The sequence below is a fragment of the Brachyistius frenatus genome, unplaced genomic scaffold (genome assembly GCF_029030835.1).
Source record: "Brachyistius frenatus isolate BFR_SWC_R1_liver_20210118 unplaced genomic scaffold, ASM2903083v1 Contig_23, whole genome shotgun sequence".
Lineage (NCBI taxonomy): Eukaryota > Metazoa > Chordata > Actinopteri > Embiotocidae > Brachyistius > Brachyistius frenatus.
Window position 1 is genome coordinate 2176479 of NW_027210622.1, and position 268905 is coordinate 2445383.

General features: G+C 40.2%; 13 protein-coding genes and 1 long non-coding RNA gene across 22 annotated transcripts; 4 read left to right on the forward strand and 10 right to left on the reverse strand.

The window, feature by feature from the left end:
- Nucleotides 1-8569: 8569 nt before the first annotated feature.
- Nucleotides 8570-10249, reverse strand: LOC138620158 (forkhead box protein D1-like). The gene has a single exon (XM_069697132.1). It carries the CDS (start codon nucleotides 10186-10188, stop codon nucleotides 9277-9279), a length of 912 nt encoding a protein of 303 aa, XP_069553233.1. The 5' UTR covers nucleotides 10189-10249; the 3' UTR covers nucleotides 8570-9276.
- A 7637-nt stretch (nucleotides 10250-17886) lies between these two features.
- Nucleotides 17887-22078, reverse strand: fdx2 (ferredoxin 2). Its single transcript, XM_069697272.1, has 5 exons — nucleotides 21889-22078; nucleotides 21464-21515; nucleotides 20250-20356; nucleotides 20084-20171; nucleotides 17887-19193 (listed from the first exon to the last, which is right to left on the reverse strand). The coding sequence occupies exons 1-5, from the start codon at nucleotides 22073-22075 to the stop codon at nucleotides 19037-19039; spliced, it is 591 nt and encodes a 196-aa protein (XP_069553373.1). The 5' UTR covers nucleotides 22076-22078; the 3' UTR covers nucleotides 17887-19036.
- A 28703-nt stretch (nucleotides 22079-50781) lies between these two features.
- s1pr5b (sphingosine-1-phosphate receptor 5b) lies at nucleotides 50782-55289 on the forward strand. The gene is made up of 2 exons (XM_069697273.1): nucleotides 50782-50855; nucleotides 52334-55289. Exon 2 carries the CDS (start codon nucleotides 52592-52594, stop codon nucleotides 53819-53821), a length of 1230 nt encoding a protein of 409 aa, XP_069553374.1. The 5' UTR covers nucleotides 50782-50855; nucleotides 52334-52591; the 3' UTR covers nucleotides 53822-55289.
- Nucleotides 55290-59280: 3991 nt separating this feature from the next.
- On the forward strand, nucleotides 59281-74730 carry keap1b (kelch-like ECH-associated protein 1b). The gene is made up of 7 exons (XM_069697300.1): nucleotides 59281-59345; nucleotides 62422-63769; nucleotides 64771-65016; nucleotides 66764-67440; nucleotides 68700-68905; nucleotides 70584-70760; nucleotides 71930-74730. Exons 2-7 carry the CDS (start codon nucleotides 63464-63466, stop codon nucleotides 72187-72189), a joined length of 1872 nt encoding a protein of 623 aa, XP_069553401.1. The 5' UTR covers nucleotides 59281-59345; nucleotides 62422-63463; the 3' UTR covers nucleotides 72190-74730.
- Nucleotides 74731-77075: 2345 nt separating this feature from the next.
- LOC138620253 (volume-regulated anion channel subunit LRRC8E) lies at nucleotides 77076-81164 on the forward strand. Its single transcript, XM_069697274.1, has 2 exons — nucleotides 77076-77216; nucleotides 78661-81164. The coding sequence occupies exons 1-2, from the start codon at nucleotides 77076-77078 to the stop codon at nucleotides 80947-80949; spliced, it is 2430 nt and encodes an 809-aa protein (XP_069553375.1). The 3' UTR covers nucleotides 80950-81164.
- A 4456-nt stretch (nucleotides 81165-85620) lies between these two features.
- Nucleotides 85621-90923, reverse strand: cdkn2d (cyclin-dependent kinase inhibitor 2D (p19, inhibits CDK4)). Its single transcript, XM_069697275.1, has 3 exons — nucleotides 90737-90923; nucleotides 90207-90358; nucleotides 85621-88613 (listed from the first exon to the last, which is right to left on the reverse strand). Exons 1-3 carry the CDS (start codon nucleotides 90906-90908, stop codon nucleotides 88260-88262), a joined length of 678 nt encoding a protein of 225 aa, XP_069553376.1. The 5' UTR covers nucleotides 90909-90923; the 3' UTR covers nucleotides 85621-88259.
- Nucleotides 90924-91158: 235 nt separating this feature from the next.
- Nucleotides 91159-97180, reverse strand: ap1m2 (adaptor related protein complex 1 subunit mu 2). The gene is made up of 12 exons (XM_069697277.1): nucleotides 96991-97180; nucleotides 95218-95374; nucleotides 94968-95035; nucleotides 94643-94773; nucleotides 94392-94539; nucleotides 93643-93769; nucleotides 93374-93516; nucleotides 93021-93092; nucleotides 92355-92513; nucleotides 92112-92237; nucleotides 91672-91747; nucleotides 91159-91553 (listed from the first exon to the last, which is right to left on the reverse strand). The coding sequence occupies exons 1-12, from the start codon at nucleotides 97030-97032 to the stop codon at nucleotides 91528-91530; spliced, it is 1275 nt and encodes a 424-aa protein (XP_069553378.1). The 5' UTR covers nucleotides 97033-97180; the 3' UTR covers nucleotides 91159-91527.
- A 6059-nt stretch (nucleotides 97181-103239) lies between these two features.
- ldlrb (low density lipoprotein receptor b) lies at nucleotides 103240-120071 on the reverse strand. 2 transcript variants are annotated; one of them, XM_069697294.1, is made up of 19 exons: nucleotides 116781-120071; nucleotides 116504-116679; nucleotides 111002-111127; nucleotides 110337-110459; nucleotides 109561-109938; nucleotides 109104-109226; nucleotides 108821-108943; nucleotides 108427-108549; nucleotides 108162-108290; nucleotides 107867-108038; nucleotides 107378-107605; nucleotides 107152-107270; nucleotides 106906-107045; nucleotides 106281-106422; nucleotides 106035-106187; nucleotides 105788-105946; nucleotides 104719-104793; nucleotides 104437-104597; nucleotides 103240-104322 (listed from the first exon to the last, which is right to left on the reverse strand). In XM_069697294.1, the coding sequence occupies exons 2-19, from the start codon at nucleotides 116583-116585 to the stop codon at nucleotides 104284-104286; spliced, it is 2595 nt and encodes an 864-aa protein (XP_069553395.1). In that variant the 5' UTR covers nucleotides 116586-116679; nucleotides 116781-120071; the 3' UTR covers nucleotides 103240-104283. The 2 variants fall into 2 exon arrangements, with proteins under 2 accessions (XP_069553395.1, XP_069553394.1); XM_069697293.1 differs by having other exon boundaries at nucleotides 116504-120071.
- A 1817-nt stretch (nucleotides 120072-121888) lies between these two features.
- Nucleotides 121889-143454, reverse strand: LOC138620261 (transcription activator BRG1). 3 transcript variants are annotated; one of them, XM_069697290.1, is made up of 34 exons: nucleotides 143373-143454; nucleotides 142520-142773; nucleotides 141144-141276; nucleotides 139293-139856; nucleotides 139001-139099; nucleotides 138224-138482; nucleotides 137861-137987; nucleotides 137589-137762; nucleotides 137302-137475; nucleotides 136946-137119; nucleotides 136728-136775; nucleotides 135968-136098; nucleotides 135123-135180; nucleotides 134914-135023; nucleotides 134662-134809; nucleotides 134133-134296; nucleotides 133918-133984; nucleotides 133660-133770; nucleotides 132851-133093; nucleotides 132634-132747; nucleotides 132048-132155; nucleotides 131775-131861; nucleotides 131574-131620; nucleotides 131323-131489; nucleotides 130989-131152; nucleotides 130334-130594; nucleotides 130173-130250; nucleotides 129864-130082; nucleotides 129450-129712; nucleotides 127897-128005; nucleotides 127643-127744; nucleotides 125247-125379; nucleotides 124616-124755; nucleotides 121889-124090 (listed from the first exon to the last, which is right to left on the reverse strand). In XM_069697290.1, exons 1-34 carry the CDS (start codon nucleotides 143443-143445, stop codon nucleotides 124055-124057), a joined length of 5139 nt encoding a protein of 1712 aa, XP_069553391.1. In that variant the 5' UTR covers nucleotides 143446-143454; the 3' UTR covers nucleotides 121889-124054. The 3 variants fall into 3 exon arrangements, with proteins under 3 accessions (XP_069553391.1, XP_069553390.1, XP_069553392.1); XM_069697289.1 differs by having other exon boundaries at nucleotides 135111-135180; XM_069697291.1 differs by lacking the exons at nucleotides 136946-137119; nucleotides 137302-137475; nucleotides 137589-137762; ... (5 more) ...; nucleotides 142520-142773; nucleotides 143373-143454 and having other exon boundaries at nucleotides 135111-135180; nucleotides 136675-136755.
- A 1098-nt stretch (nucleotides 143455-144552) lies between these two features.
- Nucleotides 144553-152658, reverse strand: atg4da (autophagy related 4D, cysteine peptidase a). Of its 2 annotated transcripts, none has more exons than XM_069697279.1 (11): nucleotides 152293-152658; nucleotides 150108-150357; nucleotides 149909-149992; nucleotides 149295-149468; nucleotides 148447-148792; nucleotides 148251-148315; nucleotides 147961-148112; nucleotides 147755-147833; nucleotides 147043-147119; nucleotides 146732-146851; nucleotides 144553-145832 (listed from the first exon to the last, which is right to left on the reverse strand). In XM_069697279.1, exons 2-11 carry the CDS (start codon nucleotides 150322-150324, stop codon nucleotides 145653-145655), a joined length of 1494 nt encoding a protein of 497 aa, XP_069553380.1. In that variant the 5' UTR covers nucleotides 150325-150357; nucleotides 152293-152658; the 3' UTR covers nucleotides 144553-145652. The 2 variants fall into 2 exon arrangements, with proteins under 2 accessions (XP_069553380.1, XP_069553379.1); XM_069697278.1 differs by having other exon boundaries at nucleotides 150108-150375; nucleotides 152293-152657.
- Nucleotides 152659-153717: 1059 nt separating this feature from the next.
- Nucleotides 153718-232005, reverse strand: LOC138620260 (microtubule-associated serine/threonine-protein kinase 1-like). Of its 3 annotated transcripts, none has more exons than XM_069697287.1 (27): nucleotides 230832-232005; nucleotides 220444-220472; nucleotides 196375-196463; nucleotides 195193-195268; nucleotides 194584-194656; nucleotides 190239-190399; nucleotides 186224-186299; nucleotides 182623-182832; nucleotides 182422-182523; nucleotides 178809-178941; nucleotides 175376-175443; nucleotides 175022-175098; nucleotides 173654-173862; nucleotides 172588-172726; nucleotides 171326-171458; nucleotides 169878-170043; nucleotides 169469-169570; nucleotides 168227-168349; nucleotides 167960-168069; nucleotides 163100-163263; nucleotides 161407-161651; nucleotides 160913-161170; nucleotides 160581-160813; nucleotides 159667-159789; nucleotides 159388-159524; nucleotides 158683-158870; nucleotides 153718-158419 (listed from the first exon to the last, which is right to left on the reverse strand). In XM_069697287.1, the coding sequence occupies exons 1-27, from the start codon at nucleotides 230868-230870 to the stop codon at nucleotides 156720-156722; spliced, it is 5163 nt and encodes a 1720-aa protein (XP_069553388.1). In that variant the 5' UTR covers nucleotides 230871-232005; the 3' UTR covers nucleotides 153718-156719. The 3 variants fall into 3 exon arrangements, with proteins under 3 accessions (XP_069553388.1, XP_069553387.1, XP_069553389.1); XM_069697286.1 differs by having other exon boundaries at nucleotides 220444-220475; XM_069697288.1 differs by lacking the exons at nucleotides 220444-220472; nucleotides 230832-232005 and adding an exon at nucleotides 215910-216307.
- On the forward strand, nucleotides 158406-160710 carry LOC138620274 (uncharacterized). The gene is made up of 4 exons (XR_011310867.1): nucleotides 158406-158490; nucleotides 158675-158909; nucleotides 159642-159823; nucleotides 160627-160710. It is a non-coding gene; the product is annotated as an uncharacterized lncRNA (long non-coding RNA).
- An 8066-nt stretch (nucleotides 232006-240071) lies between the features above and the next one.
- rnaseh2a (ribonuclease H2, subunit A) lies at nucleotides 240072-246985 on the reverse strand. Of its 2 annotated transcripts, XM_069697280.1 has the most exons (9): nucleotides 246905-246985; nucleotides 246562-246697; nucleotides 245792-245863; nucleotides 245472-245598; nucleotides 245295-245382; nucleotides 244148-244285; nucleotides 243612-243699; nucleotides 243353-243476; nucleotides 240072-242059 (listed from the first exon to the last, which is right to left on the reverse strand). In XM_069697280.1, the coding sequence occupies exons 2-9, from the start codon at nucleotides 246686-246688 to the stop codon at nucleotides 241894-241896; spliced, it is 930 nt and encodes a 309-aa protein (XP_069553381.1). In that variant the 5' UTR covers nucleotides 246689-246697; nucleotides 246905-246985; the 3' UTR covers nucleotides 240072-241893. The 2 variants fall into 2 exon arrangements, with proteins under 2 accessions (XP_069553381.1, XP_069553382.1); XM_069697281.1 differs by lacking the exon at nucleotides 246905-246985 and having other exon boundaries at nucleotides 246378-246651.
- Nucleotides 246986-247823: 838 nt separating this feature from the next.
- On the reverse strand, nucleotides 247824-253404 carry LOC138620258 (transcription factor Sox-10-like). 2 transcript variants are annotated; one of them, XM_069697283.1, is made up of 4 exons: nucleotides 253289-253404; nucleotides 252293-252979; nucleotides 251818-251930; nucleotides 247824-251428 (listed from the first exon to the last, which is right to left on the reverse strand). In XM_069697283.1, the coding sequence occupies exons 2-4, from the start codon at nucleotides 252733-252735 to the stop codon at nucleotides 250641-250643; spliced, it is 1344 nt and encodes a 447-aa protein (XP_069553384.1). In that variant the 5' UTR covers nucleotides 252736-252979; nucleotides 253289-253404; the 3' UTR covers nucleotides 247824-250640. The 2 variants fall into 2 exon arrangements, with proteins under 2 accessions (XP_069553384.1, XP_069553383.1); XM_069697282.1 differs by having other exon boundaries at nucleotides 247825-251428; nucleotides 251659-251930.
- Between the last annotated feature and the right edge of the window lie 15501 nt (nucleotides 253405-268905).

Here is a 268905-nt window from a genome sequence, read left to right on the forward strand (position 1 = left end):
CTCTCATCCCAACAGATTAAACAAGATGTCCGCCCACCTGTGAGCCTAGTTCTGAGCCAGGAGGGGTTTTTTTTTTCTGTTAAAAGGGAGTTTTTCTTTATAGCTGTCACTCCTGTGGGGATTGTTGAATTGTGGGGTTTCGCGCCATAATGTGCACAGTGTTTTGTGCCCTCTGAGTTGTAGTCAGCAGCTCAAATTGACAAAGAGTCAGGCCCTGCAAGTTCAGCAGTAACCCTGAACTGTTGATCCATTAAAAAGACTTAAAAGTCATTAAAATACAGCATTATTCTCTGATATTGAGTGGGAAAACTTTTAGAATATCAAAAATTATAATCAGAGTTTTGTGGGTTTGTCAAAGCGACAGCACTTCTGGATTCATATTCGGCTGTGTTTCTGTTCAGTGAATGGGACTACTCAGTCAGAGCTTCGGTCAAGCACTGAATGGTTCAGTAAACAAATCTTTTTAATGCACTGGTTCTAGTGATTCTGGACATGTCAAAGAAATTCTTTGTTCTTCACTAATGCAGAGTTATGCTGAATCTTACAGCTGCTCATGTAGCATTTGATGAGACCACCTACACCCAATCATCCACCTGTGGGCTCTGAATCTGTATTCCCGGTAGGGGAGGGTATTAAGTCAATCGTCATTCCCAGATGGTGCTTTCTTTTTGATGATACAGTGATGAAGATTTGATTTGCTGCAGGAACCTTTGATCTGTCATTAACAACTTTAAACGATAATGCACACCAGCAATAATGCAAGCCAGCAATGATAACAAAAAGCAAAGTTTAGAAGCTTTCATGCAGTGGAGAGAGCGAGTGAGGGTGAAGGCGAGTGCAATTTTTAGAGGGCTGAGAGTCGACCAGGGTGGTCCCTCACAGCACACTTAGATTGGGAGGCTTGTCAGCACAACAGCAGCAAATGCCAAGTCATCCCACCCTAAACTCTCCCCACTGCTGCAGTCCCTTCAAGAGCAAGCCAACCCACAGTCTTTAAAACTTGTACAACAGTTTATTGGAATAAACGTTCCTCCTTTTTTCACTTAAAATTGTATCATTTCATTTTAATTCAACTTAAAATTTCTAGCTTTTATTATCAGTCCACTTTTTCCTCTGATTTGAGGGTCTTCTAATTTAAAATTATAATTTGAATCAATGTACTGATAAAAGTGCCCTCAACTCAAACAAAACTATTTTATAGCAGTTTTCCCAGAATGCACAGATTGAGATTTAAGAGAGTTTAGAAAAAAACAAAACAGACATGATAGGAACTTAATTTCCATTTAAAATGAAGTTAAATGAAGTCATAATTAATTCCATGATTTTCCATGATAATAAAAACAACGATAACCATCATGAGGTTTTATATTGTATTGAGTTCCTAACACTGTTGTTTATCAAAGTCACTGGGATCAGCCTAACAAATCGTCTTTGCACTGACTCTGGTAGAGAAGCAGCTTCAGCTTCAACTTTTTTATGTTAAATGAACAAAAGAACAACTGAAAAAGTTTAAAATTTTAATGAAATAAACAAAACAAAGGACTTCAATATATTAACCAAACTAAAACAGGAGTTGACAAGTTTTAATCCAGACAGCATTTAGGGTTGTCAGATAAACAAATTATGTTTTGACTTCACAAAATGTTAAGTCTGACCTTTTACTCATATTTTAAAGTTGAAGCAAGATGTTATATTTTAAAGTGTATGAGTGTTAGGGGGTGAAACATGGGTAGAAGAAGAGGAGGTAAGTTTGAGTCTTTTACTAAAATAACAAAGCTAATTTTGACATGGCCTTGCCTCAGTCTTTCTCTTACTTTTCCTTCCCCTGTTTTTTCTCCTTTACTTCTCTTTCCCGCGACCCACAGTTTGGCCTGAGGGCAGTGTCATGGGCGCAGCAATGCACTGCTTTCAATCAAAATCGCTTCCTTGTCTCAGATGTTTCTTTTCTCCAATTCAAGTCTGCTACTTTTGTTTGTTAAAAGACAGTTCAAAGTACTCATTCCATTCAGTGGCAGCTGTTGATATGAATATATCTGTGAAGAGTCTGAAGTAGACATTTGTTTGATCCAAATATTTTCAATAATAATCAGGCCAGAACTCGTTAATGATCTCTCCCCCCTCTGGTATTCCTGGCTTGGGTCTCAAGCACCTGTCAGCTCTGCTTTTTTTATGAACACTGGAGGCAGGACTGGATACAGAGCAGCAGGGTAGAGCGGTTTTAAGGGAGGAGAAGGAGGGAAATGGGAGGAGGAGAGAAAAGAGGGATATTTGTGATATTTATGGGCTGCAGGGTGGCACAGAGCACAGCATAGAGCACAGTTTTGTGTGGTTCTGCTGAAGTATTCAGGGAGCAGCTTTTCCACGTTTTGCTTTCAAGATGGACAGGATTTAGACAACTGCCATCTTAGCTGTTTTCTCAAGTTATCACTCAGTTAGGATTCAGTTAATGACAATTATTGTTAACAAAGAGTTCAGTACAGCTTGGACTCTCCACACTTTCCTCTAGAACAGCATGTAACAACTTAGACTTTATGATGCAGCAAAAAATTAGACCATAAAAATCCAGCATACAAAGACTGGGGCTTTTCTGCTGCTTGCTTCATCTTGTAGTTATCTCCTGCTGTAAGACGAATAGCATGTTGGTCAATTAGTAAGTGCCAGTCGTTGACTTTTATATTATGGAGATGATGCCATCATGTATTGTTCAGCATACTCAGCTGCAGGTAGATTTAGATGGGATTCAATATAGGCCCGGCGCCATGATGAGGTGACTGAGGGGGCTGCAATGCCTATGCCTGAATATTTTCATCCTTCAGGTGGAAATAAAGTGGCGTATTAACGAGATGCGACAATTCCCTTCCTTACCTTTTCCATGTGTTTTACGTCATTGCCGTAGTATGGAATAGGAATATTTGGGTCACATAGGTCACCACCTAGAATTTATTTGGTGGTAAGTTTCATAAAATTCGGTGATATAGCCATACAACAGCCTCTGAAAGGCAACAACACAAAACTATTTATTCAAAATCAACTAATACATTTATTTCACAGCAGCGGTGAAGCCAGTATGAAACCTGAGTGTCCTCGAACAACTTTGGAAATTGGACGAACTATACACTACACAGAACGTAGAATTTATAAATGATCCTAACCACTCAGAGATGGCTTATATAATTACCAAAATAAAAACCAACAATGTCAGGGTCAGTAACTAAATACAATTACTGCATAGCGGTTTTATGTCTCTGCTAACCACTCAAGATGTCGTTTACATGCATATCAGTCCAAACCCATTCAGATGATGCTGCAAAGAAGCTATAAACTCTGAAATGGTGCACGCATAACTTCAATCCTGACAGCACAGAAGACTGAAACAATCATCACAATTTTTAGATTTAAACCCTGCGGTAATGTCACCAATTCATTTATAAATGTGAAATATGGTGTGGTGGAATTTTCTGTTAACAAAGCAGCAGTCACAACTAAGATGCCTTTCTGTGAGTTTCTTGTGCAATCACACAAACTCAACACCATACAGAGATCTGAAGTCTCCACAAGTGAGAACAAGATTACATGTTCGGTAAGGAGATTTATACACTGTAACAACTGTGGCATGCTTGGTTCAAGTTCTTATCTGAGCGGCCTTGCAATGTCTTCAGTTCACTTTGTTACACTTATTGTACACTTAACACACACTTAAGTGTTGTAAAGTGGTAGACAAACAAGATATGTTCAAATTATTTCCTTTACAAGGGTCACAATTTGAAGACGTTCCCTCATGTTGTTCTCCAGATATTGTGTATATAAGCATAGGATGGTGTGTGGTGACAGTGACCTTGACCTCCCCCCCCCCCAAAATTGAATCATTTCATTGTTGAGGCATACCAGACATATCTTAAGAACACCTTGAGGCCTCAAGACGTTCCTGACATGTCGCACTCACAGTGGGAAATGGATGTGAACTCACAGTGATGTTAACCTTTGACCTCTGACCCCCAAAATCCTATCAGTTCATCCTTGAGTCCAAGTGTACATGTAAAACTGCATATATGTTATGTAGATGTTGATATGATTGGGAAAAATGGCCAGAGCAGTGATGAGATTGAATTGGGTTCTGTTTGGGTGTTGGCAACGTGGGTGGTTATATTTTTATGAAGATGTGGTGTATAAGTACAAAGAATAAGTATGATATTTCTCTCGGTGATAATTAGATCCACATGGAGCAATTTATAGTTTTTATTGTCCAAGCAGATTGTTGAGATGTGTCCAAACAAAGTGTGGGAGATGGTGGGATGGACCTTGCATTGCAGCCAATTCCTGCACAATTCATTGTATTCATACTCTCACAGAATAGCTTGGAGGATTATTGATATTTCAAAAGTGCATCTGAGGAGAGAGGAGGAGCATATGTGACCAAAAAAAAGCTGCTTATGGTAAAACCCAGCCAATAATAGCACTTAAGCTACTTTATAGCCTATAACATTCTAAACACAAACAGCGACAGTAATGACACCGAGCCTACATACATGTATTCAATGAGCATTTCTCTGTCATGATGCACACTCAGTGAAGTGAGCTTTATTACCTTGTACATATTTGTAAAAATAACTTTTAAGTAATTAAAGAACATGAAGAAAATTTAATTCTAATGTCTTAGACACGTGGTGTGATGAATAAAATGACACGGAAAAGGGAAATAATCGCTGGCAAATATTTAATAATGATAATAATATACATTGATTATGGTTGGTTTGCATGTCTAATGAAGTGTGGGAAGTATTGTGAAACTGAACAAATAGCCTTGAAGGATTTTAGCTACAATAATGTCAAGCAGGGCATCAAAGATTAAACATTCACTGTTTTGACTTGGCATGACTTCTTCTTTAGTGGCTATACCACAGATGATATTTTGTCTTCCACATATGAGACTTCAGAGTAACCTGTTAAGTAAAACATGGAAACCTAACCATTATTTCAATGATCTAAAAGGGCATTGAGATTTGAAGTGTGCTTAAGGGAAAAATATTTTAAACGTAGTTAAAGAACAATTATTAATCTGGTATTGTGAACAATGAACTTTGGTGACTGATTTAAATCACAAATGCTTTTTCAGATTTATGTGATTATTAGTCTGAATGTTTAATTAAGTAATTGAAGGTTATTGTATCATCTTCAAGTTAAATCCTAAAATTCAAGGTCCCTGTGACCTCAAATCCCTCACCTGCCCATCCTGTTTTCATGAATGCAATATATGAAGAATGCTTTCAGGGAATTTCTTCAAATTTAGCAAAAACATTCTCTACATACCAACAATGAACGGATAAGATTTTGGTGGACCAAGGTCAAAGTCAATGCCACCTCACATGGACCTCGTAATCATTATATTTCAGCAATGGCTGGACGGGATTTCTTCAAATTTGATGTTCATGCCTCAAATTTCAAATTTACCATGAATGTATATTTGGACTCATAAATGAACTGAATAGCATTTGGGAATCGCAGGTCAAAGTTCAAGGTCACTGTGTCTTATCCGCCTTTCCATTCTCATAAATGCAGAAATGCCTTGAATACATTTTCTTCAAGTTTGGCACGAATATTTACTTTGACGCAAGTATTAATTGCTCAGATTTTGGTAGTCAAAGGTAAAGCTCAGTGGGTTCACATCCAGTTCTCACTGTGAAGGGGATATCTTAGGATGTGGTAATCTCTTCAAATCTGGCATGAACATTTATTTGGACTCAAGGTTGAACTAATACGATTTTGGTGGTCACAGGTCAAGGTGATTGCAAGTTAACATCTGTTTCCCACTGTAAACGCAATATCTCAGAAACACCCTCAAGAAATCTCCTCAAGTGTAGCACTAACATTCACTTGGAGTCAAGGATAAACTAATTCGATTTTGGGGGGTAAAAGATCAAGGTAACTGTCACCTTACATTGAGCAATGCTCATGAACCAATATCTGTGGAATCCTTGAAGGAAATGTCTTCAAATTTAGAATTTCTTTTCACTTGGCCTTAATGATCAAGCGATTACATTTTGGTGGTCAAAGGTTGGAGCTCAGGGTCACTGTGACCCCACATTTTTTCCATTGTGGTGAACGCAATATCTCAGGAATGCCTTGAGGGACCTTTTTAAATTTGGCACCATCATTCACTTGGACTTGAAGATCAAGTGAATAGGCTTTGGTGATCAAGGGTCAGAGGTCAAAGTCAATATTTGTCCCATTCTTGTGACTATGACATCTCAAGAATGCCTTGGGAAATTTCTTAAAATTTGGCACTGCCATTTTACATGGACTCGAGAATAAATTTAATTAGAATTATGTGGTGAAAGATAACTGTGACCTCACGAAACAAGTTTGTGGCCATAATTCAATAATTGATAAGTTAACTATGACAAAATTTCACACAAATATCTTATAACAAAATATAATTTTTCTTTTCTGTCAATCATTCAACACCATAAGTGCTAATTGTTTTAAAATGTATGACTTCTTTGCAGCAACCTCTCCATGAGTTTTGATAAAATACGCATGTATTAAGTGGTTAACCGCAAGTTAAGTGGTTAGCAGACGCACGCAAACAATCGTTAGGCAGTAATTTTACTTTGAGAGAACACGTATGAAAATAAGATGGGAAACAAACTGCTGAACAAAACACAGAAACACACACAAAAACAAATTCTCTAATGTGCTGAATGAGTTAACAGTGACTGAGAGTGAGCTGACCATGTCCTGGCTGTGGCTCTCTATTTTGGCCCATTTAGTGTCTTCTTGTTTCGAGGTTGAATACAGCTGGAAAAACATGGGACTATTTTAGCAATCTATTCATTATCTGCTGTAGAGCATTACTAATCGTGGCTGTCTGGATGAAAGTTTCCAAATGTTCAGTGGAAGCCAATAAAATAGATGAAAAGTCATTCATATTTAAGAAAATACTTAAAATTATAAGCTAAAGAGTGAAAACTTTTACAACACTGATTTACTGCGATACAGCAGTGAGTCAACATTGACTTTCTGTAGTATAATTAACAGGGCCCTCTATTTCTTCTTTTACTGGTTGAAATGGGCTTCCATTTATTTGCTATGCTATTCCACTCTTTGAATAAAATGTTTATCTCACTGTACAAACGCGGTTGAATTATAAACTCATGGCTCTGATGCTATTTCTCTGTCATCTGTCTAATCCAGGCTTCAGGTATGCGAAAGGGGTCCAACATTGTTCAAATATACACTCTCATATGTCCTGTCACAGGGCTCATGGTAACAGTACGTCTCAGGGGCTCTGGCTCTCACTTCACTAACTGATTTTAATGGGCCACACTCCACGCAGATATATGGACATTTGTTTTTTTAAATGGGGGAACAGGACTGAGAGTGTGCATGTGCACGATAATTGAATAAAACTCAATATGACTTAGCGTGCCAGGAAAAGCAAACTGCTCCCAGAGGGGTCATTTAGGTGGAAGGCAGCTGCTCAAAGATGGCAGAAGTCCGGCCATGAGCGACATCACACTTTCACCTAAATCCTGGGAGAGATTACCTCCATATATGTTCCCATAAGCAACCTAGTCCAGCATTTAGTTGACTGTATATTTCTGAACTATAAAAACATGTAAAACTGTATGAAACTGTAAAACAAATTTTGGAAAAATAAATGTCCCTGTACATCCACATTTTTTTTTTAGAACTTGTAACTGTTTCCAATAAAAAGGTTAATAGGCTGAAATATAGAAGAAAGTTCACCATTATTGCAGATATGGCATAGAGTCACCACTTCTTTAAAATGTCATGTTGCATTAATAAACTTGGTAGAATGATACTCTGTAAAGCACCTAAAGCAGATTTATTCTAATCTCTCATTTACCCATGATGTCACTTCTTTATGCACTTTGTCACCTATACACAAACATATGAAAAATGTTCCTGTTAATAAATTGTGAAAACATTTTTTACTCCATTCCATGAGGTAAAAGATTAACTTCATTTGAAGCAACAGCTTTAAAAGGTTTGTATACTTTTAGGTATCGCTCTTAAAAAGAGCCATTTTGCATGAGGACCACTTGACCTTTAACGCAAATAAAACTGTAGACCTACAGCTTTGCACAAAACACAAAAACAAACAATACCAAGAACAGCCAGTTAAAGCCAGCAGTACAGTTTTAACTTGTAAAAATGCCAGGTCACAACGTGTATTTGATTTTCATACTGACAGTACAGAAGAAACACTGTTACAGTCATTTAGACTGCAGAGGCTGACAAGACCAGTGTGTTGTAATATGAAGACCTGTTTGCACTAAAGCAGGCCCCCTTTCAAATATCACACACACACACACACACACACACACACACACACACACACACACACACACACACACACACACACACACACACACACACACACACACACACACACACTAATGTGCAAACAATAAGGCAGGGAGAGAGAGAGAGAAGGTCCTCATGCTCAGACACCTATAAATGCATAATAAAGATAATCTACAGACAAATAAAATAAACGCAGCAAAGAGGTCATATTTTATCAATTTTAATTTCCGTTTCAAGCCAGTCACATGCAGAATTGTTTGGGCAATGGTGAGTCTATAAGAGAAATTGAACATCTAACTAAGAGCTGTATGCTTATTTGTTAGTGCATGCCTGAAAAATATTGTTTAGTAATTTCAGGTAGCATAAAACTTTTCTTTTATACTTTTTAGACCCTTTTCTTTAGTCTCCTATTAAAAAAAAAATAGAACAGCCTCTATTTACCATACAATACTGTTATTATTTTTAGTAGGCTAGCATTGTCTTTATTAGTTTTGCCAAATTAGTTTAATACTATTGAATACATTAAATCAATAAATGTATATTTTTGTGATTTTGTTTTTCATCTTTTCACCCTGCTGAATTTGCCCGAATCCTTTCATTAATTCCTGTATGAAATTTTATTAAAAATGTCAAAACAATATTTAAAGCAAGACAGTCTTGTCGATAAAAGAGGAATCTAAAAATAATTATTTGAAAATGTAGGCCTTTGTGACGTTTAATTCAAACTGCACAGACACGAAATTTAAATCGATCACTTTTTATTCCAAACAGGACTCAAAAATAAGTAAAATATCATTTGTTAGAAAACATTTACTCATTTGCTTCTCGGCCACTGTAAAGGACATCTTCACACACCGTACCGTGATTTTTTTTTTTTTTTTTTTTGTCTGAGGCAGAGACGAAAAAGAGCTCTCAGCTCTCAGGGAGTTCAAGACGGTCGAGCAGAGATTAAATTAAATTAGACGAAACTTTCATGATCCCGGTGGAGATAATGGGCATCTGAGAAATAGGGAAGGTTTGTATCATTCCGTGGAGTGAGACAGGACGCATAAACGGGGGGTTTGGAGCCAAAGGCGGGACAGCGGCGCGGCGCCCCGGGTCAAAATGTTCAAATGTTTGACAGGAAGGGAAATTCTTGGAGAGGAGAGAGGACAGCGCAGGTATGATGCTGCTGACAGGTGGGATGCTGGGGCTAACATGGGACCCCAGACAACTTCCTATGCCGAGATCGCGATACAAATCTGGACTTTGGAGAGAAGAAGCCGTCCTGTGCGCTCCGAGGAGAGGAAACACGGGCATCATGCGCTCCTGCGCCCTGGATTCCTTTAAGTTTCCCAAAAAGAAATGTTGCCTCTTGAAACGTTTCCTCCGACGAAGAAAGCTCCCGTTTTCAAACATGTCCGCCGACATCGGATCCAGGGTCCAGTAATTGCCCTTGCCCGGATTTCCAGGCTCCCGGGGCATTTTGACAAAGCAGTCATTTAAAGACAAGTTGTGACGGATAGAGTTTTGCCACGCAGGGAACTTCTCCCGATAATACGTGAAGCGCTGGCTGATAAAGTCACATATCTCACTGAGGGTGAGTCGCTTTTTCGGGCTCTGGAGGATGGCCATGGTGATGAGAGCGATGTAGGAGTACGGAGGCTTAACTGAGGCGGTTCTCCTGCCCGGACCGTCGGGCAGCCGGACTACAAAGTCCCCGTCGTCCCGCACTTCGGGAGCGAAGGATGAAGCGCTTTGCTCCAAGTCTGCATCGGCCTTAAACACTGAAAGATCCGTGTTCTTCACGTCCTCGCCACAGTCCGTCTGACCCTCCACGTCAATATCCGTCTCATCCATGGGCTTGCTGTCCAAGGTCATGATCCGGAGTGTCCGCTGGGACGGCGGCCCCAACAGGCGAGATCAAAGCCTGACTGGACAGAAAAGCAGGACCCCCTTATTTCTTTTCATTCACAAAAAAAAAAAAAAAAAAGTTTCGCATCTGACTGCTTCTTTGACTTTTTAGCCTCCCACTCCAAACTTCCTCCTCCTCCTCCTCCTCCTCCAAACAGTCTGCCTTCATCAACAGAGCAGCAGATACAAACCTGAAGCGATGAGCGCTGAAAAAACTTCACATTACCTAAGATACTAAATTAACTGGGTAATAAAGATATAGGGATAACTATCCTGTTTATAGGCTGCGAGTAGGCCTATATTTTCATTCTCTTCTTTCCTAAGGACATAGGCCTACTTGTCTTTAGTATCTCGTGCCTTTCAAATGCCACTTTTATAATTATGTTGTATTTCACTTACCAATTAAATGTTGGCATAGTTTACCAGCCCAAGTATTCGAGAATTGATTATATTTGGTGGAAGAAGTATTCAGACTGTCTATAACTGAAGTAGAGATGCAAAATAAAAGCACATTACGCCGTCGGCATCTTAACAAATAAAATTGTCTCCAGACTTACTCCTGCTTGAACTCACAAGCAGCCTTTAAAGAGGAATATTTGTCAAAGTGGGGTCATTTTTAATCATTTCATCAACTTGTGGATGGTTTATTCTAGAGCAATTAATTGACACGTGTTTCACATGAAAGAAAACAAAGCAATAAAGCTGTAGTTGTTAAACACGTAGTTGAGTAAAATGTCCATTGTTTGCCTTTGAACTGTATTGTAGTAGAAGTATAAAGTAGGCTAGCATGACGATACTCGAAGTAAAGGAAGTACCAATCAAAGCACAGTACTCGTGTAAAGTCGGTGTTCAGTTACTTTCCATGACTGTTCATGTTTACACTTGATGTTTAAATGACCGCAGCAGGTGAGACTGTTTTGGAACGTAAAGCACATGTATTTTATCAGGCTTGTTTCTATCTTTTATGTGCTTGGCTTCCACGGCGCTCATTTCCTTCGGTATTCCTTATTGCTGGATGGTTTGGCACACGGTGAGAGAGGCCACTCTCAAGAAGACGTAATCCATATTGAAATAATAGCTGCACTGTATCAATCCGTGTGAGGCCACCCACTTGGCAAACAGGCCTGAAGCGCATGGTGGGCTGAGGAAACTGTGGGAAGCCTCATTACTGAAAATATCTTCCCTCACTGTAGTTTAATGTGACGCGTACCCTTTTGAAACTGTTATATCAATTTCTAATCATGACATTTCTAGTGGGGGGGCCAGTTGTAGGCCTTACTTAGATACACGTGAAAGAACCAGGAAACATCAGACGTTTCTTGCGGAATTTAATACAGAACAAAACCCCGTGCAAACTCACTCAAAAGTCTTTGTTTTGTTTTTTTTTCCCTCACAGAAAGCAGCAGTGCAAAGAAAAATCTGTGCGCCAGCTTAACCGGGAAAATAATAATACTGCCCAAAAATAACAAGCCAAATAAACAGCAAGAAAGGAAAGAAATCCCTAAAATACAAACAACATATAGAGACAAAGACAACATAATAAATAACTTCATTTAACTTGAGCAACTAAATGTATATCTATTGAACTTAAGAGTCTTTTCTGCCAGGGTCAGGAGCCGTACATTTTTTTTTGTATTTTTTTTTTTTGCAGTTAATAACTTTGAACACGGTATGGAGCTCAGTACCTGCACAGAAACAACGTTTTACTTCAGCCGTCAACCGAACAACGCTGCAGCTATGCAGCTATTCAGATGAAACGTCAACGATCGATGAAAGCAGACTCAACTTCCCGCTGAGCACGTCTACTCCTGACAGTACCCCCCTTCGGTATCCCATTTATTCGCCCCAAGTGATGCTCAGCTCCGCCACAAACAGTCTGTGCTTCGTCTGTATTCCCCAGTCTCTGTGCAGATGGAGGAGAAACAAACTGTATAAGCTGCGTCACACATGCAACATACTGAGTAGGGAGCACTAACGGGGCCAGTGCAGAAAAGACTGAAGCAGAGGTCATTTTCAGACGCTGTCCTCCAGTTTTAAGCCTTAAGTTTCAGAATTTCAGAGGGTTTTGTAAAAAAAAAAAAAAAAAAAAAAAAAAATCTTTTTTTTACTCGTTATTCCTTGATGTATACAGCTCCTGGAAAGCAGCCATTGAGATGAAGGGAATGGGTGCTGTTGTCGGAGGTACAACACTGGAGCAGTGAAACCAGTTTAAATACCTTGAGTCAAGTGAGCTGTGAATGTCGTTCTCCATTTTCACAATCACATCTGCAGTGAAGTATAAAACTCTAAGAACTACAGGAGAAGGGAGTATTGTCTTGAACTGTTGTGTGCATGTGTGCAGAGCTCTGTCACATGTGGAAATAAAAACCTCTGCGTATGTTCCCTAGGAGGTGCGTTTCCGCTGAGCTGAGGTCAGCCTCACAAAGTTTCCACACTTGAGGCAGCATGAGATGGAGTTGCCCTCTTTCCTTGGGATATGCCAGCAGTTGACACAGCGTACTCGGTACTTCTTATACCTTTAAAAGTCAAACAAAAAAATAAAGCGGTGGTTGAATTCCTTTCTATCTAATGTTCAGGTGTCCTGATGAAAGCAGTTTTTTTTTTTCTTTTCAAATTCCCTAAATAGTATTTAGTTACAACATTTAGATTTGAAATGTTGCAGTTTAGAATTGCCAATGTAGAATAACTGCAACACTGATTTGATTATTTCTCTTTTCAGAGGACATTATGAAAGTGAAAAGGTAAGCCAATTAGCACTAACAGAGTTATTCATACTATCATGCTCAAAGATTCAGACGCATCACACGAAGTCAAAGGCTAATTTATGTGAGCAATTAATTAAAAATGTCCAACTGGGAAAATTGTGGGTAAGTACAAGGTTTGTGAATTTCACTTTTCCACAAAGCAAACCCCCCCCCCCCCCTTTTTTTTTATGTGCCAGCAGCAGCATTATTATGTTTGTGGTATTCCTAAAAAAACCGATGTCAAAACAATAGTAAGGTGCCTACACTAAGAAGGAAACACGTTTTACTAGCTGTAATCATTCCTCTTATTTATTTTGTCCATTAAAAGATCCCTAACTAATATGAGTTTAATTTGGGTGATGGGGGACTAAACCTAAAATCATCCTTCTGTATAAAACTATATACATTTTTATTTTAAAATCATGAGTCTTCAGCAGTTTGAGTTATACAAATTATACAATGTCTAGATCAAATATATGCAGTGTCATTTTTCATGTTAGAGATTTGACATTTTGGTGGAAGTTTTGATAATAATGTACACTTTCTACAAAACAATCATTATTAGTCTCAGAGGAAAAGGGAATATGGAATATCAGACTGTGTCGAAAGGGTTATTACCTGATCCCACAGGCATTACAGAGTGGAGTCCCATCCTCTGCATCTCGCCACATAGGGGTCTTCTTGGTGCAGCATGATGCACACACTTTATCCTCTTGAGAAAAGGACATGAAACATTAAATGTGTGTTATAGTAATTTCTAATTAAGTGTGCTAAATAAAAAAATAAAAATTTTGTCACACACCAGTTTCTAATTAAATAAAGGAAGTACTTGTGATTTTGTCATATGTTTTCCGGAAATTAATATTACAATTCAGCAATGAGGTCACTGCGACTATCACTATGATTGAAAGAGTTTTGACGTCATTCTACGATTCAAAATCTAAATAAATAATTTACAATACCAACAATTGAGTAAAAGGAAAGGTATTTAAAGTTAAAGTGGCAAAATATTTACAAATACAGATTTTTATGGAGACTACTGATTTTTTCAAGTTGACAGTCGCAGTAAAACTTTGGTTGTATTTTCCTGTTAATAACCAACAGAAGAGAACAAGGTTGTATATATAGGTAGTGTCACAAATGACAAGTCTTAGCTCTCTGGTCTCTGAATGATGAACATGCAAACAGATTTGTGTTTTGTTTTGACATGAAAATGTCAAATTATGAAAGGTTGGTCATGTAAATGTGTGCGGGAAAAAAACCCCAATAATAACTCAAAGGATTGGCTGTACATCTGTATTACTTTTCTTTTCACCCCCCTTTTGTCTGTACTACTTTAATAACAAAAGTTACCAAAAATAATAAATTCAATAAATGCAAATCAACTGAAGCTAGGTTTATACCCTCTATGGTATTAGGATATTTACACAGCAGTCTCCCTAAATACTCATCAAACACAACCACCTGTCCTGACTAAAAACTGTTGGGTGAGGTGTTTTGATGTAGTAGCGACCTCTAGCGGAGGAAATGGGCATTTGAAACACAAATCATTTCAGCTGCATTGGTAAGGCTGCAGATGCTTTCATATTAAAGTGTTAAAGACATGGTATCATTTATAGGTAATCTGTGCATTAAACTTTTTAGATTATTAAATTTGAGAGCTATAATAAATTAATTAAAAAAAAACTTGACGTGGCCTGATATTAAATTAGGTACAGTTAAAGTTGCAGCCTCTGCAATTCTGTTTAGAGATCGTGTAAAAATGTGAACGTAAACTGATCAGCTTTATTGAACAATGCAGGTACTAAAGTGTTACTCACTTAAAGCATTAGCTGTCAGGTCATTCTCCTCCTCGGAGCTGCTAGTTTTATGTGATTTCTGCGATGTCCGTGTCCTCAGCCTCGGTTTTCTAACACTCTTGCAGAGCTCATTGCTGTGATAGGTTCATATGCAACAGACAACAATAACTGAAGTTTACATCTATATTTTATAAATTCCAATGCAAAAAAGTCATGAAGCCATCTATACCTGTACTTTGAAGTTATGAGGAGCCGACACTGTTTCCGACTGTCGTCCAGCTCTGTGTCCATCCTGAACGTCACTCCCTGGAAGTCTGGGTCTTGGATGTCGGCACTACGACAGGGGTGAGGTTGCTTTCTTGGAGTCTTGGTTTTCCACTGGTGGCTAGAAGGGAGACCAATTTCGGCTTTTTGCACTGTCCAAAATTCTGATTTTGGTGTTGTAGAAGACACATTACAACCTGAGGGTTTCAGCTGGGAAACTGGAGGAGAGTTTTCTTCTGTGGGGGCATGTGCACATTCTGGTTTAGAGGCTGTGATTTTGTCATCTTGTTTTGAGAGTGAGTGACCGTTCTCCGAAGTGCTAAATATGAGCGATGCCGATTGTGAGGAAGGCAGGGCTGAGCTCACAGCGGGCAATGGTGTGTCACATAGGGTCTCTGTAGGCAAAGTAAGGTTTGCATTGTGGTCTAGTGTTAGTGCTGGCTTTGACAGAGCTGAATAAGCCTTGTTATTTGAATTAAAAGTCAGCTGGGTATTAGGACATGCTTTGGGGGTGTGTGTTTGCGACAAAGCATTTCCAGAGAAGCATACATCCAAAATATCCTGTTGAGTAGAGGAACAAGCCTTCTTAAGCTCTTGGCCCCACTCCAATTGTCTGTTGACACTTAACTTGACATCCATTTTGTACCTGTGCTGAGGTTGCAACGATGCTTTTGCATTGTCCTCCAGCAACTCTGGCCCGATGATGTCAGTTTTCACAGCAGTCTGAAATTGAACTCTACAGCCCACCTCAGAGTCTTTCACACAGCACCGCAGTTTAAAACCATCTCTTGTGCCGTTCCCCATCACATCATCCGTAGGACCGACAGAGGCCGTGATTTCCTTTCTCCCACAGAAAAGAAGAGGTGGCCTTAAAGTGAGATCTGGCTCAGCAGTCGACCACTTGGCTGTTGAATTGCCTGTTTTTGTGGTGGATGATGCTGAACTTGGGTCCATCTCCTCTTTATCTCTTCGATGAAGCAGCCTTTCACAGTGCAGGTTGATTAGACTCAGCACTTTCCAGGGGCTGTTGCATTCATAAGGTGGCTCAACCAAAGTTGTGACCTCGCTGCCGTGACTTTCCTCCTTCACCTTTCTCACCTGATCATACGGCAACATACAAGACAAACTGTGCTGGTAGGAAGTAGTAGCGGTTTGAAATGAATGGGAATCCTTTTTACCTTCTACGGCATTATTCCTAGATGTGTCATTGAGCCGTTTGGAGGGTGGATGTGTGTCCGGGAAACCGTTTTGATAAGGGGATGCTAACTTGGAAACCTCTTGGAAAAGGTAGCAGAGTGCAGAATGGGAGGCATCATGTTCCACTTTGCTCTGGTTTCCCCGGAAGAAGGCAGCTTGTGTTCGTGGTCCTGTGCTCATGCCGTGGCAGTGTCTGCATCATGAACAAGCAAAAATAACTTTTAGATCAGCGGTTCCTAACCCGGGATCAACACTGATACAAGAGGAATTGCTGGTTAATAAGGCAAAAAAAAAGAAGAAAATTGCTTCACAAAATTATGCTTTTTGTTTTTAAATTTTTTTTTTAAATCAGACTTTCCTCTAGTCTTTCACAATTTCAGACCTTTAGGCCACAACATGTAGAACTACTCTCAACTTAACATACTACCTGAATAAAGACATGCAGCCTGTGAGAAAAGTGGAAAACCTAAATGTGAAGAGGCCACAAGCAAAACAAAATTGAAACTACTATTCTAAAGGCTAAATGTGATTTCAAACATTGGCATAAGTTAATATAGTATTGAACCATTCAAACGCTATGCAATAAAGTTATATAATTATATCTTACAATTTAGCTCAATAAGATGACGCAAATGAAGCGGTGACGGCAAATAAAGCTAGTGCTAAGTTTGTTATTGTTTCCAAACTGTGGACAGCAGTTGTGACTGAAAACACTCGTTTCTGGTCAAATAAAGACAACAGAAAGTTTCAAAAAAAAAAGAAAAAAAGAAAACGCACGTTGTTCTCTTCGCTCACCGGGAGGAACGTCGACAGTTTAAATGTGTTCTATGACCAGACTGGAGAACATAAATGTAGCGCTCTCCGCGTTCTACAATCTCCTCGATTTTCGCGGTTGTCTCGTGACCGTCGCGAGCGCGGACGCGTGTCGTATCGATGTTGTATTAAATGCAATTAATGTTTTCATTTCAGTGAGTTCGGAACTGAAGTTCACTGAAAATGCGCTTCGTTTCTGACACGTTAAATAGCTCTCGCGTTTTGCGTCGGCAGGCCGTGACCGATCCTGAGGCCTGGATGTTTTTAAATTGGCAATGGTGAATTTGACAGCACACGCAACCTGGCATACATGTTCGCACTTTATTTGATTAAATATATGAATTCAGTATGGAAGGCAATCCGCATCATTATCAGCAGATGATCCACAGCTCAGTAAGCTTTGATCAGTTACATGTGATCGTAAAACACTCACCCTGAGGGTTGGCCTTGTATTCATGTCTCTGCATCATGGGTCTCTTTGTTTTTTGACCCGTCATGGCCTCTTTGTCTTCGTGATCAAAGTCTGGATAAAGGTGTGCAGACCATCCAATCTGCGTACTGGGTGTTAAAGATGATGCCCGCCTTGGATCTACAAGTGGGTCATCAAACATGAAGTGTGTCGCCTCAAACCGACGGAGCTGTTTGCTGTGACTGGATGAGGTTTTGGACCAGGGGGGGAGTCGCGCAGGTGTTTTTGGTTTTCTAGATTACACACTTGCTGGGACATAAAAGTGCTGCCCACCCTAACCTCAAGTTTCACTCGGTAGCCGCCGCAGCACAGAACTTTTGGCGACAGCACATATGTGTGTGCATGCAAACCGTCAATGTTTTTTTTGTTTTTTAAAAAAAAAATAGCTGCCTGCTAATGATGCAGTAAACTAGCACTGGTTTTAATTTGTGTAACGACAACTTGAAATCGTGTCCCCTTTCAGTCCTTATTGTAAGTGTTAAAGATTGCTGGCAAATAGATGTTGAAAAATACCTTCTTTTTTTTTTTTTAAAGTGGATTTTATTGCACAAGTTTAAATATTTGTAATTATTCAGACTTAAGATACACAATTCCATTACATTTGTGCGTTAAGTAGGACAAGTACAGCAGACTTGAGTAAAGCTGTAGGTGTGGTCAACTTGTTCTATGGTAACATCCTGCTCTGAATCCAAGCACGGCTGAACCAGATCACCTAATCAAGCCCTAATCCCTCTCCACTGAAGGGCAGCGCTTTAAAATGCATTCTTCATCTGAAACACTACGCACCTGAATACTTTGAAATGTTTTGAGTGAAAATACCCTAAACTGTCTAAATTCTGATTTGTTTGGTTAATCCATTAAACTTCAGGCAGATACACGTATATGGCTCTTCTGTCAGGTTTCTGGCTAAATATAATCAGTGGGTACATATTCACAGACCAGGACATCTACAAATGAACATGGTACATAAAAAAGTAAACACTATTCATAAAATATCTGACAAGTGAATCAAGGTGAGAATGAAAGACTGGCAAAAATGATTAACAACCTCTTGTGATACTTGTGCGTATACGAGCTGTAACAAGGAATGTTCCATTCAACAGAACGAAGACTGACTTTGTTATAAATCTGTTCTGCAGTGAATCTTAAAATGTTTGTGAGATTGAATGTTGTCTTGAAGCTGGCCTGAGAATGCGCCACATAAAAAAAATACATGCCCGGTTACACCAGCACAAGCTTTTTTTTTTTTTTTTTTTTGCAGGTAACCATTAAGATCCCCTCCAGTGAGACCCCTGTAGTGTCTCACTGCCTGATGTCATCAGCAGGCCTGTCCTTTCATTGGTGAACTGTATGTAACTGTAATTTGTCAGTTGGCAAGACGTCGTGGGAGTTGCTATGGACTTTACTACTGTATCCCTGCATCTCTTCATGGTCGTCCCCTCACTCAACCAGCACACATGGTGTCTAGCGCACAGCGACACACTCTTTTTTTTTTCTCCAATCCCCCTCTTCGTCATCTGTTCCTTTTCTCAGTGAGGTTTGGGAACATGGCCGTCCACGTAGAAGTTCCTGGTGACTTTGGGCAATGTGAGTTCGATGCCTTCAAGCTCTGGGGAGAGAATAATCTGACATCCCAGCCGAGAGTTCTCCTGAAGCATGGGCGCCATGTCAAGCATGTCATCCTCCCTAAGAACCAAGATATCAGTCAACATTGAACATGATCTCCTTTTCACGCTATCACACGCATTTGTTTGGATCAAAATATTGTGATTAACCCTCTGAACTCCACAACCCGCGTGTGATAGGCATGTTCTTTTTTTCCAAAGTTACACAATTGATCATAGCCAGAAATGATAAAAATAGAAATGATTGGTGCATGTTCAAATTTCTGACAGATCCTTGAACTAATCATGTGTCTGGAAAAATAAACAAATCTGAGCTTCAGATAAAGATAATAAATCAAATTAATGTTTCGAAATGTTTCATTCTAAATTTAGCCAAAAAGAAACCGTTTGCACGATCCAGATTTTTTTAAATAACCAAAATTCTGCACTCCTCAGTGCAACTAGTAAACCTGGTATAATTCAGCTAGAGCCCAACGACGACGGTCACGTGGTAAATATTGCTGAATTTCTGACTGTACTGCAGGCTGGAGGACTGAGCGGTGGAGGGCAGAGAGGTTTGTAGAGTTGGTAAAAATGGATATAGTTCAATTTGTACAGTATAATGGAGCCGCAACCCTTTTTTAAAAGAAAATATTGGTAACACTTGTGGCCACTTGGAAAAATGTTCTATTTATATATTCCATCTTTTTTCAGTTTTTGTAAAATAAATTATTAAAGAAATTCAAATTACGCTTTTTCTTCTTTTATGATTTATAACATTATAACTCTATTAACCCTGCACAAAATAAAGTTTTGAGTTCTCCCAACTTCTAGCCACGCATGTGCTGTTTCCCGAGAAGTGCAGATCCTGCTGGTGCGTCGAAAAATGAGTCCACAATGTGAAGTTAAAAACACGCAGAAACTGCTCGGGGTTCAGAGGGTTGAAGAACAACTCGTCAGTAGCAGACATACCTCTCGTCAGGTTGGGGCAGTTTGTCAAAATGAGCGGCGCTCACGTAGACTTGACATGTTGAGCAGGCCAGCGACGCCTCACACGCTCCTGAATGAAGCACACATACAAATGTCAAGCAACAATTACTTTAACAGCCTGCTTCAATTCAGCTGTGTCAACTCTTACCTTCCAGGTCAATTCCATGCTTGTGAGCTAGATACATCACATTATCTCCCACTTTGGCCTTAACCGGGATCCTCTGGCCAGACCGATCTATGTACACCACATTCACCCTAAACAGCAAACATCAAACCTTTAGAGAAACTCACTCAAAAAAGGTTTTACAATATCTAGTGTCTATGACGTTCAAAACATTACAGTGAAGATTAGATGAGGGAAGCTTTATTAATAAACACACATTGGAGTTCATTTCTTTCAAATGTCACCATTCTCTCCTTTGAATGCTTAAAAAAAATTTTGGGCAGTTGACATGTTTTGTGTTCATGAAAGTGATTGAATTGGGCCAGTACTCACCAGTACTGTGTACTGATGACATCAGTTTTGATAAAAAATTAAAAAAAAAAGTAAAGTAAAGATATCTATATATATATTCAAAATTATACATTTTACATAATTACGTATCACCAAAAGGTGACAGAGTGATAATTATACAGGTTAAAAAAGGTTAATTGGCAATTTCCTAAATTGTATTGTGATTGTTTTGTTGATGATTGTAAAGTGTATTGGGACCATGTACCATGGTGATTTTACACTCTAAATAAAACTGAATTTGATTGAATTGAAATCCAATGTGGGTGTGAATGTGAATGCAGGTGACAGGTGACCTTTCCAGGGTGTATAATGCCTTCACCCCAAAGTCAACTGGAAAATGGTCCACCCCCCAGTGTCCTTGTGCACGTTTAAGAGGGTTCAGATAATGGATCAATTTTCTATATAGGAGTATCTGCAGCTCAGTATGGACAGCAGGCGTCTGAGCAGCCGTGTCGTTAATGTGACGCTACCATCTGAGCCCTAACAGCCACAGATGTTTTATTAAAAAAAAACAAAAAAAACATCAGTTTGTACGACAAAACTCTGTACTCTCAAAGGCATACTGTGCTTGTTTAGAGTGCTACCACCTTTAAGATGTAAATTCATCTGCTGATTACACGTGCTCAGTGTGGAAAAAAAAAAAAAAAAAAAAAGCAAGTTTATCATGACTAGGCAACAATTTCATTATTTTTGGTTTTAATGTTTCAACTAAATGTAGCCTCCAACGGCTTATTCCGTTTCGGCATTTGACAACAGTAGTTGTGGTAGTAACCGTTATTATAAGTATAATAAATCAATAAAGCTGTTAGCTCAGTATAACGTCACAATAAAAGCCTGAGTAAACTTACACATCCCCTGGTTCCTCTGCATTTGAGCTCCCCTCCTCACTGTGGTAAAGACCTTGGGGGGGAAAAAAAGAAAAGAAACACGCACATAAACACGATGAGTGCTTGAAGAGGTGATATCAGCGCCTCCGAACTGAACCGGATGCGGGAATATTTGACTTGTTGCACAGAAGTTACAGAAGTTTCACCATCCTGACTGGGAATGCTGAAGCGGAGTTACACAAGTGTTATTGTGCCGACTTTTGAAATAGTTGTGGATATCATTGGACCACCTGCGAACCACACTTTGCTGACAAAGTCAGTGACTTAAACTTGCAGTAAGACGATAACTTTCTGCCACTTATTCAGACTCATCGTAAACAAACAGTCGTGAGAGAGAAACCAGCCTCTGATGAGGGCTAAAAGTGTTAGCAAGCCGCACCGCTCACCTATACTCGTCTGTAAATGTCGATTTATCGTCCGGTGACAATCAAAGGAGCCCCCTCTTTGTAAATTAGCCACGTTGTTCACACAGCTGTTAGACTTGTACAGCGGACATGTGCTACAGTCCGGTATAGCTCGAGAAAGTCTCCAAGTCAGCCCCACGCTGGAACGGACTGCAGCGGAGGCCGCCATCGCTCTGTTATGGTCACGTGGATGAAAGCAGCCAATAGGAAAAGAGCAGACGCGGGGCGACGTGTCTGCTGTGACGTAGAGTACTGACAGCAGAGAGCGCTGCAGCTTCACCTTTTGCACAAGAAACAAATACTGTAAACTTACAGCACAACGGCTGCAGTAGTGCAAGTATTTAAATCGTGTATTCAGTAAAAGTACAAGTGAAAGTTGTTCAAAAATAAGCTTCAGGAAAAATCTGAGCTACAAAACGTAGCCTACTTAATATGTATTAATATTAGTATTAATTATGCAGAATCAAGCCTATCGGTGTTGTAATCATTAATATGGATGCATGAACATGTAAGAGGCACTTTAATGTTGCAGCTGGTTGAGGTGGAGCTAATTTAACTGCTTTACACTGTATGCAGTGGATAACAATGGATTACAATGGATAAACTGATCACATGTTTTGGATGTACTATCAGAATAAGAAAATCTGCCAGATAAATGTCGAGGCATATAAAGTACTATATTTCTGTCCATCATGCAGTTTTGTCGAAGTATATAATGTAGAATAACATGGAAATACCAGCTGTATCTGTGCCTTACATGAAAAGTAATAAATGTTTTTAATTATTTGCCACCCACAGTAGACTGCCTATATAAATTGAAATCTATACAGGTAAAAAAAGGAATACATGAAACTCCCAGCACCATTTACACAGGAAGATTAATGTCCTTCCATCAGGGCGGAGATTTGACATTTCTATAAGTAGAATTTGTAAGTTATTATGGGTACTATAGGTGTTTTATTTCACCATGCATTTAAACAAAATGTCACAGGTAGAAAGTACTCATTCCCACATCCTGCACTTAAGTGTAAATTTGAGGCACTCCACTATAATCAACTACATGATCAGAAACTCCTGCTTACATGATAATGCGTCAAATACTAACATTAATCTAATAATATACAATGTATCACCAATACATTTCATACAGTTTGACAGGGGCCATTCTGCATAATATGCTATGTTTGTTAAACAACTGTATTTAATTGCGGTCGCAGCTTTGACTAGTCTAAGTTTGTTCAAGTTATGCCTCTGATTAAGGAAGCAGGTCTGTTCCCATAATTCAGTAGAATAAAAATTTAATATTTCCACAATGTCCCATTGAATGAAAGCTCCACACTGGCCGGTAATATTCAACAGTTCAGTAAACTCATGTGTTGCCCTGTTTTTATATGCTGTAGTGTCAATAAGAAGTCTGATGCGGGCTGGCAGCGGATGCTGTACGACTGAGACCACTGGTGTGTGAAGACACAGAAGTGATGTTATGAGCAGAGGCAGGTGAAGGGCTCAGGCGCTCTGTTTCTCTCTGTCCTTGACTTTCACCTGGAGGGAGAGGAAGTTATCTTAAAAAAAACAGAGCTGCTATTAAACATAGCCCTTAGCAGAGGAGCGTTGTGTTGATACTTGTGATTTGATTTATAGGTTTAAGTGACCCTATAACAACCAATGAGCTCATCCTATGGGATATCACTATAATTATTGTTCCACTTCTTATCTTTTCTTCATAATGAACTGGGCTTTGGGGAACAGCACACACTTAAAGTCGGTTTTAAGACGTATACTAAACCCCCCATCTGGATAGCCATTAAAAAATAAATGGGGTACTCTGTCTACTTTTCTATTTTATAGCAAGTGCTGGGATATAGATTATTACTTTTTATATACTCTAAAGCCACATAATGAAACACTATTATACTGTGTGTGTGTGCACTTTCTTTCACAGACACACCTGCACAGGATTATCGTCCAGGGACAGTTTACCTGTGTGTCTTTGAAGTCTGTAAATTTAGAGCAGTCAGTATATTGTCGGGCCCTCTTGTCCTCAGGTCCTGCAGGTGTGTGTGTGTGTGTGTGTGTGTGTGTGTGTGTGTGTGTGTGTGTGTGTGTGTGTGTGTGTGTGTGTGTGTGTGTGTGTGTGTGCGTGCGTGTGCGTGCGTGTGTGTGTGTGCGTGCGTGTGCGTGTGCGAGTGTGTGAAGACATGTGCTGGGTGGAGGTTGTTACATGCTTGACTTGGATATTAAGAAGCCTCCTTAACACTATGCTCCCTTTGCTCCCTGATGACTATGCAGTGCAGAAACTCATACACCCCCGCCCCCCCCCCCCCACACACACACACACACATACTTATACTCCCTTAAGCTACTCAGACTAAAATACTTTAACAATACACTTCTTAAGACAGTCAAAGCACACACACAGTTAACAAATGCTCTTCCAGCCCATGTTTCTCACCCAGCGACAGCATGTATAGACATTTCCATAATAATATAGTGATCTGCTGAATCTCTGGAGAGTGCACTGCTTATGTGCACAGCTTATGTTTCCAAGGACAGATAAAGTATGGAAAAACTCAACATTTCCCAGCAGTCCTTTGTGTGCTTTCAGTCCCTCCACAGTCCCTACAGTATCAGCGCTCCCACTGTTGTTTTTACGTGTTAAACTTTAATACTCACAACAAAGCTTTTAGGATTTACCTACTGTAATTATTAGGACCTTGAAAAAAAAGCTACAACTACTTTGATATAATAAAGCTGAAGACATTATATATGTCTTATTGTTAACCAGCCCCACAGAAATACTAAATATAACATTAAATTTACCAGAAAGTATCTGCTGTGTAAATAATGTACCAAAACATTGGGTGTCATATTACAATGAGTAGGTTTTTTTTTTTTAGGTTTTCAGCAATAGGTGGCTTTGAGCGCCAGACTCAGTAAGTCAGAAAGTATTGAAAAAGTGATGTTGCATTGATCTTTTCATTGGATTCATTGGTGTTTGATTTCAGGTGTTTTGCTGCCCTCCTTTAGGAAATGTCTGCTCAGAGTTAGATGGCTGTCAGATGGATATTTAAGGGAGTTTTGGGGTTTTATGGATCAAAGAGACAATTCTATTTAAACTGTATGTTAAACTAGTTCGAGTAAAACTGCCGGGAAGTTAACAGCTGCCGTGCTACTGAACATGACAACCTATTGACAAGAGATCAAGTCTGAACTACATTAACTGAGTTCCATTTAATCTTATCATGATCTTCATTTTAATGTTTGAAATCGCTGTGTGTGTGTGTATATTTGCATGTTCATACCTGCATATGAGCTACATTGTCATGACTAACCCCTCTTTGATGATTCACACAAACCTGTGAGAGTAATTCATTAGAAACAAGTATACATAAAAATGCCCCTATGCCCTTTCATGATTCATCTGAGGGAGTTCTTGTTTCTCACCCAGATAAAAGGGAAACTTAACCTACGTGTGAGTAAACACAGTGGCAGCCTGGGAGTTGGCATTGCTGCAGGGAAAATAGCTTCTTACTCAAACTCGAGGAGATGTTAATGCTTCCCCGACACTTTCGATGTACTGTTGGTCACACATGTAAACATGAGAATGTTTTAGGTGTCTCCCCGGAGTTTGAGGTTGTGTTGAGTTGTTTGTAATTAATGACCTTTTTAACACACAACACTAAAAACCTGTGCAGCGGCACAGCAGCGGGATGTTTGCTTTAGCTTGAGGTCTGGATGTAGTTTGGCAGTTTCAAACTGCAGTCTGTGTGACGGCCGTCTGGCCCGTGATAGACAGCACTGACCACTGGCTGTTGACCTTTGACACCAGATAAAGAAAAGCTGCAGAGAGAGGTCAAATGCTTGGGAGGTCATAGAGGTGTGACAAATCATGTCAACAAATCCAAATATACAGAGAACGTTAAAGGTTCACTCTTGTTATAGTTTTTTGGTTGGTAAAAGGTTTGTAGACAGATTTATAACTGTTGACATTTGGAGGGGGAACAGTATGAGAAGAGTTTGATCAGACATTCATGTGCTTTATTTTGAAATAAAATTTAAAAAAATTATATTCAAAGCTTTAGTCTATCTCTCGATACTTTCTGACTTCCCTAACCTGTCTGTGGCACCCAGCTCCAGGCTCATTCGTTCCCAACAAATACATAAATCTTTGAAATAAAAATATGTTGTTGCAGTTTTTTTTTTTTTTAAAGGCTGCATAATGCTCTGCTGCTGTTGTTCACTGTAGCTTTTAGCAAACATTTAAGAGTAAATAGTGCATCTGCTGGTTTTTTTTTATTATTATTGTGGCCAATGAACACACATTACATTTGGTGCTTCAGTGAGTTTTAAAGTGAAGGGAAATCCTTTGAAGTTCTTGCTTCCAGTACATCTTTCCATAGTGTTACATGGCAGCCCATTGGAGCTCCTGGTGAAATCACACAAAAAAATTAACAGCTGTGTAAATAATAATTAGCTCTTTGATTAAAAAAAAAAAAAAAAAAAAGATAGAAGGCTGTGTACGGAAAAGCTTTTGATGCATAAGTTAAGTTTGATTTTCATGGTCCATTTAGACAAAAAAGCTCCAGTCTTGGAGCTTAAATTTGATTTAACTTAAACTAAATATTGTCTTTTTACTGCAGCAGGACAGTGTGTGTGGAACTGACAAAAAAATAAACTGCTGTGCATATGTTCATAATCATCATAATGAAGTGCGGTGAGTGCGGTCCACTGATGTGTGCAGCCATGGAATTTTTTATTAGTAGGATTAATTAATATTTAGCTTGGGATGTTTCGTAGCATTTTCTAATTATATAGAAACTTAAATATCACCAGGGTTATCCTTCAAAAGAAGTCCCATAGTTCAAAGCACTGTGTATTGTCTTTTGTACTGTTTAAAAACTTTTTAAAGCAACAAACTAACCTGTCAATCATTCAGTGGTTACTACAGAAACATTGGCATTTTGGAACTTAACATTATACTGTTTTTCTGTTGTCATAGGAACAAAATGATTGATACAGGCAGCTAAAGATATGTTTTAGTGGGATGAAGAGACTTTGTTTGTGTTTTTATATGTGCATAATGAGACAGAGAGAGAGAGAGAGAGAGAGAGAGAGAGAGAGAGAGAGAGAGAGAGAGCACAATGGGTGCATTACATTACATATGAACTTGTGCATGTATGTCTGTACAAATGCATATGTATGTATATGTGTGCATGCATTTCAGCCCTAATAACAAAGAACTTGCTTGTGTGTGTGCTATATGAGTGAGTGTCCATGGAGTTTGGTGTGTTGCTGCTGAATTATGGCTATAACACTGACTGTAATCGACCTGCCATGTTCCAGACGTGGCCTCTGTGAAACATAGTCAGAACACAATGTCTCTCTGAGGACTGAGAGGTGCTAACTCTGACAAACTGGACTCTGTTTCACTCCACATGTTCCAAGTGCGACTTTTCATTGCAGCTGTAAATTTTACATAATTTCAACAATATATCCCAAAATGAATGATGAGTCTGTGGTCGCATTTGGTTGATTTTATGTTTAGATGTAATTTTCATTTCATTAAAGAGAAAATTGATACTTGCAAATGTGTACACCGCACTCTATCCTACCTACAGCATTATGTAGTGTTATTAGTATTTCCCAAACTGTCGGGTCACACTGTATTCAAGACATGGATTTTAAATTCGGACCAACTTGAACAAGCAGTTTTGCTCTTGTTGGCCGACTTGGCTAAAGCTAAACAAAGTCTCTTACTTGCATGGATCTGGCTCTGGGTTTTTTCCACCACTTGCTACAGTTAAATTTTTTGGCTCCAAAAGACAGACAAGGAAACAAAAGATTTGGTGAAGAAACTGGTGCCCACATTGTACTTTTGAAATGATGAAACTTGAAAGAAGAACAAAATATATTCCAGTCCTGCTCCTGACTTACATTTGATAGCTACATTGAATGTCTTCTTGTTGCCTTTACAGCTTCTAGGAAAATCTTCAGTCTGGTATCAGACACTTGAAGACTATTATTTCTGTTTGTCCTGGCAATCCTCACAACTGCCAAATTTTTTCATCCTCCAGTTTTTCCTTTTCCACTCCTGTCTCTCAATGAGCCCCCATCCCTCACCCGCTTCGTGACCAAAACAAAACATAAGCACGGCTTCTTTTTTTTAATTAATCAATCAGACAGACGTGTCTGCTGAATAGCCAGTCTAAACAGCGTTATCAGTGCTGCTTGCAGACTGAAACGACTCACAGCACCATGAGACAGGAAACGCATTGTGTGTGTGTGGTTCCAATGTTGTTTTGTAGTTGCATAACTGGATGGCAGACATCAGAGTACGAGCGCAAAACCGTATTTCTTAACTTTTCCAAGAAGACTATTTTGAAGGTTTCTAATTTATTTGTTTCCTTGAGAGACTGCAGAGTTTACAGGACGAAATTTAAAACTCACTGTGCTCATTAAGGACAAGACAGGCCATTGATTAAATCTATATTTGGTCACTCCTGACAAGCTTTTTTAAGTGTCACATTGAACCATTACTATTATATTAATTATCATGATGTAGATCAAATGATCTCCTCTCCAAGATGGAATTATGGTATTTACATTTTTCTGTGGAAAAGGTACCTTTACATGTGCATGTGTGTGGTTTGTGTGCGTGTGTGTCTTGCATGTTGGTGTTATCATGTCCAGCCTGGGAACTGTTATTATCTGGAGCTCAGGGCTTTATCATTGCACAGCAGAGTGGTGAAAGTCACTCGTGGATGTGTCTGTGTCCATACTAAATGCTTAACAGTTCATTTTGGCACAGTGTTCTCCCCAAATAACAAATTTATAATTTGATCGCCGACCAAATGTATCTTTGAAAAACACCCACAGAAACACATCTTGATTCACTGCAATGTTTGTCTTCAGGATATAAATCTTAAAGCTAATCATTACTTAAGAAACGGTTTTAATGAGAAGTGTTGATGGCTTTCTGTGGGTCCAGAGTAAAGAAAGATTTGTTGTTGCTAATATTTAAAAATGTAACTTCAACACCATGTGCACGGCAGATTAAACTCTGTGCATCTCTGTTGTGTTGGGATGAAGGCAGATCATTTAAAACGTGGACAAATAAATCCTATGTTGCTGCTAGAAATTAGAAAATTGGATTTTTATGTAATTTGCGTGAAATGAAACAGACCCATTAAGAGGTCATGTGAAATCTCAAGTTCAATAGCTTCTGACAGCCTAATGTGGGAAATCCCTTTGCATGATCATCTCACATGTGCCGCTCGACACCTTAAATTACAAGATGTATGCAGGTCATTGTTAGCACTGTATCAGTTTCCACTTTCTGGATGATTCTGGACGATTTAATTTTAAATGCTTAAATGAAAAGTATAAAAAACTGGACAGACTACTGAAAGATAATAGCACTTACTAATAGCACTTTGTAGTTTGGCTTTCTTGAAGAAATTGTATTTTCTTGATTCCTGTTGTTCTGGGTTTTGTACCCTCATGGTTGAAATGCACTTATTGTAAGTCGCTTTGGATAAAAGCGTCAGGTAAATGTAATGTAATGTAATAATAAAAGCTCCTCCTGCCAGCGGATCTGTTTTACAATGGTTTGCAGAATCTCAACAAATCATTTGAAGTTCTGCATACAAGCAGTTCCTCTGTGAATTAGTTTTACAGTCTTGAAAATATTTTTTTTGCAGACGGAGCTTCAACGAGATGCAGAGGAATTTTTTCTTCAGATTTAATCTAGGTCTCTCTCTGATGTTGGTGTTAGTTATGAAATCTCTGCTGTGGTTCAAGACATGTGAGAAGATTAGTCTCCAAGCTGCAGGAGAGCTGTGATGATTTAAGATTCAAGCAACGCCTAAGCAAATTTAGACAAAGCCTTCATTCTTTTTACATTTCAAGGGTTTGTGCAGCAGGCTGGAGGAGGATTATGAGGGGACAGATTTACGATTAGATGGATCGGAGAAGAGAAAAGGCCCAGTTGGATCAAATCAAACTCAGGAAAAGCCATCTTGGTCAAACTGCCACCAAATTCTCATTACATTGTAATTTCCAGATCAGACGTGTCCAGTAAAAAATATATTATATTGCAGGAGGTGCAATCCAAAGAGCAGCCAAAGTTTTTGTTTCATTTGAGATGATAATTTGTTAAGTAAATGAACATTACGTCAGCTATCGTAACAATGTGCTCGCTGTATGGAGATGATTAATGGTTGGCATGATTTTCATTATGGAAATTAAGGCCCACACTCACATCTGCCTGCAGTCTTTACTTCACTTTTTCACAATATGATAAAATCCTCGAAACCGATTCCTTCACTTTTTCTCCAACCAAGGGCCCACATTGCACCAATGCTTACCCTACGAGTTCACAGCACACACACACGCACGTACGCACGCACGCACGTACACACACACACACACACACACACACACACACACACACACACACACACACACACACACACACACACACACACACACACACACACACACACACACACACACACACACACACACTCAAGTATAGGCCTACACACCAGGACAGGGAGGTGATGATAAAGGCTTGGCAGGTGGCAGTTAAACGGTCTGATGTACTCCTTCCTAGAAAAGGGCAGCTGTGAGCAGTGTGGCCTCAGCGGGGATAGAGTATCTGCACTGGGCATCGCAGCAGCTCCTGTCACCGGGCTGTGTGAGTTATTACTTAGGGATTTCCTGTTGACACGGTCACCGAAACACTTGCTGTCAAAGGCATGACACATAAATACACTGTAAAGGCACGCAACCAGACAGTCTTTGAGTCATATGCGCTTTTTAATCACCTCTACAGCGTATAATCAAACAGACATACAGTAGAGCTGCCTTCAGCCCTCATAAAAAACCAAAACTAAAATCAGACACTTGAAGAGATGACGTGATGTGAACAGGTGTGTCTGACGCATCTGTTTGTGTCTGTCTATGTAACTTCGAGCCGCGGTACAATGCAGGTTTAGTCATCGGCATTCCAAGACATGAACACTCACACCCTCGCTGCACACATCCAAGTGAGCAGTCAGACACAGACACAGACAAGACAGAGAAATTAGCACACACACGCACACACACACACACACACACACACACACACACACACACACACACACACACACACACACACACACACACACACACACACACACACACACACACACACACACACACACACACACACACACACACACACACGCACACACGCACACACAGACACAGAGGGTCCTATAATTATGCTGATACACTTACCCCATCCTTTCTCTCAAGTCTGTAAGGCAGCACCTGGTCACATCTAAATCTGCACAAACACACACACAAATAAAGAGTCAAGTTATTTATAGAGCACATTTAAAAAAATGCTGTTACAAAGACAACACGAAGAAATTAGAAATACAGTGAACACAAACTGGTAAAATAAGTAAAATAAATAAGTGACTTTAAATAGATTATGTGTTAAAGTTACTACTTCTTCAAAGTTATGGAAACCTTTTCGACATAAACTTGTGCTTGTGGTTGGAAACAGGAAGCAGATAACGCTCTTCTGCACTGAAGTTCAACCACCCAACAAGAACAAACTCACATTTTATAGACATCATCTGAACTGTCACTTCTCCAGTACATGAGATTGTCATTATTTGTATGACCACTAGAGGTCGCTTGACTTTAAAATGTAGCTGAAAGGTCGTAATAAACTGCGTGGACAAAAGACTTAAGAGGTTGTTTCTTTGAAGAGGAGAAGAGGACAGTCTCGTCCCAGTAGTCAAGCAACTAGTTAAGTTTGTTAGCGTTAGCTTGTTGGCTAAAATGCTTGTGCTACTGTCAGAGGTTAGTCAGAGATACAAAAGCAGTATGCTTGCTGATGAAGTTGATTTTGTCTGTCGATGGAGCTTTTTGTCTATAAAATTCTGAAATTACTGAAAAATATCTTATAATTTCCAACTGCTAAAACTGGCGGCCACAAACGACTTAGTCAACACAGGTCCAAAACATTCAGTTTATGGCATGTCAAATATGACAAAGAAAAACATCAAATCCTCACATTTGAGAGGGTTGACGCACACTGACATTTTTTCTCATATTATTACAAAGTCCTTTTTGGTGCTCCACTGTGAAATCATGTTGCCCACTAAATGAAGGATGGAATGCGAGCCAAGAAAAAAAATGAGAGTATAAATTACACAGGGGGAAAATGAAGAGTATAAAGTGTAGCTAACTCAATAAGAGGAACTGTAGTAAGGTGAGGAAATGCCTTGAGGAAAGTGAGGGAGTAATTTGTAATGAATTCTCTTAACACAGGGAATTTCCACATGCTGGTGGGTTACTATTAGACTTGTCTAAATTGTATATCTTCTGTGTCAGTCAACCCCCCTCCGCTTTCATCTATACAGCCCAACTATGAGAAATAAAAACCCCGTCTATTCAGCAATGTTAATTAGAAAAAGAGATCGCTAAGTGGATTTTGGCCAAATGACTGTGTGACCATAGATTTGGCAGAGACTGTCTGTGGTTACGCTTCCAGTAAAGACAGTCATCGCACTGTCTTATTTTTTTTCATTTCTTAAAAATCATCTCCTCCTGATTCATTAATGTTTACAACATAACATAATTTTAACCCAAACCATTATCTTTACCTAACCAAGGGGTTTTTGTCCCTAGAAGGGAAATCATTTAGGAAAACTTCTGTGGGTTGTATTTAAGGGTAGGAATAAAAAAAACTATGGTTGTATGGGTGTGAGGACTTGTTGACTGGGACAGACACCTTTTTTTTTTATATATATATATTCCTCCGTGAACAGGAGTCACTTTAATACAAATTTGATCTTGTTTCACACAAACATGCTGCAGAGTTTGGAGTGTCACAATCCTGGCAGTGTGTTTGATGGAGTGTCCGTCTGTCCAACAGCACGGCGTCTTTGATTATGTTTCCTGATTGTTAGCACTTTGCCACCTTAAACTCTCCCTCCCGACCTTTCCTGTGCAAATGTCAAATGTCAGTGGCACACAGAGGTGCTGGGCTGTCAGTCAAAGCCTTCGAGCGCAGTACGAAGAGACACAAACAGATGTTTCTTTGAATGCTGCGGTTTTAATCTCACAGATGTAATTTTTTACCTCCAAAATAATATAAACAGTTTGTGCTTTATTGTTTGGGTTTTCCTCCACACGAGAGGTCAGCTTTACTATCTGCGTACAACATGAAGACGTGTTTGACCTTGTGTGTCCTTTTGCAGGTTCATTCTGTTAGATTGTGCAACAGCTACAAAAAAAGTCCATGTGTGAGAACGGTTAAAGTTTTTCTGTAAAAAGTTCTTAATGACTCATATCAAACCGCAGAATGGGATGATATGCCAGTTACACAGCCCGCACTCCCTCCTGACTGTGACTCTCTGGCCCGGGCTAATGATCATTTCTGTTCTCTTCCCAACTCCCATTTCCACAGTGTTTCATGTTGCTCTGTTGAAAGGCTTTTGGTGGAAAGCCCCATGTAAAGAGAAGGACTCACCATAAACAACTATGTTCAAAACACTGGTATCTCTTTCTCTCGTCTATTTTTCTGTCCTTGTTTCTTCTGATAAATGGAGTGTGGCACTTTACTCGTCTCCCCCAGACCCATTTGTAGGTCTGCATGAAACCGATATCATCTACAGCTCCATGAGAACATCACCCAAAGACTAATCTTAACCTCCTCTTTGGTCTTTTAGAGTGAAGCATCTACCCTCCAACACGCGCACACACACACACACACACACACACACACACACACACACACACACACACACACACACACACACACACACACACACACACACACACACACACACACACACACACACACACTGGTTGTAAAATCCATGTGTATCCCCTTCACCCTTAATCCTTATCTGTTGCTGCAGGTTTCTATTAACTATCTGCTGATCCATCTAATGCCAAAGTCAAACACATGGAAACATGCAAGGATCTTCTGCACCATTTATGATGAGTTGTTTTAATGAAATTTGGTCGGAAAATGAAAGGAAATGGAGGATTTACAATATCGATATGTGTGTATTATTGTTCTGGCAAGTTACTGAACGTGTGTTCGGTTCAGCGGGTTCTGTCTGTGTGAGGTAAATCACTCTGTTTGTGGGTAGAAAGCCCGCTGGGCCGCACCTACAAACCACAGTCTGGCTAGCCAACACTCTCACCGGCGCACAGGCCTGTTGGAGTCCATACGTCTTGGCTTCCTGTGTTTTCTCTCAAACTAACCGTCATTGTTTCTCTCTGACATGAGCTTTGGCAAGGCCTCCCCCTCAAAAAACGTGAACGCCTAGTCCCGAGAAAGGGGGTGAAGGAAGGAAGGGGAGAGGAAGAAGAAGGGGAGTACTCAGAATGAAGGAAAAATTGAGGGATGGAGAGAGAGAAAGAGTTGGACTCCATTTCTGTGATGCCTAGCGCTCGCCAACCCCAAACCCACAAAGAATGAGATCGGAGGAGAACGGGAGGAAGGGATGGAGAGGCAGGAGTAGAGGGGCTTATGAAACTGACTGCGGATGAAGGCAATCTTTAATAAGCAGAGAGCCTTGGGTTTCTGCGGTGCCTGGTAATGGCTCCAGCTGTCTAGGAGGAGGACTGAACAACACAGTTTGTTTATACAAAGTACTGGGACTTGCAACCATTGCCACTTGCATCATAAGCATAGATAGGCTCACTGGTCATTTGACTTTTGCTTTTCTGATGGCGATCTGAACTTTTGGTTCCCAAATTGCCAGCAAGAAAAGATGAGGGGCAAAACCCACAATGCTCAAAAATGGCAGTGAAGTTGTGCTAGAACCAGACAGGACAGTTGAATTTGCAGTTGTGGGTGTGGCGGTGCCAATCAAGTGGGTAGGTTTTTTCCACAAAATATTGACAAAACGATTGAGCCTTAAAGTTCAGCTGAAACTAATATGTAGGTTCATATATTTACACATGTTTACACTCATCTACAGGCAACTAGTATGAAATAAATCGGTGCTGCTACTGACTTCTGAAGTCTCATATTTGCTTCTGCTGATCAGTAACCATGAACTACAGAGTTTAATATATATGATGTGTGAGAACTGATTTAGATAGACTTGAAAATATCCAAACTTAATGTGTCATTGCATTAAAAAGAGGATAACATTAGAAGAGGATGGATAATTAGCCTGGTATTACTGGACCATAATTAATTTGTGAATATGTGGGTCTGGCAACACTCTATACATCTGACCGGCAATGCGTCATCCAGAGTTTCTTATCACCGAGCCAAACAGTCCCACAGACAGAAAAGACGGCAACAAAGTAAACAGGGTTGAACTTAAAACTTGTCTCCAAACTTTTTACTGCCATTTTACATCAAAGTTAAAAACGAGCCTAATTAGTTTTTTTCTAAAAGGGGGCAGGGAGGCAAGCTGAATTTTCCGGATGTGCCGGTTTGTTGGATTGGGGATAGTTTCCAGTCACTACATCCATCTGGGCGCTGACTTCAGATTAATTTTGAAACTATTGGAGCAGCCTTTAACCAGTCGGCTTTGACCACCATAAGCTTTGTGTCCAAACTCACTGAGCTTTAAACAACAGAGACCCTCCCCTGATGTGAGCGGAGTGCAACGCCATTTCCGTAAATGACCACTGCAGACTTCTGCTTGCATTGCTACAACAGTTTGTATCGCTTCATCTACCTCTAACACTACAGCCCATGTTGAAACTACATTTAGAGAAAAATGCTCAACTTCAGCATCATCTTACTGAGCCACCCCCACTGGTTGCTGACTGGTCCATCCTTCAGGGTGGCTGATAAAACCTTCATGCAAACAGGGTATCCAGACTATAATCACAGCTGAAAACTGAGGCTTTGAGCAACAGGGGAACAGAGCCAGGCTAATTTATGATTGCCATTCAAGTCAAATACGTGAGTCCACTTTTCCATCAACAGAGTGATTCTTTTCTTAATAAAATGAAACCTTTTCAAATTGGTCTGTTTGACAAAAACCTGAAAACATATATGTCTGTGGTCGAGGGTGGGTCCTGCTGTGATGGACTGATTAGTTTGATTTATAATTTAAGTTTTTGCGTAGAGAGCTGTTAGTTGGCCAATGATAAGACTTAGTACTGAGGAACAGAACTTCACCTTTTGTTTCAAGAAAGGAAACTGACTGCAGCAAGAATGCAGGGAATGTCTCCCTCTCTCTCTAATGTGTCTCTGAAGGGTTCATTAAGGAAGGATGTGACATCATTTAAAGTCTGTGTAGCCATTTGTCTGTCAACTAGCATGTTACATACTTGACATTAATTGCATGTTGTTGAAGTGGCACCACACATATATGGATTACTTAGAGTGCTGTTAGTGTAAACTGTGGATCCTGTGATGCTATTACAGTGTCATTTTCTTGTTTAATGTCAATCAAAGTCAAAGGTTATTGTGTCGCTCCCCACATACCCTTTGTCTTCAAAATGTGCTTACTCCTGCAGGGAGAGAAGAAACCCTTTGAGGGAGTGGAAGTCTAAATCAGTTTCTGTCTACACTGTCATGGGTAGCTTTTTATAAAGGCTACCTTTCTTTTTCTTTTTCTTTGCTGTTAACTTGACACTTGCTCCAGATATGTTTGCTCACTGTGTTTTACTGTATTTATATGCAATCTGACAAATATTTGTGGTATATTTGTCTATTTGTCTTTGTCGTGGCACTTTGAGAGATGGTGAGATGGAAAGAAGATGATCTGAGAGAGTGATGCTGTTTTTGTGTTTCACTTCTTGTTTACATGACACACACTGCACCCAGGTCTTCATCAACTTGAATGCATTTTACTCTGAGTGAGCAGATGTTTACCACATTAGCATCGTTAAGCACATAAGCCACCACAATGACTGCATCACTGAAAAAGTCTCCAGACACCAATTACTTACTGTTGAAGCTATGATGTGGCAAAACTCCTCTCTAGATTCAAGATCTGCTTAAACTTTAGGATTTATAGTTGAGTTGACTGCTTAAGTAGCAGTTAGCTGAACTGATCAGAGCCACATAAACCAATACCACAAGAGAACACATCCAGTGTTAACGAAGCACAGATGAGAAGATGGGCTTGTAAAACCTACACTGCATGACACAGGAGAAATTGCCACACCGGCACTTGGGAATCAGTGTCGGGTTGGACTTCAAATTGTAGTACTCATGTTTGTTAAAGAATAATATAATATAACACTCTGGGCGTTTCACAAAAATTAACACAGACTTTTATATGGCTCTAAAGTGATGCTATTTGGTTTTCCTTGGTGGCAGAAAGTAACTTAATACATTTACTCAGTTTCCTCCATTAAGTACAAACTAATTTAAGGGAATTCTACTTTACTAGAGTCTTTCCTTTATGTGCTGCTTTACAATTCTACATTTTTACATTTATCTGACAGCAGAAGCTACTAGTTACTCACAAAACGTGATTAACTTTATATCCTATAATGTCTTATTATAGAAAATCCCCAACACATGAAGCTGTTAAAACTAGCACCACTTTAACTTACATATAAATATATCAATGGTAATTATTTAATAATATAATAGTATAAGGCCCATAGAGGTCATTCTGGATAGTATGTACTTTCGCTTCTGATATTGTTAGTGCAGTTTGTTGCTAATACGTCTTTTACATCAGCAAAAATATGAGCATTACTTTCACTTGCAATGTATGTTTCTGTGGTATTGCTATTAGTATTGCCATTTCCCCAAAGAGATATACATATAACAGTCTTTAAAAAAAAAAAAATTATTTACTTAATTTGGCTAAACTCAGAAACCCGTGTAAACTACAAAGTGATGATCCTGCAGAGACAAGTAAAGTAAAAGTGTAACAATCCAAACATAATAAATCAAACGTGTGAATAATCATCTTCATCTTGGCTGGAGGTTTCGTGAGTCTGAGTCTACAGTGTTTGACAGATGGAAGACAGAAATCCTGAGTCATGAGAGAAAAGTTTGAAAAGCCTGATTCTACATGAACTGCCTAAGGACAGCAAGAACAATAATAACTTTCCCTTGAGAACACAGCTGTCTGCTTTGGACAGCGTTTACCGGCAGTAGACTCTGCACCAGTAGTTTATATGCTGTTAATCAGGTGCCAATTTCTCTGCACCAACAGCGGAAAGCTTTACAATTGGCACAAACAAACGCAGCTATAATTACGTCAGGATATGGTTGTGAGACAAGCCCACACAGACACAGATCCATTTAATAATAAAACCTGGGCGGGAAAAGTCTTCCTTGACCAGGTTTGTTCTTGATCTATAAAGAGCTGTTTACATCTTTCATCCACGAACATGGCTTAATCATAACCAGAGTGCACGCTTTCTCAGAACCAAAACATAATAACAGGATCACTGAGGTATTATCATTTGGACAGCTCATAGGACATGATCACTCTGCAGGACTGGACAAACAAAGAGCCTCTGATTAAATGTAGCCCAATAATCTCCTTTTAGGGTATTTAAAGTCACCGGAGATAATTCTCATCCCTCTTTTGTGACAGAAAACACATCTCCTCATCTCCACTCTTGTATCCTGTGAGATTTTTTAATGCTGCGAAGAACATCTGGAGCCAGTCACTCCACCGCTGGCTCGTGAGCACAGCCCTTAATGGAACATGTGAACGTGTTTTAAGATCCGGCTTGAACAGCTGCTATTAGCTCAATTACATATTTGGCTCAATAGCAGCAACGTGCGAACTCTTCACGCATTCTATCTTAACTTGGTAAATTGATGTTAATCCGTCCCTTAAGAGCCAAAGCAGAGGAAAACAAAAAATTAACACAGAGACCCCAGCATTGAATGAAGGGGGTGGGGAGCTGAAGGGGGAATGAGGTAAATGCAAAGAATGAAAACAAGTTCTCAGGAATCAGCATTAAGAACCTAGGGTCAAAGTTGACAGATACTGTTGCTGACCTCTGCTTCCTGATAATATTGTGTTATTTTGGAGCCCATGACGCTACCTGTCCCTGTGGCCTGGGGCAGCATTACAGCCACACACTCTCACAGAGGAACATCCCTTAACAAATGCAAATGCACATGCACGGAAGTAGGCCAAAGGTATCAGTAAGCCTCCTTCCCCTCCACAATTTCCTGTAGCAATTTGTAAGGTCATCCCATGGCAAAGTGTATGTCTTTTTAAACCACTTTGGGGCAATCGGAAAATCACATCTGCAATTAAGGAGTGCCTGAACCAGAACCAAAATAAACAAGTAGCCCAAATTGGAAAAATACACAAACATGGCCGGGAGATGTAATCTGCTTTGTCCACTTAATCACTCTTGCATGTCCTGCTGGCATGACATGCCTACCTGTAGAGTAACAGTACACTGAATGAATGTGTGTTGAGCCTATAGTTTGATACACTGATTCTTAGAGTCAGTGCATCCTTTGAACTGGGAGAGGTGCGATGTTCTTAGTGAAGAGACTAAAAGCTTTGTCCAGAAATTGGCATGAAATCATCAGCTGTCCTGGAAGAGGTGGAGTTTTGGGCAAAAGCCTGGAGGGAGATTTGGTCACCATCTATGTTCTGTTTCCATTGGACTCATTTCTAAATATGACCAACTAACACAATTTTCCTCTGAACTGGACAGAGAAGCACTGATCATGGGAAAGTCTTTCTCCTGTCTATTCAAAATGACTGTAACAGAGTGCTCATACTGTTACTGTATTACTTTTTCATCATCAGGCTTTAGCTATGGACTAAATGCATGTTTGCTCAATATGTTGTGAACCAGTTGAATTTTTTCTTTTTTTTCTGTTTGATATTATAGCATGTTCCAAAATTTTGCCAAATAATGATGGCAAAACTGTTAATCTAAATTCCTGTTTCATCTATGTCTGCAAAAAGACACGAGGAAAAGCACAAAAAGGTATTTTTAAAAGAAGTAGAATGTGTCATAGATCAGCATGTTCTCATTCCCAGGGTGCCAAATACTGCAGTTTGCCAAAGCTGTTATGCACAAGGTACCTTTGGCCCTGTGACAAGTCAGGTCAAAGACGTAATGCAAGTAAGCTACATAAATTAACAAAAAAATTTGTGATGGACACAAAATGACCTATTTATAGTCTTTGGTGCCTAAACCTGTGGCACCTTGTGCCTATGTCTAACTGTGTTCAGACCAAACACAAAGCGAAGTTTCGCAGTGTGTTACTCACGCAAGTGCATACGCTCAACTTAAATATTTTCAACTCAAGTGGATGCAAATTTGAGTCCTTTTGCGTCTTTGCATTGACTTTGTATATAATCACTCCATGAGAATAATTTCCTTTGTCTGAACACATCATAAGACACCAGCAGGCTGTGCAAAACGGCAGTATTAGGCACCCTGGAAAAGAGGTTTGATATGTCCAAGTTCAGACAAGGAGCAAAGGTTGGGATAGAATTGAACATAAGTCATAAATGGAGAGCAAATATATAGAACCTTTTTAGATTAGTGGTTTACGTACACTCCCAGGAAATTGGTAATAAAGCTGACATGCAATGTGCTCGCCTGCCATTAGAAACACCTTTGGGATCAGTGTCTTGCCCAGGACACACTGTGGACAGGAGGAGCTGGAGGTAGCACAGCCAACCCTGATTGGTGGATAACCTGCCCTACCATCCGAGCCCTTTGTGTGAAGTGTACAAAGGACCTCTAAACACATAATCTAAATGTTTATGCTGGCATAAGCATTGAGGAGCAGGCTGAGTGAAGCAGACAACAAAGAATTAGCAAAGAGAAGAAAATATGGGATTGATCTGACGGGGGAATGAGTTTGAGGAAAGAGCGGGACTCAAGAACAGAGCTAAGGGTTGGAGGAGCAGAGGAATGAGGGCGATTCGAGGAAACTGGGAGAGAAAATGGGAGCCAGGGGTGGGTGAGAACGGAAGAGAAGAACAGTGGTCTGTATAGTTAACCCCCTCCCACCCACCCCAACTTGTCCAGCTGAGTTCACACACATATACTGACCCCTACCACATACTGTGTTCCATCACAGTGTATCCATCCATTCCCAGCCTTCTTCCAAACACTGTCTTGATGTCGCTCACAAACACCACATCCATAGATTTAAAGTGCTTGTTCTGTGCACAGTCTTTCGTGCAGTAATTAAACCCACCATGCTAAAAGGAGCACCACAGCTGATGAAGAACACTAGTTTCCTTGATCAATCAACTCAGTGTGTTGCAGGGGATTTTTGTTTTCCTCACTAAACATAAGCACAAATGCAAGAGCAAACATTTCACCTCTGATATAGGGAGGAAAAACCACAGGAAAGGATGATCAGAGAGATGAAGGTTTAGGCTATCGGGAAGAAAAAGACACCAGATAACAGCATGAGGAATTATGGTGGATCATTTGCTCTCCAGTCTAAACAAGCTTGAAAGATGAGTGCCATTTCTCTTCAGGCACTGGCATATTCCTGGCTGTTCACTGAGAGGCACAATCACAGCTCTTTCCCATGTTTTCATTAAAGCTGTTTTATGTGTGAGGCAGAAGAAAAGTAATGTGCACTTGGCTCATGTTTGAATTTGTATTGTCACATTTGTTGGTGTTTTCTTTCTTATCTCTGTCCAACTTTCCCTGCCCTCCTTATTCAAAGTGACTTTCTTTGCATTTGTCCCTGACTATCCTTCCCTTGCCCTTATTCTGCTCCTCTATTCCCCTAAATAGATCCTTCTTTTAGAGAGGGGGAGAAAAAAATTCTCAGATGACAAGTCTCAGTGGGAATGTCAGAGGCATATCAGGAAACTTGTGAAATCCATCTCCGCTGGCTACATCACCGCATGTTAAAATACCTCTGCCTCTTACAAATCTTTTCAATGCAAACATTAAACATGGAGGACCGTGCAAACACAGACCCAGCACAGTGTCTGCAGTGTTAGCTAACAGTAAAATGGTTTATAGCAGCACGCAGAGACACTAGCCGCCATTTTACCGAGTCTTGAGCAGTTATAGGGTGGCCGTTAGGGGGGCCCGCAGGGACTCATTTGGGATTAGTGTGCTGCCCAGTCGCTCGTATAGTTGTGCTTCCGTAAACAAGAAGGCCTATCAGTCACTGGGAAAACTAAAATACCCTCCCTCCTGAAAAGCACCCAAACAAAACACCAAAATTAGACATGGAGCTGAAACCCACAGTGACCTGCTGATCTTTGCAATCCCTCGGTGCCAATTGGTACTGACGCACAACTATGTATGAGCAGACATAACACTGAACGGGCGATTACAACTGTATTGTTCCCATGAAATGTCTCAAAATTAACCAGTTTCAAGAGGTTTTCCACAGAGTTTGATAATATCATGTATGCTACTGTATCTGCTTGTTCCAACACATCAGTAACACTACATTACAATCATGATGACTGAAAACGGATTTCTTCTGCTTCTTTTCACTGTAATTTAGCCTGCTTGATTTCATATCTCTGGAAACTTTGACATCCTGACTGGAATTTACAAGTTCTGTGGTTTTGAGCAATGCTTATGATAGACGTGCCAAAGAGAGTGCAGGATTGATGAAGAATCTCTTAAAAACCAGGATGTTTAGTTTAGGCAAATGAAACCTAGGACCACTGCTTGATTTGAAACCCCTCCACTGATCTGACTCGACAAATTTGATTGCAACTGCATTGTGCGGACAAACGTACAACTGCAAGATTTGGATTTGTCTGAACGTAAACCGCAAAGTAATGTGATTCCTTAAGTGTTTGTGGGTCACAATCAAATGAAAAGTGTTTAATCAGAGGTCTTACTGGGACACAAACATAAGAAACTCTGATTTTCAACAGAGGAATGTTTGACTGGGAACTTGGTCACTCTGGAGATTTCTTCTGTCCCCTTTGTATTGTCAGCTGGGTCTATTTCTGATCTGCTAAACCTTGAGGGCAAAGAAGGAGTCAAACATGGCTTTGGAAGAATTTTCCCCAATCCCCAGTGGGCATGTGTGTATATATATGTGCTTACCTATACATGTAAGGGTGCGGGGCAGTGTGATTATTCTCCTGCTGCAATCGCTCAAGATGGAAACTCTGCAGTTCACATCGAGAGCACTTTTCAAATAAATTTAAATTCCCGTCGCTTTCGTTTCACTGTTCTCCATTGAGTAAATTAGCTGCAGAGGCCAGCTGGTTTGAATCTGTGTACAGTCTGCCGATGTACTCATGATACCCCATTTACTGAAACCTGTACTGAACTTGCACTGAGGCACACTGAAACAGGACCCAGCTGCTGGTGTGCTTGCGACCTGAGATCTAATTGCCTGCAATGGAACAAGCAGCTTTGAAATGTGGTTTTTGGAGGAGGGGAGGGGGTAGAGATGGTGGGGTAGGGGGGTAAAGAGCCGAATGACTGACACAGACGTGGAGGCTCAGAAACCGAGGAAGACATTAAGTTTCTGCGTCTGAATTTCTTGGAACCGCACATAATTGTTTGCAGAACTTGAATGACATCACAGCATCGACTTTCACTAATGGGCTTCCTGAAAGAACTGGGGTGTTGTTCAAAACAAACGATCAGAGATCATACATGGTGCTTTACACACTGTACAATACAGGCTTTATGAATCTAATAGTCTGTGTGATCAAGAGGTGTCCATGAAGAGTAAACAAACGATCAGAGATCATACATGGTGCTTTACACACTGTACAATACAGGCTTTATGAATCTAATAGTCTGTGTGATCAAGAGGTGTCCATGAAGAGTTCTTTGAATGAATTTTGTTTTATTTTTTTTTCTTGCCATTTATCTCATTCTGTTGTCATCTCAGGCCTCAGTTGGAAAGCCAGAAGTGTGAGATGTGACAGATATTTCAGGCACATTAAGAGGGTGAAATACGTGCTGCTCCTCTGATCAAACTCCCGAGTGTAAAACTGAACAAGACAGCTGAGAGCAGACAAAATAATGTCACGCAATAACACTTATCAGATGGCAGAATGCGAAGAGCATCAATAACGTCAGATAAAGGGCAGATGTTTAGCTTGTTCTGCTGCTTTGATTCTGGCGAATGTGTGATGCAACAACGCTTTGAATAAACTATTTGGCATGCGCAGAAAAAGATTTTCAATTTACAAGTTGTGTTAAACGGGAACAGGATTGTGCTAATACGGCTGAACAGGGAGTCAAACTAAAACACAAATCCAATCAGCAACCTGCTTTTCCTCCTATTATAAGAAGCCAAAAACATTTTTTTTATAGTTATAGTTTTTATGAGAAAAATGTGACATTTTGAGAGATAAGGAAATCACTTTCTTGCCAAGAGTTAAATGACCAGCTGCTATTGTCTCATTAATATGCAGAGTAAATAAGAGTAATGTGGGAGACTTTTAATAGGCCTATATTTTGATATGAAGCCAAGATATTTTACCTGCAATTTTCTATTTACTTCAGAAGAGAGAATACATTCACTTATAAAAATATGAAGGTTCTTTATAGCGAAAGCTGCTAGATGCGTCTTAAAAGTTGCCGGGATGTGATTAGCTTAGCATAGCATAGGCTAAACAGGGGAAACCTTTAAGCCTGGCTCTGTCCCAGATTGAAAAATACACCAACCAGCTCTTTAAATATCTTAACATTTTGCATCTTCTTTGTTTATTCCATTCACAAGTCTAAAACAGACAAGTTTTGTTTTCTCAGTTGTTCCAGAGCTGCCAGTCTTAGAACGCTAAGCTGATCACCTTTCTGTTCTAGCTGTAGCCCAACACACAGACATGAAAGTGGCATCAAGTTTCTCATCAAACTCTGAAAAGGGAATCAACATATTTCCCAAAAAGTCTAACTTTCCCTTTCAGTACATGTCATCTGTTTGAACTGGAACCAACAAACCTGGTTCAAATTGTTACCCTCACGGCCACATTGAACTGACTGAAGCACCAACAGAAAACAGTCTTTGAACCGTTAATGCTTCCAGCGTCACTTTGGTTTGGTTTGAAGGCGATGTGAGGGGCTAAATGTTCAGCTGAGTTCAGGAAATTTGTTCGTGGTCTGCTCTTTAAGAATAAACATGGGGGGGGGGGTGCCGACTCAATTTCTAATCCCTTCCAGTCACGCTAACCTTACGTCTGTTTGACTGATCTGGTACTGCGCCTGTTTCGCCTGAGCCTTTCTGTTCATAAAACACCTATTGAATGGAAACATAGAAAGAGCTGCCGGTGTGAAAGAATAAGTCAAAGTCAAAATGTTTAAATGAAAAGGGGAAACCAAAAGAAGGAAAAAAACAAAGAAAAAGCAGAAAAACACTTTCAAGTCTGTCTCGTCCTCCTTCTCCTTGCTCTCACCTTATCAACATCTCAGCTGCACGTTTTTACAAATTATTCTGGGATGCAGAGAGAAGCCAACACTCGTGGATCTGGCATTCATTTACATTCTTACTAGTTTATGCCTCCCCTGCTCTCTTTTTTTTCTTCAAGAAGAGAGAGCAAGCTGGAACTCCAACTGGCCAAAAAGAAACAGAGCAAAATCATTCAAGCAACAACATCCCACAGCGAGCGTCCCACAGGATCCGTATGGCTGCCGTGCGGTTGTGATGTCTTTGTCCGCCCATCTCCTTTGATTACCATCATGTCTCGGGAGAGGTCCATGAGGGCAGAATTTGCGTGCATTCATGTGTGTTTGAAAAGATGTGTAGGAGCATGTTTGTAAAAGTTTGTCTGGAACATAATTGTTTTGCAGTTTTGACACTGGGAGAAAGATTAGCATACTGTACATTTTTTATTTTTTATTTTAAAAGATTTTCCCCTTGGGGTAGAACAATAGGCTGTAAACCCAACATTAATGTATTATCACCTCATAAAGTTGATTTGGTGAACTGGCAAACCGTCTTTTATTTGCACTGCCCTCAAACACAGAACTTTAGAATATACAACATTTCCGATCACCTAAAGAATGTTAATCCAATATTCACTATTTTTCTGATGTCTTTGTCCCCACTAACTTCTTACTTATCTGTTTGTTTGTTTTTTATCTGCAAATGCTCCACTGTTCACCAGCTAGTTTTTAACTTTGACCCCATTTACACTTTTCATCACTCGCATGAATGCATCCAAGAAGCTTTCAAGATGGACTGAAATTTGATGGCTCAAACCACCTCCAGCCTCCAGCTCAACCACTGAATTGTCTGTATGGATGAGGAAGCAGTGCGAGTTAGCGCACACATTTATTGTAAGTAGGCCCTTCGTCTGTCTGCTGTTTGGATCAGGGCAGGTAGTCTACTGGGGTTTCCTGTTTTTTTTTTACAGACAACAGCCACTTGTTGGAAATGACGCTGATGAGAGCTGTGAGATTGAACTTGGACTGTAAAACTGCACCAAAACAACGGGCTGAAAGATGATAAAGAGCCAAGGAAAACTACAGAATAATTATTTCTGGGTTTATCACATCTCGCTTACATGTTGCATTTTTTTTTTTGTTAATATAAAAATATTGATTAAAGCAGTTTCAAGTTAAGATTATTTAATGTTTATTTCTAAGGATTTTATTTTTAAGAATCTAAGGGGTTAACTCAACAAATTGCACACTGTAACCCAACAAGTCATTTATTTTCATATCGATACTGTAAGGACAATGAATGATTATTGTAATTGTGTCTTCAGGAACGACAAATAAACAGATACAAATCTTGAACCACAATGGGTGTACAGTTGTAACCAGAATTAAAAAAGAGCAGAATACCATCCCTCACAGATCAATGTAAACCGATTTATTATGGGCAAAAAAAACCTGACGCCTTTAGCCATAAGCCATCATCAGTGTTAAGCATTAATTGATGAAGTTGATGATTTCCTTTAAGCTGCGGCAGTTACATCCAAAACAGTTATTATCCTTTCATGTAGAGAGTGATGTGTGTACACATATGTGAATGTGTGAGCCTAATATGCAAAGTCTGACTGATAAAAGCTGCATGAATGCCCTCTAGGAAAAAACTTTGATTAATGTTGAGCGTTAACTCTGACATCGCAAGAATGAACACATCATCTTGATGGTTGAGTGATATGGTTACAGCCCTGTGGAGCCAAGAGGGGTGTCAGTATCACACTGAAGCCCCAAAAAGTTTTCAAAGCTGGATGTCATTAGTCCTGTAGTCTGCCAGTGCTGGACTGAACACATGAAGACGGCAGCCACACTCACCCAACAAAGCTTCAGCGCTGACACACAGCCAAGCCAAGAGAAAAATACCGGATCACCAGTAAAGTGCTCAGTGACCTGAACCACCCTTACAGTTTAGGATGGAAATCGCTGGATGAAAACTGCAGATGGGTTCAGATGTCTGCTGTCTGAAAAAACACACAGAAAACAGATGTAAATACATGCACAGTATACTTGCACACACGGAGGGATGATCACTGGTTTCTTAAAGTGTTATCTGCTGTTATCACTGTAATTGAAGAGATAGGTGGTCATTTCCTGCAAGAGAGGAGCTTAATTGTGATGACCCGTTGCTCCTCACTGCAACCAGTCAACTGTTGTCTGAAGAAGACCAGATCGCTTGTATCCCTTTCCTACACCCCCTCTCTCCTTGAACATTTCCACTGAACTCATCCCTCCTTTGCCCTGCGAGCACTTCAAAAGAGCGCAGATCTCCATGAATAACCCTTGAGCGGCCACTAAACCGCTGCAAGTTGGCTGGAAAATCCAAACAAACAAAATGTTGATAAGTGTCTTAGGTCATGCAGTGAGACCATCGAGTGAGTGGATACTGGAAAGGAAACATCAGTGAGTCAAGAAGGAAATGTAGGTCAGAGAGGATGAAGAGTTTAAGTGAAGACAGACAAAAAAGAGAAAGCGATACAACTGCTGGCAGCGAGGAATGTTTTCTTATCATCACAGAACTGGTCTGGCTGGTCAGATTTGGGGGATTTATCAGTGGATTAGGACTGAGGACTGAGTGGTTATAGATTGCGGGAGAGTCAGCACTGCGATAGCCTCAGCAAAACCCTGGCCTGAGGTGTGGAGAACTTGGTAGGCAAAGACCATTTAGATGGTGTTTTAAAGTTCAATTTGCCCCGCTCCTATCTGCCTCTTAGGTAATCAAAACCTCAACCCATATGAACGTCAGACAGGAAAAAGCTGAAGCTGTGAAATAACGTCTGGGATATTTTAAAGTTTTATTGCACCGGGCAGAAGTATGCCCCAAGTTCATCTGTAGGCCAGAATTCACCTTCACAAAGTGAAATGAATACTATTATGCCATGAGAGATACGTTTCCAACTTACAAACTGTAGGTAGGTGGTCCCGATTTCCTAGAATTTCTGATGTACAACTAATTTTGACAACCACATCTCTCCACGCAGCCTGTGAAACATAAAGCATGTAAAAATATTAACACTACAGCTGAAACTTAGCCGGCGCTGCCAGCTAAGAGAGGCCATCATTCCTTGGATAGAATCAAATCAGCACGGTGGCTGTGGTCCACCAAAAATAAACCCTTGTGCACCACAAACAGGTCCTGTTGGTCACGTAACGAGTCCACCCACGTCAACATTACATCCACACCCAAGAGGCGCTGGCTCAGCTGAAAGCAGTCAGCATCACCACGGTGTGTGGCAAAAAACATACGTTAAGAATACCAGTGAGGGAGATCCACGCAGAGTTTGATTCCAGTGTTGATGTAGAAAAACTGAAGCCTATGAAGGAGAAACATGTGAGATCAATCAGCAAAGTGAGAGGAAAGAATGAAAAAATGGAAACAAAAACTGTGATGGAGAGACACAATAAAATAGAAAGAGAAGCAGATGAGACTAACTAAACATCAAATGATGAAAAAGAGGAGATGAAAGAGGACAGCTTTTCCTTCCTGTGCAGGGTAGTAAGTCCTGTCCGTCTGTTAGATCACTCATCCTCAGTGTCAGACCACCGGTTCTCTCTTTGAGACTTTGATGTGAGGCCTCTGCGTTCACCCTGACAGGATATTACTCTGTAATGATCTCCTGATAGGACTCCCCTCCTACACACAGCAGTGCAGACAGCAGGGAGTATGAGTGAAATGTGCAACAGCTACACACACACTCTCAAGCGCAGACACCAAGAGAGCAGCAGAGAAAGTTCATCAACCAACTTCAAGTCCTAAACTACCCACACAAACACAGATAAAAGGCATGTACACACATGCAGATATTATAAGCTTTCTAAAGCTGCATGCTCAAGCGTGTGCAAGAATAATATCAATTGTATGCAAGACAGTAAAAAGCACAGCACCCTGCAGGCTTCCCACTGTTTAATAAAGGCTATAATAACAATGTTTGCTGTGAAAAGAAGCTCATGTTTTATTTCAGCCACTAGCGCTGCCTGATCCCTTTTGAACTACTCAGCACACAGGCCGTTTTCTTTAGTGGCCTCAGGGTGACTGTTGATTGACCGTTTCGTGTCAGCATGTCAACCAACAGAGTTAACTGACACTATCAGGGGCCTGAAAGACCAGACCCTTTCAAAACACAAACACAAAGTTTGGATGAAGAAGAAACACAAACAGACACAGACATACACAAAGGAACCAGAGGATCATTTAGCTAAACCAGGTAATCACACACCAAACAGGTTTATTAGAAAGAAGCTTCTGTTTAAATAGTGCAACAGTGTAGTGTAACATATCAGAGGAGACACCAGATAAAGAGCAGGATTCCCAACTGTCAAAACACTGTGGATAAGGAAAGCTGTTTGAGTCACAGTTGATTCAAATGTGTTCAGACAGACAGTTCCTGCATGTGCAGTATTATGCATGTGCATAAATAATCCGAACAGCATGTGCATCATACCAAGCCCTGGCTCTAAAACCCCACAACACACCAATAAAAGTTTTATGTAGCTTATACAGTGCATCTCTCCCTTCTTTCCTGTTCTGTTCTGTCCTGATAAACTTTCTGCAGGCCCTGCAGGAGACATTTCACAGATGAACGACTGAAGCGTGTCAAAGCATGCTGCAATCTCACTGACAGGCCCTGGGAATTGAGTTGTCATCATGCAAATGAACCATGTGAAATAGATTCACTTCTCTTCGATGATTGTATAAATGAGGGTTGTACAATAGAAAATCATGGGAGCAGTAAATATAAATTCTGAGAAACTCGAGAAACACAAAAGCTCAGTGTCTGTGTTTCACTTGGCTTGGAGAATTTGGGAAATTGTTACTGAGCCATTTGTACTGAAACTGGTTCCTCTAGTAAAATAGCTGCAAAGTTGTACTAATCTTTGAAAAATGGGGAAGCAGTATTTATATCGAACACGTTCAAATTAACAAACCTTCCTAATGATTTTATTTAATGTTTTCTTTCTGAGGTTGACAGTTATTTTATTATCTTAAAGCTGACATCTGTTATCATTGCAGATAACAGAACTGCACACTGATGTCAACATCACATGCTACTAATTTAAAGGATTTTTATTTTTGAGAAGGGGGTGACGCAGACAGAGTCAAGTACCTTTCTTTCTCTGTTATCATGTTATTTATGTTTCAAGAGGGGAGTCCTCATGATGATATCAGGAGGATTCGGTTTTTATCACATCTTTGTTAGCCTGTTGATCAATGACGTATGTGGACTTTGAAATGTTAAGTCTCACAAGACTATTGTGTAACTGGAGCTCCTGATCACAGTGACTGACATCAATGAGATCCTGCGTAATAAACGCTGCTGCTGCTCCTCATCTGTCAGTCAAAAACAGACTATACGACGTACCAGGCATCTGTGTGTGTATATACACCCGTTTTTGTTCATGTAAGAGAGGAAGAAAGAGAGAGTGGGAGGAAGCGAATGTGAGGGGGGAAGAGAGTTTGGTTTAAGACCAACCCCCTGAGCTGTTGCATGTTTCAACTGAGGTCTCATTTCACTCCCTTGTCAGTTTGACTGGGACTTAACTTGGTGCTCTTGTTTGGATTCTCCTGACTGAACAGCAGATGAAGAGGAGGATAAGAGCAACAACACAACAATAATAAGGTAATTTCTTGTTGAACCCTCTTTTCTGATGTAGTATTTGACTTTTGTAATTATTATCAGTTTTCTTAAATATTTTTCATACAGTTGGACTTGTGTCATGTTTTATGTCACAGAATGAAGGGAGAAAATTATAACTATAAAGGTGTTAAAATTTTTGTGATTTGGGTCAAACTTTTACTATAATATTTAAACATTTATTTTAGGAAAAGTAAGGATGCTGAAACCTGTTAACTAAATGGTATAGGCATTTCACTATTACATTACATTTCATTTAGCTGACGCTTTTATCCAAAGCGACTTACAATAAGCACATTTCAACTATGAGTATAACCAATATGTCATGCAAAAGTAAAATTTCAAAGTACAGTATGAGTGACTATTTCTGTATTTCTTTCCAATGTTGAGCGTTCAGTGATACCAAATTCTCTCGATCACATAACTTTATGGATAATCTGACACTGAAATACCGTTTTCATTCATATTTTCATGCATGGTGTAGATCCAGTCTGCACTATGGAGGTACTCGACATTCAGCTGTTTGAGCCAATGTGGACAAGTTACATTTCCCAAATTCTTGGCACCAGCTTGAGTGGGTTACAGTCTCCAGACCATTTGATAAATGTTAACATGTGAGTCAAGAGGCGAAAAAACAATTTTTACGCACGTAAGAGACTGAGAGGAATGCAACTCTAATCACCACTGATTGGCTTCAACTTAACAGTGTAAAACCCTTCAGTGCATTTGTGATTATAGTTTGCAAATGCTATAAACCTTTGGACGTGCGGTTTAGGGCTTAAACATTGAAGGTTTAAAGTATAGTTGGATGTGTGTGAGTATGTGTGTGTAGGGGGGTTGTTCAAACACACCTCATTACTGTGAAAATCAGCTGCATGTGTTCAAAATTAAGTCCACATGTTGTGATGGTTCCTGTCTATCAACCTTACAGTGACTGACACACACTTTAAACACAATAAACAAACTAAATGTTTGTTTGACATTCAGTTGATCCCTCTGCCCTTTAGTATCAAATTCTGCCCCATGAACACACACAGCCGTAATCACTCCGCCTTGTCTGTTTTATTGAACATCATGAGGTCATGACTGTAGGTATATTTTACATTAAAAACAGTATGCACTCAACTTCAGATCAAGATGTTAAAGTTCAGTTTCAGTAACCACATAACCAGCCTACACATTGCCCCTCTGTAAAAGTGAATTATGAATTTTGATTTATTTTATTTAAAAAATTTCCCTTCGGGGATTAATAAAGTAACTACCTAACCTAACCTAACCTAACCTTATTGCATTTCATTCAGCTAAATATCCTAAACTCATTTAAAACGTATAAATTATTACTAACTTTACTTTAAGAGTGTGCTGTTTTAAAATGAATGTTTTAAGATGAAGTTTTAAGCTGTCTGTGGTTCTGAACCGCTTCTTTCCATCATTTTCATGCTCTTTTTCATGTCCCTCTGCAGTGACTGGGACCTCCAACCAGACAGAGCTCAAGAGCACCGTCTGCTGGCAACAAGGAAAACATCAAGGGATTCTGGAGGATTACACCGTATCAACTGCATGTAATCCTTCCTTTTGTTGAAGAAGCTCAAGCATTTTTTGTGTGTATCAGTTTTGTGCTTTGACAAATTCTCTATAGCTCAGACTGCTAAAACCATGTCAACAAAGATGACTGTATAGCCACTGACTGCAGGCAGAACAGAAGAAAAGCAACATCAAGCATGGAGGCTTTAAGTTCGGCTCGTGCAGGGACTCACCCTCCTACACCCATCTTCCCCACCTCCACTACTCCCTCATCTCCTGGCTACATGCAGTTCTTCTGGGAGTACCAGGAAAATTCTGTCATTGTGGAACACTACAACTACACAGGCAAGCTACAGAAAGACCGCTACCGTGACGGGCTCAAACCTGAGGGCATTGCATTCCTGGTGGTGTGTCTCCTCATCGTCCTGGAGAACGCTGTGGTTCTCATCGCCATTTGGAGGAACAAGAAATTCCACCTGCCCATGTATTACCTGCTGGGAAACCTGACTCTGTCGGACCTGCTGGCTGGGATTACTTACATGGCCAACATCATCATGTCGGGGCCTAATACTTTAAAACTTACGCCGTTGCTATGGTTCCTCAGGGAAGGAGGAGTCTTCATCACTCTGGCTGCCTCCATCATTAGTCTGCTGGCCATTGCAATTGAACGCCATGTCACTATGGTGACTATGAGGCCATATCATGGGGCAAAGCGGGGAAGGATGTGGGCACTAATTGGTGCTAGTTGGGCTCTGGCAGGGTTTTTGGGAGTCCTCCCAATTTTGGGATGGAACTGCATCCACAGACTGGACCAGTGTTCAACGGTGCTCCCTCTTTATGCTAAAAGCTACATCCTCGGCTGTGTGTCTGTGTTCAGTGCAGTGCTCCTGGCCATCGTTGTACTGTATGCCCGCGTTTTCCGTATTGTCCGAACAAATACACAGCGCCAGCGGCTGGGCCTGTCAGGTAGCATGAGGAAGGGCTTGGCGAGAAAGTCACAGAAGTACATTGCCCTCCTCAAGACAGTCACCATTGTGCTGGGAGTGTTCATCGCATGTTGGCTGCCACTCTTCCTCCTCCTCCTCCTGGACTTTTTCTGCCCTATTCGCAGCTGCCGCCTACTGTACAAGGCCGACTACTTTCTGGGAGTGGCCATGGTCAACTCGCTTCTCAACCCCATCATCTACACGCTGACCAGTAAAGACATGAGGAGAGCCATTCTGAGGCTGCTCTGTCGGCCGTGTCTGATGACCAGAGATGGTCAGGTGAAGAAGATTGGGATGCCATTCTTGGAGTGCAGTTTCAGTAAAACTGAGGTGGCCTCCCAGAAGTTAGAGGGTGGAGTGGAGACAACTGTTTCCTCTGGGAACGTCATCACCACTCCATCTCCAATTAAAGCTTTTTACCCCAAATTTTTTAAGCCATAAGGAAACAGACTGACTGAGTCCACAAAGTGTGTGAACAGAGGACATGAGGCAAACCCTCCATGGAGAAGGAAGGAGATGTGGTACCCTAAAATCTGGAGCAAAACCAGAAACAGAGGCTATATGAAATATGATGGAGGCACAAGAGCATCATGTTGAGACAAATGTCTCAGTTACAGAAATATAACTCCATCAAAAAACATCATTGTAACATATTTACAAAGCCAAAGGCCACACAGATGCAACCCAAATGTGAACAAGCAAACAAACTCTCTTATGAGTATGATGCTAGTGAGGAGTCTCCTTTACGTAATTGCACTGAAATATCAAAATGAATGGAAAAGCCATTTTGGATTACATTTTCCTGTGGTTCTGTAGGTTGGGTCAAAGGCTGGAAGGAGGCTTTTGTAAACTCAAAGACTGTCATGACTGAAAAAGGATGAATGCATTATTCTCCTCCAGACTTTCTGCATTAATGGTGAACAAGAGTGGTGGCCTGCTTTTCCATTTTTTGGCGGTTTCTTATTAAAGTCCCTTAAATACAGCACCAACACTCCTAATACTTGCAGTATATAATCTGTGCATCTGCAGACACCTGGGTTTTGCTGGTTCGAAGACCCACACAGTTGTAGGATAGATTTGTTCAGATAAAATCAGGTGGAGCAGCCCGATGTATATCTGTGCATTTGATTTAGGGAGAGTTAAAGAGGGGTTAACCAATGATAGGAAAGGAGGTTATTCTCACGCTTAACTTCTTAAAAACACAGCTTTCTGAGACTGTGTAGGGGGGAAGGCGCAAGATTAAAACCCCCACAGTTTTCAAAATGTCAAATGCTCCATTTCATGTGGAAGTGGAAAGTCGCTGGGGTTTGTGCCTGAATTTTTGAAATGTCAGTCTGGCATCTACAGTGAAACTGCTCGAGCAACAAGAGCAGCAAAATATCAACATACCTATTATGTGATTAACAGATAGATGCAACAAATAATGCCTCCTTTCAATTGTTACATGCAACCAAATGAGCTTCAGCCCCGTCTGTAATAAGCCTGGTAAAAGATAAGATCAAGAATTTATATTTAAACTTGTGATTTAAGATGAAGATGTTTTTAATCACCATCATCCAGCTGCATACAGGCAAGAATGTGCGCACATTAGTGAGTTAAATCATGTGGGATCAGGACAGTAAAATTGTTCCAATACTTCCACTATTCATCATGAACATTTCTGGCCATAGTTTCAGGTATTGATTTATTCTAACTATGAAATGAGGTTGACATCGTTCTTTTATACAGATGTTTTTTTAGTGCATTCTTTCAGGACCTTAATTGATGAATGAGGCAGTGTGTTGTTTTTTTTACTGAAATTCATGTAGTACAACGTCTGTATTGTAAATTATATATATTTTGTAACAAGAAAAAGCTTTTAAACTTTACCTTTCTTTTCATAAAAGAAATAAAATGTTTTCTTAAATAATTCCAAAGAGTTTTGGGTTTATTTTCTTTGTGTGTGCACTGTAAAATTCATGAGCGAATCTGTGTGTATTCAGAGGTTGTGTGAAGACATACCACAGGAAGTCAGCCTCCTTGTTTCACATCTGGTAATGCCATTGGCCTACATACATCAAGCTCTGCTCGTCTCAGACTGGCTCAGGCAGCACACAATACACCTTTTATTAAACACTGAACACTCCATTTTTCTTCTTCCTTATTCTGTCAACCTGGAACAAAGATCAACCATCACCTCGTTCTGATCTGCTGTCCACACTTGTCTTGGCTAATACAGAGAAAAATCATGTCCAGCTGGCTTTCATGTTGTTCCACAGAAGCTTTACTTACAGGCTTTTAATTCAGCTACAGTGGCAAGAAGAACGAAGTCAAGTTTTTGAAATTGTCTGCATTTAGGTCTGAATTTGTTTTTAAATCAGCTCAGACCTTTATGTAAATTACAATTATAGAAACTACAGAAAACACTATCTATTTTAACTAATAACATGCAAATTTCCTTGTTTGTGTCCAAACTGAAAACATCTTTGAATCACTCATAGTGCAAGTTGGCAAAAGTGTGTCAAACCCTGGATTAGATGAAACAAAATTAGAGGTGTGGTTTAGATCTATTTTGAATTTTTAAGAACTCATAAATGTAAAGTTTCTTGATGTTAACTTCTGTAAAGTAATCTTGTGTTGTGTTGTATATTCATCAGTCCACCATTTAAAAACTACATGCATAACCTTCATGTACGGTGTAGCAGCCTGACAAACTATATCATTGTTTCACTTTTTGATTTAGTCCTCAGTGACCTCAAGACATACACATCTGTAAAAACTGGTACCACATGGCATTGGAAAACCTTTGCTATGATTTGTATGGGTGCAGGTGTTCCTCTAGATGTGGGATGTGTCCACCAGCTCTTTGCCTGTTGACAGAGGTCATCAAGTCAGGAAATCTTTCCTGCCCTCTAGCTTCCTTCCTGCTGCTGAACAGCAAAGAGGACAGGTATAAGTCATAAGTCAACTGTCATGATGCCCAGGGACAGTCGCTTTGTAACACAGACACATGTAGCAAACAGATGCACACTGTACTGTTACTTGCTCCAGCAGAACTGTAACACCTGTAATTAACTTGACCATAGAAAAGATGGTATATCATGTAACTTTACTTGTTATAGTGAAATGGGTTAAAAGCCAATCAAATAGTTAGACACCAGTATCTTACGTCTAAGTCCTTTATGGAGGATGATAGGCAAGACACAAATACTGCCTTGTGAAAATTGATAGGATAAGCTTATTGCCAAAAAAATAAGGCAAAATCGCTTCGCTTTACACCTTTAAAATAAAGCAGACATTTGTCTCTTTCCTTCAATGTCCTCATTCAGACACAATATGCTTTACTTAGTCAGAGTTTGAAATGCAGGAAGGTTGTTGGACTGTACTACCTGATTCTTAGGATGCACAATCGCCCTGGTACATTGATCAGATGCAGTTTGTCGGACCCCAGTATTCATTCACACTGTTCTTATTAAACACATGTGAAGGCACAGCCACGCACAGGAAACTCATCCAAAGTAGAGAACTTGAACTAGATGTGTGAACTTCAGAAACAAAAACATAGAGTTCAGGGCATAGAAATTGGTCAACTGTAGGGTAAAGGCACACTTCTCCAACTGAACTATTTAAGAGCTAAATATCTTTACTTTATCATAAATGCATTAGAACACAAATAAAGTGCACACAGGATCAATTAATATTATTAATTGAGTGAAATTTGGGGTCCACACACTTGTGTCCATGAGGCTAGTGCATCATACCTGCAGCTATGATGTCAGAGTGACCCAGGTCTGCTGCTTATAATTTCTGGGCCATTTTTAACAACATAAACTCCCTCTTTGGATTAAACTTTTGTTGTGTGTGTGCATGTGGTTTTTTGTGTGTGTGTTTTTTTACTGAAGTATTTTAGTTCCGTTCTGTCAAGTCACTAAGTAAATTCCAGTGAACTACTGTGAATCAGTTCAGTTATAAGCAACTATATTTCTGTTTAAATTGACCTGTAATCCAACGAGAGAATCCAGAGTTTCCAAATTCACTGAGCAGCTCCTCTGCTCCTCCACACGCTGCCTTCCACTTGCAGAAAATCCACAAATCCACATTACAGACCACCAACCGGCATGTTGGACAGTTCGAATTTAAATTAATGTAAAAAATTTTTAGCTATACAGATAGGTTTTAGTTATCTCACAGTCCTTTAACACTCTCATTTGTATTGTAATTCAAACGGAAAATCTCTTGACTAGCAACAAAAAAACAGTGCTGGGTTTCTATTACGCTACGTATCTATCTCTACAATCGCTTCTTTATACGCATGAAAATAAACAGGAGCTTTGTTAGATTTAAGCCAGCACAGAGAAGAAAATACACTTACCAGAGAATACTTAGCCCACTTGTGAACAACAAAATACCAAAACACTGTACCTCTGTCTTCAATAACCTAAACATTACATTTTAAGCAGTAAAACAACTTTATCTTCTCACTGTAGCAAGTTTACATATTGGACCCTGCTTCTTCTTCTTCTTCTTCTTCTTCTTCTTCTTCTTCTTCTTCTTCTTCTTCTTCCTCTTCTCCTCCATTTTCCTTTTTTTCCAACTTTGAGCTTTGACCTCTGCTGACTACGAACTATTTTTGCAGGTACTCATGCCCCCTACTGGGTACCTTGAAAACTGCAATAGTAACCCTACAACTGAATTTAACCATCATCTGTTCAATTTATGAGGGTTACAAATATATGAAAGTAAACCAAAAAACGTATGACAAAGCAGTTTGCAGCTTTATAATGAGGTGTATGAAAAGCATTCATATATCCCTGTACTTGTCTAGATGTGCTGATTTGGTGCCCAGAGGCTAACCTCAGCCTCTGATTGAAACTTTACGCAGACTAAGGGCATAGTAATCGCACAGCTGGGCAAACATAAGTGAAAGCTGAATTAAGACTTGTCAAATCGCATCTATCGCTATTCATTTGGCCAGAGGGAGTAGATGTCTAATCTTAGCATTCATTATTTTTGATTAATTAAATGTCAATTCTGGCCAACAAAATGTGAGTATTTTATGTGTAATACATACTGACAGCTCATTTCCGATTGATTAAAACTCATTCGGTCATGTATTATGGAAGAGTTCAGCTAGCTGAGCCTTTACGCCTTCAGTCTCACAGTTGGCTTTCAATGCCACCTTGTGGTTGTTAGTTAGAGCATGTACTGACCTGTACTACGTATTTTGCAGGGAGGTAAAAAAAAAAAAAATAATAATCATAATAATTTCAGGTGTGTCAGTACAAGCTGCTGTTTAATATAGGAGCCATGCACAAACACTTTTAGCGGAGGCTTGGGAAGCCAGTTGAGCAGCACCAAGAAACAAGGAAGCAGTTTGGGTTGTCGGGTAATTTGAGGGTAATTCTAGCCATGTTTTTGTTTTACATTATATCATTTCATAATACAAAATTTGCAGTTGTAATAATTTCCCATTTGAGGTTTCAACATTTATTCACATTGCTTGAAAGTGGTGTTCCTGGGTTGTTGTTGTTGTTTTTTTTAGATTTAACTTTACTTTCCATGACGTGATATTCTTCTCAAGTTGTTATAAAACTATAGCAGACACATTTCACTAGTGTATAGTTTCTATTAGCTATAAAAAATAAAAAATAAAATTTAAAAAACAGATTTGATCGGCACCTCAGTTTTTTGGGCAACCTGCCAACAACTGGCCCTGCGTTTCCTTCACTCTGAGAGCTCCTTCTCAATAAGAGCGGCCTCCCTCGGGGCGCGTTTCTCCACCGTTACACGTCAACGGAGGCGGCTCCAGCGCTTTGGAGGCGGACTCTTATTGTGAAGGCGAGAGTGAGCCCGATACAATGCTTAGTCACGGTGAGTTACAGCTTTCCCCCCCCTCCCTCTCTCCCTCCCTCCCCCCTCCCTCCCCCCTCCTTCCTCTGTGGCGCACAGCTCGAGAGACGGCGATGGAGGAATTGAGCTCGACTACGTGAGTTTATTTTATTACAAATTTCTGCGATCAGTCATGATTATTCCGAAATATGTGTGTAGATTTAGGTGGCCGATAGTAGGAGCGGGTCTAGATAGCGCTCTGTTAGCATGTTTGTGCTGGGATCGGCTCACAGCCGTTACTCCACTGTCTATTATTAGGAACCTATTTTGCTGTCAGCTCTATTTCCGAAACGTTTAACTTGTTATTTGTGCTGTTTTTTTTGTTTTTTTTTTAATATCATGGGACCCCCCTCAGTCCGGTCCCGTCGCAAACCAAAACACAGGGTTCTGCTTCGTGTGTTTTTGCCTTCGCACGCCGCCTCTGTGGATTATTTGGATCAAAAACAAGCTCAGAAACGATCGCGGCGCTTTGTGTGGAAGCTCTTCGTGTCAGGTAGATGGCGCGGAAATCTAATTGCATCTGGGTTTATGTAAGGACTGGCTTCACTTCTGGGTCATGTTTTGGTACATCCAGTTCCACAGTTTGCTCGGTCAAGAGTTCACGATGAGTCACCGAGGAAAAAGCTCGGTGCCAAAATGCTCATGAAACACGCTGAACACTGATGAGTGTTTGATTCGCTCTTGGCTCGTCCTCGTTTCCCCCCCCCCCCGATGTTTCACCAAAACCTGCGTCTCTTTCAGAGTAAGCGACCTGCCCTGATCTCCTCTAACCCCAACTTCTCATACCTCAACCGAAACAACCCGGGAGGTCCCTGAATTTTATGGGTCACCAAATACGGTGTAACACCAGCTTTGTAGCCTCATAACCGCTGATGCCGCTGCAAGTATAACTCAGACTAAACTTGTTTGAGTCACTCCAGTTGTTGTGCAGTTCCTGCTGAATGGCATCCAACAATTTCAGGCCTGAAGGGTGGTTCCCAAACTGAGGTGCAGGGTCCATCAGGGGTCCTTAGTTCAGTCTCATAATTGTCACACTATGTATGGGTCAGTGGTTAGACTGCAGACACTGATGTCCACACTTTATTCATCATTAATCTACATTTTTGTCAAGTTTAAAACTGCAACTAAAGATTTGTGCAATTACCAATTAAACCTGCAAATTATTGAGTAGATTAAGCAACTATTATATACTATTGGTCTATTATGAGGTTACAAGGTTGAGAGAAAATGTATCACACTTATTTATTGGTCAAGTAGTTATACCAAATATTTTCTGCTTCAAAAGATCTTCATTTAGAGTACTGCTTTTGCCTCCTGTCAACATCACTGTTTTATATCCACATAATAAGCTCTGATTTGCCAAAGATATTCATTTAAATATGTCACTTTGGGAAGGACATTTATCTCTCAACAGTGGAAAAAAAATTGCAAATAAATTTATAATTGTTAGTTGCAGTTATTTACTTTATGGAATGTAAAAATTCAGGACTTCCCATAATCCAGGAGTGAATGATGCATTCGGGGAACTTTGTTTTGGCTAAAAACTGTCCAAATCCACAACAAAAGTCAGTTCACTGTGGTACACGGTGTAAAAAAAAAAAAAAAAAAAAGATTCAGTTGTTTAAATTTAGTTAGAAAAATGATTTAAACAATGAAACCGTACCAAAATTCATAAATCTTCTGTCAATTGATAATTCCACCATGTTTCAGCTCTCATGGATTACAAATATTTTCTCCTTTGGGTAGTTCAGACAAAATTATATTAGCCTGTGCCTTAACAAGCAGGCTAGTTTTGTCAGCTTTTGTCCGATGCAAAACTTTCCCTGTTTATTTATTGATCAAATGCCAGCAACAAGCAGCAGGTACAGACTTCGACTCAGGGAGCCTGTTTGTCGATGATCAGGTTTTGTCTGTCTTGGAGAGTGAATGAGTTGAGCAATCGTGTTCTCCTGTGAAACTATTTTACCTAGAAACTTGGTGGGGGAAAAGCAATAAATCGAAAGTGCTGTGTTTCATATTACAGCCTGCTTAACTGCCTGACTGGCTCGTGATGAGCTCTATGACGCCCACTGACGAATTTTGTTGATCAGACAAGAAACATATTTCGTCACCTGTTTCCTGATTGGCAGTTAGGAAGGCCATAAAATGTGGCTTCTTATCACCACTTCAGGTAATGATTAGTGTGTGCGCACAACTTATCCGTACTTTGTTATATAACCGAACACTCACAGCGACATTGTTGCTGAGTAACTCTTAACTGTTCTTTGTGCTGTGTGTTGCTGTTATTGTTACTGTTCATATTCTGGAAAGAAGAAGTTGTAATGACACGGGAAAGTGAGGCTTTAATTTTGCAGCATCCCCTCTCGATCAGCCTAATGGTGTGCAGCAGTGTCAGTGTTCTTCTCTATTGACCCGAGTCCACATATTCCCTGTTGAAGTATTCATTTCCAAACCGGTCTGCTGCAGAGCTGCAGTGGATTTCCCCACACACAGTAAAAAGAGTTCAATTTTGTTTAAATTGTTGCATGCTTAAAGAATCGGTGAGAGTGGTCTTGGGCTGTGTTGGCTGGAGTACAAACCGTTCCCTCTGGTCCAGCCCCCGGCTGGATTGGTCACAGGACACAGTCACGCCAGCCAGCTAAATTCAAGCCTAATTTAAGTCACAGCATTGTCCTTCAAAACGGACATGACTTCCTCTCTGTTCCTTACTCCCTCACTTATGCCCATATTTGTACTTTTTTTGCCAACATTTTTAAGCTCTTCAGTTGTACCGCAACAAGTTTGTTAAGCTTCTTTTTACACGATTGGAGCGTGAGATTGAATCTTCTTATGAGACAAAAACAGAGGATGTTTTTTTTCTTCTTTTGCTTGTTTTTAATGCGTTCCGTTGACTAAAGGAGTATCCTCATCATTTCAAGGAGGAAGCCATGACCCCAGTGAACTGCATGAGGAAAAATACACCATGGGTGTGAACGTGCACAAGGGCAGATAGGACATGCTGTATTTTTGCACTGATAAACCTTTATTGTGTAAGATTATGGACAGACTGCTGCTGAGCTGCTTCTTATACAGGATGTGTTTGTCTGCATTGATTTGTGCACACATTGTAAAATGGTGATAGAATTTATGAATATATACATACAAATGCATGTTCTATCTCTCTTTCTTTCCAGTTGTCAGCTGAACTGACTGCTTCTGAGTAAACACAGCGGTGCAAACAAATTCCTGAAGCTGCACAACCTCAAGGAAGACATCTCCGCAGAAAGCCATCAGACAACTCCCACCTCCTCCATTCCTTGGCGGCTCCAACTTACACATGATACTTTTGGCACTTGACCCTCGTTTTGCACTTTCAGAGTCAACAAGCCTTCAACTGCCTCATTAACAGCATGTGACTGCATTTCCAGCAGACGTATAGCTCTTCAAATTGTTTTATTCATTACCTCTTTTCATAATGAAGCAATAAATTAGACTTTTTTTCTCCCTCCTTTTAGATGAATCAATATGCATAACTGACGTGCTCTATTGGTGAGTCTCGCAAGTGTTTACTTTTTACTTTGGGGGTATCTGATAAATTGCTTCATTGATTTTCACAATCTAAATAAATTTAGCCTAAAAAAACTATTAAAAAAAAATAAAATAATAATAATTTTAAAAAGCGAGACATCCTATAATGTAGTGGACTGTTTTCATTATCAGGAATGATTGACAAGTTTTCATTGGCATCGCCGAAGAGTGGAAAGAAGCACAGCTGCGTTGCCAACACAAACAGTTGAGGTGAAAGAGCTCCCTTTCATGAAACATTCTTTTGTCTCTTATTATCTAATGCTGGTCTGCAAAAGTAACACTCGGACAAAGCCAGAGGAATCCGTAACTAAAACATCTTCAATATGTTGGAACGGCAACACGTATGGGTGTTCCCAGCCATGAGTGGCAGCTCGCATACAAGTCTCTAGTAATGCCGTAATAAGCAGTCTGACAGGACTCAAGTGCTGAATAGAGCAAGGACATCCTCATGTCTTCATAAATCAAGACGACACACTGTAACTTCGACAAAATTCAGGCATACTCAGGAGAGCCTGGAGCTTTTTGTGTAGGCAAGTTCCTTAGTTTCAACTTTTGTTTTACCCATGCCTGCACGTGGTGCAAGGATGCCCCATAACGCTGTCCACTGTTCTTGAGGAAGAGACTGAGGAGGAGGAGATAGTGTAGGAAATGACAGAGTGCCTGACAGAATGCAAAGCGCTGGTGACTCCATCCACGCGCAACGGACACTGCGTCTTCAGCTACACGCTGGAGAGCCACACATCGGCCGCTTTCGCCATCATGAACGAGCTGCGTCTGGAGCGTCAGCTGTGCGACGTCACGCTGCGTGTGCGCTACAAGGACCTGGAGGCGGTGGACTTCGTGGCTCACAAGGTGGTGCTGGCCTCCTCATCCCCGGTCTTCCGGGCCATGTTCACCAACGGCCTGAAGGAGTGCGGCGTGGAGTTGGTGCCCATTGAAGGGATTCATCCCAGGGTTAGTCAGATGTCTTCTTTTCTGACAAGATATTTCCTTTATATAATTTGACATACAATTCCATTCGCACATCTACTATGCCATGCTTACATGATTGTGTAACAGCCACAACTGGAAAAGATTCACTATACTTCTAACATAAACCAGCACCATCCTTACAATAAAGACGGGGATGGTTTATGGGAAATGTAATTTTGAAACCATTTGAATTATTGCTTTGGTTTGGTATGACATAGAAGTTTCTGAATGCAGTCTCAGATGATGACACAGATGTATTAAAGAAATTGGACTGGTATATTAGTAGTTTAGAATTATATTCTGCACTGTGAAAGAGTAAAGTAAGAACATTTTCAAAAGTAATAGCATAACTATTTTAGATTTATCGCTTAACTTTATACAAAGTGCAGTAAATGGAAAAAAGAAAAACAAATTAATATTGAGTGTGCAGCATTTTTAGTACGGAGGCTCTATTTGGGCAGCTCATATCAGTAAATCGTAGCGTCTAATGATAGTCTGTATGTGAGGGGTTTAGGGGACATCGGGAATGTAGCTACAGAAAATAACCCAGGTTCCACTCTCCCCCTCTAAACTGCATGAGTTTCTGCATGCAACTCTTCTTGGAGAACTTGGGCAGTTTTTTAAGGTACTTGGCAGGTAGATCGATCCAAGCATCTTGGAGAACTTCAGACAGTTCCTCTGTAGATTCAGGCTGTCCCTCAGTGCCTTGTCCTTTCATGTTAATCCCAGACTGACTCCATGATGTTGTGGGGGCCATAACATTGGTAGCAGGGCTCCTTGTTCTTCTTGTGGCTAAAGGCAGCTCTTTATTGTGTGTTGGCTGTGTGTTTGGGGTTGTTTTGCCAGGCTGAATAAATTTGTAGGACTGATCAGCTGTTTCGTCCATCTTGCAGCTTAGATGCCTGATAAATGAAAATGCCCTACTTTTGCACAGTTGCCTTCACCCCTCCCTCGTCCTTTGTCCCTCTCACCATCACATTCAGGTTATGGACAGACTGATCGAGTTTGCCTACACAGCCAGCATCTCTGTGGGTGAGAAGTGTGTAATCCACGTGATGAATGGTGCAGTCATGTACCAGATAGACAGCGTGGTCAAGGCCTGCTGCGATTTCCTCGTCCAGCAGCTTGACCCCAGCAACGCCATTGGCATCGCCAGCTTCGCCGAGCAGATAAGCTGCACAGAGCTCCACCAGAAGGCCAGAGAATACATCTACATGAACTTCAGCCAGGTAACGCGTAAACAGCATTTCTAAGGAATGCTGCTCTGTCTGTTTTTTTTGGTATTTTTTGCCTTCACTTAATATCTGACGTCGTAGAAACAGACAGGAAATGTCAGGAGAGTGAGAGGAGATATTTGACATGCAGCAAAGTGCCTTCACATTATGTATTCAATCAGACTATACTCACTAGTTGGTGAGCTGCCTGTTGGTATGAACAGAATTGCCATCAGTAGGGCTTTGCCAAGTACATATGACAGTAAGAGCTACTCCTTCCACAAATGTAGTTGGTCCTTAGTGGCAAATAAGTGAACAATACATTTTAATGGTATTAATTAGATGCTATTCACTGCTGTGGTATGGTGACGTTTGAGTGCTATCAGTCCCAGTTATTTTTAAATCAAAGATTTGGCCAGTCAGCAAGAAAACATTAGTTTCTCTTAATGTGAAGACAATTAAGTTTTAGCAGCTGAAGTAATTCTCATGAAATTTAAAAATGATATGGATTAATAATAATACTTTATAATTGTATTTGCAGTTTGTTACTAAAGTAAAAACTGAGCTTCACTGTAAAGTACGTTTTTTTTTAACCACGGTATTTGCGAGTGAAGTGTTTGGTGTTGTAAGTAAAGGCTGTTTGTTGTTTCCGCTGGCTGACTTTTCTGCTTCACACCTGTGGCTCGGTGCGATGAGAATACAAGCTACGAGCTGTGATGACAAATGTGTGGGTTTACTTGTGGTCACGGCCATCCTGACTGCAATAGACGACGGTACAATGCAGCACACAATGCAGTACGTCCACAAAAGGGAAAAAAAAAAAAAAAAGGACAGTTAATACTGATCCCTGATAAGCTGATGAGATGGACAAGCGAAGGCAGGTCAGGAGTAAAAGATGTGTCACATGGCTGTCAGTAGTTTGGTGTCATGTCTTTTTATATCTGTTTTTATCAAGAAATAAGATAAACCCAGAGAAGAAGAGCACTGTAAAATGTTTAAAGGATAATGACATACAGATGGTATAATGTCTGATACATGTGTGCCTCTCTAAAGGTTTGGTTTAAAATATATTATGACTGTCAGGGCAGGAAGCAAGGTTTCCTTGGTGTTTAGCTTCTGTATTAGTCTAAATAAAACATCTTGTTACTGCATAGTCTCCCAAATCATCTTAACATTTGGCCAATCTGCCACAGATTTTGTGTTGGATTTATTTAAACGGTATTCAGTTACTGTTTACTGGACATTGTGCTATATTTGATCAAAAGAAGCACTACACAAATGGCATTGAAATAATTAGTTAGTTAATCTATTAGTTGGTATGAATCTGTATCTATTTTGGAACAGAAAATGGTCACATTGTGTTTCTTCCAGCTTCTCAGTTAGGAGGATTTGCTGCCGCTCTTCAGCGTATGAGATAATAAACTGAATATCTGTAGATTTTGGACTTTAACTCAGACAAAAAAAGCTTTGTGAAAACTTTGGCTTTTGGGAAATTGTGTTAATGTTTTGCTAGTTTGGGATATTTTACAAGTTAAATGGTGACTCAATTGGGAAACTTAACATCTGATTGACTTCTAAAGTAATCTTTAGATGCAGCCCTACCCTGAACTGTCTCTGCAACATTGTTGTTTGGAGTCCAGTCTAACACCAGATAGACTGGTCCATGTCTAGATTTAGGTCCTTCTATGTATTTAATTAATCAGAACACAGCACTTCTTCATGATGATACAAAGTTATTTCAAATGCCTACTCCTGCTTCCAGGTAGCAACCCAGGAGGAGTTCTTCAATCTGTCCCACTGCCAGCTGGTCACCCTCATCAGCCGTGATGAGCTCAATGTGCGCTGTGAGTCCGAAGTCTTCCAGGCGTGTGTGGCCTGGGTCCGCTACGACCGGGAGAACCGCAGACCGTACGTCCAAGCCTTACTCCAGGCTGTCCGCTGCCATTCCCTCACCCCCAACTTCCTGCAGGCCCAGCTCCAGTCACTGGACTGGGACCCACAGTGTAAAGACTACCTAGCCCAGATCTTCCAGGACCTCACCCTCCACAAACCCACCAAAGTCATTTCTTGCAGAACTCCCAAGGTGCCGCAGCTCATCTATACAGCAGGTGGTTATTTCCGTCAGTCACTTAGCTACCTGGAGGCCTACAATCCCTGTACAGGTTCCTGGCTGAGGCTTGCTGACCTGCAGGTACCCCGCAGTGGCCTGGCCGCCTGTGTAATCAGTGGGCTTTTCTACGCTGTTGGTGGAAGAAACAACGCACCTGATGGCAACATGGACTCGAATGCTTTGGACTGCTACAACCCCATGAACAACTGCTGGCTGCCGTGTGCACCGATGAGCGTGCCCAGGAACCGCATCGGAGTCGGTGTCATCGATGGCATGATATATGCAGTTGGCGGATCACATGGGTGCATTCATCATAACAGTGTGGAAAGGTAATTCCTGAGAATTGAATAGAGGAAGCAAACATTATTTTAGGTTTTTTACTATTTTCAACATTTCCTCTGACAAGACCTAAGTCTACGCTATATTCATCCTGCCAATAATTATTGTCTGAATGACCTCTGTCGGGTTGATTGTACATAATAACAGCAGGTATGTCTGTTTTAATGTGCTGCAGGTGTACTTTAATTTGAAGCCTACGGACGTAGGATGATTTGTCAATCATGTTTATATTTCTGTGGTTCGCCTTAATCTATTGATTGAATAATAAAGTAAAGATACAATATGTGACTAAAGCCTAGCAGAAGACAGATAGTACAGACTTCTGCTTTGGTCTGTTTAATGAATTTAGTCAATGCGTGACTCCAGAAAAGGAATAAGATAACTTCCTGGAAATTAACTGTTTATTTTTAGTTTGTACAAAGCAGCTATGAGGATCATTAATTGATGGGGAAATATTTTAGTGTCATAAAACCTAGTGATAGCTAAAAATAAAATGGGGAAGTTTCCATTGTTTTGTTTAGTTTTTTTCACATCCCCTGTCTGAAGGAAACGCTTTTATTATTTGTTGCATCACCAATTTAAAAAGAGTTTGTCTATTATTTCTGGCGCTGCTTAAAAACAAATCTTGAGATAATTCCAACCTGAGAAACCCAGTTTACGCCTGTACAAATTATTTTATTGTTTGCTCAGCTCATGTAACTGTTGGTCTGGACAGTGAGCAAGCTGCAACATAAATTTTAATGCACAATAAAAGGCTGGAGGGTTTGAAGCACCCAGCCCATTGACATGTCCCACAACAAGTGTCTAATTTATCTGCCGTGCTGCTTAGGTCTGACTTTAACCAAGACATAGACCTGTGGCACAATTACTAACCAGTCAGGTTGTCTATAATACAGTGAATCATGTAAGTCATCTTAACTCAGGGCTGAAAATTTACCCTAACGCTGGCTTTGTCTTTCAAACAGAAAATATTAACCAGGCAAACCAAAATCTCAGCAAAAGAGGAACCTGTCAAACCTGTCTCGAGTTCTCACAAAATGGCATTTAGAAAAAACACTTTCTGTAACTACAGATACTGTGATTTGAAAACAATGAACCCTTGCTGCACAGTTAATTTAACCTGCTGGTTCATTTAACCTGCGTTCAGATAATTTTGGAACTTATTGGTTGGCAAGAAAAAAAAAAACTAAAACCTTGATATATATAAAAGGTAAAAATATACTCATTTATCTGTGTTGGTTCTCTGCAGGTATGATCCGGAAAGAGACCAGTGGCAGCTGGTAGCCCCAATGTTAACCCGGCGTATCGGTGTCGGTGTGGCGGTCATCAACCGGCTGCTTTATGCTGTGGGGGGGTTCGACGGGGCCAACCGGCTCAGCTCCTGTGAGTGCTACAACCCTGAGAGGGACGAGTGGAAGACCATGGCCCCCATGAACACTGTGCGCTCTGGAGCTGGTAAGGGAGAAACGGAAAGCTGCTTTCTAATGATAAACTTGTCTTTGTGTAGAAGAGTAAGCTTGGAAAGTTACACAATTGATTGAGTTTTCATCTGTTTTTAAAAATGTAAACAAGGTCTTTCTTCTGCTTCAGCAAGCCTTTCAAACTGTGTTAGTAAGATCAAAGGGTATTTAAACCACACAAGACATGCTGCTACCCATCTAAGCCTTGTACCTGTAATGCCACTGAAATAATTCCTGCCAGAAACCTTTGGTTCCATGTTAAACCACAAAGCAAAGATAAAACTGAAAACCTTAAAACCAGCTAAAGAGAGAAAAACTTTTGATTTTACTATGCACATCCAAAGACTGCGAATAAAGACAGACGACATGACAGCTACCCAAATAAGTCCAAATAGTTTGAAATGCGAAGCTGGTGTCGTCATTTGCAAACAGAGTCTGTGCAGTAGTGACCACATTTGAGACGTAGCTAGCTCAAAGGACAAACTTTACTCATCATTTATCTTTTAACGAGAAACTGATAGCTGTAGAGCTCCAGATACTCTAAGAAGAACGAAAACTAAAGCGAACCTAAATGGTCCAAAAGAAAAATCAAATCTCAAACAAAACTAAAAAAATGAATCTGAATCTGAATGATCAGCTGGAGTCTCCCTCTTTTAAGCTGAAGATGATGGGCAAGGATCAGGGTGTTGAATTTCACCTTATCCATACCCTGTCTCAGGGGGACAAGAGGGAGTGTCATGAGGAGGGGCGTCATGAGGAGGGGGCGTCATGAGGGCCCACGTTTAGCACGATTTGATTCAAACTATATATAAAAGAAGTCCCTTATTTCCTTTCACCAGCGTAAGATGAGATATATCATTACAACACAGATCAGATTTTAAACGATAAGGTCATTCTACCTAATTACTCAGAGAGGTGAAGGAGGGCGGAGAAGAGTGAGCGAGAGGGGTGAGAGACATAGACGAGTAGAGAGAGTTGCCGCATATTCACGTAAAGTCATAGTTTGTGATACAGAACAGAAGCAGAATCATCAGAGTACATTATAGCAGGGTACATAGTTAGGAATCACAAAGTCCATATTTAGTTCTTATAGTCCGTGAGGTACCCAAAACGGGATTAAAAGGGATGTCCTGTGGTTTTCAGCTGGCAGGATGTTGTCTCCATAGTGACCGGTTTTATACACCTAAAAGGGTGTGGATATCGGCACATGTGGCAGAAGGTATGGGTTTTTTATGAGGTAATAAAGAAGGGCCAGAGCAGTTTAACAAAAGTTCACATGTTACATCATGACGTGGGGGTTGAGAATTGGGAAAGGTACATCCAGGGTCAAATTAGATAACTGAGGAGGACATGTGGTTCTGGCACTTTGAGAAGGATACTTCAAAGCGGGTTCGCTACAACTGTATAAATACACTTTTATCAGTATTATTTTTGACTAATTTGGCAGTCATAGCTAGCCTGGCATACTCCGACCCGAATGCATCACAGTCAAAAAAAACTGAAGCTACAAGGAATAGTCTGGCAGAGCCAGGCGAAGTCCTAGCAGGAGACAGGTTCATATTTTATTCTGTATGAGTATCGTGTAGCAATTTTGCCAACTCTGCTACAGGATTGTGCCAATGTCTATATGAAGTAATCGAAAATAGAAATAAACTAACCTTTGATGGTTTTAGGTGTGTGCGCTCTGGGCAACCACATCTTTGTGATGGGCGGATACGATGGCACCAACCAGCTGAACACAGTGGAGCGCTACGATGTGGAAACTGATGCGTGGAGCTTTACTGCCTCCATGAGGCACAGACGCAGTGCTCTGGGAGTCACTGCACTACACGGACGCATCTATGTACTGGGTGAGTGGTCATGTAACTAGATAGCAAACTAAAGTACTGTATAACTTACACTGTGGTTATTGTATTGTTATCCTGTAAAATACATTTAATTCCATTTACAATCAGAGGGTGCAAATCCTTTGGAAATAAATACATTTCTGCATCTTTTTCATCTAAATCAAAAGTAGAGACGCTCACTTCTAGAGAAAGTAGACAGTAGTCTTCCAAGATATCTTTTTCCAGAGCAGATGGTTCTTGAAAATTGCTAAATCAAAAATGTTTGACTGTTTTCTATGAGTCAGAGTTGCTCTCGCATTCATTATTCCAGACTCCAGTTTGCTGTTTTCACTGGCCTTGGGGTAATTGTGAATGTGATTTGTGAGTTAGTTTAAAGTATCTGTTATCTGTTCATATATGCCACGAATGATTTGATAAAGTTTAGAAATGCTGGTAATTCCAAAGGGATGACTCACTTTTTCTTGCTAATCTGTGCTGCAGGAACATTGTAGTCTCATAAATGCAGCACTTACATTTTGGACATTAGGATGGTGAACAACTAACTGATGTTAAGTCAACTAACTTTATACATTTGTTCCTAATATTCTGGAAAATATTCTTGTAGAGGCATTTATAGTTTAATTTTGTGGAGATAAAGATGTCATTCATGAAGAAATACAAGAGTTTTCTTATTTGTTGAAGTCTGTTTTCAGTTTGTACTAAACATGGTCCATGTTCCAAGAATGGTGAACCTACAAGACTTTTTATATTAAAAAAAAGAATGAGGAATTTTCTGTTTTCATAGTTAAACTGTTAGTCAAACATGGCACAATATTAAATATAAATATTATACTGGGTCTATCATATGTTGATCCTTGTACTTTAAGCCAAATTAATGATGAGCTGATTTTAACATTGTGATGAAAACATGAATTCTAGTTCAACTCCAATTACATGTCCCTTTAGGCCAGAGGTTTTTAAACTGTGAGGCACGAGTCATTATGACTGACAATTTCTGAGGATAATTTACCCCTTGTCACTAATAAACATCCATATATGTATCCATTCATGTCCCGGGAGCTGGTACACACAACGTAGCCACTAATAATGCTATTGCTTACATTGGTCTGTGTTTGACAAGTTTTTATGAACAGCGTCGGTGCACAATCCCTGACAAAACATTGTGGTTACAGGAGGTTACGATGGCAACACTTTCCTGGACAGTGTGGAGAGTTACGACCCAGAGAAGGACACCTGGTCGGAGGTGACACACATGACCTCAGGGCGGAGCGGTGTGGGTGTGGCCGTTACCATGGAGCCCTGCCAAAAGGACCTGCCACAGTGTCAGAGGTCTGAGAGGGAGAGTGGTGCAGCTTCACCGGCCTCTCAGTCAGCCAACTCTGATTTCCATCACAGTCAGCGGCACAGCGGGTCCTTCGGCGAAGGCACATGAAGCTCATCGCTAGACCGTGTCACACACACACACACACACACACACACACACTCAACTCTGTCCTCCCAAATCAAAAATAAGGACACTCACACGTGAACAGAGACAGAGCAGAGCTAAGCTGAAACTCCACGCGCTGCCTCACTGATTCCACAGATTAAAAAACATTAGTAGCATTTGAATTTAAAAGTGCAGTGCTGATACTCAACTATACAAGTAATTTAAGCAGAGTATCGGCACCGAATAATTCCAATCACATCTGACCCCAAACTGTCGATTTCCAGCACCTGATCATTTCTTTGTGGTAGATTGTGTCCAGCCAAATCTGTCTGACATCAGTCTGTCTGTGTGGTCAGATCTGGCATTTAAAGCTCTCAGTCAGACCACCATTTACCAGGTTTAAGAAAAGGGCTGCTTCCTAAAAAGGTCAGATTATTGGCTCAAAGAGTCACTACGGACTCTGTTTTTTTTAAAGAGCTAAAGTTAAATCTGATAAGAGAGGGTAGTACTTCAAATGACCAAGACAAAAAAGTAGCATTTGTCAGTGTAGGCAGAACGGTTTAAAGTGCCATTGCAATGCCTACATCAGTATATTGTGTTGAGGTGTTTCTGTTGGAGGGGTGGAGACTGAGTCACTGTATGGTGTGAGTTTAACCCAGACAGCCATAAAATGAAGCTCATACACAACAATGACTTTTTTTTTTCTTGCATATTGTTTTTCAAAAACCTCTCTTAACTTCTTTTTTAGTGAGGTTAACTTACATCTTCCACTGGTTCAAAGTGTCACTCACAAAATCAGCATCTAAGAGTAAAACGGAAAAGAACTTCACACTTTAGAACCAAACTCAGCAGTATCTGGAGTCGTTGGAGTGTACCAGAGAAGTGGTGAAAGAGGGGATTTAGATTCCAAATAAAAACTTCTGGCTTCTGACTAAAATGGGAAAAAGGCAGTCAAGGGAACAGTGACATTCAGTTGCCAGTTTATTAAGTACACCCAGCTAGATCTAACAGACTAATACAACAGTCGTGCAATACATTTTACTTTCATGATGGTTAAAATGTATTTTCTTTGTTTACACAGTTTATTCACTATACCTCACAGGTGCTCTTGTTATTTAGCTGGTTTTGATTGATATAAATTGGAAGATTAACTATAACATAGTACATTTCAACAGCACCACCATCTGCAGCCTTCAACATGATTGTAAAGTTGATTTACCACTTTCTTTTCTAAAATAGTTCCAAAAGAAATCACACATTATAAACTTAATGAAGATTTATTGCAGGACTGTGGCCTTAGGCTGCATTAGTTTTTAAGATAGATTTGTCTGATAATAAACTGGCAACTGGGTGTTTATTCCTTTAATAGCAGGTGGTGTTACATTGTTGGGTATAAAATATATTCACCTGGACAACAACCCAAAGAAGTTGCATGAGTGTGAACATTTTCCAAGCAGCGCCATAACATGGTGATGTAAGATCTTAAGTTAAGAGTGATACAAGTTGAAATTTCTAAAGAACGAATCTATTCATACAAATGTTTTTTTTTCTCATTGATACAAGAGACGTAGTAACTGCATGATAAGAGATGTGTCCTGTCCCTAATAGTCACTGGTGAGTTCATAAAATGTGAAATTTTCGGAAAAGATGTGTGCAACATGTTGAGTGTCGCCTCTTCTCAGGCTCTTAGAGAGTCGTCTGGTGTGATTAGTGTGAGGAGCGCCAGCAGAATAAAGAAACAAGTTTTGACTGTGTTTAGAGGACACGGGATACTGTAGCATTTAAAAACTCAGATTCAAACATCTCACCGAATGTGTTTTCTATAAATAAATTTTTTAAAAAAACAACACTAATTACTGACCAGCCTCCCACCTGCAGTTGACTTTTTTGGTTTTCACATCCACGAGACCTCAGAAACAGAAGTGACCATGTTTGTGCATTAGTGTTCAAATGTCAAGAACTTGCTTAAAGAAGTGTATTTGTAACAGCAATTTAAGCTACAAAGGTTTTTAAGTGATGTTTTGTACATTGATATTCTAAGAAGTCTTGTACAGAATTTCATAGCTCACTTTTTTTATTTATTTGTTCAGATCCTTTTTTTTTTTGGTTTTTCTTGTTTCTCTAAACTGACATCAGCTTTGTATTGAATTGGACTCTGGTGTAGTGTTTTTTAATAACTAGCATGCATTGTAACTGAGTAGACATGCCTGTTAATGCTAATTTTGGATGTTTGTTAAAAAAAAAAAAAAAAAAACAAAAGAAAAGAAAAGAAAACACTTCACCTCAGAAGGGACTTTTTATTCCTGTCCAGTCAGTAGTTGGAAAGGAAATTTGAATATTTAAGGTCTGCTTTGTACATTATTTTCCAGCAAAAAAATACCCTGTACAATAATACATTGTAAAGTAAAATATGTTTATTGTACTGCTGTAGTCATGTACTAATTATTTTGTTCTGATCTGTAGATTTTTTTTTGTGTGTTAAGTAATGTAGCTCTGACAATAAATGTATGTTTATGCAGGTTTTCAGAGCAGCAATAACCACCAGAGGGAGTTATTCTCCTTTATTCTAAACAAAACCTCCATTGAACAGTTCAGTGACAAAAGATACCTTGTTGTTAAAGTTACATTTTTCTTTATGTTCTTTTTCAATGTGTTTTTAGACACCGTAAACTTGTGGCAAGTGTGTCATTAATCGACCACCCATGAAAACTGCCCACACATCTAATTTCCTGGCTAACCCTGGCAGGTGGAAGAGGTAGACCATCATTATATCATCCAAGAGGAAAACTTCCCTGATTATGTGGATTTACAAGAATAGGAAGACATAATCTCGCCTAAACACAGAGAGGCCACGACCTGAACAAAGAATATATATATATATATATTTTATATATATATATATATATATATATATATTTTATATATATATATATATATTGTTGTTTTAAAAATAAACCATTTGAATTGTAACATCTGTGCCTTATAAGAGAAAAGAGCTTTCACAGATTCATTTACACAACTGTAATTATAGAGTTTAGGCATTTATAGGCTCTTAAATATGCTGGGCAGACCCTCTGTTGCTCCTTCTTACACCATAGCCCACAGTAAAACAGCATTAAAATAGTGATTCAACATGAAAATAAATAAAGGTAGGAGTTGAGTCCATTACTTAAAGCAACCGAGATGTCTAACCCAGGACTTACCTGACTGACGCTCTTCTCTGTTTGGTGTTACTTGCTGCTGTGCGTCATTTTGTAAACAATCTGCAGGCTGCTCCTTCACGAACAGAGTGATAATCACTTTTTTTTTTTTTTTTTTATTGTTTCCACACTTCAGAAATGTGCAGTTTGAATCAACACAAAACTTACAGCACATCAAACAAACTTTAAGCGCCACAGCGGTCTAAACACTTTGCTCTTCTGGGGTCAAACACGTGACAACAGTAAGTGATCTTCCTACCTGTATACCTGAACTCTAAATATAAACGCGGCGACACCCAGTGAACAGGCCATGAATAACAATTGAATTAATTGCATCACAGTGTGAAAATACTGATGCGGACAAAATCTTATTTTGAATAACGCATTACTGTTTTCATAAAACAAGTGGCTGGTATTTTATGAGGTCAAATCTTACATTTGGAGCGATAGGTACTTTACATATTGCCTAGTATTCTGTATACTCCAGTATTCTGTATACTAAATACGTTGCGTTTGCACAGCCAAACATAGACAGCTTAACAAATTAGAAATATAAATGAGAGTGATTAAAGAAAGAGAGAGTGAGCGAGAGAGAGAGAGAGAGAGAGAGAGAGGACCAGAGAAGGGAAAAATTAATATTTTACAACTTTTCAAAGTTTTTCAGCAAAGTAACAGAATAACGCCAGAAACATTGCAGCTGTAGGAATAGGATATGAGGTTTCAAGTATTATTATTTTTTACAGAGGCCTTCATAAAAGGCCTTTGTGTATGGTTTTTCGTAAAGTTACTGATCATATAAGTGTGGATCGGACTTGCCTCAGGTGCGTTTATTTTGAAAGTATATTCCGGATGTGTCGTGCCGTTCCTCGGTGGCTTCACACCGGTGCGCACCACTTCAGTGATGAAAAAAACATTCCCACCGGACACCAGTGGATCGTCTTCGGACGCAGGTAAGTTCAGTCCACCTGACTGACGCTTGATTTTACAGTGTTGTGTGGTCTGACCCTTCTGAGACGAACTAAAACTACTTTCAAGACTTTAAAGTGAATGGACCGTCGGTTTTTATGAACATAAGACTGTTACGAATTCCAGTAGGCTATACTTTTTATAATGAGATGTTGAAACGCCACTTTTAATCAAAAAGAAACGGCACTGTTAAAAAAGAATAATGAGAATTGGGCTTAAAGTTTGCTAAAGTAGGTTCTCTGTTGATTTCCTACCTGTGTTAAGTTTGTTAACAACACAGCAACACTTTTCAACAATTTAAATAAGAAATCAATTCTGATTTTCATACAGTGGTTTTACTGGAGAGTTGAGCGTTCCTGTGTGATTGTTTTTCTTACCTATAAGACTAATCTAAGTAAAAATAAAATAAAGTTTCCCACAACTCTCTAAGCAAATAAGAGCGTGTTGCCAGACTAGTTTGTCCACTTTTAATCCAGTACGGTGGCAGACTGCTCGATCATTCATTTAAGCCATAAATACCTAAAGCTTGTAGTCACACTGTATATAATAAAGCTAAAGATTTACCCTCAGAGCAGGCTTCTCTATGTGACAACATCATGTGTGTTTTTGTGTCATATAACTTTAAAACCTTTGCCAAGCTGTTCTCCTGAGACTGCACTGTCTATTTCAGCCTCGCTGTTCAAGGCCTCTCTTTTCTTTCATCAGCGTGCAGCAGCAGCCAGGATGATCCCAGTGGGTGAATTCAGAAACCTCGGCACAGAGCAGAACTCAAAGTATCGGGTCCTGAAACCGTGGTGGGATGTTTTCTCAGAGTACCTGTGCATTGCTATGCTCATGATCGGAGTCTTTGGGTGCACCTTGCAGGTGAGGCGTCTACAGATCAGCTGCTTTTTGATCATAAGTTTTTTAAATGTGTTAGGCTATGAAATGAAGCAAATTTAGCAAAGTAATCATTCTTAATAACCTATTTGTCTCTATTGTGGTGAATCAGAACAACCTGCTGGAAAACTTTGTTCCCACTCGCACTCCTCTCTCTCTCTCAATGCTACAGCAATTCCTTCATTATCTGACCTCCAAGTCAGGCAAAAACACAGACACTATAACTGAACTAACTCTCCTGACCCACTTACTGCACATTCAGATCACTAACATGCTGCTTAAAGTGTCTCTCACCCCCTGATTATCATTTATGTGTCACGTTAAAATAGCACAGAAGAAAAGCTAAGGAATTCATATGTAATAACTTGTACTACTTGTTTCTGTCTTTTGTTTGCACTATATTTGTAAGGGCAGTTGTTGCTTTCTTTTCAAGAAAAGAAGTATGCACAGTCCAATCTATTACTCACTTCAACTTCAGTAAGACACACGTAGACTGACAACAGAGAAGCGGCACAGTGAAAACACCTGTGAAAAGACCAGTAAACTAGACCCTGAGCTACCTGTCTGAGGCATTACACCTACAGGCAGTACAAGTTCAACTGGATTAGGAAGTGTCGCTTACAGAAATCAAACGGACTGCACTGCAATAAGGTTGGAATGAGGTCATTTTAATATGAAAGACCAAGGCAGTTGGCATTTGTGAGAAAAAAAAAAAATTAGCATTAGCTCATTACAGGGTGTCAGCTGGCCAGTTCAATAGCTCTAAACATTTCTAACACAAGTTAGAAAGAATGAAAAAGTAATTCCTTTCGTATGACCATGTAAAAGGTATTAAACTGTGTTTAAATTGCAATGCAAAATGTTTTCAGTATATTGTGACTGTAAGTTTTCAGAAAAATCGATTTCATAATCAAAGGATAAGACTGGTGATATTCTACGTAACTACATAACAACTAACCATATATGTCAGATTACTCCCTGCCTTCACTCTTGTATTGTTATTAAAACACATGAAGGTGCATATAGGAATGTGGCTACGCTCTGTTAAAGATTGTTTCTAGTTTTTACATCTGAATGAGGGAAGCCCCCAGGTTCATTTGGAAACTATTGGAGCAGCCTTCAACCAGTCAGCATCGACCACCATATACCCTATTTTATTTGCCAAAACTCTGCCACTGCCACCATTGTAGTAACTACTTAAACGTCATCGCACATCTACCTCCGCTAGTTGCTGATTGGTCAAACCTTGATGTAAACAGGGTTTCCAGACAACAATCAGAGAGAGCGAAGACTGAAGCTGAGCATTAGACAGGTAGAGGCGGGTTATAACAGACTGGTTGTTGATTTTAGCAAAATGCTTCATCCCACTTTTCGATTATTTTTCCTCCTTCCCACCTCATTTATTCTCTCCTTCATCTATTTTAAACAGCTCACCCAGGACAAGATTGCGTGTCTGCCCAGCCACTTCACCAGCCCAACACCAGAGGCAATCGACTGCAGCCACATCCGGACCTACAGGGAGAACGAGACGTCGCAGCACACACCGGTCAGACCCGCGAGCCCCATCATACAGGAGGTGTTTGGCCGGAAGAACAATTTGGACATTCACCAGTACGTGTTTGTCAACCACTACTGCTATGAGAGATTTGTCCACTGGTATGCAAAGTACTTCCCATACCTCGTTGTGATCCACACTATGCTCTTCATGGTGGCAAGCAGCTTCTGGTTCAAGTTCCCAGGGACTTCTTCTAAACTAGACCTCTTTGTCACCATTCTTGGGAAGTGCTTTGACTCGCCCTGGACGACGAGGGCCCTGAGTGAGGTTTCTGAGGAGAGAGGAGAGGAGAAGCTGGTGAGTTGGAGGAGGAACACCATTTTAAAGGATTCAGCAGAAAAGCAAGCTGATGAGGAGGAGACTGTAGGACTTCTTCGATCCTCCTCTATTAAGTCTAATCCAGAGAAGAAAAACCCAGAGCCCCAGCCTGCCCCCTCTGTGTTGGATAAGAAGGAAGGAGAGCAGGCCAAAGCTCTTTTTGAAAAGGTGAAGAAGTTCCGGACTCATGTGGAGGAGGCCGACATCTTGTATGTCATGTATGTGCTACAAACGTCACTGAAAGTCTTCAAGTTCCTTCTAATCATCATCTACACTGCAGTGCTGGTACCAAACATTGAGATAGTTGTGCGCTGTTACGTTCCCCCTGAGCTGACTGGTTTTGATATCTATTGCTGTAACCACAACAAAGCCCATCTTTTCTCCAAGCTTGCCTACTGCTACATCTGCTTTGTGGGAGTTTATGGACTTCTGTGCATCTACACCCTCTACTGGCTCTTCCACCGACCACTGAAGGAGTACTCCTTTGAGCAGGTCAGACTGGAGACAGGCATTAACGATATACCGGATATGAAGAACGATTTTGCGTTCCTCCTGCACCTTGTGGACCAGTACGATGCTCTTTATTCTAAAAGGTTTGCTGTGTTCCTTTCTGAAGTCAGCGAGAGCCGCCTCCATCAGGTTAACCTCAACTATGAGTGGACGGACAAAAAGCTGCGCACTCGTCTTGCCAAGAACTCCAGTAACCGGCTGGAGCTCCACCTGTTGATGTTGCCAGGGCTTCCTGACACAGTCTTTGACATTCCTGAAGTGGAGTCACTCAAACTAGAGCAAGTTAACAACGTTACCATCCCACCTAGTGTGGCAAAGCTGGCATCTCTTCAGGAGTTATCGCTGATCTACTGCCTTGCAAAGCTCCAGCTGCCTGCCTTAAACCACCTCAAGGAACATTTAAAGGTTCTGCATCTAGCTTTTGAAAGTTTGGAGGAGATCCCTGTGTGGATGTACACCCTGCATGGCCTGGAGGCGTTACATCTCAATGGTCCTTTAACCAATGAGTTGTCCAAAAGTGCCACTCTTGATTCCTTTAGAGAGCTCAGAGCTTTGAGAGTTATCACTCTGCGTTCCAACCTCACAAAGATCCCGCCCAGCCTCGGGGATGTCGCGTTGCAGCTGCAGCGGTTGTGCATCTACAACGAAGGGATCAAACTCCAAGCTTTTAGCAGCCTGAAGAAGTTAACCAACCTAGTTTCACTTGACATAGTGGGCTGTGAGTTGGAACGCATCCCCAGTGCTGTCTTCAGCCTGAACAATCTGCAGGAGTTGGACCTGAAGGACAACAAACTCACCACTGTGGAGGAGATTCTGAGCTTACAGCACTGCCAGCGTTTAGTGACGCTGCGGCTGTGGCACAATAAAATCTCTTATATCCCCGATCATATCAGTAAGCTGCACACTCTGGAGACACTGGACGTTAGCTGGAACAGGCTGCGAAATCTTCCCTCGCGGCTCTTCTACTGCACCAAACTCAGGCACCTCGATATCTCCCACAATCAGCTCACCTCTCTGCCTTCTGAAGTGAGCATCCTGCAGGGCCTCCAGTTCTTCTCTGCAGCTTTCAACTCTTTAGAGACCCTGCCAGAGGAGCTGTTTTCCTGTAAAAGGCTAAAGACATTGGTTCTTGGGAACAACTGCCTGTCATATCTTAGCTCTAGAGTGGCCAACCTGGCCCAGCTGGTACGGCTGGATATTAAAGGAAACCGTCTGGAGTCTCTACCGCTGGAGATTGGGGACTGTCCCCTGCTGAGTCACAATGGGTTGATTGTAGAGGACAATCTGCTGGATCTGCTGCCATCAGACGTACGAAGCAAGTTGGCTCAACAATGAGTTTGTAGAGCACAACATTGTCACGGACTTGTCTTTTCTCAGCATGGTGGTCGATTATGTTCTGACAAACTGCAGAAAAGAGAACGTGAAATATTTAATATTAAACAGAACAAAAAGGAAAACTACAACTGACCACAAAAACCTTTTAGAACTTATTTACAAGTCGTTATAATGAAATGTGTTAAAAACTGTGTCAATGACAATTTTTTTACTTGTTTTATATACATTTAACAAATAAGAACTTTTTTTAAATTGATATTTTACAAAGTTTATAGTTATCCTGTAAATACATTACTACATTTATTTTTTACAAAACCTGATTTTTATCTAGTTGGTTTTACTGGTGTAGATCACTCAGTAATCTAAAACTTAACAAGAGATATTCTAACTTAGGGTCAAATCACCATGATGTGTGGATGACACAGGGGCTCAGCTCTATACACAAATCAAACAGCGAGCAAGCTTTGACCTTCAAATGTTTTGGATCAGCTTTTTCACTCTGACTCATGTTTTGTTTACTGGATATTTTTGCACTGAATCCTGTTGGACAGGTTTTGCAACATGAAGACGTGTTTCCCACAGTGTGGTGGCTCATGTTGCTCCCTTTCAAGAGGGAGAGAAAGCCTTTCAGTAGCTCATCTGTTTACATATTCAGTCAAATGGAGAAAAGAATGAACACAGGGCAATGAAACAGATATAGGGCAGGCCAACATAATAATTAAAGTGCAACAGCATACAATAATTAATCATTTACCGCAAGAAAGAAGATAAAACTGTCTTTCAAATACCTTTTGGATGAGTACTATCAAGCCCAGTAGTGACTGCTGATACACAACTCAATATTTCTTCCAATACTTCAACAAATCAGCAGCTTCATTAACATATAATGGTGTGAAAAAGTATTTGCCCCCTTCCTGATATCTTTTTTTTTTTGCATGTTTGTCACACTTAAATGTTTCAGATCATCAAACAAATTTAAATATTAGTCAAAGATAACACAAGTAAACACAAAATGCAGTTTTTAAATGAAGGTTTTAAATTATTAAGGGAGAAAAAAAAAATCCAAACCCACATGGCCCTGTGTGAAAAAGTGTTTGCCCCCTAAACCTAATAACTGGTTGGGCCACCCTTAGCAGCAACAACTGCAATCAAGCGTTTGCAATAACTTACAATTAATCTTTTACAGCGCTGTGGAGGAATTTTGGCCCACTCATCTTTACAGAGTTGTTGTAATTCAGCCACATTGGAGGGTTTTCCAGCACGAACCGCCTTTTTAAGGTCACGCCACAGCATCTCAATAGGATTCAGGTCAGGACTTTGACAAGGCCACTCCAAAGTCTTCATTTTGTTTTTCTTCAGCCATTCAGAGGTGGACTTGCTGGTGTGTTTTGGATCATTGTCCTGCTGCAGAACCCAAGTTGGCTTCAGCTTGAGGTCACGAACAGATGGCCGGACATTCTCCTTCAGGATTTTTTGGTAGACAGTAGAATTCATGGTTCCATTTATCACAGCAAGTCTTCCAGGTCCTGAAGCAGCAAAACAGCCCCAGACCATCACACTACCACCACCATATTTTACTGTTGCTATGATATTCTTTTTCTGAAATGCGGTGTTACTTTTACGCCAGATGTAATGGGACACACACCGTGGTTCACCACTGTTCCATGTTTTCTCCATTTGTGGATAATGGCTCTCACTGTGGTTCGCTGGAGTCCCAAAGCTTTAGAAATGGCTTTATAACCTTTTCCAGACTGATAGATCTCAATTACTTTCTTTCTCATTTGTTCCTGAATTTCTTTGGATCTCGGCATGATGTCTAGCTTTTGAGGATCTTTTGGTCTCACTTTGTCAGGCAGGTCCTATTTAAGTGATTTCTTGATTGAGAACAGGTCTGGCATTAATCAGGCCTGGGTGTGGCTAGAGAAATTGAACTCAGGTGTGATAAACCACAGTTAAGTTATGTTTTAAAAGGAGGGGGCAAACACTTTTTTACACAGGGCAAAGTGGGTTTGGATTTTTTTTTTCTCCCTTAATAATAAAAACCTTCATTTAAAAACTGCATTTTGTGTTTACTTGTGTTATCTTTGACTAATATTTAAATTTGTTTGATGATCTGAAACATTTAACTGTGACAGATGTGCAAAAAAATTGGAAATCAGGAAAGGGGCAAACACTTTTTCACACCACTGTATATTGTGTCTCTGTTTTATTTTCTGTTTACTCTTGAGCACAACTGAACATAAAATAATACAATTGAATATGGAAGAATCACAATTTGACACAAAATCACCTTAAAATATTTACTTATTTTATTGCAGTTGATAAGTGAAAATAAAATTAGTGAAACAAATTGAAACAAAGATATAAAATGAAAGTTGCCCTTGCTAAACGTCATTAAGGTTAGGGCAGTAAATGCTGAAAACTGGATGCATTTTACTTGCAAATTCATCGTGTCCGTCTATTTTACAAACAAATACATGCCTGTTTTCTTCATTCTTTCTTTCTTTCTCCCTGGGCTCCCTTCATCCAACAGTGTCGCTGTCTAAATACACAACACACATAAGAACAGACTTCCACTATTCATCCTCAACTGTAGTGCAGTCATGTCCGGACTTGTATGCCCCCAAAACGGGATCCTGACAGTTTTCAGACACACCTCACTGATACTCAAGCATACTGTGACCTGCCCACGCCTCAAACAAAACCTTGTGTTTTCTTTTCCTTTCATATTTGATAATCTAGATGAATTTGTGAAGAATTCAGTACTAATGTACTAATGCCCAACGTGAGAATACTTCATCATTTTGTCATTTATTTATCTCTCACACAAGGCGGCAGTGAACTGTGTAACTAGTATTAACCCAAACAGATTTGACTGCATCGTTGCAGCTGAGACTAAAATGTCATGTTGCCAACGGGGTTTCTTTATAGTCGTCAGAAGGGATAACTTCAGTTAGAGGAGTGGCACCACCAGGTTGTACAAATTCCTTATTTTCTTTTGCAAAAATCAGATCAATTGATCAAGTGTATTCCAGCAATGTGTGTTCCAGTCTCTTAAAGGTGATGTTTCACTTTCTGCAGGCTGTAACGAGTCGATGCAGCTCGATGAAGTGAGTTGAAGACAAATTCAAATATATAGCCCAACAGAGCATGTTTATTGATATCAAAGTTCATGACTCATGAGATTGTTTATGGTGTTTTTCAACTGGTTGAGATGGAGCTTTATTTTTTTTAACACAGATTAATGACAACTCTATTATGCTTAAAGGCTCAGACTCAAGTCTCTTTTAATGCAAGACTACCATGTCCTTACAGTACATACAGTATATTGAAAGTTGGTCAATGTAATCCCTTTTGTCCATACTCACTGTGAAGCGAAGCCTTATCAAGACTAAACAGTCTGGAGGGAACACAAAAGATTTCACACTAAAGACACTGAAAGAAACTCTTTCACTGTGAATACTGTGTTTCTGATCTCTGACCGTGTGGGAACAGTGACTAAGACCAGTAACTCATTCAATGTGCATATAGGCAGTATGAGTACTGCTTTAAGTCACATCCTAGAAAAATTTTAAAATGATTCTTGAATTCATTTTGAACTTGTCATATCAATATAGAAAGAGATTAGGGCTGCAAGTAATTGATAACTGATAACAAAAGATTTTTGTGCAGATATTTTTGATTGATAAACTGTTTGGTGTAGTAAACCGCAGAGCACAGTAAAAAAGAGCCCGAAGGGATGTCTTCAAATATCTTGTCCCAAAGCCAAAGAGCAAATTCACAGCCTGGAAACAATCAAACCTTTATATTTTCTGAAAAAAAAAAAACTTTTAACTACTAACAGAAATTTAAATAGTTGCCAATAGTCAATTTTGTGTTGATCAACTAATTGGTATTACTCTAAAAGAGAGCTAGGAGGCACCTTGTTGGAGGAGGGGTTTAAGAATCTGACCATGAAGATGTAACGGAAGGAGGAGGCTGACAGTTTTTTCTGGTCTACTCCCATTTTTTTTCTTGCCATTTGCAAACTTGTCTCTGTTAGCATATCTCTCCCAACCTGCAGAACAAACCAACCGCAACAGTGTTTATTCAGGAAGTATTTGCACATACAGCAACACACCCACCTTTGTGTTCAGTGAAGTCACTGAGCTCTACCTAGTGGCTGGGTGTGTAGCTGTCTGAGGGTGTATTTTCCATTGTCAGTTTCATGATGGATGCAGCTGCGAGGGTGAGAAAATATACTTAAATAATAATCATAGCTGTGTCTTTATTACACAAGATGAGGAAGTGACAGCACAAAAGCAGACTTCTGACAGGAAGGTTGCTGTTTCAAAACTCAAGGCTTTTTGGGAAATATGGGTGGAGAAAGTACAGTAAATGACTTTTTTCACTTGAGAGGCACTTATAGCAAAATAGTGTTTCAGTCCCCAAAATTCAAATATCATGGCTGGACCATGGTTACTGAGTAAAAGTAGCAATACTTTAATGTAAAAATACTCCACTCAGCAGAAGTTATACATACAAAATCATACTTGAGTAAAAGTAGATGAGTATTATCAACAAAATATGCTTTAAGTTCAAGTATAAAATGGAAATACCCTAGTCACGTACAAGTACTTCAAAACTGTTAAATGGAAGTTTGTAACGTTAATGTCAAATAAATTCAGAAAATTTGTCATAAGTTGAAATAAATATCTTTATATCAACGAGCTGATATTGTGAGAAAAATCGACATGAACAACACAGTAACAATCGTATGTGACCTCTGTGATATCACTGGACTGGCAGCAAAGCAGGTGAACTGCATCTCATTTTTCAGCCAGTGAACTTGGCCAGCACCACAAGCAGACAAAATAGCCATTGTACGAGAGCCTGGAGAACAAACCTCAGCCAACTGTGCCACCGTTACCTACCAGCCCCGACACAACAGGGCCCTCATTCATTTTGAGTTTCAGTGCTGCTATCTTTGTGACCTTTGAGAGGGTTTTCACTGCGCTGTGCATTCCAGTGCGGAGTTATTACAAACGTCCTTGATGAATCACCTCGGAGAAGTGCTGGCCACTTAAGGATGCATGAAAACATAGTTAACACAAAGCAAGTATACAAATAAAACAAGTACGCATCAAATGAGTGAACTTCTGTATCAGTAAAGGTATTCTTATTTGTTTGGTTCTCTTTACAAAAATATAATATTAAAGAACCTTCTAGGTTGTAGTTTTTAAAATGCAAAAACAATGTTTCAGTCGAGGCCACAGCCATGAATATACAGATACTGAGGACAAGAGTTCCTCCAGACTCAACATCCCAAGAAGTGAATTTCAAAACATTTTCTTTATGATCCCGGTTAGGAGATATATGACATGTCAGTAAGGAGCAAAAAGTAACACTTGATTATTTAAATTTTAATAGGATAAAGGTGTCAAAACGGTGCATGTTTTCAATCACATTGCCAACTGTAAGATTTACTTTCCTATTTCAAAACCGTAACCACATTGGCAGGAAGTTGAATTCCTGTAAACATATTTGTACATTTCATCTTATTGTGTGCATCTTTTCTTGTTTCTTTGCTGCTGTAATAACTCAATTTCCCCACGGTGGGATTAATAAAGTACAAGTCTAAGTCTAAATCTAAAAATTAAGCCAATTTATTTTTAAACATAAATTGTAAAATTTCCAGGATGAGTTAAAAAATAAATAAATGCCCATTTGCAGAAAGCAATACTGGGATAACCTTAGTGACGTCAATGAGCTATAATTCAGGAGTAGTAGCTCATAGAGTATATAATTACTTTAAAATGAAAAAGAAATCATAACTTCAAGTCCAACACTTTATTTTGTGCTTTCTTCTTCAAAAAGTAAAGTGAATCATTTCACTGTTGTTTTAAAAGTATTCATAAATAACATCTCAACAAATCACAATAAATGTTGCTATTTACAAAATCATGGGAATATTCAGTCCTATTCCAACAATAAATAAGAGAAAATTTATAGACCAAGTACATCTAATTAAGAGTAACACAACTATGCAAAGCAATCAGGGTGCACCAAAACAAGTAAAAAAACAACAACATACAATGTATCAACTGTTAAAATCTTACACATTAGAAATAATGCAATCATTAGAAAACACTGGGGAAAAACTATCTACAAATGTGCACTCCCAATTAATAGGGAAAACAGATATATAGGTAAGTGTAAGGTGCCTAAATTGCACTGTGCAAAAGAGGTGTCTACAGTATATAGCCACCAATCCACTGAAAATAAGCTGCCAAGACAATATGTCCTGTGTCATATATTAATGCTGAGCCACTATTCACAAAAATTAAACCTTTACACATCAATGAATTCAAGTCACCAGGTTTGAAGCACAAAAGTGTGAGGTCAGGGTTACCCAGTGCTCGAAACGGGCCGGTACTCACCTTTACACATTTTATGTTTGGTGTATCTTTCAATCTTTTCTCACCACTTCGTTTTTGACTGGTGCAAGACAGGACCAGTGAAATGGAAGGCTGTGATTGGTTGTTACGTTAGGGACCAGATGACTGACAATGAAACAACCAATCAGAGCAGCGTTAAGAGTTAAGAGCGTGCTTCTTTCTGGCTGATCTAATTTAGCACCTTTCTCACAGGCTTCATTTTTACTCTGCGGTTAGTGTAAATTGGTTCACATTAACCTGAAAATAACATCGGCTTGAGTCAGACAATGACACAGCAGAGCTTTTGAAAGTCAAAACCTACACACATGGTACTAAATGCAGACTGGGAGCTGCAAGCTATGGTCAGCAGCGCGGATAGCAGCAAAGAGCCAGTTGTAATGTTCGCATCACCTACAATTCAGTTTAAGTATGTGAATATCATATTTATTATCAACGACAGTGCTGTTTGTCCTCCCAAACATGTCTTGTGCCTGCTTAATTTACTGTATGCCCCATCAAATAATCAATTACATAACTGAAGCTTAATGTCTACACTGTTTCCTTCACACTTCCTGTATCATCTTCAAATGAAAAACCCTCATTTCAAATTAAAAGCCATCTTTTCTTTCATACAAGGCCAAGTCACATACTATAGTTAGAACTGGTCTTGTTATTTGTAATTGCTTTGGAAATGTATGTTCTGAACATCATCAATATCCTTATTTCTTTACATCCTTCGATCGATATTTGTTTTTCAGTGTGGGAATTGAGAATGTAATTTGAAATGATTTTCTGATACCAACGCAAAAAATGTGAATCAGGCGAGTACTGCCACTTATCTCTTTTTTTTTTCAGTTCAAGCACTGGGGTTGCCCAGAAAACACAAACTTCTGCCTAACTATGAATGTGAGCAAAAAGCGAGTCAATCATATCAGGCACACACGAGGCTCGGGCCACGTCTATCGCTGTCTGACCGCTGATGTTAGCATGCTTCAGGTCGGACCGTGGCGCCAAGAACTTCACAACGTCCCTGTGGCCTCCCCGGATGGCGATGTGGATAGGCAGGGTGCCGCTGTGGTCCGGGATGTTTACTGAGGCACCGTACTCTACCAGAACCTGCAGGGTGTCGAGGAATCCTGTTCGAGCTGCGTCATGGACAGGCGCTATCCCGTGACTGTCCTGGACATTTGGGTCCGCTCCTTTCTCTAACAACAAACTGGCGATCTTGGAGTTCCCCATCATCATCACCTGTTAGAGACATTAGAGGGGAGGTGAAGAGAGAGCTTTTGTAAATTCAGCATCTGTGTGTAAATTGCAGTTTGTGACCCTGTGAACTCACACACCCACAGAAAACATTTCATGTCAAACATCTCCACTAACTTTACAAATCCCTTAGAGGACAAGTAAAATATAATCTGTCGAAGTATTAAACAGTAAAGATCTAAAGTTAGTGAACCAATAAAACAAGTAGGAAGAGGAAAATCTACAAAGACACCTGTCAGTGTAGCAAGTACATCAAGGTAAAACTAAAGCAACCTAATAGAACAATCCTACATTAAATTACACCTTTGTGTTGCATTAATCTGACAGATGTTTCTACTTCGTGGAGCTGAAAAGATTCATGGTTAATCGATTAGTCGACCCACTTTAAATAAACAACAACTATGATAATCATTTATTTAAGTCAATTAGAGTCACAACAGTTAGGCCAATGATTAGTTAGTTGATTGAAAATGAATAGCTAATGATTTTTTATAATAAATTAATCATTTGTAATCTTTTTTCTAAATGATAAACTGCTAACATAATCTGATACCATCTTTTTTTTTTTTATTGTAAATATTCTCTGGTTGATTTTGTTCTCCAAGATAATAAACTGAGTATTATTCGCAGGTTGTTGGTCGGGAACTAAACAAGACATTTTAGACTTTAGGAAACACTAGTCAACATGCTTCACCTTCTGGCATTTAAAAAACCAAACAGCTAAAAGTGGAGGGACATTTCTCAGTAATTTAGACATTTTATAGGTAAAAAAAAAAAAAAAATGTATTGGAAAAAAAACAGGTTAATTGGTAGATAATAATTATTAATTAAATCAATATTTGGGTTTTGGGAAAAATGTATATAGCACGGTATCACAATATTTTGACTGGCAATATTGTAGCGATAAATGAAGACTAAGAATCAACATTTAATTATACAAAAGGTAATATATCACAATGTATTTGACTGCAATACTTCGCACATCGCAAACTATGGGATTGTGGAGCCTCTGGAGAGTCTCACTCCACAAACAAAACACTCCAGACGACAAAAGGACCATCAATTTAAAAAAAAAAAAAAAAAAAGAATATCATAACTATCCTGAAGGTGGGATTTATTCACCTGCTTTGTGTAATATTGTGGGGCTGTAAGAAAGAGGTAAATGAGTGTGCATATTCTTTCTTTTATCTATTTCCAGAAAGTTAAATCAAATATTTCAAATGTTACTGTACTTTGCTGGCCAATACAACATACATTTGGACACTTAATTGCAAGGCTACAACTCGAGATTATTAACATGAGCCTATATAGTAATCTGAGTCCTACAAATGTTAGAAAATGGTGAAAAAAAAAATCTTGACCAGTGATTCCCAAAGCCCACAGCCTAAAATGTCTCGTTTAGTCCTGAACGACAGTCACAAGCAAAATATAGTCCGTGTTTTTGTTTGTGTGTGTGTGTCATGAAGGACTAAAGAAACCGTCAAATATTCTCATTTAAATTTTAGCCTATTTTTTTTTTTTTTGTGCAGCTGTAAATATATAACATGCATTCATCTGAACATGGTAATTGATCGTCACCTGTAACGCAGTCCTGCCAAATTCATTCAGAGTATCAGGATGCACTCTGCATTCCTCCAGGATCCGCCGCACCTCGCTGCTGTCCCCTTTGGCTGCAGCCGCAGTCAGAGCTTTGCCGGCATCCATCTGACTCAGGACCATTATAGTCAAGTCTGCTCGGTGAGAAACGAGCCGCTGGTTACGATTAAACTCAAAAACAGCTCACGACAGCGACATGACAAAACGCAGGAAGATGATCGTCGGCCACAGCGAGCTGACGTTACTACAGCATCCGGCTAACGTAACACTGCAGTTCCCCGCTGACGCCATGTTATCCTGACTGTGAACTTACGGTTACACCAGGTCGCTTTTTCTTTTTTTTTTTTTTTTTTTTTTTTTTTTAACAAAAGGACACGGTCAACAAACACGCTCAACACGTTTCATCGTTGTGCCGACAGACCGATAAGTCACGTCGTCTGAATGTTACAAACAGTTAGCATCCAGGCTAGCAGCCGACACCAAACAGAAAACTGTCGCGCTTTTAAACGTACCTTGTTCGGGTTCGTTAGGATCCAAAGCGTCGCCGAGATTTTCCAACCTCCTGTTAAGACCGCTGATTTTCAAATAAAATCCAAACGAGAAGAGTTTATCAACATTACAAAATACATTTGCGCGGTGAGATCTATACAGCGATGTCTCCACAGTCCCAGAATTTACAAACATTGGAGAGAAAACACGCCGACCAATCACAGAGCGCACAGAGGGTGTCGCACTTCCATTTATGGTAAAAGAGGCGGTGTTACAACTCGGTTACTACGCTATCACTGTGGTAACAGCAGCGGTTGACCAATCAGCGCACGCGGCGAAGAAAGCGGGCGATCCGTATACGTTGATGTCATCAAGGCAGTTCATTCAAAAAAATTCTGACTTTTGGTTGTGTTTATCCAGAGATAAGTGTGGAAAAAAGGCGGGTTTAAGTTTTTAATTTTAGGCGGAATTTAGCGACTGTGATTGCACAATGCATTTCTACAATATGATGGCAAAATCTCCCCTTTTATGGTTGCTGACTCAAGAATAAAACAAAGAGGCACAAGAAAAACACCAAAGTTAGGGATGATAAATTGTTTTAAGGCAATAATGTGATTAAGCATTTAAATAATTTCCAGTGGTCTCACAATAAACACATAAAAATCGAGTTGTAGACAGATTCCATAAAACAAAACAATTAATATTACACAAAGCAGGTGAAATTTTAAAGACATTCTTTCAGTCGAGTAATCATTTATGCTCATCTGGAAGTCCTGGAAGTGAGCACTATACAGTAAAGTATCTCCTCTGGCTTTTACACAGTAGTCCTCAGCTGGTAATCTAAGTAAAAAAAACAATAAATGCAAGGCAAATTATGAAAATTAAATTCCGTTTTTGAATCCATGGATATGTGACCTCAATTTGAGAATCCAAATCAGACAGAAAATCACTAATGTACCTCCACTCTGTGTAATGTAGCGGACCCAGGGTAAAGCCTGGTAACCACTTTTTTCTATGATCTTCATATACCGCACCTGGTGGAAAAAAAGAGTAACAGACCAACACAACTTGTTGAGGCAAGAAACATAAATGTGCATCATCAAATCAAAATTAAATCCACATTCCCACAGCAAATACATCAGCTCTTACAGGACCTGACTTGACTATCCACAGGCTATAAACTTTGGACGGCCAAGTGAGCTTCTCAGGTAACAGAGCTCTATAATGAATAAATCATATACCGTAAACAAGATACACCACGCCCTGACAGGCTTCCAGAATAAACGTGCTTTCCTTGCACAGGGACTTGACTCATCCAACCACAGGCTGTATTCTGGGGTTATTTGACATTAAATGGAGAAAATCACAATAAACACACAAACCTGTACCCACACATACCTGTATTCCTGAGACTGTAAAGTATGGGATTTCAAATTTGACAGTAATGGGAGGTTTGCCCTCCATCTCATTATTCTCCACGCTCGGCAAACCAAAGTGAGCTCTCATGAGAAACTCTTTGCCTCCCTGCATAGATGGACGCACACAAAGACAAATGCATGAGGGAGACAGACAGAGAGATGGACAGATGCACATAAACCCCCTAATTAATTACGTGCACTTTTTATGGTGCGACTTTCTTACAGGGAAAGATTTGATGGTCCACACCACCATGTTCTTCTCAGGCACATATTTGGCATTGCCTGTGCTGGTTTTGAACTTGGGTGAGTCGGCATCGCTGGGGACAGGGACCCTCACCTCCACATTGTTTGCCACAGACTGTTTTTTAAACTGTCCTTTCGCCTGCAAATACAGAACAACATACACTGCAAAAGCATCTTCTTTGCTGAAAGCCAACTTCATTGGGTCAAGGACGACTTCAACTGTTCATGTAAAAGCAGTGCATGGGCATCATCGTCTCAACAAGGTAAACAAAAAACAAAGATATGAGACTCCGGATCAGTAGTTCCATCAACAGTGACAAAAATATTTTTTTCTAAAAGTTTTAAGCTTTTCATGCTTTAACGGTACTTGGCAGTTTCCAAAGCATACATCTCCAGTGACACAAAATATTCAAGCATTTACCGAGGATGAATGTTCTCCAGAGTCCGCAAAATTCAGTACACCCTCACAACCCCACGCCTGTTTCATGCACCTTATGTAGGCCTTTTCAGCTTGTATCTAAAGTAAGTCTTACTGCAAAACCAACTGCTCTCTGGGCACAAATAAAGTTAAAAGTTGAAACATTGATAAAATGCACGTGATTTCACTGTATATGTAACTAAAAATACCCCAAATTCCATACATTACCTTAACCATGATTTCCACTCTGCTGTGAGAGAATTTCTCAATGACTGATTCAATCCATATCAGAGGTTTCACCTGTAAGAAAGAAAGGATAATGTTTCATCATACAAATGATTTTACAATTAAATCAATGCAACAATGTGTTCTTTACTCACATGTGCATCCAATTTAGTTGACATGTTAATTTCATTCACGTGTTTACTTGCATAGCACTAGAAGCCTGACCATTTTTGCACACGTGTATTTGCATAAGTCCCAAATCATGTACTGAATATAGCCTATTGTACTATGAAATATGTCAAAAGTGACAAGTGTTTCTATAAGGTATAAACAGAAGGTAGTGAAGTGGACAGTACGTGAGTGTTGATGCGGTAGGACATGAGTTCAGACTCCCCGTCAGGAGGAACGAAGGAGATCGTACGATCGCTCTCAAAACGTGAGAGACGGACACACTGGTGGAACTTCACATCTTCCATCACCACAGTCTTCCCCTTATCACCTGATCAATAAAACAACACAGTCCGTGTACTTTCAATAGAATCAGAGCATGCAGCACCTGGTAATCCAGCTATCTATAAAACCAAAATAATAGATGGATGTGGTGAGACGGAGGTTGCATACATACGTCCAGTGAGGGCGAACAGAACTCGGTCATTGAGGCCCAGGCGCAGCTCAGGCATCCCAGACAGCATGGTCTTCAGCTTGATGCTGCCCACGATGTCGCTGCTCATCACACTGCCGTTGGCATTCACCTGAAGAGTGTGAAGGAGTGGATTACATTTTTCAAATCCAATAAATTATTGTAATTTGAATAATTTAGTCAGTTACACCAAAATAAAGTACCAAAAAAAGCCTTAAAATATAGGATGTGATGTCACAGAAAGCACTGCTTGACTTAAGCTGACGTAATGCAAAATGTGATGAAAAGGCTACTACTACTACTACTACTACTGCTACAAATACAACTACTACTACTACTACTACTACTACTACTACTACTACAAATAACAAGCAACTAATGGATATATTGTTACAATGTCATATAATAATGCTACATACTGGTATAGTTACTTATTTTACAAAATCTTTCATTACCTGGTTGATTGTGGCCCATTCAGCATGTACAATATACATTTACCTAATAACAGACTTTAAAATAAATTCTATAATGTAGTGACTGCCCAACTGAACCACATACTCTGTTTTCTATCTCAAATATACATTATGTCCTTGGGCATTTTGCCAAACAACACAAATGACAACAGATGCGATTGCTACAGATGTCTAATTCTCAACAAAAATATATCTTTAAAGATGAACCTACACTAACCATTGATTTGTTAAAGTAGAGAACTATTCCATTTTTCATCTTACCAGCACATTGATGGACTCGATGACATCAATGAAGACCTCGTTCTTTTTGTATTTGAGTCCCTCTGACCGCCAGGAGACCGCATTGGTGACGGTGGTCGGCACTTTGGTCTTTGTCACCTCGAGCTTGGCACCTTTCTGAGTAATGTACCTGCGAGAGATGAGATGAGCCGCTGTGATGCAACACCAGGCTTGTATATCTACAATACCTATATGTCTACATGTGCATCTGTGTGTAGTTTGAGGAGTCTCACTCCTGCAGGATCTTGCTGTCGGTAGTTTGAGGGAATCCAAAGTCCATCAGCTCATCCAGCAGCTCATAGACGACCACGAAATTATCCTGAATGCTCTCCTCCTCCAGCTCTTTGAAGTACTCAGTGAACACCTGCATGATACACACAGCAGACGTCATCTTTACCTGTCAAGACTCTGAGGAACTGACAGCGCTTCCTTTGATTATCACCATCTTAAACGTACACCTCCCCTCAGAAACTCGATGGACAACAAATATTAACAACAAGGATTTAAAAAAATTTTTAAAACACCACCGTGTGTAATCATATTGCATATGTCACTGACCTCGACTAGTTTGTAGAGAAATGAGTATACGAGGGAGGCATTTGAGTTCTTGTTTGTGGTGGCCACAACTGTACAGAGGTCAAGTCAAGGAGTATTCTACACATGCATTATTACATTTACAATCCCTGCTGTTCAAAATTTCTCCCATTCATTTCAATTTCAAGGCGAACTTATAAGATTCTCTTCAAACGAAAATTATCAGTCTTTCACAGCAAAGGATGTCACTGTATAGTCTGTAGAAGAAGGATACGGTAGAGGTTGCTGTGTTTGATCCACAAGAAGTGGACGTTGCCATGTGACATCACGGGACAGACGAGCCCTTCCTCCTCATGCTGCATGAGTAACGGCATGAAGTGGTCGATCTCTGCCATGTTCACATCGCCTTTGTAGTTCCGACAGATCAGCACCTGAGCAGGGAGAACAACAGCGCGTGGTTGTCAGGCAAATAAATGGTCAACTTAACATGTTGTAAAACAGCACAACTTTTAAGATTTAATTATAACCAAATGATGGTGAGCCTATGTAATATGAAAACAAGGTAACTTTTGCAGTTTCCCTCCAAAATTACAAGCAAATTTAAGACACCATCTAAAAACATAACAACATTTTGCCACAATTAATGATCAAGGCGTGCAACCTGCTGTTGGACACAACTGAGGATATTAGTGATTACAACAAGAATTGGAAAACGTTTAATTTAACTGTAACTGTCAGTAAAAATATAGACAACCTTTTTAGTATTCTTTCTTAAAAATGATATTTTACGATGTGTTCCTCTCTTGAATAGAGCCTGACCAATATATCAGCTGGCTGATATTAGGTAGGTAGGTAGGTAGGTAGGTATATACTTTATTAATCCCCGAGGGGAAATTTTTTAATTATTATTATTATTATCCATATTATTGTCAGATATTGGCACATATAAATCAGTTTTATTGTATGTTGACTTTTTTTTTTTTTTTTACAGAGGTTAATACATAAAGACATGTTTGTGTGTGTGTGTAGTTTTTTGGTCAATGTGGACAATAAACTACAAAATATCTTGCCTCCATCTTTGTCACAAGTATTTATGAACCACATTTGAGGGATTATTACCTAAAATATCAAACATTCCCTGCTTCCAGCTTCTCAGTTGAGACAACTTACTGCTTCTCTTATGTGATCATAAACAAAATATATTCTTGTTTGTTGGAAGGACAAAACGCACCTTGTCCACAACTAATTTATTAATCAACAAAATAACTGTCAGATTATTGGATAAAGAAAATGAGACCCAACTGAGATGTGACTCTTTCAAAAGGTCAGAACTTTATTTTAGGAAGATGCCCAAAATATTTCAAACTTGCAGGAAATCAAAGCCACTTTTAACCACTTGTGTGCCACAGAGATCCTCACCACTTGTAAAGGCTGGGCGAGTCTACAGACCAGCCAACTTTACGAACTGTTACCTGAAGTAGCCTACTACAGAGGACAGATAAGATGTCTCAGATAAGACAAAACAGGACAAACCTGCTAAGATACAACAATCTAATGGTTACAACCCGCTGTAAAGTCACCAAACAAGAAGTTTGCTTGGATCCAATGTAATCATGTGCTGCTGTTAAACCCTTTTATCAGACACATAGCATCTGTTCTGTATTTCATGTGTACTTCCACTCCTGTTCCTTAGTAACACTGACTTCTGGGTCAGATTACATGTTCTGTCTGGAAAGAAAGGGATGTTTGTGCCCTGTAATAAACAAATGGCATGAAGGTTACAGGTGCTGCAACTCCACTGGCCACCTTCACTTGCGTTATTGAAGACTGCAGCCTGTATTTCCACTGACAGCCATGTATCCGGAAGTAAATAAATAAAAGGCCAATGAATGAGTGTCGCAAGGTCCTTATTAATTTTTAACGACGCTTTTAATATTTAACAGTCGAAAACGTAACCCAAACAGCCAAAAGCAGGAACAAGTGTAGGGTTTTATAAGTCGAGTTATAAAGCCGAATAAACAGTTATCAATGTGTATGATGATCTTACCTTCCCTTTCAGATCCAACACAAATATAGCCGAGGCAGACATTATTGTGTTTGCAGCCACGACTTTAAAAAGCACACAAACTCAGCTCAAAGTTCAACTCGACTCGTCACCGGTGCCGGAGCAGCTTGGCCATCAAAATCGGGAAAAGTCCTTACAGCACCGGTGACCGCCGTCTCTTTTTCCTGTAGTTGCCGTGACGTCACCGCACCCAGGTGAAACATTTACCAGCTCACCTGAGTAGATGAAGGTTAGGAGGATGCGCTGCTCGGTCTGCCCGCTAGAGAGCGCCACAAACACACAAATCCGAGCAGGGACGAAGGGTAAGCTGAACTCTATGTCATGTTGACTAATGTATTTTCCAGGTTCTTCTGTTGTATTTCATTTCTTTAACCACAGCAGCAATTATAAGGACAAATTCTGCCTAATAAATCTAATCACAGTTATCCATAAATACTCTAACAGCAACTCTGGTTAATTATGCTACTATTATTTATGTAAACAGAAAAGCTGACAAAAAGTTCAGTATCTTTGTCTCCTGGTGTTTTATTTAAACTAAGGCTGCAACTAACAATTATTTGAACTATTAATCAATATGCTAATTACTTTCTAGATCAATTGATCAGTTGTTTGGTTTATAAAATGTCAGACATTGTTGAACAATTTTGTCCTTTCTCCTTAAGGCCAACGTATAAATTAAAATGTCTTATTTTGTCCTTACCAACAGCCCACAACCAAAGATTATCATGAAGGATTACAGGAAATTTGTCACATTTAAGAAGCTGAAAGCAGAGAATTGATTAATAGATGATCAAAATACTTAATTTCCTGTTGATCAACTAATTGATCAATTTAACAATCATTTTAGCTCTAGTTGAAAAGTGTCCCCTTATCTGTGTTGCCTAGCCTGTGCTTTTACTTTCTATTTATATTGCTGTACACCTTTGTGTGCTTCTTCATCAAGTTTGCCTTTAAATAATATGCACACTCTGAAGTTTGGGAGTACTGTACCTATAGTGTTGTCTGGAGGGCGGGTCTTCGTCTATACAGTATATAAATATATATTACAGGCAAATTTGACAACAACAAAGCCATTGATAATGTCATTACTAACACCTGTAGTTCCCCTACCATAAGAAGTTTTGTCTCATTCAGCACTACCTTGATCTGCCAACGTGACCTGCAACCTTTGGCTTCAGAGTTAGAGAAACATCTACTGCTCATGTGCCTGGGGAACCTCATAAGCCATAAACTCCTTTTAGCCTCTGTGTGGCATTATGCCCCAGATCTCAGCCTCTGCTTCTTACCAGCTGTGCGGAGAAAGGCAGTGACTTATAATAAACACATAGCCAGAGGTGTGTGAATGTGTGTCTCCAGTGCCAGATGGAGATCAGTCTTTTCCAGCATCCCACTCCTTTAGTCCATATAGGCTTGGTACCACTTATCTGGGCTGTGTTTATCTAATGAGACATGACTATATATCTAAGCTGTAAATGAGATCGACACACCTGAGCCATGTTTTGTTCACACAGGATATGAGCTTTAGGAAGACCATCACAGATCCTCTGCAAAACAGTTGCTGTGCTGCATGATTTCAGGTTCCTTATACAACACTAACGGTCAGGAAAATTCTCAATCATTCCAGTTTGCCTGCATTTTGTTGTTTCAGTCAAAGTTAGCATCTACAAATGTTCGCGTTTTAAATGTCAGCCTCACTGCCCGAATAAATCTGAGGCCACAGGAAGAGCATTTTTCTTTCATGAAAACTTAATTGTTTGTCCTTCAGCAACATGTCCTATATGTGGCTGACTCTCGCTCAGTGGTTCACATGAGCTGGATTATACAGGAGAGGAGAAGAAATACAGAAACAGCTGCTGCAGTTCTATAGTGGCAGAGGCCCAACACAAACATATGAAAACCTTTCAGACAAGGAGAACAAAATCTTGACTTTGTTTCTTTATGTCTGCAGTTCAAATGAAGTTGAACGTTTGGCTTGCAGGAAAGTTAAACAGAGGTTTCCACTGCAAAATCCTAACCGTGTATACAAATGATTATTTTAATATTTCATCTCTTTAGAAGCTTTATTTTAGCTCAAGATATAAGTATTGACCATATGATGGCATATCGGATAATCAAGTAACTGCTTCAGTCAAGTGGCAAACAATCTCTGGTACCTGCTTTAATTTGTCAAATCTATCCGTCTTAAATTATGGTCATATGAAACAAAAACAGGAATTTGTAGATGTAACCCTGGGTGAGTATTTTTTGTTGTTGTTGTTGTTTTTGCATTTTATGGACAAAATTTGTCAATTTTAAAAAATGATAAAAAACAACAACAACTTTCATTCCTAAAAAGCAGGTGAACCAAGAGGCCTCAACCTCAAGTCTAGCAGGGTTGACATTACTCTAAAAAAAGAAACACATTGATATTTAAACAAAAAGTATACAATGCAATAATGTAACACAGTCTGTTCTCATTTGTTAAATTAACTTCTTCATGTCAATTTAAAAGCCTTTACTTAATGTTGAGTATTCTTAAATGTATTCGATGATCTGAGACATCTTATAACTTTACTTAAAATCATGAGTAGTTGTTTAAGGAATCTTAGATGCAAGAAGGAATGGGGGGGGATTGAAAAAACATGCAAATTAAGTTGCTGACAAATTAAAGTACTTTATTATTATCGTTATGACCCCCCAAAATCTCTTTACTAAAAGTGCCCAACATAACCATTACAGTTGCACCAAAAACAGTCAGAAAAATAACTAACCTGCACAACTAACACCAGATTGAAATATCAATTAAGTATTCATACAATCTGTGGCATACCAATAAGTGAACTACTTTAATTTTACTTAAACCTTATCGCCTCACTGGCGTTGATGACATTTATTGAGGTAAGATGAGGTTATCTGGGTTTCTCAAAACATCTTAGCATCTTATCTTGTTAAATGAATTGTAAGACAAACTCTTGATGTCATGGGAAACACCATAAAACTGGATAGTGAGCATTATGTGAACATGAAATGATTTAGTCAGCATCAGGAACAGTTGAGCTCAGCGTGATGGATCAGAGTGAAAGAGATATCAGTGAAACCTTCTGTGATACATGACTTGATAAGGCTGTGAGAGCTAGTTTTGGAACTGATGCAGGATATCCAGCTGAGATGCTCATGACTGTTTTCCCACCTTTCACCACTACAAAAGAACCTCCTTAGTTTACAGTGGATTAAACTAAACAGTTGCATCCTCCGGCAGCTAGAGACCAACCCGGTTACATTACGTTACATTTCATTTAGCTGACGCTTTTATCCAAAGCGACTTACAATAAGTGCATTTCAACCACGAGGGTACAAAACCCAGAACAACAGGAATCAGTTGTCAAGCAGAGGCCAAACACGCTATTGTTGCTAGCTTCTCATCAGGACATTTGGTGCCCTATTCGGTAACCTGACAGGGGAATATCTATCCTCCATCCTCCATCCTACCCCGTTCTTCCCCTCCCACTGTCAATTTTAGAAGACACTCCCCTTTGCTTACGAGTCAGTGGTGTGAGATGCAGCTCCACCCTTTTTGTTGCCACCTGGCCAATAGGAAGAGAATACACATATGTAAATAGTGAGGTGAGGAGAGGATGCAGATGACAGCCAACATAGCAAGAGGACAGGTGTCATTTGTCACCTGGGCCTCCACGACACGCGGTATCTGTCTGTCGCCTCTTGGGTCTAGTTATTTAACATATAATGGTGTTCAAGCTAATTTGTTATAAGTACCAATGTGACAACAGTGATGCTGCTATAGTGATGGAAAAACAAGGTTTTCGACCTCTTTGACTGTATCAATGCAATCCGGTCTATTAATTGATGAAACCACCAATTTATTACATTTTGAAACACAAGCTGGGAGAAAAGTGATTGTGCAAAATCAGATGATCAGATGTGTTACTGTTGGGTGTGGAATCCTGACAGACGACATACCACAGCTCCAACTATGACGATGATGATAGTGCAGCATTGTCCCTGAACACAGGCTGTCCCTGACATCAAACCCAGTTACCACACACACACACACACACACACACACACACACACACACACACACACACACACACACACACACACACACACACACACAAATTATTGAAGAGGGCTTGCATATCTCAGCATGAGCGTATCTCTATGTCTGAGTTGTCCTTTGTTTTCACGAGTCAAGGTCTAACATTCATTCAGGCAGATGTACGTATATATATATATAAGTATAAGGGTCATTATGATGTTACTAATGGGAGCTCAGTCCACCAATTTGTTTGAAGCAGTTCTTTGAGGTGCAAACTTTGCAAAAATTTGACCCTTGGTATAAAAATCCTTGCTCTCTAGCACTCAGCATCTCCACACAACCGGATTTGTTTCATGTTCTTGAAGAGGTTTCACCTCTCACTCATTGAATACTTTTTTTTTTTTTTACTATTATCATGACCCAATGACACTTCATAGTGACACTATGTTTCTGGTTTCTAAATTTTGATATTCTTAAAAGCGCAACAAGTTTTTGTTTTCTGTGAGGAGGGCAGTATCTTAATAATAAATCACTTCTCAGTTGGAGTTGATGCTCCACCACTGCTTCCTCAGTGACCACCACAGCTGCTGTCTTCACTGTAGCGGACAGAGCACAGCTGAGGCTTTCATTTGAGAGAGAAGAACCATTATTAGACATGAATTATGTAGGAGATTTATTAGGTTAGTGAGAGGATGTTTTCTGGTTGTTTGCTTTTATGGGTGCGCCAGGTCATGTACTCAGAGAGTGCTGCTTTTTCACCCTGAGTATATGATCTGGTAGCTCTCTCCTGTATGCTGAATTCTACATTTCTCTTTAATCTCAAATGAGATTTCCCTCAGGGATTATGAAAACAGAAATATAAGGAAAACTGACAAGAATAAAAACCCACCAGCTCATACCTTAGTTTCTTCTTTGATCTACACAATTAGGACAGCCAATGAGGTTCCCAATGAACTGCTTAAAAAACACCTAAACATTACATTGTGCACATTCATTGTTGCTCTAATTAAACCAAATATTTGCCCTTTGCAATGATTGGAGGATTGTGAATGTGAACACTCCAAAACTGAGTGTCTTTCTGTTAAAACAAAACCAACAGGTGAAATCAGAATTCAAATGAGATTAACAGCATTTGTTTATGTTGGTTTAAGGATATAAAATTCCCAATCGTACGATAACAATTCTGCTCTTTGGAAAAAGGCAGAGAGGAAGGATGATAGTTTGATTGTGATCAGTTTAAGCCCTCTTCCACTCTGTGCAAGTTTTTGCTGTGATGTAGACAGAGGATAATGGCAGTGTTTCCAGGCAACTTGAGCAGCGTTTCCAGGCAACTTGAGGATAAACAGATTTTATGGACATCCATTGTATTTAGTTCTAAAACAATTAGCTTTGTCAGTGGAGAGCCCTGCAAAAACATTTAGTGCTGAGCTCCGTTTAAATCTCAGGTTTGCTGTAATCTAATTATCAGAGTTGGGCAGATGAGACTTTGTTTTGCAGTTCTATACCCATCTTTACTGTAAATGCAGATATTGGAGATGCAGCTGCTGCAGTTACTATCCAAAAATAAAAAATTAGTAATTGTTAATACTAATAGGAAATTAGACTACACTAAATTGATGAGTTCAATTTTCTTTCTGTGCGCAGATTCCCGAGTTCATTGCATTGCAATTTGGGGGAATAGTACATACAATGTCTTTAGTCTATATACTGACTGCTAAGAATTGGTATGTAACATGGAGTCTTTTTCAGATTCCCAGTTTATATCAGTCATTATACAATTATAAAAATTGAGCCTCAAAAACGAGAGAGTTAAGTATTTTTTTTCTTTTATTTAAAAAAGAACGGCACAACCAAAAATGCATTCTGCTGTGAAGGAGGACATCATGCTTTAGTGTCCTTAATCCCACAATAAAAACAAAACATCACAGGAACAGGAAAACAGAATGCAAAATAAATTATCCGAGTTATGACTGAAAAAAACAAATGTTGTGAGGAACAAAAAGAGTTTCTTCAGCATTTCTCTGGGACACCATGTACTGGACCAAGTGACACACCCTACCCTGAAGCAGAGACTCGTACGGGAAACTGAACAGGTGTCCAAAGATTTGATTGACGTAGTTAAATAACAGCTGCACAATGTGAAAGTAAGACTGACTTTGCTAGAACAGAACACCTCTCTGTGTTTGGTGCTAATATACGTTACAGTGGGCACTTTATTTACAACCAGTTGACAACCATCAAAAACCTTCTGTCATATATTGCTATAAATAAATAAAAGAATCTATCACATATTTACAATATTTCTTGATTCAAATTCAGATGTAACAAGGCAGCACAAAGCTGAATTTAAGAGTATTTTACAAAACATTTACAGAAACTATTTACAGCATTGTTAAAAGTAATCAACTCAAATCACTTCTTACTAAATTATATTCATTTAAAAAAGAACATTTTCCTCATTTTGGTTGACTTCAAAGCAGCTTTTTCTTTTACAATGTAAACCATCTGTGACTCAAACTGGACACAAAAAGAAAACGTTAATAACACAAAAGCTCTGATTTAAATGTGACTCACTCATGAGTCGGAATATAATGGATGACAGTGAGGATAAATGCCTCTGATGTGGGAGCTAATTAAATGTATTTAGGATGAGTGAAGGCCACTATAAGATGTAATGAATGCCATCACTGCCTGAGTGGAAAGTATGGGGATCAATAAGGCATTTACTGTATGCACATTCAATAAACTTCACTAAGCTACCAGAGTGTGGCTGGAAGGCACACATGAATGTTAAGACAGTATAGGTCAGGTTTTTCAAGTTTAACTTGCAGAACAAAGACTTGTGTCACCCTAAGGTGATGTGTTGGTCGCAAACTAAGTAAATATTTGCATCTTAAGCACAGATGTTTAAATATACAGTTTTCAGACAGCATCAAAAGAGTCATTGTCAGAACATCGTCTTCTGAAAGTCCTTCATTTTGAGACAGTTTTGTGGTCTGACTAAAGGGCTTCTTTCTGCTCTCATTTGCCCTCATAATGTTTCAAAGATTTATTTTCAGTTTTCTTTGCAGACTTGGACGGCACAGTGCTGAGGTCACAAACATAAGCCACAAAATGAGGTCACTGGGGGGGAGGGAAGAGGTTGTTGAGCAGCAGTAGAAAAAAAATGGCCATTACTTCATGTTTCCATCAGGAAAAAATTCCCTTCAAATAAAGCTAGTATTTACTTCATCCCGAGGTCATGCGATATCCATGTCCTCCATGCTCAGCATTTGCCTCTGCAAAAAACAAAAACAAACAATTAATAGGCAAAGTCGTAAAAATACAGGCTTGCCATCACTTTTTAGACAAAATATTTACTGATAGAAAAGTGATGCTGAGAGTGACGATACCTGAGGATAAACATAGCCGTCAGAGTTGTTCCTGCAGATGTGTACCTCATCCTCAGTGGTTTTCTGGTACACTGGATTGTCAAAGTGGATGGTGTTGGTGTTCTTCAGACGCCAGTGTCTCCATAGCAACACTGCTCCAAACACCAGCAGGGACATGATCACTGCAGAGCAAGTGAGGGTTGAAAGCCATTTGGTGAAGTCAGCAGAGAAGATAAAACAGCCATTTACAATATGATTGTGTCTAAGAGAGAGAGCCACGAGGAGCTGAAATATGGGACTTACTTATTGGCAACACAATGTAGAGAGCAATAGGGTGGGACGAAGGAGCTTCTTCAGGCATGGCTGCCAGTCTGTTACCTAAAAAAAACAGACAATACAATGTTTCTTTATATAATTCTTTAGGTAGGGTAGGTAGGTAGGTAGGTAGGTAGGTATATACTTTATTAATCCCCGAGGGGAAATTTTTTCGCCACAACAGCATACATACAGGAGCAATAATAGAAACAATAGAATAAAATAATAATAGAATAGAATAATATAATAGAAAAGCAATAAAATAAAAAATATAAATATAAAATATAAAATGCACAGTACATACAGTATATATACAGTACATTAAATATCTATATATATTATATACAACAAACCAATAAACACAGTCAACATATATATATATATATATATATATACATACGGTACAGTATATATCTATATATATAATATACATTACATAAAGTCAGATGAGAAGATCAAAACAATACCACTCTTGTTTGTATGGCAAATACTGTATGAAGCTACAGCTCAGCTGAGCAACCAGTGGATTAAGTCGCATGCGCCTGGCCAAGAAACAATCCCACCTGGTTAACTTTCTGCAAAACCACATGCTGTCATTTTTACTCCTCAGTTTGTGTAAGGATTTAACAAATGAGATAAGAACTGGCATTAAGAGGTGCTCATAGCTGGATTTTATTACTTTAACTCAAAGAGTCTTCTGTTTTTACTTTTATTCTAAACTAAGCTGATTGGCTGCTGGCTATAACTTAATATGTACTCATCTTCTTGTGGCAAAAATTTAAATAGGCCTAGGTCCCAAAATGTTGACATATTTCTTAAAATTTTAGATAAGGGGTGATGTACAGTGAAAATCTCAATTTATCGTTTCAGTAAGTTCACAAAGTCCTATGTTTCCAAAGTCCTTTGCATGGTCTTATTTCCTCGAGGTCCTAAGTTCCCAAGGTCCTTTGTCTTAATGGTCCTATGTTCCCAAGTTTTGTGTTCCTATGGTCCTTTGTCTTAATGGTCCTATGTTCCCAAGATCCTAAGACCCAAAATCAAAAACCCCTTCCTGTACCTTGAGCAGAGGCGGCAGGCTTTTCTGTGGTCTGTGCAGTCGAGATAGTTGTCATTTTTTTGGTAGTTGTAGTCGCAGGTGTTGTAGTAGAGGAGACAGGCTGCCTGGGAGGGAGCAGTGGAACTGTTTTGTTTTTGGCCGGAGTGGCACTTGGACCTCCTGGGAAATAAAAATATAAGGGTTACTGTCAGTACTGAATGTTTAAGTCTATTTTTCTTTTTTAATGATATGTGCAGGGGACATTTACCCGGAACACATTTCCTCATGTCAGGTCCCATGGTCATGTTGTCAGGACAGGCGCAGGTGTATTTCGGAGACTGCTTGTTGATTAGAGGAGCAGGGAGGCACAGAAACTCACAACCTCCATTTATACTGTTTCTCTCTCTGCACCAGTTTGTACCTAAAAACAAAGTGATTGGAGAAAGCATTAGAAAAAGTGAAACTGCTTAAAAAGGTTTTATAATAGCTCTCCAACAGGGACATGTTGCTTTACCGATTGGCTGCTTCAGATTGTGGTACAGCACAATGCCCTCTGGCTGGTCCAGGTCCATCGCCAGCTCGGTGATGTCCTTTCCTGTCAGGCGGTTGGCACTAAAAAGAGCGTTGTTGTTCATGTCTGTCCAAAATACTTTCTCCTGTTTAAAAAAAATATTAAAAAAATGCAGTACTTTAATTATTTCTGTCATTATTTTCAACAGTTTCCAAAAAATAAATCATGATTAATAGCGGAGTCTGATTACGAATTAGCACCACTGATCCAAATTAATGAGAAATTAATTGCACATTCAGCCGTCAGAGCTCTGGCTTTATGCTTTAAACAATTTCATCCAGATAACCACTAACAAACTGGATTACAGACGGACTGACTAGTTTGAAATACAGTCATAATGTATATGGTTGACGTTTTAAAATTGCACAACAGAATCAGGGAGGAGTACATTTCTTTTTAAATTGTATTCCTTTTCCGATTAAGATTCTGTTCATGTTTCTGATTGAAATCATTCATTTTAAGCGACCCTTTTATCAAATAACAACCATCGAATGATGACTTGACCCCAACTTCTTTCTCCTTCAGGGTCTTCATTTTAATCTAAGAATACAATGACTTCATGACTAACCTCAAAGACAGTCAATGAGAGGGGGTGGGAGAGTTTTTCTTCGCTAAAAATGAGATTGCGTCGGGACCCTCCGTTCACATCAATGCTGGAGAGAGTGTGCATCTTGCAGTCCACCCAGTACAAACGCTGGTTGACCATGTCTGTCACATGAAGCACACAAAGATGGATTATTATGGCTGTATGTTTATTATACAGTGAATGGAAATTACTAATTTATTTTAAATACATTTATGAAGTTCTGCTTACCGAGGGTGATACCATTGGGCCAAACAATATTGTCGGTTACCAAGGCAACGCGGTCTGCTCCATTCAGCCCACTCTTCTCAATCTTTGCCTCCTCACCCCAGTCTGTCCAGTACATAAAGCTATAGAGGACACAGAAAACGAATTAAAAAGACTGAAGACTACAAAGAAAAAGCTTCAGTGTTTCAGTAATTTTAGATTTGCGATATCTGCTTGAGCTTTTGCTTACTTATTTACTGGGTCAACTGTGATGGCTCTTGGCTTCTGCAGGCGGTCTGTGATGAGGGTCTTCCTCTTATTACCATCTGTTGTTGCCACGGAGATAGTCTTCAAAACGCTGTCAGTCCAGTAGATGTTGCCATGGATCCAGTCCACCGCAATGCCCTCTGGGGCCTCAATCCCGCTGCCAATCACAACACTGTGGTTTAAGGAGTTACCGGCCACGTCGATCTTGGAGCTGTCGGGAAGGAGTGGAGAGTTTCATTTTAGAGACTGATGCAACTTTATATGCAACCTACCCTACATCACAGTTTCTCACTCACACTGGAGAGATGTTTTTTTTGTCTTCACTGGCATGCAGTCAAAATGAAGTAAAGTACAGAGTTACAGACACAGGTTCTCTGGATTTTACTTGAACAAAAGGACTCCACTCTACTAAAACATGCTCGACCACGACAAAGACAAGCATCGGTGACATTTTTCTTTTACTATTTCTTACCTGAAGATTTTCTTCAAAGACAGGTCAGACCAGAAAATCATCTTGTTTGGCATATCCATGTCCAGAGCCACCACATTTTTCAACTGTTGGATCAGAGGGACATAGTCTCTGCGGTCCACTGTCATCTTCCTCACCTCGTGTCTGTTGGTGAAATACAGGGTGGGCACTGTACCTGGAGGGGACAGCAGAGGACAATTCAGTCTTGGTTTTTAAACAGGACTACAAATCTAAAGAGGTCATGTAGTCTGCAAATGTTCTTCGAGGATTTGGGACAGACTTTTTTTTCAAACATTACCTGATTCAGCCTTGCACGTTTTGCTCACATGGTCAATGTCATAGCCCTTCTCACAATCACACTTGTAGCTGCCAGGCAGGTTGATACAGATCTGACTGCAAGTGTCCGGCTCAGCACATTCATCAACGTCTGCAGACGGGCAGATGGAAGGTTAAGGGGAAAATTCAGAGTGAGAATTTGGAACAATTCTTAAAAAGTGTAGTTTCTAATATTAGGCTTTCCCTAAAATATACTTATTTTCAAATGTTAGACCCCTTCCTCTCACCTTCACAGGTTTTATTGTCCATCTTCAGCCTGTATCCTGCAGGGCAGGAGCAGTTGTACCCAACCTTCAGATTGTTGCAGTAATGGGAGCAGCCGCTAGATCCTGTCAAACACTCATCGTTGTCTGTGGAGACGAAGAGGCACCGAGCTTTTAAATAGTACTCATGACAACCAGTTCACTTATAGAAACCACAAACTATCTAGGCCAGCTAGCTGAAGTTGCTTGGCTTGCTATTCTAATCATATTTTCCAGGCTGTGATGCGGTTTTACTTTTTCTTTTTCTCCAAGCAGCAATCCAGCTGAACTTCCGCTGCACATCCTTTTCAAAAAGTGTCAAAGATTCCGGGATAGCCTCCATAAAGGTGTTCAAGATGTTAAATAGGACTTCACTCACCACACTCTTTTATAGGTTCATCAGACCAGTCCCTGCAGTCTCTCTGCTTGTTGCACACTTTGTCCATGCTGATGCACTCTCCGCTACGACACTTGAACTTTGTTGGGCCTTCACATACATTTTCTGTGGAAAAGAACAGGGAGATTATGAATTGGACTGTAATCAAATCAAATTATACTGTTGTGCTAAGACCTTAGGACTTTTCCATGTGCCTCAAGGGAGAAAGTATTAGCCTCTGCATTAGTGTGTGGGTGAAACTAGATTGAATCTTTGTAAGAGTCACCTATGTGGCAGCCGATCTCATCACTGAGGTCCCTGCAGTTGTGTTCTTTGTCACACTGGAGCCTGCCATGGATGCAGGTGCCGTCATTACACTGGAACTCATCTGGGCGGCAAGTAGGGCGACCTAGAAAAAGAAGATCAATGGATGAAAATGAGACAGAGAGGGAGAAGTGACAGAAATGGGAAAGCGAATAAGACGACAGAAGGAAGAGAAAATCATCGCTGACATGATCTATTGTGGATCATGCGTCAGATTTGATGATAGAGACAATGCGCAGGTGGCCCTGGATGGTAAAAGGAAATGTTGTGTGCTCAAGATTAAAGGCTGTAATGCTCTGTTTTCTATGAAAGTAATTTGCACTTTATAGTAGTCAGATATTATTTATCAGAGGAAAAAGGGTTTAAAGAGGAGAAAATGGAAACTAGAAATAGATAACACTCTAAGAAGGTCGACTCACTGCAGTTGACCTCGTCCGATCGATCGTCACAGTCTACACCTCCATCACACCGCCAGCTGCTGTGGATACACTTTCCATTTGCACACTGGAACTCATGAACGGCGCAGGGCGCCGGCTTCGCCTTTGGCTCACTTCCCACACAGTTCTCCGGCCACTCATCAGACCCGTCGAGGCAGTCCTGGTCTCCATCGCAGCGCCACAGGGCTGGCACACACACAGAGTTGTTGCACTGGAAGGACCGTGAGTTACAGGTGGGTTTGGAACAAGACACCTCATCTGAGCCATCGGAACAGTCGTTGTCGGTGTCGCAAATATAGCTGGTGGATATACACTGGCCGTTGGCGCATTGAAACTCGTTATCTTTGCACTGTTTTGCCGCTGTGGTGAGACAAGAGACAGAGAGAGGAGTTAATGGGACGATAAAGCTAGAAATGGACAGCAATACAGCAGGGAAGTTGAGATTTTGTTTTCATCATATTTGTTTTGTTTATAAATACCATATTTACATATATAAAAAAGGTGTCCAAATTATGAATACAAGTAAACATCAACATATCCACATCGTTTAGTAGTAGTAGCATATATATATATATTTTTTTTTTCTTTATTAGGTTACTTGTCCATGTGTCCATTCTTGTACGTCTGAGATCAATAAAGTTGATCAAATCTTAACTTTTCTTGTCTTGCCGGATTCTTACAGTCTTTCAGTAATTACTGTTTGTGATGTTTAAGTGTTTGTTTTGATTAATAGCGCCAATAAACTCCAAGATACTTACTGCAGTTTTTCTCGTCGGCCCCGTTGTTACATTCAGCTTTGCCGTCACAGTGCCAGGTTTTGGGTATACATTGGTTCATGGGAGCACCACAGTTGTACTCTGTCTCCAGGCAGGATTTGGCTGCTGAGGAGAGAAACCGGAAGTATGACTGATTTCATGTATTAACAGAGATGTACACAGCACAGTCGAAGCAAATCGAATCCTATCCAACTGGTGCTAAATGCAGAGCAGCGAGGCTAATTTAAGTACAGTTAAGTTATTCAGTCAGACAATACAACCTAATCGTTTCATGTTTGTCTGAGTTCATGTGCAGAAACAGATCATGTAAACTTTGTTCAGCCAAATGCAGCAACTTCTTGTGACCGGTTCAAAATAGTCATGATCTGCCTTGTTCCTCTAATACTTGAAATAGTTGTCCTCATGATTGATTAAATATATATATTCTGAACATCCATAAAATCTCCTTCACTCTTTTATTCGCTGTAGAAATTAAAAATATAATACTTTGCTTTTACTGCCTGCACATGCCAACATGTAAAAAGGGGAGTACTGGGACTCTTTTTCTTTTCTATTTGAAGCACTGGCAGCAGCTCTGCTCAAATGTATTTCATTTTCATTTTCAGGTAGGATTAAAAACCATGGTTCTTGGTGATGAAGTAACATACCGCAGGTGGCAGGCAGTTCATCAGTTTTATCACCACAATCGTCGGCTCCATCACAGATCCACCTGCGGGTGATGCACCTCCCATTTCCACACTTAAACTGATCGGAGCTACACGTGAAGGCTGCATCTGTGAATAATAGAAATTACAGACTTTGCGTGACATGAGGACAAACTAACACACTCATTTACATTCAACATCACAAGCTCTGACATTATCAGCATTTACAGCTCAGTTTACTCCTCGCTGATCGTGTAGAAAAGTGAGCTCGTGTCAACACAAACGCCCCCCAAAAATATATCTTTGTTCAGTTAATGTTTGACTGAAAACTACACAGAGGACAAAAATTACAATCAATTACAAAGCCACTGAAGTTCAGATAACTGACAGTGTGAAAACCACACCTTTCACTTGTTACTCAACTCAGAGGAGATTACCAAAATAACTTAACGACTCTGTGTGATTCTGTGACTCGTTACAGCAAGATATGATGTAATTAGACTGTTATGTAAAATATTCGGACAGAGGCTGTCTTATATTTCTGTATTCTCTCATGACACACATGCAAGTCATATTAAAAAAAAAATACATACAGTGGAGAATGTTGGGGAATCATTTTTCTTTAAAAACATTTTGATAAATAAAAATGTTTATTTTATGTGATGACGCAACCTCAGAAAACTCCTCTCATCAGCGAACTGATGAGTGGCGTTACCAGGTAATAACCTGGTTTGTGCACTTTAAAGGTTTCAACTGCCACTTCACAGGTGTACATTCAGGGGTAGCAACTAATAATGTAACTAACACCTCTGTTACTCACTTGTTGAACACGTTTCAGGCAAGGAACGGGACTTTTGTCATGGTTGAGATTTAAAACTTGGAAGTTGTACAACCACTGACTGTGGTTTATTTCGGACCCAGAGGTCTTGCCCCTAGACGATCACACCTCAGTGAGCCCACCGATCAAAGCATAAACTAACAGAAGCTGTTCACACTCCTGAATTAGTCTTGTCATCCTCCATCCCTTCTTGCACTGCTCCTGTGACCTGGAGGCTGGGGACATTGTCAGACTATCCCTTTAAGACAATAGCATGGGAGGAGTCGAACAATCACACCACTAGCCGCTGATTGGTCTCAGAGTGGCATTGCTCATAACAACATCACCACAGAGACCCACAGACAGCCGGAAACTCGAAACACAAGGAAGTCTGTCAACTTCAGAGTGACAGTGAGTGATGACACTTAAAAAAACACACAGGACAGGTCTGACTGATGACACTGGAGTGATGAGTTTCAGAAGTCTATACAAAAGGGAGGGGATGCTTTCTCAACACTGGGCAGTTTTACCTCTTTTGTAATTATTGGGACCGTTAAGTTGAGTCTGGGTTCCTCTTTCCTGTGTACCCCTCCCAATTACACTTTCACAGAAACCATGAACACACACAAACGGTAACACATATGGTGGGGAGGCCCGGCGAGCAGCCAGCTGTTCCCAAAGATATGCAGTGATACATTTACAACAAAACTGAAAAGAACTCTCGCCCACATTCCCTTTTTAGGAATCCCCCAATTATTACACTCAGACAAAAACGCTGGCACTTCCTGACCCTCAAACTCCTGACCTCGTCTCTGAGGGAACTGTAAACTACACAAGCCTGTGTTTTCATTTTCCACTGCTAAGCTTCCCTGACATTTCCACATACGGGTCATGGGACTCCCAAGCAGACTGTTTGGTAAAATTAGGTTTCCTTTAACTCTTTACAGTAAATCCTATCTGAGGAGGAAAGTGCACCTTTTGCTTTCAGGGTGACTGTTTTGTCCTGAGCCTTTTTAGTAATTAGTATTAAGAAATCCAAGATTTTTTTTATTCAAGATCTCCTTTAAATTTGCATTGAAAATAATCATAACCAAACTACTCATCATCCAAGTTTGCACTTTAAATGTGTCATTAAGCACATTTTTTATCCCCGTCGCTGCTCTGGGAGTTGAACCGGGTCACCTACAGTAAACCACAACATGTGTTTTCATATCAAAAACTGTAAGGCCAACAGGAAACTAAACTAAACAAAAAACACTGACAGTGATACCAACAGCATAAATGCTGCATTTACCCACAGAGCGAAACTGACAACCAGCAGATATCGGTGTTATAACACTACCATGTAAGGCCACGGCCTCACACACAAACCAGACTGCTACGATTCAGTTCCCAATGCTTTACAAAGGAGACTTGTTTGACAGCGGAAACTGGCATAAACGTTTGAGGGGTTAGGCGAGTCGTCACAACGCTGCCTGACAACAATCCTCCTTTGTGACCACACGCGACTTTGCTGTCCAACAATGCACTCCTGTCTTTTTATGGCACATGCATTGGGGCATGCACACACACACACACACACACACACACACACACACACACACCAAAAATACATCACAAGTGGGTGCGTTTATTTATTCAAACCCACACCCAGCAGTTAATAAATAACCAGGACGGATGATGATCATGAGCACCAACAGAACAACTGCTCACTGATGCTTTGGAAGGGGGTTTGTAATGATTAAGTAATCGAGCTGTACTTTATCGACACGAGTTCACTGGACTTACTCTTTGAGAGTCACCGCAAGGAAAAGTTTATCTCTCGTGGGAAACAAAAACTTTTTTCACTCCTCTTTACTGTACGCCTCATTTCATTAGTATGCTAAACACAAGGTGAAAGCATTTAACAAAACAGAGCCAGATGTTTAAACAAAGAGAAAGAAAGAACACACACACAAACACACACAAGCAGATCTGATCACTGGAAATGAGCACAACGAACTGGAAAATAAACTCAAATTTTAATCTGAAAAGCTCTTGGAAGAGAGTGAACCTCGTTGGATTACTAGACCAATTGGCAAAAGGCCGCACATTGTTGGCTTTAAAGGGCAGCAGGTTCACCCCTTCACTAATTATTTTCTTTGTGATAATAATGGCACATTGTCATTATCATGGATGGAGCCCTTTGCCTTTTGTCTGCTGATTATGTGGGACTAAAATTAAATAGGGTTTTAAATTGATTCATTTTACCATGATTCCTTTTTCAATAAAATAGAACAGCATTAAATTTTAATCTGCGAGACAGATACTTTATCTCTATCTGTTACCGTTTCTTAATTTGGATGATATGCTTTATAATAGGGAATTTGATGTCGCTGAAAATCCATTTACTTTCTTTAGCTTTCTCTTCTCCTTTACTTTGTATTTTCTGGGTTGTAAATAATTCTGATATTGTGTTATTTATTGCTCTCGATGTCTCTTTTATAACCTTTGTTATTTTCTTTTTCCTGCAAAGCACTTTTCAATTCAGAGATTTAAAAAAAAGATTTGATTCGGTATCTAATCTTCATTTTATTTTATACTTAACTGTAAAATGTGTAATATATCTTGTATTGACTTGAGCTAGGGTTAGAGACCTTTGGATTAAACAGGATGCTTCAAATATTCATTCACTCATCGGTTCACTCACTTCATATACGCCAAGTAAAAGCTCTGACAAGTGTTTTTCATCATGGCAGACTCGGTGTGTGGTGATTCTGTGTCCGGAGGACAGTTGACAAGGGGAGGAGACACACAGGCCTATCAAGTTTTGATAAGCTTCAAGAGAAATGCAGACCTTCCAGCCTCTGGTTTCTTCTGGCTTGCAGCAGGCCAGAAAGAAGCCTCCAGGCTCTTCCCCCCACCTTGGCTGTGTTCGGAATGTGCACTCGTTCCCTATATAGTCCACTACATAGGCGTCAGGCATTTTGTAGTGCTGTTCGAAATTTCAACTGTAAATTCCGTTCACTGCATAGGGCACTTAAAGTATCCCACAATGCATCATGAAAAGTGGTGTACATCCGATGGTCACTAACCCGAGCCCTGTATCCCATCATGCACTGCGCCGAAGGAAACACTGGAAGGCCGACAGGTGTAGAGAGCAACGTGAGCTTATGTACTTGTGTAAATCAGTCTTCTCTCGAACTTTCGTTGATATGTCGGATCTGTTTGTTTAACGGTTTCTTAGCTGTGTAATAAGTTGTGACTTTGTAATTAACATGTTATCGCTCGACTAAACCGCCGTGTGTCAACACTGCTAATGATCCTGGCGGCCTAATTAGTTGTTTTTCAGTCCACCTGTTGCTTGTTAATACACGATGTATCCTTTATCCGACTGCTTTGTGCCCCCCCCCCCACCACAGCTCTGACAAATCAATAACATATTTATAACTCGCATCGTATTGATTGGAACATTTTGCCTGCTTAAATCATCTACTGGTTGTAATAGTTTGTTGTATATGATGTGAGAACTGAGTCATGTCTAAGTTGCCCCAGGAGGCAGTGTCGTCTGAGACGTGAGTTAATTGTTCACACTGATAAATTATAAAGGCGGTATTATGCCTATTTATGGATGTTAAAAATAGATGTAGAAGCCTGGCATCATCTTATCTTCTCATTTACAATGTGACGACGTCCTGCTGCTATAACATGAGCAACATCCGTCTTCTGATTCTGCTACTCCTGATCAGAAGTATTTGAATGATTGTGAGAACAAAGATTGATATTGGCTAGTGTTTCCACCGAGCAGTCGAAGCTTTTTTTTTTTTTTAAATTTTTTTATTTAAACGTTAATATTAAAACGAATATATTTCCGATGGAGTAGAGTATAAATATGATAGCAGGCACGAGACAAATCTACAATTTGTAGGCCAAGAATGTACTGAAGCAGAACAGCGCAGTACTTAGTATTATTTAATATGGGGAAATAGTCATTATAATATGTATTTATCACAGGAACGCATGCTGTTATTGAGTTATTATCTAATGGGAGTTTCCACCAGCTGAGGTCGATCTGGTCCGTTTTAATTGTGCGACCGTAATGACGTAATTAACCCATTAAGTTATTTTTTTCAGTTGGTCACCTCGCTCACTATATAGTGCCCTACATACAAGTCCCATAAGTAGGGGGTAGGGGGTAGGGAGTAGGGAACGAGTGGACATTTCGAACACAGCCCAAGTCGTGTAAAACCGCCTGTTGACTCATTAGTCCCGCCCATCTGAAATTCGAAACCGGCCGGCAAGTCGATGAACGTATTTGGCTGTTCCCCTGCAGTTTACAGTAAAAGGAGCCAATCAGAGCACGGTGCGTAAATTCCATTCACATATGAAGACAAAGTAAACCACACGAATAAAACCACCAATATTAGGCTACTTCATTTCCTTTTAGAAGCCGTTGAACATGTTCAAGAGAATTTGAAGTGATATTGAAAGCAAGTAAAGTCATTATCATAGATAAGAGTTCAATAAATAATAGATACGAGTTAAGTAGTCACATGTAAATATCCAGAAAACACAAATTACCAGGCATAAACACTTACACACGGAAAAGGCTTTACATTTACACGCACAATTGCATATAAATATATAAATATAAATACATCAGCCTTGCATATCTCAAAAAATTAGAGACAGGAAATAAAAGGTCTTACCTGCTTGAGCCAAGCAATGAATCAGCATCAGCAGACACAAACATGTGGACAGTCCGGTGAGTCCCCTCCGCATCCCAAACATGTCCTCTCCTTGTTATCGGCAACCTTTTTGACAGCTACAGAAAAGTCAGCTGTGAGAGCAGGTATGGAAGGGAGAGCCAAGTTCACTGCAGGGTCTGTACGTATCAGACGGACGAGGCAGAGAGCGAAGTCAAACCGCGGCGGTGCGCAAAAGACGAGTGCAGCAAAGTATTATGGGGTTCGAGTCACATCTGACCATTTTTCTATGACAGGAGGGCGGTGCTAGAGCAGTGGTGTGATGTTTGAATTTGGACGTGAGCATCGCCGGGGGGAGGAGCCAGAGTTGCTGCATCACTTAGTTGCTCCATCATCCCTCCATCCACCCAAACCCAGTGTGCGTGTGCGCGTGCGCGTGCGCACGAGGTAGAATGACAGAGTGTAAGAGGAAACTCTGGAAGACAAGAGCATGTATGATAAGAGCTTTAATATTAAAATCAGGTCGTGTACTGATGTCACAAAATAAATGAAATGCCATAAAACAACAGGTACACTATACAGCCAGACAGGCTGGAGTGATTATACACTAGAAAAGGCAGAAGAAAGACAGCCGGTGTGTGTATACAACCACATGTGGAGTCCAGCAAGCGTTTGTGTTTAAAAAGGTTATACTTACAGCTTTGTTTCTCACAGAGATGGTACTCACGTGCACACTGTTTTGTTTTGTTTAAACCTCTTTGGGTTTCCAGAACCCATGCGCTCAAATTTACACAGAAAAAAAACACAATGTATAAATTCTAAATGGCTCGCTTAAGACACAAATCATTTTATTTTATACTATTTTACCCTTCTGGCACCACCAGCCTCCTTTATTGAACTTTATTTTATCTATCTACAGTTCATATTAAATCTATAGTCCAAAATGTAAAGCAACAGCAAAATGACTACACTAGTAAATACAAAATAAATACATTTTACATTTAAAAAAAAGTACATAGATTATAAATTTGCAGCCAACAGTGTAGCCAGGGTGCAGGATTAAGATTCCCCTGCTTTTAGGTAATCAGAAAAATTGCTGTCAAAAAAGAAAAAAAAGAAGAAGCCAAACACAGCACAAAACTGTACATTATTTTGATAAAGCTCACTTCATTCTTACAGGTAAAATGTCAGAAGTTATTTTCAATGCAACAAGAGAAAGATTATTCTTCATGAATTCTGTGGATACTTAACAGTCAGACATTCTCCGCCTCTGCTTGCTCCATGAGTTTTAAAATAGACACCTATCCAAATGTAAATGATTAGGGTCACTGCTCCACTTCCAAATGCAAAAAGACCATTTGCAAGATAAAATATCACCATTATAGTGAATCAAAATGGGTGTTGGATCACAAAACAGAAAAAAACTCTGCAATCCACAGGAACTATTATGCACCAGATGGTTTGTGGTTTGAGTTCCCTGGAAGTAATGTTTACAGAAAGAAATTGCTCTTTCCATCACTGTCTTCTCGTCTTTCCCTTTATATAGATTTACAGTATGTGAGAGTGGATGGACAGTCCAGCGACACAAAAAACAGAAAGTTTTCTCCGACATTGCCCTTTTTCATACAGCATGAAAACGATCCAACTGAATCACATGGAAAGTTCAGTTTGGATTGCAATAAATATAGAGTGATGACATCACAGACTGGAAGCCGCAGTGCCGAAAGGATCAATGGTTTTAATCAGTTTGTCATCAGCATGTGTGAAATGGAGAGAGTTTCAGTTCAGGATACATGCCCACCTAATGCATGTATGTGAATCAGGCAGAGAAACTATCAGTGTTTATAAAGGGGTGTGTGTGTGTGTTGAGATGGGGGGAGGACCTTGGCTGTTGGCTCCTGGTAGAGGCAGGGAATGAGTTGTGGGAGGTATTCCTGGAATGTCAAAATAGCAGCTGGATTACATATTCTGCTACACCCACTGTCACTACGCACTGTTAACACACCCACACAGAGGATCACGGAAAGTGTCTTTTGAATGTGAACGCATGAATGGTACATTTCTAACTACATCTGTCACCACATGTTCAGGAGTTAGTAACACATCAACTTTACAGACTCATGAAAAGGACGGTGAGTCACACGTGAAACATTCAATTCTTCTTCTCTGTAGTGGCTTCCAGACCAAACTTGTGCCCTCTTTTATTTACACTGTAAACAATTTATTGAGTACACTGGCAAATCAGACATGATCAGATACATTGAAGAGGAACATCAGAGGAAAAATATCTGTTCCCTATCTCACAGGTGTTACCCGGAACATTAACAATGGCTCTGCTCAATTTCGAGTATCACAGGTAGTAATGACAGTGAGCCATAAGTTCTCAGTGAGAACTGTAACTCTCAGTGAGAACTTATCCAGATGTATTGGTCTAGTACTGATTGGCAGTCTGTTGATCAGACTTTCAACATTTCAATATAGCTTCAATATAATTCCACATTACTGCTACTTCGGTTGTTGAAGAATTCAGAGATGATGGCAGCGATTAAGAGGTCTGACCCCCGACTGAATGATTAGTTCCTCCTATATATAATATTTAAAATATTCCTAATGGGAGCAGCTCAACAGAGTGAACTACAGAACAGAGGAAACATGAATTGTTTATATCTAAAAAGTAACGTATATAAATCTATGTCTGTCTCTATGTAGAAGTATGAAGGCCGGCCAGAATGATCTCACACAGCTTGACTTTTTATCAGCACTCGTCTCTTCACTAAACAGAGAACGAGACTTTGCAAAACACACACAGAAGCCAGTGTGTGCACTCACTCGTGAATATCATGTAAAGTGTCTCAGGGCTAACAAATTTGATTGGTGCCCACAAGCATACGCATTTGCGGACATACAATCCCCGATCCCCGAAGGACCGCTGTGATAATACAGTACACTCCAACAAATCAGAAGTCCACACACACAAAGGTACACAAACACAAGCTTTTTATGAGCGCATGACTCTGTGTTTATGTCTGTGTTGTGTGGGGTTTTCAGGCCTGTGTCTTTAACACTTGTACTACAAAGTCTGTGCGTCATCAAAACTAAACAGAATAAAAAATTTTTTTTTTTAAAAAGCAAATAAAATTGTCGACCAAACACTTTTCATTGAAGTCATCTCTGCCTCTTTCAAATACCACGTAACAGCCTTTAAAAGATAGTTTAGGAAATCTAAAAGCTTTAGTTTGTACATCGCTGAATGTGCTGCTTTGGAGAGTTGAAGAGCTGCTGCTCTGCCTCTCCTCCCCAGGCAGATGTTAACAGCTGGTTTTGGGTTGCTGAAGGGGTTTCCTAGAAATCAGGAAACTCAAGTTCATTCCCCTCCCCCTCTCCTACTATGGAGCAAGCACTGCGACTTCCCAACACTCAACTCACTGTCGAGTTCCTGTTTAAAACTACATACACTCACACATCTCAGCATGTGCCAGCTTATTTCCTCTACACACACATATGCGCACACACACACACACACACACACACACACACACACACACACACACACACACACACACACACACACACACACACACACACACACACACACACACACACACACACACACACACACACACACACGTGCACACATACACTGTAAATTCAGCATATTTCCCTCTGATCCAGTTGACCTGCTTACGACATAAAATAGCAATGATGTTTATCATTCGAATAAAGACTTTCTGTTTTAATTTCCTGGTATGACCTTACTGAGAAGTGAGACCAAGGAGTTTACTAAGTGGTGCTGAGTTTATGTTGCAGGCTTTGAACAAGGAAGGAAGAAGGTCAAATCAACTAAACGGCCAGAAAAATTCATTGTTTCCCATTATATTGTTATTTTTAATTATAAAACTTTTATATATATATAAGATCCAAGAAGACTTAATGAAGCATTAGTGTAATGACACGTTTACTGAGTAAATAACATCTTAAAAGTTTGCTCTTTTTGTTATTTATTTGTATAAGACCTCCTCCCTGTGGTCAAACAGGGTCATTACTTCTTACAGCTTAAATGACTAGTGTGTAGGATTTAGGGGCATTTATTGGCAGAAATGGAACATAATTATCACTATTGTGTTTTTATTAGTCTATAATCGCTTGAAACTAAGAATCATTGTGTTTTCATTACCATAGAATGAGTCCTTCATATCTACATAGGGAGCAGATTGCCTTCTATATATTGTATCTCCATATTTCTAGAGGAGCTCTGGAAGGACAAACTAAACATTGGCTTTAGAGAGGGCCTTTAGGGAGTTCCATCTTAGATTCTCTGAGGCTAGGGGTGTTCAGTTGTTTGCCATCTGCAGCCTCACCATTAGACCCCACTAAATCATACACACTGCTCCTTGAATGGGCGTTTCCAGAGCAGATGATCTTTTTAATAGTTCAAAGAAGTATTAAAGGAAGTACCCTCTTTTGTTGGTGTCCATACTGCAGAAACTAAGAACCACTGTAGTTCTTCTCTATTTGGGGTGTTTTTTTTAAGCTCCTACTTCATGACAGTTAGGTATAGTTCCTCCTGTGCTCTTTCCCAGCACTATATAACGCTAAATCTATGGTGTCTTGTTTGCCACTTTACCTTGCCCGCAGACAGCCCTTTCTTACGGGGGAACTGAAGCCGTTATATCGCTGTCTTCAAAGCCACCAAACTCCCTTGACAAAAACGAAAATTTTACGTCACAAAACACAGGAACTGCTGGTCTGCCTCTGCCTCGATCCGTTGGTTCATGTTTTGTTTAACATGAATACGCATGCAAACAGAGGAAAAAAAAACCTTCAAATGTATGTAGTTCTCGGTGGAGCTCCCCGATGGGTGGTTCATCTCAGGAAGCCCCGAAAACTGTTTAGTTTGTAAAAGCAGAGGGAGTTGTGAGCTGTTTTGGGTTTATTTGAGGCCTACATTTGGAAGGTTTCTACTGTTCCCAAAGGATTCAAAGCAAATCTGCTGAATGTAAAGTGAACACTGCCGCAACAGTGTTTAGTAAATAAAGGATTAAAATGGTCTCCAATTGGGATGTTTCTCCTTACTGATGACTAAAACCTCTAAAAACATACAATGCTTCAAGCCAAACTAATATCAGGAGTCTTCATCCATTAATTCCAGCTGATAGTTTGAATTGAACCAATACACACTTGTTAATCTGATGTAACATCATCTGCAACTATTATTTTCATGTCTCATGAATATGTGAACTTTTTATGTGCTTGTTTTGTTTGAAAAACAGTGAAAATTATTTCCCAGAGTTCAAGATGATGATGTTTGTTTTGTCCAACTAACAGTTCAAAACCCAAAGATATGTAGTTCCCTATCATATGAGAAAAAAGGCTTCACACTTGAGCAGGTTGACTCAAACTATTTAAAAAGTACCAAAACACTTGCTTGTTAATTTTAGTTAAATTATAGCACTACATCAGACAACGTCAACGATTTAATGGTTCGTTCTGAGTTCCAGCGACATGATACGACACAACACAGACAGGCCCCGATAACTTAATGGAGAAAACATTGATGCTTTGGTTCACTCTAGGTACCTACCATAATGAAAAAAAGTACAGTACTGAACTTGCAAGCTGTACATGCGTGCATTGACATTATACTCTAAAAATACTCTGTACAGTATATCCAACACCATACAGCCGTGAGGCATTCACAAGCAGAGAAGAGCCACTGTCCCTCTGGTCCTTTGTCTTGAAATCAAAAACAGAAAAAGTGCCGTAGCAGATGAAACAGCTCTATAATCCTAAAATCACCACACCACAACTGAAGGAGAAGCAATTAAAGTTACAGTACTCATCGATGAATTACAAAGTCCACAATCAACAGTGATAAGTGCTTAAACTGGAAGTGTTGGTAAGCAGCAGCAGCAATGTGAAGTGGGCTGTATTCACACTGTACCATATATACAATATAGGAGAGTGACTTGGCCTCAGCTCCATTGAACCCCAGTCAAATAACTGTGGTGAGTTGCTAAAGAGCTTCTGAGAAGTCTGGAAACACCCGACGCCAACAGCAGGCTGGATTTCCAACTAAAACAGTGAGCCACGGTCACAAACACGAGATGTACACACACCTCAGCAACCACAGCGGCTCCAGAGAGGCTAACCGTCATTACAACACACAGCACAGTGAGGCAGAGGTGAAATGTCACGTTTGCTTATGTCCAGAGGTAAGGTAAGGTAAGGGACGGGACGGGACGGGACGGGAAGGGAAGGGAAGGGAAGGTAGTAGCTTGGCGCTGGGTGAAAAACACAGCTCTGTTTGGAAACATTTTCTGTTTACATTCAGTTATTTACTTCATTTTACTAACTCACAGCATTTTTTACCCCTCAGGTTAGTTAACAACTCAAGTTTTGATCAGAGTTTGTCCAAAAAAATGTGAAAAATCTGGATAGTTATTCCAGATAATTCAAGGTTTGAATTTAATTGTTTAACAGTTACGTCAGAGTTTGATGTAACGCCCCCTATTTAGTATTTATAAGTCCACATTCAGATTTAATAAACTGTTTACAACACACTATGCTGTAGTTATACTGTATATATTTATGTATTTTTCAACAACTATATTTCCTCTTGTGGGCAACCATACCTTTAATTGTCTTTAAACAGACAATAGATGACAACATACTAAAACATAGTTGTAATTTAATTAAATAAGTTGCTTGTATACAGCTTATAAGCACTAAATAGGGGCACTGTTAAACGGAAGTGATACTATAGTAATAATTTGCTTTTTAAATTAGAATTTACACATGGCTTCAGGGCATTTGCAGTACATTTTAAGATGGACAGAAGCCTCCTATTGGGAAAATTACAAATTGATAGAACAGTTTTATTGGTCTACACTGTCTCAACATATTATATTATCTAAATGGTCAATAAAATATTCAAATGACAGAAAACATTACAAAAGAAAACTTACTAAGTTTATGTGATTCTACTTTGGATCTAATAACACATTTTACTTGTTTTCAAATACTGACATTATGCTGAAACTTTAACAACCCTTCACTTTGTCCACCTTCAACCATAATAAACACATATTTTCTGCTGTGTGAAGTGGACAGCAGGTTTGTTCTTGGTAATCTCAATAAACTGTGATTTTCCATTCTGAGCCACTCTCGTCATATATGTAAACAGATGATGTTATTATGTTCATTCAAGTAGTTTTTATACCTACATGTGATGTTCTCAGTAAAATGTTCGAGAAACTGCACAGAAAGATTAAAGCTCATTGGATCCCCTTGTGTTTAGACTTTTTTCAGACTGAGAACAACAGAAAAACAGATAAAGTTTAATATAAAGCTTGATCAAGATGTCCATTTTTTTATACTCCACTGGATCCATATGTCTAATCAAATAATAATATGCATCTGTACCTTTTCAACATTTGACTGAGGGTGGATGGAGCTGACTGAGGCACCTTTTTTTTTTTTTTTTACTGTATATGTGGTGCTTGATCAGGTGGAATATCCCTTTATGCCTCCTTCACTGCCACATCACAGTACAGTTCAGGCCTCCTCATCAGTGGCGCTGGGGGAACGCTCCTGAGAAGAAGGAAACAAAAACATTTTGAGAATTATTTTTGATCTACATCTGGGCCCAACGCAGAATCAAAATACACTAAATAACACTGATACACAGTTGAAGTGCTGCTGTTTTTGAAAAAAAAAAAAAAAAAATTATCACTAACTGAAAATAAAAATATGTTAAGATTTTTTTTTTTTTTTTTTTTTTGAAGTGATCACAATTGGTTGTTCCATGTGACCTAACTTTTTTACAAGTTTAACTTAAATCAGTTCACAGATTTCTGAGACATTCTGTAAATTAACAAACAATCTAATAATCACATAAAGGATGAAGAGAAAACCAATCATGATTTAAACACATTCGCATAACAGATAAACTCCTATCACTAAGACGGGAATGAAAAAAGTGACTACAGCAGTGACTTTTAAAATTCCCTTACTTTACACAAATTGTCTCATTGCTGAAAGGAAAATAACAACAAAAAAGCATTTTGGTCCATCATGTCGTCCGTCTAAATTTTTTCTCCTTTTCTTTGAAGTTACCTCTTCCTGCTCATCCTCAGAGTCGTCGTCACTGACGACAGGTTTGGCTCTGGTGCGTCCTGTTCGTCTGCTGCGTCCCTTCCCCCGATCGCCACCTTTGTCCTTCCTGCCTAGACGGATTTTCACTTTCACTGAGCGAGCTGGAAACAAACACACATGCAACGAATATGATTACTGTTAAATAAATCTAAAGCTAACACGAGGCATTAAGAAGCACTTTACTGTAATGTAGAGAATTTAAAGATACATTTTTTTTTTTTGGCATTTCCTTTGTTAGAGAGAAGCAGTGTGGACAGAGACGAAATGTGGGGAAATTGAGCAAGGGAATGACAAGAAGTTAAGATCCGGGCGACCAGAAATCAAAACCGAGGACACTGCTGGTGGCATTTGTGCTCATGTGTCCTAACCACTCAGCTATCAGGTTTCCCCATAACACAGAAAATTAAAATGTCTGTTTTGAGTAAAAAAAAAAAAAAATCAGTGAGACGAAATAAACTGGACATCACAACACTTTCTCAACAATACCTGAACAACACACTAAAACTCTAAATATATTTATGCAGGCGTCACAGAGAAAGAGTTCAGAGTTCAGAGTTCCTCCTCTCTCCTCTCTACGCACAGACATTCTTACATTCTGACTCTGATCCCTCCTCCAGCTCCTCCTCTTCTTCATCGCTGTCCTCTCCTTCACTCTCCTCCTCCTTTTCGATCTTCTGCCTCAAGCTGGTGAACACCGACTGGAGCACAATAGAGTCCTCATAAATCTAATCAGATAACAGAAACATCACAGAAAACGACTGCTCATTATCATTATTAACAAATTACAGGGAAAGAAAAGAGCAGCATTCAGCATCAACACATCATGTACTGCGTTTCAACAGAGGAAATCAAGAGAAAAACTGAAACATGTGACCTGCCATTACAATTATCAGCAACGGGACAATCAGCGACAAGATGCATCATTTCTCACTGTTTTACCAAAAATTAACTGATGTTCCAGCAGTTTTTCAGACGTCTGAAATATTGACCTTTATTTCAGGTTTTTCTGATGAGAGATGAGAGTCTTCATCGCAACACAATATTGTAGTGACAGAATGTATAGTTCCATCAAGCTTTCATCCAAGTCAACCATCCAAGTTTTCCAAATGGAGATAAATATAATGTATCCTGTAGGGACGAGCGAGTACAAGATTATCTGTATCTGTTAAACCAACTACATGATCTGTATCCCTGTATGAGGGGCTTAAACATGAAGTGGGCGGGGCTTAGGCCGGAAGTGGGCAGGAACTAACCTGAAGTTGTTCATTAAAGCCTGAAATTGATACAGGTTGATCAAAAATTGCTGAATTAATTTTTTATTAGAAAACTATTTACAGGACAGCAGGCTAGACATATTAAAAAAAAAAAAAAAAAAAAAAAAAAGACTTTGTATTTTGTTCAACAAATAATGTGTGTCTGTCTGTGGGAGGTTGGGTGTAGACCGTTAGCCTACTTTTATTATTTTATTAAATAAACTGACGGTGGGTAGCTGGGTGATTTATGCAGACACAGTCCACATCGAAATATGCATTCAGACTCGCACTATATTCTCTTTGAAAGCGGTCAGCTGAGTGAAGATATCTTCACGAGGAAGGAGGTTAGTAAACATAACCGACAGAAGCAGAGTCACAAGCTGTAAATTGTGAATCATCCGGTAAAAGCAAAGTTCTCAGTAATTCGGCTGAAGATACTTTATACAAACCTGACTGAAACGAGCCGATGCCGGAAATGAACCAGAAGAGTCGCGAGTTGTTATTTCCTCTAATGAGTGAACAGGCTGACAGAGAGAGTCTCAGCAGAGCTGGAGCAGTAGGAGGAGGCGGGGTCGATGTGTATCTGGCCCCAGCACGGGTATTGACACAATTACTCGGATGATATATGTTAGGAGAAAGTTGTTTTGTTACTCACAAACTAACGTGAGAAGCAAACCCACAATCTCCAAGGCTGGAACAGTTAGTTCCGGCCTCCCCCGCCTGCGCACCACAGACCGTTGTTTTATACGATAAGAGGAACCAGTATGACTGATTCCTCCTTCCAACTGTTATCACTTTCCCATGAACAGGGACTGCCCCTGCTCAGCTATGTTGTACACAAGCTTCTGCTATAAATAAAGGAAGAAGGAGCTGTTCAGCGCGACTCTGTCATAGCGACGTGTGTGCGCTGTGCAGGGTGCCCTTTGTACAAAGTAAGATTCTGTGTCTGACTTCTTTGTTGTTCTCTACACAGGTCGAGTGATAATCTGTAGGATTCTCCCGACAATATAGTACTCGTCAAAAGTACATTAGCTGTACCGGACACTCGTTTCACCCGAACACTCATCTCATCCCTGGTATCCTGTTATTAATTTCCATCCTGTGTAAAATGAAATCGAGTCACACTAAAGACAAAAGTTGGGTTTCACTTTAAATGGATCGCAAATTAAAACCAAACTTTCCCAAAATTGGCAAAAGAAAATTTGAAATCTAGCATTTTTACATCCATTTTATGCACCCGTTATGCAAATATTAGGGGCCTGCTCATAGAGTCAAGCAGTAGGTGCTGCTAATTTTCCAGTCAGATGCCTTTTTACCACTGCAGTAGAGGAGGAAACAACGAGATGATGTCATTTTAAAGAGCGCAGAGTCAAACCTTAAAGGAAGGGAAACCCAATATGAGAAAAACCTGATGGAGAGTTTGGTGAGAGAAAACACACAAGGTGCTCCAAATGAATAACTTATATAAAAGCTGTGTGCTCTTGGAAGAGTTTGTTTCTCCAGTGGAGCAGAGGCTTGAGTAACTTCTGTAAGTCACCATGTATTCTCTGAATCTGTTTCCACTGCACATCTTTTTGCCGTATTTTTTAAAATAAAATTCTGAGTTTCCTCTCAGATTGTTATATGCTAAAATTAAGAATGCACATTAAAAACAAGTGGCTGGAAACGTTCCTGACGACTGCTGGTGTTTTTCTGTGTCCATGAGTGAATATTGATTACAAGACGTCTGTCTCACCAGAGATCCCTCCAGGTTGAAGGTCTGAGCGTTTTGGAAGAGCAGCATGACGTCTCTCTCCAGGTCACCAAGACTGCGGTAGCGATGACTTCGAATCCTCTCCTACAGTAAAGACAGACATCACTTTGTATACAAGATAGAATAACACACCACGCATGCCTCTTAACCTATAACTTTGTGAATCATCTTGTTGGTGGTGTTGTATGTACTGTGCTTTGCTGCAGCAGTGAAAAAATTATATTTTCTAATCTTACTTTGATTTTCCTGAAGTCCACCGGCTTCCGGATCAGTTCATAGTACTCTGGCAGCTCTTTTCGAGATGGAAGCTGGATGAACACCTCACTCAGCTGACGCCCACTGGCACTGCCGGAGATGACATCATTAGGACGAGACAAAATACATGTATTAAGATTTGAATGTGACCAACAGGGATTCAGCTCATCAAATTTCTTCATTACAATAAAAAAACATTTAACATTTATTTCTATTTAAACATAGGAGAGAAAAAAAGAGTTGGCTCTGATTGGAAAAGGTTTCTCGCATATACGTGTTTGAATAAAGCCTCTTGTTTTAATTACAGACCAGTTATTTTTTGTATTGCCTTAAATATGTGTTTCTTCACAAACTGCTTTCATAGGGTCAATATACAAAACTCTGGTGGCAGCAACAAAACACTGCACCAGCCAGACTTAAACAAAGTCCTAAGATGCAAACACTAACACATAAAACTGATCTAATACTACAGTATTAAAGCCCTGTTTCCAAAAAAGTTGGGATGTTGTGTAAAGGCCGGAAATCAATATAGGATGGCCTCGATTTTCGGGCCCTCAATTGGCATTGCATTAATTGGAAATAATGGAAGCTGCATCCTCCAGGCTAAAGAGGACAGGAAAGACCCAACTTGTTATCAGCGCTCAGTTGAAAAGTTAGCGTCTGCGACTGTACAGAGATGCATCAGTGCACATGGCATGGGTAGCTTGCACATCTGGGACGGAACCATCAATGTTGAATGTTATATATAGGTTTTGGAGCAGTATATGCTGCCACCTAGACAATGTCTTATTCAGGGAAGGCCTTGTTTATTCCAGCAAAACTAAGCTAAACTGTATTCTGCACGTATTTCAACTGCATGGCTATCTAGTAGAAGAGTCTGTATGTTAAACTGGCCTGCATGTAAAGTCCAGACATGTCTCCAATTTAAAAAAATGTTGGCGTATTATTAAAATGATAAAGTGATGCCAACTTTTTGGGAAACTGAGTTGTATTTGCATAATGTTCAGTCTCAGTTTAAACTAAACTAAGAAAATGTGTTCACTTTAACATGATTTATAAAAATTATTTAAATACTTTTTTTCTTTCTTCAAAGTGCAAACTATATTTATGCTGATGTGGAAAAAGCAAGTTTTTTTTAGATAACTTGTTTTTGACACAGGTTTTGTGAGAGCAGAACAGCTATTTGGTTTCCTGTTTACAGTTTTGTGAGAAATTTTAAAGTATTTGAGGAAATGTGTAAAGTATGACTTCACTTTACTTTAAGTTATCTTGAAAATAAAAAACACGAGTAATTTAAATAAATAGTTTAGAGATTGAATAAAATATTTACAAGCGAATCAATACACTGACACAAAATACTTTAATAACACTGCAACCACTGATTTGTCACATTTGCACCTGTGTTTGGTATGTGGTACCTTCCCTGAGAGTGGCAAACCTTTCTTCTGAATCATTAAGAGGCCATCGAATGTCTCACTAGGTATGTGTGCTACACTTATTCTGTGATGCCAGTCATTAAAAATCTTTCTGCTACCTGTCTTTGTACTTGATGACAGCGTCCACAATTTTCTTCATCTTCTTCGTGAGAGCGGGAGGATTTGGGGAGAGTTTCTCAGCAGGTGGTCGTCCCCGCTTCCTCTGTCTCTTCCCATCGTCATCTTTGTCCCCTCGTCCACGGCTCCCTAAGGAAGAGGAGGGACCAGGGAGATCCAGGTCCCGGTCCCGCTTCCTCTTGCGGGTCGTCTTTTTGTGGCGCACCTCTTCCTCCATCTCCTCCAGTGTGCCCTCCTCTATCGCCTGCACAGGGAGGACACAGACTGTCAGATTACAATACATGTATTTAAATTATAAAAGAAGAACCAGCCCCTTCCTCCAGAGGAAAATCCATTCTTCTTTGTATTTCCATCGCCATGTATATTCTGATATCTGTTTCTGAGCCCAGAACAACCTTGAGCCACTGCTTCTCGGTCAAGGAATCGCTGTAGTCCACCTCCTTTCGCTGCCGAGAACCTCGTCCAAACATTTTCTCCTCTTCTTCCTCACAGGTCAGCCGCTCGACCTCTGCATCGTCCTTCATGATCCAAGTGGGCAGCTCGTCCTCTTCCATCAGACGAGGTTTTCGCCGCGGGTTACGTGCATCCTCACGTCGCCGGTCCAGGTCCATACGCTGCAGAAGGAAGAAGAAAAGAAGGTGCAGGGAGAAAATAGTTTTATCACGAGCTGTAGGTGCAACTGAACTTCAAAACACAGCACTTACCATAAACTGGTCAAACTCTTCTTCACTCCTGGCAATCATCTGGTTGACTGTCTCATCATCTGGCACTTCATCCTCCTCCTGAATACAGCAGACACACATTGGCGAGCAGAGAATAAGAAAGCACAATCTATAAATTTTGTGTCACTGTTGCACGCACGTACATTAATGCGTAGACAGACGTCTTGCCCCCAGACCTCATCTTGTTCCTCGTGCTCCAAGATGGCCTGTAAGAAAGCCCTGCGCTCGTGGCTGGAAGACTTTTGGTCAAACATGCCGGCCTGAATGACCTTCTGATCTACGTTCAGTTTGTATTTGGCTGCTGCCAGGATTTTCTCCTCCACGCTGTTGACTGTACAGAGACGCAGCACTCGCACCTCGTTCTGCTGACCTATACGGTGGGCTCTGTCCTGAGCCTGCAGGTCCTGTGGAGATCGAGAGGTAGAGAATGAATCGGTGTGGGTTCAAATGAGAAGATTTTGTTACAGCGGTAGTACCTCAACTCTCTGATACCTTCATCTGTCAGAGGAGTGACTGTCAACTGTGAATAACACAAACATTTCTGCTTTCACTGCCAATGTCAATAAATTGTATAATACTGTGAAAAATGAATGTTCTTTTGGTTTAGAAGATAGAGACATCTTCCCTAGTCTTCTGGGGACATTTGCTGTGTCCATGTCCGTTGTTATTTGGTAACTGTCCCGCAAACACTCACCTCTAAAAGCAAAAAAAAGAGCTGATATTTAGCTGATATGAGCTTTTTTTTTTTTACATTATTAAATGCGTTTTTTGTAAAGTAAAATAAAATGTGCATCAAACCTGGTGTGGGTTCCAGTCAGAGTCAAAAATAACCACTGTGTCAGCAGACTGCAGGTTGAGGCCAAGGCCTCCAGCTCTGGTGCTCAGCAGAAATATAAAGTAATCTGATCCTGGTTCATTGAATGTCTTCAGTAACATCCCTCTGTCTTCAGCCTTCGTCGTGCCTGAGATGTAAGGAAGGTGGGAAAAGAGAAGAGAGACATGTGAAGGAAGCAAATTAAAAAGAGATGAAGACAGGCAGACAAACCAAAAGTAAAAGGAAGGGGTATAAAAGAAATGGGACTGAAGGGAAAAGACTGACAGACACATGAACACGCATACAAACGTGTCTCACCATCCAGTCGCAGATACTTGAAGCTGCGGTAGGCAAAGTAGTCTTCCATGATGGTCATGAGCGATGTCATCTGACAGAAGAGCAGCACTTTGTGGTTTGTGACATTCAGCTTCGGCAGGATTCGATCCAACACCTCAAACTTTCCTGAGGCCCGATACAGGTCAGCACTGATAGATAGGCGGGTGTATACGGTTACCAGGGAGACTGTTTGTGTGTGTGTGATCATGACCTAAAGAGGAATCAGTACTTACCCCTGGACTATCCCACCAGAGAATCCTAAATGTTCAGAGAAGGATTCCTATTAAAAAAGAAACAATCAAAAATATATTGGGCCATTTTAATTGTGTGTATTTTTATGCGGATTATTATTATAAGACATAGCTCAAAGTCTGTCAATAACAAACCGAGTAACTGCAAACAGAATGTGTCTGTGTCACACTTGTGAGCGGTACCTCTATTTGCTGGAACATATACGGGTGGTTACAGATCTTCCGCAGCTGCATGATGGTGTTCATCAGTGTCTTTGTGCCCCCTTTACCCTGGTAAACACAAGTTGGTTGTGCAACAGGACTTACCAACTCAAAAGCAGTAATCGGTAAATATTTAACACTTTTATCTGTCCAAAATCAAATGAAGAGCATAGACAAATTTATTTTGGAAATGTAGTGTAGTTAAAATGACATCGAAAACTAAACCCTTTAATGACAATGCAATTATTTATTCACCTTCTTGTCTTTCTCTGATCCGTCAGTGAGCAGGACGCCCTTGGCCTGCATGTGCCTGTACAGCACCCTCTGAAGAGACGACATGTCACACTTGATCACGTATTCCACCTGATGGAGAGGAGAAGAAGATTGTATCCATTAGAGAAGTAGTCAAAGGGACTTGGTCCTTACACTTTTGTATTTGGGATTCAATGTGATTCAAGGAGAGACACGGGCCTCACAAGCTCTCTGTAAAAATTGTATAACTTTCAGCGCAGTCGTGCTGGACTGTGATCGTCCATTCTATTCAAGTATCCCAGGAGGCGATGGCAGTGTGACAGTGAGCCAGCATCCACAGTATCAAGACACTGAAATTGATGCAGCTGAAGAGAATGATGATGAGAATGATGGCAGAGAATTCATTAATGGTGTTATTTACACCTGTGCTTTTCCTGTTGTGAAATGTCTACATTCCACACAAAGGATGCAGGAGACCACCAGAAGAACTAAAATGAGATGGATTTGTTTCCCCATCATATACATCTGGACCTGTGTTAGTGTGAATGTTTATCTGTTTGTTGGTTATGTAGAAAGAGGCACTCTTTACTTTCTCTGGAAGCTGCGCCTCCACTTCCTTCTTTAGTCTTCGTAACAGGAAGGGCCGTAGCACTTTGTGAAGACGACGAATGATCAAGATAGTCTCCTCCTCATTCAGGTCCACCTGGAGAGGAAGAGACAGAAATTTCACAATAAAAACACCTCTCATACACATCCTGGGATATGTAGTATAAATATAGACAACATATTCTGCATTTACTGCTCACCTTCTCTCCAGTCATAGCGAAAGGGGCATTAAACCACTGCTCGAAGGTGCTGCAGCTCTTAAAGATTGTAGGCAGGAGGAAATTGAGCAGCGCCCACAGCTCAGGCAGTTTGTTCTGCAGCGGCGTCCCTGTCAGCAGGACACGTCGCGGAGCAAGGTAGTGGGTGTTCAGGACCTGGGTCAGTTTACAGTGGTGGTTTTTCATACGGTGACCTTCGTCCACAATCATGTACTTCCAGCGGATCTGGAGAAGGACAGGATTTGAGTACATCCAGATATAGTCAATGTATCACTACTCCAGCTTATTGCTTCAGTCTATCCAAATCAACCAAAAAGTGTGTAACAGGATGATTTCTTGTCCATTTTGTCCACATGACTCAAGCTGGCTGAGTCCCAAACCAGAGCCTTGAGCCACCACGTAGGAAGCGCTTGCCTGAACTACAACACCCACCTGTCAGCACAGTCAGGAACCCTACATGACTACATGATGGTCAGGACAGTGGGGACGTGGTTTACAGGCCATGTCAATGTGTTGCAGGACCTAGGAAAGAGCACTGAGATGCAGCAGAGGGGGAGGTCAGATTTGCCAGACTCAAATTCTCAAATAGAGCAATTTGGGGATTTAGGGAGCCAACACAAAAACACACCAAAACCTCAAGAAAAATCAAATGATAAACAAATAAGATATATAAATTTAAAAAAAAGCAGCAAAATATTATAAACTTGTAGAAGGAAAGAATTATACAACGACTGCTTTGGTGTGTTTGTGTGTGTCCTTGTGTCTGTGTTTGTCCGTACGCCCCATCTCACCTTGGCCAGTACTTGTTTGTCCTTGATGATGTACTCATAAGTGGTGAGTAAAACATTAAACTTGCCACTACGCAGTTGAGGCACAAAGGCTCTTCTGGCAGCAGGAGAGCCCTAAAACAAAAAATTTAAATTTAAAAAAAAAAAAGCAACTCACAACATTTTATGATAAAGGCACCAATAACAGACACATAGTGTTGCACTTAGCATTTATGAGCAAGAAGAAAGAAAAATGAAATCTTGGTGGTTGCAAACGCTCACCTTGTAGGACACTTTCACAACAGTTGGTGCCCACTTGTCAAACTCATACACCCAATTAGAAAGAGTTCTGTCAATGAGAGACAGCCCGGTTGTCAATTCAACAATTTATTCAAAGTCCTTTTCCTGTATATTGAAGTGTTTCTTTAAATAGCTTATCTAATAAAAGAGAATTAAAACCTCTAAAATACATTTACAATCAATGAAGATTAGCTCACGAGAGGGGCACAATGATGAGGTAGGGTCCGTTGAGCCGTTTGAGCTCCATGAGGTATGTGATGAGGGCGATAGTCTGGATGGTTTTTCCCAGACCCATCTCATCAGCCAGGATCCCATTTAGGTTGTTGTTGTAAAGGGAAACCAGCCACTCCAGACCTTTAATCTGAAAGACCAAAACAAGGGACTCTCTTTAATAGGCCAAAGGTTTTTTTTTTTTTGCCATATGAGAGGAGAATAAACTGTTTATGTTATCACCAGTTACCACACAGTCATACTGTTCAGAATGAGCTAATGAATACACATTAAACTAAAAACAAGTATCAAACAGGAAAAAATAGCTTGTTGTGGGGAAATAATATATATATTTTCAATATTTTACCAAACAAATCAAAATATGCCTCAGGGGCAACCAAAAATTGTCTGTCTAACGCTGTTGACCATTAACAAATTTCTGTGAACTGTCCATTAAATAATCAGGAATAACAATTTGTCATCACCTCATGTATTTCTTTGCTCGTGTATGTTTACCTGATACTGTTTGAGCTGTCCATTTATCAACAAACTGGACTGTTTATCCACCCTCTCTGTGACGGCGTGAGCCACAGAGTAATATGACTGGAGTCCTCGAGCAAACGCTGCACCGCTATACTCGTCATCCACATCCTGTTTAGCGTTCCTGCAAACAGTGTAAAGCATGATGACATTTACTCATTCATGGCATCAATTGTAGTCAAATATATCCAAGCATAATCAGGTATAGCGTTCTGTACAGGGACTCACTCAATGATGTGCCGGACGTCCACCTCTGATACATCTTCGCTGTCAGGATCTGCGATCTTCTTCTTTTCCTCAACCGGAGCCGCTGAAGGATGAAGCTCCTCTTCTTCTTCCTGACAGACAGTTCTTTGGTGAAAACTTGTTTTTTTTTTCCTCCCAATGGAGCAGTGAATGTGGAAGTAGCTTCAAACATGTCTTACAAAACAACCAACCTCCTCCTCTTCCTCCTCCTCGCTGTCCTCACTGTCCGAACGGGGAGCCACCTCATAACTGCACAGACATACATGAATACTGAGATCAAACAGACTAAAGGGACTTAAAATTGTCCTAATAGTGACATTCTCATGTACGTTTAACTTCCTAACCTCTGTTACATGACAAAGAACTAACCACTTAAACCTACAAAAAAAACAGTACATTTTCTTTTCATTAAATCCTTGCGACTCGGAGGAAAATCCAAAACATTTGGCCTCAGTACAACTCAATCTTTATCAATCTGTACTTCAGGCGTAGTTTGGCTCCACTGGGCTTTGAAGTGAATATTAATTGTTGCAGATGCGTGTCATGTGACATTAGCAATTACCAAGACAATTAAAATGATTACAATTAGCATGCAATACCAAGCTTGTTAGCATTTTCATGTTCAAGTTAACGAGCTAATGTATATAATAGTCAAGCAATAGTGAAGCAGTGTTTGGCACCATAATACAAGTAGCCTGTTAAGCAATGCTTAGCTCTGTAGCATGTTAACTAACTCGCATACTAATAGCATGTTAAACTATATTTAGAATCCAACATTCAGAATTTCAGCAATTTAACCTTAGAAATGTAATATTTAGTGTGCCTGCATACATTAATAACAGTTCATATCTGACTTGGCCTGTACCATTTTTCATGGTAATTCCTTCAGTGCTAACATTTAAATCAACACACTAACAGACAGACATCATTGCTGCATTTATAGCCACACAACTTGCATTGGCTAAAAAAAGACGTGCGCTTCTTTTCATCACATTCTCCTACACAAGTGAAAGTCTCCCCGGTTCCTGTGTCTCACCCTGGGTTCATCTCCAGCCAGGTCTCCAGCTGTCCAGCTTTGGGAGCATCCACCCCTGTCAGGATGTTCCCACTGTCCACATGGATGACCTTCACGGGCAGGTCACTCATCTGACTCGTCTCATCCAGAGGCTGCAGGGGGAAGAGGCAGATTGTGTTTCAAACTGAGCTACTTTAATTAGGCTTAATTTAAACTGTGGCTGATGGAAATAGGAGCTTCAGATGGTTATTCTATGTGTAGAGGTTAAGTTTTACATCGGTGGTGATAACACTGGTGCTTGTCAGCCAATTCAACACCCACACAACATCTAAGAAATATCTATATATTTGAATACACACACATGGTCGCTTTGAGCTGTAGCCAATACCTTCAATATTTATTCATCTATTGCAAATTACCAGGACATATGTGCTGCACAGTCTGTATAATGTGATTTTTGTTTGTGCTGTTTGTGTCTGATGAAAATCTCACTGGATGACATGTTTCCCTGCAGTGAACAGTAAATTAAAAAAATGCATAAACAGTGTGCAGTTTCTACCCTGCCATGACAACACTAAAGAAAGCAGAGCACTATGTCCTAAGTCTCTGTGTGAAATCTGATCTCTAATGCGTGTCTCTACAGACCACAGAAAGCAACAAAACAAAGAATCAGAATTGCATTGTTGACCCAGCATATTTAAAGTAAAAGTGTGTATTTTTAGATTTACATATAGTCATCTGTATCTCTGAAGCCTTTAGTTCGGCTGCTGCATCCGCTCACCTCTCCATCAGGCCCCAAGGCAGGAGTCTGACCCTCTGCAATCTCCAACTGCAACATAAGTAGAAGTGTACTAATCGCAAACAGTTCACATACAAATCTAAGGTGAAAAAGTCACTAATACACTACAGGAGCACAGAACACAGCAGAAACAAAAGTCTGTGGTATTCAGACTTTCTAGTACTAGTGGTAGAGAGTGATAATAAATGGGTTTTGCAAACCTTCTTCTTTTTCTTCTTCTTCTTTTTCTTCTCCTTGAGGGCCTGTGCAGCTTTGTGAGCTCTGACCAGCTCTGTGAGGTTGGCAACGTACTCATCAGTTTGCTGCAGCAGGTAGGCCAGGCGCTTGTCCTTCTTTTGGTCAATCAGTTTACGGTAACCCTCCTCATCCTCAGCCTGGGAAGACAGACAGATATAGTGTGTGTGTGTGTGTGTGTGTGTGTGTGTGTGTGTGTGTGTGTGTGTGTGTGTGTGTGTGTGTGTGTGTGTGTGTGTGTGTGTGTGTGTGTGTGTGTACGAGGGTTTGCATACTGCTAAGTGTGTATGTGCATGCCTTTTGATAATATGGTTTCTTTTACCATAAGCCTCCTCATCCTCTCCTTCTCAATACGCTCATTCTCCTTCTTCTGCTCCCGTTCGGTGTTGGCATGGTAAGTGGCCACAGCTTTGGTCAGTTTCAGAATTTTGCCTGTGATTGACCGGTGGTACTCCTTGAAGTCTTTGGCATGCTGGAGGATGCTGTTGAGGTACTCCTAGGGTTATAATAGGTGGAGGACAGAAAAGAAACAAAGGAGAATAGAGGAGTCAGTCACAAAAGTACAGCGTTTAATAGTATCACAGGGAACTTCAACAGTTTGTCCTCTACCTGATGTTTTTGTCTGCGTTTGCGCTCTTGCTCAATCTTCTGCTGTTTCTCCAGTTTCTCTGTGATGCGGGCCTCTCGCAGAGACTGACGCTTGCTTCGTTTGTAGGCCTTGGCATCAAGGGCGGTCTCCAGAGCTGTGTCGCGTCGCATACACACGACCACCTCTTGACGCAGCTGTGGAGTCATGCAAACAGAACCATGAAGTCACCAGTGGAACTGCCATCACCTCCGTTCAACAGTGACCGGAAAATGATCTTTGATATAGTGCATACCTGTCTCTGGAAGTTAAGCAGTCGGAGGGCTTTGAGCTCGATAGTAGCTTTGGTACGTAAATCACCAGCCAGAGAACCCGGCAGGTTCTCAAGTTCAGCGATGCGATGGGTTATACGAGCCTGTAACCTGAAGGAGCAAACGGTAGTAAGGGGAGTTATTTATATACTGTTCTCTTCATGCTTTTCTTCATAAGGATGCATTTTGAGTATCTCTGGTAGTCAATAAAAAAGAAAAAGCCTGTGATAAATACATACTTAAAAGTTTTGAACACATGGAAAAAAAAAATCATAAATTCAGTAAGGAAACTCTAAATCAATCTGTTACACATTAATCCCTTTGCATCCCCAAAGATCCTGGTGTACCTGTACTCCCTCTCCTGCAGTATCTCCACCGGATCCAGGCCACAGGGTTTCTGGATGGGGGTGATGCGGTTCTGCTTGGCGTGGTAAGGCATCATTGGAGTAGGCTGCGCTGGCTGGCCGGGGGACTGCGTCTGTGGGGGCATGACTGGGGAGGCGGCCGGGGGAACTGAAGGGGGAGCAGGAGAGGGCCGGCCAGTGGGCTGAGGGGGGATCAGTTTTTGGGGTGCGTTGGAGGGGGCTGCTGCATTCACCATGGGGCCTCGAAGAACACAAAAGGAAATGTCAATACCACGCGTCTATAGTCACAGCAGAAATTTTGACATCTCATAGCAGAAAAGGCACAGATGTCACTAATAATATTATTTATGACTTTGTTCCATTTAGGCAGCCAAGTCTGACGTGACATGAAAACAGTATAGTACACACCAGGGCTCTAAAACTGTGACATCAAACTGTAATGTAACATTTATCAAAGTGATAATTTACAGTGACTTTCCTGCTATAACATGGGGAAGTTTCAGCTGTCAAAACTATACAATAATTATTCAATTCTATTTGACCAGTGCTTACAATGTGAATCTAATACTAAAGCTTTAAACACTTACCATTGTAACTAGAAAATTAATGACTTTAATAAAAGACCAGAATTGACTGTAAATATTGGCATATAAACATACTGTTTTCATTTTATCAATTGATTCATTTTCTTACCTGGATTAGTGGTAATAAGTAGAATTTATTTGAACTTATCAGCACTCATTGAGCAGCACCACATACCTTCAGGCCAGGACTTTGGGGGTCCATTGGGGTTTTGTCCCTGCATCCCAGCTGGAGTCCCTGAAGGGCCTGGAGGAGGCATGTTTGGACCCATCATTCCTAAGAAACAAAAAAGTGCAGATTGTTTTCAGCTTAATGGAACTTTCATAACACGTCTGCTAAAGTTTGAGAAGAGTTTTGTCAACATTTGCAGAAGATTTCATGTTACATACAGATATAAATTTGTCTTCTATCTGTTAATTATTTAATAGACCGCTGGATATAGCTTTGTATTCCAGCCATGCATGCTCACCATGAGCTCGGCTGTATGCTGAGCCCATTGGCCCAGGTCCTGGACCTGGTCCTCCTGGACCACCTCCTGGCCCTCCTCCAGTTCCAGGAGCCAGGCTCGGCATGGGCTGCTGCTGTTGCATCCCCGGCATCGGCCTCTTTCCCTGGACAGCCATCTGGAGGTGATCTGGCAGGGGCTGCCCCCGGGCCAGCATCTTATAAGCCATGATCTGGGCTCTGAGTTGGTGAAGCTGGTTCTGGTTGAAGGGAGTTGGCCCGCTAGGGCCACCAGGACCTACTGGTCCAACGGGGCCAGTAGTTTCAAGGCCAGAAACAAGGCTGGGGACACCAGAACCAAGATTGGGTCCAGGGCTAGGACCTGGTCCAGAACTTCCTGGAGGGCCGGGCCGGTTATTCGGACCCAAAGTGTGTTGATCTCCACTGGGGCCGTCTAAAGGTGTAGAGACAGAGCCAGGGCCACCAGAGGACGATGAGGAGGCAGATGATGGCATGAGAGGCCCAGAGGGGGGACCATTTGAAGGGACAGGGCTGGAGTGGTCAGAGCCGCCTAATGGAGAGTGGTAGCCTGGAAAACACAGATAGAAAGGCAGACAGGTAGAGTTACTTGGCTGGGGTCCTTAAAGTAAAATTTTAAGATATATATATATATGCTTACGGCATCTCAATCCAAGCACTGTGACTTTCTTCCTGGACAGTGACCTTACTATACATGGCCAAGAAATATTCCCACACAAAACCACCATAAAACCACAGCTTATCATTTTCAAACTTAGTTTTTTTTTTCACCAGGACCGAACATGTTAATTAGCAGACTTCAGAGATCAAGAGGGCTAGGCTAACTGTTTACCTGTTTCCAGTCTTTATGCTGAGCTAACCAGCTGCTGGCTGTAGTTTCATATTCCACATACAGACATGAGAGTGGTGTAAATTTTCTCATCTAACTTTTGACAAGAGTGTGAATAAGTGTATATCCCAAAATGTCCAAACCATTCTTGTAAGAAAAGCCTGCAACGCCGCCAAATAAACAATGAACTGTTGCCTAACACTGACCAAATCCTTCCAGACTGTTATTTCAAAAGGTTTTCTATCTCTGATTCACAGTGTTAAGCCTGTCTGTCTGTCTAAATGTCTTGTTTCACGCCCTACCTTCCTTACAGAGGGCAGCATGCAGAGGCTAAGCTCCAGAGCTGCTGCCAGACTGTTAACATTAGACTGAACATTGCATGGTTTTTAACATTTTGATATTAGATAGCTAGATAGATAGCTAGATAGCTAGATAGATAGCTAGATAGATAGCTAGATAGATAGATAGATAGATAGATAGATAGATAGATAGATAGATAGATAGATAGATAGATAGATAGATAGATACTTTATTAATCCCACAAGGGGAAATATTTTTGCTACAGCAGCATTATAGGTACAGGAAAGCAATAAAACAACAGTAAAATATTAAATATAAAAATGCATAGCATATACAATAAATAGAATAAAATAGAATAATTAAATTAAATTAAAACTAATTAAACAATAGTGCAAATATTTAAACAAACAAGTAAACAGACAACCAACTGTGTTATTGTTGCGTGATGGATTTTTGCTAGAGGTGAGTTATTGTACAGTCTTATTGCAGTGGGCAGGAATGATTTCCTGTATCTTATATTAAAAGAAATGTAAAGAGTTTGAAACAATGATTCACACTTCATATCATAGCTTGTGACAGCAGAGACACTCCCTGTGAGCCAATCGGGCCGTATGACCACACCACTACAGTTAAAAGCACACCACCTGACTTGCACAACGCTGGGAAGAATTAAATTGCTCAAGGATAAAGTCCACGGAGCAGGTGTACCTTGTGAGTGTTGGTCCAGAGGACTGGGTGGGGGACCCATGCCACTGTGCCCGCCCTGTCTCATAGACAGTCCCTTCATCTGACTGAAGCGACTCTCCTCACTCAAGCTCTTTTCGTGCAAGGCCTCCATGGGCTGTGGGAGAAATTAAATAGGGGGATTAATTCAAAAGTTGTACATGCAAAAGTAGTACAGTTTTGGTGAGGAAAAAGAAACAGGAAACTGACATTAAAATAAAGACTAAAATAGTAATAATATTAAAAATAATGTACACTTTTGTTGTTGTTGTTGCTTTGTTGTTATTTTATGTTACAGATTTGTTAAAAAAAAAAAGAAGTTATCATGTTAGAACAGTAGGTGATTTATGGTAAATATGAGAATTCGTTAATTTACAGCTGCTTTCACAGGAACGGCTTTGTTGATTTAAAAAAAACAACAACAACAACATTTCAACTTAATCTGACATTAACAGCATACTCCTAAAATTAAAATTCTGGAACAAATATTGTAGAAACAGATAAATTCTCCCAAAACAGAATAATATAATTACATTACATTACATTTCATTTAGCTGACGCTTTTATCCAAAGCGAATTACAATAAGTGCATTTCAACCATGAGGGTACAAATTCAGAACAACAACAATCAAGAAAGTACAATTTTCTTCAAGATAGCCAAACTTCAAAGTGCTACAAGTAAGTGCCATTTTAAGTGCTACTAAAGTGCTACCTATTCAAGGTAAAATCGGAAGAGGTGTGTTTTTAGTTTGCGGCGGAAGATGTACAGACTTTCTGCTGTCCTGATGTCATTGGGGAGCTCATTCCACCATTTAGGAGCCAGGACAGCAAACAGTCGTGATTTTGTAGAGTGTTTAGCTCGCAGTGAGGGAGCGACAAGCCGATTGGCAGATGCAGAGCGGAGGGAGCGGGCTGGGGTGTAAGGTTTGACCATCAAATGTTCCTGTTTTTCCTCTGTTAGATACTTTACTTTTAAAATTTTGTAATAAACTCTGTTTGTGGTTAGGGTATGTTATAGTGTATTAAACATTACATACAGCATGTTTATTTAGTATGGCCATGACAGATATATCATTAAAATACACAACAGCTAATTAAAGTGAATGTGAAGAGATATTACACCTGAAACTATAGCGTGTAGGTCCACAGATGATGTTTCAATGTTTTACCATACAGTTGATAGACAGTATAAAGTCTGTAAGAAAATGTAATGTTTAAATGTTTAAATTCATGCATGAATTACACACAAATTTGTGGAACATGCATTTAAAAATACACCCTTGTTTCCTAAAGGGCAGGAATGATCAGCATGGAGATTATGGCGGGTCCCAGTGAGACTGCAAGTGTTTGAACATCCTTACTTTGTGCAGAGGGTGCATGTTGTCCGGGCCGTATCCAGAGGGCCCTGGCTGAGAGTGTCCAGAGGAGGGAGGACCAGGGCTGGGGCCCATCATACTGTGAGAGGAGCCTGGGGAGGGCCCGGGGCTGGGACCCAACATTGCACCAGGGGAAGGACCCGGACCAGGGGAGGGACCTGGACGAGGGGTGCCTCCCATGGGAGGATCTGGCGCTGACATAGCCCTGGTTCTCTTGCTCCTGGATGAGCAGCAGGCACCTGAGAGGAGAGAAATGACAGAGGGGAGGAAGAGAAGGATGGAAATATAATCTGCACAAGTTACTCATCTAAATAAGAATTTAATAAAGTGTTTTCATTAAGACAATATTCTTAAAAAAAAAAAAAAAAAAAATAGCAACAAAGCTGGATATCTGACCTCAGCTGTGCTTTACTGATAAATGATATGGATGCACAATATTTGCAGGATATGGGTGAATTTTGTCCAACGCGTATCAGATGTATATTCTCTATTCTCCTGCTGCGCTGCACCAAATCACCCGTTGCGCGCATTTGCAATTACAGCTGCAGCACGAAACTTAAACTGAACACGGCCAGAAATAGCCTACAGTAAATTATGCACACGAGTCCGTGCTGCTGAGAATTTACCCAGTCAGACTATGAAGGGTGTCTCGTTAAATATATAAAAAAAGAAAAATGGAATGGCGGACTGTGCTTGTGCGACTGACCTACCTGCATCAACAGGACAGGCAGTCCTGGGTGGATTTCAGCGCTCCCGAGCAAATATTTTGGAGATAAAAAAAAAAAAAAAAAAAAAAAAAAAAAAAAGACGCAGCAGTTGTCGCAATTAGTCTACTCACCCTCTTTGTAATCTGCCTTCAAGCGTTGATTTGTTTCACCGACGTGGCTCGAGCGCCCCCCTCCACCGCTCATATGACCGAATGTCTAGTCACGGCTGTCCAGCAGCGCGCATGCGTGCGCGGCGCCAGCGAGGCTCCATTAACAGTATATCAAGCTTGAAATGTAGTTTCAAAAAAAATGCAGAATAGTTATATAGTTATATCAAATACCTACCACTGGTGAATCATGAATTGAGGTTATTACATAATAAATACAGTAAATGAATGACACGAAAAACTACCAGTTAACAATAAATAGAAATGCAATAGTAGAAACCCAACATTAATGAATTTAAAAAAAGAAGAAGTGATAAACACAGCTCAGACACCTCTCAAAATACCAGGTCTAAATTCACCATGAACCAATGAGTAGCACTTGCTTCAGACATACATATGCTAATCAGAGAAGAAAGATGAATAAATATACCTAAAGATGGCTTCACTTATCTCAGTGTACTGACGAATAATGCCATGTATGAGCCAGAGACAAACACATTATTGCTGTGGAAGCACCACCAACAGTACTTAATCTAAAGCAGACATTTAAACATCTAAAAAAATAAAATAAACAGAAACTGATGGACAGCAACATGTCGCAGCATAGCCTGTATAACATCATTGCATCAGACGTAGCCTTATTGAAATCTCTGCTTACATAATTTTTGTGTATGCCGGTGCTGAACACATAAACCACATTAAACCAACAGATGCCACAGCAACCTTTGATGTATTACTTAAGATGTACTGTACCACTATGTTTTACTAATAAAAGGTCAGAGATTGATCACAGACAAATTAAAGACATGAGCATGCTGGAGTTTTCCTGTTTAAGTTCCCGTTGTTGCCGAGATATTTCCCATCCTTAGGTGAGGACAGGCTACCTTTAAAAAGGTTCCTCATACCAACTCTGAACTGTGGAGGATTCGTTTCAAGCATTGAGCAGTGGACGATTGGAAAAAATTGAAAGACAAAGCAATGTTAAAGTCACTCATTCCTCTTTAAAAAAAAAAAAAAAGTTCATTTTGAAGAGCACATTTATATTTTGTGTTTCATCTGCAGTTTACACTGAGCAGGTAAGAACAAAACAGAGTGCATCTCTTCAAAGGCACAAATGTACAAAGTATGATGTACAAAGAAAATGTAATTCCAGTGTTTGAAGTTTAATCAGAACTACAAATCCAATAATAGTGATAGTGCAACTTGCAGTAGTAGGCTTCATATAAAAAAGGGACAAACAAAACACGGTGATATTGCAACAGAACTATGAAGAGCCAGAAAAAAGTCCGTTCAGCTTCCTCGACTGTGTGACTTTGCAAAGTCAAACCCAAAACTTGTGCTTGAATGAGCAGAGCTGTTCTGGTTTTTACCTTGCAGATGTTTCCAAAAAACTTCAGGAGATGGGCCCCAGTTTAACAGGCAAAGTTACACATCCATCTTGAGCTGAAAGGATCATTTCTCCAGGGACCGCGAGTCATTTTTTTTAAGCAGCAAGAACAACAAAACAGCAGATTTCTGGGAGTAATATTCTTAATGCCAAATAATGAAGAGTCAAATCTGGGTGTGTAGGATTGAGGCCTGAGGGTCAACCCTGTGATACTCTGTTACACTCAAATTAATTTACAGCTGCTCACGATGCTCTTGGAAGAATCTGAAACTCCTGCAATGTCACAGACTCCTAAATACATCTGTACAATTTGAGACAAAACAAATAAATTACACCAATCCAACGCTCAACTCACTCGCAAACAAAGATTTCATGAACCTGATAAATACATTTAAAGAATGAATAATAAAAAGGAAATGTACAGCAGATGGCATGTAATACAAGTAAGAACAATATTAGATAGCCCCCCCCCCCCTCCCTGACCAGTGAGCTAATTAAATATCATGTCTATCACCTAACTGAGTGTATTTGTATTAAACTATGAGGCTTGTTTTGTAGGTGTCTGATAAAGTGAACCAAGAACACTTCAAGTGCTTGAAACATTTCTAAATCCATTTTGAAATCATCTTCGCCCAGTAAAGCAGGGCTCCAGCCAGTTCACACCAATGCCAGTTAGCTTATCACTCCTGCCCACACAGAGGTGATGACAGCGGTCATGTTGACCAGCGGCAGAGACAAAGCACAGAAGAGTCCTTTATTGCAGCTGCAAGAGAGGATCTCCTCATTTTCCTCGATAGGAAATTAGGTGCCCACCTCCGCCTACAGGTGGCAGCCGGGAGAGTATTGTCATCAGAGCCCTACAGGAAGACGAACTCATCACTGTTTCGTCTGTTATTACTCCTGCCCTGTTTTCCCAGAGGCAGGATGTGGGCTGCAGGGACGCTGTGATTGCTGCTGTGACCCTCAAGTCCATAGTCCTGACCCTGGCCTTCAACGAAGGTGAAGATGGGATACTTCTCCTTGGATGATGACAGGGCCTGGGAGGACAACAAAGCCCAGTTAAATTTGACTGTCTCAAATCACGACACAACATTTCATCAGGGGGAAAAAATGTCACACAAACACAGTACACGCACCCATTAAACACGTTTCTGTGACAAAATGAATCCATTGATTATTTTCACGATTAATTATTCATTTGTTTGTCTATAAAAATATATGCAGGGCTGCTACTAATGTTGTTGTTGTTTTTAAAACAAAATTAGATGTAAATTCCCATGGCCAATTCAATTTTTTTTTTTTCTTCCAAACACAGAGCACAAAAATGAATGTGCATTGCAACCGAGTGCTTATCCTGATAAAATACAAAGGTAGTTCAAAAGTAGGAGAATGAGAGCCGACCCACATCCCTATTGGGAAGCTCTACATCTAGTGAGTTCTTTGATTGTGTGCCACCTTTTTCTACTTTTAAACTGATAATGAATTTACTATCATACATGACAGCAAGAAAAGCAGCAAGTGCTAAACATTTCTGAACCAGGCACCAGAAAATATTTTAGCATTTTTGTTTGAAAAGCAACTGAAACAAAACAACTGTTGACAACACAACTGGTTGCTTCAGCTCTTAATATAAATTTGTAAACTTCATCACAATTTCTCAGAGGACAAGGGGAGGCCTTCAAAATATATATATTTTGTTGGGACTAAAAATACGAAATACAAAGATATTCAATTTACAGAAATATAAAACAGAAGGGCAAAAACATCTCGCATTTAAGAAGCTGCAACCATTTTGGCTTGATGACCAAAATTATTTCAACTTTTCAGTAAAACCCAAAGAGTTGAAGACAGGAGCTGCCATTTTCTGCTAATTTCTGGTATTTATCGTCATTAAAACTGGGAGCCCCATTAGTGTAAGGAGGGTGTAAAAACTCACCATGCTCACAGCAGAACACAGAGACTCAAAGTCCTTCTTGTTTTTGGCATAGAAGCCGATGGTGCAGCTCGGATCCATGCGGGTGAAGGGCATCTTTTTAGGAGAGCTACAGTGGAACGACTGCACAGTGATAAATGGAGGCAATAAAAAGGTCAACAGAGCCAAGCCACGTTGTCTTTAACAGTCTGTACAGGCAAAACACTGCAATGTGTTAAAGTCATATGGTTTAAATCCAGACTGATTTGAGAGGATAAAAAGCCAGAGAGACAGCAGCGAGAGATATGTTGACACATGCAGACAGGACAACAAACCTCCAGTGAGAAGTTGACTTGTGTGACATCAACCACGGGCTGGCAGTAGTGAGGGTCCAGATACAGCAACTGCTCATCTGACAGACAGGGAAGAAGTAAATCACAGTCTTAAAGCATACAATCAATCAATCAAGTGCCAATAGATCAGACACGAGAGATATTTATTAGTGTCGAAAATAGCCTGAGGCGTTTAGGGGACATCTGTAAATAGGTTACAGTCTCCCCCCTCTATACTGCGATTTGTTCTGTAGTGTGTTACTAGTTATCTAATAAAACTGGTATCAAATTTTATTTTGTTCAGGTAGTGGTATCGAAGTCAAGGTGAAGCATCGATGTCAGTGCCGGCACTGAAACTCTTTGAACAATACCCAGCCCCAGGCAGCAGTTACATAATCTACGTTTTCTCCTTACCAATGTAAATCAATTCCATCACAAGGGTTTACATGTTTCCTATGGTTTAGACATGACAACATAAATAGGAGAAGCTGAAGGACACCAGATGTAAGAATACAATGTGTTCAATTCCAGCATATAATGTCTTGATAATAGGACACGACTACAACACGTACTACAATTCCTCTCTAAGACAGATATTGATGCAAAAAATGTTGGGTACTCTACAGCCCAAGCATTTCAAGATTTATCCTAAGAACACCAAGTAATCTTTGCTTCCTGTAATTCTTTAAAAGAACAAAAGAAGGCTGGTTCTCACCTTGGAAGCCAATGAAGTAGAGCGAATGCTTCGGTTTACCTCCAATTATTCCAATACAACAATCCAGCTTCAGGATGTTCTGAAAATAAACACATAGGTTTTCAATACCATCTGAGAGTCATCGAGTTAAATTCTTCAGGAAACACTCCTCGAAAGCACCCAGAGCAGAGTCGATGGGCAGGTGGACTGAAGCAGAATATACAGACCTTGACACATTCGATGTAAGATGGGTTGAGGGCCTCCCCTCCCAGCCGGACAGGCACCAGTATGATGATCGACTTCCAGGCTTGGCTGGATGGATCAGGGGGAGTCTGGCTAAGTGACAGATCGCACAGACGCACCACATCCTCTTTGTACACTACAATGCATGAGAAACATCAAGAGAAAAAAATAATGGAAATATTTCCACAGTGTACATATTGGAGTCAAGCAATGCAGTCTGAACTCAACTCTCAAAAAAAAGTTTTGAAACGAATACCTGGTCTGTAAATCTCACCTGTACAATCCTGAGCAACATAAACAGCCAGGTTTTGTACCACAGAGGTTTTGGCCACCGCTTTCCTGAAAGAAAAACAAAACAAAAGACTTAATTTTTCTTTAAATGTTTAACAGAGTCAACCGTGTAAATGATTTCAGAAAAAAAAAAAGCCTTTCTTGTAAAAACAAAACCTTTTCAAACATGGGGCCCTTACCGTAGAATGTGTGCCACTATAGAGGGGCCGTACCAGTCACCCGCCTTCTTCCCCGAACCTTTTCCGGTTTCCACCAGCTGGTGAACGCCAAAAGGTGCATGGGGTTGATCCCCAAACCAGGTGACGAGCTTGTGGTGGATGGGCTCTGCTTGCTGGTCCCTTATAGACTCAGGTCTTTTCTTCTGGCTGCATTTGGGTGCCTCACTGTTTGATTTCTCCGGGGTGTTGGAACCTCGTGGAGAACCAAAAGAGGGGATGGGGACCCCTGCGGCCCGGGCCGGGGAACGTGGTCTGAAGACCTCAAAGTCCACATCGGTCAGCTGCTGAGCATCTGGCCAAGCCCAATCTACAGAATACAAACAGGTTGAGTACTCGAGTACAGCCAAGCTGCAGATCTGGGGCCGTTTCTCTTTCTTTCTAGCTTTTCTTTCAACAATCAGAAAGGAGATATCATTGACACACAAAGAAAACATGTTATATGTTAATATGTGGATAAGACAAAAAGACAAAAGAGGAGCAAAGCAGCTAAATAAACTAAGAGTGACAAAATAAAGGCTCACAGCAGAGATATAAGCAAAACAAACTAGACATAGAGAAGATGGCAGGAGGTCAGGTAATGTAATGTCTTGGTCTGTTCAGTGGCTTAAATCCTATCAGTTAAGAGAAGTTTTTTTTTTTAATCAGACAGAAATCCTTGCAAGTGTCACATATGACACCAATATGGCACCACGAGATAAACCAGCCTGTTAGAAGGAGCTGATTGGCTTGCACATCCCAGTCCATCCTTGTAAAATACACACTTCAATGTGTGAAATAAAACAATGTGTTTAACAGATGGAGACACACACCTTTGGGCATCACATGGACCAGTAGCCCCTGTGCCAGCAGCATCTGCCCACTGCGCAACATGCAGCCCCAGCCGCAGTCTGTGGTCCAGGTGGAGCCCTCCAGCTGGGGGAACTCCCTCCTGTAGGTCAGCCAAATCCGGGACACGAAGGCCAGACGGAAGCGCTCTACCTCGTCTGAGAGGGAGCGAGGCGAAGGAGATGGAAATGTATAACTTACACTGCGTTTATTGAAACAGGAAGCCGTTTCTGATGCTTATCTCAAATGAAAAAGCTCAGTTATATAGATTGCATTACATTACATTTAATTTAGCTGACGCTTTTATCCAAAGCGACTTATAATAAGTGCATTTCAACCATGACATAAAATGTTAAATATTCTGGAAATAAAAGAAAAGGACAAATGTTTTTCTGTTATTTTTCTACTGTTTAATTTTCTTAAATAAACCAAACAAGCTTTCAAAGGGAAAGTGGTTTACATCAATGTGTGCCACCAAAACACACGTCACTACAACACCGGCAGTCTGCTTTTTCTTCTTCTTCTCTTTCTAAAGAGGGAATACAGCATATACTGATAGAGTTTAGATTTGTATAATGCATCTGTGTTCAGAGCTCACCTTCACTGTTGAGCAGATAGGAGTGTCCCAGGAGAGTGATGGGTGACATCTTGTTGAAGGAGGTTTTAGACTTAACAGTCCAACCTGCAGAGAGAGGGGCAAGAAACATGGAAATGATCCCCAAAGCAGGCAGAAATTACAGTTTCACGTGTCCACAGAGGCACTGCACAGTCTTCATTTTTCAAAACTCCCAACACACCATATTTGACATTGTTCCATGCTGACATCAGTTTGGCCTTGAGTTTGTCCATCTCGTCAGGCTCTTCAGCTGCCTCTCTGCCGCGGTCTGGAGTTTGAGGCGACCGGAGTCCGAAGCTGCCCTGCTGCTCCAGCGCCAGCTGCCTCCGGCCCTCCACCAGCTCATCCTGCATCACTCCCCTGATGTACTGTGCTGCGGTCGGGGAAACTGAGTTCATGCCTCTGAGCTCTCAGAGCTGGACTCTGGTGCTCTGCATTGCAACACAGAACTGATGAGGGGAAAGAAAAGCAGGGAAGTAGTCACAGACTATAAATCACTAACTGCCGATACATTTTGATTCCTCACCCTGCCTGAAACTCTTTAACTTATTACAATTAATATGTACTTGTTTTTACATGACTCGACTGATATATTGGCTGGCAGATATTATTGGACAATCACAGATATTGGTATTGCCGTATATGTTGGCCGATATGAAAACTTTTTTTGCAGAACATAATGCAGAAAAATACACTTTGGGTCTATTAGAAATTGTTCTAATTGTAAGTTTCTGTTTTTAGTTATTCATCATTATTTAATTCCCAGTTAAGTTTACTTTTTGAGTTCACAGATGTCAGTGTGGACAATAAACTGTAAACTATTGTGCCTCCATCTTTGACACGTGTCTAAAGTGTTTGATAACCACATTTGAGGTATCTCTTCCCAAAATCTGTTATATATACACTGTAAATGCTTTATATTTATCCAAAATATACCTTATTTTACTCCCCAATATTGGTATCAGTCCCAAATTTTGTTGTCAGGCAACAGTTTCTACATTTAAAAATAGAAATTCTTCTATTTTGGTCAACAATAAAACATATTTTGTATATCTGTCTGTCTCTTGAAGAACTGTTCTTCCTTTCTGATTCTTTATCTGAATCAAGGGTGTAAAGACAGTGTTGCACATCTGAGACAAATCTCTGATATTTATGCTCTTTAGATAAAAATGATCTGACTGGCTGTGATCCAATGACTTTTGCAGCACGCTCATGATTTCAATTATGGGTTATTATGGGTACGAGTTATCTTAAAATGTGTTTTAAAATTGACAAATGTTTTCCACTCTCATGCTCTGCAGATGACAAACAACTTTAAAATCGAACAAACTGCAGTGGAAAGGTTGCATTCAGTCAGTCAGGATTCACAGATCTGCCACAAAGCTGTTGCTCACTTGTTAATGAGACGGTGACTGACCAAGTAAAACACTGACATTACAGATTAACTTGTAGAGATGCCAGTTTTTTGTCTATGTGATTCTGGTAAAAAAAATTAAAAAAATAAAAATAAATTAAGTGCTGATGATCAGAATCCTTTCTCATGTGGCTTAAAATCAAAATGTTCCCACAGCAATGGTGTGGTGTTTGGCTGTGCAACTAAATCACTGATGTTCATCAGAGACCTTCATGCATCGAAGAAACACATCGGTGTGTTTCTGCTGAAGATCTGACGCCTGCAAGCCTAAAATATAAAGTGATAACCGGCGTGGATCTAAGTGTGCAGACATAGTTAGTGCTCATTTATGGTTCCAGCCCCTTAGCTAAGATTCAGAAAAGTGGTGCCGGAGGTCATCCTGCATAGACCAAATCAATTTACAGAGAAAATGCTGATCAAGTTTCAATGATACTATAATCTTAATTTTTTTTTAAAAAAAGGAGCTTGTTGTTCAAATGTGTTAAGAATGAAACTTGCGAACATCTGCAAGAAAAAAAATTAAATTCTCACTTCCTGATAAAGTATAAATAAATGCATTGTCGTCAGTTGAAAGCACTCACTGATTTCACAATGCACGAAACCCTAAAAGGAAAATACCAGTGACTGCAGTTTCAAGAGGGAACACAGCTCTTGTTGTGAAGGCGCTGATGGAAACGTCTGCGTGCAGAAAGCACATCATGTGATCACCATTTGATAACCGGTATGTCGGGTTTCTTTTTTTCAGTGTCTGTGACAGTCATCTGACTGTGGTGGCGGTCAGAGAAAGCAGTTATCTCAGCCTGCTGCAGATATAATATCATGTGTGTGTGTGTGTGTGTGTGTGTGTTTTTTATTTTTTTATGTGTCAACTAGATCTTTGACATTGTCCGCACCCAAACACCTCCTTTAAACATGGCGAACTCACCGCACACAAACAACGAGAACAACATACCTGATGTAGAAGTCGGTTAAGCAGGTCGGTGTTTTGTAGTAAGTGGACTCATTCCGGCGATTTGTTCCCTCTTATCACGAGACTGCAGATAAATTCAGTCTGACGCTAAGGTTGCTAGCCCCGGCGTTACCTCGATGTCATTCAAGCCGGACGGACCAATGCTCGTAATGATTTCCCAACAAACCACAGCTGACGCAGTACGGTGAGCGTTCATCCATTTAATAAACGATGTAATTTCTACATACCGTGGCGAAGAAAAGCCGGTACATCGCGGGTTTGTTCAACCCGAGTAGCCACCACTTTAGCATCTCCCTGTGAGAGCTGAGGACATTTACTTCCTGTTGTCCTTTCCTGACGCCACACAATTGGTTGACGTAATCACTTCCAGAAAGCTGATTGGATGGTTTCCTGGTACTGATACTTATGTAGTATCCTATTGCCTGCTACTTACTCTTGCTATTATACAATCAGTAACCTGGCTACAAATCACGCGATAATGAATATAAATAAATGTAGGGCGTATTTATATAAAACATATGCTATAATTTGTTATAAAGGCGGCATGTCGAATTATTTAACTACATATTGAATTTACATATAATATGTAACATATTTACACATGGTTAAGATATCCTAAAAGCCAAATTTGTCCCGTCTTCATGGTTAAATTTAGATTTATTGTAGCAGGAAAAACACGTGCAACAAATATCATTAACTATTGCTCCAGTTGATTTAGATTTCTCTGAAATTAAAACATGTTCTATTGTTATAACCCTAAAGAAGTTATTAAATTACTAAATAACCCCCCGACCCCCTTAATAACATAAAGGACGTTTCACTTGTGCAAATACAACTTTCCTGCTGAAGTGAAGCCGCAGAACATAATTTTTTTTAATGGTTTAGACTTTACTGCCTTGTGAGGATTCATCAATATTGAATGTAACTGACTACATTTACTCAAGTACCTTAGATAAGTAAAAAATGAAGGTATTTTTTATGCTACTATATACTTCTACTCCACCACAATTCAGAAGCAAATGTTGTACCTTCTGCTGCACATTTTCCTGGGAGCTTGACAGAAATGTTATATTTTCATCATTGTTTAACTTTTCTATTAAATACCATGAACATTTTATGGTTTCATTTCCTCAATTTTAAGATTTACAGCTCTATCATAATGTTCATTTCAATTATTGCTAAATAATCAATGGTTGGACTGTTGGTTGGACAAAACAAGGATTGTGAAGGTGTCACAGCAGGAAAGGCAGCTGTAACAATACCGCTTAGTTGCAGCTGCAACATCAATTTTTCTGTGAATAATCTGGTTGAATAATTTATATTACCTGTATGCGCAAAATTGCAAAAAAAGTGTTTACTGTGATAAAATGATACAAATGTTGCTTGGATTAGAGATTAGAGATTTTTTTTAAAAAGGGTGAAAGGTGGCAAGTTTTGGAACAAATTTTCTGAATTTTATTCCACATACTGCACTTCAGGTGTCTGCATCTGAATCACATCTATTATCACAAACAAAAATGCCCCAGTGGTACAACTAAATACACTTTGAGTGAACAGAGAAATGTGGAATGTTTTTATACTTGAACTTTTGTGTTCATTTGTAAAATCCATAATTGTATACAGGATAGTTACTAGAAACTTACAAACAATACCATCAAAGGAAGTTTTTTTTCTTTTAAATAAAGTGCATTTATACTACTCTCTCAGTCAGTCACACAGAGGAAAAAGAAATGCTCAAACATGTAACACTAGTATAGACACCACTGATTGGGAAAAGGCCTGAAAGTGGACATAATAGCTGTATAAGATTACAGATTTCTTAATTAGGTGATTGGAGCTGACCCGATGACTCCTTTATAACATCAAGATATAAAAGGACTCCTTCCTGTCACTACAATATATAAGACAGTATATTTAAAAATGCATCCCCTATTCAAAAAGATAGAATTAACAGTCACGTGTGGATCACAACAGAAAAAAAAAGTTAATGTTTCAAGTGTTCATTTGATAATTACTGCAAATATTTTGTCATTAGAAACATAAATGCATATTTAGTAACCCTATGGCTAATAACATCCATTGTGGGCTAAATCAGTGGTCTGGGCTTCATCAAAGAAACTCTCAATCCGACAGATTAAAGTTAAATACGGTGTATTGTGAACCACCGGAGGGCAGTAGAGTACTGTGTCAAATGGAAAAACTGACTGGCTAATGCATGTACTATATGTACTACAAACATTGTATGCTGCCAATAAAGTAGAAATCAGCTTCTGACTTTGTAGCACTGCGCAACTTTTTAGCCCCATATAGCGCATTTGCTTTGGTTTTCCAAACATGTAAGAGCACAAGAAGCTGCACCAGCAAACCTGTCCACTTATTACACTGTCATCTGCAATGACCAAGAGCAAAAGCTGAAAAACCTGAACATTTAGTTAGATAAATATGTTGCGCAAACTAAACCACTTGCTTGAAACTGAGGTTTGGACTTAAAAAATATCGTTGAATTTCTGCTTTTGATGTAAATTTTGTCGTCTACTGATTCAATTTTCCTTTTACATTTTTAGAATAATGAAAATAAATCAAATCCCTGACAGAGTGACATTTACCAATCAAATCTTTAGGCCCCTTTCTACCTGCGACCACACTCAACGCACAGCAGTAAATGATTTGCATAAGATTATGTACACTTGATAGATATGAACTTTTAGTAAATGATTATGACCAACGAGAGAGGAACATAAATAGTTTGCCATGTCAACATTTCACGGCGCTCTTGCTGAGATGACTGATTCAAACACCTTAATCAGTATGTTACGAAGCAAAATGTGAGCATTACATGAATCAATCTGGACTACCTAATTTGTAATTACACAGTCATTCTGATTATACTGTAGATAACCTTATTTTTACAATTGCAGGTTCGTTGTGATATTTCATCTTAATATGCACAAACCCTACCTTAGCTACAGAGCCCTTTAACAAATAAATTATGCTATGCTACAACCATGACTGCCTGCTTTTCCCAGTTTGGCTGAAAACAACACATGGGTTCATTACTTGTGTGCTCATTAACATTTTCTTATGCCTTCACACACTATACTCACACAAACAACCTTCGATGTGACCAGTGTAATTTGTTGTTCGAACAGGAGAGGATTTCCTTCCTGTAACTGTAACTTTATCCTAACTGGTTATTTGCAGGCTGCTTTCTGTCATGACCGTTGCCAAATCAACTGTGCTGAGTTTAATGATTCTCACACATGCTCACACAATCCTTAACTCAGTCACTCACAAACACACTCGTGTCCTAATTCATGGACCACAGGGGTATGGATTTAAATACATGAAAATCAGCTGCTGACGCTGCTGCCTCTTGTGGCAATGTGAGTGTTTGTGTGTGTGTGTGTGTGTGTGTGTGTGTGTGTGTGTGTGTGTGTGTGTGTGTGTGTGTGTGTGTGTGTGTGTGTGTGTGCGTGTGCGTGTGTGTGTGCACGTGGATGTGGAGGGTAAAAAGGGCTGTGGTAGCCCTCCTGTGAAGGGAAGATAAGCGCTGAGCCTGAGCTCTGTCGTTCTCGCTTTCCTCGGCAGCAGGACACAGCCTTCAAGAACCATCAGAAATAGACCCAGGGTGGGTAAACACACAGAAACACACTCTTTCTCTCTCTCTCTCTCTCACACACACACACACACACACACACACACACACACACACACACACACACACACACACACACACACACACACACACACACACACACACACACACACACACACACACACACACACACAAACAATCCCCAGGCAGACAGTGCTTGACGTGACATCCATTGACAGAGCGCCTGCTTTGGCTTTGTCTGACCATGTAAAAAGTAAACTGCTGCATGACAAATAAACAAGCTTAATCATCTTGTTGCTTCTTCACTGATGCTGTGTGTGATTTGTCTTGCTTGAGTCACAATTTGACTGTTTTTCTCCATCTTGGCTGATAAGCAGTAAAAGAAGAAAGGGCTGGTTGAAAAACAGAGTGACTGGATTTGGTATTCACAGTATTCAGCATGTTTTGATCTGTAAAGCACTTTTTGACCTTCTTGTATCTATTATTCATGTACAGTACATACCGTTTGACATGCGTTCACATAGACCCACACATATACATCTGATAGAGTGTTTTCACGTTACATTAAGAGTCTTATTAAATTATTTATAATAAAAAAGCAACAGTTAATGCACCTTTACATTAGATTTTTTTTTTTACTCCAGCCTTTAAGTTAGATTCAGTCAGTGATTGGAATTCATAAATAACATTTTATATACTCTGAAACTGGAATGTACATTGTTTTAAGTGCTTGTCTTCTGTTGCATTGTTCTTCCAAAAAAGGCATCGTTTTATTTTTTAACTACCCATTGGGTCACATTTTTGGCTGGCTGCTACCTGTTGCAGCTTTCTCCAGCGGTGAACCAGCAGGACTTTGTGTCACCACTGCAGCCCCAAAAAACACTCGACCTCCAGCAGGAGAGTCAGTCTTTCCCACTGAGCCTCCCTGCTTCTCCTCTGCTGCCTTAGTCTGCTGCTCTTTGCTCTTGGCCCCCTCCTGAGAGCCGAGCTTGATTGGCCCGAGGACGTTTTTGGCCACAGTGGTCAGCTGGCTGACGAAACTCGTCTTGTCGCCAGGGGAGACAGGCCGGGACTTGCAGAGGGAGGGTCCGCAGAGGGAGGGGGTGACTGCTGTCGGGGAGGGAGAGGGGGAGGGCGAATGCTCCTCCACCACCTCCAAGCGGCATTTGTCCTCCCAGTCAAGGGTGCCCCGGTAGCAGTTGACCGGGCCGAGCCCCTGCCTCACTTTGCCCAGAGAGTGCGGCTGCCCATGTGGGGGGACGGCAGGTGCGAGGACCCGAGCTGGGAGTTTGGGGCTTTTGGAGCCAAGGTCTGAAGTCCTGGAGTCACTGCTGTCAGCCTTTCTCAGGCTGTCCCCCATACCTGATGGTTTGAAGGTTTTGTTCATGCTCAGAGGACCTCCTGTCACTCCTGTGTTGAGGCCAATGGACTTATCTGAAGCAGAAGCAGAGCTCTTGTTGAAGGCAGCACCAGGTAAACCAGACCTACTCCTGTTGTTTCCTTCTTGCTTTGGTTCAGGTCTGCCCCCTAGCTGCTGCTCCAGGAGATCTTTACCATTAGGTAACACACTTTTGGCTGCCTTGGAGTCGAGCTGTTTTGGAGGTATGTTTGCTAGACTCTGGGAGATCTTCTCAGGCCCCTTCTGACCACCGAAACTTCCTGTTGTTTTGGTAGGGGTGCTGGGGGTTGTAGCTTTAGTGGTTTCTGTACTTAGTCTGGAGCTTTGCGAGTTCAACGGCAGCTCACTTGCATGAGGTTTTCTTGCTAAGGGTGACTGTGGTCCTATTGCTCCGACTCTACTTGTTCCAGTCTCTGTCTCCCTATCTTTCTCCCTCTCCCTTCCTCTCTCCCTCTCTTCCCTCTCCCTTCCAGCCAGCAGGGTTTCCCTGCTGAGAGGTGACTCCTGTCTCCCTAGTCTCCTCACAGGCTTCAGCACTCCGGTCTCTGGGATGGTTGAGGATGAAGGCAGGGGTGGAGGATTGGGAGGCAAATTCTCTCCCTCAGTCTCCAGCAGGCTCTGGAGCCCGAGCTCACAGAGGAAGGCATCCTTGCGGTACTCAGAGTGCTGCACCTCCAGGCTGTGCTTCCTCAGCGGACCCCCCAGTCCTCCAGTAGAGCTGGACTGGGTCAGAGGCGAGCCCAGCTTCTCTGCTGACTGCACCCGTTTAAGAAGAGGCGATCTCGGGGGCTCGGCACTCTTGGGCCTGGGACGGACCACCGGTGGCGAGGAGTGAAGCTTTGCAGGGAAGGACTGGGTGGTGTTGGAGCTTCCTATAGTGTGGCCAGGCAAGGGGGGAGGGGAGGACTGGGTGGGGGAAGGTGTGTGGGCCAGCGGGGAGAGAGGGATGTTACCAGCAGACTTACAGCGGGCAGAGCGATACTGGCGGTGGAGCTTCGGGGAGAGGCCGTGCAGGGAGCTAGGCCTCATATGCTGAGAGGGAGCGGGGGAGTTTGGAGTGCTGGAAGCTGGAGAGCTGCTCTGGGAAGAAGCACCTGAAGAGAGCAGGAGAGATCAATGAAGATGTGAACAATCCCTGAGGAAAAGGCACACGTTTGATTTAAAAGTAAAATATATTCTGGCTTTAAAAGAATATACCCCTTTCCAGGGCATACGCTGTGTAAATTTAGATAACGCCCAACTCTATTTTCTAAAAATAAATGCCCTTGTTTTCTGAGCAGTTTTTTACACTTAAACTGATATTTGACTGGTTTTATTTGACTATTTATATGTGCATTATTTATTTCCAGTGCCCTACCCAGGTATGAGGGCTCAGGGGTGGAGCGGTAACCCTGAGTTGGGGACCGGGCAGACAGGCTGTGAGTTGGGGAGCCCGGAAGACTCTCACTGGAGGACAGAGAGCGATTCAAAGAGGACAGGCTGCGGCTGGTGTGGAGAAGATTTGACTGTTTTGTGATCTTACGGAACAAGGAGTTTCGCTTCTTACTGCAGGATGGACAGAAAATGAACAGAGAAAAAAGAAAGGTTTGAATTTACAAATGCTGAAATAATAGACATTAATCCACTTATTGACCCTATTTAAAAAAAAAAAAAAACAGTACTGGTTGCTACAGATCATATATATTTTACAATGACCATTTTCCAAAGAAATACACCTTGTTGCTGCATTCAAGAAAATTGTGACCTTTGACAAAAACTGAAGGTTAAGTTTACAGTCTCTGCAAGTTACTTTTTGCAGGAAACATAAATAAATAGAATCCAAAGGTGACTTTGAATGCATGAAATCAACCCCAAAGTTGGTTCAATTTTGAGCTGAAACATGCACAACTCGCACCAGAAAAAAGGCCCATGTTGTAAAACAAGACAATTTTGTAACTGTGCATATTGTACAGCAATAAGATCTCTCATATCTATTATAATGTACAGTATGTTTATGAAACTTGCAGTCAGCTGAGACAGCAGTAACACGTCAGTGCAGTGATGCAGGTGTAAAAGCTCCTACCTTTCCTGGCTGTCCTTGCCCATCGTCCTCTTGTTTCGTCGGGCCATCTTACACTTGTAGCTGGCCTTACGGGCCGGGCCTACTTTGATGGAGGTGTTCTCAAAGGGTGTGGTTGTCACTGTCACCTTGTTGCCACTCTGCAAAGAACAATGACATTCAAAAGATTTCTACTCTGATGCCGATAATTATCCATTGACAAGTTTATTTACACAAAGCCTGAAATTGAAAACTAGTTATTTACATTATGAATACAGAGTGAAGAAGCCTGCTGATGCCCACCTTGAGAATGAGCTCTACCACTTCAGTGTGGACCAGGCCGTGGACAGCCTCCCCGTTGACATGAGTGATGAGGTCACCGGCACACAGGCCAGCTTCCTGGGCGGGGCCACCGTCCTCCACATGCTGCCAATAAACAGAATATTCAAGCTCATGAGAGGCGAGTAAATCACCTCCATGTAAACATTCAGAGGACATTTACTTATCATGTTTTGAACAACCAGCGCTGGTTTGTCTGTGCTTTCAGATAAAAAATAAAAAAAAGATTTCTCCACTGTGGGATTAATAAAGTCTTATCTATCCAAAAGGATGTATATTAATGTACTGAAAGATTAGAGCAGTGGTTCTGAAGTTGAATGATTCTTGTAAGAACATTAAGCAAACAGGATGGCTCGATTGCTCTATACCAGGGGTCTCCAACCTTTTTTCCTCCGAGAGCTACTTTGACAAAATAAAATAAATAAATGAGCTACTCATGTAGCTCTCGGACACTGTAACATGTATTCACACAGCTGAGCTCCACCAAAGCAGGTAAATAAGCTTCTTTTATGTGAACAATAACAAATTGATACACACACAGTAGCTCAGAAGCTACTGGTTTGAGACCCGTGCACTATACAGATTTGTAAGACTTATTGGGATGGAAACATATTTAAAAGTTAAAATTGGTACTTTGATATTGCTACGTATATATTGCTAGTTCCATATTTTCCAGCTTCACGACCACCCTTATCCTGCTTTTCACTCTGAGTTCATCCCTTCAGTTTAATCAGATGTTTTAAGTTTACGGATTTCTGTTTAAGACCACCTTGACTTTAAAATACACACTCAAAAGTCAAAGCACACGCCGTCTTTACAACGTCTGTGGTCAGTCGAAAAGCAATCCTATTATGGAAATATCACTGCAAGTTTCTTACCCAAACAATGTGATGCACACTGTATACATCACTGTCTCCAATGTAGACCCTGATGGCCCTGAGAGTGAAGCCGTACTTCTTCCCGGAGCGATGGATGGTAATGGGCGAGCGCAGCACGCTCACTGCCGGGAAAAAGTCTCTGCTGGGTGAGGAGTCGCGTGATGAGGGGTTGGAGGAGAAAGAGTGGGGAGACATGGGGCTGGCCAGTGGAGAGAAGCCGCCATGCTGCTCCACTGGAGGCAGGGAGAGTGCGAGGAGAGAACTGCGTTAAGTGCGTCATACATCAGTATTGCCTAAAGGTTTTCATTCTTTTCTTTCCTTGTCCCTCTCACCTGATGGTATGATAACAGAGAGGGCCGTGGCAGAGGCCGACTTGATGACCTTGTTGCCTGGTCTGGAGTTACGTTTCTCTCCCTCACCAGACAAATGCTGGTGGCGCGCCCTGCGGAGGACCAGGTCGTTGGTGGCTCGGGGCCCCAGAGGGTCATACAGAGGAGTCATCACGTCACGGCTGGCAGCTGCAGGACCTGGAGATAATGTGCTGATGGCCGTGGTATAGCCTGGTGTCTCTCCTGGTCTGGGGGATTTGTCTGGGAGGATGTAAAGTTATAGTGATCAAATATTAAAGTAGCATTAGAGCTGAAAATAGCTATGTTTAGAATTGCCCTGCTACCCACTGACTCAGCAGCAGCCATATAATAATTACAACTTGATTTTTCACCTCCTCCGCTCTTAGCCCCCACTGCTTTCTATGTCTGCCTTACTCTTTTTCACTTCTACCTCTATTCTCTCCTAAAACTTTCACCACCTCCACCCTCTCACACACCTGCTCCGTTGATCTCCTTCAGACTGGCCCTCTGCTCCAGGAGGCTCGGCGAGGGGACAATGGTGCCGTCCAGTGAGGTTCCACGGACCTTCATGGCATTCTGGCGGGACAAGAAGTCTGGCTCACCCTCTAGAGGTGAGGCAAAGCGATGCGTGTCCATCAGAGCTGAGAAGCGTCGCCGAGCACCAAGAGGAGGGCTTGCATCTCCTTCCATGTAGAGAGACTCCGAACAAGACAGACGCTTCCTGCAAGAGAAGGGCGCAGACAATCGAGCAGTGTCCAACATGACTCCAAGTCTGCAGCCATGCTAGAGACTTCGATGCTGTATAATAGAGCTTTGAGCAAAATGTCTACATGCTAACATGCCGATGTTAAGCAGGTATAATGTTTAGCATGTTCACCATCTTAATGCGTCAGCACTATAACTGCTTATTACCACTAAACATAAGTACAGCAGCAGAGTTCAAATCTTGACCAGATGATGGCACCAGATTGATGATGGGCACAGTGAAAACAATTCACCCTGAGGTCAATATGGATATCTGCCTATTTCATGGATGTGAGCCCAGTGGTTGTTGAGACATGTTAATCCCTCAGTCAGTTAGTGCGGAGTGGACAGCCATGCTGCTAGCAAAGATGAGCAGCAACTGAGGTGAAAATGCAATCAGATGAGGTGATAAAAGTGACGCTTTAGGTACATTATTTCTCAAATTAACTCGACAATGAACTGTAGGCAAAGATGAGTCATATCTAGAGAGACGATGCGGATCATTTACATTTGGTTTGGAAGACGAGAAAATCCAATATATAAGTAATGATAATAATAAATGATGAACCTTCTTCATCTTATTTTTTATCTATTATGGAGGCAGAATGTACGAAAGAATGATTTTATTTTAATATAAATGTAGAAGGATTACGGTCCAGATATATGCTTCCTAAAGATTGAGGTGAAATTGAGTTATGAAAAGAAATGTCAATCTGCTTCTGCTGTACGCTCTCTATCAGCAACATGTCAGTGAGTGAGATCATGGTCTGCTTGAAAAGGCAACCATGAAATTACAAATGCATCTAGATCTCATGTTAAGAATTAATTTTTCATTTAGGTGGATTAAAAAGTGAAACCCCAGATGCTAACTAATGAGAAGTCCTTTTAATTTAGAAGTCAGACAGGTGCTTCCTATAACAGTTAATGAATTTGAATCTATAAAGTATAACACCTGCAATATTGAAGGTACAAATAGTATTAAACCACTTGCATTGAACAGGATACAAACTTATTCATTAGGTAAACAGTAAAAAGAAGCAGCATTTGAACTATTCATAGCAAATCATGAAAAAAAAGTATACTGGATTTCTGTGAAACACATGAAGCAGCCATCCATTTCGGCTCTGCTACTTTCCAAACTTTGGAGAGAGTGGATCTGATGCCTGTTTTTGACTTAAAGTGAGTGTGAAATTTTTTCTTCTTTCATACAAGAAGTGTCAACACTGGTGTTGGTGAGAAAGAAAGCTGTTCTCGAGGTAAACTGGGATACGTGACAGCTCGGCAGCTGAAAGAAAAAAAAGAAAACCTTCAGGGAATCACCTTCAGAACATCCTCATATCCTACTCGAGTATAAAGAAAAATAAAGTACCTCACTGTCTCGTACCTTCCTTTAAAACCCCTTGTTCAATGCTCCCCACCACTCACATCTCAGGGGATCCGGTCCGCCAGCTCTTGTCCCTCATGCTGAAGCTGCCCAGGCTCTCCCTCTTGGTCACTTTGTCCTCCCGCGCGCCCTTGTGCTCCCGACGGCACACGGAGGTCGTAGCTTTCTGCTCCAGCTGAGAAAGATGCTCCATGCTGCTGTACACCTGCAGGGGGACACAGTTGGATCAATAATCATTTGGTCGGTTAGCTTTTATCAATGGCTTAGAGGAATGAGAGTGATTAATTGTTTGTTGTGATTGAGTATGGTTACAGTATTTGTTTCGTATATCAGCAATTAACAATGTCTGCTACTAATATGATGATTTTAAACCCACAATAAAACAACCAAGGACATTAAAAGAGTTGCTTCCATTTGTGCAATGCAGACTAAAAGGTTCATAAAAGCAACTTTTACAGTGGTTTAGAACCAGGAGCATTCATCACACATGGAAAACCATTAAAGCATCAAATCATTAAAACCCAAAGACTGGATATAAAAATGGACTTTGACTTTGGGTCTGAAAAGTAATTGATAATCTAAATTTATCAAGCAGTGGTTGTAAATATATATCATTTGTCACCAGCTTGTAGGCTTGTGTACATTATTTAATTTTGGAGGACAATTACTGTACTAAACATGCATTTGTGCTAATTGATGGTCAAATTGTATCTTTTTTTCTAATTCATGCATTTATCCTTATGATGTCTATCATGCTTGGATGTGTCTACTTTTACAGTTGGCTGTGACGGCACTTAGGGCAGGGACTATTCCTTTAATGATACACCTGCCTGTCTGATACCTGCTGTGCCTGACAAAAACTTTGGGCCCAAAATTGTGTTCTTTCCTTTAAGTAATTAATAATATTAAAATATTTTTAACTGAAAATGACAGTAACGCAAGTCTTTTTTGATATACTGTAAAATAAATAAGTAATGGTTTTTCAACCCAGGATGGATTAATGCATGTTTTTATACTTGTTTACTGTCCAATAAAGCAGAGTGGTTTCTTTAAAAACACATTTTCGCAGAATCTTAAATCTTAAATCATCATATTTTTTTCTGTGACTTAAAATAGCAACATGAAGAACAACATAACGTGCATGGTTTCATCATACATGCACGTGAGCATTAACATATCCACAAAGACATGCATGCAGTTACTCTGTAAGGCTCTCATAATCATGTGCACAGCAACACAGGACAGCTGAGCTGTGTGGGGGAGGATAACGCGAGGAGCAGCGTTAAAGAAATTCTAAAAAATATTCAGCACCATGGAAACAAGTATTGGCTGAAGACCCAGCTGTCTTCTCAGGAGGAAAACCAAAACAATTTTAACAGCCACAAAACAATCTCTTACTTTATTCCATTCATGAAACATCTGTGAACATCTGTGATTCCATTTTTATCAAAATGGCAAGTAGTTGAACACAGTCAGGAGAAGCTGCTTAAAGTTCAGGGTGAATACTCTTTTGTTCTTTTTAAGTTTTGAAGTGCGATGATTTGTTTGAGCCCTTTGAGGATTTATTATCTCACCTGATAAAGGAGTCGTTAGCACCAGCTCTTTCTTTTTCATCATCCAGTTTCATTCATGGTTGTTTGCGTTTTCAGACAATTTGTCCCGAACAAACAGCCACATTTAAATATAAAATAAGGTAAGAAAGAGGTATAACATGAGCTGATCTAAAGTGTGCGATGACATCAAAACATGATGTTCTTTCTTGTTATAACAGGCATGAGAGAGAATAATGAGTAGAAATGTTCACCTCAGTAAATTGTGAAGTGCTTTACAAAAGTTGTGTCCGCAGAGGTTCCAACACCTGCCTGTCCCAAACTTTGGTGCACAACTCATAGCTTACAAGTTTGCCTATGTGAATTTTGCTTTTAAGATTGTATTCTTTACAGTTTTTCTGAATCGCTAAAACACTAAACCCCATTCTCTAAACCAAACACTCAGTAGCCTGAACCCATTTATTGAATCACACACTCTTCTGGCCAAACCATAAACAATTTTCACTGAGTTAGACACAATTTGCAGATCTCATTGACTCTTTTTGCAAAACTCTAAACACATTCTCACTCATTAAAACACAGTTTTCACTGTGATGCACTTGTGATGCATAATAGTGACTGCAGGTAGCAAAAGTTGAACTCAATCAAGTGTCATAGCTTAAACACAACTACTCCAACTTGATGACACTTGTTGCAAATGACATGATGAAACCAATATAAGACAGTTCAGAGTGCACAGGTTGTTGACAGTTGAGGGTTCATATCAACAATTGACAGAAGCTATCGCAGAGACAGAGGAAGAATTATGTAAGACACGTAGGGCACGTAGAGAAAGAGGACGAGTGCGAAGAAGCGCAAGAGAATTTTTTTTTATTTTTTTAAATGAAATGTGTGAGCTGCTGTAACAAACCATGTTCTTGTTCATGGAATGACGATGAGTGAAGCAGGACAAAGAATGCAACCCAACATCAGCAGAATCTCTGTGTCCACCATCATCCAGAGATTCAGAAAAGAGAACATGTAAACATTTCTTCTGTTACAGTATTGAAAGTTGACAGTATATACTGTATATACAGATGTTTCAGTCCATCACTTTGCCAATATAAAGGATTGTTGGGGAAAGCCCATCAGTGTTTGTACGGTTATACATGTATATTTTTGTAACTACGTGTTCACTTTTTGTAGAATTGAAAGATTGCCATGTGAGTGTGGAAGGACACTGATGTTCTCCCAGCAACAAAAGGCCCTCATAGAACAACACTATTAGACTGCATGAGAAACAACAGAGTTACATATTGAAAATTTGGAAGGAATCAACAGTGTTTGGATCATTGACGTGTCCTCCAATGAAACATCTTTTCATTTACATTTTCTCTTTGTCCTTTTCCACAACTTTACAAAAATGCTGAATCCACTGAGTTATGAAGTGTTTCCTTTTTTTTTTTTTTTTTTAAATGCATTTACTGCGTTGTAAACAAACCTTTTTTTTCTGGAGCTACATGCCCTGAACATTGTGTGTTCTATTTTTTGATGCAGTGTGTAATGACTGCTCAGTAGTGTTTTCATTTTGACGGGCTTGGAGCATGATATGACAATGTAGTTTGGTTTTGAGCACAGACAAAACTGTTTTGAGGAAAAAGTTCGGTTTTGCAAGAATATTTTGTGAATGTATTTAGAAGGTTTCAAGAAATGTATCTGAGCGATCGTGAATTTTTTTTAATATTATGTTATATGTTTTATGACCGTCTTTTACAATCTTGGGAGATCTTATATGAACCCTGCAGTGCAGAACGTTTGTCTCGACTTTCTGCCAGTGAGAGTTTGTATAAAAAACACTATCAACACATGCTAACATCATAGACTCCACTGTAGCCTTCTTTGTTGGTACCCTTGCAGCTGTAAGATGGTGGATACATTGTTTTGAGTGTCACAAACCCTGCAAAATAACTTGTTTCATTTGTGGAATTGGATCTATTCAGACTGATAACATTTGGAAAGTCTAGAAGAGCCACATGAGTGAATCATCATAACGTTCTGATGTCCATGCACTGCCCATAGAGCATGCCCAGTATGCATTTATCTGGCCAGGGCAGGAATGTATCACCAGACATCAAATGTTAAAAATGGTATGCTGTGAAAAAGAGAGCTTTAACTGGCAGTGATAAACTTAATTAGCATTATGTGAACTCATTTGACAAGGGCTTCAATGTAACAGACGTTCATTTGGCTATATGTAAAAGTCCAGCACTATGGTTTCAATATACAACAGGCCTGCATCCACTTTTACATGTTAAATGAATGTGATGTTTTATTTCTTAAATAAATAAATACTTGTTTGGTATATACAATGTCAGAAAGCAGTGAAAAAAATGCATGTGGAAGTTTTCAAAGTTTTGTCTGACCATCAGTCAAAGATTTCCTTTTACAGCTAAGAATAAAGCAGCTAATCCTCACACTGGAGAAACTGTTGCTGTTGATTGCCTAATTTAGTATTCTTAAAATACTTATTAATGTAGCTCTACGTTTATAAATGAAAACGATTCAAATCCATGTGTGGGTGTCTAAGTCTCACTATGTGTGTGTGTGTGTGTGTGTTTGGCAGATGTCTTGAATGAGACCACTCAGCGGCCCTGTAACTGCTACTTCCACAGTAACTAAAAAAGCATCTAAAATCTAATTGACGTTGGTCTCTCAATGAGGCACTTTCCATTTTCCGAAGAGCTCCTTATTAATAACCAAAACATGAAAGGATGGACCAAGTGAAGGACACAAGGAAGACAGAGCGAGTTAGACAGAAAGACATGCAGAGACAATGAAGTGGGGGAGTCCAGAGAGGGAAAAAAAAAGAGTAGGTGGTGAGAAAATCTCCCTTGAGAGGAAAAGTGTGATAGAAACAGAGAGTCACAGATTAAAATCAAAGGAAATATGGTATAACAAAAGAGTAGATGCGAAAACAAGGGTGAAAGATGTCTGGGTCATAACATACACATCTGCAGAGGGAAAAGGTAGCATGATGCCTTGGAATAAGAGGTACACAAGACCTGAGTAGCTTAAAATAGAAACTGGAGACAAGTGGAATAAGATGAATGGTGTGGCACAAAGACAGCACCAGGTATAAGGCCTGGGTTCGGCCTCCAGGTGCCACTCTCTGTACAGTATGACCTATTTTTTATGTCTAATGCACTTTCCTTTTTTCTCATCTAATCATATCAATATCTCAAGTACCAAGTGTGTGTCTGTGTGAAGAGATTTGACACGTTGACTCAGTGGGATGGGGAAAAAAAGAAGAAAACAAAGTAAATGATAGAGAGAGATGAAAGATGGGAGGATGGTAGAGAGTCAAAGTCCGACCTTGCTGAAGCGAGGAGAGCAGGAGGAGAACTGTCTGATCTCCACCGGCTCGTCATCATTGGTGTCATCCTCGTCATACGTATTGATGTGGTGATAACGATCGGAGCGGGCTGGCAGAGAGGAGAGTGGGGCAGGGGAGAGCTGTCATTTCAAGATGAAATGTGCATCTCTGACTGGAATGGTGTCAGGACATTATTGTACACCCCATAAACCTAATATTAATGTAACTACGGTAATTTACGGACACATAAATCCAGGAACACGTACTATCAAAGTAGCTGGTGTCCTCCTCTGACTCCAGGTGAGGGATGAACTCTGCCTTCTGCCTCAGCAAACTGTTCCAGTCGAGCTCGTTGAAGAACGAGTGCTGCTTCACCTCGAAGGCTCCACCTGGTGGCAGGGGCACAAACAACATATAACCTGATAGCCTAATCCAAAAAGATGGGTGGACAGTCTGCTTGAAAATAAATATAAGCTAACTTTATATTTGTAGAATACCAGGTGGACTTAATAACAAGACTTAATCATACATTATTCAACAAACCACATGAATACCTCTTTGAAAAATGTTCACAGTTCATCAATTTTGAAAATATACTCTTCTTCTTTTTTTTTTTTTACTTCTTTTTTGCTAGTGAGATGAGAAGACTACTGCTACTAAGACTATTTTCATATAAGTGTCCAAACAAATTGAAGTTGGAGACAGTTTGGCACAATGATTAGAAACAGAGGAATCAACTTTCCTGTTTGTTGCAAACACTACACGTTGAACTTAAAGGCCAGAGATATATTTAAGGGATGTAAGGGACATGCAAAACTAAATGGAAACAAATCCGAGACCGTTACAGTAGTGCACGGCGGAAAAGGCTGGAATAACAAAGTGGGGACAGGGATGGTGTTCATTTTTTACATTACTGCTCCTTTAAAACCACACAAATATAGGATTAACCTGTTAATTGACAAGGTTTTGACAACTTTTTGAAAAGATTTTGGTGCAGGAGAGGTGTAACTCAGAGGGAGAGCCATGAGTGAACCTGGCTCAGTCTCCTTGTTGAACTGCAGTGAACGTCCAAAACTAGTCAATAGGCGGACTTTGGTTGTGCCAGATTGGATCAGGTGGTGGGACACACGCTCTAAACTCTATACTACTGTGATTGGTTGTTTTACCATCAATCAACTGGTCCTAAAGAATTATTCCTAACCTAAGCCCTAACCATAACCCTCCCACAACCTAACAACGGATTACAAGCAGAGTCTCTCCCGCTGATGTAATCTAGCACCAGCCATTACCTTTGGACAGAACCAGGCTAGCTGTTTTTTTTTTTTTTTCTCGTCTTTGTGCAAAGCTAATCAAACATTAAATTAACATCTAACTCTGTACAAGAAAGATACTGAGTCCCAAAATACTGACTGATATTTTAGTCCTTCTTTCCTACTTTGCATTCTTAATCTTTTTGCAAATAGCTGAAGAGGGTGAATCTGATGCAAAGTAAAAGCAAAAATCAGTACCTGTACCCAGCCTCACAAGAGGGTTGGTCTGCAACAGAGCAGAGATGAGCGCCTGGGCATCTGCAGGCAGGGTGTCGTCACCATCTGGCCAAGCTATATCATCTACCAGAGACACAAGAGATAGAGCAAAGGGTCAGAATAACAAGCAAGAGAGAAATTGCCTCTTGTAAAGTACTTTTAAAGATGATAAATTACAGGCCAGTCCAAACTGCTGCAATAAAATGCCCTAATACTTTCATCAGAAGAGCAGCTATATGAGTAGTATTTAAAAATCGTCTGGCCTGAAAACTCTACTCAGAGTCAGTGTAGAAAGAAATAGTAACACTGTACTGATTATTAATATATGCAGTTTGACAGAGACTTCAAAACAAAACAGTAATTCAGTGCAAGTTAAACACCGTTTCCTCACCTGTGATGACCTGTCCAAACAGCTCCTCAGGAGTGTCTCCAAAGAAAGGCACACAGCCCACCTGGAACTCATAGAGGATGATGCCCATGGCCCACCAATCCACCGGCTTCCCGTAGCCTTGACGGAGGATCACCTCGGGAGCGATGTACTCTGGAGTCCCACAGACCTGTGGGGAGTGATGGAGGGAATGTGGAGGAGAAGGAGGCAAGCTGACAGGTCAGATGAACCTTTCAATAATGAGGAAAATTTTGACTCGGCAGCTGAGCCAGAGAGTAATGCCACAGACATATATATATTCTTTGATTTTAAAACAACAATGCATGTTGTTGTTATTTTTTTCTTTCTAAGGCAACTGCAAGGTCAAATCAGTGAATCATATTTTTTTTTTAAGAAATTGTTGTCATCTGCATAGGAAATTTGGTTTGGTACATAGTGGTACATAGCATGAAAAGTTTGGGAACCTCTGCCTTGATGAGTGACTAAAAACCATGAGAATTATCCACAGCAAAGTTTGAGGACAATCCAGATAAGTGGAAACTTGTATCCAAAAGGAAACAGTGCGGGTGAGATTTTGAAATCTTATTTTTATTGCTGTGAGCACCAAAAGAAAATGTCATTACTTTCCTAAATATGGCACACAAAGTCTCAGTATCAGAGACTTCAACACATTGTACTTCAGTTAATTAGTTGTTTGGACAAACAGTCCTGTAATATTTGAGGCAATAAAATGGAAATCATAAATTTTTCACCCATCTTGTGTTTATCGTGTCTGTAAATTGCAGGTTTCATTCTAACAATCATACAGTGTGTTCTGTTCAGTAATGATGTGCAGTCAGGAGATCTGAAAGTGAATATACATCTATGCAATTATGGTGGTGTGTGAATGGCTGTGCATTGTGCATGCTGTCTTTACAGCAGACAGCATTAATGACTGAAGGAGGAATTCTCTTCTTATCAGAATCTCCTTTTAAAAATTAAAAGTAAAGCAGTGTCTGTCTGTTCTATCCACAGATGTGAGTTGATTACTGGCAGACAAACAGATGCCTGCCTCGAGCCAGAAGAATAGGAGGACACACAGGCCATTCTCACTGATTATGACTGGTTTAATTCAGGGCATAAACAATAACTATAATTGCAAAAAGGAGTTTGATGGAGAGCCTTAATGATTCAGTGATTCAGACTAAACAGGAAGCATTGTAATGCAGCGTCTTTATTTGGAGATTATTGACTTTCCCGGATGACTTAGCAGGTTTGAACGCATGACTGGAGAAAACTAAAGGTTGTTTTAAATGGCACCACATATCCAATCTTTCACTAATTCTAAATTGCAGACACCTCATTCATACAGTTGCTAATTAAAATGTGTTTTTCAGCAGCCTTTGTATTTTTATTATATGGTAATAAAACATTGCAATTAATGTCCAAAAACCTGAAATACCGGCTGGTACCTGCTTGTCCAGAAACTCCCTCGCATCTTTTTCAATGTGTCCTTCGTACAGGTTGGTGGTGAGGCTCATTAGACCCATCTTCGACAAGCCAAAGTCTGTGAGCTTAATGTGGCCCATGGAAGTGATCAGGAGACTATATGGAGAGAGGAAACAGGCATTCAATAGTTTTATCCTGAACAAGGAGACATACTGCTGCCGTGCCAGCAATAGTCATGACTAAAGGCACTTTAGAAACACCAGAACTCTGTTTCCGTAATTTTTTAAGTCTATTACTAATATCGTCTCTTTCACACATATGAGGGATGATAAGAAAACTTCAGAGACTGCTCCTGTTGAGCTCGAATGGAGTGCAGCACTGCAATGTGCTCGGAGCAGGGGGAAGCAAAAACTTTGATAAATAAGTATTCCATGTTACCTTAATAGATCAACATCAGCACCAGTGTTACAGGGGCTTTTGTGAGCAGTGATAGCATGTGATTTCACCATGGACCTGAAACTTGAGCAAAGAGTTCACACCAAGTTTTCTGTCAAACTCTGGAAATTATCAGGAAAGACCCTTGAAAAAGCTTTAAAAAACAATGACAATGAAGCAATGAGCCATGTGAGGTGTTTTGAGGGACATTTACGTTTCAGAGGGGCAAAACGTCGCTGTCCAAAACCAAAAAAGGCGCATCAGGTCAGGAGTGCAACCAGGTGGGTTTTTTGGCATTCGCAGGGTTGTGCACTGTAAATTGTCCCACTGGGTCAGACTGTCCACACCAAGTTCTAATGAGACATTCTGAAGCATGTCAGGGAACAAGTTCCCACAACAAGTTCTGTGGCCATCGCGCCACAGTTCAGGTCTTTTCTTTTTCTCTAACATGATGACATGCCTGCTCACAGTACATTCAAATTTTAAAATTGTTTTCACCATCAACAACACAGTAGTTGCTGCCCAGCACCCCCTAGTCGCTGGCTCCCTGTGACTTATTTTTGTCCCCCAAAAATGTAAGCCAAACTTTGATGTGTATATTTGAAGCGGAAGTTTCCAATCCATGGTGAAATTGCAAATGTGCACGGATCACTTATCACAAAAACATGCATAACACACAGGTGCTAATGTTGATCAAACAATAAAACATGGAATACTTACCCACAAAAGTTGTTGTTTCCCACTGTTTCATGTGGAACAGGATCATTCTCTGAACTTGCACCTCAGTCATTGGAGCAATTGTTAGCAATTGTTATCAAAAATATTGATTAGAGCAACTTGAATTACTCACTTGTCAGGTTTGAGGTCTCTATGGACGATACCATAGTTGTGCAGATACTCCAGGGCTAATACAGTTTCAGCAAAGTACATCCTTGCCAGATCAACGGGCAGAGCCCCGATGTTCTTCAACAAAGTGGCACAGTCACCACCTGAGAACACAGAAACACCAAAGGTTGATGTGTTAAATGAAAATCATTCAGACAAATAATGCTAAAGCACAGATACTCAGTAGGACAACATATTTTGATCCTCCAATTAGGCAGAATAAAATCCTAAGATGTGATTCATTATAACAGCATTCATATTTATATATATACCCGTCCCAGTGCTTTTAAATGAGGGAAACGTTTTTGTTTTTTATGTTTCTAATCAATTTTGGGTTGTCACCCATCTGTGCTGCCACTAATTCATGTTTGGCAGTATTATAATAAATTAGTCACTAATTCACTCCTGCCCCTGATGCCTTAATGTGTGCACCAACAGCAAATATGAGAACTGCTGCAGCCAAAACCACATCACTGCCCTGTGCTGGCCTCTATAAAAATCAGCACAACTGGAAAGGAAGATAAGTAGAGCTGGAGCAGCAGTGTGAATCATCTGACCCTGTTTTAGTTTCATGGTTGAGAATCATTGTGTTGGTGAAATAAGAGTTGTATCTGCCCTTCTGGAAATGTATGAGTATAATTATATTCAAACATTGAAGTTTCCTGTATGTTTTAAATGTGGTTTGGGATTGAAGGGTGGCAAGAACAACACCATCATTGCACTATTTGGGTGCTTAGATGATAATTGAATAAGTCTAAACTATGAGGTCAGCAGAGTGAAGAAGGTCATGGCTGAAGCACTCAGAAAAAAGCTTTAAAAGTGTGTCCTGATGTAAAGAGCCTGGGAGGAAAAATCTCAAAAGTCTTCTGTTACAAACAGAAACCTGACTGAACATTTCTCTACATGCCTGACACAGAAAAAAGAAAGGCAAACGGGACAGGAGAAAAACGAGTCATTTGTTCAAAATGGCCTCATAAATCATGGAAATCGCTTTAATTTGAATCCACCTCTGTTGTAAACATATCCCTTACCTTCAACATACTCCATGACCATGCAGAGGTGTCGCCGCGTTTCAAAGGAGCAGAACATCGAGACTACGAAAGGGTTCTCTGCGAAGGTCAGGATGTCCCGCTCCACAAACGCCTGCTGGATCTGGTTCCTCAGTATCAGATTCTGCTTGTTGATTTTCTTCATGGCAAAACGCTGACGTGTCTCCCTGTGGCGCACCAGGTAGACGGCACTTGAAAGAAGGTGAGACAGACGAGTACAGAAGAGGTGAAGTATCGAGGAAAACACAACGGATTTAAAATTTTTTTTTAGAAAGGATTAGTCAATCTGCTTGTACACATGAATTCAGAATAGTATGGACGTGTCAAGGTCGAAATCAGAATTTAAAACCTCTGGCACAAAATACCCAGCCCAAAGCTCATGACATTTATTTCCTTTTTGAGTTCTGTCCTTTTTCTTTCTGATCGACCTAAGCCAGTTTTAGGCAGCATTTAACATGCAGCAGCATGTGTACCGGTCCAGATTAAGAGGAGACCATATGTTACTCTTGCTGTGGAGTACATTTTAAATGCATGTCATTTTTCTTTGAATAAGTGAATAGACCAGTCCCTGAACATATGTTAAACATGCATTTTAAAATGTGCTCCTCAGTCCCGAGGGTCCTCCATTATTGGTGGTTTAATGATTCACTGTGCCAGGACGAAAGCCACTGCTTTTTAGAGCCTGACTGATTGACCGATGGATTCTGCTATCAATTCATTGACCAAAATGTGTTTATCAAACATTTGTGATAAAAATATGTAATAGTAAACATTAAACGTTATTGTCCAAAATGGCATCAGTGCTCTGCAACAGCTGCTGCAACTGAAATTCAGCTGGATTGAACAATTTGACAGCAACCGTGAAAACGAAATAAACAAAAACATGACATCAACCATAACATCAATATTTACCTGTTAAAGTAATCAAAGTGTTAAAATGCTAAATTTAAAATATGCTGTAAATCAAATAGCAGGAGAAAAGAAGATAAATATTATGTTTGTGTTGATATTGTTTTTTTCTGTTTCCACTACTTCCACCACATACTTCCTGCATGAAAAGTATTTTGATAACCACAGAGGCTCACTCTTGACCTTTAAAACAGTCATTCAAACAAAAAACAAAATAATAGCAAAATCTGAACTCAAAGTTATAGTATTAGATTCATCAGCAGATCACGTGTGCTCATTTATAGCAGAGGAGAAGGCTGAAGTTTAAAAACTCAGATGGACAACTGAGAAAATTTCATCCACTGACTTCAGTTAAGAGTTCTACAAAATTACTTTAAAAAGCTTGATTGGGTTTGATCTGGTTTCTTTGAGGAATCAATGAGGTCTAAATCCATCGCTTACCCGTAAGCTCCATTGCTGATCAGTTTGATGCTCTGAAAGTCTTCTTCACTCGGTGGCTTGATAGATCTCCCTCTTCCCTGGTGAAACCCGAAATTTAAAAAAATTGTAAATCTAATTTTAAAAGTGATTTGTTCTTAGTGGTTTTTTGTGTGTGTGTGTGTGTGTGTGTGTGTGTGTGTGTGTGTGTGTGTGTGTGTGTGTGTGTGTGTGTGTGTGTGTGTGTGTGTGTGTGTGTGTGTGTGTGTGTGTGTGTGTGTGTGTAAACTTGTGTGGAGTCATTTATATTGTGAGTATATAAATGCATGTAAACTCAGACTTGTCTGCACAGGTGTGTAATGTGTGTTTGTTCATCACCTCTGCAGAGTCATCGTTCTCTGGAGTATGTGGACCCTCGCTGTCGTAGCTGTCGAGGCTCACGATTTCTGCAGAGAAACATGTTCGTTAACGACCGAACCTGATGTCACAAAGAGGAGAGACGAAGCTCACGCTAAAACAACCGGCCTCCCACACTAATGCAAAAAGACAGCAAAACTGTAGCTGCTCAGACATCTTTAACAAAACAGCTATTCAAGTTTCAAAACAGCTGAAGGACCAAAAGCGTCAAATCATAGAAGGAAAAAAAATCTGAGAATGAAAATAGCTTCTTCCTATTAATCCTGTCTCCTTCAGCTCTCCCTCCCCCACACTTTGTTCTTATTCCCTCCACGAGCAGCACTGGCAGCTAATTTCCAGTGTTCTTGCACTCTTGTATGTGACAGCTGCTTGAATACACTGATTATACCACTGTTTTGTTGAAGCAGGGAAATAATCGCATGATAATTAACTGTGCAAAGCTTTTTAAAAATTCCGCTGTAGATATTAGCTACAAGTAAAATAAAAGCCACTGAGCTCAGAATCATACATTCTGTCAGTCTATATTTGACATGGAAAACAACTGATCTTGTCAACCGTCTCTGAAGGCGTGGATGTGCGGGCAGCTATGTGGGTGTGCATGTGTGCGTGACAATGTAGGTGCTAAAGAAAATGCACGATCAAGATATCGAGTGGCACATTGTAAGTAGAAATGAACTCAGAAAGACCAAACTGAACAGATTCCTCATGAATTCAGAAATAAAACCGCAGCAGTTTATTGTGAAGAGTTATTCTGGCCCATTTAACCCATCAGCTAATGAGCAGCTCTTGATGGATTAGACTGGGGACGGATGAGCAGATGTGAATTAGAACTGTGAGTTAGGGGGCCGGAGTTTGAGTCTTGAAGATTAATGAAAGAGAGCAACGCCACCACACTAGCAGCCAGCAAACAATCCAGGCAGATCAGACTCTACATCTATATCCTCGTCCTGAATATCCAGCAAAGCTGATCAATGTAGTACACACACACACACACACACACACACACACACACACACACACACACACACACACACACACACACACACACACACACACACACACACACACACACACACACACACACACACACACACACACACACACACACACACACACACACAAAATAGAGACAAAACAAAATACTGATGCAACATTCGACCCATTAATATTAATACATTTTGTAACTTGGATTCTTCTTCTTACTTTAGGTTGTGAAATAATGTTGATCTAAGTCTTAGAACTACTGTACCTTTAATTTTGGGGCTTTGCTGAATGTAAACAGGAATTATTGCAGTTTAATATACTAGAATATAAAATATACTGTTGCCATGGAGTCACTGATTATGCTGTGTTAACAGTCTTTTTCATAGCCTTCATTTATTTACTTGGCAAAGTGGCCCACTGAAGCAGAATTAACTATCAGGACAAGTGTCAGTGGTGAGGTGATGATGAAGTTATAAGGAGCACTTTAATGATTTATGGACATTTATTGGCGATGGACATCTGAGATAGAGGTGTCCTTGCAAAATGTAAGTCACACTGAATTAAAAATAAATGTGTGTCATATCTGTGTACTCAGGTTTGACCGAGTTGTGACTGAGAAGGATTACAGCTGTAATCAGGCGCTCTGTGTTTTAAAGTACCCTAATTGCGTCTACCAGCTAAAGCTGATGCCATAACTGCTAATCATGTTAAACAGGTCAAATCAGCTGGTTAAACAGCAAAAACAAACTTACTGATGTTTTTACAAGACCAGCTTGTACTAGTCACTTCCACTGCACCCAGTGAGACATGCGCCTCACTCTTTGAAAACCTTTGGTTTAAAGGAATTAGTCTGGGAAATAGGCCAGTTTGCCCTCTTGCTGAGAGGAAGATAAAAAGAATGATTTCATGTCTGCCCAGTAAATACTGCATGGGGCTCAAGCCAGGAGGTGGTTAGCTTAGTTTAGCTCAGCTCAGAGAGAATAGGGCTGGACCAGCACTGTGAATCATCACACCCTGTTGGAGAACAGCTCGCGTAGCTCTCTTCCTGCTTCTTCCTTTCCTCGCTCCTCCCTGACCTGTAAACTGTTCGCCCTCCGTCATCATCGAAGATGTTCCAGCCCTTAATTGAGTCATGGAGCTTTAAGTGAGAAAACACAGGAGCATCCAAAGTGAAAGTCTTTTACCCCTATAATCATAATGTCATTACTGACTAGTCAGACGATCTAATAAGTAATGACATGGAGCAGTTGTCGCACTGCATGATTTTTAATACTGTGGGTAAATTCCTGTAGAAACTGGAATGGAAATAGCAGCAGGATAGAAATCTGAGTCAGAACTGAATTTTGAAAACATCCTTTGCAGCTCTGTATTTTTTTTTCCCTTCATAAGCCAAGGCTTAACTTTTCTTCTCCTTTTCTATATTTCCATTCCAATGTCATCTTGGCTCATTCAGAAAAAAATATGACAACTGAGCAAATTTCTGCAGCCCAACAGAGCCACAGTCGCAGTTATCATTATTATTCAGCCTGAGCCGGGGATGTCAAAATATTCAGACCATAGATTCTATTCAGAATAACTATTACTGTATATTTTGCTCCCTTACCTTTGCTCTGATCTGTTTTATGGAATAATAATAAATCCAACAGTCAACAGACACACGGTATTTTCTCTCAGTGTTACTTAGAGGAATGTTTCAAAGTATACATCTGACAGTTGGGGTGCTGCGCCTCATGAGCAGTTGCTATCTCTTCAAAATATCGCCGGAGTGAACGAGGATATCCAGTTTAGTCTTTTTTACATCTTTCTCTGGGAAGAGTTAGGATGCTAGGAAGCGAGGAAAGTCATGCTGGCCTGATGAAATGCACCGTGTGTTTGAAAAATCCAGCACCTCTAAAGTTCACTAATTAACAATTTATAGTCAAACCAACAAACTATTACAGGTTGTAACTACTTCTTGACAAACAGCAGTCACTGTGTCACTGAGACTGTAAGATTGTATGAAGTAACTGCACCTCTGCTGTTGTTCAAGAAGGAGTTACAGCACACAACTGCCCCAAACAACACAAACTGCTGTTCTTACATCCCTGTTTGTGTATCTACTAAAAAAACAAGAAACAGCATGTTCATTTGTGAGCTTTAGATGCGTTAGTGGCGATATTTTTTCATATAGCTGTTTGGAGCTGCTTTCTGTCTTTACAGCGAGTTAGGTTAATCGCCTCCTGGCTCCAGCTCCGTACGTACCACAAAGACGTGGGAGGGATATTGATCGTCTCATCTGACTCCTGGAAAGAAAGTGAATAACTGAAACCAGAAAATGTCTGCCTGAAAACAGTCCTATGAATTCCCTTTCTCTCTACATATTTACCATTAAAACATATCAACCCTGACACATTTATCTTCTTTGTCTCACCCTCCAGTGGGTCCCTGGTCAGCCCCAATTGACTGATGATGTATCGAGGGATGTCGGCCTTCATTAGCTGCCCCTCCTTGGCATGGTCCTCCGCCGCCTCCAGCAGATGGTAAAACTCTTCAGGGTTGAACTCCTGTCATTAAAAGAACAAACAGTGTGGAGTCAAAGAAATCTTTAACACACAATTAGATCCATCTCAAACTGATATGGATGCAAAGATTCATCAGCATGCAGCATTCAGGATGTAAAAAAAAAAAGATCATTGCTGCTTTACCATTCTGACAAACTTAAATATATTTATGTCTGTGATCAAATTCCGCACCGACAGTTTTAACACCTTCAGATAGATTTGAGGATGCCGGCTGGTGCCCTGTCCACTCCAGTCAACACCAAATGATTTTCACTGGAACAATAACCCTTACTTTGAATATTGGATAACAAAAAGCAAACCATTGTCTTCTTCTGTTGCAAAATCTCACTGATCTTCAGAAAAAAGTTTCATCAGCCGAATGATGTTAAACAGTTTGATGGCTCTTACTGGTACTTCACCTTGATATGTCACTTTTATTCTTTTTTACAGATAATAATGATGGCACGATAATGAAGTAGTTTACATAGTGCTGGTCAAATGTCTATATATTAATATATATAGTTAAAGAGGGAAATACACCCTAAAATGGCTAATAATATCTCAGAAAAGCTAGACTGAACCATTGCTTGGTCTATGTTAGAAAACTGTAAAAAATATTTATTTTCCAAAGTAGCAGCTTTGGAAATCAACAGATGCTTAATTTACTGTAAGAGAACACTTAGAGAACCAATACATAAAATGTATGAAGCCGTAACTGGAATGAGTGATAAAAGTTGTTACTATTAATGCTGACTTGGTGTTTCTATTTATATAAATACTATCAGTTTTTTTTTAAACTCCCAATTATTGATATCTGTGTTGTAATCAAGAGTCCTGTGTTGGGCAATAATTGTTGTCGGTATGTTTATGCCTTATTGTGAGAAAATTGTTTCCCAGTATATCACATTTTCAGCTCTTGATATGTAACCATGAAAGCAGACTCCCTAGTTTGGAGTAACAAAAGGATGTGATAACAGCAAACAAAAGATGACTGTTAATGAACTGATGTTATATTGTGTCACATTACATAAACTTATCAAAGTAATTCTAAAAGTGTGCCCAACTCATAATCACAAAACCAGTTTACTTCAACCTGCAGTGAATTCATGACCAAACATCGCTATGGGGCTGTCAGACAAACACAATCAGTGTTAATACACTTCCAAACTTTAAATTGCTTTCTTACAAACATCCATTTTTTTCTGACTAAACAGCCTTTTGTAGTGTCCTGAGGGATTCAGTTCACTCCTGTTGGTGGAATAACATTTTGATTAGAAAGCCTGGGGCAGCCGGGATCATTTCCTCCCCAATCCTCTCATATCTGTTCCCTCTGACGACTACAGTCCGAGTACAGAAAGGGGGAATTAACCTGGCTCCTCTGATAGCGTGCTCTGCTCGAGGATAATATTCTCCCAGCTAACAGCCTACAGACTGTGTGACATTTTCACCAAATCAGACCTCGCGACTGACTTGAATGCTAAATGAACTCTATGGCCGCGGACAACATTTTATCTGTGCCCGTCCTGTCCTCTCTAACCTAAGGGCCACGAGGATCTAAAATCCCCCTCCACATTCTGCCTGACCCTATCGACCTCTTCTGATGGTCGCCTTGGCAACGGAAAGATGAGCCAAGGGGGTTTGGGAGGAGGAACCACACCAACAGCGAAAATGGGATACCATCAATCAGCGAGCCGGTATTCAGGTGTGGCTCAGCCGCCTGTGTATACAGAGAGGTTTTTTATTACCAAGTAAGTTTGGATGAATTGAACATGCCAAGGACACGGCTCCATCCTCCACAAGATTTGATACGCTGCTAAGGAGACTGACAAGTTGAGGAGGTGGACAGAATATCGTGCAGTTTCCAGTTAAGTTGGAAAAATATCCTGCGGCAAAAAGCGTGTACTCTGCTGCTGCCGAGCTCGTCTGATGTACTGAATGACGCGGCTTAAACAAAACTCTGACCTCTGCTGCATAATACAGTAAATTCCTACATCCACAGAACATCTCCAGTATTTAGAGAGCTTAAGGTGAAACAACATTTACTGGAAGCAAGTGAATGAACATGCATCTGTGTGCTTTAGCTTGTCTGTTTTTCCTGAATACGTGAGAAGTATGTTATGTGTAGTTTGTTGTTAAACCACGATAAAACCAAACTAAACAGAGTTGCTTAGAGATATATGCAGGTTTAACAACAGAAAAAAAAAAAGACATGGTCACTGCACAGCGTTAATGAGAACTGTCTATTTGTCGTAAAATGTCTTGTTGCTTTCTTTACTTTTTGGAAGCTAAAATAAAATCTATTCAAGTTCCTCTAAAATTATCTTAAAAACTCAGATTATCACATGAATCTCTCCTGAATAAAAAGTGAGGAACAAAGTCTGCAGCCCGTTGATCAGGCACCTGTAGTGAAAACTGCAAGCATCTGCTGTATACTATATATTTTAAGGATTTTACTCTTATTTTTTACTCTTAAATTATCTTCTAATCTATTTTGAATGTTTTTATCACTTTATTTTTATATAATAGTATTTGAATGATCTTAATCTATTCAACCATCCTCCCTAAATTTTGGACTTTAACAGCTTTCATTAATTCATTGTGGCATTGTCTTTTCTCTTTTAGTTCATTTTCATGCTGTTATTTTCATTTTTGTAGTTTGACTTAAAATCCTTGTAAATGAGGGTCTCCTTCAATGATCCTCTCGAGTATAATATATCAAGAATCAAGAGTGTCAAGTATCAACAAATGATGATGATATCTTGAATCTGCATATATGTGTATTTTTTCTTTCATGTTTATGATACTAACTTGATGAGTATCATTCACCTACAGTATATATTTCCTTTCTGCGGTCCTGGTTTTGGGCAAAAAGTGTAGATGAGGACAGGTTCTGTGTTGCGTTGTTGTTTTTTTGCTGCTATTGTGGAGTTTCTGATTACTTTGTAGAGCTTTGAATTGGAAATGTTTGCCATGTTGGTGACGTCATATACTGGCACTCAACTTGTGAGTGTTTTCAGTCTCCTTTATGTAACGCCCCAATGCCTGCACCAAACTCTTAAGACATACACGTACAAAAATACATCCTGTCTTTCACTCTTAAAACAAGCAAGAGTAAAACAATGCCATGTTAAAGATGAAAAGAGCCTGAAACCATCCCTTTTGTGGAGTGACAGCACAGCCCCCAGCTGTGACACACTTAGAAAACCCATGTTTCATCACTTCAGACTGAATGCACAGCAGATACTCTGCCCCACTTCTGCTCTTTTTTATGTGCCAATTCAGGGTGAAGGAGTCTGCCCTCCATCTGCGTGTGGGAGGACATGAGACTGTTTGAGCAGATGAAGGAGAACATGTTCAATCAGGCCTCTAGAACAATACACTTGATTAAATTAATGGTAATTTGGTGCAGAGTTTGGATTCTGGGTTTGTTTGACTATTTAACTAAACTAAGACTACACAACCAGACAGTGGGCTGGAACTCACCAAACACTCCAGCAGCCTGGCAGGACGAGAGATGATGATGAAGAGCTTTTTGACTAGCTCAATGACGAAGTTGACCTCTGAGCTCTCTGAGCGCTCGTATGCCTGACGAAGAAAGACAGAGAGACAGATCAGTTTATTAGGTGTCTGAGGCAGGAGACATCACTTTCACCTTCCTCTCCACCTCCATGACTCACAACTCACATCATGGAGCAGCTTCTCCAGGTTCTCCTGCAGTTCACAGAAGTAAACGCTGGTAATAAGCCCCTCTCGTGATTTGGTCAGGCAGTCTCTGGATAGCTCAGCAATCTGGTGGTGGATGAAGCTGAGGACCCCGTCGGCCAGTGGCAGGACACTTTCTGGGCAGTAATGCTGGATGAACTCAGCCAGCCTCTCCTCCATCTGAGCTGTGGCCTGATTAGAGACACGAAGGTGGTTAACAGTCATTAAGCAGAAGATAATGTGATTGCTTATCAAGCACAACATATCTGTGTCTGTAGATCGTCTAGTAGTCTGGAACTACTTCAGAACATGCTCTGAATAAATCCGATCGTCTGATTAATTACTCAAACATCCCCACGCATGGTTTTCTATGCACACATTTTTATGAGTGCCTTTTTGGTGTTTTATATCAGGACACGTCAGCTGTCTCCATCCGAGCTACCGAAAACCAGGGATTTCATACTGATGCTGCTACAGCCCAGCTAACATACCTCCACTACTCCCTGTGATGCTTTGGTGCTTTAAGTTACATGCAACAAATGACGAGACACTGCGTGATGATGCACCTTCTGCATGTTGCACGTCAGAGCTGCTATTTCCAGAGATATTCGTTCATTTTTAAATAATGATGAGAACACCACAAACATTTTTTAAATCAAACTAGGCTTTAAGATGTGAAAATGACGACCTGGACAAGACAAAGAGGCAATTTAAATGCCATTTTTGACACAGAATAATGTGTTATGCATGAGTCACAGAGATTAGGCAAACTTTAATTGACCTGTATAGAGTTACAACTATTTCAGACTTTGGCACTGTGTATTTTCTATGTTAATCTCAAATTGTTTTTGTACATTGATAACTTGATTTCTAGTGTGTTTTCATACTTTTCCCAACATCTGGCTGATTGTGTGTCAAATAGTGATTGTAATGTTTGACTATACATGTAATTAATTGCTGCTTTAGACACATAATTTGTCTGATCGGGCTGTGGTATTCTCAGAAATACATACTATACTGTATGCGTCTTTACAAATACAGGTTTGTGTAATGGGTATAACACACATTAAGTAAGCCCTGGTCCCTGGGAAATTACAGTTATAGAGCTTCTTCATTCTGGACTTTGCTTCCCATTGACACCAGACAGATCAGAAGTTGAATGTATTTTTCAAAAAGTCACTAAATTCAAATCTGATGAATATCAGACATGTTTCTGTGGTTATTGCTGTCTTTGAACCTTTGTTTTTATTTTCCTTTTCTTATTGCTGTTTTTGTTTCATTGTCGGTTGCAGGTTACTTTTCTTTCATGAAGAGAGATTTTACTTATTTTCAGAGTTTCTCTTTGCTTTTTCTGTTTTATTCTTGCGGTGAATTACATTTTTGTTTGTTGTTTTTGTGTGGTGCCCAGGAAGACTGGCAACCATTCTGTGGAAGCTAATAAGAATCCAAATAAAAAATTCATAATAAAGATGAATACACTGTACAGTAAATAATCTAGAATCTAGTCATTTGATGACTCTGATAGGAGCTGTTTAGTGGTCAGTACAGATTATCCAGCTGATACAGTAAATAACCCAAATATTGCACGTGGTTCAGCAAAATGCTTTCAAAAAGTACAGTGTGTGTGTGTGTGTGTGTGTGTGTGTGTGTGTGTGTGTGTGTGTGTGTGTGTGTGTGTGTGTGTGTGTGTGTGTGTGTGTGTGTGTGTGTGTGTGTGTGTGTGTGTGTGTGTGTGTGTGTTTAAGGACACCTGCCTGCAGTGTCACATACATTTCTTCACACACAGTTCTCTGTTCATGAAGATAGTTGTGTGTCTCTCCAACACATGAGTCATGTATCTATGTCTCAGGGTATAACACACAGAAGCAGGATTAAAAGACCTGAATTCAGAATAGCAAGTACAATCAGGCTCACCTATTTTGGTTTGTGAGACAAAAAAAACAAGTTTACTAAAGAAGACTGTGAAGCGAAATGCTGTCACTAAAACAGGTCCATGTGGTAGCCTGACTCATCTTGACTGAGGTTATAATTTCTGCAGGTTCATACTTCAGGACATTGATTTGATCCCAGGTGTTTCTTCAGGCATTAGCCATCTCCAGATCAGATTCGTGTAATGTCTAGCGACCTAATAATATCATACAGTACATTGATATTTGTTTTGCCTCAAACACTTTCAAGTCCCGGATGCCTGCCTACAAAGCCAAGAGTGTCCTGGCACCTGTTTACGTCCGAGGCTCTAGTGAAACCCTTTTTAATGTTGCAAGAACTGTCTGATCTCCTGCACACCTGGAGTCCCCAACCCCTCACAAAAGTCCTCACAAAGACGACGACACTTTTCTTTGTTCTTGCAGCCCTTTGCACTGCGTCCCAGTGCAGATCTGGGGCCATAAATCTCAACGATACGTATGCACAAAAACTATGCATACAATGCTGTGTATAAAATAAGTGTAGAAAGAATGTGTGCCGTTCACCAGGCAGAATACAGTTTGCTAAAGAACGCTTCAGAAGATGTTATAAAAAGGACATTAAATTTATGACTTAAACTCACAGTAATACATTATTTAAGTTGCATGCCAATTTTACCCTTAAGTTATTTTGGCAGTGCTCTGCACAGGATTCTGTAGGACGTCAATCAAAAGTGTATTTATTAACCAAATTTGAAAATATTTATGAGTAAGGAGTTTACTCATTCTTCTCATGATTCCCCATACGGATGCTCCATAAATTAATTATTGATGGCCTTCCTAATGTTTAAAAGTGATGACTCAGATATCACTGCAATGACGGTTTATAGTTGTGTGTATTAAATTAGTAGTAAAGATGCTGTAAAAAGCCACAGCCATGTTTAACAGTCATGCGTAATGACAGCTGGCAAAGCTGCACAATCTGTAAAACTGCACATGTTGTTCTCATTGATGGGTATAATTAGCGATAGGGTGGGCTCAAATATTGATTAGCAAACATTTGTTTAAAGGCATTGCTAAATACATTTACGGCTAACTGTGGGAGCGGAAATCAGGCTTGTATGTGTGCCTTATTCCACGGTGATTAAGATGTATAAAACAGAATCAGATGAACAAGTGGCTCCATAAATGTGTCAAGAAGAATGTTTATGCATAGTCTGTCTTTGTTCACCCAGTTTTAGTCATCAATCTGCAGACTTTGATGCAGCTGGCCCTGTAAAATGCAGAAATTCCAATGTACGTATTATGTAATACTCGCAGTTTCACTTCTTCCAAAATCTTCTGCAACCAGAAATTCACACTTTTAATCTGATTTTCCATAGTTAATAAAAGGAAAATAAGTCTGCCTTTTATGTAGAGTCTGAAATTTAAATGTGTTCTGGGGAGTGTTTTTTTTAGTTTGTTTACTAGATGTTTTGCATAGATGTTCCCACCCTGTGGCACAAACGTACTTACTTGAAAGATCTGACTTCTGCAAGTAAAGAGTCTCTCTGGATAAAAGAATGTGTTTTAAATGTAGCTAAGAGATGGCCACTACCGGTATGCATATTGTCTGTGTGTGTGTTTGACGTGTGTGCAGAGGTGCAGTTTACACGTGTATTTGTTTGTGTGAGCCTGACCTTGGGGAAGCGCTCCTTGTAGACATGGTTCATCATCACTATTTCATTGTCATAGCAGGATGGAGAGCGCCCCGGGCTGCAAAGAGACCAACACAGAGAGCAGGTGTGAAACATACTGGACCGATGGAAAAAAATCTAAGAAGGTAGGACTGAGCGAGGGGAGGCAGCAGAGAGAGATGCATTTCTAAATTGTTCACTTGAATCAAGGAATAATTCACTGCCACCCCGTCAGTGTATTATGTTAATCGACTGATCACAAATTCCGTACACTCTGTTTCTTTAATGGATCCGGCATCTTCCTGCATGTCATGCCGCACTCTTCAATCCCAAGCATAGTACAGATGTCAGAAACTGGCATATATACGTAAGAGTCACCTGTATGTTTCAGACACACACATGCACAAACGTAATGCTACGCAAAATCGACATGTGGCAGTGTCAAAGCACAAAAATAAACTTCATTTCACAGCAACTAATCCTATGCTGATCCACACATTCACAAAAGAAAAGCAATTTATGAAGAGACGGCTGTTGGTAAACCCATTACAGTTAAGCGTCGCAGACTTATTGTTGTGATATGAAGGGTGACAATGAGACCCGTCAAGGTACGCAATAAAGGCATTCTACGTGTACTGAAGCCACAAGATGTTATCTAGGCCAGCGACTACAGAGGAGCTCCATATGAAAACTGAATACTGATAAGTAGTGATGTGTCGTATGTAGTTAGGCCATGTTGCATCCAGGGGGAGGCTATAATAGGTGTGGTATGAGGGAGTGTACACCAGAGGTTTCGGCTAATAGAGAAGCTACTGCACCCTGGAGAGGCTCAAAGCACTGGAAGGTAGATTGATACTGATATAATAACTGCAATGGAAAATATCCTCACCCGGAGTACATTCAAATACTGTGACTGCAGCTTTTAAGTACTTGTGCTGCATTTGAGTGTTTTTTTTTCTACTTTCTGCGCTTACCTCAATTTTGAGGTAAATGTTGTACATTTTACACACAAACAATATGATCAACATCAAAAAATATGATAATATTTATCCGTCCACTAGTCCACAGTAATACGTCAAGGTTAATTCTGGTGCTTTTCTATATTTTTCAAGAAGAAAAATATATTTCTTTTAAAGATCTAAGTGAATAGGGCATTAGAGTGTCCCTCAATAATTCTCACCTTTTTTGTGACACTCAGTCCTAAAGCCAATTCCTTCTAAAGATATAAATCTTTAAAAAGAAGACACAAATATATACTTTAATTTTTTTTTAAAAGACTAAGCAATTTCCTCAAAACCACTGGGTACTATAGTTTCTAGCAAAGTTTAAACATGAGTAAAGATTGGATTTGTTAGGTGGCAATTTTCAGCTATGAATGAATACATATTCAATGCTCTCGTGCTCGAGTACTTGCAACGGTGTGAAGGTCTATGACACAGAAAACTGGTGTTTTCAATCAGGTCATCACTGGTTTTGGTCTTTTTATGGGATCACCACCAGCTCATAGGGCTGCACATTTAATCGTATTAAAAACGTAATCTCATTTCTAAATGGCAATAATTCTGCCATATTTTCATCAGGGACCGCAGCAGCATAAAAACAAGTGCTCCCACAACATGTGGCGTTAATCCACGTGATGGCGAGCAGCAGAAACTAGCAGTAAGGGTGAATGAGAGAAAACGGCTTAAAGAAAACATTTAAAAAAAAAAAAGAATTCTTGATCAAAGGTTGTGTAAATAATACACAAGAGATTGAAGCTTTTGTGTTCTTTGTCAGATTCATGAAGCTGCTGCATTAAAGCTTCAAACAAGAGATTTCCCTTTCTGTTGTCCAAATTGATGTGCCCGGTTCTACATCAAGCACCATTATATTTTTCTGAATTTTCTTCTGTATCATGTGAATCAGTGCAATTAACATTTATATTGAAAAAAGATCATGAGAAAATCTGGATTTCAATTCTGAGTAAGAAAATTGTGACTCATTTGTTCTAGAAACCCGCAGCTCTACCACTTTATCCTCTAAACTGTAGATACAACTGGCTCCACATTGATTTACTTCAACATTCAAGTGCTGCTGAAATATCAGTGATAATCCTGTATTATATAATATACTTTGTATACTCTTCAGTATATATTTGAATAATCACTTATTTTGCATACTTTAAGGGCACGTTGCTTGTGATACTTCTTTACTTTCACTTAATAGTAAGATGTTAAACGTAGTACTTTCACCTGTAAATGAGTGTTTTATAGGGCAGTATTCATATCAAGTTAAAGAACCTGACTTCTTCTTCCAATACTGTATAATTATATGATAAAAGTACATTAAGATGGAATAACAGTGATGGTAAATCCAGACATGTAGGAAATATTACCAAGTTACGTATTTTATAAATATCCTATCTTCAAAGACAAAAGGGGTTAATAAATCAAATCTCTCTTCTCTCTAAATGGTAACTGCAGAGATTAAAGCTCTGGCACATACTGAACACAGAAGGGGGATTATACAAGATAAATGATGGAGAGCCCTTTGCATCTCTGTCAAACTAATTAAGTGTGTACCTTTCATTATCTTAAAGGGCGGCTGGATATCCTTTCATAACAGTTTAGCTTGTTGAATTATGGTTACATGAGTGTATTTCTTACATCAGATCATCTCTCCACAATTTAACTATCTACCAATAGGTGTTTAAGAAATGTTGGTATCTTTTTGAAGAATCTAAAATTATTCCGTGCCACTGGCCACACACTGAGCAGAAAGTTTAAACAATGAATCATGAAGACGAAATGTCACAGCATATAAAGCTGTGAGTAAAAGGCAAAATGTTTCCATAACCAAAAACTGGGGCTACACTGTGCCAGCATGTACTATATGTCCTTAGAAGGCTTTTGCTCTCAGGGATAAATTGCATTTATAGAAAGTTGTATTAAAATGAGATAGATGCCTGGCAGAGGACGTCTTCATTTGCTTACAGTTTTTCACGATCGCTAAGACACATTTCTTGAAACATTGCACCCTTTTCTCAAAACTGTAGGCACAAAACCCAGTTTTCAAACTATGCTCTAAGCCTGTCAAAATGAAAACACTACTGAGCAGTCATTACACACTGCATCAACAAATAGAAAACACAATGTTCAGGGCATGTAGCTCCGGAAAAAAAGGTTTGTTTACAACGCAGTTAATGCATTTTGAATTAAAAAAAGAAGAAAAAAACATTTCAAACTCAGTGGATTCAGCATGTTTGTAAAGTTGTGGAAAAGAACAAAAAGAAAATATAACTGAAAAGATGTTTCATTGGAGGACACGTCAATGATCCAAATGCGACACTGTTGATTCCTTCAAAATGTTCAATATGTAACTCTGTTGTTTCTCATGCAGTCTAATAGTGTTGTTCTATTAGGGCCTTTTGTTGCTGGGAGAACATCAGTGTCCTTCCACACTCACATGGCAATCTTTCAATTCTACAAAAAGTGAACATGTAATTAACATGGTTTGTTACAGCAGCTCAGATTTCATCAAAAATTGTTTTTTTTTTGTCTTGGGCTTCCTTGCCCTCGTCCTCTTTCTCTAAGTGTCCCACCTCTTACACTCATTTTACTATGTCTCTGCGATTGCTTCTGTTAATTGTTGATATGAACCCTCAACCTGCACTCTGAACTGGCTTATATTGGTTTCATTATGTAATTTGCAACAAATGCCATCAATTTTTAGTAGTTGTGTTTAAGCTATGACACTTGTGCTTTGATTGAGTTCAACTTTTGCTACCTGCAGTCACTATTATGCATCACAAGTGCATCACAGTGAAAACTGTGTTTTAATGAGTGAGAATGTGTTTCTAGTTTTGCAAAATGAGTCAATGAGATCTGCAAATTGTGTCTAACTCAGTGAAAATTGTTTATGGTTTGGCCAGAAGATTGTGTGATTCAATTAATGGGTTCAGGCTACTGAGTGTTTGGTTCAGAGAATGGGGTTTAGCGATTAAGAAAAAACGAATGCCCATGACCTGCTGTGTTCTCACCTGAGGCTTCGAGAGCGAGGGCGGACGTGCGGTGATCGTCGCCCCCCGTCATCGTCTGTGATGCTCTCTGTGCTGCCAAAGTGCTTGGACAGGAAGTGCAACTCGTCCATGGTTGGCTGAAAGGGCAGCTGGTGCAGGCGCTCCTGGGACGAGCTGGATGACTGTAGAGACACCAGAGACAGGAAAACAAGACAAGGTCAAAGAGTGAAATGCTCTTTGTTAGAGAAGAGAAGAGAAGAGAAGAGAAGAGAAGAGAAGAGAAGAGAAGAGAAGAGAAGAGAGAGAGAGGAGAGGAGAGGAGAGGAGAGGAGAGGAGAGGAGAGGAGAGGAGAGGAGAGGAGAGGAGAGGAGAGGAGAGGAGAGGAGAGGAGAGGAGAGGAGAGGAGAGGAGAGGAGAAGAGAAGAGAAGAGAAGAGAAGAGAAGAGAAGAGAAGAGAAGAGAAGAGAAGAGAAGAGAAGAGAAGAGAAGAGAAGAGAAGAGAAGAGAAGAGAAGAGAAGAGAAGAGAAGAGAAGAGAAGAGAAGAGAAGAGAAGAGAAAACAAGGTGTACTATGTTGAGAGTGGGTGGAAAGAACTGAAACAAAGGAACTACTATAAGTTAAAAGAACAAGAAAGGAGAAACAAGGAAAATAACCAGAAGCAGTTAGTGTAGGAGGGCAAAACAGAATAAAGTGGACTGAAAAGACTACAGGGAATGAAAGAGTCATGTAATGTAAAAGTTGACTGCTGCTTTAAGCGTCTAAAACCTGGGGGGGGGGGGTCAAATGGCAGCGCTATTTGGTCTTAAACAGAAGACTTTTCTTTGGCACAGGAGGGAAAAACCAGCCTGGATCAATGGGAGGTTTAATGAACACATCTCCCAATGGGACACCATGGTCGGCTCTGGCCACACAATGATTTCTCCTATAAAAATCCATTTAAAACTCCACTCAGGTCTTTAGCCACTTGCAAGCTGCAGAAAAGCTTTGAAATGATGATGGTGTGAATGCAGCAAGTCCAGCCAACAGAATCAATTAAGTAGTTCCCTGGAGACACAGAAAGCTTGAAGGCTGAGGAAAATACCTTTGGATATGATGTTTGTCACACATGAAAAATGTTTCACATCTGTCTAGCTCCTTTCATGCAGTCACAGGCAGAATTTCTCTTTACTTTACTGTCTTTAGATTTCCCTCACTGGTGTCTTAGCCCCTCCCACCACAGAACAGATGCAAGATAAGGAAACACATTTTTAGAAAAATGAGACATCCTTTCCTCTCAGGCGTCATCTAAAGTCAGTTTTCCTGATGACACAGCTGGATCATCTGCCAGGCATCTCTTCTGTGATCTTTTGATGACTTGCAGTTTGTATTTGTTTAGATAGGTACTGTCCAAATAATAATGATTACATTACCATTAGTTTTTTCTCTTTCCTTCCACAAGGCAAAACCTACATGCTTTCCCTGAAAATAAATAGTTTGAAGAATTAACACAAATACTTATAATCTTCCGGTCTATATAACCAGTTTGTTTTCGGCTTCACTGCTCAGGTACCACTGCAACTCTCAAGCTAATCTACAAATTATTTGTATGTATATTTTGTTATTTCATACCTTTACAGTGTCAAAGGTGATTTAATCGAAATAACACTAATGGAAAATGTATTTATTGTTAACGTAAGACAAAGTCTCCGCTTCATCTTGACTATGACGTTGTCCACCATACAAGTTAAGAGGTTAATGACAAAATAATGAAACAGGTTTACGGTTCTTTTGATTTTAAGACCTTCAGTTACACCAAACTCCTCCACACACACACACACACACACACACACACACACACACACGCACGCACACACACACACACACACACACACACACACACACACACACACACACATATTCTCCTTTCATCAGCTCTGCTCAGTATGCAAGGGTCCTGCTGTAACTAATCATGCGAGTAATGGCCCATGTAAGAACCAGCCGAGCACTGAAAACTGATGGGATGGACGGGGGGAATGAGTGACGGAGGTGGAGAAGAGTGTGGAGACACAGAGCGACCATCTTCACTCTCATCTAGCAGTAGAACGAGATTAATGACCCATCTACTGTACAGTGTGTGTGTGTGTGTGTGTGTGTGTGTGTGTGTGTGTGTGTGTGTGTGTGTGTGTGTGTGTGTGTGTGTGTGTGTGTGTGTGTGTGTGTGTGTGTGTGTGTGTGTGTGTGTGTGTGTGTGTGTGTGTGATGCTGTGAGGAGATGCACGACAGGCAGTCAATGAAAGAAATGAAGTGTGAAAAGCAGCAAAGATGCAGAGGAAGTGATTGTGTTCAGGATTGCACAGAAATGTGCAGGGAGTGGCTTATGAGTCAACACCTCCACCTGAGCATCAGACACATTCTGGTCTGTTTCTCTAATGCAGTATTTACCAAATGGTCCTTGACAGTCTTCATTTTTCTGAGTAATCTCTTTCGCTCCAAACATCTCGCTCTCAGACTAAAGTGAACATTGTTATTGTCTCTCTGTTTGCTTCAAATCATGTTTCATTTCCACTCACAGTCTTTTTTATTTGTCTTTGTAGACCGTCTTTATCATCACTCTGCTTCTCTGGGGATAAAGTCAAGGATAGAATAATAGTTAGCGGAACACTTTGCGCCTGCGAGGCAGAAATACAGATTGGTTTTATTTCGTTTTAATTAGCGCTGCTTTACTTCTTCCAGAAAGGCCAAGCCATCAGTTGCAGATAAATCAGGTCGATCATATCTTAGCAACTGATTAGTTATTTTTAGTTGTGGTTTACATGTGATGCATGTTGTTGCCACTTAAATAATCGTCTGAGATTCACAACAGCAAGTCCAAAGTCAAAGAGCGCAGGGGTGCGCATGTTTATGTATGCATGGCATTCAGCTGCAACTATGGCGTGTAATCACTTCAAAGCACAACGGAACAAAAGTAGCAACTTCAGAGCATGAATTTACCGGCACCATGGTGGAGTTTATGCATGAAAATATATGCAAATAAATTCTTTGAGTGAAATACATATTCATGCCAGAGATACAAAAGCCACATCATGTATTTAGAAACAGAAACATGACTTGAGCAGCTGAATTAGCAAAAGAAAAGAGCAATAGATCCAACAATGTTAAAACTTTTCCCCTGTTTCACTGCTAATCTCGACATGAAAGACATTCAAGGTGTTTGATCCCTGTGAGTTTTAACTTTCCCGCTGCGGAGAGGGGAAAGGGATCCTCCACCAAAACAAAACGACGACCACAGAGGCTCCACATTTCACTTCGGGAGATTTAAATGGAGCTCACTGCTGCAACACTGTGGTGTGCAGTTCGATATCCACAAGTTTTGTGTTACAAGGACACCCTTCGTCAGCTGTATCCTACATTCGAGAGCGCGGATAAGGTGCAGTGGCTGCTGCTGCAGTATTAGTGCACAATAGATGCAGGAAAGTTGTGCATCACATCTGTTATCTCTTAAAGGGAGAACATAAAGAAAACATACACACCTATTTTGATAAAATTCTTCTTTCATATTCACATGAGAACTAGTGTCCTTTAGAGTCTTACTCAAGGCCACTTCGGCAGGAATCGACCGCCACCGTTGACGTTAATGGCCAACCTGCTCCATCACCTGAGGTGCAGCTGCTGCATGTGGCGGTGGGGCCTTTGTTGGCTATGAATGGTGAATGAACTAAACTTATATAGTGCTTTTAAACCTAAATAGGATAAACTGCTGCACAGTTTGCCTCCTATTTGCTCACCCAGCGGTGGTGGCAGAGCTGCCAAGGCAACACAGTGGCAATCAGCAGCAATGAGCTCTGTATGGATCTACTGAATGATTTGAAATAATGTTATATAGGATATATAAAGAGGACAGTCAAAAATAATTGATGTAACAACATTTTGTTTTTACTGTTAATGGCGCCATGGAGGTTTTTTTTCTCTGAGTGGGTCCCATTTTTATTTGTCTCGTACACAACCACGAGGACAAAATATACGTTCCTGCCAACAGTTTCACTCTGCTCCAGGTGTCTACATTTGGCTGTCATACACCAAGAAATGTAACAATGTACCAGCAAAGACAGAGAAGAAGAAAAAGACTGCAAGCTACTTCATACTGGATAGAAAATCAGTAAGTAAGAAAGAGATGCATTCAGCATACATGTTAGACTTGCATTTTGTTGATTAACAATCAGTATAAGTAGGCAATGAGAGTAATGGTATCGAACTGAAATTCAGTATAGCATGGCTGACATATAAGAACCTGAATCACAATGTGTAAAAATGCTGCTACATGAATGTAAATTTAAACAACTGCACAGGAGTTATGGCTGTATCTCTCTTCTTCCGCTTCAACCTACCGTTGAACTGGGTGTGTTGGTGCCATATCCTGAGGAAGGCAGAGAGGCCAACGACCATCTACGACCGTCAGCCCTGAGAGAAGAGGGAAAAAGGAAAACATATGTTGGACATCGAAAGAATGAAAACTGTTTTTCTCTCTTACTTCTAACAGCCAAAAGTCACACATCAGTTTCTATTTTAGTTTCGCCAAACAACATAATTGGCAGTTATATTCAAGCAACTCCAACAACTTCACTTCCTTTTAATCTATCCAATTACACTTTTGCTCCTTTTCCTCCTCTCCCCTGAGGTCTCCTGCAGCCATCCCTGAGTATGACACTTGCTCTGAGAGAGAGTGATGAAGGGTACACGTCAGAGGTGAGTCCTGGCACCTCGCCTGATTCATACCAGCTCGCTGTCACACCTCAGACACGTTGGGAGCAAACCGGGACAAAGACATGCACTCTCATTTTGCATACCAGTGTGAGTGAGTGGGTGTCTTCCCTGTGAAGTTTCATTGTGTGCACTTGTGTAAAAATAATCCAAACAACAATTTCACTCCACTTCTTTGCACTCTTCTTGTACGGCTGCATGTGTGATTTATCGCGTGAAAAAGGAGGGATCCCAACCTTCGAGATGAGGCGAAGGAGAAGTGGGCCGGTCCGCTTGGTGAGAAGTTGCGCGGGCTGTCCAACGGACTGCTTCCTAATGGAATACAGATGGAGATAAGAGAGCATTAAACAGTAAAGTGGATTATCAGGAAAGACAATGAACCAAAATTCACGGTGATGTTAATCTGAAAGTCAGCCCCATTTTATTTATGTCATTTCAAATAGACAACATAAAACAAATATTTGAGGGGAGGGACACAAATTTTGATCTTTGTGTATAAAGTCATAAACAAAACTAATGTAAACAACAACTGTGCTTTTTTACTGTAACACCTACTGTCAAGACACTTACAGGAAATGAGCCTGAGCCATCTGGTCATTGCTTTACTGAGCTTCTTCTGTAGCTTTTCCTTTTGTTAATATCCTTTACCCGTGTGCAGTGGTTTGTTGGTAGCGGTACCATGACAATAAAAAACAGATATGTGGCAACAAAAGTGGGAAAGAAGCAAACTGCAGGATAGCAAACATGGACGCAAACAATGAAACAAATGGAATTTTCTTGTCCAGCCTTGAGTTTTGGTGTAAATCGTGAAATGTAAACTGATTTTTTTTTTTGTCAATAAAAAACCTCTGTACCTTTAGGTTATAGTAATTTCCAACAAACATTTTTATTTGACTCGTGAAGCTGATAGTTTAATGGCTGAAAAGACTCGAGGGGAGACAGGGAGGGATGACATGCTGGCTGGAAATAAACCAGTGATGCCGCTGCATGTTATTAACTTTGCATCTTCTCTCTCCCACATTTTGTACTTTTTCTGCAAGTATCTCTAAACTTTTGGGAATTTTGGCAATGCAGAATATGCCTTCAACATTTTTATGGTGCTTGTGGTATTTGTGACTTTGTGGTAACTGCCCACCAGAACATAGTCTTATTTGAGTTTGCCCCCAAAAGTGTTTGTGTTTCCTGCTGCAAGAAGACACAGTTCATTACAGTTTACAGCAAAGTCTGCTGTCTGGTAACGATCAAAGTGGAAAAAAAAAATGCAGTTAAAATATAAGCGATCATCTGATTACAGTATTTATCAGAATGTGTTATAAAAGTAAGAATTTACGTTTGTTGACATTCACAATAAAAAAAGGAATTAATCACTTTTTTTTTTTTTTTTAAAGCAAGTATTTCATATATAGTATATTACTGACCTATGTGTCCAGGCAGTGGTGAGTGCGGCCGTGGCAGCGTAGGGGACGTACTGGTCAGGATGAGGCTTTTCCGGTTACTGGTTCTGCAACTGGAACATAGATAATACAAAGAGCACTTCAGTGTTTGTCTTCATGACATCAATCAGTAGCTGACAGATGATCGTGGACACAGGCAACTCAGAGACCCCGAGGTTGACCCTCTGAAACCGACAACCAACTGTTGAATTTGAAAGGCGTGTTTTCTTTTTTTAAAATTGTCAAAATTAAAGTTGACCAGATATAAACTGTAAAAACAGAAATTATTGTTTGATTTTTTTAAATTTCCAACAGTTCTTGAACCAGTCATGTCCATTGAACACTTCTGTCAGTTAAATAACCAAATCTAAGCTGAAAACGGTGCTATATCATCGGAATCACATTATTCTATGTCCCATTTAAAAATTCTACAAAAATAAAGCATTTGCACGATTCAAATTCCATAAAAAAAATAAAAATAATAATTTAAATTATTTACTCCTCAGCCCAACCATGAAGCTTCAAATGACTCAGCTGAGACACAGTCACGTGATAAAAGATTCAGCAAATTTTAGACAGACCTGTAGGCTGGAGCATACAGAAGATAACTGTCTTATAAAGCATAAATTACATGTTTGAGTTCTCCCTACTTCTAGCCATGATTGTGCTGTTTCCATAGACAGGACCTGCTGGTGCTTTGAAAAATGAGCCCACAGTGATTGAAAATGTGAAAGGAGCAAAAAAGGTCTAGAAACCGCTTGGGGTTCAGAGGGTTAATGAACATACTGTCTGTGCTTTCTTGTGATCTTGGGTAAACGTATGGCCTACACCATGATATATCTGGTTGTAAATGTGTATGCTTTTTTATCTTACGTATGTCTGTGTGTGTGTGTGTGTGCATGTGTCAGAACATAATACAGGACTTTATTGACCGGCCACAGGGGAGAGCAATGGAGCCACACAGATTTTTTATTTCCTCGAGGTCCAGCCCCACAACGGCTGTTGCCATAGAATATAATGGCAGGAGTGATGGAGGGAAGGCGGAGAGGAAGAAAATGACCGGGGAGGACAGGTAATGAAGAACTGAAATTATTGAACGATAAAGACTTCACATGCTGCTGCTGCCACCACTGCATGTGTCATTGCACAATTTCACAAAGGAGCACACAGAAAGAAAAATCAGGGTTTTTTTGTCTTACATAACAGCTCATAAAGTGGGAAGTGGATTTTTCAGGTGTTGTTTTCATGTGTGGATTGGGTTCACTCACAGGCCTTTTAAGTCTGTGTGTGTGTGTGTGTGTGTGTGTGTGTGCTTCACGGGAGCGGCTGTCAGACCAGATTTAGCAGAGCAGAACCACATCTGACAAACAATACAAGTTTGCTTCTTATTGCATCAGCCAGCTTGCTGCAACACATCTGTGCAAGGAAGTGCAGTAAATCATTGCACGCATCCAGAAACAAAAACACACACACGTCACACAGCACACGTTTGTTATTAAATGTAGCTAAAATAGCACACTGTATCTATACTCTACTGTATATGCCCATCATGCAGGACTCCTGCATCCCCTCATATCTCTCCCTCTTTTTGATGTGAGTTTTCGGTGGTTGTTTCTTGTTCTCTGAGACATCAAACCCCTGGCAAGATTTTATCAGTGGCAGTTCGCCTCTGTGGGCGCCAGCTGAGAAAGAGCTTGTACTCAACGTTGCAGAACAGAGGAGGAGCATATTAAAATATTTAAGGGAAATGCATTAGCTTTGGACAGAGAGCTGGAAGTGGCTTAGCACCATCAGTCGCTTCTGCTCTCAGAAAATGAGAACAGAGCAGTGATGGGGGGTGAAGTGACTTGAGTGCATTCAGTTATTTCCTTTGTGTCATCCTCCTCCTCTCCTGCAGTTATGCTCTTGAACCTTCCTGAAATCGACTTCAATTTCACATGAAGTCTCGAATAAAACCCAGCTTTTCATTACTGTTCCTTCTCAGGCAAAAGCTGTATCACTTGAGCATACGCTACTCGAGCGCCAGAACACATTCTTAGCTTTTGATTCATGATTCATCGTTTCTACAGCAGCTGCAGTCCACCAGCAGATCGTCAAATGGCAATGATTCACTTTCAGGTGGAAGTCTAACCACGAATTACAGGGAAAGAGCTTTAATCTTACCTGACTTTTTCTAGGCACTATTCTCAATAAATGTCTTCACCATCTTTTGATAACTCATCTTCATTTCTTCTATTTTTCACCATCTAATGCTTTACTCTCATTCTCCTTTCTCCATCTCCCAAATTAACTTTCTGAATGATGAATAATTGAAATGTGTGAAGTCAAGAGAACTCATTCGTCACCTCTAACTTCCCTTTACAGCATCATTCAGTGGACTAAACTGTTAAAGACAGAAACAGAATTAAAACTGCAAGCAGTGATATGCGGGCCCTCGCATGTAGCACGTCGGGGATCCAGCGGGTCGGGGCCGCCGGCTCCCCGACGTGCAGCACGCGAGGGTCTGCATATTCCCGCTTGCAGTTTTAATTTTTTTCTTGATCTTGTTCCTTTTTCTTCTTTAAAAAAAAATTTGCCTTTATTTAGCGGCTTTAACATCTTCAAAAACTCATGAAAGTTAGTGCCTGACACGTGCAAAGTTTTGTGAGGTTTGGAGCATCGTTTGACCTTAAACATCAACTTCCTGTGTTACGGCGAAACATCAAACTTAGCCGCATCGCCCTATATACTATATTAAAAAATTAGTGTATACTATATACAAAAATGACTTTTGGGTCACTTTTTGGACGACATGCTATAGTATGACTTTTTTTTTAAATATTTCTGACAACATGCTATAGTATGACTTTTTTTTAAAAATATTTCTGACAACATGCTACAGTATGACTTTTTTCTGAACTGACATGCACGCCTCAAGTTGGGATCGAAACCAGTTACTCCTCACTGAGGCAACTGCTCTAACCACTGCACCACTGTCTACATGTCATCCCAAACATGAAAAAAGTCATACTATAGTATTTCATTTCATTTAAATCCATTGAATTATTTAATCTAATTTAATTTAATTCAATTCAATTATTTTATTTAATTCAATTTAAATGAATCCAATTCAATTATTTTATTTTATTTACTTGTGTTTTATTCAATGTAATTATTTAATTGTATTTAATTATTTAATTTAATGGGAAAAAAAACTCACTGTATGCCATCCAAAATATAACATAGAAGTCCTTCTATAGCATTTTATCCAAAATATGCCATAAAAGTCACATGAATTTTTTTTTAAAAAGTCATACTATAGCATGTCCAAATTATGAAAAACAAGTCATAGTAGTGAATGTCGTCCAAAATATGAAAAAAAGTCATACCATAGCATGTTGGACCTTATATAGATGGTGTGTGCCTTTCCAAATCATGTCCAATCAACTGAATTTACCACTCCAATCAAGTTGTCGAAACTTCTCAAGGATGATCAGTGGAAACAGGATGCACCTGAGCTCAATTTTGAGTGTAATGGCAAAGTCTGTGAATACTTATGTACATGTGATTTTTTTTTAAATTTTTAATAGATTTGCAAAAATTACATCAACTTTTTTCACATTATCATTATGGGGTATTATATGTCAAATTCTGAGGAAAAAAATTAATTTAATTAATTTTGGGATAACGCTGTAACATAACAAAATGTGGAAAAAGTGAAGCGCTGTGAATAAATTCCGGATGCACTATATGTGTCACGTTTCGTGAGGTTTCAAGCATCCTTTGACCTTAAACATCAACTTCCTGTGTCACGGCGAAACATCAAACTTTGCCGCATCGCCATGGCGACGCCCTTTGACATAGTCGCACAAACTTCTCAATATATCATCAGCCACATGTTAAGGCCATGCTGATTCAATTTGACGTGGATCTGATCAACTAGCGCGAAAAACCACGTAAAAGTATAAAAAGTGTCATTTCCAGTTGCCAGCAGGTGGTGCTATGACTATGACCGAATATTACCATACAGGTGTCTTCAGAGCTGGACTGTTATCATACATGTAAAGTTTGGAGACGGTCAGTCCATGTACATAAGATTTACAGCAATTTGTAGTTTCATGGTGAGATGCTCAAAATGGCCACCATGCCACGGTCACACCCATCGACAAAAACAAATTCTTTTGGGCACTTTTAATCTCAAACATGTTAAGAGTGCACTGACTAAATTTCAAGTCAACACAATGAAGTGTTGAGTCACCAATCTGCTCCTTGACATACTATGGACCAGCTGTTCTCACCTGATGTAGCCAAGTTTTTTCTGTCGTGACCCAAATTTTTGAAAATTTTGAGCCAGTCAAATTTATTTCACCAAAAAATAGTGCGGTAATACAAAATCCTTTCATGCAAAATATGAAATAAACAACAAAAAAAAAGGGCGAAAATGTCCCAACATAAAAATCAAATCAAATGAATTTTTTTTTGTTTTAACTCCAGGTATTTACACTTTTCAAACAAGTTTGAACCAGTGATGCTCATCAAGTTTCAAGAATCTAAATTTAACATGTAATAAAAAAAATTAAAAAAAATCGAATTACATTTTCAATTTATCTACTGAGAACAAATCCTCATATAAGAGCTATAACTACAGACTTTACAATGTTAGTTCGGTTGCTACCGTTATGAAAACACTGGCAGCAAACAGCTAACGCACACGTCATTGGAAAGATATGCCCTTCAAAATAATAGCGAAATATTACATATTCACAAGACTTCAAACGAGGTCACAGGGCCATTTTGAGTGTGTTGAAAAAAAGAGAAAAGAGAAAAGAACCACTCCGGTGAACTGGGTTTACACTATTCTCATAAGACATGTGGTGTTCAGATGGGGCTGGATGAGAGGGCTGTCTATGTGAGCCTGCAATCCTCCATAGTTCAGCTGAGTTGAGAACTTGTGTCTGAGCATTTCTTTACATGTCACACACAATGATAGGATGTCAGTTGCACCATGCTGTACAGCTGAGTGGAAGCATTTGCATTCGTTATGTAATATATTTAAGTTTTCTCTTTTAATTACTGTCCTGTATCTGTCTGGTGGATGACATTACAAAGTAATGTATGCTTTTTGAATGTTGCTGCAAATACTTATTAGAGCTTATCCATCCGTGTCCCTGATATCCGTCTTCTAAAACTCTGTAACAAAGTGGCAGAGCTCCTGTCTCAGAAAAAAGAAAAAAAGAAAACATATTAGGGCTGAAGAAACTAGTCAATTAATCAGGAACTACAATGATAACTGACTAATCATTTAAACATGTAAACTAAAAATGCCAATAAATTCCCAGTTGCAGCCTCTTGTGGAAGAATTTGTTGCTTTTATTTGTCCTGTGTATTCATCCACTGAATTTCTTTGTGTTTTGTACTGCTGGCTGGACAACTTGAAGATGCCACCTTGGGTTTGATATTTTACAGACTACATGATTTATATATTAATAGAGGAAACAATCAGCAGCAGATTGACCAGTAATGGAAAATAACCATTAGATGCAGCTCTATTGTGTATTATATAGTGAGCAAATAAAACTGTGCAGAGAGGTTAATCTGTTACAATATTTTCCTAGATGTGACATCTATGTTTTGTTATCTGTAAGACTAAACTTTCAAATTATAGTGTTTTCCCTTACCTCCTTCTTTACGGTAAAAGGTAAAACAGCTTATTTAAAGAGAAGTTCATATTAATGTCTCTCTTTCAATCGTGTCCGCTGTCTTGCCCTGAAATTCCCTCCTGATAATTAAGTAGCAGTCACCCAGTAAAGATTATAGAAGCTATAGGTGGCTGTCAGGGCCAACATGCTACAGTTTCACTTGACTGGGTAAGCTAAGGAGATAAGAGAGGTGGGCATGCTGGTGGAGGGAATACTTGTGTGTAAATGTGACTTTAAATCACTCTGTCACGGTTATGGCTGTGCAGCCTGGGCTCATCCTCCCTCAGTCGGGGGAAAAAGGTGTGTGTGTGTGTGTGTGTGTGTGTGTGTGTGTGTGTGTGTGTGTGTGTGTGTGTGTGTGTGTGTGTGTGTGTGTGTGTGTGTGTGTGTGTGTGTGTGTGTGTGTGTGTGTGTGTGTAGGAGAGACATGGAAACAGTTAGTATGCTGTACGTTGGCATCTTTGAATCATAAATCTAAAGTTGCCTCTGGTTTAGTGGTCGCATACAAACACATTGTCAGTTTATAGCCAAACAATCCAACACTGACATCATCTCCCAGCGTCTCTGTTGTCTGGCAGATGGTGACATTTGGATTCATTCAGTCATCCACTTGTGCATACATTAATTTTAAATCGAAAAAACACTGAAGATTTCCTTTAAAATATTCAAACTCTTTCAGATCCAATTAGGTTAATCAAGAACAAATTCTCTCTATACATAATGAATTGACCAAGAAGAGAAGAGATGAAGAGCAAAGATAGGGGAGAAGATGTAAAGGGAAATGTACAACGTTACCATGGCAACTCATTCAGAGTCACTCTCATTTGAGAGGCAAACAGTGACATCTCCGACTGTTTTCTGTTTTAACCAGTGCGCACAGTGAGGAACGGACGACTTGATTGAAATAAAATAACAACGGTGAGCGTCGGACTTAATCAGCTCTAATTAAGAAAAACAAAACATGATGTCATCCTGCACTCAACCTCACAGTCTGTTGTACAACTGAGCCAAAGAGGCTTTGTGTGTTTCTATGTGAATGCCAGTCTTATAATCCATCATAATCCATTGTGTAATCCATCATGCAGGCTCAATCTGTGTGTGACAGAGGAGTAGCGCTGAGGTGTGTGGTGCTGTCATTCAGACATTGTATGATTCACTGGGGTCAACGGCGCAGGCTGCTATCGTGTGGGCCGCCGCTGCTGACGGCCACCAGAGCTGATGAGAAAGCTGCGAGTGTGACACAATTTTTAATATGTGACGGAGAGGAAACGTGTGTGTGTGTGTGTGTGTGTGTGTGTGTGTGTGTGTGTGTGTGTGTGTGTGTGTGTGTGTGTGTGTGTGTGTGTGTGTGTGTGTGTGTGTGTGTGTGTGTGTGTGTGTGTGTGTTATTGTCAACTGCATCTGTCTGAATCTGTCAAAAGCTGCAAAGCTATTAAATGTCTCTCGTTTGTTTTGCCAGACTCACCAAGTTTTTTCATGCAGGTGGTCTTAAGAAACATCTCCAGAACAACTAACAATGACAGCAGAGAGAGCAACAAGGAAGAAAGGGGGCAGCAACATAAGGAGATAGTATTTATGTCACTGTTTTTAAGCATTTCTGCAAACTCTTCACTAACAACACAAAACGTTCATCCTGAATGTATCTGTAAAATGTTCAGTCTGGACATGTTACAGTTCATTTCTCTACAAAATCTTCTCTCGGTATAGCTGAGGTTTTATTTTTTACATTTTCAGATTTTAGGGAAGAGTAAGGGAAAGATAAAGGACTTGTTTACGAGATCAAATTAATCTGCAGCGTAGACGTTGAATGTAAAAACAAGATTAAACGCTTTGATTAAAACATCAGTTTTTAGAAACCCTTAAAGCTGCACTAAGAAAACAGGTGATCCTCTGACCTAAAAAGCTGAAGACAAAGGGGAACATACACACCAGCTGATCAGCCCCTCAGCTCCTTCACAAACATTTAGTGATGTGGCAGGCACTTGGCAAAGTGCAGCCCAGTATCATGCAAAAATGTGTAATACACCCATCTGTCCACCAGAGGATACCATGTCACGTTTCAACTCGCCTGGAGGTAAAAAGCACTTGCTTGAATGACCAGCGTTAAAAGATGGAGGTCATGTGACAAAGTACAGAGAGGGAAAAACTCCAAGTGGGGAATAAATCGAGGAGGTTGGACAGAACAGACTAAAGACTTTCATCCAGGAGAACGGTGTTCATAAGAAAGCTGAAACCAATGTAGATATATTTTAAGTATTGTAAGTTACGTACATAGTGAAATACATCTAACTTACATAAACGTATGTTAAGTAACTTACATGACATATGAAACCTGAAGTTAAAATGACCTATTTCAACTCAAACATGACCTTTTCCTAAAGATAACCATGTGGTTTGTTGCTGTAACCTAAGGCAACTCCAGGCAAAGAAAAACATGACACTGACACTATCTTCTGCTGCGATGGTGGGTGTACTCAGGTCCTCTCACACTGGTAAGAACAATGAAATACGGGGAGATTGCATTTAGTGTTTATGGTTCTCACCTCTGGAACAACCTTTAAACATCTTTAACATAAATCTTAAGACATACCTTTTTAGCTTAGCATTCTCTTAATCTTTATAAAGCCATTTGGATTCATCTTAACATATTTTACTATTAGTATGCCATATTACTAACACACTTTATATTGTCATTTCTTTATGTATATTTGTATTGCTGTATTTTCATTGTATTGTAAAGCACCTTGTAATGCCATTTTGCATGAAAGACACGTGAAAAATTAAGTTTGATTTGATTTTATATGGAATTGTAGTCTAATGGCCACATCCTGTACCACGACTCATCTTCAAGGGGTTCATCTTTTGACATGAACTGACAAGATGTCCCTCCAGCAGCTGCACCCGCAGCAGTGTTATTCCAAAGGAAATAGACACAACAAACTTAAAGCAAAGTTAACTGAATACAAACTAAAGTGTGACTGCACACAAGATGAGTGAGTGAGCGCACTAATAGAAACTAATGTACTCCAACATCATATTATTTAACTGTCTGCTGATGTATGTGGAATGTGAATGTAATGCACACAAGTTCAGAAAAGTCAACAAATTAATTGAGCGGTAAATGAGGAGAAAATGAACTATAAGGAGAACTGGGGTTTTATCAGAGTGCTGGAGTGTCACCAACGGTTTAAATCAGTTGGATGGCTGCAGAATCCATGCATAATTATCAACAACTCTGCACTTCCCCTTTAACATGTTTAAGCCGTTTTATAGCCACAACTTTACTGTTTTTGGTTTTCTCTCATTGCTCTCATCAAACCACTGACCTCTGCCCTGCACCGATCAGACAGATGATGTCATTGACAAGCTAGTGAACATAGTGTGATTGATAGAGACTAAAAATGAGCTAAAAGAGAGTAAGTTGACAGAGACAACAATCCAAATGGGCTGGATGTTTACATAAAGATTAACTAACACTATTTCAAAACATTGTTATATAAAATGTCAGCCTTGTATTTACAGCGTGTTCTGTTGCCCTCACATCTTTTAAAACTATGAGCATGGTCGGACCAGAGCTATTTGACCAGTGTTCAACCTTTCTGTCAGTCGACATGGGTTCATTCTCAGCTACAATAATTCAGATTCAGGTCACAACACGGAAGAGATGCATAATAATTAAATCAAAGGCTGGAAATGGGCAGGGGCTGACAGCACATCACATCAAGGAGGAGATCTGAATTCTGTGATCAGTGCCGCTTCTCTGCAGCCTTGTTATGTTTGCATATGAAATACTGTCCCTCACAGTCCCAGTGATGTGCCTCTTGATCTCTTCCTCACCACACACTGCAAGAAGCTCCTGCACTTTACTTTCTTTACTATATAAAACATTATTGTGGGCATCACATCTTTAATTGTCCTGCCACAGGTGTGTGTGTTTCACAGTGAAATCAAAAAGAGCTGGTTTGTGAAGCCATGTTGGACAACGGAGGTTGACCCTTTAAAACAGAAAATCATTGTAGATATAACCCTGGTTGAACCTTGGTGTAAATGACCAAAAAAGTCTCTGTAGCCAAAACTTAAAACTCTGTATGTACAGATGTACAAATGTACATTTAATGATCCGCCAGCTGTTTAAAAGGTCAACCATCCCATTCCAACCCTGCCTCTATGACGTGTAGTTCCTAAATTGGAAAACACTGCCAGACAACCTAATCCTTGCAACAGTTGGCATACCTCCAAAACTTATTTGCCAAAGAAACTTACAGGTGTACACTGTAAACATATTTTGTAAAAGACGGGGCTACATGGTGGCACAGCAATGCGAAGAGGATTAAATAGGACAATGTAACCGACAGGGAAAGAGTTTAAATCTCAAACGCAGACACACAGATGTGACAGCCAAAAACCCATGCCTCTGTCCCGCTCTCCAAATAATGAAAACCTGAGCTGTCACTGGTTGTGAAGCTCTGGTCAGCCCGCTGCGGGAGGGTCAGAGGTTAAATCTGTGGTAATGACTTGTGCAGAAGCTCTGACGAGCAACCATCTCCCTGAAGGCGTCTGACAGGCGTCGGGCCATTAGACTCTCTAACACTCACAGGCATGTGAACATACACACTAATAAAAATACACAGGGTCGGCCACCTAACACACTGCCCCAAAACTGTCCTAAACTGTTTATACTCATTATGACAATCAGAATAACGCAAGTAATAACATGAACATTAACACTTCTACAGGCACTGATACACTCTCTCGGCTGTAAGTTAACTACATAAAGTACCTGTGAAACCAAAAATTAGGCACAGATACTGTTGAATGTTTATCCTTCAAGGATAATTCAGGTTGATTAAAATTCAGGTCTTTTGGATATGAGGTACAGAACGCACCAAAGTAATTGTACAGATAAGACAGAACGTAACAGCGACAAAACAACACAGCTGGTAACCATGAAACTCAGGAGGTGATGTCATTGTGCAAAATGTAAAATGGTCTTGAAAAACTATTTATTAGTATCCGACATGTTCATACCTCCTTGACACCTTGACGCCTCGACCTGTATGAATAATTCTGTTCTGAAATAAAAAGTGAAGGAAAAATACAAGGATTCATCAAAAAAGACATTTCATGATGGAACTCGAGGGCTGAGTGATTTTAAAATAATATCTATTTCAAGCTTTTCTAACCAACACTGCACTTGCAAATTTAAATTGCTTTTATTTTCAATTGGTTTAACACTAGATGTGAAGTTATGTACTGTATGATTTAAATAAGATATGTTTATAAAACCACTACAGCAAATTGATCTTGTTTCTAAATAAATAAAATAAAATCAGGCACTTCCAGTTGAGGTCCTTCCGGTGTTTAAACCAGTGAGTCAAAAGAAAATGACTTTTAGTACATGGAACTAGTTATCTATAGAAAATGGAAAAGTATAAGATATTACATTGGGGTGTCATCCTCCTAATTGATATCAAGGATCTTTGAACTGTTGACATTACAGTCAGCCAGCTGAGCACTTTCCTTCTACCAAACAGTCACTGAAAAAAAAACAGCAGTGCAGACAATTTGAATACAATTCGAACTAAACACAATCAATTAGAGGAGTGAGCCAATTCTGAATGAACTACCAAGACGGTCTAATTGCATGTAATGAAAGGACATCTAACTATCTGGTAGAGGGCTTTATGAACGTAGGTATCAACGTGCGTTTTCCCTTCCCATTGTGTTTGTGTGTGTGTGTGTGTGTGTGTGTGTGTGTGTGTGTGTGTGTGTGTGTGTGTGTGTGTGTGTGTGTGTGTGTGTGTGTGTGTGTGTGTGTGTGTGTGTGTGTGTGTGTGTGTGTGTGTGTGCGCACACTGCTGGACCATGACTGATTATCCATTTTCATGCACATGTCAGTGTGAGACAGGTCTGAGTGTGTGTGCATGTGCATGCCTAAAGTGTTTTATCTAGCAGATTATTAACTCTGTATTTGTGTGTGTTTGTTTGTGTGTGCGTGTGTGTTGTCTGTCAGTCAGTGGTGTCATCTTCTGCTCTAAGTGCTGACTCACAGGGCACACAGGACACCAGACCTTCCTGATGGTTACACCATCGATTCGTCCAGTCTCACTTCCTGTCAGGTGACATCTCCCTCTCTCCCTGCCTCTCTCTGTCTCTCCTTTGGGATATCTTAAAGGTGAGTGCATGTTTACAACTATGGGAAATGGGATGGAAGTAGATGAGACAAAACGCTGCCCCTTTAAAAAGCCTGTTTGTGCATCCTATTACGCAACATCCGCTCGTCTTACTGCTGTGGTCCGTAACCTCCACTGGGATCTGGATGGATCCCAAACTTGGGAAATTTGCCAAATCGAGCAATGTGGGCAGATTTATCAAGCGTGAGGCGTTTAAATGGGGATTGAGAGGATGACTGAATGATGTTGACAGGCGGCAGATGAAAGAAAACAAGTGATGCTAAAAAAAAAAAAAAAAAATTATGATAAAGATAAGACCGGGAGGAGAACACACGACAGGACTGTCTTGATAGTAGGGGTTGCTGTGGGTATTAGTCACATGGCCTTCTTGTTACTATGCCATGTAGTACAGAGAGACAGAAATAGAGGTTTTGCTGTAATTCCCCATGAAAGGGAGGCTAAAGTGAAGGAAAACAAAGATGACATAGCCAGCCAAAAAAAGTAACATACTTCGCTGCACAGTTGTAGCACAGGGGGAAAAAAACAGCGTTAAAGAATGACGATGAACAGAGAAATGCAGAAAAAGGAGGCCACAGAAAAAAAATCACCCAGTCTTTTCAGCATGTTTGAAAAAATATTAATGATTTTGGAAATTCATGCAGTGACTGAGGGAGAATTCTCAGTTTACACAAGGCCTTGGTGCTAAGTCAAATACTGAAAACAGGTTAAATGTTTTATTGTGACTCCTAAATACAGTTGCTGATTATGCAATGAGCTGTTGTACGATTGAATAAGAAAACTGGCTGAGTGCCTACACTGCCGACCAGTTGGCTGAATGATTGACGTGCTGGCTGACATTCAGACCGACTTTCTGGCTGAACTTTGGGACTAACTGGCTCATCTGGATAGCTGATTTTGGGGCAGACTGACAAAGTCCCTGACTGATAAACAACAAAGCAACGGTGAAGTCTGTCGAGGCCTGGAGCTGTTGCAAATCTACTCACAGAGGAGTCCAGCTCCCACCCAAATGAGACTGGCATCACATGAGCTGCCAGGTTCTCATGACCACACTGGCTTGGACTGGTTATTCTAAGACATACAGTACAACCTTGTTGTTTTGAGTTGTGCACATTTTAAAGTTGTAAACATCCTAAGACTTCCCACCATAGCCATCCATTGTGTTAAGACGTCTGGCCACCTCACAAAAGTGTTTATTTATCACCAAGTACCACCGTACTGCTGTTGGACAAAAGCAAAAATAGAGGGCACAAAAACACGTTCATTTCTGGGTAAAATAATTAAAGCTGCAGATATGTTGGCGGGTGATGCATTCAAATGCTACAGTTATTTCAGGTAAATGTGGAATGGGAGTGTATGATTTGAAACAACATTACCCTTATGAAATTCAGGTGCTACACAAGTAAGAGCAATAAGATGTAAGATTACTATTTGTTAGAGTAGTAAGGGAAGTATGTGTGTTTGGCAAAATGTTTAAATATTCCTTTGATTACTTGGGAAAAACAAATCTGATAAACTGACATTTACTGATAGTGTTTTTTTTGTGTTTTTTTTTTTTTATCACAGAAGTAAAGTGAAAGCACAGCTAAGCCTCCTGTTCACAAGAAAGTGTAATGTTGTGGCCTCTAAAGACTCAGCACAATCAGGACTCACAAACAGAACCCAACAGGACACAATAAACATCCAGACGTCTATTTTAGTCACATCTCTTCTCTCTGGTTGAAGGTGTTGTCAGATGTCCTCTAAAGGTGTGAAAGTGGATCCTCGGGCAGAGTGATGCAGCAGGAAGTTGAGGGAGTGCAAAAAAAAACCTTTCTGGATCTTTCTGCATGCATGTGTCTACCGGTCTCTTGTTTGCTGGTTTCCTGTTTGTATGCATCGCTATCTCCTCCACCGTCTCTCAGTGGCTGTGTCAGCTCTCTGCAGTAACTGTATGTGGAGACCTGAGAAGTGTTCTGAATCACTTTGTTCCCACCGTGACCTCATTTGCAGAAAATGATCTGTAGCCATCACCTCATAAAGACTAAAAACACTTCTTTCAGGGAGAAGAACTCATTTACATAAATGGAGTCTTGCATCATATCTGACAGACATTAAAAAAGATGAGATTATGGATCCCGCACTTGGATTCAGAAATAATCAGGGGCAGAGTGCCTATTACTTAAAATAAAGATAGCAGTAGGAAGCTCAATCAAATATAATGTCTGGTATAATAATAACGCTTTTAAACAAACTTTAAGTAACCGCAATCTGTTCGACTGTAAATGAAACAGTTTTGAAATTCTGTTACCAAATGGCTTTTCACTGAGATTTGCATGTTGTAAATATCGTACTTTAACCAACGAACAAATACAAACAAAAATGTGGTGCCTTGTGACTGGGGATAGAAATGATCACTGAAGTGTGGTGTGCATTCATATATATGAACAAAAGCAGAGTATCACTTTAAAAAAAACAAAGCAGGCAGCAGCTTCAGATGTCACCTTGACAATAAAGCTAAAATAACAACAACTATTTCACATTTGACAGAAAAAACAAACATCCATCTTTAACCACATCCCCTCGTCTTTCTCAGCACAAAGAGTTGTCATGGAGATAGCTCAGGTAAGGCTGGAGAAATACTTGTTTTGAACTACTTTTTTGCGTGTACATGATAGCTGCCTCGCACATCATGTCTTTGTTGCAATTTCCACATGAAAATTAGGGGCCGTACAGAGATGTGACAGGGTCAGTGGGGACGAAAGCAGCAACAATGGTGAAAAGTTTGGAGGACAAGTTATTAGACCAAGTACGCAAATACCCACAACTGTATCATATGTCATTACCGCTGTGAATCATTGGTACACTGAGACCAATTTTCTCCAAACTAATACAGTAATGTCGATATATCTATTGTTTACATTATGAGAATTCAGAGATTCTATTCAGATCCTTCGTTCTTTGGTGTGCCCTCTCGCCCACTCCTCCAGCACGACAAATACAAAAAACAAATACATCACCCCAACAGTTAGTCAGCTGGGTAATTGCCTGTGAGAAACATTTGAAAGAGAACCTAAGAAATCCGAAGAAAGGTCAAGAAGAGTCTGAAAGCATTGAGATGGTTTACTGGACAAGAATGAGCACAGTCCTCCTCCTCAACTCCAATTACACTTTTCAATACTTCTGCATGTTGTGAATTAATATTCAAACTGGTTATTATAAATTCTTTATGGTCACATTAGCACAATGAGATGACACTAACTGCCTGACAGAGGTCCTTATGCATAAAACTAATAATTCCAAAGCTTTTCGTAATAATAAACGACCTTAAGAAAAACTATATCTATCTGGAAAACGTTTTTTTCAGGATACTAAAGGTCATTCTCATGTTGCCACGTTGTCATTAACTCAGGGCTGTACAGGATGAGTTGTGTTATCATGTCATCGTAATATCTGAGATAAGCCACAAACAGTCTGTGTGTTTTGGTTCGGGGTAGCCTGAACACCAGCCAGCAACAGATGGTGCTGTCATGGTACAAACAACAGGCGTAGAGCGTGGAGAGGAGTTTCCGTGTTTAATGCTGCACGTTTTTCTGTAGCGCCCTTCCCTCTAGAGCTCCTTTAAAAAAAAAAAGAAAAAAAGCTGCAGCTCAAACACTAAACTACACTGAATCTACAACATCCATCTTCATCTGCTGCTGCAAGGAGGCAGATAAGCATGCTTCAGTTTTTAACCATGTGTGCGAACAACGGACAAAAATATCCGCCCTTCATTCAGCTACGTCTAAAAGCCATAACACAACTGACTGAGTGATTCACTGTAACTCTGCTTCATGTGTTGACGCTCAAGTAGATAATTGTGGTACCTACTTATGTCGGCGTGTCAGGTCCATCATCATAATGTAAGCTGTAAAGACCAACAGCAGATGTGTACAAAATGAAAATTCTACATGTCCAATGTAGTCTGTTGTCTTGTTATTCATACTATAGGCTAAATAAATGAAAGGGAAACCTGTTTTTTATGATAACTCTCCTGAATTACAGGGTTTTTTTTCTATGCCTCACATGTAAAAACTAAACATTAGCGCTGTGTGCTGCATGTGAGTGGGATGAAATGTCCTGTGTGTTGCTAATGAGAGGGATCTTATGAACTGTGCATCATGTATGAGAGTAATGATGTACATGTGTGGGATAATACTGTATGTGTGAGTGAGATAATAAAGGGCCTTCTTCGCTTGTTTGTCATCTGGCTTCAGTCCTTTAATTCTCCTCGAGTTTGTGTCTGTCTCTCTTTCATGATCTCACAATCCAAAGCAGCAAACCAGCAGGGTTTACCTTCAAGTGGTGAAAACAAGTAAGGCAGAAGGAAGCAGTCAAAGACACAGAGTCTATCGTCATGGGCTCGGTTAACCCCGGTGGGCTACCCTTAAATGTAGACTGAGACACTACCTCAGGCTCTGCCTTTCATCCCACTCCACTCTCATCTTCCTGTAGCTCTGCTGCTGCCTCATGCTCTCTCTCTCTCTCTCTCTCTCTCTTTTACTCACACACTTTTACTGTCTTCCTGTAGCTCAATCTGTTTGGATTGGACACAAAAGCATTATCTCTTTTAATTGCTGCGGCCAGCCAAGAAAGCACATTCAGAGAATCCAGGGAAGCAGAGAGCAAGAGACAGCAAGATGATTAAAAAAGCAGAGCAAAAGAGGAAGCAGGGATAAATGATTTGATGATATTTATAACACAGAATTAGGGATGGGTGAACATTTTCCAATGCTGGTGCTGATACAATATTTGAGTTTCAGCACCAGTACCTAAACAACACTTTACTTGAGAATTTTGAACATGTTTTTCTGCAATAATTTTGCCAAAATATAATACTGTCTTAAACCGGCAAATTTGTTGTGTGCATCTAATCAAAGCGGAAGTAAACAAGATTATGAATCCAACCAGACATTTGATGTCAACTTTCTTTTGGTCAATGACAAATAACCAAACAAACATACTGACTCAGAGTTGCTGGTCATATTAATACTTACTGCTGAAAACACTTCATCAATTTAGGTTTCAGTGTGTGGGATGTCGGGGGATCTATTGGTAAAAAGGGAATGTAATATTCATAATTGGTTTTTATTAGTGTATACTCATCTCAAACTGAAGCCCGTGTTAAACTGAGATCCTGCAAAACTGCCACGAGGAAGATCCCTCATCATGCCTATTTTTAACACCAAACCAAAGCCAGTGTCATGTCGCCCCTTTAGATAGCATGCTGGCGTTCCTGAAGCAGAGTTGTGAGTTTGGGTCTGGTAGCGCTATCCCAACTTTGAGTGTCGGTGTAAAAGTGGAACCAGCCTGGTGCCTCAATGGCGGAACAACAATTGCCCCACTCCATATTATACCTTTTGTACAGAGTGGCGAGGCAAGTCATTCCCTCCTTGGCTGTATTTTCTTTACATCAGAATGAACCCTTCATATCATTCACAGTCTGGGGCAGCAGTGGCTCAGGTGGTTTAGCAGTTAGCCTACTAATCATATGGTTGGTAGTTCAATCCCCAGTTCCTCCTGTCTACATGCTGAAGTGTTCTGGGGGCAAGACACTGAACCCCAAGTCGTTCTTGATGGCAGGAGAGCAGTTTGATGATGTGTGAATAAGTGAATGAGAAACAGTCTGAAACCGCTATGGTGATGAAGGACTATATAAGTGCAGACCATTTATCTTTTATGATTTAATTACATCAGAGAGAGAGAGAGAGAGAGAGAGAGAGAGAGAGAGAGAGAGAGAGAGAGAGAGAGAGAGAGAGAGAGAGAGAGAGAGAGAGAGAGAGAGAGAGAGAGAGAGAGAGAGAGAGAGAGAGAGAGAGAGAGAGAGAGAGAGAGAGAGAGAGAAGAGAGAGAGAGAGAGAGAGAGAGAGAGAGAGAGAGAGAGAGAGAGAGAGAGAGAGAGAGAGAGAGAGAGAGAGAGAGAGAGAGAGAGAGAGAGAGAGAGAGAGAGAGAGAGAGAGAGAGAGAGAGAGAGAGAGAGAGAGAGAGAGAGAGAGAGAGAGAGAGAGAGAGAGAGAGAGAGAGAGAGAGAGAGAGAGAGAGAGAGAGAGAGAGAGAGAGAGAGAGAGAGAGAGAGAGAGAGAGAGAGAGAGAGAGAGAGAGAGAGAGAGAGAGAGAGAGAGAGAGAGAGAGAGAGAGAGAGAGGAGCAGGTCCTCTTTCACTAAGCTTGTTTCTACAGTAGCCCAGAAGGGACAAACTGGGTTCTTCAGTGTTTTTTCTAAGTTTCGCTGCCGGAGCTTCACCATGGACATTTGGGGAGAATCTACAACCAAGTGCAACCATTTGGTTACACTAAATCCTACACAATGCTCCTTTAAATAACAAATCGACAGAAAATCAACAACAACTTTCATAACTGATTAATTGCTGAGCAAAACATTAGGTTCAGCACCATAATCCAAATATTTTCTGCTTTCATCTTGTTGAATTTGAGCATTTGATGATCTGCTTTCTACTGTCAAGCTAAACATGTATGAATAAAAAAAATACAAATTTCGAAAAAAAAAAAATCATCCAACCCAACAGTAGTCATAATCTCCACACAAGAAGGATATAGATTATTATGTCAACCTGCGGACTACATGATCAAGAAAAGAGAGACCTTTGCAGCAGACAGCAGAAAAACAATGGAAAACAGCAAATACATGTGTACAGACTCCTATACAAACACACGTTTAAACAAACCTTCTCGTGTACACACATGGTCTCCCATAAATACATACAGTCAATGTGGTGGCCTACAGTTTGAATGAGGGAGCCATTGCTCCCATATACAACGTATCCTGCTGTTCATTCCCTGCAAAGTGGGAGCAACAGTGAAGACTCAGACTAATCCCTCTGTGATCAGATGAGATGAAGACAGCAAACGGCAGGAGGGACTAAAGGGTCTGTGCAGACTGTACATGAGAGGAGGGGAGAGGAGAGTAAGGTGATGTAAGGGACATAAAATAAAGGCAAGAGTAAAGGTAGAAAAAGAGGAAAGAACTGAAGAGAGGAAGAATGAGGAGTTGTGCCAAACAGACAGCACTGTAGTACTGCCCACTGTTGGCTCTCTGCTACACAAGCACTCCCTGAACACTGAAAATAATGCTTTCACTTCATAATGCTATATCTGACACACAGGCTGCTAACCCAGCACACACATACCTTCAGTGTGTGTGAGAGAGAGTCCAGCTTACAAACCATTATCTAAAGCAGACAAAATCTTTCATCATATGTGCATCAGTACCATAAAGCTTAACACGGGTATAAATGCACGTCTAACAAGTCTATTACTGTGGTATATTAGATACACACACACACACACACAGCAAACACACATATAATATGCATAACAAAACAAATTATGCACTTTAAAAAATGCTCCATGCATACCTGTCAGATGTAAGAACATAAAAGCACCTCGTATGTGCACATATGAATCTAAAGACACACACAAGCGCGCATACCATATTGCTGAAGCTAAATGGAGACAGGGAGACAACTGTGAGACAGCGTGATAGCTGGCAGGGACAACGGAAACATAGTGGAAAAAAACACAAGCACCTCCTCTGATGAATCAACACATACGAACAACAGCAGGGCACCACACCGGTCACAAAGACTGCACGTTGACAGATTGTTGCCATTTACCTTTTTGTGCGTCGAAACATGTTGCTAGCAGCAGAGGCTGTGTTGGCAGATGAACATGAGAGCAGCTGAGCCTCCACACGTACACACACAGAAACAAACACACACACGCAGGCAGGCAGTCAAGAAGCAGCGATTACGCTCCACACTGGCATGTCAGCTTCCTCTGGCCAGTGAAACACACACATCCACACACACACTCTCTCTCTCTCTCTCTCTCTCTCTCTCTCTCTGATGCCTCGCTGTGACTCTCACGTGAGTATGCCTTCAGGAGTGTGTGCAAGAGAGAGAAGAAAAATGTGCAAATGTCATCTGTGTTACAGATGGAGAAAAGGAGAATTTAAGTGAGGAGACGAGAGGGAGGAAGAGCAGACAGAGAGAGGGAACGGGCTGCCGAGCATCCCGCTCAGAAGGAGAGAGGATTGTGGGGCTGCTTCTCAAGGGTTGTCAAGGGTGCCAAGCCAGGAAGTGTACAGCGACAGAGGGGGGGGGGAACGGATGAGAGAAGGGGGGGGTGAGCTCAACGCAAGTAAATGCAGTACGAGTGAGAGAGAAAGAAACAGCATGTGGGAGAAAGCAAGCGAGACGGCTAGAGAGACAGAGTGAAAGCCAATCAGAGGTGGCGAGATGAGGGAGCAGTGAACTGAGGACTAATGTGAATGACAAAACAGACAGAGAGAGAGAGGGGAAGGACACTGCAAGGTGTGCTGTTCAGTGTGTTTCTGTGTATGTTACAGTTTCTAGATGAGCATTATCATACTGGCCCTGGCATCATTTAAAAAAAAGATCATTAGAGGACATGTAATGTAAACCTTATTACGCTTTTTTTAGTGACATAATGAAGAAATGTTGTTCAGTTTTGTATTTGGCATGGAGTAAATATGTTGTGCATTTCTCCAAACCATTCCAGCGCATCTACTTGAAGCGAGAAGAGAATTAAACGTTTTAGGGTAATGTTTGGGCACACATATAAATGCTGTTTTAGTTTACTGAAAACTATTGTGCCCTGTTGCTTTAGGGAAATAGTTAGCATCTTGTTAAATAAAACTGTAATATTCAAAGATTCATATGTTCAGTAGGAGCTAATGTGCCTGGAGTGCCACAGTCAGTGCAGGTGAAGACGGAAAGCCTTGAGAGGCAGACAAACATTATTGACTGAGTTTTTCACGGGCTGCATTGATAGTATGAAAAATGTAGAACTACGTCAGCCTTATCCACGGAGCACACAGAAACACGGTGATATTTTTTCTAAGATGTGAAATGCCACATTGCATGAGCTCTGGCATCATCTAATTGTCCTAGATATCACAGGAGCTGCTCTGCAATGGCCAGCCAAGTCTTTTCTCTGTGTGCGCGTGTGCATATGTGTTTCGTCCAGCCTTCTTCCCTTTGAAACAAGTCCACCAAATGTTAAAGCTGACGTGGGGTGACAGTTGCACAGTAGTGCTGAGGGGAGTAATTCAATAATGGATGCCGTCTCTAATGTGGGAGTCTGGATGGATAAAATATACATGGGAGAGAGGAGACGGGGAGCGGGGGAGGAGGCTGGTGATATCACTGAAACACAGCAGGGGGTCAGAGACAGGGATGGGTGGCATGATATCATAAGGAAGACACGATGGGGGGTTCAGTGTATCATGTGGGAGACTTCCAGGCTCTTCTGAAACATATTTCAAGTCTCAGGGTTTCAGTATTTGTTAGCTTTGCTGTCCTTCAATTCACTTTTTCCTCATTCTGCTATAAACATGCAGTCATTGCACCACCACTGTACAAGACTCCAGCTCCACCCACAGGAGGATGCCTGTAAAAATAAATTCAACAGCAGCATGAAGCAGTGGGGGAGGGGAGGGGGTTGACTGTGAGCCTCCAGCTCCAGTGTCTCCTTCATGTCATGCTGTGACATCTGCCACACGGGTCAGAGGTCACGGACAAAACACACGAGCTGACAGCAGCCAGGGTAACGCATGCATGCTTCACACAAAGAGCACACACACACAGAAGTACGTGGCCAGAGAGAGTATGGCAGTAAATTATAATTACACAGGGATACAGATAAATACTCCAGGCATGTAAAAGGCAGCATCATCGGATACCTGATACCTCTGCCGTGAGTAAGATGTATACAGAATACTAAGCAGAAGTACACACATAAAATAAATGAAGTCAAATAATAAACTCAGCTTCATACGGGAAATTAGCGCTTTGCTTCATATTTACAACACCCTAAATGGATAAACAAGACAAACAGTCATCTGACAGAGTTAGTTGATTAATATTCTGCTCACACAGAACTAAAGTGGGCAAACTGAAAACAGTAAGGCTCCGGACCACGGCAGTTTCAGAAAAATAGTTAAGGATTTCAAAAACTCGAAATGATGACAGCAAAGTATAAGCATTTGGTGGAAAATTACACCACCCGCAATGTTCAAAGGCACTTTCAGACAGCATTTTGAGCTGACATAAGACTCTTTATAAAATTCTGTCTGATTTGTGGAGTGCTTTTAGTGGCAGGAGCAGCAGTGAAAGAGAGGACACCGTCAAAAACTGAAGAATGATTAAGATGGATAGAAAAAAAAAGAAATATGCTTTCAATTAAAACCACGTCCACATGCGTTTGTAATACTGGATTTGAATAATGAGAAATGTAAAAAAAAAAAATCACTTGTTTCGTCATATTTTTTTAAAGAAAAACAAAAGAGGAGTGAAAGGGTGATATAAAAACACTGCAGGGCAAAGACAGAGTGCAGAACTGTATTTCAGCACCATGGACAGAGACTCACACACTGTTTAAGGCATTTTAACAAATATTTCACATTTTAGACGCCATAATTGTTAAAGGACAGCATTAAAGATATTTTAATCAGTTTTGTCAAACCTCTCAGGATCATTCAATTCCACTTACTGCTAAATGGCACAGAAAACGACTCCAGAGGCTTCTAATTTAGTCACTGAATGTTATCTATCTGTGTGGCGAAGCCAGCCGTATCCATCTCTGTCTCTCCCAAGAGTCAGTCCTGTTTTGGGAACCTGCCTTCAAATGTTAATATCTGGCTTTAATGTCAAAACTTTGAAGGAATTGCCATTAATCAATTCATTAAAGGGCACAAATGAAGCTGTGATAAAGCATGAGACCGTCTCTTCCTTATAACTTCCAGTTAAGATTTCCCTGTCATCTGCAAAATAACACTTTAAATAACAATAGGGCTTTCGCACCTTTGGTGCTCGGACCCTAATAATGAGTAATAATTTGAGGTTAGTGAGGTCAACTGCATCACTGATTGACTGAACTGAAGAGTACCCAATTCAATATTGTCAGTACCTGTTTAATATGCACTGGTGGACGTGAACACAACTAGATTCATTTTAAACTGAAGAAAACTGACGATTCTCAGGCAAGTATTGTGTTGTTTTTTTAAATCCTTCTGCAGTCTGTATTCAATAAAGTAAACAGACAAACAAAACAAAAATTAAATCTTGACTACCTTTAATCTGGAAAATAAAACTCCTAATTCTTTAGTGGATATAAAGTTAATATAGTAATAGTGTGAGGAGCAAAACTTCCAATGATGCTAGAATTATCTGATACAAAACATAATTCTGACTTTTGCTTAAAGGAGACCTACGTGTATCGTGCTCATTGAAGCCTGAGCTTTTCACCCAAATGAATTACTTTTACACGCGTTTAAATTTAAAACTTTGGCGACTTTTAATATGAGTATCTGACATTGTAACATTATATACACAACAGAAAATAAACAAAACCACAATTGGTCCTTTTTGAAAATGTTGACAACATGTCAGAGCACTCCTGTATGTCTGATGCCTTAATAAAGCATAAAGGAAACAAACAACACATCATTCCTTTACTAATTTCACTGACATTTGGTGGCTTAAGTCACATGTTACACATCATGAACTCCTCTGTTCTCCTTTCTCACCCACACTGCTTTCCCTGACCCACACGGGGCATTAAGGTCACAGCGTGGCTCTCCTGCTGCTGAACTTTCATTGCACAGTTCACTGGTGCAACAGATTGGGCCAGCAGAGACTTTCTATGAGTGAAAGGGCTCACACGAAACTGAGACATGCTGCAGTGTAAAAGCAAGCTTCCTACTGTACAATCACACCACCCGACCATGACTTCCTCATAACAAGCTGGAAAGATTCCAAGTCTTTAAAAACTGCTATTCCTTCCTCGTCTGTCTGTATCTTTAGCTAAGAAAACAGGGTGGTTCATTACTGTGGCCTTACAATGTAAAAAAAACAACCCAAAAAACAAACAGAAAGCTTCAAAATTAATGACATGTTTTGTCACGGCACACTAAAGTGCTCTTAAAACTCTTTATTACTGTCCAAATAGTTTTCTGACTTTCCCCGTGAGGACAGAAATTAAACTCTGAGAATACGAAAACACACACAACAACACACAGCCGCACCATCAACACCACAAATACACTCACCTGTAACTATTTTTAAATTGTCCCACACTATAAACCCACATTTAGAAATATATATAAAGGAATAATGTCACACTCACCTGCTACTTTTCCGGGGCAGAGGTAGATCCTTCTGGTGATAAAGGGAGAGAGAAAAGGGAGAGGAGAGAAAGGAGAGAAAGGAGACAGATGAGACAGGTTAGATGAGTTTCACCCATCATGCAATCTGTTTCTGCAGAACTCCCTGTTTATGGGCAAAAAAAGGTGGAAAGGCTTCTAATTTACTGTAAGTGTGGTGATTACGTGTCACTTAACATAACAATAGCCTACCTGTAATGTCTCATTATGAGCACTTTAAACAGCAGCTCAAAACTGAAACAGATTGAACTCATCACTCTGATCTTATTACTTAACGAAGAGATGCAATTAGTTGTCATGTTATGGATTTCATTTAAAATCTGTTTCCTGTTTTTATAACCTCTTATATTTTACTGCTGTTGTCTTAATTCCTACCTGTGAAGCACTTTGTTGTTTCTTAGCATATAAACAGGATGTGCATGAATCAAATTCACTGAAGGTCAAACATAAGACTGAAAGATACTCAGTGTGGGCAGCGTTGATGGATTTCTTGAGTGACAGAGGGTATAGATTTTGTATAATGGTACTTCTGGTTCCTAGCCTGGTGCGAACCAGAACCCAATTTCACTCTGGATTCGTTTGCAGTTGTTCCATCCTGCTTGGTGTAGACCTCCGGATAATTTTAACCAATCAGCACGGGCCAAAACCGGCCGACAGTCTGCTACCACTGCAACTACCTACCGCAATTGTCCACCAAAGTGTTTTTTTCCTGAGTACAGCATTTTTTTTTTTTTATTGTTTTAATAAACACCAGTAGCTTGACGAGTCTGACCGTTTATTCTGCGCTGAACGCTCAACGTGCTGCGATTTTTTTTTTCCGGTCAATGACAGTTGGAAAATATTAGCACTGAGCTTGTCACTGTCACCAGCCGTCCAATTCCAGTGAAGGAGGCGCGGGACAAACGCAGCTAACCACCGACACTGCTCTCTGATTGGTCCGCTGAACAAACGCTAATACGTGCAGTTACCAGATGGTAACAGCGAAGAAAACTGAAGCTGTGAGCCACAGTCCGCGCAGCCAGGCTAACTTGTTCCCCACTTTTTTTTACAGATGGTGGTCATTATAGTTTGAAAGTAAATTTTCTATAAAATGCGGTTTGTTGAACAATATTCATAGCACTGAAGAAGTCATTTGTACAGTATGCCACAAAGTAACATGTAAAAATGTAAGTCAGAAAAAAAAATCTTTTGTGAATTTTTCCTTTTTAAGGTTACTACTCGAAGTCAAATGTCGAATTCCCTCAGTTTCACTAACTAAAAAAGAAGAATTTCCATGAACTAAAATTAACTAAAAAAACAAACCACCTTTGTACTGATCAGCAAAACCAGGCACATTATTTTATTCCCATCCATTTGCGAGATTTATTGACATTTTCACTGGCATTTTCAGTATAACACCACTGCTTTTTACCTGCCTAAGCAACAAACTCACTGTTGGTGTGGCTGTGAAGGGATCCCTCTCCTGATAGATCAATAGTAGTTATACAAACTTTACTTTTTGCTTTTCTGTCATCTGTCATCATCTCTAAAGTCATCGTTTTGTAGCCAAAGCTCTTAAAATTTTAATTTTGCTGGCATTAGACTGGCGATTGGAAAAGGATAAACGCACTCAGAAAACATTAAATAACACGATATAGAGAAATGCTTAGTGAAAATATTACATTTTGATAAATGGAAACTAAAATTTAAATATGCAACAAACAAAACTCTGTGATATTCTATGACATGGCCCATAACATTATCAACTCTCCTGACTTTCTATGTCTAGGAAAGACGTTTTATAATTCTGTGATATTCCAGTGGGAACCCTGCCCTTTGATGGTCTTGTGTTGTGACCCCTCTGGTTCTTCTTGAGTCCCATTGAGGGGTCTACCTGCCCTGCTGCTTTAACCTTCAAATGCATTCCATGGGTTGGGACACTGAACAAGATATCCCACCGTCAAGCCCCCACTATTCTTCAAACGATCTGTCTTTAACAAAACCGTTTTGACAAACACTGGTCTTTTTCCAATATTTTTATCTAATAAGTGCACACGGCAGGGATGTGAGGTATGTATATTTTATTTAATAGCAGTATGTTGGTAAAAATCTAAAAGGGCAATGTTGTATTTTCCATTTTTACTTGATGGCGATGTTGTTGTCTTTGTAGTTCTCTGTTCGTGTGGAGTTTAAGTGAAAAGCAGCTTGTAAAATGATCCCTCCTAAGTGCTCAGAGACTTCAGAGCTTCAGGAACCGCCAGGTTAAGTGGAGCCAAAGTGAATTGTTGCTGCTATATTTATGACACTGGGACACAGCAACAAGGACTCTGATGTGATTAGGATCTACTGGGATGAATCTGAATGTTGCTTGTTGCCCATCTATTCCCAATTTAAAACCATTTAAGATTTAGTTTAGGTTAGATCAGGTTACCTGTCAATTCCTACTGTCAGCCTGTGCTGCGCTGCTTATCGTGCTATTTTCCACCACTCAATGGCCTGGCTCAAAAGATATTATCATCTGGATTTTTTTTTTTTTTTTTCCCTCAGGGAAGGCTTAATGACACTGAGCCATGTCTGTGAATAGGAATGAATCCAAGTGACCAACGACAACCACGGTCACAAGACATGAGAGGAAAATAAGGCAAGAAGAAGGGACTGCAACTGGCTTTCAAAAAAAAAAGATTCACATCCTGAAATGTCTCTCCCTCCTGTTCTCAGTCAATCTCATTCTTTGTATAAGTAAACAGGCATTACGAAATCCAAACAAAGCCAAGCTGATGAAACATGACTTGACAGCTGCAGCTTTCGTCTCCAAACAGTCTCAAAACAAGCATGCAACCCAAACTAACCCGATTCCAACACTGTGAGGTATTAATGCTTCCCCTCGTTATAAAACTACAACACGATACAATACTCATTTTTCAATACAATACTCAGATCAGTTCCGTATGTTGTGAGGTAGGAAATTTTGTGTTTGTAGTACAAAGAATCAGAAACTGACAAAAATAAAAGCCATCCAGTCAATAAGTATCCAATATAAAGAGCGGGTGGTAAAGCTCTTTAAACACATACTGATTAAAAGTCAAAAGCAATTGGACAGATTTTCTATTCGTATAAGCCTTGTTATTGTAGTCGTTCCTTGCATGGTCACCTCTTCTCTCCTTATATTAACAGGCAACTCCACCTTAATAAAAATAGCAATACTGAACTTTGTCAACTGTGTGCCACATCTGAGCTCTTCTGTTCATGAACTAACTAGTAACATTGTGTAGCCAAGTGTCCAATTAACTCAAGATGGCTTTATCCTTCAAAAGGTTCAGGCTGAGACCTTAAAGGAGTGTCCATTATTGTATATCAAATTAAATGTGATCAAGCAAATATTGTTAAGAAAATAAATGTGTGACGGTTTGCTCAAAGTGTGGATTAGTGCTCAGTTGATATTCACGTATCACAAACATGCTGGTGTTTAATAGACACATTGTAATAAGTCAGTATGGTTTCAGCTGGCTGGTTGAAAAACGAATCATTTTAATTATTTGTCTTGGGAAACTTGATGAGAGTTGTACAAATAAGTGTAGCAGCTTGGCACATGGCCCTGTTTTCAGTATTTATGACACACTACGTCGATTATCTGTGTCTGTAGCTTCATATTTCCAATCAAAACATGAGAAATCGATTTTAGTTATCCAACTCTGGTCAAGACAGTGAATGAACCATCTGACAAAATGTCAAATGAACACTTACAACTGATGTGGAAAAATGTAATTACACCTATGATGGCAGTGTGGTATTTTTAGTGAAGCAGGAGGCAGTCACTTTTTTTTTCAATGGAAGTGACATCATCTATCACAGTGAGCTAGGAGTCTAATACACTACATCATCAAGAGGAAGTGAGCTCAGCCAGGGTGACTCAGAGGAGCTCCACACGAGTCTTATATACGTGTGTGTGTGTGTGTGTGTGTGTGTGTGTGTGTGTGTGTGTGTGTGTGTGTGTGTGTGTGTGTGTGCGTGCGTGCGTGCGTGCGTGCGTGTGTGAGTGTGTATGGTTATGGGGGATAAGGGTGGCTAATGGATAAAACCCCAACACCTGCTCCCTCTCACTGTCTGTCCAATAGACAGCTACTGTACGTACTGTTGCTGTGTTACTGGTCATTCCTGTATTTCTCAGAACTATATTATCCTCAATTGACTTAACTACGACAACCTGAGCAGTAGTATCCTGTTGCGTGTAACAGAAACCCTGATGTTCATAAGAAATATGTAAATATAAACATTTAGGTACAAAAAAGGAATATTAAAATAACAGTAGGGGTACTTTCAGATGGTATGAAGACACTCAGTAAAAACTGTTATTTGTATCATCTGTTATTTGTATATCTGGGTCCAATCAGGGGTAAATGTCTGTATTATTTGTCAGCATGTGACAGATTTATTACAATAAAGAAAGGATTGTAAAGCACAACTAGCTAAGGGGTCAAAACTGAGATGGCCTGAATTCAAAATCTGACAGATATCTGCTGCACTGATTATGCACCGCGTGAGTCAATAAACCAAATTAATCAGCAGCTATTTTGCCTGTCCAGGGTTTACCCCACCTCTCCCACCTCTCGCCCTGTTAGCTGGGATAAGCTCCAGCAAAATGTGCTCCTTTTTGCACTGGTGGCCAATATATGTTTCTTCCAACTTCTCAAATGTGAAAATTTGTTTGATGTGATTTATAAGTGACTTTGAACAATTTTAAGATGACATCTTTGAGTCTAAGAAACTCACAATGGGCAATTTTCAAAACATTATGACATTTTACAGAGTGAACAATTTTGGATTAATAAAACATATCTAATAGATAAATCAATAATGAAAAAAGTTAGTAGCTTGCTGCATTTATTTCATTTTCAATTCCTTTATTGTTTTGTCTTCAGTCACTTAAATTGATCATCCTCCTGTCTGGTTGACTTTTATAATATAAGAATGCAGCTAAAATCCTGAAATAAACTATTTAATCACATTTACATTTGATCAAATAATGTATATTTCTAAATGTATTATTATCTAAAGAAGCAGGGATACGTTTTGCCCACACCAGAAATCATCAAAGTTGATCCTGACACATAGAAGACGCATAGCTGAAGTATTGATGGTGTTGGTAAAACATGTGTTGTGACATGAAAGAATTATACGAGTAATCACAGGCCTGGATGATGATGGATGTGATTGTTGATTAAAAATCATTCTGTGTCTTCATGATTACACATACTAATGCCATGACGTGTCCTGCTGTGTCCTCTCACTTCAACCACACTGTGATAACAGCACGCTGCATCCATAGATGGTGTAATCATACTGCTGTCATGTCACAGTTAGTGATAAGTCCATACAAACAATTTAACAAAAAAAAACAACCCAGAAACTCTTCTGATGTAACGTGATGTAACCATAGATGGAAAACAGCTTTAATTAAGCTGTTCTTGCAGATATGATGGAGTGTAGCCAGACGCACAGATGTCTGCACATACAAACAAACACCTCCTTCGCACATTTAATCCATTGTGCACAACCTCCGGGCTCCAAGTTACAAGTACAAGCACATTATTCACATTCTCATCTGATGCTATGCTTTGATGCAACAGGACAGTTTAAAACAGATTAAAATTTGAGACAACTTTGCATGAGCAGTGTCACGTGTTTTTTTATTTTCAGTGTATATTTACTCCACGACAAAGTCAAGGCCTACTGGAAACTAAAGAAAATAAAAATGTTAATATGCTGCTGCCCTGGGCAGATAAATGAGGCTTCTGTCCTCCTCCTGCTGCCAAAACTGACAGCAGATTGCGAGGCAAATGTCAAACAGTGTACGCTTCAGTATACCAGCATTCAAGTTTCCTTTAAAAGCTTTGAATTCACAGGTCTCCACACAGAGGTCTAAAATAATGTAACATCTTACACTAACCTTTATTGCTTTCTTGTGACATGAATGAAACGCAATTTTTTTTCATATTATACCTGTTTTGGGGAGGAAGACGGACACAAGCGTTGTGCTTTATAGGTGTCTGGCATTATAATTCAAGCCCTGCTAAAGTAGTTCAAATATTTGAAGCAATTCCCAAATATATTCTGGCCCAGATCTGTTGCTTTGATATACATTTTGCTCTCTCAGTACAAAACCTAGCCTCTCTGAATAATACTGACATCAGAAGGACATGGTGATGCAGAACAAAGCAGTGGGCACGGCAGTGAGTGACAGGACTTGGCAAAGAGAGCTGGATCTTCTGCAGTGATCACACTCTTATCCCTTGTGCTTAGCATATTGGAAATGGGCACACTGCCCAGAACAAAATATTGGACAAATTATGTGTGTGTGTGTGTGTGTGTGTGTGTGTGTGTGTGTGTGTGTGTGTGTGTGTGTGTGTGTGTGTGTGTGTGTGTGTGTGTGTGTGTGTGTGTGTGTGTGTGTGTGTGTGTGTGTGTGTGTTTAGTGCAGCCCATACTCCTACATCAGAGAGGGATGAGACACACAGCACGACTTGTGTTCGTTTGTGTGAGCGTACGAGCACGTGGGTTAAGTGTAACACACAACCTAAAACTGCTCGGGACAGCATGGTAACCTTCACCCCAGATGAAAACAGCTCATCAGTGACCTATTCTCTCCCACAGCAGAAAATACGGCTACAGACAAATAAAGTGGAATGGGCGGAGATCATGATGTTAATCATCACTGCAACTGATCGAGTTTCTATTTTTAAATGTGTCTCACCGAAAAGAAATTGGGCCTGTTGCAGCAAAGTCTGATTCTGTGATTGATTTAAATGTTTTGAATGTATATAGTTAATCAGGAAGAATCATTAAAGGACATTTGGGATGTCAAAAGACATATTGTTGCATGTCATGACCCTCTTTCACAAATGAAAAGTTTTAAAACTAGCTAATTCTCTAGGATTATCTGATTTTTTTTTAAAATTTTCTTGAGCATCAATTTTGGTATCTGCCTCAGCAATCCAGCATCAGCCAAGTTAGACTGTCAAGTACTGAGAAGTTGACTTCGGACACTCAAGATGACTCATTTACTTTGATATAGCTTCGTTTACAGCTGTAATACATTTTCCTTTTAAATCAAGTACTGACTGATTTAAAATCATAACTTTGTTAATTTTACACCCAATGTCAAATAGTTTCTGAACAGCTGTTCGAACCAAAACTTCACTTCATGCACTTAACAATTGTGTCAAATTAATGACTTGAAAAGGAGCCATTAATAGAAAACGGGATTATTCTCATTTACATGTTCAGTCACTATATCGGTATCAACGTTGATCAAGTTGAAAGGGACTCAGCTCTGCCTCAGTTTTAACCCTAGTTAGTTTGGTGTCCACACTCGTAGATTATCATTGCGTTAATCATCTGTGTGAACCACAAACATGCATGTACAGACTCAAAGTCCTTTTCTTCCCTTCTCTCTCTGTCTCTCTGGTGTGAAAGTGGATCCAGGCAGTAAGGGGATCCACATATTGTAATGGCCTCTTAAATGGGTTCGACTGTAGCCCACAGCTGCTGCCTACTTCTAATCTATGTAAACCCCTCCACCCCTCCTCCTGGCCTTGGGCCCTTTCAGCCCGTCCTGCTGCTGGTAGTTGGTCTTCCTCCCTGAGGGCACACAGGGCTGTTAGGCCACCATTAGTCCTGCTAATGGGCCCAACAACTGTACCACATCCTCAGCATTTAGACCTCCTTTGTCTGAGATATGGATATCGACCAAGGGTAGGGGCGGGGGTTGGGAGTCAATTTGATATGTACATATAAGCATGAATTCTATGCACGCACACACAGAAACAAACTAACACAAGATGCTTGGTGTAGCCACAGTATGAATGTACATACAGACACACATTAAAATGCACTCAGCGTCTGACTAAAATCAAAAGTGCAGTTTGACTCACCAGTAGTCTTCCTGTAAGTGCACAAGTCTTTTTATGTGTGTCTATGTCTTCTTGGTTATAGTTCGATATAAAGTCTATCATGCAGAAATGTCTGTGTGTGTCTCTGTCCTGCTGTGTCTCTACATGTACATTACATTTAAAGCTTCATGATCACGTCAGATTGCCTACTGCCGCCCCGCCAGACTGCCTACTCCATTTCCACGGAGGGTGTCGATATCCATATGTGAGATTCAGATACAATTAACTTCCGAAGCAATATTTCAATCATGAGGAACACTGAGCTCAGCAAAGTCTCAAAGAACTCTGCCAAACCATCACTCGAGCATAAAACAGTCAATGAGCGGAACCTAATTATGTTTTAACAAGTTCTGGCAGCCAGAGCTACATTACAAATTTGATCTGAAAGTCGTAACGTCAGTGATGTACAGGATCTATCTCCTGGTGTGAGGAGTTAAGCAAGTGTAAGAACACAACTCAAGTACATCAAAGAAGATAATTTAGAGTGGAGCTTAGAGTATATTAAAACATTAAAATGTCAAATATTCACCGTTTCCATCTCCTTCAATATGCTGATTTGGTGCCTTTTTAAAAAAAAAAAAAAGTATCTTGTATATGTTTAAATTTTTAACTTTCTCTAATTTTTGGAGGGACAAAATAAGACAACTGAGGTTGTAACTTCAGACGGTTAGAACTTGGGATCGGCATATTGACATATCATTTGACATTTCATAGAATAGCCGCCAATTGTTTAACACAAAAACATAACTGACAGGTTAATTGGTAGTGAAAGTAATTAATTGGAGCTAGAGCCAAATCTTATTGTATATTAATCAATTTACAGCATTTATGCAACAATCTATCTGGATCTAATTATTGTTAAGGTCACATTTTAACGTGAAAAATGCTCAAAATTGGTTGGTTTCGGTTTCTCAAATGTGTAGGGCAACTTTGGCTTCGGGGAATCTTGATAAGACATATTTCTACAAATTTATTTGATTTGATTTTACTTGATTAGTTTCACACGTCCACACAGAGGAACACCTCGCAGGAAGCCTTCAGTAACTTGACATGTCTGTCTAATGTACAACACGGACGAAGTGACGAGCCAACATCATGCAAATGTAACAGAGTAATCTTTTCCACCTCTCCTTTAAGTAGACCAATACTCAACATATGACTGACTACTACAGAATTGGGCCGTGTTTGAAGTGACGTACCTCTCCTAGTACACTAAGATATCGTACTCTTACTTGCTAGTACACTGCCTTGTGTAGTACATGAATTTTGAACAAGGTAGTGTTGTTTCAAATTGTACACTGCCATTCTGCACCTACCGGAAATACCAATTACATATTAATGGAACACCTGCCAACAAATCGACAAACTTTGATTATTTTGACTAGAAATCAAGCTGTTCTGCGCCCTCTGTTTAAACAAATAACAAATAAACAAACTGATGGCTTACTAATGACCTAAAACACTTAATGTCGATGGTCCCTCCCTTTCCGCTACGTAGCCAAGATGGCGAGTGAGGAAGTGTGTGGAAAGTGTCCAGCTTTTCACACTCCATTTTTGGACCATTTTGAGTGCACCATCCAGGTTCTCATAGTGCACTGCATGTTTCCATACTTTACAGTGTGAATGCACTTATGCACTCAAAATAAAGTATTTTCTACATAAGAATATCATTTGGGATAACATTAGTCAGATTATTAAGAAATTCAAAGATGAAACGGGTCTGAACCTACTGATGCGGCATTTCATTAAAGTAAATGTTCCAAAAATGACACATTAAGGAAAGTTTGTCAACATTTTACCATTCTTAATACATTCCACGGCCTACATAGTTATAATTGTATTACCTCTAGGTGTTTGCTGTAAATGGAAGATGGACTGTTCATTTCACTGTTACAAACTAGCATGATCTGTCAGGTGTTAGTTTCCCAAATATTGTGTCCTGTACTCAGTTTTTCAATGTATTAATAAATATTTAGATATGAACAAAGTACATTTGAAGTCTGTAAGAATTGTATTATATTGGCTATTCCTAGTTGAAATGAAGCTTATTTATGCAGTCTAAAACATGTTGTTTATGGTCTTGTGCCTTCACATCCTACTCTCTATGAACCCATATGGGCCTGTATCTTTGTAAGATTTGTATAAAATGCTATTTAGACTAAAGCATATTCAAGGGAATTATAAATTATTTTAAAAGGCTGTCAAGGGTTGTCTGTATTGCTTTAGATTCTACATGTGTGTGGGCAAGGAACCACCAAACACAGTAGCGAAAACTCTAATTTGTATTTGTAAAACTCTTGCTGTTATTGTGAATCGTAAATGTGCCCTCTGTTAGGATAGAAGACAAATTAACGGATCAGCTCCAAGTTTGTGATGAATGGTTACGTTTAGGAAACACGGGGGTTGGAAAAAAAAGTTCTTACCTGCAGCCTCCGTCTTCGGATGATCCCAGAATCATCCATGGCGCGTGTCCAGGTTTTACACACCTGTCGGCAGGTCTCGTGGCTCCCGTGGTTTTCTAGGTGACCAGGCGAGAAGAAGGCCCAGTCTCGCGTGGTTTTCAGCGAGCCAGCACGGTTTGACAATTCACTACTGTACCCAAATTCCTGTCAGAGTGACGCACGCTTTTAACGTCGTTTGCCAGCCAGAAGCAGATGATATCCGGTGATTTTTTTTTTTTTTTTTTTTTTTTTTTGCAGTCTAAGTGGTGCTAATGTGGTCAATATGATAAATAACAATGCTGCTCCTTTATCTTATCTCGCGCTACAAACAACAAACTGCACTCAGGTTTGACCAAAGTGTAAAAGGTGGCGCTCCTGTGCTCGACCACAGCCGACATCCCATGCTGGCAGACACCGACAGACACTCCTGACTGGGCTGCTCTGTGGTGAGAAGTGCTGAATAAGCGACAGGCTCTCAGCGTGCTCTGCATGAGCTGAAGTCCAGCTGGGAGACAGAGAAGCCCGCACCGCCAGACCGAACGTTATCACACCACAGATTAGATAAAGCCAACAAGTTTGCAGACATCTTCATCCCCGGACACCCAAGCGAATCACAGCCCAAGACAGAAAGCATCCCCTAAAACTCTTCAATGCACCAATAACAGCCGAAATAAATTAACTCAACCACTGTCATCATTTGAAATGCCTCTATCACAACGATCCTGTGTTGGTCGGAATCCTCTACATGATCCAGGAGTCCATGAGCAGCCAGATCTCATAAAGACAAGTCTAGGAGCTGACAGGCACCAGCGCATGCCTGTAAACAGAGTTCAATACGTGCATACTTGATATTTAACGACAGATCTCCCATTACATGACACGTTCAAACGCTGTCTGAACATATGTGCATTGAAAAACAGGCAGGATCAGTGAGAACCTGCAGCGACTCTAGACGTCCATCTGGAGACAGAAACAAACACATCGGCAGTGACAGCAGGTGGATCTCTCCTCGTTTTCGTCCTCTCGAGACGCGGGTTTGTCCGTTTTATCTTGATAAGGTGTGTTTACTTTGTTCTTCTCGGGTGAAACGCCGCTTTTTTTCGTGAAAAAAAAAAAAGATCAGTGGTTGCCTCACAGGCTTCGCTCCATCCTCGGCTCCTACCACCCACTTCCTACAACCAAACCACGTTTAACCCCTCAACGACCGGAGACTCCGAGCAACACCGAGACCACTTGAGATGTGGGAGTTATATTCATCCTGTATTTCTGTATGAGGAGTTTTAGGTGGGAAGTGTAAAGGAATAAAGTGTAACATGCTCCAAAAGATTTTAAGAACTGTGAGATTGTAAATAGTGACGCATTATTGATGAGAAAGGGGCATATTATCTGTGCCTCATTTATTGGCCCTTGCATTGCAAAATGATTTTGCCACCATTACTTGCTCTCATTGGAGTAAATGGTCATTAACACAGAGGAACAACAATTTAGAGATGTAAGGATTAGTTGATTAATTAGTTAATGACAGAAAATGAATAGCCAACTCTTTTTATAGTCGATTAATCGTTCTGAGTAATTTTTTTGTGCTGAAAAATGATGCAATTGTCTGATTCCAACTTGTAAAATGTGAACATTTTAGTCCTCCAGGATAATAAACTGAACATTTCAAAGACCAAACAGCAGATTGGATTAATCAAGAACATAATCAACAGATTCATCTATAATGAAAATAATTATCATTTACAGTTTGTTTACATGCATGAATGTATCTTTGGTTAATTTGACATCTCACCTAAAAATCCCCTCCGCCGCAGGGTGTTTGGGTTATTGAGTTACTTCTAAGTTTAAGAGTTTACACAGTCATGTCTGTTCAGTGTGACTGACGTCGTCTCACTGAATCAATAGTCAGCAAAGCCTGCCTTCATGCTTCCACTGCTATTTCAATGAAAAATGGCATCAAGTGTTATGCATTATTCAACATTCCCACCTGTCACACACAGGATTCATTGCCATACAACAGTTACTGGTATGCATGATCCACATGCTAATGACTGAACACTGGTTTAGAGATTCCCACCGTGGTGATTTCAGAGACTGAGACCTTTTGGGCTGTTTACAGATGAACTGTTTTCTGTTGGTCTAATTTTAAGATCTCCTGCCCCTGCTGAGTCAGCAAACAGATGACAATGTATCATCAATACAGGGAATCCACACTCATCAACACCAAAGGAGAATGACCACCACACCGTAGTAATGACTGACTACACTGAAACATTAAACACTGTTAAAAATTCTCGCAGGAAAGAAACAGAAAAGAAAAAAGAAAAAATGTTGGTCAAAGGTGGTTTGTGAGAGGGATCGATGTGAAGAGATAGAAAAACACACAGGAGGGCAGGCAGCTGGTCCGACTCCAGAACCGAGGAAGACAAGAGGGAGACAAAGTGGCTTTTGGCATCGTGGACTTCATGATCCTTGCATGTCTCTCGGAGCAGACGGAGTTGCTGGTCTTTAGTCCATCCCAACATGAGATTTACTGCTGACCAGAGACGGAATAAGTATTAACTCAAGTAAAAGTAACAATAGAGCAAAGTAAAAAAAAATACTCCATTACAAGTAAAAGTGCATAAACAATCCTACCTAAGTAAAAGTACATAAGTGTTAGCAGCAAAATGTAATTACAGTATCAAAGTAAAAGTACTGGTTTGGTCCCACTGACTGATATATTATCATATATGACATTATTAGATCATTAATAGTGACGATTTAGTGTACAAGCAGCATGTTACTGGTGTGGCTGCTGCAGGTTTGAACTTTACATCCAGCTCTATATCCAGGGATGGCAGATAAATCTGAAGGGTCGTCAGGTAATTACTGAGATAGGAAAGAAGAACAAACAAAGTTGTAATCGAGAAATTAGTTTTCTGTTTTTGGACTTTGACCTTGACCTTGAACCATTTGAACATTTATTGAAATTAAAACCATGTGAGAAGTTGGTCCATCTGGTATCTGTACTTCAAGTACTTTAAGGACTGGGTGGTTTTAACTCTTCTGCCATAAATCACTGTTGGAAGATGGTTCATCTTTTCCAAGTCCAATGCACATAACACGTATGTTGAACTACTGGAATGAGCTACAACACAGCTCGAACTAATAGTCCACAAAGACATAAAAGCTTGTATTTCTAATAATATTTGTGACTGTTTGAATAGTGTAGTGATTGTGCGTATGTGTGTGACGGATTTCAGAGGATAATTTTCTGTGTTGTGATTCTGTGAATATGTAATTTCCTCTCTCCTATCTAAATGATCTAAATGAGAATTTCTGAATTAAAAAAGTTGAACTAACTAAACTTACATCAAGTCAACTCTCAGTCTCAAGTTTTACACCAACGAGCCTGAGAAGGCCATAAAGCCTAAAAAAAAAAAAATACATTTGATTTCTAAAGGAAGCTTGCCGTTTTGTATTTCTTTAATCACAGACACATTTAAATCTAAACATTATCAATTACGTCCTTCCACAAATTTATCCACTAGTTAGATGTGGTAATCTGGATGATCTAAACTGACCTGAAAGAGGCTCGAACCCTTTAAAAAAAAAAAAAAAAAAAAAATCAAACTACTTCTAAATTGACCTTTATCATAACTGCGATATTTTAAATGTTGAATTGTCTAGTTAACTGTTTATAAAATCATGCAATTGTTTACGCTGCATAATATTATGTTGGGGAACCTGTCAGCAGGAACATATTACAATTTCTACATATTAAACATGGATCTAAGTACGTTGCCATGGTGCTTTAATTGCCCTACTCTGATCTTACACAAGGCATTAAAAATAAGAAACGGCAGGATATTATCCAGGACCATAAAGACTAAAACGGTCATCAGCGTGTCAGCAGGTGAGAAATTATGTTTGGTGATTGACCCAGTTACCAGCTAGTCTGACTTCTCCACCACATTTAGCTTATGCTGCCTTTTCTTATTAATATTAAATAATGAATGAAGGCGCATTAATTTGACATCTTTTTGTTCATTAGGTGCTGTGAGATTTGGGGAGGGGAGGAGTTGGCAGAGTGGAGCTCGAACAAGGCACAAGAGCTTTTCCTAGTGCTCTGCAAAGGCTCTCAAAAAATGATGTCACCCTTTTCTACAGGATGCCCCGAGGGAGGTCACACCGGGTCAGCTCTCTGCAGCCAAAAGCTCGGCAGGGCTGCGTTGTTGGAATATGCCTGCCGCTTGCGCGATCCCATTTCCCGTCCTGGTAAGCCTGTCTCACAAGAGCCACGTCAGCTCATATCTCTTCATAGACTGCAAGCACCTCCCCCTGCATCCTAATCTGCTCAGGGTGTGCAAATACAAACGGTAACATACAGGCATCAGAAGGGGGGAGAGTCATGCAACACATTAACCACTTTACAAGATGACATAACATTAAACATCTGTTAAATTCAATTCACCCAGGTGAAACCAAAATTGGAGAATTTGGTAGATTTACAGTATTTCTGCTGTACAATTCACCCTTAATCTGGCTAAATTTAAATTTATAATATTTCAAAAGGAGTCTGGCAAACATTCCTGATTTATCCATTAAACGTAGACAAGGGTTTAACAAAAGCTCAACAACATTTTGAACTAAAATGATACCGAGTTGCTTTTAACATAAATCACTCCAATTAAAAAATACAATTCTTAATTTTTTTACCATAGTTGTGTGACAAATGTTTCTCTAACGCCAAGATCTGCATGAAACTTTGACTGAGGGACTGTCGTGTGTGATGGCTGATCTGCTTCTCACACTTTTCACGTTTGACAGGAGTTCTTGCTCCCACAATGCAATGCGCATTTATAAAATATTGGTAAAAACCCATGCAGAAAGTTCCTTCGTATTAACACGGTACATTGAGCTGTATTTTTTTTTTTTACAGTGTATGACTTTATATACATGCACCAAGACCAAGGAACTGGTCAAATTAAATGCAATGCAGTCGTTATTAACGTTACTAATCACATCTGCGGTTTTCTTTCAACATGTCAAAATGCCCATTAAAAGGTCTATATCATAACAAAACTATCGGTGTGATTTTACAGCACTGTATTTACTGACGCATAAATGAGGCAACAAGGCTCAACAACATGCCTACATCTGCACATCTTTTAGCACCAAACCCTTCTCCTGTATCCATTTTAGCCTCTTCATCTCCTCCCATTGTCTTCCTCATTTATACATTCACTCTCTTTCAATAACTCTCCCTGTTCCGCACATCTACTTCTTTGGCACAATGTTTCCTTAAAACACCGTACAGCTCCTGCCCTCAGCTCTTTTCTAGCCCTGTCTGTGAAGAAGTGGGTCACAGACTACAGCTATGCTAAAAGCCGAGTCTAGAAAGAGGAGCTTCTCTAAATAAAACACCATACAATCAGCAGTCTCTGGGGTGCCTCGTCAAACATACATAAAACTACAAAGATGAAGAGAAGAGGGGAAGGAGTTCAAGAGGGAGAAATATGTATATGCAACTTGATTAATTGATGGGTAAAGTGGGTTTCTGGCCTCGTTTCTAAAGACAGAACTATTTCTACTATATACAAAGCGCTACTGCACTGACGTTACATCCACCATTTTGACCAAGCAAATATAAACAGGCATCTCTTATCGACTCCACAAATGTGTTTATTGGACGGTTTCCTGGTTGTTGTCTTTTTAAATTATTGGGTGATTGTTGATTGGTTATCAGTTGTCTAGTGGTTTAGTGTTGACTGTTGATGTTATCTTTCTGACTTTTTACTTTTACATGTGTACTAAGTTTACAAGGTTAATTACTTTGTCACACGTAAGAGAGAAAAAAATAATTGCATATTAAGTCAAAGACTGCTACAAAAAAGTAATTATCGTAAATACAGTGAAAATATGTCAGAATTATAGCCTCATTCAAGAAAACTATATCTCCCAGGCATCAACTGAGAATTTGACATTACTCCAGTTTTTTACATTTTGGGGCAACAGGGACACCATGTGGACAAGAGCAGCTACTCCAATTAAAAGGAGCCAACATATGTGGAGTGGGCCAAGCAAAATGTCAGGGCTCCCCGATCCAAGAACGTGCAGATCAAACTACTCAGACTACTGTGGGAATACCCAGTACTGTATATGACATAGAGCAAATATTTAATGATGATACTCATTTGAGTAACAGTTCAAAGTAAAGTGGTGACTTATCTGCTGAATTATCTTTAAATCTTTAGGCAGGATGGAGCCAACATGAAATGCCAGGTGGACATTTCTGCAGTTAAATGAAGAGCTGGCACAGACGATGGCATTTACAAAACACTGAGCCACCTGATACTTTTAATAAGAGGGTGCAGATTGCCTTTGATATTGCCTTTGATATACTCACCAAAACAAAATCAACAAATTAGCTAGCACCACTTACTAAACAATAAATAGGTCTTTTTCTTTCTTTTTTTTTTAAGAAATAGCATATGGTCCAATAAAAACAGGAATTCGTTCTGTAGTCCTTGTTTTTTTCAAATCACAAATGATAAATTGCTGCGGACACTTTCGGTGAAATTAATAGGTGTTATTTGCTGATAGTTCATATTTTATTCCATTTTCATACCCAGGCAACATATTTATTATTTTAAATATTAGTGATAAATCTATCAAGTAATTATTTCTTGTGATGATATTCACAAGTTCAGTCTGAAAGGTTTAATGTATTTGTGCATCTTTTTTTTTTGCCTAAAGAAGAAAATGAGATCAAGGAGACTGTTGCATTTGAAGCTACTTACAAAAACTCAACTCTGGGACAAATATCTCCTCCTAGTAATTTTGTTTGACTCATGCTGGAAGCATTTCAAATGACTTAAGACCGTTTTGCCGCCAAGCGTTCATTCATGAAAGCTTTCTATGTCTGTAGTGGAAAAGAACCAGTGCAATCCAATTAGCATTTTTTTAAAGAGATAAAAAGAAACTGGGACTACGTGTAAGGACCTCTGGGATTTCGAGACAAGCTGACCCGATGTGACCTGGGTTGTGATGCGCAGGCGCTGTCCTTCGTGCTGAAACAGGCACACAAATCACAGCTCGTGGTCAGATGGAAGCTTTGAGGTTTTTGTTTTGTCTTAATGTATTCACAAAATGTTGCAACTAATGATTCTTCTTTTAATTATTGGTGTCATGTTTATTGTATAAAATGTCCAACAATAGTTAAAACTGCCCAAAACAAATTCTTTAAGTCTTCAAATTTCTTGTTTTATTTGACCAACAGTCGAAATAACAAAACAAATTCATCTTAAAGTATTATACAATTTCAAGTTTGAACCAGAAGATATTTGTGTTATTGACACCTAACATGATTATCACACTTATTCACTTACTCACCCAGCAGTGTTTTAGGTTTAGTCTGTGTTACCATATGGCCCTAAAATTTTCCACGGACAAATCTGTAAAAATGTTTTCATTTAACATGCTGTTGGTTTAAGGAGAACAGAATATTTTAAAGGCAACACACCACATTTAACAAGTATATCAATATAGTATATTTTGACAAACAATAAGTCCTTAGCTGTAGACAAAAATACTTTTGTGGCCTTGATTCAAACAACGTTAATTAAACCTTTTAGGTCGATCTGTATAATCGTCTTAATCAGATATACTCTTCAAATCAGCCTGGATCTTTGACTGATCTTTTTTTTTTGTCTCTCTATGGCTCTGCTCTCCTATTTTGACAAAGGGAACAAACAGTACATGTTCCAGTCGTCCTCGCTGAGCGTCTGCAGTGACTCATTCTGCTAGATCTCGTTAGATCACCTACAGTCTGTAATTAATGGAAAAACCAACTAGCTGCCAAATATCAGCAGGTTCTTAACTGCTTAACCCCATGTGTACCTCAATGAATGTCGTCTGCAGACACTGGGCTATTGCTTTTGGTTAACTAAGAGATATTTTATATCATTTTATTTTTTTCTATTCATTTTTTGTGATATTAACAAACATGCAGAAGGCACATAGTGCAAATAACAGATTTAAGGTGAATATCAAAAGAAAAATGTGCAGCGTTGTTTGCCTAAAAACTAGGACGGCAAGTAGAAATGAATCTTCAATGACTGACTACGTGTCAACAATTGCTTGTACAGTGACCTTTCTTAATTATGTGTTCATAGATCAAAGTCTGGAAGCCTCTGCCCCATAAACCACTCCATTCATTCACTATGGAACCATGGCAGGGTGCTCTGATAGAATTACATTAGACAGTCTTAAGATGAGACACATCACCACTTTAGTCGTCTGCAGGCATGGGCTATTTTTAATCCCACACAGTCAGGTGTTGGAAAAATTACTCAAGAGGCTTGGTTCAAAATCAAACACATCGGACATTTATTCTCGCAAGAAGGAGCAACTACATGCACCCTCAAAGAGAGGTATCCAGCATTGCTCCCCCCAGCAGTTCTCTACAGCAGGGCTCCCTCCAGCAGTTCTCTAGCATGGCTCTCCAGCAGTCCTCCCCAACAGTCCTCACCCCAGCCGGGCTCTACCCAGCCTGGTTTCCCCCGCAGTCCTCTTTTTCAGGGCTTTCCTCAGGGCAGCTTTTATACAGTTGACAAACAGTCAACAAACTAGATAGTCTGGAAAAGGTGGTGGAGAGGAGGACGCTGAACAAACTATTGTCCATCTTGGATAATCCTGTCCACCCTCTCAACCACCTGCTGCAGGGACAGTGGAGCATTTTCTCTAAAAGATTCCTCCAGCTCCGCTGTCACAAGGACAGATACAGGAGATCATTCCTGCCCACTGCCATAAGACTTTACAATAACTCACCTCTGGCAAAATCCATCACAGTACAATAACACTGTTGACCGTGTTTCTTGGTTGCTTGTATATTGTATGTATATTATATATATAGATATATACTGTACTGTATGTATATATATACATATATATATGTTGACTGTGTTTATTGGTTTGTTGTATATAATATATATAGATATATAATGTACTGTATATATACTGTATATACTGTGCATTTTATATTTTATGTTTATATTTTTTACTGCTATTTTATTTTATTGCTTTTCTATTATATTATTCTATTCTATTATTATTTTATTCTATTGTTTCTATTATTGCTTCTATATGTATGCTGCTGTGGCGAAAAAATTTCCCCTCGGGGATTAATAAAGTATATATACCTACCTACCTACCAGTTGACAGTCACTCCCATTCCCTTTGTATCTGCTTTCGAATGGTAATACAGAGTTGGGTGTAGGTCACAAGGACACAGGGGAGTCGTCAATTAGATGCAGAAAGAATCACTTGCAAATAAGACAGATAACAAAGGAAACTTTTCAGTCTTCTTGACAAGAGACTTTCCAGAGCCGCAATGCAAACAAGAGGAAGAGACAAATCCTTTTGTTCCATGGGGAGGTTATAAATGGATGTACAAGAAGGGATCAAGAAAGGAACCAGACACGACAGAGCCAATCACGACCTGCAGCGTGTTGGTCAGGACAGAGATATCCAGACATCTCCAGCCGAGGAAACAACTAATCCAGATAGCAGCTCGCCTTCAGATTCGAGTACCATCCATCCGCGACCATGACGTCTGTGGCCGAGACACTGACCGCCACCGCAACCTGCGACAGAGAGACTTTCCCCCGGAAACTCACGCGAGCGGCCCCCAGAGGAGCCTCGTCTCACTTTGTAGGGAACGCCATCATCATCCTGTCCTCGTTTGCCATCTCCACTTTAGCCATGAACTGTGGCAAGAGGATTCAGGAGTCCAGAAACAAACCCAACAGGGACTAGCAGCGATGGATGTTCTGTTTTCAGCTAACATTTGTTAAGCTGGGCAAGTCAAGCAAGAGTATATTTTTGTGATATGACGGCAGGTGGAACTCAGCCAGCTGCCTTTTTTTGTGTTCCTGTAGCAAAAGTCATGTGTGTTATGTCTCGTGTCAAGTGTGCTCGGTGTTTGACTGGAGAGTCAGAAGAGAACGAAGCCTTCAGGAGATGTGAGACAGATCAACAACAGAAGAGTTTCTGTGATTTCTGGAAGACAAGCAGTCGGAAATAATCTCAAAATGCATCCATGCAGGCTAAAGGTGTTTTGTTGGATCTATACAGATTACAGTGTGGTATTTAAAGAAGGGAACAATAATATGCAGTAGTACCATCAAGCGTCATCCTCCTTTTACCTCATGCCTGTCGTCTCGGCATGTAAGATGAAAAACTAAAGATAATATAAGAGAAAAACCTAAATATGACTTTGTTTAAAACATAACTGAACTAGGTTGACCTTTATTACTTTTACTAAATTTGAATCATTTTTTCATCATTTTCTATCTTGCCTGGTTTTCAAGTGATAAAGTGTGTGTTACTTTTTCATAAATTAGGCTGTTGTTCAATTAAAATATGCACAAACTCACATCTAAATTGTATAAGTGTATGATTTTTACCAATGTTTAGTCTCAGAAACATCCCTCCTTAGTCTACCAATGGTCTGCGTACATGGAGGGGCTCCACTTTCCTTGGTATCACGTATCAATGTGAGAGTACACAACCAAAAAAAAACTGATAGATTTGGATTCAGTGCAAAAAAAAAGTAAGACACAAGTACTTTTCAGCATGGGGTAAATCCTGTGTGGCAATGTAATGGTTTATGCGAGACCAATGCAGCTTCTCAAATCCCTGGTGAACTTTGATATATTGCCATTAGAGGGCAGTGTTGGCATTAAATATCACAGCACTATCCAAAAAGGCTTTTTTTTTTTTATCTTCTTTGGCATTGCATAGATTTTAAAACGAGGGCTCATGGGAAAGCAAAACACGAGTTTTAAAGATTATTTTTATGCGTAAAAAAAACCCCAGATACACACTGGACAAATACGACAGATTATGATTCAAGTTTGCATCGGTGATACAAAATCATGTCTGTGATGTTTCAGTGAAGTCCGTCCACACCTGTGCCAGAAACAAGACCATTTGGCTGTACATGAAAATCCCACAACGAGCTCACGGTCTCCAGTGTGGATGTGCATGTCCTCTAACAGAGTCAGAGTGTGTCGAGGCTCCTCAGCCTGCGCTCACTGAAGAAGCGGTGTGTCTGGTGGGTCGGGTTTTGGTCGTTACCTCCAGCTGATGCACTGAAGTAGGACAGCATGGACCTGTTGTTCTGCCGCTGCGCTGCCTTCTCCCCACACTCTTCATCATCATCATCCCTGAGGACAGATTCAACAAAAGAAGACCTGATTGTACTCTGTCGTTAGCACTCATCTCCTCAGGTCAAACAATTTTCACAGATGATTGATGTGACTTGGAAATCAAAGGAAATGTGTTTTTTACACACCAACAAATGTAAGAACTCTCATAAAAGAAACACAACAAAGCCTTTTTTAGATGCAAACTGGTAACTTTTTTTTTCTTCTGTCAACTCTCGAGAGCTGGAAATAATTTTTAATGCGTTGAGAAAATTCTTATCAGCCAAGTACCTTGTGCAGCACAGATGGAAATGATCTGAGAGCAAATTACCAAGGGCAGAAAGTGCTGGGGAAAAAATGTAACACTAGATTTAAAAGTCATTCATCTTTAACAACTTATGTGGGTTTGTTTTTTTTAAATAATTGTCTGGAAAAATATATATACCCAAGTTCAATTAGTAGCCTAATAACTAGCTGTAAAACCAAAATGAACAACTTTGTGATCTACAGAGGACGGACACTTAGAAGGACTTTGAAATACAATGAGTCTTCCTGTTCACAGCAGCAGGCAGTGTGGTCTGAAAAACCTCCAAAAATAGTGAATAACAGCCCTATAACAAATCAGTAGACACTGATGCTATTGAACCAATTTGATGCAACAAAAATTAAGCACAACAAGATTTCACCCATTTTAGTCATAGCAGTGCGAGGCGGCGTCTCAATTTTAAACATTTGGAGATAAAACTTTTCTGCCTCTGGACAGGTGATGAGTTTGTTTAATCTCCATGATACTAACGGCTCTCTGCACACAATGCACTGAAAAGACAATATGTCACTATTACTGTCAAATAGTTATTTTATATAAATTATATTTCTTATTGCGTAACAGACAAAAAACAATCTTACAAAATGATTCACTCTGACATATTGAAACGATGGCCCTTATACAAAGGCCACATACTTTCAGAACAATTTGAAAACAGATTCAGTATCTGTGAGGCAACACAATTTTACTTTTAGTAAACTATTTAGAAAAATTATTCATTCTGAATGGTTAAATGGTAAAACATGGAAATCGTCCTAAAGGGCTACACTTGATACCAAACATGCTGCTGCAGCATGAAGGGAAAAATCCTACAGTCTTGTAGGAAATGAGTTAAAATCATTATTACTCAGGCGTGTTATTTAAACTACACTTGTTTTTTTGTTTTTTATAGATTCTGAAAAGCCAACCATTAAAGTGGTTTAATCCATAAATCAAGCTCTGCTTTTATACATCACAGGATTTATAAATCAACTCTGAAGGCTCTTTACCAGTGGACAGTCACTGCCTTGCTGTCCATCAGGGTTTGTGCTGTGCTCCAGCTGAATCGAACAAATTGAGGGTACCCAAACACAGGGTCGAGGCAGTTCAGCAGCCACGCTTTAGTCTTGGGGTCTGAAAACACAGGAAAGATTCAGAGTTTCTACATGTATTGATAGTTGTTTAACCAATTTAGCTGTTTTAATCATTTAGATGCTTCAGTATATTCAAAGATGTCATTGTCATTATAACACGTGGATTGTTTGTTACCATTTGGGTATCCTGAGCCGTAATCGGTGTCCACCTCTCCCAGGTCCTCCGCAAAGTTCCAGCCTTTCACAATTCGATCCCTGGCAACCTGAAAAACAGCAGATAGCATGTCAGAGAACTTTTTGTTTAAGAGTTAAAATGTTAAAAAAATTGGGTTTTCAGCAGAACTCGATAATCCTGAAGAGATGCCACGGAAGTAAAAAGGAAATCCACAGAGGCAGGCAGTCATGACATCACACAAGTTACACCACAGAAAACCAGATTCAGATCCCAACTTCTGTTGAAAAATAGACAAAAAACGTACCTAAAACTACTTCACTGTCTTTATAAGAAAAGAAAATAATATTGCATATTGTGTTCACATGCTCTTGCATTACCAGAAAGCAACGACAAACACAGACTATTCACCATCCCTCATAAAGTTCAATCGAGGTTTAAGGTAACCTAACGGCCTTCTGGAGGAAGTATGGGGACAACAACCTAATAATGAGAAACGTTAAAGGAACGAGAAAAAGACTGTGATCCAGTTCACTGACCTTTGCACAGATACTGGCTGCGCTGACGATGGGGAAGAGGGAGTCAGCTTTTGGCCTCACAGACACCTCAATACCCGGGAACAGCTGGGAGAGTTTCCTCTCATACTTCTCTGCTGGACCGACTGTGTCCACAAAAACCTGCAGATAACACCGGAGGGGGAAGAAGGGAGACCAAGGCAGGACATACAGAGCAGAGACAAAAGGAGGATGAGGGACAAGTGAGAACAGAAGAAGAATGGGTCATTGCAAAGCTGAAGGCTTGAATGAAAAACATTGACTCCGATGTGAACTAGAGATTCAAATGTTTATTGAGAACATAAATACGAGATCTGACAGGAAAAAAAAAAAAACTGCTGACTCGGACGGGGGATATCGTCGGGCGGTGGAAAGAGCACTGAGGAACTCCTAAAACCAAACCAGCATGCCCCCTGGAGAGGAGACAGGGTCTAAAGACTTGAGAGGGGGGGCACACTCACATCCCTGGCGAAGTTCTCCAAGGTAGTCTAAAAGCTCCTCGGTGGGCAAGGGGGTGGATGAGATCCGTCCTGAGAGGAGATTGACAGGCGGATCGGTGCGGCCGCAGCAGCAAAACAGGCGCTGCACCGGACCGTGTTGGTGAAAAGGGAGTTGAGCCGAAAGGCGAAGCGTTCCATTTACCGGTCGATCTACGTTCCGACCCTCACCTATGGTCACGAGCTCTGGGTCGTGACTGAAAGAAGGAGATCGCGGCTACATGCGGCTGAAATGAGTTTCCTCCGTAGGGTGGCCGGCTCAGCCTTCGAGATCGGGTAAGGAGCTCGGACATCAGGAGGGAACTCGGAGTAGAGGCGCTACTCCTTTGCATCGAAAGGAGTCAGCTGAGGTGGTTCGGGCATCTGATCAGGATCCTCCTAGGCGCCTCCCACTGGAGGTTTTCCGGGCACGCCCGAACTGGCAGGAGACCCCTGGGAAGCTCCAGAACACACTGGAGGGATTATATCTCCCAGCTGGCCTGGGAACGCCTCGGAATCCCCCGGGAAGAGCTGGAAAATGTTGCGGGGGAGAGGGAAGTCTGGGCCAACTTGCTTGGCCTGCTGCCACCGCGACCCGATCCCGGATAAGCGGAAGAAAATGGATGGATATTCATGTGAAGGACTTGTTTACTTACCTCTTTCAGCTGTACTCCACTGTCCAAGGCATACTGTATCAGACCAATCGCTGTATCATGTGAGAGGGCATTCAGGTTGTATTTTGTCCTTGAAGCAGAATGTGAGATTAAGTTAGAGTGTGTGTGTGAATTAAAGTAACAAACCTCCACAAGCTTGACGCGGTATGTGCCAGTTACCTCTGCAACATGCTGGTAGAGATGGTGTTGGGTGAGAGAATCTGCACGGCCCAGCCTACAGAACTTTTGGCTTCATCCAGTTTTTGGAAAAGATTCTCTCTCTCTGGCTCTGAGAGGGTCTTCGAGTCTTACAAGGGAGTGACGAATTAGTGAGGAAATTAATTTACCACTGCAGAAAGAGGGTGTACGGCATATTATGATAATTTATTTGCAGAGGGTATTTTTAAATTGGAAAATTTCATGTGGAGTTTTTTTTTTCCAGAAACATAGCAGTGAGCATCATGCTGAGAGACTGCAGAGATGTAGACTGACTGTATTACCTGCCACTTTTAAGTCTTTCAGCTCCTTCTTTTTGGAAACTGGACAGAAACATATCCCATACACCATGGGCCCTGCATCACAGACAACATGAACACTGTTTTTATATATATTTATAACCACATGGCACATTTAATAGCAGTGCTGTAAAAGTAATAAGGCTTTGTTGCAACACTTTAGAAATATCTGTACTTTACTTTTTATATTTCCGTAAACTTTCAATTTTACTCCACCACAATCTCCCTAAGCATCTTAGTTATTAAAACAAAATAAAAATCGGCAGAGATTTGATAGGTGAATAGATGAATCAGCGGCCCTATAGTTACAAACTATCATTGGTAAATCACCTTCTGTGCAAACAAATGCTCTCAAAGCCCTGGTTTAGCTTCTATTTCCTTTCAAATCCAGGAATTACAGAAGGTAGCGAGTACCAACCACATTATGATAACTAAATAACATTAATCCTAATTTTCACTTGAAGCCCCAGTTCAACAGGTGATATATCGTTTAAAAAAAATAAAAAATAAAAAAATCTGACAGGTTGCTTCTTTAATGACAGCATATGTACATTTTATATGAGAAAATTACCTGTGATCTTTTAAGTATCAGATACCGAGGCAGAGCAATTTAAACGGCAGTGTGAGTGATATAATCGATAAAACAAAGAATAAAGCTCAGAGCTACTTTCAGACATCTTAACCAGACGAAGAAATGTTGTGTCAAGACAGGTTATAAAAAGCTTCTTATCCAGAATAAAAACCAACTTGCACACCCAGCACAGGCCCCCTGCCTGCCTCGTCGATGCCCAGGCAGCAGTCCTCCGTCCTGCAGACAGCAGGGATCGGAGACGCCAGTCGGCAACTGACGGAGTTGTCGGCTTCAAAGGAGTTGAGCTCCATGACCGCTGGCTGAAAGGACAACGACACACGTTGATGTATGTTTGACGTCATGTTCACATCTTCTCGTCTTTATCACTACAACTCCTGAAAACCGAAAAACCCGAACCGAAAAAGAATATACAAGATGTTTTGAGCTTTAATTATTAGTTGAAGCGTTTCCGAGAAAACCGAAAAGTATTATACGTCATGATAAATCTGAATAAAGTTAATTGTGACCTGTTTAGACGGCAATTGGGTTCTTCTTAAGCGTGCTTCTGTCTGCGGTAGATTTGGCGCCCCTGTGTGACGTCATGTACTTCTTCCTGTTCTTCTTCTTCTTCTTCTTCTTCTTCTTCTTCGCTGGATTATGCAGCGCAGCGCCGCCACCTGCTGAGCTGGAGTCTGATGTGAACACTTACAGCTCGTCTGCATCCACTGACAGAAGTATTCTGAGCTCTTGCCGAAGTATAAGTAATGATACCACACTGTGGAAAAAAAAATCCACCATTCAAAACCATACCAGAGTTAAAATGTAGCCTATATCAGTAAAATGTAGTTAGAGAAGGTATTTAAAAAAAAAACAGTATGCTCCATGTTATTGTTTTAATATTATATATGATGTTTTTGGATTAATGTTAGGCTACTGCTGCATTGATGTGTATTTTAGTGCTGTAGTTATTCAAGGTTGAGCTAATTTTAACTACTTTATGTACTGTTTGCTGGTTTACTGCAATGATGCACTATTTTCTATAAGATCATCATCTGTTTCTATCATTTATGTTCTATGAGAACCACCCTAAAAGATTAACAAGCTAAACAAAAACCTCCTGTTTTTGTCTTCAAGTGCAGCTTCCAGAATCAAAGGATTTTCTCCAACTACACATGAACATCCAATCCTTCAGTTAACAATTTTTTTTTGTTTTAACTCAAAATCATCTGGAGATAAAAAAAATTGTTTTGCAATAAACAGGAAGGGAATTGCATTCTGAAAAGTAACTACCGTTATCTAATAAATAGTGAAATAAAATTTTAAAAATTTGCTTTCAAATGTAGTGGAGTAGAATTATAAAATTGCATAAAATAAAAATACCCAAGAAGTAAAAAAAAAACAAGTAGCCTACTTCGAATTGGTACTACAGCACTTGAGTGTATTTATTTTCATTCGCCCATTGGAAATACAATGTAAAAATAGCCCCGCATTCAAAATATTACTCAAGTAAAACTACTCAAATTCTGTCAGTAAAATGTGTTAGATTTGGCCAAACTTATCTAAAAAGTCACATAAATGGCAGATTGAGCTGTTTGCTGGCTTCAGGGCATAACATAGACGACAATGTTTGATTGGTCTAACACAAATGTATTTAGGAATATTTATGTAAAGTCTTACAAGAAAAGTACTCCTACATGCCTGACTCAGACTCGTATCATTTGAGTTATTTAATTCATTATGCTTTGATTTGTTTGTAATCACATTATTATACAACGAATAGTAATACACAATTAATAAGGGGACCAACTGTGGCTGCTGGTAATCCAGGCCGAAAAATGGATGAAAAAAAAGAAAACTAGAAATTAACTTTGCTGTGATACACATTGTGTCTTTCAACTGTTTTTGTATCTTTGTTGATTTTTTCCACCTGAAATTCTTGAAAACTTTAAAATTCTATTTAAATTCCCCCATGACACATACACTTGCCATTCTTCCATAGTTTTTGAGCAATTCAATGTTGTTTTTCAGTTTTTACAAAGGCCACAATGCAGGTTAAAAGCTGGGGCTACGGTTGAATCAGCTGTTTGTTTCTTCTCTCTCTTCACATCATCTCTTTTTTACTTGTTCACAACATGATCTTATCAGTGCTTGTGTATCCTCTGAAGAGTTGGATTCGTTCAAGTTCCCTGAGAAGCCACATGTTCTTTCTTTGAAAATATATTATTTTCCCCCAGTTTGGGTTGCTTACTTTTTCTCTCCAAAATAATTTCAGCTCTCTCCTCTCGTTATGGATATTATCACCTTTAATTTTACTACATTTATCATCTTTGTTTGCCTCGCTTTAAACACAATGCCAGTAATGAACCTGACATTGGGATTTGGGATGCGGTTTGAAAGGGTTTAAACTGCAGCTGAACGTGGAGGCAGGGAGGGAGCCTCAGGTGGAGAGGAGAGTGCAGAGTGAAAGGAAAGCCATGTACAAAAGTCCAAGTGTACACTGGTTACTGAGCTGAAATTGGCCTTGCCTCTGGCTCTTTACACCCACCCCTTCTCTCTCTTTCTGTCCCTCTCGCTCACTGAATGGCTCTCTTTGTCTTTCTTAGTAACACGCAGTCCCCAGCCGATTAAATGTGGGGAATTAGTAGTCAATTTTAGCCTACCACACACACAAACACACTAAACAGCTTAGGTTGGTGGGGCTCTGATTGTGTTGTTATTACAGTTCACACGTCAGCAGCATGGTTTTAATTTATTTTTTTCACCCTTCCACTTGCTAACTGCTGCGTGTGTTATTTCTGAACCGTTATTGCTGCATTAAAAGAGTCTCACACAGGATTTCTTTTTTTTTTTTTTATAAATAAATTGATTTAATAGATGACAACAATAATATTCCAACATTGCTTTTCTTGTAAGGAAGCAAAATACTCATGTGAATGTATAGCAAACACTTTACAAAACTATCCAGAATTATACAAAATGGAAGAAGCAAAGGTGTGGCACACAATGCATTATTACTTACATAAAAATAATAACTACATGGTAAAAGGGTCAGTATAAAATTATAAAGTATGTGTCATGTAATAAAGGTGAAGCTGTGGTAATGACCATTATTCACATTTGATGAAGAGCAAGAGGGCTGTCTGGGCGCAACATAGAAAGAAATACATGGTTTTGGCCTACATGTGGTGCAGAATGGGCGTACATGTGATTCTAATCCTTAAGTAGGACCCAAAGCTGGCCAATTATCTCGAGAGATTTGGTTGAGACTTTGCACTTATAGATTTTAACTCAATTATTGGGTGAATCAAAGGTGAATCAGAAAACTGTGAGGTACTTCAAAAGCAAAAAAAAAAAAAAAAAAAGACTACTCTAGTGTAGGTTTTACTGTTCTGAAATTCACTTTAGTTGATCAAATATCCATGGTCGTATTTCACTTTTACAATTGGCACAAAACAAATAGAGTTGAGGTAAGTCTCCAAGACTGAGCGACAAGTCGAAATGCATCTTTTAAAAGCTCTCTTTCCCTCTCGTTTTCCTATTTTTCCCCTTAAATGCTTAATTGTTTAGTTCAGAGAAGTCAGTGTAAAGGAAAGGACAGCGGTACAGACTGTGCTATCTACAGAGAATAAAACAAAAGTTGCAACTATCCTTTTTCTGGCCATGAAAAAACAACCCCAGGAAACATCTCAATAAAACAAAACTTGCTTTTTCCCAAAGCAGTGGTGCAGATGGGTTCGTGTGATATCAAACCAGTCACAATAAAGTTACACCCTAGGATATCAACAATGACAATAAACTTACTACTCATATAAAATAACACAAAAACATCCTTTAGTTTGGTTAATAACATCTGATTACGTCAGTCTAAACCCATCAATTCTGGGTCAAATCAGAGTCACTCATCAATCCAACATTTAGCCCACTCCCAATGTCTCTCTCACTCATCTACCTCTTGTATACACACTTGCTGTACATCCCCACTCATGACTTTTTGATGGCACACGTTTGTTAAGGTTTTCATATTTTTGATTGGCTGTTGAATCACACTTTATACTGTGAGTCTGTGGCTGTTTTATAACTGTGTGAAGCCCCGTGGATGCATCTTACATTATATTGGCTAAAAAAGTAAAAACCTCTAATATAACGTCAATATGGCACGGGCAGACACATATACACAATCACACACTTGCATATTTGCACACACACAGACACACAGACCCACTCACAAACTTCCCATATTTCCCTCTGCTCAGCTGGGCTCCCTCAAGGTCTTGTGAGTGTGGTGTAAACAGGCTGCTCCCAGTGTGTGGGGCTGTGAGAGGGGGCCACGCTGGAGGGGTCTCCTATGGTAGTGTACAGAGGCCTCTGTGTAGGGCCCATGTAGGAAAAGGCTGAGTACAGCCCCGGGGCCTGGCTAGAGTGGGCATAGTACGCCCCGGGGGCCTGGTGCTCTCCGTACTCAAACTGAGCCCTGGAGGCCAGCGAGGGAAAAGCAGAGCCATAGTGAGGGAGGCTGAGGGGGGTGTAGGTGACATGGGTGCCTGAGGAGGGAGAGGATGAGGCCTCGGCGTAGTGGCTAGCGGACGCAGACTCACTCTTGATCTGAGCCTTGGAAGGGTCGGAGGAAGACGGAGAGGCTTGAGGCTGCTGCTGCTGTTTGGAGAGCCAGGCGGAGTGCCCGCTAGCAGCAGCCAGGGCATAGGCATAGGACGAGGCTGAGGATCCAGCTGCAGGGGCCCCGGTTCCACTCTGAGGGTGGCCGTTTGGAGGGAGGTACTGGTCAAACTCGTTCACGTCAAACGGCTCAATGTTGGCCATCACCTCGTGGCTGATCTCGCCGATGTCCATGGTGCCAAAGTCGATGTGGGGTTTAGCGCTTGATGACGAAGGACCTCCGGATGTCCCTTCAGCTCCCACCCCAAGGGCTCCCCTGGACCCCCCTGATCCTCCAGCCGCTCCTGCTCCCCCCTCCCTCTTGGCATCTGACAGTTTCCCAGACTGGAGCTCAGTCTTTGGGGTGGTGGGGGGCGTGGGTGGGCTGTGACCCTGACCTAGAAAAGAAGGAGGAAGGAGCAACATAGTCAGGTGAACTCTGACAGAACGCACAACAAGGTTTCGTTTTTTTGTCTCCTGTCTGACTTTCTTTTGACTGATGTTTAGGAATAGTAGCTTAAATTTCTTCGTTTTATACCTTGCCATTTTTCTTGACTAAATATCTCTTGAATCGTGAAAGTACTAATTTTGATAATGTGTCCAGACTCAGAACCCGTGAGCCACCTACCAGCAGGATGGTGGTGATGATGGTGGTGGTGGTGCAGATCACCCAGTGGAGACCCAGCCCCACCGTTGTGCTCCAGATGCAGGGTCTTGTAGTGTGACTGGGAATGGCTGGCCTCCCCTTCCCCCTGACTATCAGACTCACTAGCAGCCGCCAGTTTACCGTTTTTGCGTCTCCGGGGCTGGTACTTGTACTCCGGGTAGTCCTTCTTGTGCTGCTTCCTCAGCCTCTCTGCCTCCTCGATGAATGGCCTCTTGTCGTTCTCGTTTAGCAGCCTGGGGGAGAAAAAACAAGGATTGATTTAGTCTTGTAGACCTTCTGAGTTAATTTTTAAATCATTTACTGAGACTATGTGTGGAAATATAATTTGATCAATGCCGTGCGCAATGAATAAACACTGGGATAATTCGCCATCTGTCTGGTTTAAATAAGTGTGAACATTTTCCAAAGAACACACCAAAAACTATTTTTGTTTAGGTGTTTTCCTTGGTAACAATTACCTATTTGAGCTATTAATTTGTCAATTTTCACATTTAAATTCAGTACCAACGTCCTGGCATATCCTTTACGCATGAACACAGGAAACGTGTCACTGTAGGCCACACTGTTCTTTTCTGCGACAAAGTTTTAAACAAACCTCCACAGTTTTCCTAGGGTCTTGCTGAGCTCCGCGTTGTGCAGGTGGGGATACTGGTCGGCCAGCTTCCTCCTGGCCGCTTGCGCCCACACCATGAAGGCGTTCATGGGCCTTTTGACGTGGGGTTTAGTTTTGTTTCCGTTGTTTACGCGCACCGGCATAGGCACGAGTGTCCAGTCATATCCGTCCAGCACCTGACTGACCGCCTCCCTGATGCCGATCGGAAAGCGATCGTCCTCTTCCTCTGATTTGGCATTGGGTCTGCCTCCATCATCCCCGCTGCCGTCCGCCACACACAGCGCGGTCAGCTGCTGCGGCGGCCCGGTCAGAGGTGAGTCCTGGCCGGGCTGCGCTCCGGGTCGAGTCGGTGACAGTGAGTGACCATCGTCGGACCCTCCGGGACTCAGCTCCGACTCGGACAGGCTGTGCTCCTCACCGGACATTTTTTTTTTTTTTTTTTTTACAATTTCACCTAATGACAAGACAACCCTCTGATGCAAAAATGTTTTTAGCGAGAGTCCAAAGTCCAAACTATTAAGCTTAACAAATGGTTTTAAATGAAGTCTGGAGTGTCCAACGATCCCAGTTATTGTTGACTTTCCTCAGGCAAAGCCATACTGCTGCGTAAAAGTGTCCAAATCCTTTCCACCGTCGGCTAGAAATCCTTATCAGCGATAGCAGCTATATCTAAAAATCAAAGACACAACAGAAACAATTCAGAACCCCACAAATTAAGTTAAATATAATTTTAACTTGGCCAAATTTACCTCAAGCTAAACTGGTGAACAGATTTGGAGATCTCTGGCCAATAATAGGCTAATTCTATTTGGACGAAATAACCGCATCCAGAAAAACAATATCCCACCGATAAAAATACATAAATTAAGACCGAAACTATTTCAATAAGAATGATAAGAATACAACTAACACGTAAATATTGATATGAAATGTCCCCTCTTATGTTAGACATTTTTTTTTTAAAATTACATAACTTACCAATTTAGATGTCCAGTGGTTCAGCATGGGAGTGTGTGTGGCTGACTGTAGAGCCGATGAATGGCTGCTCTGTGTGGCAACACCGGAGCTTAAAGAGCGCCTTGTGAGAAGGACTGGGAGAAAAAAAAGTGATTGAAAGTGGAAAACATTTCTAGAGAGGCAGCATTCCAACACACATAGTCCCGCCCCATTCACAGGCACCACGCTGGTCTCCGATTGGTCCCCTAATTATCCCGCTTCTCTCTGATTGGACGGGACCGGGACCGTTAATGTTCGTCTGTCCATCACTGCAACATTTCCAGCAGAGGAGAGGTGAGATTTTACCTCGGAGTGGCTTAAATGACTCTACAGTGCGCCCATTTAGAGGCAGGAGAAGGCCAGCTTTGTGAGACGTGTTGACATGTTATATCAAACAAATAAACAATCATGAGGAGAGTTATTGCCACGTGTGGTTACATTCCTGAAAAGAAATCTCCCATGAATTGTAAAGTTCAGCTCCGATTTAACGAGATTCTGTGAGATACAGGAAATGTAGTTCACAAATGTGACTCTTATAAAAACCCATCAAACAAACAGCAGCCCAGCAAATCTGATGCCATTTAAAACAAGGAAAGAAAAATAAAGCATTTGGTTTAGTGATGTCACAGAATTAATGCTATTCAATTATATTTCAGTATATCTGGGGCTTTAAAATAATCTCACAAAAACCATTTCAAGTATTTATAAGATTTTATTTCTTTATTATTATTATTATTATTATTATTATTAAACTGAAAGGATAAACAAACTTCTTATCAGAAAGTTAATATTTCACTTTGAATACCTTCTTAACTTTAAGTTTCTTATTACAACATATCTAAAAGAGATTGAGTGTTTCACTGAGTCCACACCAAATTCATTTTTAAACATCTAAATCTCTCTCATTAGGTTGTTCTGTGGATGAAGAGGCCGGTGTGAATACAAAAAAACAAAAACAAATAATAACATGTTAAAACAAATCTGAGTCACCATTTCTTAAATAAATAATAATAATCTGTTGATCTTGGCTCTTTCTGTCCGTGCGTAATGGTCGATTTGTACACGCTTGTAGGCCATGACTTGTGCCGTTAAACCATGGCCTGACGGGGAGGAAGATAATCGACCTCAGCAGCATCTGATGCGCACCCGGACACACACACATACACACACAAAATGAATGCAACAATGACCCCTGTGTGTCCTGGCCTCTCATGTTGAGCCCGACTCTCGGCTTTCTCGCTCTCTCTCTCTTCTTTCTTTGCTCTCTTTGTCTCCATCTCAGGTGAATTGTAGCCATGTGATCAAACGCCCAAGCCTCTATCCATTAACCCTCGTAAATGAAAAAATGGGGGAACAAAAAGCAGTTTTGTGCTGCAAACATGGAAAAAAAATTGATAACAGAGAGCGATGTGTGCGTCTTTCTCCCCTTATGTCCGAGCATAAGACACTAGTCGGGCACACATAGAAAATACTCTGCAGCAGACGGGACACATGGATCTCTTCTGCTTCTCCGACACTTTTCTACCTCTAAATACTCTTCAACACCTGGATTTGGGTCTCGGAGGTGCTGATGGTAGGGGCCTGTGTTTGGGGATGAGGGAGAGATGGGTTGGTGGAGGTGGTGGTGGTGGGGGGGACACCTACATGCTGCACCCCACCGACACAACCAGCAACACTGGGATCCTGTGAGGCCTCCGAGGCTTGTGAAGTGAGTTTTTTTTTTTTTTTTTTTCTGTCTGTGTTGGAGGAAGTAAGGGGATTGTTGTGTCTAAAATGTGCGCGTTTTTTGTGCAGTTTTATGCGGAGTTGAAGCCTGGAGGAAAGCTGCGGTTTTACGGAGAGTGTTTAGTTAGTGCTGCTGGATGTGGATGTGAATGACCCCCCAGGGGAATGTGTCTAACAGCCAGGGGAAGGTGGTTTTTATATCGTCAGAACGTGCACGAAAATAATCCAACAGCAAATGGACTCGTTTATAATTTCCCTTCATATGTTGTCAATAAGACATTTAATCTGAAGTACAAGTTTAACAACATTTTTGTAAGGAGAAGAAGCCTGTATTATATATAAATTCAGCGAATTTATATATAATACAGGCGAATTTCGTAGGGCTATACAGCTGTGCTTATTAATATTAATACTTTGGGGTTATCGAGTTGATGCTAATCAATTATTATTTTTCGTTTCCTTTATTGTGCCTGAGTATTTTTGCTATTTCTTTGTTGCCGTTATATATCAAACTGGTTTTGTTGTTGCTTTAAGGTAAACATTAAACGTTTGTGGAAATGAAGATTTAAAAACCGATATGTAAAATTTTTACGGCATCATTTTTACTATTTATTGAGGGTTAAATAGGACAAGCTGCTTCTTGTTTTTATGTATACGATAAAACGTTTTTTTTTGGAAGCCAAATTCTTTTTCCATAATTAATTATGCAAAAATAAACCTAAACAAAATTGTCAAATATTTGAGGGCTAAGAAAAAATGATAAAACGAACTTTTCAGTACTTTTTGTTTGCCCGAAAAACAAATGCCATGCTCTAACAAAACCAAACCAAACCAAAAATAATCAAAACTATAATATGTTTTTCATTATACCATGAAAGCGAGTAGCCTATAGATATACATGTATATTATTGATGTGGTCAGTAAAGTCACTCTACATAAAAATCAATTAATCAAACAGAGAAGAAAGCCTCGTGGCCTTTAAAATAACAACAACAACAAAAACGAGTTGCACGACATTTAATGAAGTCCGATCGACGTGCTTGAAAATTAAGTTTTATTTTCCAAAAGAAAGTTTGTTTGTTTTAACGAATGAAACTCAAAGAAAGAGGTGAACTTTTCGGTCTGGTGCTGTGTCGGGTCGTGAATTTGGCATGTCACAGTAGGCCTGCTAAAACCAACTCATTACATTTTCATCGTTGGATAAAAAAATTTCCAGATGTTGATTTTGATAAACGCTGTGTGGTTTCTTGATTTTAATGTCACTTCCTCTAATGTTCGCCTGCAGGTCTTTTGTTCCGCAGCTGCAGAAAAATGTGCCAAATCTGTGTACAGATGAGTTGTGTTGTGTCTGTAATATTTAAATTACTTGTCTTTAAAATTATTTCATTTCAATTGCATATATAATTACAATGTTTTCAACCAAATACTCCTTTTTTATTTTAAGCATTTATTCTTGTTTGTGGAATCTATTATTGTGGATGTGACTTAATTCATTTTAAGATATTGGATTGTTTGAGAAAGTATATAAAACTTGAAATTGTTCAGACTGATTAGAAACTTTAAGAAAATAAGGGATGTCAAAATGTTTCAGTTTCAGGAAAATAGCCTTTACTAAAATATAGCAGCCCCATCACTGATTTATATGAAGATAGTTAACAACTTTTTTCTTTTTTTTTATAACTCTGATAACTTCAACATCTCCTTCTCAGACTTTTAAAGAGTTTGAACTTTTACTTCAGTATGAGATTTAAACTGGTGCTTCACCCATATTTGATATCTGAATAAGCTTTTGTGCTTTCAAGAAACTTTTTTTTTTTAAATCAGTTAAATCTCTAAAGGTTCCTAAAAAGTAGGGCTGAGATATTAAAGTCACATCTTTAATGTCTCAGAACTATGAAATGTCTCAGAACTATGAAAAGTCTCATTTCAGGCTCACAGCTCCCTTTGTCATCTACTCCTGGCTGTTGCACCTGTCACCAAAATCTCACAAATGTCACTTGTTTATTTCTCGGAGCTGACTCAAGATAAAACACAAACGAGATCAGGAAATAATCTCACATACTTTTCAGAACATTTTCTGTGCACTGTGTAAAACGATCATGAGCCCCCAGGGCAGCTATAATTTGTTAGAAAATAGAGCTCACATGGTCGCATCAGTCCCTGCGCTAACCTGCCATGTGACTGCAGTAATGGGCCTCTCCATGACTGCACAGACCACTGTGTCACAAGAGCCCGTTTCCTGCGGCTCCTGGGGGAGAGCGGGGAGCGGATGGTAGGAGAAGGTCTCATGATCAGCAGGGAGGTCAAAGATCCTGATCCTCACAGGGGGTCGGAGTCAGCCTTCAGGTGCACACTTTGTTATGGGAGGCGATGAAACTGAGCTATCCTGTGGCAAATCAATTTAATTCTGAGGAACATTTTGTTATGGATGTTATTAAATAAGGAATTAGGTGGTCAGGTGGTGGAAGGACAATGGAAGTAGGAAAAGGGAGAACACACTTTAGCATTGGCCTTAATACTTGAACAGCTCCCAGGGGGAAATTCCTGAAATCTGATGATGGATAGAGAGAAAAGGCAAGAGAGAGGAAAAACAGACAGATGCGGATAGTGTGAGAGAGAGTGTGAGAGAGAGAGAGATGCAGATAAGGGAAGCATGCACAGCGGTCAAATATTCACATGCTGGGTCACATTCTGCATTAAACTGATGTATAATTGGTGGAAAAGCATTCATTCTGATGTCAATAGGCACATTTGGACCCAAATGAATGGCATCATTTGTTCTGAATGATGAACTCATCAGAAGGATCTGAAATTTTATGTCAGAATTGGCTAGAGATTGGCCCAGCAGCTTCCACATAAAATGTTCGTGAGGTTGAAGCAGTTGGTTTAAAATGCATACAACGGCCTTTCTCATGCTTTTGGTCTTCTTCTTCGTTTTCTGGGTTTGTTGAAAAACACTATGTAATTCATAAATGCCAGTTCCTCTCAGGGTCTGAGCAAAAAACAGTTGAGGCCAGTGCCTTTGCTTGGGAAATTCCAGCTCTTTAGCTAAACCGTCAATAAAACTGAAGCTCATGTGACTCTTCTGTCAGCTGGTATCTGAGACCTGTGCAGGGATTTCACAGCCCATCCTCGAAAAGAGAGACAGCTTCGTCCATCTCTGAGGTTTTCTGGATCAAGAACATGCAGTAATAAGTGAGGATCACACTCTGCAACTGATCTTATCTGAACACATTTTGTGTTGATTTAAAAATGGGTGAAAAACAGGGGGACTTAAGACAGGTTGTTAAAAATGCAGAGTGGCTCGAAACCTTACTTATTTTGAAACTGTGCTCAAAACAAAGCAGTAAAATTAATGGGTGCAGGTGTTTATCACTTGATTTATCCATCATGCATTCTTTGTAAGCAGTGATGATGCAGTGACACGCCATCCATGGGGGTGAATAAAAAAAAGATTCTGCTATCTGACCTCTGTCACTCCTTTGCCCATTTTCACCCAGTGAATTAGTGCAGCTGCACCACACTTAAATGGGTGCCCCTCTTTTTTCTCTGGGAGTGTATGTGACCGACCATGAATCCTCTCTTTGTGCTCCGTCTGCAGTCCCCCCCCCCTCTATAGTTTCTTGCCTTCTTCATCTTTTTTATTTGGGGAAGAGGGGCTTCGGTTGCGATGGCGGCAGCACTGGTGAGGTGGTAGCGATGGTGGTGGTGGCGGCGGCAGGGGAGGGGGTAACTTGTTGGACCACATTCCTGTGCAGCTGTGGAGGCTGGTGCAGGGTGGGGAGGGGTGGAGGGCAGAGCAGGATCATCATTGCATTGCAGGGCATCATGAATGGCCTATTGTTCTGTGGTTTGCTGTGTCCGCATCTCTTTGCCACAACTTCAGCTCAACTGGGAATGATGGAGGAAAAGTGAACAACAGGCAGATAAAGAAAGAAATTTAGAAATTATTTGCAGCACTGATGAAAACATTAATCCAGAGTTTGAGACAAAGCACGAGGAAAAACTGCCACATACAGTATTTGTGTCTGTCTGACTCAGATGCAGGAGGATGTTGATACCCAGAGTGTGATGATGATGAAGATGGGGATGATGGTGACAGGGACAATGGTGGCATTCATGTTGAGACTTTATGACGGTTTGGCCCCTCAGTCATACGTACCAGCACGCTGTTTAGTCATGCATTTATGTCGACTGTTATCCACACTTAAAATTCTTCCCCGCTATGACTATGAATAACTATGAATATGAAACTGTGCTGTTCTATATGTTATCAATATTTTATAATGTGTGTTGAATTAGATTGGTAGAGACATGAAATATCTAAAACTGTCGCTTATGAATATTTGGGCTGTTTTTGTGAGATCTGCAACAACCAAAGACAAGTGAAGCCAAATCAGACAGCTTTTCTTTTTTTCTTTTTTCTTTATATCCTGAAGCTAATTTGTTTTTATTGCCTGATCTTTGTGGGTTGTACACTTCATTTTCTTTGTTTTTATAAATTTAATCCATACCCTTTACTTTCTCTCTTAAAGCGCTCTGAAGCTTCTGGTACAGAAAAAAATGAAGCGCAGACAGTCAGTCAATGTTGTGCCAAAACAAATCAATGATTTTACAATTCACCTCCCGACTTCTGCACGCTCCCCTCACAATTCAAAATGTACAATATCATTTGTGTTTTATGTTAATTGGTCTAAAACAACAAATAAAGCAATATTTTTTTATGAAAACAAAAACATCTGTGTCTTCATTTGAAAAATACACAACTTTTAAAATGCCGTCAGGGAAAATAACTCGAACGTAAATTTAGGGCACTTCAAGGGGGAAAAAAAGGGAGGAACAAGTCAAAAAAAGAGAGAAAGGAGCTCAGACTTTCCAATCATGAGTTCTTCTCAGAACATTTAATTAGTCTGTGTGAACGAAAGAGAAAGGGGGAGAGAGCCTGAGGGCCTGAGGAAAAGATAGTGACATGAAAGACACTGTTGTTTTCCGTGGAGAGGGAGACATTAAAGGCTGAAAGACAGAAAGATGGATGGGATATTTGTCAGAAATATGGCGATTTATTATTTATCCTTCTTGTCTCTCATTTCCATATCTGTTCCTTTTTTTTTTTTTTTTTTTTTAAAGCCCGAATGAATGTGAGCAAGTGTGACACAGGTGTGAATGACTGTCACAGGCTGTAAAGAGCAGAGAGACTTATATTGATCAAATAATCCGATCATACAGACAGACTGTGTAACGTTAAGGGCAGAAAGACGGACTCATAAGCAGATAGACAGACAGCTGGACAAGTGGAAGGTGTACAACAATCACAGTCAGAGTCGGGGTTCAAATGCACTAAACAGAGCTTAGCCACTCTTCCAGACACTGTGTCTAGATTAGGTAATAAAGCTGCCCTCAATTATTTAATATTTTGGAAAACAAGTTAATTTCTTAGAATTAAATGAGAAGATGGATACGTCTCTTACATTCTGTCTCTTCAAAATAAGGCTGCAGCCAACAGCCAATCAGCTTAGCTTAGAATAAAGAGTGGAAACAGGGAGAAACAATTCACCAACCTCTGTCCAAAGGCAACAAAAACTACTTATCAGAGGCTCTAAAGCTAATTAAGTAACATTATATACCATCTGTTTAATCTGTACAAAAGTGGAAACATCAATTTGTGATTTTGTTGTTGGTAAGCTAATAAGAACTTACAGATACACAGTAAGGGTGGAGCTTTCATGCCTGCTTTATTTGCAATGCCAACAACCTGTTACCTGTTACTGTGATTGTGGCTTGTCACAACACAGTGATGCAAACTGCCACCTTGCTATAAATGAGGTCAGAATATGTATCATTGATTTTTAGGTGTTGTTTCTTTAGAGACGACAGAAAATGAGGGGAGAGACGTACAGTTTAGGTTTGAAACAGGCCAGTTGAGATGATGCAGTGGAAATATACAAGATGGACAAAAATACATACAGAAAGAAGATGGCAGACACGCAGACAGACAGACAGACAGACAGACAGACAGATAGACAGATAGACAGACAGAAATGTCCTGAAGATGTTTGCCCTGTGGTGCTTCCCAGCCTGGTTCAGTCAGGCCTCCTCTGCTGAGCTGAGCTGCACACAATGCCTCTCTGTCCCCCCAGCGAGCTGCTTCGCAGCTCCACAACAGACAACAGCTCATTATGGAATCAAAGATCCCCCAGCCACAGCTCCCAGTGCCTAAATACTGTCCCCTGCTGAGCACACGCACTGTCACCAGCTCTGGTCGCACAGCCCGAGGCCGCAAACAGCCAGTGAGGCCGGCGAGGGCACGCAGACATACGGGGTGTCACACACATGAAAGCACATGCACGCACTCACACATTTAACCTACACGAGGATGAACACACACCACCTTATTAGACAGGATCCTAGTCAGCCATTAGCAGCCTTAACAAAGGTCAAAGGTTACCCAGCTGCTCTCCGTCATGGACGTTGATGACAGGGGGACGTGACGATACGGATAATTAACCAGCATCAGAAAACAGCTGCAGAGAAGCAAGGGATGACAACAGGAAGATAGGCCCATCACGAAGAGGGAACATATCTTGTCAGAGCTCAACATTCAACTGCTACATTTCCCTTTGTCTGGTTTTCTGAAGCACTGACAAGACATTAGAGGACAAAAAAAAAAAGAGCAGCAGGGGGGGGACATTAGAGCGCTAATTATCAATCATGCTAATGGGGGATGGTGACTTGGTAGTGAGCAGTCACCTCACTGCAACAACAACTACAACTGTTTGAGTCTCAGGTCTGGTATTTTCCGTAGCGAGGTTGCATTATCATGTGACTTTCCGCAAGGTTTCCTCAACAGATACTGGAACTCGACCAAGGCAGCGGACAATCTGGACCTGGACTGGGTTGTACAAGCTACTCATGAACTCATACGCTTATGAGTCCTGTTGCAACTCAACAGAAGTTTTTTCCCAAGCTGTAATATCAATCTTTTGCACATTCCTCAATAACTTTTTTTTTTTCACTTTTTATGGTTTAATCAATTTTCATGAAAGTTCCTGGAATAAAAAGCAAGAGTCTGGCATTGTAGACAGGCTCATTTTTTAACTGTTTGCTGCAGAGGTTGTATCTATTCACTTTAAAAATCCAGACAATTTAAAAATTAATTAGCTCCAAACTTTCTTACTTTCACTTACCAAGTCAGAGTTTTAGGTGTGAAAAAGAAAAGAAAAATAAATTAAAACTGCATGCCTCGCACGCTGCACGTCGGGGATCCAGCGGGTCGGGGCCGCCGGCTCCCCGACATGCAGCATGCGAGGGTCCGTATATTCCTGCTTGCAGTTTTGATTTTTTTTTCTCGATCTCGTTCCTTATTCTTCTGGCTTTTTTCGGCGGCTTTAACATCTTCAAAAACTCATGAAAGTTGGTGCCTAACGCATGTGCAAAGTTTCGTCGGGTTTGGAGCATCGTTTGACCTTAGACATCCTGTGTCACAGCGAAACATCAAACTTAGCCGCATTGCTCTGGCTATACTTAATACTATATACAAAAATTACTTCTTTTTTTTATCACTTTTTGGAGTATAACCTTTTTCTGAACTGACATATGCCTCAAGTAGCGATCAAACCCAGTTATTTCTCACTGAGGCAACTGCTCCACTGCATGTCATCCGACATGAAAAAAAGTCATACCATTAAAATGTACTAATGGGTTTTTATTTTGTATTAAATATTTTATATTAGGGTTTTTGTATTGTTGTTAACCTTTAGGTTGGTATTAGTATGACTGCATGTACAACGCGAACCCAAAACCTGAAACTGTGACCACTCAGTGAATCATGTGGCTTACCCTTAGAGGAACTCACCTTAGGGGGACTTAGCTCCCATGAAACATCTGGCTTACCTTTACAGGGATTTGCCTTAGAGGAACTTGCCCTCTGTGAACCATGTCCTCAGGGGGACTCGTCCTCCATGAAACATATGTGTTACCTTGGCGGGGGTTGAACCTATGTCTTCATGAGGTTGTTTCCAGCTTGGTGTCGGCATCAAAATGGCGGACTTCCTGTTGAGTTGACGTAATGGTGCAATGTAACTTTTTTGCACGTCTAGGTGTGATACACATGTCCACCGATTTTCGTGCATGGATAAAAACAATTAAAACTGCAAGCAGTGATATGTGGGCCCTCGCATGTAATGTTTGAGGAAGATCGGAATATGTACATAAAAGTTACAGCAACTTGTAGTTTCATGGCGAGACACTCAAAATGGCCGCCACGCCATGGGCACACCCATCGACGAAAACCAATTCTTTTGATAACTTTTAATCCCAAACATGTTAAGAGTGAACTGACTCAATTTTAAGTTGGTCTGACACAATTCCTAGGAGGAGTTTGGTAAAGTACAACATGTGGAAATTGCCAAAAATGGCGACTAAATTAAAAATGGTGGACTTCCTGTTGAGTTGATGTAATGGTGGAGTGTAACTTTTTTGTACGTCTAGGTGTGATACACATGTTTGCCGAATTTCATGCATGTAGGTTAACTGAAAAGAAAAATAATTCCTTGAATAATAATAGGGCTTTCGCACCTTCGGTGCTCGGGTCCTAAAAATTCAATGTGATGTTTTTTCTTTGCAAAAGCATGTTTCATTTACAAATTATGTATGGCCATATCTGTTCATTTCAGTCATTTAGGTGTATACATACAGTCTAAATATCCAATTAAGCAAACCAACATTTAGGGTAAAGTTATCAACATGTTTTTTGTAATATATTGGGTTTTTTCAGTACAAGCTAATATGCATGGTCATGTGCTCTTTATGTCAAACATGTCAAATCCTAACATGACAGCTTTATCAGTTGGTTCAGTTATCTTCACAAGTTACACCAGAAAGTAACTGACTAAGTATTAGGTAAAAACTAAGAACTGGTTTGTGTAGTTCAAACCATTTTAATATAGTTGTTTAACCTCTTACCTAGTAAGTGCTTTGCTGTCACATTATGAAAGGTTTAAACAAACCTGCAAATTCTACCGAAGACATTAAAGCCGAGTAAAAGACAATGATGTCCAGAAGCTCAACAAACGACAGCTGCCCTCCAGTCCGGAGCAGGAAAAGAGGCCAACGCCCGCCTCCAAAGCCAGCACTGACCATCATATCTCTCAATGTTGAAGGACTGTCTGCAGCTAAAGAAGAACTTGTTGCAAAACTCTGCAAAGAATACCAGTGCGATATTCTCTGCCTACAGGAAACCCACCACGGACCAAAAAAAATAATCGCCCCCATGTGGAAGGTATAACCCCCCTTAAAGAAAGACCACATGAGAAATATGGCAGCATCATGCTAGCAAAAAATGGGACCATCGCTGAATCAACATCAAAGAGCAATGAAAACAACATTGAAGTCCTGACCACTGAGCTCAGAGGAGTTACCATCACCTCAGTCTACAAACCGCCCCCCCATACCCATGTAAATGCATGAAATACCACCATCCGGAAAATTTAAGATTGTAGGAGATTTCATCAGCCACAGCATGCAATGGGGATACGCCAACAACAATGCAGATGCAGATGCAGTAGAAATGTGGGCCGAAAACTGCCGGCTTAATTTAAATCCACGACGCAAAACAACCAAAGTCCTTCAACAGCGGACGATGGAGAGCAAGTTACAACCCTGATATTGTGTTTGTCAGCCACAAGATTGCTGGATTAAGCAAAAAACTGGTCTTGGAGCCACTGCCAAGGACCCAACACTGTCTCATCGGCATCACAGTCAACGCTGCAATAACCCCAGCCACAGTTCCATTCTGAAGAAGATTCACCTTTGGAAAAGCGTACTGGCCTGGCTTCCAAGAAGATCTTGAAAGGAAGATTGCCCATCTCCCAGCAGACTCCAGGAATTATGACAAATTCCCTAAGCTTGTGCACGAAGCAGCCTGCAAGAACATCCCAAAAGAATGCCGCACTCAATACATCCTTGACGCTACAAGTACCTTTGCTGAAACTACCACCAAAGTAGGTGAGAGACTCATGACCTCCATTTCAGAACGCCGCCAGCTGAAGTGGAAAAACCTGCTGGAGACAACTAATATGGCAAAGAACATCAAAAAGGCATGGAGCCTCACACGAAAAATCAGCAACGATCCAGCAACCGCAACTCAACAACAGTATACAACCACTGCCAACCAAGTTGCGCACCAGCTGCTGCTCAATGGGAAATCCACCACTAAACAGCCAAGACCAAAGTAGATCAAGTAAAGCACTCCCAAACCATGGGACTGACCAAGCTGTTCTCCCCCGAAGAGCTCAATATCAGCATCAACACCCTTAAAACCGACAAAGCCATCGGACTGGATACAATTTTCACTGACATTTCACTTACATGCCAACCCTGCAAAGACCCAAGTCTGCTCCTTCCATCTCAGGAACCGTGAAGCCAACCGACCACTTAACAGCAAATGGTCTGGAACACCACTTGAGCACTTTACCCACCCTGTCTACCTTGGAGTAACCCTGGATCATACTCTCCTTTAACACAAAATCCAAAGTCGCTTCCCGAAACAACATTCTACGGAAACTGATCAACTCCAAATGGGGAGCCACAGCACACACATTAAGATATACTGCTCTGGCCCTGTGCTATTCCTCTGCGGAATATGCATGTCCTGTTTGGGAGCGGTCAACCCATGCCAAGTTACTTGACCCAGCATTGAACAACACCTGCCGCCTGATCACTGGCTGCTTGAAACCCACCAACACAAGCAACCTTCACCTCCTCGCTGGCATTGCCCCTGCTGATATTAGACGGGAAGTTGCCAGCTGAGTTGAGGAAACAAAATCTACTAGTGATGAACGCCATCTCCTCCATGGATGTCACCCTCCGGCCCAATGGCTAAAGTGAAGAAGAAGTTTTCTCAGCCATGTCCAGACACTAACAAAGTCTCGGGAAGAAATCAGAATCCAACTCTGGATGGAAAAGCTTGAGAATGACCCTCCTCCAACTGCCATGGGAATACACCCCAACTGAAAACCTTCCCCCTGGCCCAGAAGCACCATGGGCTCAATAGAAAACACTAAACCGCCTCAGAATGAGAACGGGACGATCAAAACGGCTCTGGTCAGATGGGGTTACAAGACTGGCCCAACCACCTGTGAATGTGGAGAAGCAGACCATACTATGGAGCATTGCCTCTACTACCCAACCCTTGCAACTCAAAAGACCTTGCAGTGTTCAATAAAAATGCAAAGGACTGTGTAACGAAATGGGAAACTGTCATATAACCATCACGCTTCAGTGAAACGAAAAGAAGAAGAATTAGGAAAGGATCTCCTGTCGGCCTGTAGGGAGAGGAAAAATTATTTTAGCAACTTAAAACCGTTAAATTAACATTTGGGCTGGTGAGCGCTGTTTGGAGACAGACCTCATTGAATTTATAAAGTCCAACCTACCCGTGGTCATTACTGAAGAACTGAGGGAACCCCTGCCCACACATCTAATTACAGGATATATATTATTTTGGAATATATCTTAACGTTTTGGCTTATGAGCCCTTTAAACAAAGTAGTGCCTGCTTGTGACTGTTGCAAATGTGTTAAGACGTGAGAACAACCTCCCTATAAACCTGTGAGACTAGTTTTTTGTTGAATAAAAAGGCTCTTAAACTGATCTGAACCTGAAGAAGTAACACTCGCAGATTTTAAAAATGCAAATGATATTCTGTTAAAACCTTGTTTTTTTCCCTTTTTGAATTTAAGGAAAGACACACTTAATCTAATGAGGTGGTGGCTGTCAGACTGACCCAAAGAAAGAAAGGGAAAAGCTTCAAAAAGGTAGCGTGCTAAGATGTTGTCCACTTTGCTATCCTATCAATCATCTTGTGAACCCTGACACGCAGAGAAATGACACAGATAAATCTCAGAGAAACCACCTGTTTACTACAAGGTCATTTCCATATGAATTATATTTAAACATCCTAATGCTACTCACACTAACAAACACAAAAAGAAAACAGTATAGTGATCAATAAAAAAAAGCATCATGCAGCCCTTTGAGATTGTTGCTCATTGTTGTGTCACTGTTCAACCACATGGTGGAGCCTGTACAACAGCCAGACACACACTGTCCTCCTAAATAACAGGCAGATGGACTTAGTGCCTCCTGAGTCTCTTTCGCTCCATATTTCCTTTGTCTTTCTTATATTTTCTGAAGCCTTTTTGTTTTTCATCCCCATCTGCTGCCTCTCAGCATACAATCACTCCTTTGCTCTGTGGGACTTTAAAATGGAAACACAACCAAACAGAAATGATGGGCCATTGAAAAGGACTTGTGACACTTGAGTCTTCTAAAAGAGGAAATGTAAGTGAGGAAGATGAGAGCTGGAGGGTTGGTTCCTGTTACCATGGCTTTATTAGCCTGTCTGGTGGCCCTGGCGGAAACAAATTGCAGCATGGCCCCAGCTGCACCCAGGTTCCTATCAAGTACAATGGACACAGCACATTACAGAGTAGTCTACAGTATATTGTCTTGATTATATTGCAACATGGAAGATGTAGAGATCCCATTTTTCCAACCGTATCCTTTATGGTACTAAACATAGCCACAAGACTCTCACATATGTAATAGTAGTTTAAATTATAAGTGAACTGATTTTACTGTAGATGGTAAATTTAGTTTTCTTAATGGCCTATTATTATTATTTACCATACTCTGCTTTTATTGCTGCAAATGACAGAATTTACAGCTCAGTGATTGGGTGATTCTTGCTGAAATAAACCCTTGAAAGTCACTTCTCCCTGAAAATGTTTATGTACATTAACGTAGTTGCTTCAAATAAAGTTATTAGTCTTGACAATTCAACTTGCAGTTTCATGTCAATCTAAGCCACTGCAACATTTGTTAGAAAAGCAATGGGACCAGGGGCCCCTGAAAGGACTTCTCTGACAGTAACAACAGATAGTTGAGGAAAAGTGTTAAGCTAAAAGCAACTGTACATTCACAAAGACATTTATTCATCCAGTTCTTTGCTGAATTTTCTCAAAAATGTCCTTCGAGCAAATATTAAATTTATCACAGCAAAATGAGTTTTCTGATGGAGTGAAGGGAGATGTTCGGTCAGCTATGTTATTTAATTTGAAAAATGTCTTTACCAAGAATTAATTGAGAATTAGGCATACCTGAGATAGAAAAAGAGCTCAAAATCATTGTGTAACATACATTTAAATGTCTTACTAGTCTGACTTATTGGATCTGAGGCACTATCATTCTGAAACAGAAAATTATTCTTGAAAAAAAAAGACATTTTCAGTAGGCTGCCTTTAAAGTTTCAGATTAAAATTCTATACATTGTTGAGAATAATGCTCACATCAACATGCTAACATTCTCACAATGACAATGCTGACATTCATCAGCTATGTTTACCAGCTTCGACATCTAAATTTGCATATTTCTGTTAGGTTTTCTAAATGATGAAGTACCTAATTTAGTAGTGTTGTATCCTTAAATAAACAGTCTATGGTTGCATCCTTTATCTAATTAAACAGCTGTTGTGCACTTACCGCCAATGACGACATATCATTTAAATGCTTCAACCGCAAGGAAATTTGCGGTTTTGTCGTGCCCCGTGTTTGATGCACACGATAAACATGCTGATGGCTATTATCGGTCAACAGTATAGTGGTGCTACTTCATGAAAAAGGTTGTAGTTTGGAGACGTGTACAACATGAATTTGTACAGTGCTGTGTTTGCAGCAATGGCTGCAGCTTCCTCGGCGCCATTTTTAGGAGTTTGAAAATATGTCGGTGGCCCCTCCCCTTCTCTTACATCACCAAGGTGGGGAACGTTTGAGGAATGAGAAGTAAAATAAAAAAAATTACATCTTCCAGTTTAGTG

Excerpts from the sequence above, each read along its gene's own strand:
- s1pr5b (XM_069697273.1), top strand. The coding sequence starts at position 52,592 with ATGGAGGCTTTAAGTTCGGCTCGTGCAGGGACTCACCCTCCTACACCC.
- LOC138620258 (XM_069697282.1), bottom strand. The coding sequence starts at position 252,735 with ATGTCCGGTGAGGAGCACAGCCTGTCCGAGTCGGAGCTGAGTCCCGGA. Across the intron at positions 251,931-252,292 it reads ACCCTAGGAAAACTGTGGAG|GCTGCTAAACGAGAACGACA; the intron begins GTTTGTTTAAAA and ends TTTCTCCCCCAG. Across the intron at positions 251,429-251,658 it reads TCATCACCACCATCCTGCTG|GTCAGGGTCACAGCCCACCC; the intron begins GTAGGTGGCTCA and ends CTTCTTTTCTAG.
- rnaseh2a (XM_069697280.1), bottom strand. The coding sequence starts at position 246,688 with ATGGAGCTCAACTCCTTTGAAGCCGACAACTCCGTCAGTTGCCGACTG. Across the intron at positions 245,864-246,561 it reads AGGCAGGGGGCCTGTGCTGG|GGCCCATGGTGTATGGGATA; the intron begins GTGTGCAAGTTG and ends TCTGTGATGCAG. Across the intron at positions 242,060-243,352 it reads AAGGCAGTGACTGTCCACTG|GGATGATGATGATGAAGAGT; the intron begins GTAAAGAGCCTT and ends ATCTGTCCTCAG.
- ldlrb (XM_069697294.1), bottom strand. The coding sequence starts at position 116,585 with ATGTTTGGGATGCGGAGGGGACTCACCGGACTGTCCACATGTTTGTGT. Across the intron at positions 106,188-106,280 it reads CAATCTGAAGCAGCCAATCG|GTACAAACTGGTGCAGAGAG; the intron begins GTAAAGCAACAT and ends CTTTGTTTTTAG. Across the intron at positions 105,947-106,034 it reads CATGAGGAAATGTGTTCCGG|GAGGTCCAAGTGCCACTCCG; the intron begins GTAAATGTCCCC and ends TTTATTTCCCAG.
- keap1b (XM_069697300.1), top strand. The coding sequence starts at position 63,464 with ATGACAGAGTGCCTGACAGAATGCAAAGCGCTGGTGACTCCATCCACG. Across the intron at positions 63,770-64,770 it reads TTGAAGGGATTCATCCCAGG|GTTATGGACAGACTGATCGA; the intron begins GTTAGTCAGATG and ends CATCACATTCAG. Across the intron at positions 70,761-71,929 it reads CGGACGCATCTATGTACTGG|GAGGTTACGATGGCAACACT; the intron begins GTGAGTGGTCAT and ends TTGTGGTTACAG.
- cdkn2d (XM_069697275.1), bottom strand. The coding sequence starts at position 90,908 with ATGTTTGTAAATTCTGGGACTGTGGAGACATCGCTGTATAGATCTCAC. Across the intron at positions 90,359-90,736 it reads TCCTAACGAACCCGAACAAG|ACTTGACTATAATGGTCCTG; the intron begins GTACGTTTAAAA and ends CTCACCGAGCAG. Across the intron at positions 88,614-90,206 it reads TTGGCAGGACTGCGTTACAG|GTGATGATGATGGGGAACTC; the intron begins GTGACGATCAAT and ends TGTCTCTAACAG.
- atg4da (XM_069697279.1), bottom strand. The coding sequence starts at position 150,324 with ATGAACTCAGTTTCCCCGACCGCAGCACAGTACATCAGGGGAGTGATG. Across the intron at positions 149,469-149,908 it reads CTATCTGCTCAACAGTGAAG|ACGAGGTAGAGCGCTTCCGT; the intron begins GTGAGCTCTGAA and ends GCTCCCTCTCAG. Across the intron at positions 145,833-146,731 it reads TGTGTTCTGCTGTGAGCATG|GCCCTGTCATCATCCAAGGA; the intron begins GTGAGTTTTTAC and ends TTGTCCTCCCAG.
- LOC138620261 (XM_069697289.1), bottom strand. The coding sequence starts at position 143,445 with ATGAGCGGTGGAGGGGGGCGCTCGAGCCACGTCGGTGAAACAAATCAA. Across the intron at positions 134,810-134,913 it reads GACGTCCGGCACATCATTGA|GAACGCTAAACAGGATGTGG; the intron begins GTGAGTCCCTGT and ends CACTGTTTGCAG. Across the intron at positions 130,595-130,988 it reads CTGACTGGAACCCACACCAG|GACCTGCAGGCTCAGGACAG; the intron begins GTTTGATGCACA and ends CGATCTCCACAG.
- fdx2 (XM_069697272.1), bottom strand. The coding sequence starts at position 22,075 with ATGGCGGCCTCCGCTGCAGTCCGTTCCAGCGTGGGGCTGACTTGGAGA. Across the intron at positions 21,516-21,888 it reads ACATTTACAGACGAGTATAG|GTCTTTACCACAGTGAGGAG; the intron begins GTGAGCGGTGCG and ends TTCCCCCCCAAG. Across the intron at positions 20,172-20,249 it reads GCATGGAATTGACCTGGAAG|GAGCGTGTGAGGCGTCGCTG; the intron begins GTAAGAGTTGAC and ends TGCTTCATTCAG.
- LOC138620260 (XM_069697286.1), bottom strand. The coding sequence starts at position 230,870 with ATGGATGATTCTGGGATCATCCGAAGACGGAGGCTGCAG. Across the intron at positions 170,044-171,325 it reads GGGAGTTTCTGGACAAGCAG|GTCTGTGGGACTCCAGAGTA; the intron begins GTACCAGCCGGT and ends CACTCCCCACAG. Across the intron at positions 163,264-167,959 it reads GCTCTCCTCGCTTCAGCAAG|GTGTACAGCAGCATGGAGCA; the intron begins GTCGGACTTTGA and ends GTCCCCCTGCAG.
- ap1m2 (XM_069697277.1), bottom strand. The coding sequence starts at position 97,032 with ATGTCTGCCTCGGCTATATTTGTGTTGGATCTGAAAGGGAAG. Across the intron at positions 93,093-93,373 it reads CCTACCGCATCAACACTCAC|GTGAAACCTCTGATATGGAT; the intron begins GTACTGTCCACT and ends TCTTTCTTACAG. Across the intron at positions 91,748-92,111 it reads TTACAGTCTCAGGAATACAG|GTGCGGTATATGAAGATCAT; the intron begins GTATGTGTGGGT and ends TTTTTCCACCAG.
- LOC138620158 (XM_069697132.1), bottom strand. The coding sequence starts at position 10,188 with ATGACCTTGGACAGCAAGCCCATGGATGAGACGGATATTGACGTGGAG.
- LOC138620253 (XM_069697274.1), top strand. The coding sequence starts at position 77,076 with ATGATCCCAGTGGGTGAATTCAGAAACCTCGGCACAGAGCAGAACTCA. Across the intron at positions 77,217-78,660 it reads TCTTTGGGTGCACCTTGCAG|CTCACCCAGGACAAGATTGC; the intron begins GTGAGGCGTCTA and ends TATTTTAAACAG.